Raw genomic sequence first — 279,450 nt, 5'->3', positions numbered from 1 at the left:
TCATTATAGATGTGACTGTTTTTTTTCTCACTTGAACAAATCGGGATCCACACGTCTCACACTTGTATGGCTTTTCTCCAGAGTGGATGCGGGTGTGAGTTTTGAGGTTGGCTGGTCGGTTGAACTGAGCACCACAGATGTTGCAATGGTACGGCTTCGAACCTGGAAGTTGAGATCAGAGGGTTGTGCTATTATTAACACAGTCACATCCCTAACGTCCACTTGATTGTACCTTTAAAAAGCCAACAGTAACTCATTAATTTCATTATTAACCGTACATTACTTACCAGTATGAACTGTTTTGTGGCTGGCCAGGTTGCCCTTGTAACGGAACGCGGCCTGGCAGCAGTCACACTTGTATGGCTTATCACTGTGGACCTGGACCATGTGATCTTTGAGGGAATCTTCATCTGTGAACTTGAAGTCACAACCATTGCAGAAGTAGGTGTTGTTTTCTGTGGAAAGAAATAGTCACCTAAGTAATGCTGCGCAGTCTTTCTAATTTGGGAAAGTGGTTTCAGCCATTTTGACCCAACATATTCTGTATTGACACAATAGTATGGCACTTTGTGTCTGCACGTACCACAGCTGGAGGAGGAAAACTCTGAGTGTAGTTTGGTACTTTCATCTCTGCTGTATGAGTCTGGAGACAGGTGACCCATCTCCATGCGCTGAGGGCTGTCACAGCCACAGGAGGAACATCTGCGGTGGCTGCACACAGAAGTAAAACCATTAAGTCCATGTAAAATGAAGTTATTATATTAAACAAATATATAGTATGTTTAATTTATTGTTTTGACAGTGATGTGTAGTTTTACCTGATGCTGCTGCATGTGCTGCTGCCGCAGCTGTCACCACTCTTGGGGTTGTCTTCTCTGTGCTCGCTGGCTCCCTCGTCTGACTGGACCTCACTGTCTCCACCTGTTCCAACACTCCTGCAGGGGCTCAGCATTGGGGACAGGGATGTAGCTTCGGCGTTGCCTCCCTGAGACTCTTTGTCATTCTCTTCAGGAGTTTGGTTCATGACGATGAACTTGTACTTCTTCCAGTTGCGGGCCTTGGTGTCTGTTGAGTAGTCAGAGGGCTGTTTGAGGCTCAGGCTTGCATTTCTGCTGCTGCTGGACTCGGTAGGTGAGTTTGGCTGACAGTCAGATCTGAGTGGGCTCTGGGGGCTACAAATCACACCTTTGCTAAAGCCCGGACACAACCTCAGGCAACTGGTTTGTGGGTGCTGAATGTTTTCTTCCTCCATTGGAGCAGCATGATTGCTCACGTGGTCTCCTGCTGGTTGGATGATATTTGTGGGGCAACTGGGGTGTGATGGCACCGGGTGAGAGAGCATGGTGGTGGATTCACTGTGAGCCATGCTGGTATTGGGTAACTGCAAGCATTGGGTTTGGGACAAAGAGCTACCTCTGGGAAGGGTAGTAATCTTATGGGGGTCTTCAATTTTCCCATCATGGCTATGGATGTCTCCATAGACATGATAGGAGCCAGATGTGTTGATTCCCCTGAAAACATTGGGAATGGTGCCCCGGCACTCCTGGAAAGGGGAGGAGGTTGAAGTGTGGTTGTTTCTAAAGTCTGGCTCTTTGTCATCGACAGGCCTCGAAGCAGGGATCTCCTCAGCCAGATGTAATGAGTTGGTCTGTACCACTCCAGGCTGCATATTCAGAGAGTGATGCCTGCAGAAACAAATTTAACTCCAAGTCAGGTTCCTTAAATTTTTAGCAAGTCAAGAAAATATGTCCTATCACATTATCTGCTTTATTTACCTGGAGTTGATGAACCTATGGCAGGTATCAACCACGTGTTCCATCTGGAGATAGATGGCTGTGTTCATGGTGGCCAGGACCAGACTGTCTTTGAGGTTCAGACAGGATGAGTACATGAAATCCAGCAGGATGGAGAAACCCTTGGGGTCCACTTTGGGGTCTAAGCTGATGGCACTAAGGTCTGCATTAGCTGGGTTCATGAACACGGAATAAAAGAAGCCACTGTAAGAGAGAAAGAGGGATTGACAACATGTTAAAACATTTGTAAACTTTAGATTGCACGAGAATGGATCAGTTCTATCTCAATCTTATGAAACATACCACAATTCTAGTTCTTCGACAGGTTAAAAAATAGCCATGCATATTCATATTGCTGCTCATGTGTCCGATTTTATGATGGTGCGTACCTGCAGGCCACCAAGATGGCCTTGTGAGCATGAAAGTGCTGCCCATCCACCTGTATGGTGACATCGGTCAGAATGTTCCTGCTGCGGAGACGGTTGAAGTTGAGCAGCACGTCACCTGCGTGGCGTGTGAATTGAATACAGCCATCTGTGGCCATGCTGTCGCAATCTGAACCAGGAGAAAAAGTAAATAAGTGTGAATCATCTGTGACCCACTGCTAAATAATGGCACAACTGAAACATATACACACTGTAATATGCAAAAAAGTTCAGTATATTGAAACCAATATGAACAAAACTGTGTGTGTAATACTATATACACAATAACTTTGGGGATAAAGTTAATGGTAAACTGAGGCAATCATCTTAAAGCCCAAAAGACAAATAAAAAATGGATGAATCACAATTGGTTTAACACGAGCCACGTGCCCTCAGTTTAAAACCACAACAAGCTTTTGAGCCTAAGTGTCCTGACTCCTTTTTATCAGAAGGTGGCGCCATCGCACAGAGAAAGTAAAGGGAGGTGAACTGACTCCTGGAGCGCCGCCTTCCTTCTTGTTATCGGGAGTTAATGTTTGGGTTATTACATATGATCAATATTTTTCACATAAAATCATTACCACCACCACCCCCCCCCCCCCCCAAAAACAACTTTGATTTCTTTTCAAGCCCTGTTCTTTTTAAAGTCAGAATAAAGTTCATCACAATTTTGAGGCAACAACCAAAGCACGGAAACACAGATCGAAAACCATTTCAAACTAGTTCAGATGTAAAGCTGGCCTCGTGCTGACGGAGTGTTTGTTCTAAAAGTGAGTTCGGTGTGTGAGTGTGCAGCAGCCTGAGTGGGAGCAGACATGGAGCTGCAGTTGTAAACGTGTTTGACGTTGAGCACATTCCGTCCTGGCCGCTCAGATTAGGTTGCCAGTGCACAGCGAGGTTTCCTGTTCCCCTCATCCCCCGTTTAACCCATTAAACATTCACTCCCCCACTGCGGCTCAGCTCGCCCTGCAGACTCATTTCTGAACCCTTCAAACATTAAGGCGATGGTTTAATTAAGCGGGATGTGATTTAGCGGAGCGATTAGTTGTTTGCTGCGTAACTTCGGCCGAGAGCCAGCGAGCAGGCCAGCACAAGTCCGCTTGAAGTTTCGAGAATACGACGAAAGTGCGCGCGACTTCTCCCGTCTCTTCGCTGCGGTTGAGCGTGTGTTCAATAGAAATGTCCGCGTTCGGTTCACGCTCATGTTTAAAAGTGGTCGGCGAGTTGTTAGGTGAGGTTTAGTGAAGTGTAAAGATTGTTGTCGACGGGAGGAAATCAGAAGTGACTGGGAACCAGACGGACCGGTCCTGTTGCGCCACTTTGGCTTCCCCCCCCCCCACCCCAAGTAAAACCACAACATTAATACATGAAGTCAAAGACAGTCCGGCTGAAGCTGCACAACTCTGTGCTCTCTAATGTTTCCATCTCACTGCTCTGTTCAAACTACACGCTGATAGAGTTCAGCCGAATCCACGCAGCACAGCCCTGAGCCGCACTTTCGTCGCAGACACAAGCGGAGCCGCGCGGCTGTCAAAAAGCAAACTAAGTCACACTTTCAAAATATGCTGCTTCACTTCTAAACCAAGAATTCACACATTATTCAAAAGCAGTGGGGAGAAAGCAGAGTCTCCGGAGCGGCCGGAGCGGCCACATGAGCCTGCGTGCTACTTCGCTACACTTCTGACCTAATGCTGAGAAAATGGGAAGGAAAAAATGTCACCTTGTAAAAGTTTCCTCGAAACTCTGTGCATATCCAGTTCTGAGAATCCAGTTCTAAGAAACACAGCAGCCCAATTCTCGGAAATTTAACAGAGGACCGTACCATCCTGTCCAGCGCGGGGGAGTCGCTCTCCGCCGTCCGCCTCTGTTTACCTCCTCGCCGCTCATACCATTAAACACAACACGCGGCCGCTCAACAAACCCCTTATTAAGACACGTTCGTGTGTTTGTTGTCGTGTTTATCCGCCATTTAGACGTTTGTTGAGTTTTTTTACACGACGTGAGCTCACGTCCCCGTGTAGTGGATGGCTCCAAATGCAAGGTCAGCTGACCGAGTTATAAATACTGAGGGGAACATGAGAACATGTTGTCTCTGTAAACCTGCCCGAGGTCCCGAGAACATTTGAGAAAAGTCAGTCATCTTCTAATAATCCCAAATATCCTATCGTCATTTCAGTTCGTTAGTTCTGACACATGTTTCTTACCTGTTTGTTGTTTCTTTGCTCAGAGACAGGAGCCCTGTTTCCCAAATGATGAAGAAAACTATTGGAAGTGACACATTTCATGTTTATTTAATGTAATTGAATATTTGATGGGCTATAGTTATGAAAACTATTTCTGTCAGTGCTTTAATTTACATGTCGGATATATTTGCAGTGAACATTCGAATGGCCTTCTGGGAAAAACATGCAACACTGGTTACTGTAAATTATCTCACATCTAAGTGTGTGTGTTCCTGTACTTGTACCTTTGTGATGGTTATTTTAAGCATAGACGCTACAGAGTGAGGATGTTTTTGGAAAGTGAAGACATTTTGACCGGTCTTCACTTTTTAATGGGCTGTTTGAGGGTTAAGACTTGGTTTTAGGGTTAGGGTTAGAATTAGGTTAAGGTGTGGAGTGTGTGTACTTGTACAGATATCATTTTGACCCTAGAACTCACGGAGTGGGGACATTTTGGGAGAGTGAGGACCGGCCACTTTCAATTGACTGATTGAGGGTTGAGTCTTGCTATAGGGTTAGGGGCTCAGGAAGGCATTATGCCTATGTGTGTCCTCAGGAGTGCAGCGTTGTGTGCGTGCTTGTTTGTGCACGTGTGTGTCCGCAACCCTCCTAAAAGCTCACTTGTACTCATGCATGTTCCCACCACTTCCTGTCTCACCGTCCCAGCTGTGCATGAATCTAGTTAAAAACTTGTGTTTGAGTCAACAAATCACAGAACAAACTTTCCTTTAACAAACAATCCACAATAGCTTTGTTTAAAACTTCTAATCAAAAGCCTCTTGATATGCAGTGAGTGGCATGAACACAATAGTGGAATGATAAGATCATCAAGATCAGACAGTTTGTAATGACATGTTCCTGATCACTCTCTTTATGACTTGCTCGTGATTAACAGTGAGTCATCTGCAAAATCGCACAATGCAGTATCTAATTATTACCTCCTTATCATGTATCTGTGACTATTTCAGTCTTCTTCATTTAAAGTGGTTTGTTCCCCCCCAGCTCCTTGGTAACTGCTCAGGAATTTGTACCTTATGCAACCTGTTACCTCAGTCTATTATGTAAATTTTCATAATACCCTGTATGTTCAACATTATCAGGGAATATGTTAAACAAGCTTTTCCTTTAGCTTTGTGTATGTGATCATAGTGTAGCTAACTAACTAATTATGCAGTATTATTATCAATTATTTTGTTTTGAATAACTTAAACACTAAAGAAAATGCATATAAATACAAGTATAAAGGAAGTTATCATATTGTTGAATGATGGCCCATTTAAAGCCTGCACATAGACCATCATTTTTATCCACTTTGCCTCCCTGTTCAGTTAAGTGTAATTTAAAAAAAACAAAAGAGTTTTAATTTGTTTATACATGTATATTACTACTCTGTGCTGGCATCACCTTTCATCACTAGTGAGCTGCAGTAAGGATTTGTTGTTCATTCAGGCAAGTTAGTCCGTTCAGTGGGGAAGAAAAAAACAGGAGAATTAGAGCGAGTACATTGTGACTTCACTGAGGACTGTGCCTGTCACAGAAATACAAACAGTCAGGGCAGAAAAACACTCAGACTCAATCACAGACCTTGGACTTGATGCAGCATTTTCCTCTACTTTATGTGTATGTGATTGGTCAACATATTATAACACATTATGTACCACTAATAAACCAGTCTCCAAATTATATAATATTATATATTCAAATTATATCAAATGATAATTGGCACCTCTGTGTAAATCATGGCCCCTGAGATGTGCCACTGAATAATATGGTAATATTTATCAGCATAAAGCATTAAGAGTAAAAACAGCAATTGTATTGCTGTTTAATTGATCAGCCTTTCTCCCACCCACACAAAAAAAACAACTACCTTACATATATGTTGCAGAAAAGAAAAGGTCCACACTGAATCTCTTCTCATAAAAGAAATGTACACGTCTAATTACAGCTGTTCAGGTGGCTATGACAACTGGTCTATTTCAGCTTTCACCCTCACTGTTTTTCCCCTGCGGTTAGCTTTAGTGGCCCAAGTTTCTGTGGGTTGTTCATCTTCACATCCTTTTGAAAGAGGCAGTGTTTGCTGGTCTTAACGAGAAGAGACAACACTTGTTCAGTTGGTGGCAGAAAACAAACATCTGCTTCACTGGTGCAGTTGTTTATTCACAGGCAAGAGGATGTGGAGATTTGATTAGTCAGCCTTTTCCTGTCTTATATCAGTGCAGCATCTCTAACTTCACATTAGACTTTGCTGCAGCGCAAGAGCAGATAAGCCTGAGCAGACGTGAAATGCACAACCTGCTGTGCGTCAGATACATTTATATAGTTCCACCTCAACATTTATCACAGAAATATTGTGGTTGTCAGTCTGTTTTTTTTCATGGGACACAAAATAATCTTGCTGAAAGAAATAAGTATTGATGTTGCTCACAAATCAAGGTCCACCACAGTGATTTCATCCCAATAATTGTTGTGAGCCAAAACGGAGGCAACAGATGCTGAGATATTTCAACTTTTAAACCAAATGTGAGTTGAGTTTGAAAAATCAAAGTCCCTGTCAGGTAAATGTCTACATCCTTCTTCTCATTTCCAGTTTGTATTGGAGACTTTTGACAGAACGACAGTTCCTCCAGAGCCAGAACACATTATACATCCATTCATTATCTATTCCGCTTATGCTTTCAGAGTCTCAAAGGGAAGCTGGAGCAAATCCCAGTTGACATTGGGCGAGAGGTGGCGTACACCCAGGACAGGTTGGCAGTCCATCACAGGGCCGACATACAGAAACAAGCAACCATTCACACATCCATCTATAGTCAATTTAGAGTTGCCACTTAACCAGCATCAATCAATCAATCAAATTTGATTTGTATAGCCCAAATCACAATTTGTCTCATAGGTCTTAAAAAGGTGCGACTTCCTCTGCCCTTAAAACCTCAAGAGTAAGGAGGAACACCCCCCCCCCCAAAAAAAAACAAAACTAGAAAACATAGAAACTTGAGAGAAAACAACATGTGAGGGATCCCTCTCCCAGGACAGACAGAAGTACAATAGATGCTGCATGTAACTGAGGACATGAGCAAAATAAGAGTATTTACATTGATTAGAATAAACAGTTTGTAACATAATGCAAAGTAAATGAATTGTAGAGTTATTGTCAGTAATGGTAGAGTATGTGAGGAGGCATATTGTACATCAAGCAGTCTTGTGGAACATAATATGTCATTGGTCTGTGGGAGGAAGTTGGAGTACCCAGAGAAAACCCCCCACACACACAGAGAGATCATGAAAACTCCTCTCAGAAAGACCCCTGACTAGATTTGAATCTTCTTGTTGTGTGCACCAGTACTAACGGTGACTATAGCACGATAAGTGAAATCAGTTGACTGGCCCTTTAAAAAGCCTTTAACAGAACTAAAAGTCTACCAAAGCGATGTTCTTGGTCTCTGATTTTGTTTCTCTCCCGTTCTTCCTCTCTCCTGCTCGGCCAGTTGAAGAGTCTGGTGCTGTGTGTTAAAAAGTGCTCCCCCCACCCCCCTCTCATGAACTCTTCTGACCCGGGTCCTAGAAGCAGACAGATATCAACGTGCCTGTCCCAAAACATGACCCAGGCACATGGTTGCCTGACAGGGATCAAAGGTCACATCAGTAAAACAGGCCTCTGAAACCAGCCCCGTCTTCACGGGTGCACAGCCCGAGGCAGAAAAGAGGGAAGCATTAATTTCCGTTGAACTAGGAGCATGCACTTGAATTTGGAGAGGAGTGTGCACAGGAGAAAAATACTTTTCAAAATCTTTGTGATTGCAAGATACTGACACTGCTATTTTTTCCACAAACTACCCATGAAAGGCAATATAATAATATATATATATAAATTGCTTGTTGCAAAATGCATATAAGTAAAACAAAACCCCCTGACTCGGTCGCTTTTAGCAGCTGTTGATGAGTTAACAAACAAACATTGAAACTATGAATGTGGAAAGTCAATGTGAGCTAAACATAGTGACCTTTGAACTGCTGTCTTGCAGCATGCATGGAACTCACATAGACGCATATATATTTAAAATGCAGGTTTTATGCGGTCTTTGCGTAATAGTTACTGAACCTCTGGTGACCCCGGTGCATGAAGTACATTGTGGGGCCAAACTGCAAATAATGTGTTGTACTGTGCAGATAAAAGGAGGTCAGCTCTGTGGAGCACGGCGGGTATATTACTGTAGGTGTGAAAAACCTGACGAAGGTGGTGGTGTGAATCTACCTCAATGAGAGGAGCAGGTTATATCAGTCAATTTAATGATTAGTCGATCAACAAAAGAAAATTATTTTTTTTATTATTATTTTTTTTTAAGTTTGTTTTTAAGCAGAAATGCAATTAATAAGATTGTCCATGGTGCAAAAGGTTGAAAGAAAAAGAAAGGCTTCTCTCTCCACTATAAATGTAAAAGTGTAAAAATACAGAAAAAGCATTGAAATAGAAACAGAAAAACAGTAATAGAGCATAAAAGCAGCAAGACATTTTGACATTAGAATGAATTAACATAACATTCACATAAATACCTATATACAGAGAATATAACAATACTTAATGATGCCTTCTTAACAGTGAGGATTTGTTTTTGTTTGTCCTGCATGTGTTATTTTCTTTTTTTTTCTTTTAATAAGTTACTTGAACACATTAACTTGGTTCTTATAGGAAAACTGTATCAGGCATTTCTTGATACACTATGTAAGACAGTGTAAGAGCATGATTTCTGATGACGTTTCAGTAGAAAAAAGGAACATTTTTAGTTACATCACCAGTCAGTATGAATTAAGATTAGGCAGTGTTCTGACATGCACATATTTCACCCGAGGCAACACTACAGATCATTTTTTTTAAATGAAAACATTAGCAAACAAACCATAATTTTTGCTGACAATGGCCCTGCTGTGGTGTATTAGGGCTAAAGATTTTATAAAAGTTTCATATGAGAATAAAGGAAAACAATATTTTTTTGCTTATTCTTTATCAAACAGGAACCTCAGCTCCAGTTTCCACAGCCTGGTTGGAGAATGTTCAGCCCATTGAGTTTCCTCTCAGCTCTTGAGAGGTAAATATATTATAATTCTGTGTCTTGTATTCCTACTTTGTGTTGCTTTTTGTAATTGCATAAAGGGTCCATCTCATCGTATTATTGAGGCCAGAGCTTTCGTTGTTTTTACAGGTGCTCAAAGAATTTGAGCTGGTTGGAATTCAGAGCATTGCTGTTCCATCCTGCTTCAGCTAAACACAAGATAACAGCAACCATGCATTAAAAAGACTGACAGCTATGAATTATGATTCGTCAAGCACGTTAAGTGAAATTCACAAAACACCAACATTAAAACCATTCATTTAGATTCAGCATCTCCACTGTACACTGAGCTCCTGGTTGTTTTTCTAAAGGCAAAAACAGGGCGGTTTTTATCTCCAACCGAAATATAAATCACAGTGTTTGGATCATCTCGTTTGTCTCAGGTCATCTGAGGACAACCTCTCTTGTCCTCGTGGACCAACCTTGAATAAATGGCTCAGAGAGGAAACATGAATGACGGCTTTGTTGTGCCGAACCAAAGAATGCATCCTCAGTTGTAAGTGGCTAAATGGATTGTACATGCAGAGAAAAGGTCAACTCTGAGTACTGCACTGTGCAGTAAATTAGTAAAAAGTTTGAGTTAATTGAATATATTTATACACACATTTGAATATTTGTCACCGGCCTGAAAGGTCATGCTGTTTTTTCTTTCCCTGCGTTTTTCTTATTAAGGTTGATATCATTTATGTGCTTTTATTTCTATGATTTCACCTTTTTGCAAGCTTGTTTTCAGTTTGAGCAGCTAACTCCTCAGGGGAAAAGAACAGAACATTTTCATTGATGGGAAAAATGAGCACAGCGTTCCCTGACTGTATGGAATGTGAGGCAATAAATGTGCAGAGTCGATGTAAACACATATTGCAATAGTGTCCCCCTCGCTACATGTTATCTGTGGAAAAGTACCGGAGTGCATCGTGTCACCATGGCAGATTCCACTGTTGTTTTACAGCAAAGCCTCGGGGAGAAGGATGGGGGCAGGCAGGGCTGCACAGATACAAGAGGTGTGGTGTGTGTGTTTGTGTGAGAGAGTGAGGGAACGTAGACGTGATCCCTCTCCAGTCGGTTTAGCTTTGGAAAATTACCTTTACAATGAAGCAGCTGCACACACACACATGGTTTAGGTTTTCAAACTGACTAATCTGCAGTAGTGAAACAAGGATAAAAAAATGCAACATAACATGTGACAAAACTAAATTAGAAAATAAATTGAAATGTAAATCAGATTCAGCTAAAAATTGGACAGGGTAAAACATTTAATATCTCAGTATGAGATGAAACACAACTACTGTTTTTGATTAAATCATTTCTTCACCCCTGTTCCTTTGTTAGTTTGCGAGCAAGATTATACAAAAACAACACAGCGGATTTACACGATACTTGATGAAAAGATGTGGTTTTGTTCAGGGAAGAACCCGTTAAGTTTTGGTGCAGATCTGAATTGGGGGACGGAACCATGTCTGTGCATTCAACATTGCAAGATAGCAAGACTCTACTGAGTGGCATTAGGTCTTATATATTTTTTTAATTCTACAGCTAATCTTCCTGTAATAAAGGCTGCACACATTTTAGGAGGAACAACAAAAACATTGCAGCATATGTTTGTATCACCAGTATACACTGTCTTTATGTGCTATCTGTAGCAATAAGAGGATGTCATCATTCAACAAACTACTGAAATATCAGGGTTTTATCTTTTTTGATTTGAGAACATGTGTTGATGGAAACAGAAAGATGTATAGAACACATTTTTTTAAATGTAATTGTCTAATTTCTAAATGGGTGTTGTTTTTTTGTTGTAGCCCGTTTCAAATTCTTTTGTTTCCCCAACAACTCAGAAGACTGTGAAATCACAACACAAAGCAGCTGCCTGACAGTCACTAAAATATATAAACAGTGGCACTGAATGGTGTTGGACTGTTACCTGCTGGTTTCTTTTGCGCACGGTTGCTCACTATTTTGTATACGATGCAAAAGAAATGTGGGGCTCCAGAGAAAGTGGTAAAAATAATAGCAACATTATTACATAATATCATATCGGTTTATTATGACTATTATAATGATGGTGATATTACATCATGTATTTATTTTAACTATAGTATTAACACCACATCGTTTTCACCCCCTACAATGACTTGCCCAAGACCAGTAAACATGGACATGTAACATAGACTCAGCACACACAAACACACGCACACACACACACACACACACACACACACACACACACACACACACACACGCGCACACCATACCTACTTCATCTCTAACCCCTATTACATCATCCTCATATACATCATTCTAACTGCCTAGTTTTGTCTGTATGTAATCTCATTATATACATATTTATGTATGTCTTGTCTGTCTTATATGTCACTCTTTTTGTCACTATTTTAACTAATAAAAAAGATATGAAAAGAAAAAACACACCTTTTGGCTTTATTGAGCACTGAGGGCAGAGGAGCCATTAGGTTCAGTCTGGTGTTATGTTTGAATAACGTGCCGGTGTCAACATCCAATTTCAAAGTCATTTCACGTGTTATCGCTACTTATTTTTTTGATTTTCACATGTCATTTCACCCACGTCATTTCTCCGCTGACTAACCCCTGACCCTGACTAAAGCGGTGTCAAACGACTTGCAGGACTGGACGACAACAACACGTGAAAGCCTAAAAGGCGTGGACATGACGAAAGGTCTTTGAAGTGGCTGGCTGTTTGTACCATCTAAAACACAAATCACATCACTTAGATGAAGTTATTTTTTATTTTTATTTCTTTACATATTCGTTCTGAACACGTGCAGGGATTGAATCCCTTTTTTTTATCTTAGCGTAGCATGTCATTGACTAATAGCTAAACACTGTAACTAGCATTTTACTCAGGTAGGAACAGGCTTTGATTAGCTTTGCTGAGATTCAGAAGTGCAGTCATCCATGTTATGTCCAAAGGCAATTATTAATATAATTTCAACAAAGGCATTCAAAAGGCCACTGAGCGAAGATGTGAAGATGTAATGGATGTTTAGTGTCACACGTCAAACAGAAGCTTAAACATGATCCAGTGAGGACACAGTTTGTGAGGTTATATTTGACCGTCCCTTTAATATATTGAATATAATTTGATACATAACAATCAACATTGCAACATCACCTAAACTAAAAATAATTCACCTACAGAAGCAAAAAGTGAGCTTTGAGCTTCACAAAGGAAGGATTGTATTCCCTGCGCTTGTTTTTGTTGTGTCGGAGAGCAGCTGCACACACCCTGATCTGTGTGAAACTGTAGTCAGGTGATTTATTTTGAGACGTAGGGTGAATCTGGGTAATCTGGGACATTGGGTAATGTGGGACACCTAAGCTTCAGTCTGTTTATTTCCCTTTCTAACAAAATCTAGTCAACAGGACTTCTAACATAATTTAGAATGGATATCATATGACTGAAATCACATGACTTCATGGGGGTGATATCACATGTAGTGGCGGGCAACTCAATCAGAAACTCCCTCTCTTGGATTTGCATGACAAGATCAATGACATCAGATCCTTATCAAATTATGTGTGCTGTATTCAAATAACAAAATATACATGAAGTTGTTTAAAATGTGTCTTAGGTTTTTTTTTTCCAAACATTTTATCATTGTCCTGCTTGATCAAATCGGATTGATAATGTCAGTCATGTAATTTCTCTAAATGGGGAAAATATGCATTTAGAGACGTCCTAAAGTTAACAAAGATAAACTAAAGAGATGTAGCATATGAAGGAGGTAATGGTAATTACAGTCTGTCCCTGTCTGTTTAAACTAATTGTCTGGCTACTTAACAAGCACATAATCAGTTTGCTCTCTAGGACCGAGATGATCCAAGAAGCACAGAAGAGAGTCTGTCCTGTGTCTGCAGCCATTGGTTTCACCAAACATGTGGAGAATACAATGGGCTGATAGATGATGATGATCTCTCACCTCCAAGGACTGTTCCCTGATTAGCCCCAATAGAATAATAAATTAATCATCAGTTATTTTTGCTTGCTGTTGATTGGATTTTAATTGTATTTTTGAAATTATCATCCACCTTTAAGAGAATGTTCTAAATTAATTTTATAATTTCTTAATTTAAGATTATTACATTATGAATTAATGACATTTTTATGAATAATGTACATTTTAATTTTTGCATAATGCTTTTTAAAAATGTGTAATATTCCCAAGTGTCCTGTCCCACATTATCAAATTCAGTCAGAATCTTCTTTTTGGCACAAAGAACACTAAAAGTTATGTTTTACTTCTCCTGTGATCACGATATCTCCGTTCTTTCTTCTGGTTCTTAAGGATTACAGAAAGGTATAATATGTTGATCTGATGTGTAAAACAGATAAAAGAATAAGTCACAAAGGTCAAAATTATTAAAGATTTTCACTGGTCGACATATCATATAACCAGCGCTGATAAGCTGCCAATCCAGCTGCAATGTATGAATCGAATAAGATGATGACCTCATTGAAGAGGCCATCTCTTTTCATCTCGTTCCATATGAGTCCATGAAGAACAAACTGTCTCTCAGAGTAGACAATCTAAGAGGAATGGGCAGCAGGAGGATCTGACTGAAGATGCCAGAAGTCTGTGCATTCCACAGAGGAGGGAAAGTGGGGTCACAGAGCTCTGAGGATGAGCAGACATCAGTGGTAGGTTTACTCAGTGTTCTGTGTGTGGATCTATATACATAATGAATTTCACATAGCTACCTATGAGAGGAGATAGATAGACAGACAGACAGATAGATAGAAAGAAAGATAAAAAAGATAGATAAATAGGTATGTAGGTAGGTTGATTGATTGATTTAGCAGAAATGCAAGAAAATACACAGATAGCCGCCTTGAGACAGGTAGATACAGTACGGTGCTGTATAAAGACAAAGAATTCCAATATAAAATATTAAAAATACGAGACATATAGTGTGATGGTAGTACATGGGGCTCAGTGCAAAATTGAAACGTAGTGGTGATATTTCAAATAACAGGCGAGTTAAAAAGTCAAATGGCAGTTGAAATGTTATATATATATATATATATATATATTAAATATTTTAATAGAGAGTAGTTGTGATACCAAGATGTAGAGTAAAAAGCAGGGAACTGTGTATTAAATTACTGTGACCCTCCCTTCAGCAAAAAGAAAATCACTCCACTGTCCTGTATCCACCCTCCTGGTTTCAAAAAACCTTTGTCTCAGCATTCAAAATTATGAATGATAAACACAAGATAAAGTGCTGCCTTTAAAAACCACAATAAAAAGTACTGCACAAATGATATCTGCAAGATCATTGTGTTTGCAGGCCTTGCCAGAGGAAGAGGAAATCACCTGATCAGCTTTTCTTTTGAATGATGCTCATTGACATTAACATCTTCCCTGCTCTTCTTTATTTTGTAGAAATCACAGTCAGGTTCAGCTGCCTGCTGCTAACCAGAAAGAAAGCATTCCGTGCATGTTTGTGCCGCAGATCCACCCTCAACCTTGAGCATTGCAAGGGCATCATGATTCCATAATACACAGGCTACCCAGTGACTGTCACTGGATGTTTCCAGTGGGTCAGCCAAGCAACAGTGTGCTAATAGCAGGATAGTGCATCATTAGGAGTGTCAATAGTCAGTAGCAGTGTAACCTGAGAGTTAGGAACAGATAGGATTCACTGGTGCTACCTGGTGCAATGACCTACTTTTATTGTGACATAGTGAAATTAGTTATGTTCTAAAACATTACTCAAACTTTCCAAACTTTTTCCACTGTAAATTCTGGATTCTTATGTTTTAAGTGTCAGCACCTATGAGAAGGGCAGGGGCGCTGCAGCGATGAAGTATTATCATCTCGCCAAAGCATATTTAAAATATGGGTTTTTTATAGCCTCTCAAATGATTTGTTACATGTTCTGAAAGGTAAGGTGAAGGATCAAATAGTGTACTGCTGGCTCTGCAGTAGACACATCCACAAACCGGGTTAATGTGTAACCTGTGTTAATGTCAGACAGATGGGTGCGTTAAAAACTTAACTGCAGCTCAGAAAATATGATATCCAGCAGAACAGCACGTCTGCCTCTCACTGCAGGGTCTTTCTCTCCAACAGTTAAAGTATATGTGCTTGTAGTTTCAAGAATGTTGGTGCAGTGAAATATGGACAAAAAGGGGAGTGTCACTCACAGAGCAGATGTTATGAACTTAATCATCCATGTTTCACTGAAGCTTTTGATGTTTTGCTGCTCAGATTCCTACTTACAATCCACACGCCATTGTGTTTACAGAGTGTAATGTGTTTTGAGGAAACATACAGCAAAAGAAAGGAGTTTGCTGATGTAGCCTCTTTGATTTGCCAACAAAACATCATGTAACCATAACCAAAATAATTCTGCATTGGGACATATTTATATAGTTTTACATTATTTACTTTTTGCAAAGAGTTATGAGAAGATTGATACAATGTTTGTAGGATTAGTATGAAGCTACAGCCAGAAAGCTGTTTACTTAGCTCAGCATTAAGACTAGTCTTCCTCTGTCTAAAGGAAATAAAAACTTGCCTGTGAGCACGTCTGTAGCTCAGCATTAATGTTGAAATAGGACAAAAACTGAGGCTTAAAACAACAATCCACCATTGTCCTTTAATTTGTCCAAACATGCATCAGCTCTTAGCTTTGCATTAAGAATGAAGACAGTTAGTCTGACTGTTCAAAGGTAATTTAATAACATAATAGTGTTATAATGGACCGATAAAGGATCTAAGCTGTTAGGCAAAGCTTTCGACTTACCAATCAATCAATGTTCCTACCCCTCACCCGTGTTCGTGAGCTCTGGGTAGTGACAGAAAGAACGAGATCACAAATGCAAGTTGCCTAAAAGAGTTTTCTCTCTCGGATAGCTGGGCTCAGCCTCAGAGATAGGCTGAGGAGTTCTAACATTAGGATGGAGCTGGAGCTGGGAGTAGAGCTGCTGCTGCTTACATCATAAGGAGACAGTTAAGGTGGTTTGGGCATTTAATCAGGATGCCTCCTCTGGCACAACGAAAGCCATGACCAGGGGTACCAATATTCACTTCTGCAAATAAGCAGTTCCATTACATATGCTGCTCAAAATAGTTTTGTCAATTTCTATTTAAGTATTTTATTGATTGCCATCGTTAGCAGATTATTTTAGAAAACAGTCACTAGAAGCAATGTGATAAATCCCTGTGAAAGCCAAAGCAGAGTGAGACCACAGATAACAACACTGCACTAGAAAGTGGATCCCGGCCACCAAAAGCTTCAATCAAGCAGAACACAACCCACAAAATCATCAGGAATCATGACCAGTCGACTTACTGTTTATTTATTGTGTTTAAATTAATTGTGCTTTCAGTCAAATCTGTGACAGATTGAATTTGAAATCAATTGCATTGCTGTCAGTCAATATTTATTTTTGCATCAGTGCTATCTGGCGGTGAGAAAACTTGACCTTGTGACCATGTGACTTTTTGTTCTGGTCATACTGACGCAATGAGTCTGTTTTTATTTGTAGCTTTTGTGAAGTCACCATTAGTATCACTTTGCCTGTTGTGGTCAAATTTTTTGTTCAATCTCTTACTTTTTTTTTTACCTGCTACTGCTGCTGTGCACTCTTAGGTTATTTGTTGTGCTGTATGCAATCTCTCTCATTTCACCTAGAATAACCCTTGGTTATGTTTACCTTGTGTCAACTATGGCTCACACCCCCACCATTCAAGGTCGGCCATACACTGAGGTGGTAAATCCAGTTTAAGGACTGTGACCTGTAATGTGATACCCTGTGTGACTTGCAGCACGGTTTCGCCCTTGAGTGTTAAATGGAGTATATTGTTATTTATGACAGAGATATTTACTGAATTGGATGGTTTTTAATTTTTGGACTGAGCTGATTTTGCATCATCTCCCTTGCACTTGAAATGGTTTCAAACTACTGAAAGTTTAAGGGTAACCCGAAAGAAAGAAAGAAAGAAAAGAATAATAACGACAGAAAGAAAGAAAGAGGCCAATCATGTGAGCATAGCCTTGTCACAAGTGTACCTTTCACACAGGGGTCAAAGGATAGAATTCCAGGTCATCTCTTTGGTTTCACAAGACTCGTCAAGGCACAACCACAAGTGTAACCTGACCTGGAGGTAAACAACTGCTCCACACAGCAGCGGCTGGGAGGTGTGAAAGGGGGGCAGCACGATGACAAATCACCAACTTGTTTGGGTTCCAGCCATATGGGAGGAGGGCCCGCTGTCTTGACCCTGCATTTGACACCCAAGGGTGACAGATTTGCAGGACTGGCCAGCGTCCTCTGCCTGTATCAGTTTGCTCCAAAGTGCGGTAACATGGACAAGAGACAAGGAGGGAACTTATTAACATCACACGTCTGCTAGAGACTCTGTCCCCTGGCTGAAATCCACACACTTCACTGCTGTATCCAGTGGTCAAGTGCAAAATGACTAGAGGCAGCTGGGAAACTGAAAATGTAACTGCAAATACTGATTTAAAAAGTAAATAAAGTCCTTATTTTCTAACTGTAATGCTAAAGTAAATGCAATGTTGCGAAATCACAAAACTATCCTTTCTTCGGGTGTAAATGCAACTAATTCTCACATTACCACATTACCAACAATCTCATCATAGCTCAGTGTTTGTGGGAACCGGGGTCTTTATTTGATCTGTGTCCTGTGAGACCTGTGAAGGTTGATGATCCTCATCCAGGTCAGACAGTTCACAAACAGTTCACAGTCTGCCACAGGAGATGCGGGTGGATTGAGAGATCACATTCCTGTGCCAGCACACAGCAGAGGATGGAAACCATCACATATAGATTTTGTTTGAAAAAACTGGACTCACAATTAACTAAAAATGAAAAAATCCAATTTTTACATGAGGAAAGAAATATTTGTTCCTTTCCACAGGAATGAGTTCACTGTGGCGTGAGATTCAGAAGACAGCATCTTGAACAATGTTATTGCAGTCCATTTCATTATATGTATGGATTTATGGTGAATGTAAATGGTCTCTATTTATATATTTTTTTCAACCACTCAAAACAATTTACACTACCAGCCACATTCCCCCATTCACATACAGCATTACTTTACACATCACTTTTTCTATCACACACCATTCTTTCAATGCTAGCACAGCTGTCAGGGGGAATTTGGGGGTCAATGTCTTGCCCAAGAACACTTTGGCATCGGCTGGAGGAGCAGGGGATCGAACCACCGACCTTCTTCTTATTGGTAAACCCGCTCTACCTCCTGAGAATTCATAGATCAGAATTCAGTGACAATGAACATCACGGTTCATTATTCTCATTACAATAGGAACAACATGCTTTGGTGTGGTCTCTAACCTGTGCAGTCAGTTAGCTGGACACTTGCATCTTTTAATATATTTCCCTGTTTTCCAAACACCAGTGGAAAGATCCTTAAAATAACAGTTAACATAAGAGCTGTCAGAGAAAATGTAAGCAATGTGAGAGATCACATTAAAATCACTGCTGCAATACTGGTTGAGTTGATACATTCAAGTGGCTGATAGGCTCCATTAAGCTGCAATCACATGAACAGAGGAATTGTGATTTCCCTTTTAGATCGACTTCATTATTGAGACAAGGGAGAGCGTTATCTGAATTCTGCCCCGAGCTCTTAAAGGGATTGTGTAAAGTAAGATAAACACAGTATGAAATGTTGAATTATAATATGAAACTGGATAAACTGAGCTTTGTATCTGTAGGGGAAGACAAAGCAATGAATATCACAATTTTATCTCTAATGCCTCGAGTTATTTGAGACAGTTTTTTAGTGAACCCACTGCTTCCGATGTTTTGCTTGTGTCAAACTGACAACTTACCAGAACATGATTTTAACAGCTGTGCACTAACCAAAGCATTTTGCTGTGAATGATATACATGGTAATATAACTGGTCTTTTAACAGCTCAGCATAGGTCAAAGAAATGTGTGGTACTTTTGTTTTATGAACAGTTATTTTATCCTGTGCCTTTTCACAATCATTTTCATTTCACTGCTGTAGTTTTTTTTTCCCCCGTTGTTATTTTAAAATCCCAGTTTATCATCGATTCATGTTTATTTCATTTCATTAACTAATTTACTGTTAAAATCAATCTCAAAGAAAGAAAGCTAAGCCTGTTTCCTGGATGTTACTTTTTTATAGAATTAAATTGAAACAGAAAATGCATCGACCATAAAAAAAACCTTGTCTGTGACTATGTACATTCTCAGAACCCTGTTTGGCTTCTCCTGTCTGTTCAGGTATTTGAGGATTGTTTTACACATTTACAATTCTGATTATGCAGATGGTTGATAGAGTTACACAACTCTCCTCACACACACACACACACACACACACACACACACACACACACACACACACACACACAAAACCTTGCACTTCTCTCTTAGTGGGGACACTGATGGACAAATGCATTCTCTTGCCCTTACCCATACTTTATCCATCACAACTAAAGGCCTAACCATGATTCTAACCCACACACTAACTCTAGCACGAAGAGCAAGTCTTAATCCTACGACAGCCCAGTGAAAGTGGGTCAGAAAGTAGGAAGGAGTGGTCCTCACAAAGACATCTGTACAAGTACATGAACAACTAATATTGCTACAATATTGTCCTCGTCGTCGTTGCTCTAAACACTTGAAGTGGGGGAGTCAGATCTCACTGAAACCACAGCATCTCAACAGGCTCACAGATTTTCATGAATCACCCGTCATTGACTTTCTGTCCCCAAATTGCTGCGTCTATTGCTTCATTTAAGTTCCATCCTCAAACAGCCTGTGTGTCATGCTGCGTGTGTGTGGGCTCTTAATGTGATATCTCCACTGGCTCCGCAAAAACCAGCGTGACAGACTGCCAGCACAGCAGCAACCACTTTGATTTTTCCATAGAAGGATGAATCACCCCTGAATGAACACTAAGTGACCCGTGGCGTAAAGGCCAAGATTAGCTCCAGCAACCAATGCTCTCCGGGGTTCATAATCGATGGTGAGGACTGCACATCCTGCTGTTTACCTGAGCTCTCTGTGCTGGTCGTCCTGTCCAAGTCACAGCAGGATCCCTGTAGACAGATTTAATGAGGTCAAAGCTCTATAATGCATCCTGATCAAAGTAGATTTATCTCAAAGCCACAATTTTCTACTAAATATTTCACGTGCTCTGCATCTTTCTCAGGCAGTATTTTAACCACATTTTTTGTCATTTATTATTTTGCTTTGTTCCTGCATCTTTTTGATAAAATTATCAGGCCCTCGACTACATCAGCAAGGAGAAAAACAGACTTCTTAATCTTTGATTGCTGACTCTAAACCAAGTTTTGGAAAAATATTCATAAAGGAATAGTCCACCAAAAAATGAAAATTTGCTCATTACATACTAACCACTATGCCAATGGAAGGGTGGGTGAAGTGTTTGAGTCCACAAAACACTTTTGGAGTTTCAGGGGTAAACAGTGTTGCAGTCAAATCCAATACAGTTGAAATAACTGGTGACCAAAGCTTCAAATGTAATAAAACAACAGAAAATGCCTCCATACGGCTCGTGTGGTCCAAGTGTTTGGAAGCCCCAACATTCAAATTCAACTTGAAATCATGTATTCAAAAAAATGTTCTCTCTTTCTGGAGTTTCTTTCACGTTTCCACGCACATACAGGAAACACACACTCTTGCTAGCATCCCCACTTCCGGGGTCGGATTTTTAGGCTTAAAACACTGTGTAAATGACGTGTTGTGGACTCAAACACTTCACCCACCCCTCCATCAGCATAGTGGTGACTAGATTATGAGCGAGTTTTAATTTTTCAGTAAACTATCCCTTTAACGGTCATGAAGTCACTTACCTTTGGTCTGATGTACATGTACAATTTAAGACTAATTTAAATGCAGTCTAAAGTCAGTATTGTAGAAAGCTAAACAGGATCTGATTTAATGGCCCTGAGTCCCCTGAGTCCCTGCCAAGACGAACATCTTGCCTTGATTTCTGTTTCATTTTCAAACAATATTTATGTAATGAAAGCTTTTGTAAAGAACTGGATAAAAACAGGAAAGAGAAGATGCAGGATGTGCGTTACTGAATTTCTTGTAGTAGCATTGCTCTTCCAACATTTCCAACATTGTTTATTGGGTTTTTTTCCCCATTGTTTCTTTTTTCGATGTTACTGAAGCAGTACCAGATGGAGCAGTCTCCCTGTCCAGTTTCTTTACTTAAGTACTCAGTGCACAAATATTGTTGTTTGTCTTTTGTGTGTGTGTGTGTTTGTGTGTGTGTGTCCTTTTGTCATGTGATATAAGTAAATTTGAATGCTGGAAAAGTTCAATGAATACAATAACAACTAAGTAAAAGTGGCATAGCTCTTCTCGTCTATGTAACTTCCAGAATTAAATATATTTCCCCAAATGTAAAGAAAAATGCAAAATAAAATAATGTTTGTTCATAGCATGTGGTGTGCAATCAATCTCAGCGGTCATTTAATGTACTCAGATTATTTTCACAAAAAATTGAAAGTTTTTCAGTATTTCATCACCATTGGTTCTAAAAGGGTTAAACTATTCCAATTACAATCAAGCAATTATTCTAAATGACATGTATTTTTATCAGAGAGGAGAGTGTCTTATTTCCATCGATACTGATGCCAGATAATTAAATGAATGTATGAATGAATTTCACACGGCTGCACAGAATAAAATCAGATATCTGAGCCTAACTGCAGCTGATGTTTTTGTTTTTTATCAGGTTTCTTTGTAATTTGAAATGGTCAATTCCCAGAACTGATGTCCCAATAACTCCCTCTGTTGGCCGGTGTGGAAAGCCATGGTTCCCCCCCAGACACTTTACTTCTCTCCAAATGCTTTTTATTAACTTAAAGTCTCCCCTCAGTCAGTTTCTTGTGCTCCAATGGCCCCCAGTCTCTTTCAACCCCCATCCAAACATCAGTATGCTGAAAACTGCTGCTTGTTGCTAATGGAAACATGGTTTTTGAAAGCAGCCAGGAGGGAAACCAGAGGCTAACACAAAACAAAGTGCTACAAATAAGAGAGAAATTGCCACAGAGGGGAGAGTTTGGTTATAGTTTTCTGTTTCAGTCGTCTCTTTACAGTGATGGACTGTAGTTACCTGCATTCATACCCTCTTTACTGACTTATTTCACTTTAATTCACTTTATACTGGCAGTCCATGACATTTTAATGGGGAATATTGTAATTTTTACTACACTGCTTACTATCAGATAGCACCATGATTTTATAAACAACTATGTCACACAGTAAATCTACATGCAGGCCCCCTAATAAAACCACATTTAGATTAACTGGATGTAGATTTTATTTGGATCTGCAACAAATTGCACACACTCATAATTGTCAGTTTCCAAAACATACCCTGATTTTATTTAGCAAAATCCATGAATCTGCCCCTGATCTGGAGCCACACCACAATTGAATATCTTCTTTCTTGGGTCTTGTCATAGTTTTTGGCAAAATCCTTCGATCAAACAAATAAACTAGAATGGCACTCAGTAGAGTGAAGACCACTGCCAAACAGTAAAATCAAGCGGATAGACATCAGTTCCTTACATATGTCTGATTTTTTTCATCAATATCCATGATTTATTCTCTGAGAAATCAAGGACAATGTTGAAAAACCAATAAACAAATGAACAACGGTGAAAACAAAACCTTCTTGGTGGAGGTAAATATAGGCTCAGCTTATATAAAATGAAGCCCTGTTATATCAGGGATGATTGAGAAGTTTGTGGCAAAATGTTGAGGTAGATTAGTTATAAAGTTCTCGGAACATGGTCGTGCATTTGGACTGTTTCAATGATTGTGCAGAGACAACATTGGCCTTTTGCAGTCATCCCCTCGCTCTGTCTCAAGGGCTCATCATCCAGGCTGCACAGGGACATGGCGGCAACATTAAGGGAGACTGCCTCTACTTACATCACAGGGGAGAAGTGGTCACTGGCAGAGGGAGCGTGGATGATGATCTGTCCTGGAGGGCCGCTCACCAGCAGTACATAGGGCACTATTTACAAAGCAGTGATCTGTATTCCCTGCATACAACACAGTGTAGCAGGGGACTATGTTGAGTAATCAATGTGCAAGGTGACTTACCTTGAATCTGTCACCGCTCACAGATTAAAAACTTTGTAGAGTTGTGCAATGTTGGGCTGGGAATTGACCTACATACTTTGACACACTTGTGTACACACACAATGTGTAATTAGAACAGTTCAGATCATGAGGCCCATTCTGGACACATAACTCAAATTCAACATATGTGCAAATATAACAGTGGATATCATAAACGCTAAATATTAAGAAGTAGTCTTTTGAATCCATGACTGTGGCCAGCTGTGTCTCCAGGAGAAGACAAAGCCAGCATGTGTTTGGGACACAGATTTATTTCTGGCGTCCCATGTCTCATGATCAGAACCATGTGTCCGCCACGTGGAGAGTTTGCTGTATTTGTTTAAGACTCAAAGAGAAATACTTTAGTGGATCTTTGGGGACAAAATCAACGTCACATAGATCAAAAGTCTTTGTGACAGTGTTTGAGGAATTTTCACACGCTATAAGGATACAGAGACATCTGTGTCTGTATGGATGGATACAGTAGCTGATCCAGACTGTAATACAACATTGAGTCTGATCTATTACAAGCAGGGACTGTTTACATAGAATACTCTTATCATATTATATATTTTTCATATGTTTATTGTTTTAAAAGAGCAAAGAAAAATATCCTGATGTGCATTTTTAAAGCAAACTTTGATATAGTTGTTAAATGTTTAAAATGTGCATTGGCAACATTGGACATTCTATTTCATCCAAACACAGCTTCAAAAACAAAGTAGTCAAAAGCAAAAGGATCACACTTGAGAACCGCAAAATCAAGATTTATTTATGTCTTTCCATATCACATGATTAGAACCATGTGTCCACCACGTGGAGAGTTCGCTGAGTCTGTTTAAGGCTCCAAGAGAAACATGTCAGTGGTTCTTTGAAGGGAAAAACAACCTCGTACAGAGAAACTCTTCATATGTAAGAGTTTGAAAAACACCAATGTGTGATGCGGGTAGAAGCGAATCTCAGAAAGTTACAATAAGATAGTGATAAATAACCGCAACCCTTTTATTCGTGCACACATGATATCATTGTACATAAAAAACTACAAAACAAAACACGAACGACACAGAAATGTTGTTTTTCAATTCATAAAGGCTCAAGGCCAAAAACTGTCTCAATTCCTTTACTAAAAAATTAATGAAAACCAATTAAAAAGGAGTTCAGAAGAAATTGCAAAAAAGAGGAAAAAATCTCAATCTTTTCTTATTACATTAAGAGGCTCTTATAGAAGAAATATTATAATACAATATAATATATATATATATATATAATAGAATATATAGAGAAATATTGAGATAGTGAACAGAAAAAGCAAAACATTTTAGGACAAATTGAATACTTTGATTCTAGAGCTGTCTTTTCTTTCCAGGAATATAACAGTACATTTAAACTCTGTATCACCACAAAAGATTAGTGCAAAGCTCCTCCATGGTGTCAGGTCAGGGTGTGGTGTTTGTCTGGGAGGCAGAGGTGAGGTGTTTTGAATTCAATTGGCTCCCACTCTCCTGCAGATGGGAGGAGGCAGCGAGGCGACTCCTGGCAGCGACTTTGTGGGTGGATTTAAAATCACTCACATCCACCTCTTGGCCATGCACGTTGTTCTGGATACTTCGGAGACTCCTGTCTGGGATCCACGATCACAGTGAGAGAGACTTTGGAAATACTCATCTAGAAGAAAAAAGAAACATGCAAAGCTTGCAATGAAATGTCAAGTGAGGGCTGACTGCTGGTCGTGTTTTTGAACAGAAAATGATAGAACATGTGTAAATGTTGGACTTTGAGAAAGGCCTTGGAGCCGATGGAAGTTGTTTATCATCCTTTCAGCTTAACAGCAGATGCAGAGAGAAATGCACTGCTGCTTTAACTGGGACATTGTATATTTATATATTCATGTTCAAGCTTTACAACTGTGTGTTGAAAATTACGCTCATCATATCTGATTATACTGTACTTTATCCTATTGCTTTAACTATATAACAGTCCTATCACTTAAATTGTCCGTGCTTTACCTAACGTGGACTTTACATGAAATGTTTATGTGTGTGAAACAAATGCAATGTCTCTGGACAGAGTTTACTCATATCACAAACATGCACGAGCCCTTCATCTTCTCTGTGGTTAACAGGGGATGGAAATATTGAAAGTGGTGCTAGTGTTTATTCCTGGCAAATACAGAGGTATAGAGGCCCTGGTTTCCATGGAGACACCAATCAGTTTTTGTACAGAAAGCAATCCAGGTGCATCGCTATGAGAGCTGATTAAGTCAATATGACACACACACACACACACACACACACACACACATTAAATATTTACATTTCCTGTCAAGCTGGAAGAAAAATCTTAACGTCTCATTGAGTTTCCACAATGAGCGGACCTGAGTGTGTATCTGTTTGCATGTGTTTACTACTGTGTCTCTGTATCCCGCAGTGGGACCCAGGGTTGAACGCCCGTGGATTACATCAGCAAGACAAGAGCCATCAAGTGTCATCATCATAGCAGACATAAGTCCAAGGTTTCAAAGCACTGCATGGGTAATGCAGCTCCAGCTAATATCACAATATCATTATTTTATACAATATATATTATAACATATAATCACATGCAGACTAATTATTGCTATATCACATGAAAACATTTATATTAAATTTTTAAAAATCAAAACAAGATAGTTTGATCCCAGCCTATCACCTGGAGGCTGTCCCAGTCAACACAGATACATTTTTATTGTAAGGTGACCTCTGGTGGTCATAGCTATGACGGAAGTAAAGGAGGAAGTCATGTGACGTCGTTAAAGAGTTAGAGACGGATCATCCAGTGGATGGTTGGTTGTAAAACCCACGCTGCTGCCATTACAATCCATCATAGTAACAATTTCTACCATATATGATTATGATTATTAGCTTATTATTTCTGTAATTGTGATGACCAAGATCTATGCAACAGCTTGACTTTAAAGTTGCAATTTTATAAGAAAAAAATTCTACCTATTAATTAGTAGGGATCTTGCAATCAAAGTTACAAATAAAGCAAAATCGCAGTTGTTTATGTCCATTGACCAGCTGCAGCTATAAAGCCTAGAATTGGTTGTGTAGGTTTGAGGGAGGGGTGGGTGATGTGGGGGAGTGGCAGACGGAGATTGGAGAAAACAAACAAACAAACAACAAACATATGTTGATCCTGAAGATCAAGAAATAAAGGTCACAAAGAGAAAATGATAAGTCCCATTTTGATATTTTAATACCATAATGTCGGAAATTCAGATTTTACTTTCTCTATATATAACCTTGACATATTTTTCTTATGAATTTACTTTTTTTCCTACAGTGCCACCCATTGGGACGTTATATCAGGACTCTGCTGGGTAGAGACAAACAACATGGGCATTCAGGCATGAGTGTCTATGCAGGTCACTTCAGTTCTCAGTTCTTCTTCAGTTGTACAGGTAGACTCCTCGGTGCACAACAGACTCACTCACAAACATTTGTACAATTCTCTTAAAAAGATCATACCTCAGTCGCAGCTTAGGCGTGATCTAGAAAACTTGTCAGAGCAATTGTGAGCGAGGAGGAGGACTATAACTCTAGTGCAATTCCTGATACATTCTTTTCACAGGTGTTGGGAGCAGATGTGGGAGAATAGTGCAGCAGATTAATGTTTCATTCCCTCTGCTTGTGCTGCGCCAGTGAGGAGTCGTAAAGCAGTGGAACATGAGCTACAGAGAGACGGTAACAAAAACAGGATTCTTCAGGCAAAGATGTTATATTTAAAACATCCATAGAAGTTGTCTAAAAAAAATGAATAACCCAAATTTCTCCTCTATTTAAAATTGAGCCTTTTTAGACTCGTCCCCTCTTTTCCTAATGCAACAATGAATGAATTAAAAAGGTGAGGAGCTTTGTGAATAGCCTTTATCTTAACCAGCATTTAGTCTCACCTGTGAAGGCACATGTTTACAGAAAGCATGATCTAAAGAGTTTCCTTATTATTTCATCAATAGGTGCGGCTGAGTTTTGCTCCAGGTTGTTTTGATTTGGGAGTGTTCAGTTTCCAGAATGTCTACTCAGACTGCTTATAGCATTACACTCATACAAGCCTGTGACTTTCCAACCAGGTGAGAGGGCAACTCTCAAGAGCTGCAAAGAAAAAGCCCTGAATTTTAAAAACCCAGATGTAAAACACATAAACGTTTTCTTTTAAATTTTTAACTACATTAATACATTGATGCTAATGACTTTCCTACACCTTTTGGCAGCTGCTGCACGCTGATCACAGCGTCTGGATCCACTCCAGCTCCTGTACTGGACTGAAGAGTGGAGAAGCCCTCAAGTTAAGTGCTGCTCTGTCCATGCACTTCATCAGTCTAAACATCTAGACGTTTTACAAACTCCATAAACCTGTCCTCCAGAATTGATTTTACTGCAGCATACTTCCCCATTTTTTATATTGTATGTGTTATTTGACAGCCTTTTGATAAAATATAGAAAAGTATTGGTGCAGAGGATTTGCATGGAGCAGAATGCTGCACCAGAACCTTTGGGAAAATAGGATTATCTTATATTCATGTAAGACTGTTCTTAGGGTTGTCAGACGATAAGCAGTGCAGGAGGTCAGGGGTTAAGTCTACATATATGTCATAGGTCACTGGTATTTAAAGTTTGCACACTTTGACCTCTTTGTCAATCCTCCAAGAATCCTAAACATTTACATTTAAGATGCTGGGACTCTGCTCTCAGCACTGATGAGAGTCATAAGCAATAGTCCAGTGTGGGTGGAAAGAATGCAAAATATTTTATTTGTTCCTTTTGGTCCATGTTAGGGTGGTTTCAGTGGCTCTTTCTTTAATCTGAGTTTTAGTTACACATTTAATATACTATCCAGTGAATAGTGGTAACAGTTTTATTATTAGTTTCAAAAATAGTAATATTGTAATTTAATGATGGTAAGGCTTATTTATGCCTTCATATAGTGTTGTTTTTGTTTCAAAAAATCCCAACAAAGGCTAAAACCATCAAGTATCTCATAACTGTGTCCTCTCTTAACCTTTCAGTCGCAACTCAACTGGTGCCTGCTGAAGGCGCACGTATTCAAAAAGTGTGAAGTATCTTCCTAAAACTGTTGATCTCTGCATTATCTGGTAAAATTAAACTCACACTAGTCAGTTGTGCATTTGTTGTGAAATACATGTTTGTATTGGGTCACTCCAGCAATAGATTACAAATTTCCATGAAGTCAGAGAACTTACAGGAGAGAAAAGTCAGAAAAAACAGGTCAGTGAAAAGGAATCCAGATACCTTGACTTTTAGTTCAGCTCTAAAAATACGAGAACCTGCAATTCCATGAGAGATGACATCATCAGGGTTATATTTTCATACTTGACAAAACTCTTAAAGTCAGTGTGGTGTCTCTTTAACAGCAGCACAACACTAACTTAGTATCAAAGTAAATGCTATAATTGTGATTAGAATTTTACAGCTGAAATTATGGTAATAAGAATAATAATGATGATAAAGTTTGTAGACGTTTTCTCACTCTGTGAAAAGTGATTCGAAACATGGTCTCTGATGTCCCCTAGTGGCAAATGTGACTTTTGACACTTGCTTGTAGAAAAGAATATTTTCACTATGTGTTTATTGAGGACTTATTTATTCAGGATATTTTATTCTCTCATCTTATATATTAAAGAAAATATATATTGGAAAATACTTAATCAAAGAATTAAAGGATGAAGTTTATAAAAGAGCAGGTCCCCTTCCTCTATTTCTTTCACCCATCAACATTGTTTAACACTCACACCTTCAACTCAACAGTTTTTTTTATTTAATTCAAATTTCGCCCTTTATCAATAATTGTATTAATGAATATGAATAATTCAGGTAATCTGGGAAATGTTTTTCAATTTTGATTTCTGCGACTTATTCCAATATCTGTTTTACACATTAGATCAACATAACATACATTTCAGCGAGTCAAGATGTTTTCTAACCACATCAAAAGAAAGAGTGGAGATAATATACTCCTGAGACATGGCACAGCTTGTACTGAAAAAAAGAAAATTCAGGTCACTTTTTAAATCTGGGACACTTGTATTAGGCTTTTAAAAAAAATGAAATCACCTTGCTTCATGCATGTCGAGCTTGGAATTACCAATTTTTAGAAAATGAAGAAATGAAGAAAATGTATATTATTAATAGAAATATAATAAATTCATATTAACATATAAAAGTCCTATTTTTCTCTTAAATAACCCTATTTTTAATAAAGAAATTATAAAATGCATTCATAATATTCTGTTTAAGGTGCATCACGTTTTTAAAATTCAATCAGCAGCAAGTAAAAATAACAATAACAGATTACTGTATTTTGTTAGAACAGGAAATAAACAGACTTGAGTTTAGGTGTCCCTCATCTGTAAACCCTTAACTGTAGTATGGGTTTACAACAAATTGACAAAGTAGCATCATTGACAGTTGGATGTGAATCCAGTCTAGTTCCTGAAAGTTCTTCCCAACACCACGTCACATCATCTGAACCTGAACTCTCTGAAATGCACTTTCTCGTTTTGTATTTTTGCCTCTGATTCTCCCGATTCATTAATTCATTCAGAACTTAAAAGCATTTCAACAAGTCTCTATTCAAGCCCAACACTATACCAGCAATAAGTCTGAACATTTTCAAACCTTGAGTACATAACAAATGAATCACATATCATTGTTATCGTCATGGGATACTTCAGGTTGAAACTCATCAGTTGAAGAAATGCCTCCAGTTTTGCCTTTGAATCATTCACCTGCTCTCTCAGTTTGCTCATAAGCTTCTTTGCTCTTGTCAGTGGAGCAGGACCCACACAGTGAAATATTGTATTTTGTCCAATTGGAAACTTTACGAATGACTTACAATTCAATTCAATTTACTAATGGAAATTTGTATTTTTGAATCAAATTTACTTGTTGATGCACATAACCTGTAAAGGTGTCACATAATATTTTTTTTGTAGTACACATTTAGGAATACTTTCTTTGTGTGTATTGTGTTTGCATATGTGTATTTTCCCCATTTAACAGATTAAAAACTTTTATCATCTTAATACAGCAGATTGTCTCTTGAGTTAAATCTTCAGTGTTGTTTGAGCAGCACACTCAATGGTTTACCACAGGGTGGCGCTCTCTGCCGGAGGATCACTGTACATACAGTGTTAGAGGACAGCTGTGTATTAGTGGTGCAGATAAAACTTATTGTGTGTGCATATGTGCTGGTGGGATGGCAGGTTTGGAATGTTCTGTAATTCTTCTGTATGATGATAACTCAAAGGAGCTGTGTATAAATGTCCTGCGAGGTGTTTTCAAGAAGTGGCAGACTTGACTTGTGTGAGCAGGCGTGTTGGGACAGGAGCTAGTGTTCTGAGGTATTCCAGGAGACACTCCCAGGCTTCCTGTTTCTACTTTTCTCTTCCCTGAGGAGACACATTTCTGCACAAGACTCTACCAGAACTGAAAACATTCTTAATTGTCTTCCTACACATTATATCTGCTTTCAAAATCAGGTAACTCTGTAAAGGATTCTTTATGTTTCATGTTCTTTCATCCTAGTTAATCTCACTATCATTGGAGCTTTAAACCTCATACAATAGATTTGGTTATGACTTTTCTAGCTATTGTATTAGAGTAATGATTCTATGTCACATCCGTGCTAATAAAACAATAATGATGACGATTACACTGTGGCCTGGCTCTTGCACAAGGGCGGAAACATGGTGGAGGTAGGATGGGAGGCTTTTTTCCCTCCCTCTCTCATCCACCCACACACACACACACACACACACACTGGTTTGATCAAGCCTGATCCTGTTCCATCACTATGTGCAAGTGTGTGTGACACATTAAAAAAACACAAAAATAACAACCATAAAACCATGTCATCATATGAGAGTAAGAAAGATTTTATTTCACACATGGTAAAATAATAACGAAGCAAACCAAAGTAACACAAATCAAAATAAGTGGTAATTAGCTGCAAAGACTGTACAGACCCCTGAGATGTCTCTTGTGGGCAAAGTTATATTTTTGAATATTTAAATTCAAATCATTATTATAATGTTAAACACAAATTTGTTGTACTTGAGTTCCTAGTTATTGATTATTGTTTACAACATTCAATTTCAAGTAACATTTACGATTCACAATTTACTGTAATTTCTATTATTGATTAATTGTTCATATGTGAAGGTGTCAGAACACTTCTTTTATAATAAGCATCTGTTTTACTATGTGTGGATGAACAAAAACCTTTATTTCCCCAACAGCTATAAACAAACACCACTTACAACAGCTGCAAACACACTATATGCTGAATATCACTCCTCCATGAGCTGAGGCTGAAAGGAGAGATGCCCCCCCCCTACACATAATCCTTGCCTGTCGATCCGGCAGAGCGGGTGGGTGGGTAGCGTGGAGATTTCCCGGAGCCTTTGGTGGGGCAGTTGCAGCAGAGGAAGCCCCCTCCTATAATGATGAGACATGCAGCGCCCCATCCCACAAACAGAGCACTTCCAAATTCATACCTGTGAATGACACACACATTATTTTATTTACTTAGGTGAACATGGAAAACATTTACTATTTATCATTGTTTCGACATCCTTCTGAGATGAACTACATGAACATAAAAGAGAACGCTCACTCATCCCTCACTCCCCAATAAGTTTGTTCATTTTTTTGTGTAGTCATATTAGTGTTGTCGGGTGTGTTTATAACGTTTAATGTCTAGTTATAAACATATATATGTCATATATCTGTGTACAGAAAACTATCAATATACATATATGAAATATTCATATCTGCTTTTTTCTACTGTGAGTTGGATGGGAAGGTTGATACAACTCTTAACGTCTGTACACTAAATATGAAGCTGTAGCCATTAGGTTGTTAACTTAGCTTAGCATAAGGACTGAAAACAGATAGAAATAGCTTGCCTGGCTCTGCCCAAAACCATAGTGTACCAAGTCATGACTAATTGTGGTGTTACATGTTAGGAATCGATCAAATTTGGTGCAAATCCAGATCTTGGGCGGATTCAACATTTTGAGATTTATACTTTCACTGATCTCATGGGAAATTCCATTCAGGGCACCTTCAGGAAACAGACATCTAGGTGTGAAATTGGGTGGAGCTTGAATTCAAGGAGACTGTTGCTGTTTTTCTAATTTACAAAATGTCAAACTATTGGCTGATAAACCAAATGAAAACTTGGCCTGGCAGGAGGAGGACAGCAGGATAAAAGATGTGAGTCCGTGTCAGTCCCCTGCTTCATTCCACACACCTTCAGTCATACCTGATCATTAACCCACAGTTACTCACTTTGAATTAGTGGGAGTAAATGGGTTGTAGAAGTCCTGTGCTATTCTGTGGCCATACCAGGATGTTCCAACCAGAGCAAGCAGACCTGGAAAACCAACGAGCAGAGAAACTTCATGTTGTTGCATTTTAAAGGTTAAAACATCTGAAAAACACATATTCATGACAAGTTGAATCCTGTTTGACAATTGCTGCAAAGGACAATAGATAAGCCTACATCAAAGGTGATGGAATGAATGTGTGTATTGTCCAGTGTGTGTGTGTGTATGTGTGAGTGTGTGTGTGTTTGTGTGTGTGTGTGTGTCAGCTGAACGGATTCTGACCAGCAAGGATGAAGATGATCCCTCCAGCCAGCGCCATCTTGTCCTTCTGCTCCGGCTGTTGCCCCATGCATGTGGTGCACCTCATGCCCACCACTGCCACCAGCATTGCAATAAAGCTAAACAATATGGCGGACAACATCAGCCCTCGAGTGCCCTGAACAATCCCTGGGGACAAGGACATGACACAGGATCAGGTTTCATTCAGATTCATCCACTTTCTGAAGCTTTTTCTTGTAGAAATTTGGTGCAGCTCCAAATTTAAATCTGGATCTAGTGACTTTAAATGTGGTTGTGAAGTGATATTCTAGTTTTTAAGTAAACCCTATGAAAATCACATTCGTTTTTATGACAATAATCTCAATGTACATCCTCTTGTATTCAACTGAGACAAAACAGGCGGGAACACCAACAACATAAGTCACGTCCAGCTGAGGTGTTCTCAAAACATTCCTTCACCATCGGTTTCTTCTGATGAAGCAGATATCACTGGTTTTTTATTGAACAGGACTCAAAAATCAATTTACACAGATATGTTTACATTTGAAACAGAACACAGTCCACAGCTTCTATTCAATTTGAAAGGATTTCAGTGGGAATAGATGTTTCTTTTGAGTCAGGCTTCAGCTGCTGGTATTTGACTGACATGTCTGTGCACGCAACATGAAGAGGTAAGGTTACTGTAGGGAGGTTTGAATAGCCAGAGACTTTGTTTGTTTTACACATTATACAGGCGATTCTTACAATAGTCCAAAGATTTTATGAATTTATCATTTTAATTCCATGAAGTTGCCATTAAACAAATCCAACATTGTTAGAATAACAGATCATTCATGGCTCATTATGGCTCATTTCCTTCCCACAAACATATCCTTGTAAAAGAAGAGAATTATCATTTTTAGATGTCGTTATTTGCTCAGTTGTTGATATTTATAAGGAAAGCTATTAAGGACATGATGTAAAACAATATTACCTGGTAGCTGCAGAAGTGAGTCATAGACTTTGCACTGAATCTGACCCGTGCTCTGTGTAACACAGGACTTCCACAGTCCCTCGTACATGGCCTGAGCTGTGATGATGTTGTCTCCTGCATAGGATGAAGCTTTCCACTCCACCATGACCGTGCATGCTATGGATCCGATGAAGCCCAGGAAGGCCAGTGTGAAGCCAAGGAGCTGTAGTCCTGCATTGGCCATCGCTTCACTTCAGAGATGGTAAAGCTTTCAAATCAGAACAAAAATGTACAAAGTCAAACTTCCTCAGGGTCTGTGGAGACTAAAAAACTAAAAAAAAAACTCCCTGCAAGTAGTTCCAGGTGGTTATGGGTGGTGGATGTGATCCTGGACAAAGGAGTCTACCTGTGCATCCTCAGGGAATAAATTGGATGTGAGCAAAAATCCAGGAATGCTGACACCTCTGACTGAGGTAAGAAGGGACAGGGCGACACCTAGTGGAATAAAGTGACTTCTAATCCTCCTACCAGCGTTCATAAGGCAAACACTAAGCACAAAGCTCTGTGGTTCCCTTTTGTCCTCCACCTCAAAAGCAAATTTAAGCATACATGTTGTCTTTTACTTATTCCTATATAATGATATATATAACAATAAACACACTATTGGAATGATTAACAACACAAACCTTATCTGGAAACACTGTCATTATGAAGAATATAACTCCTTTACAACTCCAAGCTTCCTTCTCGATGCTTCATTGGTCCAATGTCTCTGTGCTGCACTGTATATGATTATTTAGATAATTACAATTATAAGGATTATTAGATGTTTTTGCCTGCATTTGTTTGTTTATCTGTCAAATATTTAGCAGGATTACACAAAAACTACTTAAAACTTGGAACCCATGAAATTTTGAGATGGGTGCTTTTCAAACTTTTTGTTGATTTCTCAGACAGTGATTCGTGGATCTCAATGAACTGATATTTATGAGTGTGTGACATTTGGTGCAGATCCAAATACAAAAGTGGATCTAATGAATTTTAATGTGGTTTCATTACTGAGTGCCATACTAATTGTTTTCATGTGACTTCATGTTAATTACTCTACACTGCTCTTGTTTGTACCTCCTGTAAAAAACATTCAGATTACATCAATTAATAAAATATATAGAGGCTGAGTTCATAAAATACGAATCACTAGAAAGATTGATCTACTTTTTCCATTTTGCTCTTGGATCTATTTGTTTTGCTTTTGGCAAACAGTGACTCAACACTGACAGACTTGATTAAACTAACAAAGACAGAAAACCCACAGCTTTCTTCCACGTGTTGCATTTTACACGAGTAAAAAGACTGTAATATTCTTCTCTGTGAGACAGATTTGCTGAAACAACTTTGTGTGTGCAGATGAGACTGTGACAGAATCTGGCCACTGACCAAAGGTTTTGTCTTGCCTAACTCTGGCTTGTTGACGTTTGCACTTTGTGTAAGCACGCACCAGAGGAAATCTGATTCAAGGCTGCGTGATCCTGGTAACACAGAGGTATGTTATGGCACTTCATTTATTGAAATGGACATAGCTCATTCTTTTTGCTGTGAATTAATGTCAGCTTTAAGTGTACAGCTTGCAGATGATGCACAGAAACATCTTTGGTTCCCTGTCTTTGTGTTTTCAGTGGAAAATGGACAAACACTTGTCTCTGACTCTGCTCCTGATGCTGCTTCTCTCTCACAAAAGCAAAACGGAGTCACAAACCTCATGTCCATACAGATGCCAGTGTTTCACTCCAGTCCAGGTTCTGTGTGCAGAAGAACGGATGACATCTTTGCCCAGTGACATGTCCAAGCAGGTCAAGGAATTTATTTTAATGACATCAGCTGTGGCGTACCTGCTCCCTCACACTTTAGAGGAGAGCCCTCAACTCACCAAGCTGGTCTTCTTAAACAACGCACTGCGGAGTATTCATGCTCAGGCTTTGGAGAATCTGACTGAGCTGCAGGAGCTTGAGATCAGTGGAAACCCCTGGCTGGAGAATTTATTTCTGGGGACTTTTTCACAGCAGAGAAACTTGACGAAACTGCTGCTCAACTTCAACAGATTTAAGACGGTGCTCCCCGGCATGTTTAATTCCCTGAAACGGCTAGAAACTCTGCACATGAAGGGAAACGTCATATCCCATCTACCTACATTTCTTTTCCTGAACCTCCACAGCCTCCACATCCTGGACTTGTCACAAAACACACTTGAAGAATTGAAGAGAGAGACATTTTCTGGTCTGACGAGCCTGGAGATCCTGAAAATTAACAACAACCTCATTAGCAATCTTACATCTGATGCATTCCACAATATTTCCCAGCTGACAGAGCTTCACTTGGAAGGGAATAAGATATCAGAGCTCACTGACGGCATCTTCTCCGTGTTGACAGAGCTAAATGTACTGAACCTTCGTGGAAACCTTCTTACAACCTTCAGCGAAAATGTGTTTGGATTCAATGCCACAAGTTTGAAGGAGCTGAACCTTAAAGGAAACAGACTGACGGAGCTGTCCTCTCTCAGCCGTCTGACATCGCTCACCGACCTCATCTTGTCATCTAACCAGCTCTCCAACCTTCCTAAAGACATTTTTAGAAACATCACACTGCTGGAGAATCTGGATCTCTCTGAAAACCAGCTCTCGTTGCTGCCTGAAAGAATCTTCTATGATCTCTTCAGTATCAAATCAATCCACCTCCACAAGAACAATCTGAGGCAGTTGGACCCAAAACTGTTCGACGACCAGTTGCTCATTCAGCAACTCTACTTGTCTGACAACCAGCTGGAAACTCTCCCGCTGGGCCTCTTCGATGTCTTTATCATGGAGCACATGTTGAGGCTTCACGGAAACCCCTGGAGATGTGACTGCCACATGTGGTACCTGCACGACTGGGTGCTGAGAAACAACCAAACCATAGAGATGCTGGACAGCGTGCTCTGCAACAGCCCAGACATTTTGAAACAACGTAAGGTCGCCTCCGTGGACAAAAAGCAGCTGGTGTGTCGGGTGTCTGCCGATGAGACGCCCGATCTCGGGAGCTGTAGCATCCAAGCATTCAATGACACCATGATCGTCAAATGTAAAGTGGATAAATGTTCTCCTATGACGGTGAAGGTGCAGTTTCAGGAGGATGACGGCAACACGAAGGAGCATGTTTTGAAAAATGAACATTCTGAATGCAGCAATGGCACAAGGATAGAAAGCCCCGTTCACTAAAGACCCCTGTTTATTAAATTTTCTGTGTGAAAATATTATCCTCATGCATTTGTTGGTTCTTTATATAAAGAGTCTCATTAAATGTTCTGACTGTAGGAGTCAACACTGTAAACAAACCAGCTGATAACCAGTGACATGGACGCTTCATGATAAGAGAGGTGGATGAACCCTTTTCTGGTAAAGTTCAAAGTTCAACTCATTACATTTGAACCCGTCACTTGTAAAAGAAACTATGAGAAACATGTCAGTCATCTGCCAACGTGTGTTTTGACTGTGGCGTGTGTCTGATCTGCAGACCCGCTCTTTATGTAAAACACTGTCAGCATTCGAGCATCACTGGTTTTTCTTGAAGAATACTTGAGTGTTTTGCAGTTAAAAAAATTGAATCAACTGTTCATGTTACAGGTCAATAAAATAAAATATTTTCCTCATCTAAACATTTCGATGTACACCACTTTAATAATGCTTTTTTTTAAGTCATGGTCTGCAAATTGACCTCAGTCTATGATCAAAACACAATAAGCTTTGATTGCTGCTGTGGTGAGTAATGTCCCTATGGTGCTCTTCAGTTTGGGGATCCAAAAAATCCTACACACTCGAGAAAACAGTGGGTTAAATGTTTGTAATATCTCATGACTATTGTAAAATATCAACAGTAAAGGTTTAAATGGGAAACATGATATTTCTCCTTTTCTGTAATTGTTTTTAAGTCATCTGATCTTTTAGAAACTGATTTTTTATTAATATGCATCAGATATCTTTAAATTCAGATGCTTTAAGAAGTTATGTGCTGGTTTTATATGCTCTATCATATGACTGGTCATATCATGATGATCATATCATACCTGTCTATACTAATCATGTGACCATTAGGTATAAAACAGCCCAGAGAAGGCCTTAACGGCTTAAATGCAAAGGCATGTTTTTACTGTTGATATGATTCAATAGCCATGAGATATTAAAAGTTTACCTTTGTCTGAGAGAACCATCCACTCTGTTTCTACCGCTTTCAAAAACTGATAGAGACCAACCAGTCGTCCTCCGAAAGGGATGATAAAGAGCGATGGTGCAGACGGGAGGAGGGAAGCCTCTGTGTGCCACAACAAGGCACACAGATGGCTACACCTTGAATACAGCACTCTAACCCTCGCTTAATAAGGGTCAAAGGCCAGGGGGTCGATTGGGTCCTCAGTCTGAGTTGAATGACATCACAATTCACACAACAAAAAGTGCTGGCTGTCTTGTTTCCAGTGTTTGGGAGGATGGTCTTTAGGTTAGGGGGTAATCCTCATTTGACTAAAACTATGGGGTAAAACAGACATTTAACATTAAGGGTTTGGTAGGAAAGGAGCAACAAGACATATGGACGTTGTTAAGTGTATGTCTTAATTTAGTGGGAAGCTTGGGTTTAGATGATCACATAAGTTATTTGGAACAGCAAGAAAAAGAAAGTAAATAAGATAGGCCAACTTAGAAAGAACATTTTATTGACAGTGTATGGATGAACTTATTGAGAATAATGCACCAGCTGAGCGGTCTCTATTATAAAGTGGTTTCACCTTAGTTTAAAAAAAATGCTGATGACAAGTTTTAATGTAAGGAGGATTTTTAAAACACTGTAGTCATTGTATCGTAATATCTAACCACATGTTGCATGTTAGCCATATCATCTATGCACATTTGTGTTTACAGCTTTGCTCCCAAGTAGCCCAAAATTGCTATACTCTGGTTTAATTTCAAAAGATAAAATAAAAGAGAAAAGTGTTTAAATTCATGAAAATGTTGAACTGAGGGTATTTTGTGTTTTTTACATAACCTTTATTGTATTTAAACAAATCTCAGGTGCCTTTTTAAATGGCTGCCTGTTTAACCAAAATTGTACGTGATACAATATTTGTCTTTGGAAAATCTTACGTTTGAGAAATAGGTTGAATAGAGTAATCTTCAAACCTGTCACCCTCCATCACTGCCACTTATACACTCATGGCCTAGCAATCTTAAGCAGCAGGGTCTGAGTGCTGAGTCCTGTGGGGCACAGAGAAAAGCAGCTCTTCACCCCCACGCTGAGATCCCATCTCTGGCTCCTGCATAGTGGGCAGTTAGTACCGGACACCACACTCCACACAGCAGCTCTTCAGATGGGAGAGGGAAGAAACAGAGGGGTGGAGACATTATCTGGTGAGACAAACAATGTCCAAAACAACACAAAGCACTGGGGGGTTTCCCACAGAGTTTAGACTGGCCAGTGAGGAGGGAGGCGGCGAGGGCAGGGCAGGGTCCTCCGGACAAAGAGTAGAGGTCATCTGAGACTCAGTGCCTGGGGCAAGAATTCAAGAAGAGGGTATTTCATCTGAAAATGTAAACTAATTTCAATTCAAGTTGCTTTATGTGTTTTGAGACAAATATTATCATTAAAATATCTTACTGTATTAATAACTCAGGACACGTATTTCAGTCTTGTGAACAAACATCGTAAATCCCAGTGGAACATTTTTCTCAATTATCATTCTCATTGTTTTTTTCCCCTGCTTCCCCTCAATGAGTTTGGTCAATCGTGAAATGACGGCGACTCTAATGTGAACAGGTGTCTATTAGGTCCTCTCTCTCAGCCTGTGAGAGGGTGACACTCATCCTCCATGATACGATGACCTGAACATCTCAGGAACACAAACAGACTCTAAACGAGAGGCTTGCTTACAAACAAGGGTCAATGTTTACCCCTCAGTGCACCCAGACCCCCAGTTGGAGGCCAAATTGGTATTGCTGACCAAATTAAGAACAGATGACCTGATGTGGGTGTTAAGTGGATGGGGAGGTGTCACCAGAATGGTAATCTTTTTGCATACCGGTATACTGCTCCTTTGTCTTGTCCGTTCCTATTGGAGGATAACAAGAAGCTATAAGCTCCTTATCATCACATTACAATTATGGAGGATGAATCAGGATCTGTGGCCCCTTGGACCTCTCTCTAATAGGGCGTTCCTTCTTTTGTTTCCAGCTCCACAGATGGAGAGGTTTTTATTATGTATGCATGCAGCCCTTCATTCTATATTACCAGAGAAGAGTCACAGCAAAACTTAGCTGCAAAACAATTGACATATACCTCCCACACTCCAACTTCTAGAAGCAGAAGTAATTTCTGAAGAGGTTTTTGTTTCACGATGTAGAGATGTGAATAACGGATGCTTGAGTACGTCAAGAGAGGTGAAACGTTCTTTTAGAAACTCAAGTATGTCCAGTTGCATATGAGCAGCTAAGAACAAGTGCTGGAGATGATTGATTATGCTTTAAAAGGAAGGTTTAGAAGACATTACAAACCACCATCGTCAATAAGATGAGTCCACAAGTCAGTCAGAAAACCTTTTGCTTAACTTTTAATCATTAGCATCAAAATTGAGAGCAGCAATAAATAAATAACTGCCTGTTGTAAGTGGTGGATGAAGTACCCAAACTTCACTTTAATCAAGGAGAAGTACAAACAAATAGACCAAAATGTGCCAAAGAAAAGGTTAAATTAAAACTAAATATAAGTAGGTCCTTGCTTTTAAATATACTTTAAGTATTTAAAGTAATAGTACTCGTGTGGTGAAACCTTTCCCAAAAACAATGATCTACTACACCACTATGGCTGAGTCTGGGGCGGTGACTTCTTCTGAATCCATTTTAGGGTCATACTTTCATTGGTTCTGTGATCTCACCAACGTAATTGCTTTGCATCTTTGCTGCAACAAGTTCAGTGAGTTAGTTCATTAATCTATAGGTTCAAGTAAAGCCAGAGGTCAAGAAACGTCACACACCAGTTGATGCTGAAGAAGGCCCTGGGAGGTAATTAAAATGTTTGTGGGAACATCAACCTGTCCAGCACTTGTGTGTTTATTGGACTTATTATTTTCTAAGTAAAATTGAGCTCACAAAACTATTATAATTACTGTACACACATTAAATGTAGGAACAATGGGTCAGATTTGAAATAGGAAGTCAGCCTATAAACTCAGATGGTGTTTGAAATTGACCATGTGAATATTCATGTTGCAATTCTGTGTTTCTTCCTCTAAACCAGTTTGGTTACAATTGGGGAATTGTTTAAAAACCTGCATAAACATTTGAACACTTATATTTTCGACTAATTTGACTTTTTTTCAGCTTGAGTCTTAGAAATGTTATTACCTTTAGGAGAAATGGACAAAACTACACTAATATCAGTTGCACAAATAACGGAACGTCTCAATGAACCAGATTTATCCTTTCAGCTTCACTTTGACGGTTTCATTCTCTTCAGGTTAATTCAATCGATCCCTTACACATGTTTTTTCAGTCTTATCAGCTTAGCCAGACCAAAAGTTAAGGCTGTAATTGGAGCGTGTGTATTATGGGATGTCTCACTTTGAAGGAACACCTGCAGTGTAAGTGAATCTTTATGGGTCTCTTCATAAGCCTTCACGGGCATATGGCCAAGAACTACAGCGAAAACAAACCTCCCACCTCCCACCTCCTCTCCAACACTCAACACATTTCTTTTGAAGATGCACTGACTTGTGATGTACTACCTCAGCTACTCAGTATTAACAGCCACAGCATCATCTCTCTGTGTGGGTCCGTGGTAATAAATTTCCCACTTCAGCGTTACTGAGCCATGGCGATACTAAATCCACCCCCGGATGCTGCACTTCCACCAGTTATTGTGAGTTTTCCAAAAACAACCTGCTAAATCAAAAAGGGATGAATTGGAGTGAAGGGACAAAGAGTATTGTCCATTCACCATTGATATCGAGTGCATAATCTATTCATTTGCCTTGATGTGAACCATCGCTGACTACTTCCACCCCCATCATGCACCATAACAACCCTTTGAACAATGCCGCAGCGATTCACCCGCAGAGGCGGAGGCGCTGGAGGTTTCCGGTGTGTGTCAGAAGGAGACAGTGTCCTAAGGCAGGGGACCTGTCACTCTTTGTCACTGTGTTTGTGAGAGGAGGCCATCGATCACAGACTTCAGGCCCTCCCCAACTGCGTCTTTACTGTTCTCTGCTTTTACAATGTTTTGGGAAAATACTACTTAAAAGTGAGGTTTTAAATTGGGAGGAGCCGGGACATTGGATAAGACACAATCAGACAAAAGATATTGGGAGGGGTGCGACACCGGTAAGCAGAGCAAATTTGATCAAGAATGGTCATGTTTTACTGAAGCTGCTTCAGGCAGAACCACTCCAGCTCCTCCATCACTTACAGGTATGGTTGTAGGAGCGACCTGGCACTTCACAGCTCCTCTTATCTGAAGAGCGCAGCCTCGGCCTGAAGAGTTCTCAAACAGCCTTTAGGACCAGGACCTCTGGGAGCGGCTGACAATAAGCCTTCTTTAGCACGGTGAAAGTGACAGCATGGTCCTTCCCCCTCCTGGCCATTAAACCTCTGCCTGGATAAACAAGGGGAAGGCCCTTTATAAAGATGGAGAGGGTCACAAAGAGAGGAGCCATTGAGCCACTGAGGGGCCCGTCTTTGTTTTTGTGTTTCGGACGGCTTTCTCAAAGGATGCTCTGATATGAGGGGGAGCTCTATTTTTGTCTTTAAGTCCTCCTTACTGCCACTCTCCTCTCAGCCGGGCCAAAACAGAGGTGTAAACTTAATTGACATTTGCACACATTCGCGCATTTTCAATAACTTTTCTTTGGCAAATTAAATTCTAATTTAGGATTTTGTTCCAACAACATACAGTATGTGCAAAATATTGTGCACCTGATCTTCAACGAAACAGGGGCTACTCAGAGACTAGTGGTTACTTCTGCTTCTGTTGTGACCTAATCTCTTAAATTCCATGAATAGTAAATCAGGAACAACCAAATGGCCGTGGATTGTGTAAGTGTTGCCTCTGGAGGTGCCACTGTTTGATGCCGTCAAAGGGAGGCCTTGTCTTCTGGTGATGGGCTGCCAGGTCGGTTGATGGGTTGCTAGATTTAGGGCAACATGCTGTCGGAGCTGCCCTTGTCTCGGGAGCGTGAATGAGGGGCACCTGTGACCTCTGGTCACGCTCTTCTTGTGGCTTGCTGTGTGAGCACCACGCTCAGGACACACGCTGGGACTGTCAGGTCTTCAACTGTCCGCTAAACGGAAAAAGATTTGACTGACTCTGCAGGGGTGGTGGCTGCTGTCACTGATGATCATCATAAGGCATTGTTCAAACACACACATCATCAAATCATTTCATATCACATTGACAGTCTGCACATTAGATGAGTTTCAGATATCTTCTGGTAGCAGATATGTGCAGAGAATAGTCCTCAAAAGTAACAACATACACTTAATCCTTAAGTAAGGTCAGTATCTTGTTCAGCACAGTCTTCATTTAACCCTCTCAGTAGGTTTGCCATCATGCCCTATCTATTTCACACTTCCATTTGGCAGCAGGGCAGACAGGCCCGCGCGTGTCAGCAGACCCTGCACCGCCCTCCTAACTGCCTGGCAGCACGCCTTTTGGGCTCAACGCGACATCTCAGGTTCCCAACCACATTAGGGAGGTATTTATTTCAAGCCAGAAAACAGGTTTCTATTTCACTGCGAAGGGATTATCAGGTGTGGACACGGCACACAGAAGGGGGGCTGTGTTTAAATGGCTGCTGTGCATGTGCAAGGGATGTTAATTGATAAAGACTTTCCACAGGTCTGAGGTGAAGTCTGACCCAAAGGCTGCACAGGTTCATCTGCCTCTGTATGAATGGACATCAGCAACATTACCTGATGGAGGTTTATTGGAAGAAGAGAAATGACCAAGACACCACTGCAGCAGATTGTGTAAACATCATAAAAACATTTTATTCAACTTAAAAATACAGTGCTTTTCAAGAGCTTTTCAAGAGTTTCCTTGACCTCCTGAGCAAAATGGGTTGTGCCATATCAAAACCAGAAAATCACAGCAAGCAATAAGGCCCAGAATATCTCCTACTGTCCTCATAAAAACACAAATATGTGTAAACATCCCTCTCAGGTTGGTTTTAAAAAATCATTTACAAAATGTACAAAAATATGTTTTTTCAGTGATAGTCCTTTTTCCCCCCACAATCTGTTGTGGGTAGATTTTCTACCATGGTCTCCACACAGAGTCTGAGGTGACCGGAGGTGCAACAGGTGACACAGGGTGGCTGTTTTGTGCACCAAGAGGTATGAGAGCCGCACTGGGCACGAGAAAAGTTAAATGTCCATCTGGTGCAGGCACAACCTGGAAGCCACCGTAGAGCTTCATCGCTTCTGGGGAAACGTGCATCGTCGAGCCAATTTTACAAGGCATCTGTGCGACTGAGGCAGCTGGAATCTGTGTATTGGTTTGTCCGAGCGCGCCCGGGTGAGCTCCATAGAAATTGACAGCACTGATCTGGGTCACGCAGGCCGCCAGGTGGCTGAGGAGGCGAGTCCTCACCTCTGTGTTCACCCCCTCACACGTGGACAGGAAGTGGGTGACCTCGCCAACACACTCACTGAACCCAGCTCTGTATTTTCCCAGGACAGATGGGTCTGTGTTCACAGCAGCTGCCAAAGAAAATAAAGACTAGATATGAATAAACAGATAAACATAGATTTATTTAGACATTATCATAATATTATATTACTTGACAAATTGTCTAATTTAAATAATGAAAAGTGTGATTCTATTCATGCAGTTGTAGCCTGAGGGTATAAAGCTGTGCATGCGTAAATCTTCCAGAGGGAACAAGTTTAGCATCTAAAGTTAGACATCCCAGAACGACTACGATCTACATGGTCAATCCAAAAATGGTTATAGTTACAATACCAGTCATCTGAAGTCTCTGCATGTTCCTGAGGTGCTTCACAGTCATCTCCAGTATGTCCGCCTTCTCCAGTTTGGAGTGTCTGGAACTCTAAACACACAAAAGTGACAATTTGGTTCACAATTTAGGTTAAAAATCATTAATGTGTGTAGGTGAAATGTGGTAATCTGAGCATGTTGAAATGCAAATGTACTAATCTGTGCATGTAAAAATGACAACGCAGTAATCTGAGCATGTTAAAATTAGCAATCTGTGCATGGTAATGTGAAAATGTAGTAATCTGATCATGTTTAAATGAAAATGTAGTAATCTGTGTATGTTAAAAAATAATATGTAGCAATCTGAGCATGTTAAATGAAAATGTACTCATCTAAGCATGTGAAAATTAGTAATCTGTGCATGTTAAATGTAGTATCTGTGCATGTGCTTACGTCTTTCTTGAGTGCGTCCAGGATGAGGGTCTTCAGCTGCCCCAGACTCTCGTTGATGCGCGCACGTCTTCTCTTTTCCATGATGGGTTTGGAGGACTTGAGAGACAAAAGGTTGAAAATGCCATTATGATCATTTCCATAAAGCATTCAGCAAACAAACGAACGAATCCAGATTTCAAATTAAAAAGCTGCAACAACCAACCTTCCTGTTCTCCGTCAGTGCTCGGGGTTTCTCGGGTGTGGAGTGTCCACTTGCTGGAGTTGCAGCCACAGCGGATGGAGATGTCCTCTCCAAAGTTCCTGCTGGCATCTTCCCGTGTGATGAAACAGCGTGTAACTATCAAAATAAAAGAACTTTATCAGTGGCAGAGACAAGTCCGGTCCCGGTGTGGTCCTCCTTCTCCTGACTGAACCTCAGCGCAGCGATCTGATGGGAAATGTCACACTGACTCTGTCTCCTGTTTCTGCGCCTCGCAGCTTATTTATAGAGCCGCCGTCTGCACGCGAGCGGCTCGTGCGCGGGTTCCCTGCTTCCGTCTGTGCGGCCAATGAGCGCGCGGGGAGGCGGCGGGGCTCGTGCGGCCGGGCGCTGCCATTGGTTACCAGCTGTCAGGATGCTGCAGGAGTGAGGTGTGATGGGAAGTGCCGCTGTCAACGTTCAAAGCTGCTGCACTGAAGAAGTGTGCAAATGTGGGGATAAGAATTTATCTTAAACCAATGCTGTGATAAAAGTGACATTAAAAGGCATTTCAGCAGCTGGAGCACCAAATCATTTCTATTAATCTGAAAGCAATTGATAGTTTTCATTAAAATTACCACCTGTTGCTTTCAAATGAAAAAAAAATAATCTCTCCCCTTCTTATCATTTCAGATTCATTCTTACTGAATGTGTGTGCCTGGGTCAGATTCATTTAACATCCTGTACTGTGGCATGGGCATCGATCATTATTTTATTGAGTTAGTTATAATTTAAGGATTAATAATATTCTGTCCCTCTACAAGAAATTTAAAATGTAAAAAACATAAAAAGGCTGTACATGAGATTAGGTTTTTTTAAACATGTTTTTCTGAACCACATCCCATCACGTTTGCATTACATTTCTTTACATTCATATATCATCTTTTTGACCACCAGTGTTGTGGCTCTGTATCCAAAACTAGCTCTGATGGAGGTGGAGAATAAAAATCACTTTTAACTGCTTCGTGGTTCAGTTGGGTTCATCCTCTGAAACAGCATCTCATTATGTTAAAGCTGAATGTTTAACAAGGTGTCTATAGAGAAACCAAACAGTTCTTCTCACTCTCGCTGTGTTTACCCCTCTCGGGTGCACACGCACTCTGGTTTCAGGGGTCAGTGAGTGCTTCAGAGAGGCAGTGAAGGCTTCATCCTCTGACACACTCCAGGCCTGATGTCCAGTGAAGAAGAAAATCTCTGACACACTCAGTCTGTCCTCTCACTGCCATGAACTCTGACACCTCCTGTCCGTTATCAGTGACTGGGCAGAGGCTGAGGAGTTATTTAAAGTCTGTTTGACCAAGAATTTCAACAAAAAGGTTTTAGAAAATACTTTAAAGGATTCATGTGTTTATCTCCACAATCAGTGTGTTGCAGTCTGTAAGTACATTTGTTTTCACTTTTATCCACCAATATTTTCATTTTCTGTTCCTTGATTATTTGATATATTTAATAAAACATTTCTAATTATAGTTTTAAGGTAACTGGGGTGCAAAACTCAAACTTTATACCAGTATTGTTTTTAAAATTATAAAAGTCTCCATATTTATCAAACATTATTTATTTGTTATCGTCTCAGATATACAAGAAAATATTAAGTACATTGAATCAACATTGAATAGAAGTCAGCAGTGCCACAGGAAAAATATATGTAAAAAAAGTTAAACAACATTTTGTCTAGATAATTTTTTTGATTTTTTTTTTTTTACAAAGATGAATCAGTATGAATGTTAAATCAAAGTATTTGAATTTTCTCCCTACGTGGTTTTGTGTTATAAAACTTATTGCATTGCTGGATAAATATAAATAGAGATTGTGATTATCTTTATTATTTTGTACTGTGATAATTAACACATTAAGTTGTATCTTACTAATTTGGTCTGTACTGTTTTTACACATGCAGTATTTATTACAAAGTAGAATTTTCTGAACAGCAAGTGAAGAACCACTTTAATCCCACTATCAGGGCACATGTTACTTGTACCATGCAGTTTCTGTGTTTATTTATTGACAGACATCTTTGTCAGGCCCATGTTTACTGTGAGACTCCTCTATCCTCTCTGATGTACTTCAAACGCTCTCTGTAAAGCTCCTAAATCCTCAGAGGTGAAATGACCCCAAAAGCAGGTCAGTGTTTGCCTCCGCAGCTTCTTCTGTGCACGAGCAGGACGACGACAAGCACCGCTGGCTTTTATGACATGAGTCAATATTAAGTTAAACCAAACCTACAGCCTAATGAGCTCGACCCTACATATATAACAAATTAACACAGTAGTTGAAAAAGGAAAATACATTGTTTTGTTCTTATAGAAAACAGAGGATAAAAGTCAGTTTTGTACTTGTTGTTATCGAGCTTTAAAAGATAAACAGACAAGGAAACAAATACAATTATTTCTAACAAGCCAAGTGATCAAATAAATGGTCATCTTGAGTAATTTCTACTTTACAAAATTTTATTTGGTATATAAAAAAAATTATGTTTCCCACCGGTGCACCAGACTAACATCCCCCCCCCGACCATTCACACAAAGTGCTCAGTTAATCTTCTCACTGGATATTTTCACATGATGCTGCTTTAAGGAGGCAGAGCTCCGTATACACAGTGGATGAGAAGGTTTGTGGAGAAGAGGCCACGAAACAATAAATTATGTCCAATCAGTTGTGTTTTCACTGAGCCTGCTGCTCTGCCACAAACAAGCCTTTATTGTGCAGATGGAGATGAAGACATGAGCTTTATAGCACGCTCCTGATGTGTATCAGTGTGGGAACCCTGCAGCGGGAGACTCCAGACGGCGATGGAAGCTATCAGGGTCCAACTTGTGACTGATAACCACAAGGGGATGGAAATTGTGTCAGGAAAACATGCGTTGGGTTACTATTGATTATGGTTTGGTTTGTTGATATAAAATGACACAGTCCAATTATGTTCAAGATGAAGACATTACAGAGTTAAGTTAGAAAGTTGAAAGTGTCACAGTGACACCAAAACAACAACTATATTTTGAAATAGATTTTAGATGCACAAGTAAAATTATTATCATTCAGAATATACCCATTTAGTAATTTCGAGTGGCCAATTGGCAGCAGGATTGGACTTCACCTTGATTAAAGGAGGCAAAAACAAACCTGCAACCTGTTGAAGACTTTAATCCATTTCTGATGTACTGTATGTAAAACACAATTAAGCCATGAACTATATTGAAGCTGATGTTCTTCTGATCTTAATGTCTTACCCAAGGGGAAAAGAAGCTAGATGGCAAGATCCTTTCCTATCCTTTCCCTAACTCTTTTATTCTCTTTGATGAGAGCTGACTGATTTTCCATATCAGAGCCAAGAACATGAGAAAGTTGGTTTCACGTCATTATATACAATAGTATTGTTATGGATATGATGAAGCTTCATCTCTGGAAGTTAGAAGGCTGAAGGGCCAAAGCGTGTGGCTCCTTGTGCTCATGTGGTTGCGGCAGATGTGACACACTGCAAAGTAAAATTTATTCAATATCAAGTGATATTTTAAAACATATTTTTGCATTGGATAGTTGAATGGTCACTTGACAGTTGCCACTCTGTTCTCCATCTTTACCCAGTCCAAATACAGTGGCCTCCGGTCTCTCCTCCACCCAGCCACCACTGCTGTTTGGGCAGTCAAATGACCATCCTCATCATCAAATGCTGCAAAGGTTCCCTTTCAACTGCTGGTATGAAAACATCTCAGGCCAGGAGGGGAGGGCACAGACAGAGGGATCACTTAAACATCTCATCCAGCTCTCCGCTCGCTCTGCGTCCCTCCTTCTGCCTTTGAATTCCCCCTTAAAGAGGGAAGGGGGGCCCTCCCATAGCAACTCCCAGCCCCTGGCTCTGCCCGCCTTTTGTCCCCCTCCCCAACAGCAGTTTCTGCTCCAGGAGCCTTAGACAAGGCTTCCATTAATTGCGGGCCTGTGTGGAATACACGTGGGACAATGGAGCAAACAGAGTATCCGGCCCCCAGACAAGGCTGGAAACAAGTGGTACAGGAATCCAGCAGAATAGACTCGTCCTGGCTGATGTCACTGAATACATTTACCTACCTCAGAGCACATTCACTCCGCGCTTTGTTTTATTTGGACAAAAAAAGAAGGGGTAGGGGGAGGTAGCAGTATCAATGGAGAAGAGGAGCTTGAGGGGGTGGGCTCAAGGATGGGAAATAACTGGTCGTCATGGCGATGCGCTGAATCAAAAATATGGTCGAATTTAGCCGAGGCAGAGATGTAAAAAGGGTAGAGGGCATTAGATTAAACCCTGTGTGAGATAAGAGAGGGCTGAAAACAGAGGTTTAGTTTTTTTAGCGTATTCAGGCCTGTTTATATGGCAATAAAGAGCGGATAAAGGAGCGGGAGATTAGGAGACTCATCTAGGCTCATGTTTGTCAACAACAACCTGAGCGGTTTCAAGTCAGCTTATTCCAAGTCAGTACACCGGCCTCGGAGGGGATGCTTAGCTGTGGCAAGTGAAGCTGCGGAGGAAAAAGGGGGACCATAGCAACTGGTATTTCAGCATAACAACCTGCCATCTGTCACCTAACGTGGTGGGTTCTTTCTTAAAAAAAAAAAAGAAGCCAGCATTTAGATCTTCAACTTGGAGGCAAAGGCAATGAGACTGAAGTCTTATTGAACTCTGGGTCTCCTCCTTTGAAAAGGGAACCCAGTCATCGCCTTATCCCTCATCAAACTGAAAAACGCTTTTAGAGTTTCTGAGAGAGGCCTCACATTTAATTTTTAAAACCCAGACTTGAAAGTGCTCCTGCTCCACATTCAACAGTGGAAACTCTTTAAAGGACTAGTTAGCATGTAGATTATATGCATTTCAGTGCATTGTCAAAGTATCTAAGTGTATTTACATGTTAATATGTTCAGGGATACTATCGTCTTGAAAAGGTGTTGGGGGGAGGTTGGTTAACTGTGTGTTTTCTCTCCGTGCTCCATGAGAATGTGATTTCTTTGTGCCATCAGGGTTCAAACACATTCCTGTAAGGCCATGGATATTATGAGGATTGATTCCCAGCAGCAAAACAACCTGTGAACCTGTTGATCCTCAGTCAACACTTTTTACAAGTCTACAGTAAAGATAACCTAGCTATTGCTTAAGTTAGATTTATTTGTTCTTTCTGAGGGATAAAGAAGGTGAATCTTTTATCCTTTATTCAAATGTCTTGCGGAAAAACCAGCGCCCTGCTGATGCCCGGCCTTGTGGTGCTTATCCTCATCCAAGCTTAGTCCATATCCATGAGTGTGTTTGCTCTGGGATTTATGAATGTGAAGATGGCCCATTCTTGCCACTCAAGATGACTCACAAGACCAGCGTTTTGGCCACTTACGCGGTGAAAGCAGCCTGGGGGATGCCCTTTCAGCACTCGAGGACCTCTGGCTGAGTCTCCTTCACACAGCAGATCAGCCTCACTTGGGAAAAAAAAAGTCCCTGCTCTTCACAGGGGGAGCTGTCCTGAGGGATGGCGCGCTCCTTGTCCCAGGGCCTCCCTCCTTCACCTGCCGGCTTAGCGCTCATCACTTATGCACATAATCCCTGGTTAGTGCATGTGATCCACTAGCCCAGGCCCAGGCCCCTGGCCCCGCAGCCTCCCCTGCTCACATGCTTGCTGGGTGGCTCCTGGGTGGCCATGGCAACTCTCATCTTCTCATGACAGTTAGGCTTCAGTCATGGCTCTAAGTCCCTCTTCAGCCTCTGTGCGTCTTTTTCTGCCCGCTGCTCTCTGTCTCCCAAAGCCGTCCTCTATTTGTGTGTTGCTCTATCTATGGCTCTCTGTCTCCTTTCTCCCAGTTTGGATGTTCCCATGCTTTGGCCCTGCCGAGTCTTCGAAACTCAACAACGGTGTGGCACCTTCAGGGGCCACAAATGTGTATCTCTTCCATTCTCATCTACATTTAAAGTCTGAATTCACCATCATTGCAGATTGTGGCCCAAATGAAGGCCTGACCTCATTTAATTGTAAGTCTGATCTGTAAACTGAGATTGTGAGATACATTTGTGCACTTCTTTTCATTCTGGTTTCCTCTGAGTGCAGATCATCTTACCCTGAAGCAACCCCGTAGCCTCAACCATTAGTTTGTTTAAAGTGCTGAATATCGCGCACAGCCCTCTGGGGAGAGGGAGAGAGGCAACCCCAGCAATGTTGTGTGGCCCCACACTAACAAGTGTCACAGTGATCCGAGCCGGTCCTCCCCCTGTGTGAACGCCATGTGAGAGGCGGCTCCATCCATGCCCCTGCCACCTCCGCACAAGGCCCTCCATTGACTTCTAACCTGTTGAGGGACCACGGGAGACAAAGAGCCGCGGGGCGGGGCACGTCCCTCCGACAAGCCTGTGAACAAACGTTAACACGGCTGCAACTGTCCACCCCCTGAATCACTGAATTTATTGACCAACCACAGAGCCCATTCAGGCCTGCGAGGACTGATAAAGGAAGGGGGACAAGGAACGCCATGAAGGCCCAGGGAAGGAGCCCATACTTAGGAGACAGGAGGGAGGAGAAGGGCTTTGTGTCCGTCTGGTGGGTCACAGACCTTTTACCAGACGTGGGTGCCTTTGTGTCATCTGTAAAATGAGGCCTACCGTAAGTGAGCATCAGGTTGGCCTTGTGTCCTGACTATTAATCACGACCAGGGCCTTATGAGCGTCCAGCCACAATTAGAGAAGACGCAGCCGACTGGTGACTGCATCTAGACTTTGTAAAGAATAAGTGAATGCATGTGTGCGCACGGTGAGAACAGACACATCAAGAGAGTGCCTGTATTTTTACGACAACTTTTAGCGCAGAGAAAACTGCGTTACAGTGGCAGTTACTTTTCTAAATATTCAGAGCGGGTCTGATCGCTCTGTGGGATCCGTTGTAAGCAAAGAAACAGCAGACAAAGACTGTGTGCACAGGCCCAAATCTTGAAAGTACACGACTCAGACAAAGAAACGTATGGGTAAAAGAGAAAGGAGATGAAGTCCAAAATGTTTGAACCAGCACACGTCTGAGTGCAAGCTTGAGAAAATCTTTTCCAGCGAGTATCTAGCTGTGAGGAAGAAAGGCTGTGTGTTTTGGTGTCTTTATGTCTTTCCACCACTCTCCATCTGTTGCTCTACTGATACAAAGGGAATACAGCAGAGAGTACACAAAAACCCATATTGCTTTGTGGAGAGGCAACACTATCCACAAAACTGCACCGCAAACAGAGCGAAAGCAAGACATCCCGGCTCTGCACACATCGGTGTTGACAGAAAAGATGATCCGTGCAAGTCAGGGAGACACACATGAATTCATGATGCCTCCTCATCCTCATCATGAATATTCCCAAAAAGGCTCTTCCCTGATCTGTGAGAGATTCTTTTCTTTTTGGTACAAGTGAGGACCCCCGTCCCTTATCCACAGTCCCCCCTAAATCCACCCATTCACTGCGTATAGGCCCTGATCTCCACATGAAATGATACCCCTCTTTCTCCTCCACTCTCGCGCCTTAAAGCGCCCATATGCCAGGCAGCGAGGAGGCTGGGAAAGCCCATAATTGATCAGTAAGTCTTGGCTGAAAAAGTGTGACCAAGGTCAGCCCCCCACGAAGCATGCCAGAGTGGCTTCATATTCAGATTTATTGGGAAATGTAATGAGAGTTCTGCAGAGCAAACACTCTTGATATTTGTTGACAAACTGAAATATTTCTGCGACGTTGGAACAAATGGGAAAATAAGTTTATTACGATTTTCAAAAACACATAATATATTGCTCCTTATTATAGTCATAATCTTGACATTTTGGTGATTAATATTTTGATTTTCACATTTTTTACACTTTAAAACTAGAAAAAATATGTGTACAACAGCTGTAAACAGTAAAAATTTGACATCAAATCCACATGTTAAAATTAACTGTTATAAAATGATCACAGCAGCAAGTGTCTTGAAGATTAATTTTGATTAATTTGTTTGCATTAATCAATTAAATCATTATCTCCTCTGTTCAGCTCCTCAGTCATGTTAAATGTAATTAACTTCATATTCACATGTTGAGTAAAAGAACATTTTATAATGCATCTGAGGGATACTGAAATGGTTTGTTTTGATTCTCATATGTACTGGCACACTGTTGTCTTTCTCTGTCTCTCTCTCTCTCTCTCACACACACACACACACGCATGCACACGCGCACACACACACACTGGCAGTTAAGTATTTAAAAGGGACACAATCATCTGCTTCTCTCTTCCACAGGAAGAATTTCAACTGAAGCATCTCTAAGAAAGAAAACGCAGCAGTGGAATGTTTTCTGTCAGAGAAATCCAACACTACAAGTCTTATTTATAAAACTGCAAACAGATATAAGTCCTCATGTTACTTTGAATCCATGTGACCTCATTGCTTCACAGCTTTTATATTTTAGCAGCAGCTGTTAGTGGAAGACATTTTTTTTTTTGTATCTGATATGATGAATTAATCTGATGTTAAACTAAAAATATCTGATGAAAATGTGCTGGTTCAGATACAGGATCGGATCAGGAAAACTGTTGAATCAATGGAAAGACTCATATGACACTCATATCACACACTCACTATCCAGTGTAGTATTTGCATGTTGTATGCCATTGGAAGTAGAGGACAATATGACATTGAAGGAATGGTACAACATTTTGGTGAAATACCTTACGTAGAGTAAAAAGATCAACTACTGTCATACCTGAACACTCAAAATGCATTCACATAGTATCAGAAGAATCTGAAAAAAACATGACCACGTTGTTCCAACCTTGCTGCAAGAAAGCTGATAAATGCACAGTATTTCTGAAAACACACTGAAGTTTCAGCAGCATGACACGACAGTACGGCTAAAACCCTAGTGCAGCGAGTTTGTCCATGTTGATGTTTTCGATGAGGCACAATGTAAGAGAATATTTTGTATGAGCTGCTCACAGTGTCAGTTAGTTGTTACAGTAGGCCTCTTCTCTATGAAGGCTTGTTTGTTGGCATCCTCTAGGGTCCACATCCAAAGTAAATCTGTCACTCCGTCACATATCTGAGCTCGTTTAAATTGTTTGGGATTTAAGGTTCAGCCTGTGCAGCAGTCTGCCTGTTGGTCACGTTGGCGTCAGAGGGCGGCTGAGATGTGGGACTGAGCATCATTAGCGTAGGTGACAGTGGAGGGTCCGGAGGGCCAGTCAGGGTCGTCCTGCAGCTCCAGGGCCACGTTCATGTAGCGCACCATGGGAGGTTTGTTCCTCCGACAGAACAACCAAGAGAGGAAGGACGAGCCCCAGTGGCTGTTGGCCTCCTGAGAATATGTGCAATAAGAACATTTGATAAAAAAAGTTTGTGAGCGGGTATTTATATGTTGATTCCACTGGATGGATGAGTGAGTCACTTCAGGATTGGATTTTCAGAACATCTAACTCCAAACTTGATTATCTGTTTAAATCATAGACTGAATATAAATATGGACGACATGACAGCTTCCCATAAGTGAAGCCAAAGCATCTCAATTGCCACCTGGTGGCTGGCTACAATATAGTTTATAAATCCCACTTTCTCCATGTTGGTGGATGGGACATGGACAAAATTAAAACGGAAAAAATGTAAATTGTAAATTGAGGTCTTTCTTATCAAACTGATATTTGTTCAAGGGTTTGGCTCTATTCACTGATCACTACTCCACAGACTCCAGACGTGCAAGATAGCAGTGCTTGGATAGTGGGAAGGGGTGGAGACATCCATCTTTATATACAGTCAATAGTTTGAAGTGTAAGAAGACCAAAATCTGGTGATCGGGTCATGTGAAAGTGTGAGGCCCAAATTCAAGAGATTATTACATAAATATTAGGAAAACTATCGTAATATTGATTTTTAGTTGTCAAACATTACAAGTGATTTATGATAAATGTGGATTTCCAAGTTTGTGCAAACGTAGAACAGATCTGTTGTCTTAAAAACAGCAAAACAATGCTCTGTGGAATTAAATATGACCTGTGGATTAATATGCATGTTTATTGATAATCTATAGTCAGTCTTGTGATGGCATATATTATTGACAGATTTTGGTGTGAAACAGACCACCTGCAGAGAATATGCAAGAAAAGCAGCAGGATCAGAGCAAAGAGAGCAGGAAAACGCATCACTCTCCACACAGTGAAACCAGGAAAAACAGAAGGACGTGTAGTGAAAAGCTTCCCGACCTGAGGTGTGGCAGTAGCGGGGGACTCTGAGGGGCGATTTACCCCCTGATTGCCTCTGAAAACAAGCCTCCACAGGATGATGTCAAGGATCAAAATCTAGGGGAAATTTCAGGCGGACTTAAGACTCATCAAACATGACAGGAAGGATTGAAGATTTTGGTTATAGCCACAGAAATGCACAAAGACAGAAATAACTCCAAAAAGATTCATTGATTTCATTCGTTAGGCAGAAATGTACTGATTCACTCAGGGGGAAAAAAAATCAATGCATGCAAATCACAGTTTTCTGTGGTGTCTCTGAAAGTGTACCTCCAGCATGAAAGACACGGCCGCATTCACCACAACAATAACCACCAGTGTAACGCGCCAGTCGTGGGGAACACACACGATCTGAGGGGAGGCAGAGCAGCACGCTGAGAACACAACGTTTTCAACTTCACGCAACACCCAGAAAAAAAACAAGGTTTTACCTCCAGGAAGTTGTCGATAGCAGGGACAGGACACAGCATGATGAAGAGGAGAAACGTGTACAGACCAATGCAGGACAGCATGAACGGCCCTGATGGAATAAACATGCAGAAGTTTAGGCAAACAACATTGTGTTTATAGGAATTTTCAACATTCAGGACCATCATATATGTCAACAAGGCTACTGCCAAAACATGTGTTAAACTTATATTTAAGTATTAAAAATGGATTTAGACAAAGAATTGAGGGATTTAGGAAAATATATTACAATTTAGAAAATTACAGCTGAATGTGTAAGTGTAAATCACATTTATTCTTCAATCTTTGAATAGGTATTATAATTACCTGAACAAATAAGGTTGTGTTTTAGTTTGTTGCAAAAACTACGGAACTTATTCACTTGATGGAAAGATGGAACATGGGTCAAGGAAGAACACATTAAAGCCTAGATCCACAAACATTTTAGATTACAACAGAGTACTTGTATTAAAAATCATGACGATGCGAGAATCAAGTCGTAATATCACGACAATAAAGACGTAATATTAAGAGGAAAAAGTCGGAATCTTTGGGGAAAAAAAGAAAAAATAAGCAGCAAGGAGAAGCTGTGTTTGACTCCTTCTGGACTCAAATCTCATTGTGAAACTACCAAACAGCTTTTTATATTACGCAGATTACAGTCAACCACAACCAAACGTTTCCTCTTTCACAAACTTCCTTAAAGTCCATGTGATTCTTTCTGTGGAATAGTTTCTTACTAAATCTTTTCAAAGTTCTGATATTTATATCAATGTGGTGCTCATGTGAAAAGATTAACTATCACATTGTTTGTGAAACTAAATTATAACCTAAGCAGATTCTCCACATTCCTCATTTTAACACCGACAACAGGCTGATCTTCTCCTCAGCTGAATGAGTCTTACAGTTCTTGTAGCTGGGCTGTCTGAATGGTTTTCCCTTGGAGAAGACGATGGCCACAGACAAGTACTGGAAGGAGGAGATGTAGAAGAGGGTGGTGTTCTCATAGTTCTTGATGTTTTTGTGGTCGTGAGGGCTTGATACGTTCGAGCTGTGAGAGAGACTGGAGCTGGAAACATTACAGGCGCTGCAGGATGAGACAGGACAAAGAGGGAAATGTTCCTCCGTTCAGTTCTTTCTTTTCTTCTGCTGACCAGCTTCCATTGTTTAAAATGTATTATCTAAACCAATTGTTCATTTCAGATGTGTCACTCACTCTGACTGAGGGGTCCATATCTCATACCAACTCTGCTGCCGCACTAAGAGAAAAACGAGGACTTGGAAGAACAGGCAGGTGAGGATCTGGGTCAGAACCGAGCACAGTAGCGGTCCGGAAATCAGACTGGACGGTGGGCGACGCCACACCAGCTCCTTCCACGCAGGGTTCAGACTCACTGAAGACAGAAACAAAACGTTGATGTCATATTTGGAGGCTTTTGTCTGATCCCCAAAGTAAAAACATGGATCCAAAGTATTTCTTGGTGCTTTTCCTCACTTGTAAAGGCGATGATGAGAATGATGGCGATGTCAATGAAGAGGAACTGAAAGTCTCCTAAGTTGCTGAGGATCTATAATATCAGAAATGTTGAAGAGAAGTTAATAATCACACAGCAGAAGATGAATGACAATTTATTTTACTGACACTTATTCCTGAAAAAAATGACATGAAACTCTGTGGTCCCTGGCTTAGTTTGACAATCGAAAGAAGCCCCTCCCCTCCCTGCGCTCTCTCACACACACACACACACACACACACACACACACACACACACACTTTGCACAGCTTACTTCTACTTGCTCCTCACATCTCATGTGGGTTCTATCAGGGTTTGTAATGCAAAGGTGCTAACCACAAAGACTAATAAAACTAATATGTGGAGCAGAGTGTTGGCATGACAAAGAGCATGGTATTTACAGAGTAGAGCAGGGTGACACTGAGGTACTGGATGATGCTGTAGAGAGCCATGAACTTGAAAACACAGAATGACGTGATGAGGGCAGCTCTACCCTCCCTGTGGAAGGGAAGAATATAAGAGACATTCAGGATAAGATAAAAAATATAACAAACAATATTCCATATTTTGCTGCTCAGAAAAGTTTTGAAGGGTCAGTTCACAACAAAATACACCTGAAATGTCAAACCTATGAATTAACTGAGAGTACATGATATAACTGTGAACCCTGGTTTGTAATTGTTTTTGTTTTTTTATTCTTTCAACACTAAACCTAAGTAATAAATGAAATTCAGGAATCTCATCTCACCTGATGAGGTTGGGGACACAGGAGATGTTTGAGGTGGTGGAGGTGAACGGTGAAGCGACAGACGCCTCCAGCTCGGACAGAGAAATCCCACTGTGAGCTCTCTTCAGAGCCTGAGAGAGAGAAAGAGAGATAACACATTATAGTTCTATTGGCTTTAACAGAAATACAGAAAATCTGCTAGATCTGAACTTAGGTACAGTTAATGTCTACTGCTTTTTATTGACCTTATACTCCACAGAGTGACAAAGATCAACACTGTATATATTATTTTAACATATTATATCCATCTATATCCATATGTTTATATTTGTTAATTTCTTATTTTTTAACCTGTTGTCAGGTTTGAGAGGATGCACCTACAGGACCGCTATTTAATTATGGTGAAATGTGCAATCACACTAAAATTAATATTCTATGTCTTTTATTATACGGCACAAAGAAGGGCTGCGGTACTGATACTGTTGTATATTGTGCACTGGTATATTGTTGACACTTCAGTACATATCTACCGATACACTAATACTTCTCTGCTATAACAAAAGACTGCTACTTTGATATTATTTTGCCTTGACACATTAAGACACAGGTATTTGAGTGTAATCGCATCAAATACACGAATGGAAGCATCATTACAATAGCTCCGACTAAACATATAGAAAGTTTATGCATATTTGGATAATCTAATCCACACTTACTCCACAGTCATTTGCACCATCACCACACATCCCAACAGTGTAGCTGGAAGGTAAACAGAGTGGGGGAGAGTTCAACATTTGCCACACATGATGATGACGATGATGATGCCATAATATTAAATGATTAAGCTCATAACAGATGAAAATTTAAGCCACAAAATCAATGGAGGACTCACTCGATGCTCTGCAGGATTTCTACCAGCTGTGTCTTCTGGTCTGGAGCCATTCGGGCAAACACTGTGGCTCCTAGAATGAGCTGCAGCGCCCCCAGGTGGGGAGACAAGGGATCACACCAATATCAAACTGACATGTCACCAGTGAAATAGCACAAATTTAATAACTTCACTCATTCGTTTTTTTAAAGGAAACTCTTTGAAATGATGTACACCTAATACTGATGTGAATGTGCAGATGTGTCATGCTTGTACCTTTTGGACGAGTTGTGGGAAGTGCTCGGTGATAACAGCGAAGGCTTTGCCGCTCACAGCGAAGTGATAGCTTTGTTCCTGCAGAGGCTGTCGCTTGTCAAACGCCTTTTCCTCCAAATTTATCTCCACAGACTATAGAGGAGAGGATGAGTCAGGAGACCAGAGCAGAAAACTGTCAAACTGTACTATCTGCAGGACAAAAAACACTGGAGGGCCTCTGACAAACGTCTTCATAGCCCCCGTCTCATGCTTGTTTCTTACTGACTCACGCAAACTGGGCTTTTGTCTAATATCTAAGTGTATGTATGTAACAGTGCAAAGAGACGTTCACTTCAAGCATTTTTTGGGTGGTTTCTTCTAAAGCTCAAGTGTTTCTTTGCTTTATTTTGTTCAAACACAAAATAAGACTCAGGAACACCGAGAAGGTGTCAGTGAAGGTAAACACACCCGATCAGCATGCAGGAGGCAAGCCATGATGTATAAATTCTGCTGTGGAAGTCATGTGTTTTTGTGTCGTCTACGTGTAACACCGGGTTATCATCCTGAGATATTCAGATTCTTCCAGTTTCACATCTGTTGAGCGTTATAAAAGGCATCAACTCACTCAAGGTGAATTTTCCAGACATTTTCCTGTTTAATTCTCACATGGCTCACTCACATATTTTACAGGATTGGCAGGAAAAGATCAGGAAAATGTGCAGTGTTCAGCACATGTCTGAAAGCAGCTTCAAGTCTTACCTGATTGTCCTTGGCGGTCTGAGCTGGGTTTTCAGTGTAATGCCACATGATAGTGGCTGGATTTAAATCTTTAGGAGGCACAGCATCTGCTATAATGACCTGCTCATGTGCGCGGACCATCCCACAGTCTCGAGCCACCGATATGGCTGTGAGCATGTTGTCACCTTACAAAAACGGGAAAAGGAGACCATAGTGACGTGGATGTTCATGATTTCAGCCACAGATAAGTCAACACATTCACTGAGCTGGGTTACCTGTGACCATCAAGGTGCGGATGTTGGCTTGTCGTAATTCATGTAAAACCCCGGCAGTCTCCTGCTTTATTTTGTTCTGCATGATGATCAAACCAAGGAACTCCATGTTGGTCTCTATCAGGTCCCTGACAATAACAGATCATTTAAACACCATCAGCAATGCACAAGTCATGATAGTCATGAATAAAGTTTTAACTTGCTCCCATCCTGCTAACCTTCCTTATCCACGTCCACTTTAGTTAATGATTTTCTATATCTATCAGACAGACAGCAAACATCCAGGAATGTGTTTCTTTGAAACGAGTCGTCATGTGAGCTTGTAAGTCAGGAAAGAAAACCTTTAACTCCTGTTGCAGCACTTACTGTCGCTGCACTGTCCTATATGTTGAGGCCGCTGTTTTCAATTTCTTTGTCCTCGTGTTTTAGAAAACTCTCTATATAATATATTTACATTATGTCATTTGTTTAGTTATCAGTGGAAATCTATCAAACACCACGATAATCTTCAAACCCACAAAGACGTTTTGTTTAGCAGCATTGCAGAGTTTACGGTGTCATGTTTGAGGAACTTCCCCGTCAATAGCTGCATGTACTGTGGACGGTGTTATCTGTGAATGGAGACGTACCTGCTGAGGCTCTGGACTTTGTGCCAGGAGAGTTTGGACTCCAGCTGCCGGTGTGCCAGGGCAATAACCCTGAAGCCCTGCCTGGTGTAGCTCTCCAGAGTCTCTGTGAAACTCTGTGGGACTGAGGTGAAAGACAGAGCCATGTCAGTCTGTTTCTTTTTTCGAAATGGAACAGGGAGGCTTCAGCTACTGTCAACTGCTTTGTGAATCTAAATCATGGAGACATATCCACCCCGACCTTCACGGTGCAGGTTAAGTGTCAGACCTGTGTGCTGTTTGCAGAGGCTCGCCACAATCTCCGGCGCTCCTTTCAAGTAGGCGTCCATGTGCTTCTCCCCTAACCTCCTGACCACGACGCTCATCCTCTGCAGCGCAGACGAGAAGGGGAACTGACGCACGATACCGATCTCAAAGGACTGAGGAGCATAGAAAAGATATTCAAAACATTTTCATCAAGAAAACTCAGCCCAGTATTAATGATTCATTTGGTTTTCCTGCCTCATTTACAAGCTCACATGACGTTTGTTTCAAAGCAGCACATTCCTGGATGTTGGCTGTCATTCTGATAAATATAGAAAATCATTAACTGAAGTGGATGTGGATAAGGAAGGTTAGCAGGAAGACAGCAAGATAAAGTAAAAACTAAATCTTCATACAAATTATGTCTGTGAGAAAATGTAATCTAATTTAATACTTGTGCTTTTGCAACAGCACTCTCACGTCTGTACACAAATTACGAATGTAAAATAAATATATTTTCTAAAATATAAAACTCTGTGCTATAAGAATTTAAAGAAAGAACAACTTACTGATATTTGAGAAAGCTCCTGGGAAAAAAACATGCGTAAATGAATGAATAATACAATTCTGAGATCAATCAGGAAGTTGAATAGTTCTGAGCAGCAATAAACAAATACACTGATCACAGAATAAACACATGGAGAGCTACTGTACCATGTTTTGAGCTAGTGGATTGTTCTGATTGGCTTCAGGGACGACGTGCTTTGGAGGCCGCACAACTGTGGGCATTATGGGATTGTGGAGAGCTGTCTCTTCCTCTGTGGGCTCCTCCAGGATCTATCAACAAATGAAATCACACCATCATAACTTAATGTCTTGAGATAAACACTCTCATTCCCACTCTCCTCTTGAAATGAAAGAGGCATTTTCAGAGTATCCATGGTGCCAGACTTTAGTGAATTGGTGCCATGGATGACGGCACCATTTTAGTGAACTTGCTCTGCCAAGGCAGTGAACGTGGCGCTGCATAATTCATGTACACACTGGTATCCATGCTGGTTGCGGGGCCTGTGACTAAGCATGCTGGGAGTCAGCGCTGATAACTGTTATTTACCCAGCCTGTGGCGCTGAACATCTTGAGGTCCAGAGGGTCTCCGGAGAGTTCGCCCTCTATCTTGGTCAGTGAGTGGCAGGAGGCCATGCACGCCACGAACGCTGAGCTCACCAGACTCTGTTCAGCTGCTTTGGACTCTGGAGGAGAGAAGCTGCAACAGAGAGGGAGGATCTAACTCAGCAGTTTGACTGTTTGTGACGATGACAGGAGACGATTCCAAACAAATATAACCCTGTATAACCGAGGTTACCTAATGACAGCTTATGAAAACATGCTAAAATATCCTTTTCCTGGTGTGGGACCACTTTAACACAGTGACTGCAATTTGCTGTATTCATATTATTTTTATCGTACTTTCTATCTATATCAGTCACTTCATTGCTATTGTCTATAACACAGCTGCAAATTTGCCTAAACACTAAGGGATTTTTACACTTTTACAAATGCAAGGTTGAAATCTCTGACATATGGGAAAGATATCTCAAAATAAACATTATCAGGTTACACTCGAGCCAACCTTAGCTTCTGAGGAATGAAAAAGAGAAGGAAAAGCCTCTACTTTGGCATTAAAACTGCCAGAGTACTTAGGAAAAATACATTTCCACAGTTCTGCAACATCTGCTCCAGCTTCTGTTATCGTATCTCTCCAGATGTTTGATTCTTCTCAGTTTTACATTTATCTTGATGCAGATGTGTTTGCATAAGACAACAAACACAACAGTGAAAAGGGCCACTCTTACCTGCCACCTTCAGCTCTCTGGATACCCCACAGGTCCAAACCATCCTCAGTCAAAGTACCAGTCTGAAGGAGAAAATCACAAATCACACTTTGATTAAGGGCAAATTATCCAGCTCTAATATATAATATAAGCTTTCTTCATCTCAGTTAAATGCCAATTAATTATTTGGTCTAGAAAGTGTATGAAAATAAAAATGTGCATCAAAACTCTCAAGAGTCGAAGTAAAGATTTTCAAATGGCTTTTTTATGTGACAAAATAAAAATGTCCAGTTAATCATCATAGAAGAAACCAGGAAATATTCACATTTGAGAGACTTAAACCATTTCTTTTTTGTATTTCGCTCAAAATATAATAAAAATAATCAAATGGTTATAAAAATACTTTCTACTTTTCCATTATAGACTCATTGATTAATCTTCTAAATGTAATCGATACTATAGCGTCAACATCTTCTAAATGTGTGGTGCTTGACGTTGTGGCCTTATAGAGCTGCAGCCTCGAGACAACATTTCACAGCATGGTTTCGACAAACAAAACCATTAAGTCAGTGTCAAACGAGAACTTGTGCTTGAACTGGAAGTGGGTGTGAACGCTTCATTACTAAATTTCATGCATTCTGAGTCAAGTCAAGTTTGCAGACATGATCCTGAGACACATGACGAGTGCAGATCTTGAAAATAAACATTTCCTGGATTCTTAACAAGAAACCAAAAAAAAAAAAGACAACTACGGCGTAAACTACCTTGTCAAAGCAAACCAGGTTAAGTTGACCGCACATGTTGATCCTCTGGGGGCTGATGCAAAAGATTCCGACCCGCTTCAGACGCCGCTGTGCGTACACGATACCGGCCGTCATCGCTGCTGGCAGGGCCGGGGGCACCGTGATGGTGATGATGTCCAGAGATTCAATGATGATGGTTTTAGCAGGAACCTGGATCGAGAAACAACCGTCACCAACCGACCTGCGGCAACATTTAAACAATCAGATGTCGTCTGTAGGAGCAGTTTTACCTGGTTCATTACACTGAGGACGATGGTGTAGATGAAGCCGATCCCTGCCACCCCCACCAGACACAGCAGGAACAGGTAGGCGTCTCGGTACAGCTTGAAGTCTGTGGGTTTGGGGTAGAGGATGGAGCGCACCAGCTGGCCTTTCTCCGTGCTGAAGCCTGTGGAGACACATTGGCTGAATATGTGGATGATCAGTCTGTTAATATCAAATCTATTCACCAGGGAAGTTGTATTTGTGTCTCTTTGTTTGTTATTTTTTCACAATTTCGCAAAAACTACTGAACTGATTTCCATGAAATTTTGTGCAGGGGTGGGAAATGACTCAAGAACCTATTACATTCTGGTATGGATCTGGATCAGGGGGCAGAGGCAGGATTTTTTTCTTTAACATTGAGATATAAGGTGTTCAACTTTTTTGGTGATTTCTCAGAGAATAATTTGTGGATCTTAATTTTTTTTAAATCAGGCATGTTAATGGGACTGATACTTTTTGAAGCTGCTGTATTGTAACAAATAGAGTAAGAAGCCTTTAACTTCCACAACTGTGTATCTGAGAAACAGAATGTGTTTTTAATTCAAGGGGACTGTGGGGCCTTGGTGGAGGTACGTGCTATACTGAGTGGCATTCTACTTCCTGTTGTGTTTCCCGCCATCTCACCTGTTCTGACCACAACAGCCGTCACCAGTTCACCAGTGTAGAAGCGGGTCTGGATGACGTGGGTGCCGCAGAACAAGGTGTGTCTCTTGTGCTCCTCCATGTTGTAGCTCATAGCTGAATCCTCACCTGAACTGGGAAGACTGGTCTTGGTAACTGGGACACTCTCTCCTACAGACAACATACATCCAAGGAAACCCACTTATATTAATCATGTCTATGGTGTTGTTTTCAGTGTCCACAAGTGTAAACACAACACAGTGCACAATGAAAGCATGTCATTAAATAAAAATACATTCGTCTTTTCATGTTAATCTTAAAATGACCCCCAATCAAAACTCTTTTGTTCGAGTTAGTGTTGACAGTGAAGCCTTTATCACCTCTGCCATGGAGATTATGTTTTTGCTGCTGTCCAATGGTTTGTTTATTTGCAGGATTATGCAAAAAAACAGGCAGTAGATTTTTCCTTTTGTGGAACAAATAAAGAATGATCTTATCTTATCTTAAGAGCATTTATGAATTAGGACATAGCAGCCGTATGGAAATACAACCTGTCAGCATGCTCTCATTTACAATACAGGTTCCATGGATGAGAACGGCGTCGCAGGGCATGATCATCCCGTTTGCTGGAATAATGATGACATCACCAGGAACGAGCTCTGTCGACATGGCTTCTGCAATATCTGGGTAAACAATCAGAGTCAGAGTGGTGAAAATGATGTGATGCACTCTGTACACGAGGAAAATAACTAATGCGATTCATGTATTACTAAATGATTATAAAAAAGGTACTGGGGACTGCTTAGTAATATGATTAAACTGCTTTACACCATCAGCTCATTTTAGAAGGTCAATCATTAACAATTACACAACCTCATATACAGCTCTATGTAACATTCAGAAAGAAGCGTTTACCTTTATTTCCTTTACAGACTGACACACGCACCACACTGTGAGCTGCCACCATGTCATGCAGCATCACATATTGCTGAAATGAGAGACACACTGATTCAACAGATGAGAAACACACAGACACGCAACTGGTCGAGAATACAGACTCTTGAGAGGGATTTGACTGAAACTGCCATTTCTCTCTGATTGTCAGCTCACAACACAATTTCCCACAATCAGGCACAACTCACCTTTTTAATGGTATACAGCGAGGTAGCAATTGAGATGACCGACATGAAAACGATGGCCGTGGCGTAATAGTAATAATCCTCTGCACTCCACAGGATCACACTGAAGAGCTGGAAGATGTAGAACGGATTCAAGACCTGATGTAGGAAGAGAAACACATACGTAAAAAAAAAGAGAACCTATCATATTATTAATAGTTGGACTTGATAAGACAAGATCAGAAACAAAATACACAAATTCTCTTTTATTCAATTAGTCCTCATAAATGAGTTCATTATTTTTGGTACAATGCTCTTGACCATTATTCATTGTTTTGTGTTATTATTATTCTTACTATCATTAGTAGTAGTTGAAGTTGTTGTCAGGTATTTTTGTTTGATTTAAATGTTTTGTTTATAATGAGGAGCTCTGTTAGCTTTGACGTGTTTCAGGATTCACAGCTGAAAACTGTCTTTTTTCCTGGCGTGTCAAATGTCATTAAATGAAACCTGAATTCAGAACTCACCTCCTTAATGAGGAGCTTGAACAGAGAGGGCACTCGCACTGCGATCTCATTCTCCCCGAAAAACAACCTCCTGTTAAAAAAGAGTCAGAGCAAAAAGGAACAAGCTCAGTATGGGTTTGGCACTCGTCATTTAACACAAGGTTGTATAACATGACATTTTCCCCACAGTTACTTTAAGGCAATAAGTATATAAATGTACCATAAAGCACAAAATAAGGAAAACATGGTGTATGTATGTGTGTGTGTGTGTGTGTTGAACCTGTAGTCCTGCAGGGCTGTACAGAGTCCAGAGCTGTGTTCAGAGTGGATTTCTGCACAGCTCACCTTCACATCTTCCAAGCCTCTAGAAAAGTCACACACACATTCATGTCACTGATTGTGATTTATGATGGAGGTTCATTTTCTGGTAACATTAAAAGAAACAAAGGTTATATTAAATGTTGGTGTTTCAGACAGTGGAAGCAGAAAACGACAGGAGTCTTACTTATACGACTCAAAATTCTGCGTCTCATCATCCCAGTAGTATTTAGTGCTGTGGTGGGTGAAGAAGTGGATCTGAAGAGGATAAAGAGGAGGTCAGATATCGACTGTTTAACAACTTTACACATCAGAACTCCAATCACAGATCTAGACTTAGAACTTCTCATGTCTGTAATCTATATTAAGCAGATGCATGTAATGTGTAGGAGTGGCAGACAGTTTCCACTGAAATACCTGAGCAGACCGCCCTTGAGCAAATTTCCCACAATGCTCCTCGCTGTGGTCCCCGTTCGGCAGCTGAGCCATCGCGGACAAATCCAAGATGTCGAAGGGTTTCTTCCACGGAGCTAGCATCACGTGTGCTTTGGCTCGAAACCACTGCCTGAACTCATCCTGTGGTAACAATACAAAGCATGACTCTCTTCCTCGGCTGTGAGGCTGCACACTACTATTCATCATGAGTGGTGTTCACAGCGTGTGTGCCAACCCAGTGTCATTAAATCTGATTAAAATGTGTTTTAACAGCAACTGTCCGTATGTGTCCATGCATGCTCGACATATAAGAAGTAAGAGTGAGAAAAAAGAAAGAAAGCAAGTACTGTGGTCCTGAGCAGCAGCGTGTGTGCTTCCCTCAGCGAGGTGTGTGTGCAGGTGCTCTTGACGCCCCATTCAGGCAGCCAATAGAGCAGCAGCAGGAGGAGACCGCCGGAGCAGACAACACCCACACCCACCAGGATGGTCTTCCACAGACAGGGCCGGTACCCCCACACCTCCTGCACAGGGAAGCACTGATGTAAATAGACTGAGGGCTGGGACATACAGACTGCTGAGCTGTTTGCTGGAGGAGGCAGAGACAGTTGGTAATACACAGTAAATAAACTGGATGTGACGCTGACAATGTTTCTGCCTCAGTAGATTTTAGAGAACAGGAGTTAATGGTGCATTTGATAGGGACTATTTTCAGCTGTGGATTAACACAGATATGATGAGTTTTACAGCAGCAGGGTGGCCCACACTAATTTTTAAAGCTTAATGATCCTTCCACCCATCCATCCATGCATGCTATCTGTACCGCTTATCCTTTTGAGATTTGCGGGGGGAGCTGACGCCAATCCCAGCTGACATTGGGCGAGAGGCAGGGTACACCCTGGACAGGTCGCCAGCGTAACACAAGGCCAACACACAGACACAAACAATCATTCACACTCACATTCACACAGACACAGAGAGAACATGCACACTCCACTCTGAAAGAAGAACCAAACGCTCTATGATGTGTTTTGAATCGTTGGACGACAATAGAGCTCTGTGGTAGATGTGGGTAGACAGACAATATCCGTCTGTTGAATCAACTGGCAGACGGTTCGTTGTGGTGCTGGCAGGCGGATTTTATTCCCTTCCAACACAACACAACACAACCATAATTGGGTTTTTTTTTGTCTTTCAGTGAAGTAACTCTGTGTAACTTCATTTTCACCAGACAGATTAAACTTAGCATCATAATGAATAATCATATTTCCTAAAATGTCAAACTCTATCCCCCGGGAATATAAAACAATCTGTGGTCCATGTTACCACCCGTGAAATTTCTAAATTCTCCAAATGATTGTGGGTAATTTCAGTATGTGTGAATAGAAAGATTTGGAATAAAATTGAATGCGACATTCTCTAATTCCACTCTGACACATGTAGACACGACTTAAGTCTTTAAAAAGCAACGCACTGTACTACACAAGTCCTAATCATCCCAATCATGTGATCACAAAAAACTAAAACCTATCAGCACACTGTTACTACACAAGCTAGGAATTTGAAGATTATTTAAGGAGAAAAAACAAAACACAGAGACGATACATTTCTCAACACAAAATCTAAATTGGTTAAGTGAAACTGCAGCTTCAAGATGGGAAGTGATATTTACCATCTCATCCTCCAGACCCTTGTTTATGATCTTCACCTCTCTCGTCTTCATTCTGTCACAAGAGCAACGACTGCAAAAGAAAGTCAAGGACAAAACCTTTTAGTCACTTTGTTTCCAAATGATGTTTCAGACGTCATTGACTCTGGTCAGAAAAGACAATGTTTCAAAGCTTTTAAAGCAAATGAACACCCTGACAGGAAAAGAGGTGAATGGTTTGTTAACTTTTCACAGCGCGTCTGGGACATACAACTCTCAAAGATTATTTATACAGCACATTTAAAACAACCACAGTTGACCAACGTACTGAACAGGCTTAAAATGTGTCAGTAGAAAAATATAAAAATACATGTAATCAAAACTGAGTGAACGGAAAATACAAAAAGCAATCAAATGTTAAACATCGTTACTATAAGAGAATTCAAACGTTGCACAGTAGCAGATTAAATGAAAACTCAGCTGGAATGGAAAGCCAGTGAGAGGAAGTGGGTGTTTAGCAATGATTTAAATGTTTCTAGTTCTGACATGAAAAGATAAACTGTTCCAGAGATTAGGAGCAGCCACTTCAAAGGCCCAGTCACCTCTATTGATGAGCCTATAGATCTCAGGACATCCAGACGCATCAGGTGGTTGGCTCTACCTCAGTGCTCTGGATGGAGTATGAAGGTGCAACAGTTCAGCTAAATAAAGTGGTGTCACTGCCAGACGATTTAAAATCTTAAAATCAATCCGGAATTTGACAGGAAGCCAGCGGAGAGAGACCAGTACTGGTGTTTCTTTGTCCAGTTAGAAGACGAGCTGCTGCACTTTGTACAAACTGGAGACGACGAAGAGGAAACAGTTCTCCACCTGCAGACAGGGAGTAACAACAATCTAACTGAGGGGTAATAAAAGCATGAAGGACTCCCTGTAACAACCTGAACAAACTGCAACAGCTTCCTTTTTTTTTTTTACATTTCAACACAACGGACCTGCAGCATTTCAACAATCTGAACTTCATTCCACACTAACCTGTCACTCTGCAGATACATTGAGGATACATTGTTGTGGTGTTAAGCAAAGATACATGGAAACCTTTGCACTATGCACACATGTTCAATAACAGTCACACCTACAGTAATGTTTGACTAATGTTTGTCTCTCTGACCAGTCCACCCACACACTGCTCGATCACGGTTTGGTACAAACATAAGACAATGACATACAGGATCACATGATAACAAATCACATTTAATAAAACAAATTTAAAAGTATATTGAGGCTCTGTGACCTGATTGGAGCATTAAACAACTCATGTCATCATGAAAACCATCTCTAACATGAACCCTGGTGGTGGCATCATCAACCTGTGTGAATCCCCCCCAGGTCCCTGGGGGCCACGGCAGAACTTAAAGAGAAACCTGGTTCGATACCCCAATCAAAACGTGAGAGCTGATTTACTTTCCAGCAGAGCAGACACACAGAACATAAAGCCACAGTTTCACAGCAACAGATAACAAAAGTCCAATTTATATTGATATATTTTTATACATTATACAGCACATTGAAGAGGTATAACAACTTTAACTTTAACTGATGGAGCTCAGATTTGTTGTCATTCTCAGCTCACAGATAAGAGTTTAAAACCAGAACCTTCAGTCAGGAGCAACATTTAATCAAGACATGATTATGTGACTTGTAATGTGATAGTTAACAATACGAACGATTTTGTATCTTGATATCATTTTCGCCCACATCGCCCAGCTCTGTCATGCATGAATAAAACTGCAGAGTCCAGATGTGCAAAGCTGATGCAAACTTTCTCACAGTGATCCAAGGGTGTAACTAAGGCGCCTCCACTGAAAATCCACTCTGCCATCAGTGACTTGTGTTTATTGTAATAAATCCAGATTAAGATAAAAAAGGGGTATCAACAAATTCCAGGTATACAAACATAAGTATATATAACAGCGGATTCTTTCTATAGACTCTGAACAACCCACTTCGCTGCTGATCGAGTTGTAACGTGCTTTAAATGAGAAGATCAGTTTCTAGTGTTTCAGCACGAACTCCTGTGCAAACACAGTGAGTGTGAACTTCCAGCTCAAGTTTGTCACTTTTCCCAACGTGATTCAAACTCGGATCACAGTTTAACACGTTGCTGTTGCAGAGATGGAGCGTGTCCACTTCACATCACAAGCGTCACAAACACCGCGCAAATGAGCCCAAATCTTCGCTTATAAATCAACCTACCGACGCTTCTCCTCTCCTCGGTCAGTCAGTGACACGGTGCATGGTCAGCCCGTTGTGTTAAAGTTTGTGAGGACGTCTTCAGCTGACGTGTGTGGAGAAACGTGCCTACACTGCACACTGCGGACCCTACACGCTGCGCTCGGACCGTCCCAAACCGGTCCGCTGTGAAGGAAGTGGGAAAACAGGATGTGAGGTCATTAGAGGACACACAAACACGCACGCACACACACGCACACACACACACGCAAAGAGCGTCTGGGCTCAATCTGAGCACTTAGCAACAAAGTGGGGACCCTGCTGCGACATGTGCAGAGCTGCAGGATCCAACTGTGCAATGTGGAGGAATCCGTCTACCTCTCACTTCTGTCCAAGTAATAGTTCAGTGTTGGGTTATTACAGAATGAGCGACCCTGTTTTAACTGTGGGTCTGGTGTTATTCCAGGTGAATGACAACAGAGTCCTGCAGTCACCCTCTTTATCACACTATAGTTTCAATAAAAACACGGACAACGGATCACATTTAAAAAATCTTTATCTTCACATAGAATGATTACAAGCTGATCCAATCTTCAACATTTCACATAACAAACCTGCATTATGTTAAAACAAGTCAGGCATCTTTCTTATGTCTTCATATTAGCTATGAATGAATAGAAAATATGACAATAAAAATAACACGATGCCACATGTTCTACAGTCAGGACAAACAATATTGTACACATGTTCACATCCTCACACACTGTCTGTACAGCCACCCAAAGTCAAAGTCTTGTATAAAGTTAGCCTTTATTTTTCACTTTCTCGACAGTGTCCTGTGGCGCCCCGGCTCCACGTCCTCTTCCTGCAAAAAAATAAATAGAAAAAAAAATGACTTTGGCACAAAACTCATCTAAATTCAAGTCAACCAGCAGAGACAATAACCGTGTTTAAACACTAACGATAAAGTCTGAGGCTGTATCTGAAATCACCCACTCATTCACGAACCCCTACTTCACAATAGTGAATTCTACATAGAGGAGTATATAGTTAGTTCATCCGCAAAAGAAAAAACATTTCGGACATCGGCCAATGGAAAATGAAAAAAGAATGATACATTTTAAGTGTTTATTTTACACTTAGTATCAATATTAACACACATTTAACATATTTAAATGTTGAAATGAACTTGTTTGATGCTCTGCTCTCATTTACATTTGTATGACAGGTCGGGCTGTTTCTGTTGCACTCCCTCCACTGCAAGCACAATGCATGATGGTATATATTGCTCGGTTAGTGACCATTGGTTGTACGCTACTTTTTAAGATATATTGTGGGAAACAATGACTCCACTGTGTAGGGTATAACAAATGTCACTTAACATTGGGAGAGCTCTGCAAAATGGCGAACCCACCAAATAATGGACTACATAGTGATTAGTGAGAGATTTCTGACACTGCAATGGTATGTCGGATATTTTAGCTTATTTTCTAGACAGTGGGAGGAAGAGGAGACGTGTTTTCCATCTTTATATACAGTTTGTATATTGTCGTGATATGTGTTGAATTTGCTGTCATGCTACTTACACTACTATTACATGATTTTGTGTGTCGGAGGATTTAACACACATTTTATCATATTTCTTGTTGATTGTCTTTTAAATTTTAATTTAAAAGTTGATTGACTTTCCTGAAAAATGTCAATGTAACAATAAGGAACCTAATTTACTGCCATCTCCTTGATAAACCAGTTACCTCCTCTGCTGGCCCCCCGACCTTTGGCGCCTTTCTTTTCCTGTTGTTTAGCGTAAGCCACAGTCACTTTGCTGCCATCGATCTCACAGTCCTGCATGGCTTCTTTGAAAGCTTTGCATTTTTCTTCACTCTCAAACTCCACAAAACCAAACCTGAGAAAAATGAAGCAGACGTTGTAAAGGAGACTTGAAGAGCAGGTGACATCTTTATACTTTTGCCACAGTGAATGACCAACTTGATGCCCCCCACCTCTTTGAAGCTCCAGTCTCTTTATCCACAGCGACTCTTGCAGTGAGGGCTCCTTCAAAGGCACTTTGCAGAGTCTCTGCAGTCGTCTTCTCAGAAAGGCTCTTTATTATCAGTGTTTTTGAATCCACTAAACAGAGAACAAAACACAACTGTGGTATCACCATTTTTGTAACAGCTTTATCTCCTATATCTAGCACTTTGTCAGTCATGCATCCATTCATAAACTAACAGCAGCCGTCAGGAAGCACAACTGTCCAAGGACACTTCTGCATGCGGACTGGATGAGCTGCGATTACAAAATACACATATCATCACTTAATTAAATTGAATTTCATGAAAAATGTAAACGTAACAATATAGATTTGTGCAGCTATTAACTTATAAAATTATTATTAGACTTGGCTTAGGAACCGGAGGGTGGCCGGTTCAAGTCCAGCATGGACGGAAGTTGGAGAGATGCCAGTTCACCTCCTGGGCACTGCCGAGGTGCCCTTGAACAAGGCACCGAACCCCCCAATTGCTCCCCGGGCGCCTTCATGGCTGCCCACTGTTCCGTGTGGTCACTGTTTGGATTGTGTTTTGTGTGTTCCGTGTGTGCTGTGTTCACACAGATGGGTTAAATACAGAGGTCAAAATTCCCAATGTTTGCATGTTGCATGCTGTGTGTGCGACAATAAAGAGGAATCTTAATCTTAATCTAGTCCGATTTGACATGGTGGATCCAACAGTCTGTTGGTGTGAGGGGTTAGTCAAAATGTATTTATTAAAGCTGCATAGATTTATACAGCTATAAACCTGCACTGTAATTAAATATATAATTTACTGCCATCTCCTTGATAAACCAGTTACCTCCTCTGCTGCCTCGACCCTGACCACCTCCTTTGGTGCCTTTCTTTTCCTGTTGTTTAGCGTAGGCCACAGTCACTTTGCTGCCATCGATCTCACAGTCCTGCATGGCTTCTTTGACGGCTTTGCATTTTTCTTCACTCTCGAACTCCACAAAACCAAACCTGATAAAAATGAAGCAGACGTTGTAAAGGAGACTTGAAGAGCAGGTGACATCTTTACACTTTTGCAGGAATTATCAACTTGATGCCCCCCACCTCTTTGAAGCTCCAGTCTCTTTATCCACAGCGACTCTTGCAGTGAGGGCTCCTTCAACGGCACTTTGCAGAGTCTCTGCAGTTGTGTTCTCAGAAAGCTTCTTTATAATCAGTGTTTTTGAATCCACTAAACAGAGAACAAAACACAATTTTGGTATCACCATTTTCCTAACAGCTTTATCTCCTATATCTAGCACTTTGTCAGTCATGCATCCATTCATAAACTAACAGCAGCCGCCAGGAAGCACAACTGTCCAAGGACACTTCTGCATGCGGACTGGATGAGCTGCGATTACAAAATACACATATCATCACTTAATTAAATTGAATTTCATTAAAATGTAAATGTAACAATATAGATTTGTGCAGCTATTAACCTACACTGTAATTTAATTAATAATTTAGTCATCTAGTCTGACATGACATGGTGGATCCAACAGATTGTCTGTTGGTGTGAGGGGTTAGCTAAAATGTATTTATTAAAGCTGCATAGATTTATACAACTATAAACCTGCACTGTAATTAAATCTATCATTTACTGCCATCTCCTTGATAAACCAGTTACCTCCTTTGCTGGCCCCCCGACCTTTGGCGCCTTTCTTTTCCTGTTGTTTAGCGTTAGCCACAGTCACTTTGTTGCCATCGATCTCACAGTCCTGCATGGCTTCTTTGAAAGCTTTGCATTTTTCTTCACTCTCAAACTCCACAAAACCAAACCTGAGAAAAATGAAGCAGACGTTGTAAAGGAGACTTGAAGAGCAGGTGACATCTTTACACTTTTGCCACAGTTAATGATCAACTTGATGCCCCCCACCTCTTTGAAGCTCCGGTCTCTTTATCCACAGCGACTCTTGCAGTGAGGGCTCCTTTGACGGCACTTTGCAGAGTCTCTGCAGTCGTCTTCCCAGAAAGCTTCTTTATAATCAGTGTTTTTGAATCCACTAAACAGAGAACAAAACACAACTGTTGTATCACCATTATCATAACTCACAGCCCTGCTCAGACCTGGTATTAACATGCATCTTGAGTGATCCAATCACAAGTGGTCAGCACAAACTACAGGACCGAACGCACCCAAATGCATCTGGAGATCTGATCACTTAGACCAAACTGGGAGCTGGTCTCGAACACATGTTTATTTTCACTGTGTGAACGAACACCCACCCACACCCACACCCCCACACACCCACACACACACACACACACACACACACACACACACACACACACACACTCAGCTGACGTACTCTGACCCACTCAAGTTTCACAAGGAATCAAACATATTTTTACACTTCTGTCTCAATCCATTGATTTGAGGCTACTGTCACAATATAAAAACTGATCACAATGATTTATGCTTTTCTTAAATTACTCAAATCTGACCTCACATCAGCACAAGATTCATTCAATCCCTCCTGACTCCTTTCTAGCTAGCTTGCTCATGCAGACACACACGACTCATCTGTAAACTCTGACTGGCTAAAAACAACATCATTTGATCTTTGTGAACACAAATGATATACATGTTTATTTGTATAGAGAGGAGGGAAGTGACATCCAATAACACGGGGTCACAGGAGACACATTCAGGACTCAATTTAATGCCAGGTTCACTTGTGATCAGCTCTATCAGGACAGATGTTAATACCAGGTCTGAAGAGAACCAAAACTTTAGAAACACTTGATTGTTGCCATTATTAATTATCAATTTCACCTGATCGAGGAGCTTTATCTCCTATATCTAGCACTTTGTAAGTCATGCATCCATTTTTAAACTAACAGCACAGCCGTCAGGAGGCAAAACTGTCCAAAGACACTTCTGCAAGCAGAGGGGACGAGCTGGGGATCAAACCACTGACTATCTAAATAATGGACAACCCACTCTACCTCCCCAGTCACAGCCATTGAATGTGCCTCATAAAACTTTTTTTGCCTGCTCAGGGAACTAGGAGTCTTTTTGTATAACCCTGGCATATTTTCATAAATGTTTTTAATATGGACTCTCCTACTGTACTAAAAGAAGAGAAAATAATATATAATTTCAAAAATACCCACAAAGAATATTTTTGAATCCAGTAAAAGTGAGGAGCTTTCTCAACTAAGTCTAGTCCGACATGACATGGTGGATCCAGCAGATTATGTGTTGTGTGAAGGGTTAGCTAAATTTAATTTATTAAAGCTGCATAGATGTATGCAGCTGTAAACCTACACTGTAGTTAAATGTATCATTTACTGCCATCTCCTTGATAAACCAGTTACCTCCTCTGCTGCTGCTTCCATCTCTGCTGGCCCCCCGACCTGCAGGCTGACCACCTTCTTTGGTGCCTTTCTTTTCCTGTTGTTTAGCGTAGGCCACAGTCACTTTGCTGCCATCGATCTCACAGTCCTGCATGGCTTCTTTGACGGCTTTGCATTTTTCTTCACTCTCAAACTCCACAAAACCAAACCTGAGAAAAATGAAGCAGACGTTGTAAAGGAGACTTGAAGAGCAGGTGACATCTTTACACTTTTGCCACAGTGAATTATCAACTTGATGCCCCCCACCTCTTTGAAGCTCCAGTCTCTTTATCCACAGCGACTCTTGCAGTGAGGGCTCCTTTGACGGCACTTTTCAGAGTCTCTGCAGTCGTCTTCTCAGAAAGCTTCTTTATTATCAGTGTTTTTGAATCCACTAAACAGAGAACAAAACACAACTGTTGTATCACCATTTTCGTAACAGCTTTATCTCCTATATCTAGCACTTTGTCAGTCATGCATCCATTCATAAACTAACAGCAGCCGTCAGGAAGCACAACTGTCCAAGGACACTTCTGCATGTGGACTGGATGAGCTGCGATTACAAAATACACATATCATCACTTAATTAAATTGAATTTCATGAAAAATGTAAATGTAACAATATAGATTTATACAGCTATAAACCTGCACTGTAATTAAATCTATCATTTACTGCCATCTCCTTGATAAACCAGTTACCTCCTCTGTTGCCACTTCGATCGCTGCCTCGACCCCGAGCTGCAGGCTGGCCGCCTCCTTTGGCGCCTTGCTCTCCCTTTTGACCCTTTTGTTTAGCGTAAGCCACAGTCACTTTGCTGCCATCGATCTCACAGTCCTGCATGGCTTCTTTGACGGCTTTGCATTTTTTTTCACTCTCAAACTCCACAAAACCAAACCTGAGAAAAATGAAGCAGACGTTGTAAAGGAGACTTGAAGAGCAGGTGACATCTTTACACTTTTGCCACAGTGAATTATCAACTTGATGCCCCCCACCTCTTTGAAGCTCCGGTCTCTTTATCCACAGCGACTCTTGCAGTGAGGGCTCCTTTGACGGCACTTTGCAGAGTCTCTGCAGTCGTCTTCTCAGAAAGCTTCTTTATTATCAGTGTTTTTGAATCCACTAAACAGAGAACAAAACACAATTTTGGTATCACCATTTTTGTAACAGCTTTATCTCCTATATCTAGCACTTTGTCAGTCATGCATCCATTCATAAACTAACAGCAGCCGTCAGGAAGCACAACTGTCCAAGGACACTTCTGCATGCCGTCTGGATGAGCTGTGATTACAAAATACACATATCATCACTTAATTAAATTGAATTTCATTAAAATGTAAATATAACAATATAGATTTGTGCAGCTATTAACCTACACTGTAATTTAATTAATAATTTAGTCATCTAGTCCGACATGACATGGTGGATCCAACAGATTGTCTGTTGGTGCGAGGGGTTAGCTGAAATGTATTTATTAAAGCTGCATAGATTTGTGCAGCTATAAACCTGCACTGTAATTAAATCTATCATTTACTGCCATCTCCTTGATAAACCAGTTACCTCCTCTGCTGGCCCCCCGAACTGCAGGCTGGCCGTCTCCTTTGATGCCTTGCTCTCCCTTTTCACCCTTCAGTTTAGCGTAGGCCACAGTCACTTTGCTGCCATCGATCTCACAGTCCTGCATGGCTTCCTTGAAAGCTTTGCATTTTTCTTCACTCTCGAACTCCACAAAACCAAACCTGAGAAAAATGAAGCAGATGTTGTAAAGGAGACTTGAAGAGCAGGTGACATCTTTACACTTTTGCCACAGTGAATGATCAACTTGATGCCCCCCACCTCTTTGAAGCTCCGGTCTCTTTATCCACAGCGACTCTTGCAGTGAGGGCTCCTTCAAAGGCACTTTGCAGAGTCTCTGCAGTTGTGTTCTCAGAAAGGCTCTTTATTATCAGTGTTTTTGAATCCACTAAACAGAGAACAAAACACAACTGTTGTATCACCAGTATCATAACTCATATAAACTCAATGGCCCACAAATGATGTTTATTTGTACATAGAGTAGGGAATCACAAGGGGTCACAGGGGACACATTCAGGGCTCATTTTAATGCCATTTTTAAAGTGCGCTGTTCACTTATGATGAGATTTCTCAGGACAGATGTTAATACCAGGTCTGAAGAGAACCAAAATGACTTTAGAAACACTTGATTGTTGCCATTATTTATGATCAAATGAACCTGTTGGCCGCTTATGAGACGAGTGGTAACATACATGGATTTATGACACATACCTTTTGCGTTCTCTGCGTTGGCTCTCATTTCAAAGAATTGCACTTTCATTGTCCTCTTGCCGATCTTTACATTATGGGTTGATTTTAAGGCCTTTTCAGCTTCTGCCACGGTTGCAAACTCAACAAATGCATACCTGCAGAGAATTACAGACATTTCTTGAGAATACTCAAACACTTTCTTTTTTGAAATAAAGGACAAAGTGGGCCAGTGTACTTACCCTTTTGATTTGCCTTGGCTTTGAGGCAATTTGATGCTAACAGCATTCTGAAATAATTTCTTAAAGTTTTTTTCTCTCAGGTTGTGAGACACGTTGCTAACAAATAACGTGTTGTTTGGAGGAGCAGCAGCTGTGAGAAATGAGGAAAAACATTTTGTGAAAAATGCTAAAAAGTCCAGATTTAATTAACTGATGTTAATTAGCTTTAGTGTTATGTTAACGATTCACAGTGCATTTGTTAACTGTCTAGAATATACCTTTTGTGTTGCTGATGGTGTCAGAAGCTTTGCTGACTTTAGTCACGTTTGTTTCTCCGACAAAGTCCACAATTAAAACTCGGCCTTTGATCTTGGCTCCTTGTTTTTTCTTCTGTATCCTCTTCGCAATGGCTGGATTTTTAAACTCCACAAAGGCAATCCTGTTGACATGTAAACAATTTTCATTTAGTAACATTACCACAACAGAGTATTTGAGACCACTACCAAACCTCTTCCAATCTGTGTGATTCTTACTTAAGAGTACTCTTGTACAGTCCTCCTGATACCTATGATACTGTGGTGCTGATGAGCCGAAAGATAATGTATTTTATTATTTGTGAAAATTAAACTTAAGTATAACATATTAACACTGTTGACTGGCTGATCCTCTGATATTGAAACTCTAAAATGACCTGTGGCTTAAAACGATGACCTTATTCTCATGATATCACAACTTTATTCTGGTTAATTTAGGACTTTTTTCCTGAGCAGCCCTAATATTGTATCATGAATTATAAATATGAATAAGCATTGTTCTTGTTTCCTTATAAAGAGTAAGTTTATAAATAAAGTCCTTGCATTACTGAATATATAACTATGGGAATTATGCAAATTTGACACAGTTGTAGAAGTTTTTAAAACTCTCACCCTTGGGTTGGTCTTTCAGCTCCACCAGGAAACCTGATGTTGATGGCCCTTGGGAAGATTTTCTGAATGTCTGTTTTCTTTGCAGTTAATGGCAGGTTCTTCACGAACAAACATCGGGCATTTCTGGCAGCTGCAGACAGAGCAGTCCTCTTACATTAAATGTCTATGTTTTGTATTCCCAGATCACATCATAAATCATTATGTTGCCTGTGGTTGTGGGTTGAACAGAGGCATGACCATTGCATCTTTATCTAGTGACAAGTAGCACATGATTTAAATTAATCTAAAACTGTAATGAAACTATTCAAGGCGTTACCTTTTTTGTCCTCTGGTGTTTTCACCTTGTCCGCACTTTTGACCTTTGCCTTGGCGATCTTCACTGGCTTATCAAGGATCATCTCTCCATTTAATGTCAAGGCTTTGGTCAGGTCCATCTCTGAGGCCAAATCTACATGTGCATGTTTTCTACAGCAGAGGTGAGTTGATTAAGAATCTGTTAAACTCATCTGCAATAGGTTTAATGCTCAAAAAAGGAAACATGAGAGTAAAAATTCAGTTAAAATACAAATACTCACTTGGACCGGTCTAATCTGATGTCTTGAAACAGAAGACTCTGTGTCATTAAATAACTTGCTAATGAATCTTTAACCTCTTCAAATGTTTTGGAGTTGTTCAGGTTGCCAGCATAAATACAAAAACCTACAACAACAAAGAGAGTGAAAATGTGATGACAGAACCTTCTTAGAAACACAGGGACTTAATGAATTTAACATTTGAGTTCATACCATCATTGATGAGCTTTGTTTTCTTTGATGGAGAATTCGCAGCATTAGCTTGTGCCTTCCTTTTCCGTTTCCTTGTTTTTACTGTAACACATAGACAGCAAGTTATTTGGTTACAAGATTGCTCACTAAACTCAAGAGGATGTCGGTAAAATTGGGTCCGGACTTTCTCCAGAGTTTGCTTTTCACTCATGACCAACGCAGCAGGTGATTGTCCGCTCATACAGTGTTTGTTTACAGCACATTAACAAAAACTGTCTTGAGATCTTCATCTGTGTCTTCTACTTGTGCAGCATCAATTTTACATCCTAAGATTTCAAATTTTTTGGTTTGATTTAGTTTTGCATCCATCATGTGTTAGAAACATCCTCAACACGCCCGCTCTATCGGTGTGAATCGTCCATTCCGCATTTTCCTGCTGAATTCTCAAATGGGCTGTCGGGAGCGACTGACTCACAAATAACCCCCACAAAAAAATCTCAGGAAAATGTACCTAGTTCAATGCATGTCTGAAAACAGCTCTGGAGAAAGAGTGGAGCTGAGTAATTTATTGTGTGCTGCTCAACGATAAAACAGAGATTTGTTTGATTTTTTTTGGTTATGTTCGGCTCCTGCAGCTGAGAAAGGTTTATCATTCCCTCAGATGGGGATCTATATCTTTCATTAAGATACTCATCAGAGTAGAGACAAGCGGAGTGGGTTAGCCGTTCAGCATGGTAATGAACCAATACGAAGTGAACAGGCTTCGTAGGATTGAAAACCCAGAATTAACCCTGAAGCTACCCTGATAATCCATATCCTGCTGCGCAGTAAAGGCTTCAAGTCTCAACTGTATCCTTAAATCACTGACTACAACATGTTAACTGTCCTTACCTGGTTTCTCTTCAACAACCATCTGTTCATATCCATTGGTTTCCTGTTGAATCGAGCTGCTCTGTCCTTCTTCAGGCTTCACTGTCCCAGTTTCAGTTACTGTGGTTGTACTTCCATTCTCTTCGGTGTCCATTTGAGATTCTAAAGAGGAAAATTCATTACTGGCAAAGCTGAGAACTGCACTCAGGCAAATTGTTTATAGCTTTCAGACATTCACTTATCTTCAGATGAGGTGTATGTGTTGTAATTCCAATACCTTGTTTGTCTTCAATTTTCTGCATCTCTTGCTCCATCTTTGTCTCAGAATCCTCATTGGGAGTGTTCTCTGTGTAATATAAGAACAATGTCAACATGTTGGAATGTTTTGTACATGTTGTGAATGCAGTCCCCCTTCTCCGGAAAAACCAGCAAACCCCTTGTAGAACTTGCTCAAGCTTCAACGCGTTTCATACTTTTAGGTTTTTGGGTGGACTATGACTTAAAATTTAATGATGAGCATTAATTTTTGGTGTCAACACCTACATGAAAACAGAGGCTAACAACACACTCTAACTCTGGGAAAAAATAAGTCATTACTTCTCAGTTGTGTTGTCATTCAGACTAAAGGGTTGTGTTATTAGTTGTTACAAATCTTGTGACATAAATACACAATGCCCAGTCCTTTTTACCATTTCCCATCATCTCTTGGTCAGTCAGCTGATCACTTGGATTGCTTCTCTTTTCTGAATCATTGCCCTCTTCTTCATTCGTCTTCTCCCAGGATACAGCCACAGTGGGTTTGCTTCCTTTTACTTCAATAACACAGTCCATCTGAGAATCTGGACACGTACGTACATTTATTTAATACTAACATTCTTCAGAAATTCAGTCAAACACTAAATAAGTGATGTGTTTACAGCACCTTGTTCATCCTGGCTCTTTTCCCCCTGTTTCGTCTCTGTGTTCTCTGTTTGTTCGCTTGAACAGACAGTCTCAGTCTGTTCTTCTGAAAAATAATACAACTTCAATCTTTAATAAAAATATCTACTGAAGTTTTTAGTGTTAAGTCCAATCAATCATGTTCATTGTACATGTTCATTTATTTCACAGAATTGACTTACCAGTGATGGGCCCTTCTGCTCCAACTGTGACAGCTTTTCTTTGTCTTGTTTTCCGTCTTGGAGTCTGAAAGATACAAATACATGAATTACATAATGACAGTGTGACAAGGGCTTAAGGTTCAAATCCACTGCATTCAACAATTAGGTTTTAATATGTATAATTTATAAAATCACATAAATAGATGGAAATATGGCATTCATTGACATGTCATAGAAACCAAGGTCATGTCTCCAAATGACGAGTGTTCTCTCACAAACCCCAATGACTTAATCCGGAGTAATATGTCACAAAAACCGTGGAAATTCCTATGATTCCAGAGGCTTCACCAAAGTTTTAGAGAAATCAGACTCTTAGTTATCAAGATGTGTCGATTCAACCAAGTTAACAGATTTTAACCAGCCGAACTTCATAGTTAAACCTAATAACGTCATTATGAGTTTTGACCCGCTTTAAACAAGCTAGTTAACAAAGTTGTACAGTTGTATTAGAACCAGTTTGTGTTTACAGGCAGAAATCTGGTTTCCGGTACGACTCTCACTAGCTAACTGTTAGCTAGTCAGTCTGCAGCTAATAGCACCAAACAACAGTTAGCCTCGAGCTAGTTACTTAATGCACGGTGACGCCTGGTTAATATGAATGATAATAACTGTGCTGTAAACGCGTTTCTTACGTCTGTCTTTGCCATGATGTGCGTCACGATAGCACAAAGTTAAAGTCGTAGCCGGTGTCCACACGTGTGTTCAGCTACAAACACCCACATGTGACGGGTTTAACACGACGCACTGCGCATGCGTGGTATAGTACGGGTGCCGACAAGGACGGAAGCTGTCGTTGACGTTTAGGCGATTCAACGACAAGGAAAACAGCAACAACAGAAAATAATGTCGAAACAACGACCTGTGTTTCAGTGTTGTATGTACATACGGTGTATGTAGTGTTGTTATTGTACAACTCATGGGTTTTAAATGGCGGTTTATTTAGTGGAAGCTACTTTTGCGCTCAAGTTTCAGTTACTGATAGCTAGCCAATGAGCTAGCCTGACCTGAACCGAGCCCCGACTGCAGGTGGCCGACTCCGGCTTCAGCTATGCGGCTGGAGTTCAGCGTGCAGAGGCTTAGTTTTGACTAAAGCTGGCTCTCAGTTTGATTCTCAACGTGCTGAACCACGCTGTGTTCTTCACACCGCGTCTGCTCCACAGGAAACGAACTTCAGCGACGCATTGATCCGGACTCGGGAGGTCGGACAGCTACATGGACTGGGACTGGAGGTGGAAGCACTGGTACGAAGGTCAAGTTACAGCTTCAACGCGACACATCAGCCGATTAAGATAAAGGTTTTTATCGGGCTGACACGAGCCACACGAGCGGGCGATGGAAGCCGTGCGGCTGATTTGAGGACAGGACGTTTTCCACGATGGGGAGTCAGAGGAACGGTTTCAAGAAGGAAGGTTTCATTTTGTCAGTGGACGTCGGTACAACATCCATCAGGTGTCACGTCTATGACAAGGAGGCAAATATCCGAGGATCATGCACCACCCAGGTCTTCTTCTTTTCATCTCCCTGGCTTCGCTTTCTCTCACAACACCCACATACAACACAGTGTTATTAATTCATTGATTCTTATTCTGTCCTAATGCTCCCTCCAGGTGGTTCCCTTGTTTCCAGAGGTTGGACATGTGGAGATGGACCCAGATGTTTTATGGAAAAACTTCATTTATGTGGTCAAGGGAGCTGTGCAAGGTAGAGTTGCATCTATACACAATTATACCAAGGGTTAGACTAGATGTGAATCTGCCTCATACAAGCGTGAATGTAAATTGTATGTGTGTAACTTTTTCCAATCTGGTATCTTCAGAAGTTGTTCAAATATACATAGACATAGACATGCATGTGTTTCTTGCTTATGTCCACTTATACAACTTCTGAAGATACCATGACAGGTCTAATCAGTCAGAAGACTGGTAACCATACCCTGAGGTTGGAATTTTTAAACCTGACCTTTCTACATTTTAGTGCTGGTATGCACACCAGACTCATTTAGTCCTGTCAGAAAGGTATTTATTTTAGTCCATTGTATTCTGTGCTGTTGTTTTATAGAATTACATTATACCAAAACGTGAAAGTTTTTTTGCCAATATACATAAAAACACCCCTGTTTTAATGGGGGGAAAAGAATACAATAGTGAATATGTGCAAGTTCCAGTTTCAAAACTTTTAGTGTGTGTGTCCGCTGCTATAGATGCAGGAGTGCAGATGCGCCAGATAGAAGCCCTTGGGATTTCATCTCAACGAGGCACCTTCACAACATGGGACAGGTAAAATGAATTAAAATAATCAAATCACTGATTTGTATTAGTCTATTATTAGTGGTAGTAACTTTTGCACAAACTTGAAAATAATCACTGCTAAACAAACTGCCTCTGTGTAGTTCTTTTCCATCCCGGTTTCATTTCAGTTTCATTTTACTTCATCTCTTTTCATCTGACAGAAATACTGGAGTTCCATATCATAACTTCATCAGCTGGCAGGACCAGAGGGCAGTGGACCTGGTGAATTCCTGGAATAGATCCTGCACCATGAAAGTGAGTCTTTGATTTAAGAATCATGAATAAGAAATACAGCTAGAGAGGAGGGATGAAATGGTAGAACTTTAAAATGATTTGAAACCACCCCCATCACATATTTTTGTTGTTTTTATTGTTTTCTCCGACAACCTCAGGCAATCCATGGTGTGATGAAGGTGCTGTATTTTCTTAGCAGGCAGAAACGGTTGCTTGCAGCAAGTCTTATTGTCTTCTCCACTCAACATGTGACCTTTCGCCTCGCCTGGGTCCTGAAACATTACAAGCAGGTGAGTGAGTTCACACATGTGTGCAGGCAAATGAAATGACCCTAGAGCAGTGTTGACACACACTGCTTGTTAAGTCAGTTCTACTTGTGCGCTGGTCTGACCCACTGTTTTTTTATTTATTATTTATTTATTTATATATTATCAGAATCCAGAAGGAGTTTCCACTGAAAACCAAAATACCTTATAATGTGTCTCATCTGATACCAGAAGGCTTCCATCCAACTAATTATTTTCATTGTTGATTAACACAGCAGTATTGATTGGTGAGTTAGTTGTGTGAACTATAATGTATGTCCTATAATATGTTCTGAAGCTCAAGGAGGCTTTATAAAATGTCTTTTTCGCCAAAGTAACTGCTCATATTCTTAAGATATTCAATTTACAATGATATGAACCATAGGAGGGGTCAAATCATTACATTTGAAATGGTGGAACCAGAGAACATGTTACATTTTCGTTTAAAAATTAATGACAGAAAAAAATAATTGATGATCAAAATAATGCCGGCAAAGAGAATAAATATAAAATAGTTTCAGCTTTACTGCACCACATTGTTGTTGCAAAGTCAGTTGAATAGACTGCTAGCAGAGTTAAAAGTTAAATGGATACTAACATATATTATACGTATTGACCGATGAAAGTCTCGTATTTCATAACAATCATTCACACATACAGCATAGAACTGTAGAACCAGGCTGTGGCTTCACCTCTCTTCTCAGCCTCATCATGTTTCCCTCTTCGTCCAGGTTCGTCAAGCGGTAGCTGAAGGCAACTGCTGCTTTGGAACAATAGACACTTGGCTACTCTTCAAACTCACTAAAGGTGAGCTTGAGTTCACGTGTAAACCATCTGTTTATGAGCTTATTTTCTTTTTAAACACAGTACATTAATATATAGAATTTGTCCAATGGATTACATTTCCTTCAGTTCTAAACAGGATTGTAAGACCCAGGTTGAATGTTCTTTGTGTTTCCAATCCTATTGCGTCAGCAATGAAATTCCTCAGAAATGTTTCAGCTGACTCTCGTGAGAGAGGGTGAGCTCGAAATAGGTCCAAGAGTTTTGTTTGTTTTTAATACATCCATTTGTGTCAACTTTTCTGTTTAGGACACGTTCATGCCACCGATTATTCTAACGCCAGTTCAACAGGCGTTTTCGACTCCTATCAGGTCTGGTGTATGTCACATTCTGATTCTCTCCGTGTGTTTGGTGTGAGTTCTTTTTTTAATTTCACTGTATTGTGACTATTGATTTCTACAGATGTGTTGGAGTGGTTTTTTCTGCTCTCTTTTATCTCTGCCTCTCTCTATTTTCCCCAAAGTAGAAAACACAGGGTGAGTCAACTATCTCCTTCAACTTCCAGCTCACTGTACATTTCAAAGTTATTTAGACATTCAAATCATTTCAGCATCCCCACAATGTTTGAAACTGTAAAATACTGAATCATAGCATAGAGACACATAATTATGATTGCAAACCCATGGCCTCCAGTTGGCTTTCGCGGGGGTTGACAGAGAGTGATGCTTTGTCTCTGATCTCTCCTCCACGGTGCACCAGCCACAACTTTGGTTCCACAGACCCGTCAATCTTCGGAGTTTCCATTCCAATCATGTCAGTTGTAAGTTGTCAAAATCTTGGCATCACCCATGTTATTTGGATGATTATGATAAAAAAAACTCATTACTTGCGACCTTCTGTATTTATGCCAGCGTGTCAGTGTCTTTATGTTGTAAAAAGGATAATTATCCCAGCAACTTAGTCAATCAGCAACTGGGAGCATGAGGCTTGTATTCAGGTTCTCATTCAGTTAATGATGAGTTATAAAATGTTTATTAGATACAATTAATATAGACCTTTGTGCCAAACATTAAATTGTTTTTATAGCCCCTTCATGGTAGAAATGAAAAAGAGACATGACAGTACATATAAAACAAGGAAGGAATTAAATTATATAGTAGAGAAGTGAAACCATGGACATAAGAATTGCACTATCCCATATCATACACCATGTGCATTATAGACAAACTCAGTGTTGCTGCATTGAGACTAAACATGTTTAGGATTCACTGTGTTTGCAACAAACTGTGACTTCCTCTGTCACTCTGCTGCAGATGGCGGACCAGCAGGCGGCCATGTTTGGAGAATGTTGCTTCGATGTTGGTGATGTGAAGATCACCATGGGAACAGGCACCTTCATGAACATCAACACTGGAAGCAAACCACATACATCTGTAGCAGGTAAATCAAAACACAGTAAGATTAGAGTATTCATACTTATATATCAACATATACAGACATGTTACAAACCGGTGTTTGTTCTCTGTAGGTCTGTATCCTCTGGTGGGATGGAAGATTGGCTCAGAAGTGGTTTACCTGGCAGAGGGCAATTCAGCAGACACAGGCACTGCCATCAAATGGGCACAAAATCTGGGTGAGCTGTATACGCAATGAGCTGGGGGGGTGTTGGATAATGTGACCTGAGACGAAGGAGCTCTGAGTACTGTCCTATTCATACTATACATCACCATACGTAATCACAGCAAGGAAACTTCAATGGCTTCAACCACTGATCAGACACATAGGCCCAGATAAGCAAACCTATTTTGGAATCGGTTTTTGCATCGCGAAACGGAATGTGTGTGTGTGATTGAGATAAGCAATCAAAAAGTTTCCTCTGCAAAACATTGGTGTATAAAATATGTAGTTACATAAGTTTTATCTTGCAGTGTAACAGTTGTGAAACTGACACAGAAACGATGATTTAAATATATACAATCTCAAACAGAACTGCGATACCCCAACCAGATGTTGAAGTGTAGGACAAGCTGTAGGCTTAGGAAAAATTGCACATGACATATATTTTATTGTCTCCCAACTGCATATGTAACATGACTGGTTTGGTCCAATCATGAATGAATCACATCGGCAGTAAAAGTTAGTATAAATAGGTCAGGGTGGATACTCAGTGAGAGCATTCCAGTTAACAGTGTTGGAACACTTTGATTTGAAAAAGTACATTTAAAAAATATACAGACAGTGTGCAGGTCCTCAGGTGTTTGTGTGGTTGTCAGCCGCTCATTCTCTAATCTCAGACTATGTAGCTGTAGTTTGCTGTGTGTCTCCGTTGCCCTCTGTCTCTTCCTGTGGTTGGTGAGACAATGTGGAGTTTCAACGGTTATTCTTCCCCTCACCTTCAATTATAGGGAAGGTATAAGTAATTCTGGGACTCCAATATTTCTTCATATGTGTCGTACTTGATATAGGTCTTAAATTTATTTCATTGTGGTCTTGAAAAAGTCTTGAAATTGACAAACAATTGGATTAGAGAGGACCAAAATTAGACAATGCATACTAAGTGGGGGAAAAAAGAAATGAACAAAAGAAACCTTAACCATAACCATTTCCATAACAGCTGACACCTGCAGAAACCTTGTACAAGTGTGTCTGATTAACATGTTTTTTAGTCTGCTCAACACCAAATGACATGCAAAGTTAGCAACAAGCTGGAGAACATAGTGAAGAATATGGCAGCTAAAGACTGATATATCCCTCAGGAGTGGGTGGGAACTAAAAACAGAGCAAACAGAGGAGGTGATATTTGTCAGGGGGCCTGAAACATGACCCCAAGTGAAAGCTAATGTTTCTCTGTGTCTGCAGGATGTTTAAATAGGTAACTGCACTTCCACATGTTCAGCATAGCCACTTTCAAAGTGTATAATATGTTAGTGTTTTGGTTTCAGATTGCTCTGCAGGCCTTAGTGGCCAAAAATCGTATCACATAGCTTTTAAATATATCTATGTGTAGTAAATCGCTGAGTGAGTCAGTAAGTGACAGATTTAATGTGTGAAACCGGTGTGTGTTGTTACAGAGCTCTTCTCTGACGTCAGGGAGACCAGTGACATGGCTTACAGTGTCAGTGACTCTGATGGCGTGTGCTTCGTACCTTCCTTCAGTGGCCTGCAGGTAGATGTGTATTATTACATATCTTTTAGCTGACCCTTTATTCAAAGTGAGTTAAAATAAGTGCATTCAACCATGAGGGTACAAACCCAGAACAGCAAGAATCATGTTAGTACAATTTGCTTCAAAAAAGACAAACTACAAAGTGCATCATATAAGTGCAATATAAAAGTGCAACTAAACTTAATTATTATGATTGGACCATCATCTTCTTAACCAAAGTGTATTCGGAAGAGATGTGTTTTTAGCCTTTCGAGCAAAAAGTTGTGATTTTGTTGAGTGGCTACACACAGTGAGGGAGCAGCAAGCCGATTGACTGATGTAGAGAGGAGTGGACGGGCTGTAGTGTGAGAGAACTTAGGTAGGTTGAAGACCAGTTGAGCTGCATTCTGGATGAGCTGCAGAGGAGGAGCCAGGAGGGAGTTCCAGTATAGTCAGAACACTTAAACAGATGAAATAACAGTTTATTCACCCAAAGCAAAAACATGTGTGTATCTATTGCAGCACATATCAGTGGACATTGTTTGACAATAATGATATTTAGCCATTACAGACCTTTATGTCCTGTTTTGCCTTATTTTCCACTGTAACATGGTTTTGTGTCTCTTTTTTTTCTCTGCCCTCCTTTGTGAACTGGCCTTTGTAAGTGTGTGTCCTTATGTTAACGGCTCTTTTGAAAGATATGATTACAAATCACTTCTGCTTGTTTAACGTAGAGCTACTGTTACACAGGGTAACCAAGTAGAACAGTATAGTTACTTTGTTATCCAGAGATTGTTGAGTTTCACTTTATTGCAAAAGATATGAGGTCTAACTGTTTAACTCTTGTTTGCATACCATCTGTTTTTTCACTTGACATGTTTGTGTACATACTCTATTTATTTAAGGCTCCCCTGAATGACCCTAAAGCCTGTGCGTCACTCATGGGCCTCAAACCTACAACCACAAAAAGCCATCTGGTCCGTGCCATACTGGAGTCTGTCGCCTTCAGGTGAGTCATTTTTTAAGAGATTGTTTCTTTTTTAACTTCTCAATTATGATAATTCATGGTCTTCCTTATTTTTAATTCTTTGTAGAAACAAGCAGCTTTATGAGACGATGCTGAAAGAAACACGGATTCCTATCACAAAGATCAGGTACACTGTGCATGTCTGTCTACATCATATGTATGTGATTATAGTAATGTACATTTGATCTACTGGGGGAAAAGACACCTTAAACTCAGTCTGGCCACTGCAGCTTACAGTGCAAAATCTGATCGTGGGATGCAGATTGAATCTAGCAGACTAATAAAACAGAGTGGACTCTCGTGTAACTTGCTTCTCCAGTTTTTATTGGCAATCCATTACAGGTCTACTTCATGTTTCTCTCATACCCTTCCAGTAAAGTTAGCTGCAGTGCAACTCAATGCCTTGTCTTTGGTTCCTTTCCTCTCAGGGCGGATGGTGGTGTTTCCTCCAATGACTTTGTCATGCAGCTGACTGCAGACCTGTTCGGCAGGAAAGTTGCAAGACGGCAAGACCATGAGATGTCGTGTTTGGGGGCTGCTTTTCTTGCTGGGCTGGAAGCTGGTACGCAGAGACACATCCACACACGTTGTGCACTGCTCCACGTGGCGTCAAAATAATGTTATTATTACTGACTTTGCCTCACACGGAGCACCAAAAATGTTGGTATTAATGCTGTTATTATGTACTTTCCCTCACGCGGGGTACGATTATGTACTTTCCTTCACGTGGGGGAACCATTAAATGGTGTGCTTTTGGGCATTCAATAAATGTGGCTATCAGTGAAATAAAATATTAATATTAAAAATATTAATATTAAATAATAATTAAACTAATAAAAGATAAATCGGGGCACCAACCTTCAAAGGAAGGGAAAAGATAACCAATTTATTGAATAAGTCTCATGAAATTACTGACGACAAATTTGGAACTCTGATTAATAATTAAATAAATAACTATAACCAAAATCACCACATCAGTAGCTAGCAAAGTTGAAGGATATGGAGTTCTTGACAGTGTAGAGGTTGGCAAAATTCACACTTATGCAACATTAACTAAGACGCGTTTTGAAGAAAAACATTTATTATGAGAATAATAAAAGTATAAACACAAAAACTAACAAAAGGTGTACTTACTATATACAGATGTGTATGCGAGTATGCATGTATGTGTGTGTGTGTGTGTGTGTGTGTGTGTGTGTGTGTGTGTGTGTGTGTGTGTGTGTGTGTGTGTGTGTGTGTGTGTGTGTGTGTGTGTGTGTGTGTGTGAGTGAGTGACTGAGATTCAAAATGGCAGCTGGCCACTATGAAGACAAGGCCCCCTGGAGTGGTGAGACCGTGTGGCTGAGATCACATGTAGGTGTTAAGTTTGTGGTGATGAGTGTGTGAGGTGTTGGTGCCAGGTTAAAGAAAATAGTTAGATGCATGCAAAGAAGTGATCAGCATAACAGAACTAACATTAACTTTCAAATAACATATTACCAAATATCACAGCAACACAAGTCAAACTTATAAACATCACATGAAATAGTAATAGGATTAAACAGTCCTTTGCTTAGCCTAGCGTAATAATAAAGCCCAGTTGTGTTACCCGTCAATGAAAAAGAGGTAAAGGTCCTTTTTGGATGTGCTGTTCGAAGTGAAGTGGTCTTGTTGATTTGTGGATCCTGTTGTGCATCTGCTGGTCAGACCTTGTGTCATGGCCAGTTGTGCTGAAGTTCTTAGGCAGGCTCTTGCGTCGCTGCCTTTGGAAGGTTTTAGCAGTCTGCTCCAGGCAGGCCTGCTGGAAGTTGAGGAGCTTGTGGAGGGAGGAAGTCTCCCTGGCTGGGAGAGCAGGGCCAGACCCTACTCCTCCAGGAGAGGTCGGCAGGGGAAGAGGCCGACGAGAGAAGGGCGACAAGAGAAGAGGAAAGAGGACTAGCAGAGGGGAAACTCGGCTTATATTGGCCTGGTGACCTCATGGGTCATGGGGCACACAGTGACCAATAGTGGTTGAGAGTTGTCTCCAGGAGCAGTTTTACCACCTGTGTGTGAAGATGAAGCACCCTGGGAGACTGAGTTCTGGAAGCTGTCCTTTGTCTCCAGAACAAAGGAGACATGTGGTCAGGCTTTTGACTACACATGTAGGCCCAACTATGGTTCACAGATACCAGGTCCCAACACACAATATTGGCATTATGCTGTATCTGTCGGGTAATTCCAGAAGTGTAGCAGCGGTGACCTGAACTCATTAACTTAAGTGGTGTTCAGGGTTCTGCAGACTGAGGCCAGCAGTCAGTCTTTACTTGAGGGGCTGAGCTACTGCAGGTAACTTTGACATTTTCAGAAAGAAAGCTACAGCCAGCATTACCATAGGCCAAGCAAACAGGCAGGTTTAGAACAGGCACTCGACTAGTGCTTAAAATTAAATCCACACTTTCATCATTTGCATAGGGAGGGATAGTGTCCTCAGTGTTTTAATTTACAGTTGTGCGTCAAAACAGTTCAACCCTTCACTCTTTATTTTCACAACGGCTCTTCTCTTATCTCTAAAAATATTTCAACACTTGGTCATGAAACTGAGTTTCATTTGAAAATCTGTGATCAAAAATCCTATTTTTATTCTTGCTGACAATGGCAGAGGAAAGCAGATGAAATACTGATGTTTTGTTATGTAACCGTTTTTCTATTTAATTATTCACATTATGCAATTAAAGTGTTATATATTAGCCAGTGTTTATTCAAATCAAAGAGACAAGAAGGATTTGCTCCCGTTTTAAAAGATGACAGAAGCAGGTGTGTTTGAGGAGCATTAGTTCATAATGGACCAGTGGACAATAGTGTGAAGTGATATCCAAAATATCCATTACCTTCTACTGTAGGTCATTGACTTCCTGTTCATTTGGGGGACTTAACTAATTTGAATCCCTCACGCTGATAAAGTCTTCCTTTGTGCTCATCTGTCACTGCAGGTTACTGGAAGAGCCAGGGAGAGCTGAAGAAGCTGCATAGCACTGACAAGGTGTTCTTGCCTCAAGTGGTACCTAAGGGGAGTGCTGACAGTCGGAATCGGGAGTACATCCCCGTCCTCCAGAGCTGGGAGAGAGCTCTCTGGCGTTCCATGAATTGGTACAACAAACCTTGACAGTGGAGATCCAGGTGTTGACCACGTTCAAAATGAGTTTGAATACATGTGAAAGCAGATGGTCCATTTTTTAAACAGAACTAAAAACCATTAGCTGCATCCCTAAACTAGTCCCAGGGTCAATCTTTGTGAATTACAATCTGGTCCAGATGCCAAAAACTGACAACAGAAAATCTGAAATGTCAGACACACTGGTGTAATATCACTGCAGGATTTTGGAAAAAGTCCACATTAGTATACTTGATTGCTTCGACTGTAGCAACATTTTCAGATGAATCCTCTTGTTCTCGATCTCAGGTCACTGCAGCATCCTCGTAGTATTTCTATCCAAATGGAATCATATTTGTTATAGTATTTTTCCACATGAGGGCGCTAAAGACTGACTTTACAGCTTTGTAATTATTGAACTTGCCATAGCAACCACATGTTACTAAGGAGCTGAAGATTAAAATCATTCATCTAAGATTCACACATGATCCTCTGCAGAGGAAGAAAAGACGGCACTTAATCTTTCCGCTCATCATACCTCAAGATTCAAAAAGCTCCACCTATAGGAAAAAAAAAAATTTTAGTATTTCCCTTTTACTTAAATGTGGTATTTTCTCTGTTATTTGAAGGTGTGAGTCTTGTTAAGAAATGCTTCTTACATTTTTAGACATTGGCAGGGATTAACTTGTTTTTCAGTGTACATAGGATGGATGAAAAAATCAAAAAAAAAATCTTGTTTTGTTGAAATATAAATATAGCAAAAAAACTGCATCTCACTGACAAACCTTTCAAAATCTTCTGCTTCGTAACAATTCGAGCTGCACATCTTGATGAAACCATAGATTAATGGCTACCTTCTAAGTTGATAGGGGTAAAGAATATTAATCGAACTGATCCTAAACAGAAATACGACATGCTGAAATTTGAAAAGTGAAAAGCGTTATTGCTTGTCCATCCATGTTGTTCAGTTATTAGTGTTTTTTGTAGATTTGTTCCAGCCTTATGTATTCAGTGCCAAGTGATAGCCGTGTTAATGTCACATCATAATGTTTTGACTCAAGTCTTTTACCTGACCTGATGAACTCTGATGACAAAGCTATCTTTTAGCGTGTTATGGGTGCCTGTAAACAAAGTAAAGCTCAGTGTAGAAATGTTGTCAAATATGATTAACCTTTCTGAATGCTCTGACATGGTTTTTTGTACTTGTTATGCAAAGTGACACTATGGAATAACCACATCAGATCAAAATTACATTTCAGCTCATCACATGCCAGATTTTCTAATACTTGAACAAAAGCTGCTGGTAAATAGCCAATAATTAATATATGTAATCATATTTGTAACATTCCTGGTACTTTGTACGGTGCTAAAGGGCTAGTATTAAAAACATAAATAATCATCTGTTTCCTTGTGATGATTTAAGCGTGTTGTGCCGATAGTAGGTGTCACTGACATGATGTGTGAACAGATGCTGACTGAAGGGTTTCACCTCCACATGGACTCAGGGGAAGTGCCATAGTCTTGTTCCTGGGGAATTATCAGAAACGCAGGCTGTTAGATGAGTGTAGGGATTGTTTCCCATTGATGTGACTGACCTCACTGTGAGGGTTGCTATGGCAGCCTGTGGATGGAGTGACTGAGAACAAATGGGGTGTGTATTCCTGCTCATGGTGCTGGTATGGTGAAGGGGGCTGCTAATTGAGAGCACAGAAAGGGGGTTTTCCCAAACAATGGGAGGATTGTGCAGTTGTTAACGCGTTCGAGGAACACCGCACACATCCATACTGTAAAGCTTATTCTGCATTGAGGCGTCCATCCCCTACACCCACACACTTCCTCTGCTCCACCTGTCAATCTCAGCACTCTCACTCAAACATAGTTTTTTTTTGCCAGTGGGCTTGGCTCACGGTGGGATGCCTGCACCGAGAAAAATTTATGTGCTTGAGTGAGTGAGGCAGACTATAGGACTAACCCATGAATCAGTGCCGACGGCTCTCACACTAATCAGTAGTGTGTGTGTGTGTGTGTTGTGCCTGGTGCTGCATCGTATGAGTAGTGGTGGGCTCTGCCTACCCAACAAATTCATTCTGACAGCAGGAACTAGATGCAGTGTGACCACCACAGGCCCCCTCCCCCATATGAGCTGAACCCTGCATCAGGGTCATTATATAACCCCCCCCCCCCCCCCCCCTCTCTTCTCTCTCTCTCTCTCTCTCTGTGACACACTGGGATTGTTTGCAGCAGTGTCAGGGGGTTAGAAGTTAAGCTTTTGTCTTTTTTCATTCTATCAGTGTCTCCTCCTCTCCCCCCAACCCTGCTCCTTGAGCGTCTACTCCTCTCTCAGGTCTGTCATTGCCACAACATGCGTGTGCACACATATTGCCAAAGCAGATATTTGCAGGTACATCACATGGAAGATGATACATTTGTTCTACAGTTGGATACTGATGGGGGAAAAGGTTGCAACCTTGTCCCACTCTGCAGTGAAGTGTTGTCGCATAACTTTGACACATCTGTTTACAATCATGTACTCTTCCTCTCTCTCTCACACGCAAACATGCACATGCTCTCCAGTTTCAGTAGTGCTCAATTGCCATAGCAACTAGGATTGGCAAATGCCCCAAATATCTATGCTCAGCCACTCAGTCATAAATAGTGTGTGTGTGTGTGTGTGTGTGTGTGTGTGTGTGTGTGTGTGTGTGTGTGTGTGTGTGTGTGTGTGTGTGTGTGTGTGAGAGAGGTAGACTTTTCTGTAGACTCAGAAGCGCATCCATCGCTGTGGACTCCAGCCTCTGCTGGATAGGTTGCCGGTTTGGTGACTCAGTGCGCACGACTTGTACGCAGAAGAAGAGGTGGAGTGAATCCATAACAAATCACGATGACTGTGATGCATAAAACAGAAGCCATGAAGCAGCTTCAGTGAAGCCACAGCTTCACAGTTGAGCGCCATAAATGCGCTTTGATGCGTAAAATGATGCGTCCCTTTTTCATTCTTGCGTTTGGAATGACCCCCACATCCTGCAGACATTTTGGAGACCCCACTTTATTCCCCAATCACACTGTGGCCATTATAACATGAGTGATGATGAGGAGAAATAATGTGCGCTCTATTTATGGGTTGGTGCAGACGTCACTGGCGTTCTCTCTCTCTCTCTCTCTCTCTCTCTCTCTCTCTCTCTCTCTCTCTCTCTCTCTCTCTCTCTCTCTCTCCTCACCTTCCCCTTCTCGTTTTTTTGTTCCACCAGAGCATCTCTCTCCTTCTGCTCTCCCTCGTTTCTACACCGCCCACTCCTTCCCAACCATTGATCCAACCACTCACCACCGCTTCGCCGGCCCCTTCGCTTCATCGCATCGCCCCGCTGCGCTTTTCTGCATTTTCTTTTTTTTTTAAAGGGCAGAAGAAACCGCACATTTTGGACCAAATATTAAAAAAAAAGGAGAAGGGAGAGACACAAAACAAAAACACCACCACCATGGCGACCACCGAGGATAAACCGACTAACAAGGAGAACACGTCCAGCTGGAAGGACTCCATCTACAACCCGAGGACCGGGGAGCTGCTGGGACGCACGGCCAGCAGCTGGGGTAAGGATCCCCGTCACACTGCACCCAATCAGGGGATGAGCTCTCACACTCACTGGGTCTATTCTTCATTTGGTCCCTATTTTAAAAATCCATATAAAATCACTATAGATGTGTTCCTCTTCAGTCTATATATACATGTATGTATGTGTGTGTGTTATTGTGTGGAATACAATGACTGTCATGTAGATAATGGATCAGCTGAGGAGCCATCACAGGCCTACATGAAGGTGTAAAGGAGAAGCCTGTACCAAGAGGCTCACCAAGATGAATGATGCTATGAAAGGTGTGCTTGTGTGTGTGTGTGTGTGCACCAGCCTCTGTTTAGTCAGAAATAACCAGGTGATGATGATGATGAGCATCTTCTTATTAATACGTATCATCTGTATTAACAGGATTATCAGGGAAATCACATTCTCACTGTAGACCGCAGCTGATGATGAAAACCCCCCATCATTACCTAATCATATGAGAAGAGAGCAGTCCAGCCTCCCTGAGCTGAATCCAGAGCTGATACAGGCCACACATTCATTTTTATGTAATGATCCCTCAGTAAATTCCAGAGCGAGGTAGAAACACGGCACCCTCCCTCCAGCAGCCAGCTCCTATAGGCTAGCACACGAGCTGTCAGGCTGCCTGGGCCCCTGTGCTGCTGTGCAGTAGGATGCTTCATTGCAGTTGCATGGCCGCCCACATTAGCATGCCTGTCAAGGTCAAATGGGATTCCCCTCTCTCCTCTTTCTCTCTCTTTCACGCACCAGGCAGGTGCATTGTGGGATACTGTTGGAGAGGAATGAGAGAAGGGGGAGGTTTGTACAACAAGGAGCTGAGGGGTCCATCCCTTTTTTTTGCCTGTCAACTTAGAGGGCATCCGTGCTGTGAGAGCCTGGATGGTGGTGAACCATTTTGACTCAGATCTTTCCATAGCTATGGCCCCTTTCTTTTTTTCACCCCTCCTCCCATCAAGGATGGAGGAGGCAGCAGCTGCTGTGAGCGCTGCAGCATCTTCCCTACAACTTACAGTGTTTTAAAAATGCAGCATCTCTTGCTGTGAATGCCGGCTCCACGTTTGTTAGCACTGAGCAGCATTTCCCCCCTTGTTCCAAAATGGTTTCTCTCAAAGAGATAGTACATTCAAATGCCAGTTTTCTCCAGGCTGCGGCCGAGGAGCAATAAAAGAAAATCTGATGGCATTAGTCCAAGCCTGTGTGAGGTTAAAGCTTATAGTTAATTATACATGTCCCTCTCTGCCTCCTTCCCTCAATATGTCTAATTTCTCCTTTTTTTTCCCTCCTCGTCTTGCTCTTAACTTCCTCCAGGCCTCATCCTGCTGTTCTACCTGGTTTTCTACTGTTTCTTGGCCGGCATGTTCGCCCTGACCATGTGGGTGATGCTGCTCACTCTGGATGACTATGTACCAAAGTACAGAGACCGTGTCCCCAATCCAGGTTAGTGTTTCTGGACGGTCAAGGTTTACCGGGGGGGGGCTTTCAGGTACTGTAACTGGCAGCCATTCATTATTCATACTTGCACCAATGAGATGCTGTCAAAATAATGCGCTACATTACAGCTGCTTTCTGCATCGACCTGTTTTGAAGTCTCATCCTGGGATATGAGTGCAGCTGGATGGAGAATTGCTTGTGCATTAGTTACTCTTGTTGGAATCATTTACGATGTTTACTTTACTTATCTGTTGCAGGGCTGGTGATTCGCCCAAACTCTCTGGATATCTCATTCAACAAATCCGACCCGCTAAAGTACTCACAGTATGTCAAACACCTGGAATCCTTCCTGCAAAGTAAGTACAATTCTCCCCCAAAACACGGATAAATTCACCCGGATAAGTACATTAATTCCACTCCACACCGTGTATCTCCATCTTTCTCTCAGGCTATAACGAAACGGAGCAGGAGAAAAATGAGGACTGCACTCAAGGAGAGTATTTTCTGCAGGACGACACTGAGGAGATGACCAAGAAAGCTTGCCGCTTCAAGAGAGCCTCCCTGAGTCTTTGTTCCGGCCTCTCTGACACCAACTTTGGATATTCTGAGGGAAAACCGTGCGTGCTGCTGAAAATGAACAGGGTAACGCACACTTCCACTTCGACTGATACCTGCTTGTGGTTGTCTCAATTTATTACATTACTTTCATTTAATCTTTTCCTCCCTCTCTGCTTCCTTCAAATCCACATTGTTTTAGTCCCCAAAATAAAATGAATAGTTTTATGAATTTCTAATTGTGGTTCATTTTTTCTCTCCCTGTCTCCTTCACTTTGTAGATCATAGGCCTGATGCCACGCGGGAATCCTTACATCAGCTGCACAATAAAAGTAAACCCGTTTGTCCTGACTATGCTTGCTTGTATGTGTATTTTTTCCTTTTTTATTTCTCTCATAAAAAAGCTTAAAGTCTCAGTATTTTCTTTCTGTTCATCTTTCTTTCATTTTTCTTTCTTTTTGTTTGTGTTTTCTTGTGTCTGATTTGTTTCTGCATGCTGTCTCTGATGGCTTTAGGGTAAGAGACATACAGTATGTAAATTATCAGGATTAAGGCCAGTAGGGGTGTTAGCACATTTTTATTATGTAACATCATGCAGGTGCCTCTTAACCCGTCTAAGTGTCATTTTTCAAGTCGTTTTAATCTAATCTGCGTTATTTTCAGCCTCAAACGTCCTTTTTGCAGATTAAAGCAGAACGCGACACATTTTCCACGTAGTCCTTTAAACCTCTTCAATAAACAGCCGAGTCATTGCTTTTCCTTTCTTCCCACATCCCGTCTCTTGTGTTCTTGCAAATATGATAATAATTAAACATAATGCATTTCTTTAAGTCCACTTGCTTAAACACATGTTCTCCTCCACAGAAAGACAATCCCGTACAAATGCACTATTTCCCCAGAGAAGGCGGTATTGATAAGATGTACTTCCCCTACTATGGCAAGAAAGCTCATGTAAGTACTCATCCCCCAGTCAGATCATGTCCGCTTACTTTGTCACATTGACACATTATTGACAAACGGCCTGTTTCACCTGATGCAGGGGAGCTATGTGCAGCCCCTGGTGGCCGTGAAGCTTCTGCTCAATAAGGAGGACTACAATAAGGAGCTGACGGTGGAGTGCAAGGTAGAGGGCTCCGACCTCAGCAACAACGACGAAAGGGATAAGTTCCTGGGTCGCGTCACCTTCAGGATCAAGGTGGTCGAGTAAGAGGAGAAGCAGAGGATGGCCGGTAGAAGGGAAACCGGGTGCAGAGGCTGCCCATGTTTGATAAGGATTTATGTTTAAAGATAAAAAAGCCTAAAAACTAAAAGGAAGGAAGTGTCAAATGTGTCACAAAGACTGCATGTTGGGATGGGGCCGAAATGTTAAATACAGATGAGTTTGGCTTCTGGTTATTACAGATTTATCGAAAGTTGCTTTGCTGACATTTCTGACCCTTCTTTCCTTCACGATTCCTTGCTGACCTCCTCAAAGATTCCCAGAACAAGACACAGGCTCTGCTCCTCTCCATCCATCCATCCATCCATCCATCCATCCATCCATACATCCTTTTCATTCCTCCACCCGTTGCACTGCTCATCCTCCACTCAGTTTATTTTTTATTTTAGTATTGATGTGACTAGGTAACTTATTGCCATTGCAACCAAGCCATTTGGAGCTATTGTGTAGTTGCTGATACGACTTTCTTTTTTCAATGTTATTTCGATTTTTTTCCTCCTGCCAGGAAGAGAGTGTTGTTTTCATCTCTCCGACCTGTATGAGCGACTGTATTATCGCTGACATTGAGAGGATTTTTATCTTGCTGTATAGTGTAACTGAGAAAATAGAGCGTTTCCGACACATCTCCAGAGTATTCACATTCATCACATCACAAAGATTTCATAGGATCGTACCTTGATAATCAAGTATAGCCACTGTATCCCTGTATATGAAATTCCAATTCCAAAAGTCCATTTCGACATATAAATACATTGTGATCCTTACGATAGTTAGGGAATTATAGATAGATCTTTGTGTTGAGGCCTCTGTTGCCACAACCCAGTCTCGTGCTGTCTGTCCGTCTGTCTGCATGTCCGTCTGTCTGTCTTCCTGTTTACTCACCTCTCCACTGCAATAGCCGACATGTGCGTGAGCCCTCCAGGACTGGATAGAGTTGTCTCGCTTCACCTTGCAGGGTGCTGCGTGTTGTCAATGGTGGTTGAGGCGACACACACACACACACACGCACACACACACATATACACACACACACACACAGAGAGAGAGAAGGTACAGTGTAAAAATTGCTCTTAAGGCGGGGAGGTGCTGGAGGAGGTTCACTGTAACTATGTACTGTATATCTTTACGTGATCTGTATATCTATCTGGGTCTCAAAGATTGTTTGTTAGTTTTCTCTCTTCTTCAGCCTGTTGATCTGATTGTCTGCCAATCTATTACTCTTCAATGTATATATATAATACACTATCATATTTACTTAATTCACACTGTATTTTTGTCACAAAACACAATGTCTGTGCACTGTAAAGAAATCATTTAAGCAAAGATTTACAGGAAATTATCTTATTCAAAGCTATGTTTACACAGTCTTTAAAGGAACCCGCATTTGAAGGAACAACTTGTAACATCTCTTCAGGGTGCCTTAAGACCCGATGAAATAAATTGTGGAATAAAAGTGATTTTGAAGAAAAAATTCTCTATTTCATTTTTCTTAACTGGGTTGTAGCTTTTTGATAATAGTGGAAGAAGTGTTCAGCCTCTCGAGTAATATTACAAACACAAGAATGTAAAAATGAAATCATATTTATATAAAACTACAGAAACATCATCAACAGCAAAAAATCATATATCAATAGTTGCTGATTCTGAAGGAAATGGCCCATTTGAATAATATTACATAACGATGTGATTAGATTATTAATACTAATGCATCAGGTGTAGGTATCATGTTATTGTTGTAGCAGGTTAGGATGTAGTCTTGTAAAGGTTTGGTGATATTGTCCAGTTGTTTCCAACCAAGTCCTGGGTCCTTACAAAGCATCACAAGATAAACTTGCGTGAGATGATTTATGAGTTGGAGAAAATAAAAAATAGTAGGCAATCATCTTTTGGACTTTTCGGTTTTCTTTTACTTGGAAACATTGGACAATTTTACCTCCTTTAGTCTTAAGCATTAAAATGAAATTAATGGAAATGTACAGACATCTGAAATGTGGGACCCTAACTAAACATTGCTCTCTTGTAAAGGGCCACAAGCCCAAAAAGGTTGGTTTAATCTGTAAAAATACAATGTATACTGTTTCTTTGTCTTTTTTTGTATTTACACTCATAATCTTAATTCATAACTTGTAACAATGATGTGGCCTAAAAATAATATAATTTCACTACCTTAAATGTAGTGGAGTTAAAGTAATGTAGCATCTAACTCAGGTGATTACAAGTAGGTTTAAAGTTTGTAGAATAACAGTAATTCTATGTTGTTGTTCAAAGAGTCAGTGTTAATTAACCAAATGAGCTAAAAAAAAAAAGTAAATAGATCATCCAGGGACCAGTTTTCATTTAGAAATTATAATAAACACATTAATATCTAAATAAATACATGTATCTATCCATTATCTCTACATCGTATCTTTTATGGTTCACAGGGGGAACCAGGCAGATTGAATGAAATGGCTGAGATTGTGTTTCACTCCATCACATTCCCACCATCACCACATCACCACACACTTGAATTTCCTTCAGGATCAATAGAGTATCTATCTATCTATCTATCTATCTATCTATCTATCTATCTATCTATCTATCTATCTATCTATCTATCTGTCTATCTATCTATCTATCTATCTATCTATCTATCTATCTATCTATCTATCTATCAGCACAAATCTGCAGCCACACGAGGGCACCACAAGCAAGCCAGGAGGATCAAACGTGTCAGTGGAGGCAATGCTCCAACATGGTGCTGCCTGTAGGCCTGGGCAGCTCCACAGAAACCAAGGAGGTTAGTGAGGTTTCATAGAAACACATTATTACATTGTTTCAAACTGTAAAACCTGGACGTGGACAAATACACATAATTAAATATATCTCTGATGTTCCCAATAAAAATGCCTGGTGGTCAGATGAGGATTTGTTTTCCTCTTCCCACCACTAAGGTCATATCCAATAACCTTCTGTGATAATGGATAACAATAAAACTTGTCTTATGTGTCTATCAAAAGAAGAGATAAGATCGTATTGGCTGAACCCCTTTCTTATTTTGTTAATGGTTTTAAACGACACCTTTATGCTTTATTCAGCAGTTTTGTCAGATGCTTTGACCCACGTACACCTGCCTGCAAGTCTTACTGCATTTTTCATTATTTACATGTTTTCTGAGCCATAAACTGCAACCTAATCACTGTGTTAATAGTTGTAAACTACCTGCGCTGGTCATGGGGATCAGATTAAATCACATCAGTATTAAAAGAAGTCCGATCACACGTACTGCTCCTCCATCCGTCCAGTTCCCATCGTACCCTGAGGAACCAGCTCTGTCCTTCACTATCAACAGCAGTGTGTACCCGACTCCTGCTCTATGTGAGATAATCTCTTGGGGTTTAGCTGACCCAAGAATCCACCTTAGTGCCTCCTAAGCTCTTACTGTCCTTGAGTTTGACGGCTATAAACAAGTGGTGTGTGAGACAAAGGGAAAAAAATATTTTCATCTCTTGGGTTTTCATCCCTTTAGTCAAAAAGTGGGCAAAAATATGTTGTCAATGTTGTAAATGTAGTCAGTACCTAAATCCTGAGCTGGAAAAGGACCCTTGTGTACGAGTGTACCTGTCTTCAGATTTCAGTGTATCCTCTACAATGAAGCAATGATTTGCTAGACTCCATCAGTAGGTTCAATTCCCCCCAATTTTCAGCACTCACATGCAACATTACAACTGTCTTTGAATTTCTTCCATACAGTAAATAATTTGCTCAGCTCTGTAGCTGCCGATTTTTCCTCAGATCCTTCACTTGGAAGTAATGCTGCAGAACCTGAGGGCCTCTGAAGCTGACTTAAGGAAAGAGGGCGCAAGGATAACACTGGTTATCGCCTTATCAGCTAAGAGTTGAACTTGCCAATTTGTGGTGGCCTGAAGCAACAGCCTGGCTATAGTCAGCATCCTGCAAGGGATTAATGCGGCTGATATTTTTAGGGTTTTACTCCAAGAGTTATCAGCAGCACTTTCCTCCATATAATGATATAACCATGTGTATTAAGACAAACACAAATATTCATGACCACAGAAAAGAAACAGTTTTTAAAAGAAATATTTTTAATTTATTCAAATGATTGAAGATTCAAGGAAAATCCTGCTTTACAATCTGACATTCTATCGTAGCAATTCCTCTGATGTTATATTTACAAGTACATGTATCATATAGGTTTATATTGTATTAACATAAACTGTAAAAACTCAACTCTGGAAATTTAAAAACTCAAGCAATTAATTACCTTGAGACAAGTAAACAAGAATAAAAAGGATTTTTATTTTGAACTACCCAAAGTCTCTATACAGTAAATTCAGCTTCACAACCACGGCAGTGGATTCTTCTCAAATTTTTTTTCTCAGGCTCTGGCTAGTTTGAGTTATTTATACTCATCTCAAACTAAGAAATAAAGCCCTGAAATATCAGTGTTTCAGGGCCATGAACGGGGCATCCTGCACATTCCTGGTACAGGAACTTACCGCCCAACTCCTCTAAGTTTTCCACATCTTCCACGTGCAGCAGTGACCTGCTGTTTCTGCTCTCATTTCTCTCCCAGCATCCCGGGGCTACACAGTTTCCTTCTCCTCACCGAGCTGAGCCTCATAGCACCGACAGTAGAGGGACTCAGTGAAGAGGCGTTCAGTATTTTTCATTTCCTTCTTCAAATCCTACTTTTAATACTTACATCTTCTTCTTTATCTGTGTGCATAGATAAATATATTTCTTTATATACAATACAAACAGATGCAACAATTTTTTTCAGAGATTTTTATAAAACTAAAATGTCGAGCAAAAGGAAACAAAACACCTGGATGTAAATGCAGTGATAGGATCACCACAATTACAATGACACGCAACTATTTGTGAGGTTAAAAAGCACTTTTTGTTGTAGAAACAATGAGACCTTGTGATTGCATCAATAGGGGCAGGAGAGGGAGGGAGAGTGCTAAAAAATACTTACATTTACATTTACACAGTCCACTAGAAGATACTCAAACTGAGCAGTGTTATACTGTAGTTAGAGGACATGTGCTTGTTCCATTTTGTTTAAAGATTAGTGCTGAATGCATCGCTTATCATTCTACTCCAAATACTTTTTGTTTGGATTTGCAGAGTTTCTTCATAAAGTTATAAAGTATTCACTATTGTATTTTTGGCACCAAGGCCTTAATCTTAGTCCTTTTACACTAGTATTCTTTAACAAGTCTACATCATTAGATCTGCAAAGAGAAGCTGTGAGGCAGCAAGAAAATGCTCAATATACTGTATCACATGTTCCATGTTTTACTGGACCTTGCCCTGAAAGCAGTAGATTTATAAACCATGAGCATCTTTTCAAGACAGGGACGTTTTCCTCAACGACGCTCGCATTTGCATGTTTCATGAAACATGATCCATCAATATTATTGGGCACTGGACTGAGAGAACAAATTATAGAGCGTTATGACTGGCATGTGATATATCAAACACGTTGCTCACAGCAATATACATGTACCAGACTTCTTCTCATCATCTACATCTCCTCCACCTTCTTTTCTGTTGGGATCACTGAGCTCCTCAAATAGTCCAGTGTCAATCATTTCCTGCTGCCACGGGATGGGCACAGCGCCAGTGCTAAACTCCTTGAAGAATTTGTCGTCCTTGGCGTCAAACTCGATGCCCTTGATCTCAGAGAACTCTGCAATGTCGCCGGTGTCCTTGGCGTAGACGACATTGGGCTTGGGTACCCAAGGAGGATCCACCAGCCCGGCCTCCAGTCGGGGGAAGTTGATGTTCTTGAACCAGGCGTGCTTCCTGGGATCCTCCATGTTGTTCCTAAAGAGAAGCAAAAAAAAGTGTTCTTCTTTGTCAGATTTTCAAGATTGTGATGTTGGATTTTATGAAAGAAGAACAAAGTGGACACAAGGCCCTGTGGGGAATGGCCACTAAGCTTTTCTACCACAATATTATATACGTGGAAGATACTTTTTTGAGAAATAAACTACTGAAGAAGAATTTAAATTCACGTAGCCATTGTGAACAGAAATTAACACTGTGTTTCTTGCAAAAGGCTATACAGAATACAAGAACCTCTTACTTCATGCCCAGGCGCTCTTCTATTTTCTTCTTCAGGAACTGCTGGATGATGTCTTTGGTGGTGGCATCAAAGCACTTGTGCTCCCACTTTGGCTCTTCATTGAGGATGCGACGCTGCACCTCCTCCTTCTCCACCTTCTCTTTCTTGGCCTCGGGGCCTTTGAAAGGTGTGTAGCCGGCCACCATCTCATAGATACTGCAGCCCAGGGCCCACCAGTCCACTGACGTCCTGTATGGGGTTTTGTTCAGGAGCTCAGGGGCCATGTACGCTCCAGTGCCAGCCTGAGGAAGGGCGAGGAGGTCAATAGGGAAGACTGAAAATAAGGTTCACCTATAAATGCCATTTTAGTACATTTTAAGATGCTTAAATGCATAGTGACGTGTGTATGATTACAAGATTGTGTAGGATAAGGAAATTAACAGATTTATGTGATAGTTCAGCAGCACAAGCAATGCAAACAGTGCAACACTTAGTTCATTGTAAAGACATATAGAATGGAGAGAGAGACTCGTGGAACTACAGACTTTTAAAGAACAACATTTTAACTAAATGTGTTGCCTTGTTTACAAAAACCTTCATATAGTTTTTTGCCATCTCTCTTTCTGTCTGTAGCTTTCACCTTTCCCTCTCTGGGCAAATCTGTCCCTGCTCCCTTCCCCCACCCTGTCCCTCCCCTGCATCTCCCTGTACGACCTCACCCGCAGCCTTGGAGCAGGAGCTTAATCTTAATGCTAAGCCTACTACCTGTCAAGAGTCATATGTGTCTACGGACTGACAGAGTTGTCCCATCTCCTGCATAAAGGCTGTCCATTTCTGGATGCAATTGCCACCAGACGAAATACATAGCCGTGTCTCTAGTGCATGAATAGTGCACACACATGCTGCAGGCATAGAGTCTGGAGCTTAATCTGGCAGGGACCCCATTTGAAAAGTCTTTTTCAGGTGAGATTGGTGGAGGTGAGACGATATATATATCCAGAATGTATCATAAGGACTGTAGGATGCGTCATCCTTTTATAGTCAATTTGCTATGGTAGGATATTAAGTCTCTGCTACTGTGATACTGACATAAAAAAATCAAATATTTTTGTTTCATTACAGATTATGATCACTAAACATGTGTGGAACATTCATATCTGGTCTTTACTACTTGGGTGTGATACGACTTTGCCAAGGATGTGACTGGACCGGCCGTCCGGACTGATTAATGAAGATATGATGGTACCACTCTGTTCACAAAACTTAAGCAGGTTTGCATGCAAAACCTTCTAGTCAAATATTTATTGTGACACCTAGAAAATTAAAAATCTATTTAACGCCTGCATTATCAAAATTATATATGTATATATACGTATTATGTATATGTGTGTGTGTGTGTGTGTGTTGGTAAAGTTATCAAATAAAAAAACTGCATTCTCTTCTCGGGTTACTCAAGTGTTTTCATGTCTGATTGCATGATAAAGTTATGATTTAGTCCGAACATGGATCTTTTGAGGGACACGTCTCTATTTTTCAGTGAAGTGCATTTTTCAGCTGGGTTTAAGTGACCTTGTTTGCAAACTACCATGTCTAAACATACTCAGTTAAGGTTTTTTACCTGGATCTGTCAATCTAGTCAGGGACAGACTTGTGTAATGCTCACTAAGAGGATTTGGGGACCAAAGCCAGCCTTGCCTATAGAAGGTTAGCCCAGTCACTTTGGCTGGCTGAGGAGCATCAGAGTACTGGATAATGAGCTTACTGGACCTTCATAGAGCTAAGAGCTTACTCTTTGCTGCCACAAGACCTGAAGAAACCCTGCAGCAAACTTTCTATCTTTTTTCAGGTCATCCATAGGTTAGTACAGGTATGTGATGTAATCTTTAAAGATAATGTTGCGGAGATTTGGCTGGCTTATTTAAAAGGTTGTGGTCATGCCCTTTGTTTTTTCTGGACCCTGTCACAGTGACAATGACTTGTGCTTTGCTAATTGTCAAGTAACCTGCAGTTAGATGCAAGAACACTTGTGTAGCCAGTGTGGTTTCACATTATTCTAAAACTCACAATTTTTCTTAAGGTAAGCAGAAGAATTTCAGCGTTTGTGAAGAATTGTGGGAGGAAACTTCCGTACAACATTCTCAAGGTAACACCTTTGCAAAAGTAACAAAATCTTTGCCTCCAAGTCATTGACAGAAACGTTCATACACTTATCGACTGCTGCTTTATTTAAACACTGGACCTCTAAAGTTCAGTAACAGAGCCCCTACATAGGGTGGTAGACTATAAATGGCCAGTGTATAATCTGACTGCTAAAGGATCAAATGAGTTATATAATGGATTCAGAGACTCTCATTGCACAGATCTTTAAGCTTTCCAGTAATCCCTGTCCGGATTTAAAGCAAAACCCCCCAACAAGATTGACAACCTGTCCAAGAACCTGAGTACAGGTTTTAGCCTTAGCCTCAGCCTCACTCTGCTGATGTACAAAGACAGGAACCAGTAGTCTCTGAGCTCTTGGTCTTCTGTTCCGTTGAAGTTTTTCTGTGGATGTTTGTGGTCTTAAACGTAGTCCAAGCATACAGATGGATGACTTGACTTAAATTTTTAAGTTGCACAGAATTGGGGTTGATTTTATTTGCCCATTGGTGTATGGAGCTTCTCACAAGTCTTACAATGATCCACTTAATAATCCCTGTAATTACCCAACAGGGTGCTTTCATTTTAACAGCACCTCAACGGTTTGAGAGTGCAACTTGGTGTATTTAGTGCAGCTTTTTGTTGTCTTTCAAAAGCCATTTGATTGTTGTGTGCAATCAAATGGCTACTATTACTACTCACCATCTGAGTGACGGTCTTCCCTGGAACAATCTCAATGGCCAGACCCAAATCTGAGAGTCGGCACTGGCCTAGGCTGTCCAGCAACACGTTCTCCGGCTTCATATCACGGTATACGATATCCATCTCGTGCAGATGCAGAATGCCGGTGGTGATCTGCGCCGTGTAGTGGATGATGCGCTTCATCTCGATGCCCTTGTCCACACCCTTGCCATCATAGCCTATGTTGTAAATGTGGTACTTGAGGTCTCCTCCATTCATCAGGGTCATGACAAGGCACAGGTGGGTCTTGCTGTCGTAAGCGTAGGCCAAGTTGACCAGAAACAGACTGTTAACCTTCTCCAAGATCTTCTTCTCTAGCAGGGCCATCTTCTCGCCATTCTTCTTCTTCAGTCGCTTTTTACACAACTTCTTGCAGGCATACATCTGGCCTGTGTTCTTCACCTGTACAGCGCATACCTTGAGGAAGACAAATTTGTTAAAAGAACTTGTTTTATTTTTTCTACCCCTGTATAAGTTGTTCTCCTTATTGATTCATTAGAATCAATCCCACCAGTCATGGTACCAGACTGACAGGCTGACCATAACCATTGCACAACACTGATCAGTAGTGACTACTACTCATGCTCCATTTGAAACAGTGATTGAAATGAACATTTCTCTTTGGGAAACTGTAAAAATAAGGATCTTCAGTATTATGACTGCAAATTAACCAGAATATATTTGACTGATGATCCTTAATCTACTAAGTTGTCACATCTTTTACTGGTGACATATTTAAAAGTATCCCTCTCTTAAACAATCAGATGCTGTTTGCTTTATCTCATTTTGAAAGTTCTCATATATAGGATCATTGGTACAACTGGCTCCAGTCAAGTCAACTTAACTTTGCCAGCTGTGTCCTTGCAGCCTTTGTCACTCACATCTTTCACTAAACCTTTATTTCTGGTATCAAAATGTCATTGTGGACAGAGTGAGCAATTTCCACAATGTATATTTGAGCTTCTCCTAAAGAAAACAGAATCGTACAATCACAACAGATTTAGACAGCAGCTAAAAAGGTTGTTTTCAACTTAGTTTTAAATAACATTATGTCACTGGGATTTTTTTTAAACTTCTTACATAGCATTTATGACACAAGTTGTACAAGTTCTTCTGGGTTGTACACATAAGGTTGTTTCTGAGAGCTTGACAGAGTGAAGAGGTACCTCAATATCAGTAATCTAAAAATATTAACAGAGATTACACCATCTCATATGCATCTGACTTTTTCAGCTTGACATATCTCATTCGTAAGAACACTGCTTCCAGAGCTTGCAATTTAAATAGTTACCTGAAGGGAAATAGGGACTTTTTCATCATTTCACATAATAGTTCATCATTTAAAACAGAGAACCATTTCTGCCTCTTTTTTTTCTATTTTCTATTTCACAGGTAGGCTGTGTCTGCATGCCAGATAACATCATGGTCACCTTGAGACAAGGTAAATCCTCACAATTACACGTATGCAACGTTGGACCACTTACACACCTACGTTCCTATTTCAGCTTTTCCAATTACACTGACACTGCACAACTGTGATTTGCTCAACTAGAGCTCTATTGCAGTTTCAAAAGATACTGAATGCATATTATCTTGCAATTTTAGCCTGTGTTTCAAAAATATATAATGTAATACAAATTTAAAATTAATAACACCATCTTACCTGAGGAAACTGATTCAACTAAGGTCTATAGATTTTAAAGGTAATTTATTTGCCATAACACATATTTCTATATATTGAATGAAATGTTGGCATGCTTACCTCTCCAAAGCCTCCTTTTCCCAGAGTCCTGAACTCATAGAAGTATTTGTCACTGATGGGCTGTTTCTCATACTCTTTCCATTGGAGGAATTTATCAAAGAATGGACTGGCTTGGTAAGATGAGAAGGGGTTGCCCTTCAGAAATTCTCTTACACCTTCCTGGACTTTGCCTTTCATCACCTCCTCAAAGTTGGCATCTGTCACAGCCTTGCATTTGTCAGCAACCTCCCCAGTAAGAAATGAGAGGTAGGTCTTGGAATCAGCCTTGCAATACTTCTTGATGATGTTTTGGCGTGCCTTTTCCTTGACTGCACCTTCAGCCAGGTCCCAGTCATACAGCTCATCCAGGAAATCAGCAGCAAGCTTGAACTCAGCGTTACTTGCCAGGAACTCACGGAAATACTTTTTGCCAATAGGCTGCCTTTCACAAAGCAACGTAAAGTCCTTCTCAATGGAGGTTCGTACTGATGCGCATTGTTCAGGCTTGGGGAGAGACAAGCTGCGACGCCGCTTTCTCATCTCCTTGTCATCACCACCTTGGGCTTTTAGGTAGGCCGTGTTAGCCACCAGGTTATCCAGTCCCCCCATGTCACACATCTTGGCAGCTGTTTGTGGTCTGTCCCCCCTCAGAAACTGGAATCTTCAGTGGCTCCCCAGGGATACCCTCTTTCAACCGACGTGGCGTCTTTCAGAATGTGTGTGTCTGTGTGAGAGTGCAATTCTCTCTGAAGCCAACGTGCAAATGAGCTCCTTCGCCCAACCTACCTGCAAACCTAAGACACACTGACACACCCAGTAATTACTCATTTAGAATTAAATACCAGGGAGGGATTTTGGCTTAAGGATCTTTGTGTGGCCTATTCGAGGATGCTGTGCACGTAAAGGGAATCATAAGCGGGCTCTATCCTAAGAGGCTTTGTAGCCCTCTATATTTGTTCATGGTGTTCAGTAGTCTCCATCAGTGGTCCAATGTCTTGTTAGCTATGCATTTCATGGTGAAATGATGCAAAAGTAAAAGACAAAATGATGCTGAAGACGCCCTGGAAATTGCATGAGGCGTTTAAAACTAGCTCTAATTGTACTTTCTGGAGAATCCTCTTATGAGAGTTGGGAGAGACTAGTGACACAGTAATGCTTGGTGTCTATATTTGATACGATAACATATGCATATAAATATTTATTTGGAGCCTCAAGCTGAATAAAGATGAAATACCTTAATTGAAGAAGTCATTCTATAGTAATTCATGGCTCTAAGACCAGGCTGCTCATGCATCCTCATCTTCCTGTCTTTCCTGCTCCCAGTCTCAACAGAGCAGGTACTTCAGAGAGCTCATCACCTGCCTGCTTCATTCTCTGACCTCATACTGTTTCATTGACCACACCTTTACAATGATAGCAACTTTGAACATTCAAGAAAATCTGCCGAATAAGTATTATTTCCTCCACCAAGGAGGTCATAACACTTGTCTGTCTGTTACCAGGATTACGCAAAAACTACACAATGGATTTTCTTGAAACTTCTCGGAAGGGTTGGATACGGGCCATGGAAGACCCCATTCAATTTTGGGGTTGAGGATTCGGATACGCTTTTTTGATGTTCCCACAGCACATTTTACTACAGCTGCAGAACATTTCTCAACCCAGACTGGTGGTCATCATTTTTACTCGTGTAATATGATGAATTGCTATTTTCTTCCCCCCATTGTTGCTGTTGGCAGTCACCCTACGCCACAACTATGGTGATGTGGGCTAATTCAGAGCGATTAACCTTGGATAATATTAGCTAATCCTCTCTCAAATGGTATCAAGCCGTCAGCGCCCTGCAGTAGATCAGGGGTTTTGCTTGCCGTCAGAGAGCTCCAGACTCAGCCCTTTGACTTACAAAAGCCCACGCTGACACCCACACATAAAAAGATGGACACTTAAATATTAGATGGATTGGTGCCAAGAGTAAAAGTGAAAAATAGTAAATATTGTAGGAAAGAAAGGTGGATGGATCATAATGTCAGTAAAGTGCAGAAGCCTTGTGACTTGATAAAAATAGACCACAGGCTTCATCTTTTACCAGGTTAGGGAAGTCAAAGATGAACAAAGAATAACACATCACTCTATGAGTTTCACTATTCTACATGGGATCCCTGCTGAGCATTAAGGGTCCATCACAAATGAATGCATTCATTCACGAGAAAAGTATGTTAGCTTTTGAAAAAACTCATAAAAATCTGCCATAAGAGATATTGAGAATTTGAGCAGAGCTGCATCTGTACATAAGAGCAATTGGTGTTCTTCTACGTCCCTGCTGTGATTTAGACATGCAATCTTTTCTGATTCTAGATGTTTGATCTTTGAGCGGCCTGCTCCTTTAACCTTGGGAGGATTACACTGGCCTGAGGAGGGAGTAAAGGTTAAGATGAACAGAGCATACTCATCCTATTTTCCACATGGCCCACTACATGGTCTTTACGTGGTCTGACTATATCCAATTATGGCCTCCCTTCAAGCTTTCCACAAAAAGAGGCAGTAGATGGAACATATTCACAGCCGAGCAGTGGGTAACGATCACAAATGAGTGGTGCAGAGAGCTAAACGCTCCATTATCGCCCCTGCAAGACTGCAATGTGTCTCAGAGTCTGTGGTCTTTCTCTATTATAATGATTTCATGTCATTTTAAACAAGGAATTAAGTGACCATAGACATTAATTAACCCGAACCCCAACACAACCACATGCACTATAAAGGGTTGGATGCAAGCAGCAGGGGCACTAAAACACTCTACGATTAAGTAGCACTATATTTTACCAGGGTTTATCTAAGTTTCAGCAAGTTAAATTTAGGACTTTTCAAGACCTTTTTTTTTAGGCCCTAATCAATAAAATTTGATATTTAGGAATTTTGGAGGCTCAGAATTACTCGTATTTCCCATTTGCTGAAGATAAAGTGAAGTAGCTGAGAGAATAACCCTGGAAATGCCACATTATTTTTAAAACTATAGGAGGAGACGGAAGGAATCCATAGTCTCTCCCACAGCTGAGCTGGAAGTAGTCACATTACTCACAGAGACATTACAAACTATGCATGTACATTTCACTTAAAAAAAATAATTTTAAAGCACAACAGGGAGCATTAAATGTTAAAATAATGAAGACCTCCCTTAAAGTACATCATATTTAAACCTTTTTAAGACTTTCTCAGACCCTGTGTTGGGCCAATACCAGATGTAGAGTTGCTTGGTAGATGAAACAGAGTCCTTGTTGTGACTACTTCTCTCAAAGTTCATGTGGCTCAAAAAGGTCAGTGACTGACTGTTTTATTAGGTCTGAGGTCAAAATGCTCTGGACCCTGCTGTGAAGAGGGAATGAACTCTAAACAGTGAGCTGGAGCAGTAAGATGTAGGACTGAAACACAGAGCATGACTGCTCAAATGTGTAGTGAGTGTTTGCAAGGAAATAACCCCACTGATAAAACTGTCTCAAGCATCTAAGTGCAAGGATATTTATCTGCAATATTTATGTCAGAATCCAGTTTTATTTGTCCTTAATCAAACTTTTCCAGCATTTTGGGAAATAAAAAAACTCCATAGTGACACTTGGCATATCTACCAGCATACAGAGCATATCCCAACATACAGCAAAGCAATGCAAGAGTCTAGTGATGATGTCAGTGTGAGCTCAACACAGGATGGACCATTAGCATTGGCAGCTTGTGCCCCCTAGGGGACTGTGTTTCCTATGTGCACTGCACTCACGATCCCATCAAAACTCACTGACATTACCTGTGTCCTCCAGGAATCCAAATCCAATATATAGATGATCAACAGCTCTGAAACTGTGCTCGTCATTACTTTATATTTTAGATATACTTTTTTATGACCCTGTGAATCAATTATCAATGATTGTGTCTTAATGTTATTACAGCTGCATTTACAGTACTGATTATTTTTAAAACATTTTATTTACTGATGCTTTTGTTTTTGTAACTTAAAAACCTACAATCATTAGCAAAAATGTTATAATATCAGCCTATATATCAAAAGTATGTATATCATGCTGGTAGGAAACACTTCTACTACTTGATCAGGTGTTGATCATTCATTATACATTATCACATCATTATATTTAGTATTAGTTACCATGATTGTGTTTCCTCGATACTTCCTCGACTTTGCTCAGACGAAGTTCAAGAATGACAGTAGCCACACACAGTATAGCTGTGAACAACTTTATTTCTAAATTGACAACTTAAAATATTCTTTACTGTAACTTTTATATTATAATGTGCAATTAATATAGGTACCATTTCCTCCTATATATTTGTTGTTCTTATTAATGTCTATTAAGTCTGAATAGTCATGGCACAGTAGAAATACAAATAAAAATAATTCCCAAATATCCAGTAATTAATATCTAACAAACCTTTAAAAAATACATATGAAGAGAAGTTGGATGGTTGAGGAATGTGTATAAATGGCATACAAATGAAAGCCCTGAGAGAAATTGTTTTCTCAGTACAAAGTTAGGATTTGACAAAAAGCTCAGAGGTCCAGTATGCAGGATTTAGGGGGATCTATTAGGAGACATAGAAAATAATATTTTCCAATGGAGTCTGTCATGTAGCACCACAATGGCACTACAGGAGAGAGGACCTCACCTGAAGGCCACTGTAGATTCTCAAACACAGTATGATAGGCTTACAAAGAGAGGGTGAAATGAGAGGTTGTGGTTGCAATATGCAACTTCACCATTAGATGCCACTGAATCCAACTGAACCTTCAGCTAGGTGTCATGTGTTTGTCTCAGTACTGTTGTCTCCTTTACCACTACTCAGTGCAAAACTCTGCACTGGTGTTTCCACCTCACAGCACCTCATATCCTCACTGACTGGAATCAGAGGCAGCCTCAGGTTCAGGGCTGAGTTCAGGATCAACATCACAGCAAGAGTTGTTGTCAAAGCCAATGATGCCATGATGACATTCTTCCTCCGAACTAGACGTCTGGATTGGTTCTGAGCTTTCACCAGAGACTTGTCCGTCCCGCTGCTCCTCGATCTTTAGCCTCCTGCGGCTGATCTTCTTCTGCAGCTGTAGCTTGCTGGTGAAGAAGATGTTGCGCCAGCCCTCCTCAAGAGCCAGAGACTCCACGTCAACTGAAACTGTGTTGCAGCGCCGCCGCACTGCCTGCTCCCAAAACTCCTTTGACCCACATAGCTGAAATGCAAAATAAGAACAAAAAACCTGATTTTGTTGCATTGAACAATACACACTATTTTAGATTTTTTTTTAATAGTGTATTCAGAAGAGACGGGGTAAAATAAAAAAATGTGCATTAATGAAACCTTAAATAATAGACTTTCTTATCTCAGGATACAATTTACTTATCATTTGTTTTGTGTCTCAATAAACTCACCTGCCTGAACTTACGTGACGTCCGTGCAAGCTGACCCACATCCTCTAGTTCAAGATAATTTATTATCCACAGAAGCAAGGAGTCAGGCAGGTGCTCCAGATAATCATAATGGCCTTGGCACAGACCCTTGGTGTACTGCAAGATTTGACGGCCGAAAACCATACGGACCTCGCCTGGGAAGAAGCCTGTTATTTTAGCTGTCATTTATACACAAGCATTCGATTTGTTCTCACATCAAATATTCACAAGGCTACAAATATAAATATATACCTAAAACACTGTATCGTAAAAAATCACCCATTTATGTACATTTATACTGTAAACGAAACTTGCTCAAATTATGTATAATGTTCTAAGCTTATCAAAGTCCAGGGTTATTAGAAAATCGATGATGTGTATTTAGGAATAAATTATAGACTAAGCTAATAACATAACCAGTCTGTTCGTTATTAATCTACAACCATGCACGGAGGAAAATTGGGAGATTTGTGGGATGTTGGTGAAAACACAGCTCTGACTGTGTGTTCCCTGAGGTCCTTACTCTGCAGCCGAGTGTTGTCCAGAAACTCCTCGTGAGAGTCCCTCAGCTCCCCAGGCTTGGCGTACCTGTCCACAGCTCTCGCAGATATCGTCCACCATCTCCATATCACCTGGAAATGACAGGTCAAAGTGTATAGTTAGAAATATTTGAACAAGAAAACCCACAGCAACCAAACAGTGTTCAGGTTGTATAAATAAATCCACAAACCAGATCAGTTAGCATTCTCAACCAGATGGTTAGAGTCATTATAGGATGAGTAACAATCATTATAGGATGAGGTCCTCGTTGTAATGATAGGAAAAGCATATTTACAGATGTAACAGATATCAGGGTTCTCACTCTTCTTGAGAAATCATGTCCCAGGAGATTTAGCACCATGAAGATAGCCACTGTAGCTGGAACCACAAAAGTGTGTGTGTGTGTGTGTGTGTGTGTGTGTGTGTGTGTGTGTGTGTGTGTGTGTGTGTGTGTGTGTGTGTGTGTGTGTGTGTGTACTCAATCATTTTAAGTACAGATCTTTGGGCCAGTCCTCACTTTCTCCGGCTGGTTTGAGGATCAAGACTTGCTTTTAAGGGTTAGGGTTAAAATAAGATCAGGGCCAGACACTCAGTTGTGATGGTTAAGATTAGCACAAGGGGCCAGTCCAGAATAAAATAAATAATATGTAATTAGTCATGGTAAAGATAAGATTGTGTTTAGACTGTCTGCGTGTGTGTGTGTGTGTGTCCACGCTAACGTTAACCCTGCTATGATTGTAGCTAGTCGAGCTAACTTCAGCTGAGTTCTTCAGTGTCTCCACGTCAGCAGCACGAGAGAGAAGAACCTCCCGTGCTTCCATCGGTACTCACGTGTGACTTGGTGACAGTTAGATAGTAGAAGTTCTTGTTGGGTGGAGGTCCTTGTCCACAGATTTCCAACAGAGGGTCGGGAAGAAGGGACGCCATGTTGAAGTTTGGGCGTTGTCGTGGCAACCAGGCTTTCCCAATCAAGGAGGGCAGAGTTGGCGTCTTTCTTTTTTATTCAAAGTTAAATTATAGAAAATGTAAAAAAAACATCTGACAAGCTTTGGAATTAATGGCCACGGTTTCATGATATAACTTTTATATAAAAATAAAGATAAGGGAATTCACTGGTGTTTATTAGCTGCAGTATAGAAGTAATTCAGAGGATTGGAGGCTTTTTCAAAACATGTTCTTCTTAAAAGATTAGTTTGAGTTATTGCTCAGTTTGTGTGTTTAAAAAAACAACTTTCATAAAGGGGATTGATTCGTTTCTTCATCATTCTGAATGATTAAGAATGGCACTATAGTAACAAGTTACACAAAGTCATTATTGTAGTTAAAAATCTTTTAATTTATTTATACATATATTTATATATGTACACATTTACTTACCAATTCTTGTAAAGACAAGAAACACATTGTCAAATGTATTGTTAGTCATTGGTGGCACAGTTAAGACCCCAGTCCTCCAGAGACAGGAGGATCCAGTGATGTAATAATAATCCATAAATGAATCTGTTCTTTTCCTTTGCCCCATTTAAAGCAAACTGAGGGGAGAGTTTCTCCTCATCCTGTTCCTCTCTCCAAAAGCTTTTCAATCCGCAGGTAAAGAAGAAGAACGATTATCACAGGAGTGTGTTGAATACAACATAACGTACATCCCATTAGTGTCTTATTTTCAAATGTTGCACTTGTTTTTGTCTCAACAGTCTGGTAAACCTGTTTTCCCCCATCAGTAGGCAATGTCACCTACAACCATTTGAATAACAGTTTGTCTAAAGGGAAGAAACATCCCCACCCTGCGCTTTCCTAAAAAAAAATCTTTCCCTTCATCTTTTACAAAACAACTGAACCAAATATTAGATATCTGCTCCTCTGGCATCTTCAAACAGCAGCAGAGAAATCAGTGAACAATCTTATCAATGTTTCAGAGGAATAAGTAGCAGGACAAAGAGATACTCATCTCAGCGTCTGCGCTTCATTCCTGTTTGTGCTCTAATAGACGTGTCTGTCCCTTTCCCTTGTAGGCAGAGCATGTGATGTCTCTGCTACCTTTAAATTCAAATAGCTGTCCCATTTTTTTCACAATTTCCTAATTATCTGAAAGGACAACTATCATAAAAGTCCAGGATGAAGGCTGTGTCCCATCCACCTGCTTGGGATGTTATTCTAACTTCTGAAGATGTAGGTTTTGTTGCTTTGAGTCATATAAACTCTCTGAATCAGTAAGTTAATAAAAAGGACAGTTTTGCACCTTAATGCCAATATAGTAGCAATTATGCTAAAATAACAAATATAAATCCCATTTTGAAAATAAAATGCTTGCATCATCATTGCTGCTTCAAACAACAGATCATGGATTTGGATGGAACCCTGTTAATATTTTTAAAAGTGTATACCCTTACATAGCTTGTAGTGGTTGTAGTTTTTTTTTCCCCACAAGGTGTGTGTATACTCACCTTTTTTTTTAACTCAGTCTTTGTTATACGTAACATCTACTTAATTGCGATTACAAATGATATGCACAGAGCTTACAGTCATAAACAAAAAATAAAAAGCATATAATGTATATAGTCCAAATAATAGACCCTGCATAACAGTCCATTAGGCTTCAATATAGTCCTTTGTACTCCTTCATAGTGTTGTAAACGTTTTTATGAGTCTTTTTTTAAGAAATGTACGGCCACTATTTGTGTGGAACGGTGAGTTGCGTATGTGCTGCATGCTGCCCTCTGGTGGTGAGAACCTGGGGCTGTGCTACAGGAAAGGATTGGTGGATGAACCCCCTGAAGGAAATGACCCGGCTGGAGCACCCGCCTGAAATAAGATTAAAAAAAAACATAAATGTTACAAGAAAATCATTCCTTATAATCAAGTGTAATAAATAACAATGTTTTCATTGAAATTCATCAGTTCAGTTGTTTTCTTATAAAGTTCCTTTACAGTCTTATTCTTTCATTTTTTTACTTAGTTAGGAAAACAAAAGACCATGCACGCTCACCATGAAGGGGTTATTGGACATGCCAGGGCCAGTCATTGGCTGCCCAAAGGGCGTCATGGAGGGCTTGTTCTGACTGTAGACTGGGAATGCAGGGCCTAGGGGTGATGGAGGAAGATGGATTTGTAACAGGATGGTTGTGCACTTTCCAGCAGTTCAGTAATATGTAATGAGAATTTGTATTTTTCTTGTATTTCATTGCAACTTTTATCGACATGGTAAAAAGAGAAGGCCATAGAGTTACACAATAATTACAATAATTTACATTGACTCAGTTATTATTTTTCTACTTTAATGTAAAGAGGGGAAATAAAATGGAGGGAGTCAAGCCCCGGTGTGTCAGCTTGCATTCAGGTGTAAACAAAGCCTTCTGAGAGGTCAGATTATTTCATTTGGTTTTTGTGCTTTGTACAGAACACAGCCCTGAGGCTTTCTACCCTAAATGCAAACTTGTATCACTGTTCAGTAGCTGGCACTGAAAGATCACAATTTAACTATACTGCAGCCAGACTAAAAAACATTTCTCAGTGCAGAGGGTCATTGTCTAGATAAAAAAAACATTTATATATATTTCATGCCGGGGGGATCACTGACAGGTACTGCACAGGTTGAACATGGTATGAGAAAAGAGGGGTGCGGGAGGCCACTAACCATTAGACTGAGGGTGGTAGGCCCCCGGTTGAGCGTAAGGGATGGGGGCCTGGCCGGGGAATTGCTGCTGGAAGTTTCCACTGAAACTGGTCGGGAGGCAGTAGGAAGACGCACTCCCAAAGCCGGCGGGCATGCTCATAGAGCCAGTACCAAAGGAGGCTACGAGACACACAGAGCATGTGTGTACAGTGAATGCATGCACACACACACACACACCCACAAGATACACACAAATACACACAAGGAGCACATTCTAAATACTATGGCAAATCACAAGGTCAATGTAACTGAGTTACATTAAAGCAACACAAATCTCTGAGAAATAAAACTCGTCTTATTAAAAAAAAAAAAAACTAATTTATGCATGCACACACATAGACACACCTGCAGCTGGAGCTCTGCCATTGGTCTGGAAAGGGTTGGTGGCCATCTCCGGGGCAACAGCTGCAGCAACAAAGGGATTTGTGGATGGGATGGCTGGATGAAATATAGGAGGATGTAACTAAATGAGTCTTGGAACTAAATGAGAAAATGTTTTCATGTCATTCTGTATGCATCACATTTGGAGTAATCATTATAACCACCTCCGAAGCCAGGCTGCAGTGTGGGTAACACAGGTGCATTCTGGGCTGGCGATGAACCAAGCACTGGTCCAAAAATGTTCCTGTAAAGACGAAGCCAAGATTATATGCAGTACTCTAATAAATCGTTCACTGACACTTTTCAGTGGAATTTCTTGACTGGATTAGAGCATTTAAGTTCATGCATAAGTAATATGATCAAACACCATCTCACCATGTGATAGTTATTCAAAAACACTGTGCATTCAGTTAATCGAATCAATGTAGTGTCTGCACATTAGATCCCAGTATGCAGAGGAACCTCATGTAGGAAATAAACTGTCTCTGATGAACTGTCTCTCACCCACTGCCTGAGGACACAGAGGAGCTGAGCTTGTTGTCTAACTCAGCCAGAGCAGCATAGCGGTCCTCTGAGCAACTCCCTGTGTGGGACTGAGTAGGGACGGCACTAGACACTGACGGGATTGGCACACCTCCGCCTATCGACAATTAACAAAAAATAAATAAATACTCTCAGAGCCGTAAACACAAACACAGGCACACTCAAATAATAATAAAAGAGGAAACAACTGATAACTTGGAGAAAATGTATTTGTGACATACTGCAATTATCTTAGGTTTAGATCCAAGGTTCAGAATTAAATGTCCAGCTGAAAAGACGAAGGCAAAAACTTCTGGATTTCTTAATTGCTCTTAAAACCTTTAAAATATCCATGACCGGTACATGCTAGGAATATCTTTACAGCACAGAGAGGTTGTTCCCCAGTGGACACAGTAGAAACAAAATGGATATGAAAAATACCAGGGGGAGTGTGTGTGGAGAGGGTGGAGACAATGATAGGGAGGGGGTACCTGATGAAAAGGACTTTGAGGGGGGTGACGTGCTCAGATGGGATGGAATTGCAGTGTTTCCAAATGCATCAAAGTTGGCAAAGTTGGTGTTTGAATTACCCTGAGGTGCTGCAGCCACACACAAGGAAAAATTACCACAGGCGTTGGATGTGGAAATAAAAACAATGGCAGGACAACGCATGGGATGATGACAAACCAAAGAGCACATACTGCTAAATATTAATATTAATCTTTATTAGTCTGAGTGACATTTTGAATGTTTTGGAACCTTTGAGAGAAAAGTTTTTTTACCCGACTGGCTTGGAAAATGTGCAAAGTTGGCAAAGTTGGAAGAGCTGGCAGTTTGAGTGGGTGGAGCAGCAAAGATGTCTCCTCCCAGATCTGAGAGCAAGTCAAACTTCTTCTCCTGAGCGGCGCTGTGAGCTTGCGAACGACTTAGCCCTGGAGACTGGGCGGTAATAGAAGTAGAAATCAAGGTTTCTGAACATTTCTGCAACTCATTTCCAAAATTAAAAAGACCAAGGTGATATTAAATGGGTAATAAAAAAAGGCTCATGTTACCTGGCGCAGAGGTGTTTTGTTGAGCTGCAGGGTTTTAAGAGGTTTCACTTCTGGGGTGCTGCCAGTGCTGCTGGCTGAGGAGCCCGACACAGAGGCCTGGACGCTTGCTACTGCTCTTGCCTGGTCTGGAGGAACATACCTGGATGTTCAGGAAAGAGCATCGGCACAAATGTACAAACATAATTTGTCAAAAAAAGATAAAGCTTTTGTGACATGATCTCACTAGAGCGGCTTTCAGACATGCACTGAACCCCAGAGATTCTACACATTTCATCTGCGGTGTTACAACCCGGCGATGGCGTCGATGTGCTGTAAACAAAACCACATGATCTCTGCAGCGGAATTACTACGTTACTTCCTGGCTCTGTCCGCTGCACCACCCCTCGCTGGAAGAATGTGAAGAATTTGTTGCTGTGAACGTGCCTGTGCAGAGAACCTCCTGCCGTTTTGCATGAGCATAATGCAAACCATGGATTAAGTCCAGAGGATTGGGTTCGGGCAAGTCATGTCTGAACTCGGCTTAGGTGAATAAATTGCAAGAAATACACTTTTTGGGTGTTTCTTCAATTGATTTAACTGATGCTAAAAGTTTCAATCTGATCAATTTGTACTTTCTTTTAAAAAAAGAAGTGTTCAAAAGTTGTGCTTTTTTCCTCCAATGCTGCTCTTACAGGAAAGTGACACGCGAGCATAAAAAGTCCCAATGAAGAGCACGCTATCAAACTGAAAACATATGGTTAACCAAGTCCATAACTGCTCAATGGTTTTTGGCAGATGTGACACTTAACTCTCAGAACTCTTTCCCGCTGCATCACAGTTGATCGTAACACGCCAGCTTTACTGAATTAACTATTTTTGAAGTTGTCTTTTTGGTACTGTTCAGGAATTTATCACCTTTCCAACTGAATTATTTAAAGCAATGTGCACCCAAGTACAAACATTACTTAAATAAACCATATAGCCATTAATACAATGGGTCTCCAGAGTATAAAGAACTGGAATAAGTGCAGTCATGAATGCTGATCCTGATTTGTTAATTTAACATTGGGTTTTACTTTAGACAAAACTTATTTATCAAACAAACAAAAATATGTTACCATCTTTTCTTTTCGTATTTTTCCTGAAGGAACTCTTTTACTTTCTGTGGTTCTCGGAAATCTGGAACAACTGATGTCCTGTCGTCATAGAGGCCTAACCAGATGTGTTTACAGACCTACAGGGGGGGCAAGGAATGAGGAGAGTGGGTGGTAGGGAAAGATTGGGGTGGGGGTGGTTGCAAAGCCGGGAGAGAGGTGAGAGAAAGTAAAGGGGAAGGGGGGAGGGGATGACAAGAAATTGGAGAGAGAAAAAAGGGAAGAGAGGTATGCCAATAAAGTTGACTAAGCAGGACTAAAAAATGCCAAGATGCAAATTCAGAATAAAAGACAGACAGCTGTGAAAATAATGTTTCACAGTGTGCTTCTGAGTCATTTCTTGGTAAAGTGTCTATGGTACCTCATTGCTGTGTTTCTGTAGAAACTCAATTTCCTGCTGTGTAAACGTGGTCATAGAGATGGACTTCACTCTGTGTGGAGGATTCAGTCCTCGCCTGTAGGTAGAGGAGGTCAATGTTAGCTCAAAACAAGAGCAGCAGGATGAAACACACAAGTCAACAAAAAGCCAAAACACAGATGGTCATTTACATTTTCTTTTCAGAGTGAAACGTGTATGACTAATTCAACACCACTGGGAATGTAGTGTTCAAAACCTGGAGCTACAGAGTTGCATGAGTGCAAACAACCAACAAGTGTTATTTCACCAGTTTATGGCAGATTGATGAAGTCAAAACTGCTGCTGAGAAAGAAAATCCCATCCTATCAGGGTTAGTGCCTGAACAGGACGTGGGCAACTAACAAAAAATGATAAAATGAATTTAGATCAGTAAAGAGAAATCCTGCTGCACTCTGTTACAGGACAAAGGCTGAAAATGTCCTGGTGTGAGCATCAGAGTGCAGAATTTGTGGTATGGTTTGAAAAGTGCTGCTCACTGCAACTTGAGAGTTTTAACAGTTTTATAAAGCAGAATGAAGTAAAACTATAGTGTCCAGATATGTAAAGCTGATAAAGACTATGTAGAACTTAGGCTGTAACTGTTACAAAATGTGCTCCAAATAATACAAACTTCAAGAAGGTGAATAATCATGTAATCAATTATGTTTTACTGAAATGTGTGATGTTTAAGTGGCACATTTGTTGATCAAAACAACACAATAGGGAAAAAGGTCCAATGGGATATTAACACTTTTATAAGCACTGTTACAGAATTCATAAACTAAAGCCTGCGCAGTAACTTTCATTCATTAAAACATGTTTAACATACTGACAGCGAGATCAGCAGAAATGTTTCCCTCCATGTGATCAACTGAGAGAGTGTGAGACAGGATATTGCATAAATCAGATTCCTCATCTGAATGAATCCTGGTTATGATTTCACAACAATCTGCGTCTCTTAGGAAGAAGCGGTTTCATCAGACGCCAGCTAAAGGATGAGCCACTGCTCTGTCTACGCCTCTCAAGTACCACAACGAACAAAATAAAAAAAGTATTATAGAAAAAACAAATTACACTGTAAATTAGAAACTTTTTCATCATTCAAAATCCAAAATAATTAACAAAACTTGAACAAGAAGTTTTTCATTTAAAATCTTGTAGTTGCTGTTAACTGTGACCAGCCCAAGGCACATGACTGTGCAACAGTCATGCTGTGTAAATCTACATCATGATATGCCACACCTTCGGGTGGATCTCGTCAGAGGAAGAAGTGCTCACTTTAACAAATTGGATTTTAACAGAATTCGAGAGAAATCTACTTTTGTGTGCTTTAAAAAGACGGAGATCTCAACTCAAAGGAGCAAAAACAACAGTGTTGCATTTATACTTTAGTTCAATACACTTCCAAAGAATAGTCCCACCCTGCTACTGCTTATCTTGAGGTGTGTGTGTGTGTGTGTTTGCATCATGCCTTTCCAGCTAAAGTTCAAAAAGAGGAGGCCCCCCAGTGACACGGTGTTTTGAGGCAGGTTGATCAAATATTTGACAGGCAGGTATATGAACATGACCTCGACCACAGGCAACAACACAATGTAGGGACCCACACTGAGACTGGAAAACTTGAAAATGAGTGAATAAATGAAAAGACGATGAAGGGTTTGATGAGTAGAAGAGATTCCTACACACTCATCTGTAGTTAGTGATCTCCAGCACCATCACCAGAACACCATGCGGGGACATGTCCCTCAGTTACAGACCGGTTGGCGGCTCCACACCTCACTAACACACTTCATGTTGGTTTCCCCTTTAATGTGTCACCCGTCTGTGTAGCATCTTATCACACCGAGGTCAAAACTATGAACAAAGCGAACTGCTGACATCACGGAGCCTAGCCCAGCGGCCTGGAGCTGAACCGGCTGCAGGGTTTACCTGTCCCGACTCTGACGCTAGCTAACGAGCTAACGGTACCGCCGAGTCAGAAATGGACCGGGACACTTCCACGGAGCGACAGCGGCGCCGTGTCGCTCCCCGGCGGACACTGTGAGCAAACAAACATGACACTTTAAACCAGGCGGTAACTCACAGGATGCCGGAGCAGGTGGTGCAGACGAAGGAGCCCACCGTCATGTTGACATAGGTCGGGCCGCGCTGGTCGCAGTCGAAGCATTTCCTATTCGCGGGCAGGCTGGTCATTTCCCGGAGCATCTTCAAATGAGTCTCCTCCTGCTTTCGCTTCGCGCTCGTCGCCATGGCCGAACACCGCGGGCCGAGAACACCAGGGGGGGGGGTGGAAAAGTTCTGGTCGAGGTACCCGGGGAAGGGTGGGTGTCTTCGGGGCAGACTTGCCGCGGCGGTGACCAGGCAGACACCTTCTATCACAGACAACTGACTGTTCTTCTACACGGAGAAAGTGAGGAGCAGAGCAGCCGCACCGCCTCCAGCGCCACCTGTTGGTCCGGAGTGATATCTCGAATTTTGATTGGAAATACTCAAGGGAAAATATATAAAAAATTAAAAAACATCTGACTGGTGTATTTTGTGTCTGCATCCAATTTTACTCTTAATAAAAAACATCACACAACTAAACAATTATTTTAATTAAAACTGCAAACATGTTCTGAAAACATAACACAATTGTACAATGGTCTGTGTATACCACGTCTTTTCAAAATAAGGCAAAATGTTCTTGTTTTCATGGATTTAAACATCTCACTATCTCTTTATTCACACGTGATACCACATTAGTGCACGTTTTGAAATTCTGGTCCCTGCCTCGGCATCCTTTGCAGAACAGGTGCTCATTGAATATCTAGTGATGAGACGTCCCCCTGTCTCCAGTTTTGGCTTAGGGGAAGTCCTCTCTTACAGTGACCGCACTGTTCTCTTTCATTGCTGTCTGCTGCCTGCTCTGGCTTTTCAGGAAACTGCTGGATGCACTGAGGCTCTGCTCAGTGATATGCATTTCCGAGACACTGCTGTTCAGACAGGATCAGATTATTGTATTGTCAGTGGGGGTAGTTCTCCCATGCACTGACACTAGTCTTGATGTTAGTGTCTTGCAAGATGCCTGTTTCAGCTTCTTCTAATTGGGTGAAAACTAAAAGTTAACACACAGTACTGTTTAAATGCAAAACCACAATCTAACATAAAGCGTTAAGTCGAGACAGTTGTGATTGAATTAAAAATTTGGGCTGGATTTCCTCTTAGCACAGGAATGTAGCATATTATTATAGTATAGTATAACAACAGATTTGTGAACTGTCTGTCAACTTGGTACATAATTCTTGGACAGATCTTGACATGGAGATTAATGAAAAATGTCCTTTCGTTTGTCGGAAGAGACAAGCGGCAGCATTCTTATGTTGACTTTGGTCTCTTTCTGTTGCTTTTTGAAGATTCTGCAGCTTCCAAAGGCTGGAGGGAGAAAGACAGAGCAACTATTGAGACAGATCAACACACCAGATTTAAAACCACTGAAAAGCCCTATTAATGGTGTTTTTTTCTTCAAAGACCAAATGTTTCCTGCTCGATAGCTGTTTCATGATTAATCCAAACATATTAATAGTCATTTTAAATTCTTAAATGCAATCATCAGTATTTTTGTGTTGAATTAAAATAATATTTTTAATGATGACTGATTATAGTCACCTTCACCCTCTTTCTGGTTACTCTAAAGAAGTCCTCCATTTGGGTTTGCCTGCTGCGTCCTGTTGCTTTTTCATTTTTTCGGTCCTCTCGCTTGCTTTCCCGTGTCTGACGGAACTTTTCCATTCGACGACGCACCCTCTCCACCCTAAAAATATGAATACTTACTATTCATTCAAGTCTGTGACAGACAAAGAGGCATGAAGAAGTAGAAGCTGGGTTTGAGAAAAAAAAGTAAAAATCCATGATATGCACGTACTTAACATGTGTGACTTGACAGAGAAACCCAACCAAGGCTTCTTCATCTGGCTCCGTCCAGACCAGTTCAGGGGCTACAGTCTCTTGTGCATCCAAAAATACCTTTCGTGCTTCTTTGTACTTCCAGAAATTTGGAACAGGATGAGTCTGACGAGAAGCAGGTATAGGTTTTTTTTTTTTTTAGATCCTACAGTCTTTGGCAAAGCAATGCACAGAAAGAACAACAAAGACCATTGAGTACCTGTCTGTTGATATGCAAGACCACTTTCTCAATGGTACGGTGCTCCTGGATCAGTGTCAGAGCTCTTCTAGGACCCAAACCAGTTATCTTATCACAGTAGTCACAGCCCAACAAAATACAGAGGTCAACAAACTGGGAGAAATAAGCAAAAGAAAGAAAGTCAAAGTACCCATTTGTGTTTCTACAAGGTATGATGTTATATTCAGAATATTTGAATCTCACCTCCTCATGACTGATTTGGAGTTTCTCTAACAGCTTGGGTAAAGAATATTCAGTAACTTCACTGTAAAGAATTAGAAATTCAAAAGTTGAGCTTAGTATTAAAATCAATTTGGAAACAACCCGGTGAATCCTTCAGTTTAGATAAGAGATAAGATTTTTCTATCAAGAACTAAAAGGCATGAAGGTAAAAATATTTATCAACCTAAATTTCAACAATGTGCAATAGACAGTTCTCACCTGTCCTTCTTGGCGTTCAGCTGACGAATAAGAGTATTGGCTCCAAACGCCAGCGTGTCCATGTCCTCTGATGCCACCGCGTCCACAATCCCCTCTCTCACCAGCCGGGCACACAGTGCCTCAGCGTCCCCTGGAGCCTGGAGCCCATCACAGAACAAGACAGGGGGTAAAAATGAAGAGTGCAAGACAGAAAGAAAAAGATAAACATGAATGAATACATGTTAAAACTGCTTAACAGATAATACCTGGACGGACGGTACTCCAAGAAGCTTCATGAGCTGGAGACAATCCTTGGTCTGGGATGATGCTTTTTTTCAGCACAAAAGAGTCAAGATTCACTTAAGAAGACATTTAAAAAATATGTGCAGTTCATATGATATATCTCAGAAATATAAAGACAAACGTGACTAAAGAACCTCCACTTTTATACCCGTTCCTGTGCAGTTGGGGAATTTCCAACCAGATGCTTCAGCTCGCTTCTCAAGCTGCAGGAAAAACAGGAGCTTGGATCAGTTGGGTCACTCTAATCCATCTGTATCACTTTACATCTGTGATACTGCACTATATAATCACTTCCTTCATGTTGATATTTTCTTCTGACAACACTTTTAAGACGACCAGTTCAATTGGTCATGTGAGCACAGAGAAGAATTCAGCTAAATCTCTTTTCAGACCAGTGACCGTCTTACACACCAGGAGGATATGTTCAGTACTAGGTCGGGTTAAAAAATACAGTCTCACTTACAACAGGTGTCTTTTCCTCAGGAGGCTTTCCTTCAAACACAAAGACTGGTTTTATGTCATGCTCCAGGAAGGTGAGTGTGCGGAAGAAGACACCGATCAGTGGGCTAGAGAGGAAATAACGGTTTTTTTCACACAGAATGAGCAGATAAGTGACAGAAGACAGAATTGCCTGTAAATCATAAGACAACGGTGAAGCCTTATTTTCATTGTTGACACTATGTCAGAAAAGGCTTGTTTCAACAGTGCGGTGGCAGTGGAGCTGCGTTATATTTCATTATTTTATGGACTGTTTCCAATATTGACAACAGCGCCAGAGAAGCTTAAGAAGAGAGGATCTTCCAGGAGCTCACCTTAGTGTTGGTGTCACTGCACGAAACTGGTTCACGATAATAGAGGTATCCAGAGCGATGACTTTTCCTGTTGAGTGCAGCATATCATCAGCATTGCAAGTACACAATTTCCATTAGGGATGAATAGCTTGTTCTACTAAATGTATACACTCTTCAAATAGATGTACACTCTAAAATACTGTTGCTTCTTTCAAACAAGCTGACCCCACTGTATTTCAGGGGAAGTATTAATATGTGGGCATCAATCCAGTACACAACTACCAAACTAAGGTCACAGTGGTTCATTTACAAGGCAGCAGATCGTCAGTTCAAACGTCTTGAGCTCTTGTATCTTCATACAATGTTCGCAGCAGCAGTATAAGCTGCCTGTAATGGAAATTGATTCTTAACGCTGAATTAAATCCTTACTAGGAACTTTATATTGAACACCCGTGACTGCTAATACTCTGGGATTTGTGTCCTTTCACCTTTCCTTTAAAAAGCTACAAAACCAGCTGTAAAAGACAAAACATTAGACAATTTACCTAAATAGTTTCAGCTTTATTAATCAAACACTTCATCAGTGACTATGTTCTAGTTTTAGCAGAGGTGGAGGAAGGTTGTCAGATCAATTACTGATGTCAAAGCAGAAATATCACATTTGTGGTAAAAACTTTTACTGCATTCTTTTAGAAATCCAGTGTCACAAGTATTCATGCAGAGTTGATCTTTTCAAAGAGTTTAAATGTTTTAGATACTGTTTTATTGATGTTATTATTATGAATGCAGCTGATCAGGTGATGTTAGCGTAAACTTATTTCAGTAGTTTTGCTCATTTAAAGCTGATTATGATTTGTACGTAAAATCTATCAACAGTAGTGGATCAAGTTATGTAGTAAAGTAGAAGTAGGAAGAAACAGACGCTAAATACTCGAACAAATACCTCAAAAGTACACAATTAAGTAGTCCTTAAATAAATTAAGTCAGCTTTCATTACAGTGGTGGCAACATTTTACTGCTTATACTACTTGTACTGATAGTTATTTTACTTGAGTGATACTTTTTTAATAAATCTGTTATCAAGTTAAACGATCAATAATCATAGTTAGCTTCCCGAAGCTATCACATGGCTGTATGCTAACGTTAGCAATAAGCACCATGCAGTGTTTACACAAACAAACCGTGCTGATAAAACAGACAGACACGAAGCCTGTTACCTGAGTAGTCACTGATGTCTTTGTGAGAGATGGCACCAGGAGCATCGAAGCGGATCAAGTCGGCCAGTTTCGTGATGCCCATCGTGTCGCACCACAACCAGCGCCACTGTTGTTACCTGTTAGCAACACTTCGGTGGCCGAAGATCAGACAGTCAGGTGTTTCGTCGGTTTCAGTGTCTGCTTGATGTTTGGTTTTATAAACGACTTCCTGTAAATGACTTCCTGTCAGAGTTTCAACCACTACTAGCTGTGTTTAAAAGGCGCTGGAGCAGCTTCCTTTGTTGCACATGAGCCGACACAACAGCAGGGGGCAGGGTTGTACAGAGGACAGAGGTCAACATCCATCATTTATTACAGCAAAAATATTTACAATAAATGTTTTCATATATTACAAAGAAAGTCAAATAATAAAAACTTAAAACTCCAGCTTTATGTGATAAGTACAGTGCGTGATAGAAGGAAATGGTCACTGCAACATTCTGCCGATGCCTCTGCAAAATGTGTGAGAAATAAAAAAATAATAATACATCGCTCTTCAAAAATAATGACATCAATATCTCATATACATATTCGTCTATTACACATGATTTTACATCACACTGTATGATCATCAAACCACAAAGTCCATGCTCTTTCTTTTTTTAGTCTTGTAGGTAACTTAGTGGAAAAAGAAGGAGAGGTCAGATTCTCAGGAAAAACAAATTGTAGAAACAGAATAGAAATACATAAATAATACACTGATAACCTCCACCTCCAGTGCCCTGCCCTGAAGTTCTGCTTCCCTATCACAATCTCTGGGCGTGTGACGGCCACAGAGGTGAATAATTAATAATGATATTCAAGACTACAACATTGCAACAATAGGCTATTCAAGTAATGTACACAAATGTTTTGGAGAACAAGAAAGTCATGGGACATTCAGGGTTAATGTTATGGCACCTCTAGATTTAGACATTTTATTTTGACACTTTGAGAATCATCACTTTTTTGACCAAACTGATGAACCTCAGGTCACATCTGAGGTTTGGTCCTGTAATTCTGGGCTTGGTTCCCAAATTACTTGTTTCCCCTTCAGATCATTCTTGTCCTGAGGCTAGTAAAGACTCATTACCTCCACCAAGCAGGTCATGTTTTCAGCCATCTATTTGTTTGTTTACCGACTGGTTTGGATTGTTTGTTTGTAGGTAAGATTACGAAAAAACTACTGAACGTATTTGCACGAAACTTGATGAAGGGATGGGATATTGGCCAGAAAAAAAATCCTCCTTACATCTGATGTAGAGCCAGTCAAAGAGGCAAATCCAGGGATGGAGGTTGATGGAAAAAAAATTTGGTGCAGCTTGATTGAATTCCAGGGGACTGTTGGGCCTTGGTGGCGGTATGTGCTCTACTGAGTGCCATGCTAGTTTCCAAACATTGTTTACTCTCACAAAGATGGAAAGCTCACTGTAACAGGATTTATAAAGCTGAGAGGTATAGTTGCCAACATTTAGCCATCTCTTTAATCAAAATCTCTGATAAATTGGTAAAGATTTGTCATTTCTGCTGATTCATGTCAGACACTACTTTACCACTTTAGACCAATAATAAATATGACCTGTATGACATTTAGTTTCTCTTAAACTGAAGTGAACATCATAGATGTTCAGATCATCATCTTCAGATTCAGGGTAGTGAAACACAGAGACTTCACACTTTAAAGTTAAGTTTGTTCCCTGTGCTGTGGCAACACCTCACCAACAATGACTTTGTGACTGAGTCTGTAGTTACAGTCTGCCATTGTGAAATTTTGTAACATTGAGAAGATATAGTAAACATTGTTGCGTGCTCTGGCTCAAGTTTTATCTTGACAGTGTTTAGGTTGAATTTCAAACATGTTATTTGCTATAAAAACATACAGGGTTGTGGTTTAGGACATTGCCAATGTTTATATAGTTTCCTGTGGTTACCTTTAAATTCCAGTAGCCCCCCTTGTTTTAATGGCTTCCAGTGATTTGGGAGGCTCACCCTTGTTCCATCTCAGCGACGGAACCAGATCCAGGTGTTTATGAGCCAGAACGCCACAGTAGCAGAGTAGAGGATCACCTCTCGCTTGGAGCGTTCTTTGTTTTCTTCCTCAAGCAGCTGCAGACGCCGGTTCAGCTTCACAATCTGAGTGATCACACAAACAAAAAGATGTTTTCTCTGTGTACAAGTGATGTTGCTGTGTCCATGCTAGAGCTGGGTAAGATATGATTAAGTTTCTATCTACGATTGCCGTTATTTAGGATTCAATTTAAATTTGAAGTATTCAAGACGATGTCAAAATCTATGATAAAAAATTTAAATCAGCCTCAGATCTGAAAAATCTGATCATTTTTTCAGATTTTCCATGGTTCTTTCTGTTCTCAGATCAGTTTATATCACTGTTAGTTTCAGAGAAAACCTTTGTGGACTTTCTTCCTGGCCCATGATGTGAGAAGTAATTGTATCTTTTTGTTTACGGTAACTAACACAACATGAGAAAATACCTCACAAAGGACACATTACCTACACCAAAGGAGTAGGGAAGTACAGCATATGTCCCTTAAAGTAGGCAGCCTGTGAGACGAATTACCTGTCGTCGTAGTGAGGAAGCGTCCACCAAGCCAGACTCATCAGGGTTTATATCCAGGGCCAAGTCCAGGTTTGTCCTTTAGAGATAAACATATCTCAGTTTAGCGAAAATTAGTCTGGCTTGAGGATTACCTGCAGAGCTACAAATAAAAACGAATTATGGTGACATCAAGACATTCATTCAATTCATCAAAATAAAAAAGTATCCTATTCTGACTTCTTACAGCTGCTCTCTCTGCTGTCACAGAAACTCCTACAGGCTGTTTGTCATCTTAAGAGATTTATTATGATGTTGACAAAATATCTCAACTTCATGAATTTTCACCACAGTAAGCAGCTGATTTTTTTCTGAGAAACTTTGTGATCACAGCGAGTTCAGAGAATTTCAGTGACAAAGAACAGACACCTGCGGTGGCTGTCATCCAGGACCTCAAGGACCTGCTGGTACGCCCGACGTGTTGTCGACTGGATGTAAGACAGGACCCCAGCAGCTGTAAACAGGTTGATACTTGCATCCTCGGGGGAACAGAGGGGGGGACATAAGCGGACTGGGGGAGCAGAGGGGGACGGGGTGACACTGGCAGAGAAATTAGTGTGGACATGAAAGGAAAATAAATTAGATTTTTTTTTTTTTGACACAAAGAGTGAAGGAAAAATAACTGACATGAAATTCTGAATGGAAAATAATCAGCAAAGCCTCGTAACATCTCAGATGTAGACGTTTTCTTACCTTATTTCACCTCTGCTGACGTGACTGCTGTGGCGGCCAGATATGTGCTCACTCGCACTACGTTCTCTTCGAGAGCGAGCATGAATGTGGCCCTGTGATTGATAGAAAAATTTAAATTGATGTCAGGATCAGGCTAAATGTTGACAAATTAAAACCATAACCATTAACAACAGAATATCACTATATCATTATTGTGGTTCATGCACAAAAGTCCCATGTTTTGTGACACTGTGTTTAATTCCAGGTTGCTAGCAGCATGTCCAGTGAATTTTGTAGTAGTGTACCACAATTTACTCTTAAATACAGTCAATTATATTCATAGTAATGAGCAGCATAAGGAACATTGTAAAGAAACCCTGACATGACCCTTACCGTCTGGCTGGGATTGTTCTGTGAGGAGGCAGTTTGCTCAGTGTCCAGAGAGTCCAGTGACTGCTCTGTGAGGGTGAGGATTCGTGGTGGGGCCTTCATGTTCAGGAGGTCCAAGGGTGGGACGGACTGAATCAGGTCTAAGTCTCTTGGACGAGCAAATCGAGGGTCAGCATCGTCACCTGTGGATGAAGTGACAAGGACAGGTGATCACAGTTGCAGCTTTCAGTGGGAGATAGTGGCTCAGTTGTGTGCTTGTTCTGGGTTTAATATTTTGCCCAGAACCAGGGCAAGGTGCATTTTCAGGTCTGTTAGTATGGAGAGATTATTTCTGATATGGAGTTAAATGCCCAGCATATTTATGTGCTTTATCCAGCATATTATATGGTGATGCATACATTGTCATTATCACAAACTGTACTTCTACTATGGAACCTGTTACTGACGTCCTGTCTCCGGTCCTCACCTGCAACAATAATCCTCTCAGGAACCTGCATCAGAGTTGTGTGAGTGAGCAGGGGCGGCTCAAGCGGAAAGGACCCAGTCTGGTTCTCTGAGGCCACTTTTAGCGTCTCAGGGATCCGCATGCGCTGGCTGATGCCTTCTGTGTACTCCAGCTCATAGTGGATGCGGTTCATCTCAGCCACCTCCGCAGAGGGGGAGGCGAAGGTTGGCCCACTCATCCAGCCTGTGAATGGGATGATATGGAAAAACACTTAAAATAGGAGATGGTGCTGTCAGTGGCAGGAGTGGCATGTGTAAAAAAAAGAATGACCTTAAGATCATAAGTGAGATATCTGCAGGTTTGCAGTCTGTCTGATTTTACGATGTCAGTAATAATCATAAAAAGTAGTGTGACTGTTTGATTTCAGTTCACAAATATGGCCAATGTATTCCTTTCCAATTGGCTCAGTGGCAGGTGGTACTGTCCTCCACTCGATCTCTGGCTCTTGTTGTAGGACACATCCCATAAATAACTGGGTAAGCCTGGTGACAAGGAGGTGGGTGGTGTAGCAGCCAAAGCAAAGGGATTGATATAAGAAATAGCATTACACGTTGTATTGCATTGAATTACATAACGCTGACATGAGGTGAGGCAGTTGTTGTCTCGTGGGTTTAACGTCACTGAATAAAAACCCACAGAAGACGCCAGGTCTAGAATGTACGTTAGCTAATATCAAGCTTATGTCTCTAGTCTGGTGTCTGATAAGCGTTAGCTGCTACGATTAGCAGATGTTGACTTAACCAAAACACGATAGCGAGGCTGTCTGTGGTAGCAGGCGGGCTAACCACAGCTATTTACGGCTTTACTCGGCTTTAGCTTCTGTGGCTACTTACCGGTAAGGTTTTAACAGCGGGGTTTAAAATGTCGCGTCTAAAGGTCGTTTATTCTGTAAAATCAGCGGCATTAACCGGGACTGAGGACGAGCGACACCGAGACACACACCGCTCCGGGCCAGTGTGAGGAGCTGCTGCACACAATTCACCCCGTGTGTCCGGGGGGCGGGGCTTATGAGCTACGTAGCCAGTAAAAGGGAGGGACACCCCACAGGGACCACTCGGGTTGAAAAACGAGCGCACACAAATGAAACGCTCAAACGAGTTTACACAAACCTTTAGTGATCTTTTAACATGTGTCAAACAATCTGACAATAAAACAGCTTTGTAAATATATAGATTTACTGTTTCATGCCCTTTTTGTTGTTACAGGGTTGAACCCTTTTAAATACTCTACTTTAAAATCTTTATAAAAACAAATTTGACAGGTTTTTGCCAAGAACATTGCATTTGTAACCTGTATAGATTTTTGCAATGATAATTAATACATTTATGATAAAAGCTTCTTCCTCAATGTTTCAGTCATAGTTCAAGTACCCAAATATAACATATTCATAAAATAAGTTTCCGCACTTTTTTGGAATCACACAATGCAAAAAAGTAAATGGTATTGAAATAATTCATACAAAAATATGGAAAGGTATTACATTGGATTTTGGTTGTTTTTTTTTAAATTGTATTATATATATTATGCATCGTTTATTATTTTAATATTTCCTTGTTGTGAAGCACGTTGTAACTGTGTTCTGAAAAGTGCTGTATAAATAACGTTTATTTGTATTATTATTATTAAATAAGTAAGTATTTGGTCCAAAGTTCCACTAGCTGCAAACACATGAAGAAGAAATGTTCCGTTCAGGCGCCTCATCAGAGATGACAGTTCGGAAATACAACTCCCACAATTCTAACTTGTGCGACTGCACCGCGCATGCGTCGTGCGTCTGGGCCATTATTTTGTCCTCCTCAAGCTTCAAATGAACAACAGGCGAAGCGTTCCTTGAAATGAATTAAATATTAATACGCGGAAGGAGCTTTTTTTCCTCCTCGTTCACCACCGCGGACATTCATGGAGTCTCTCGGTCAGTAGCTCGCCGTGTCGCCGGGCTGTTCGCTCCTCGGTCGGACTCGAGGCCGAAAACAGTGCTCGGAGTGACAGCCCCGTGAAAGGCAGCAGATTGGGTGTTTATCTGGTTGACTAGCCACCTAGCTAGCCCCGTAGTCAGCTAAGAAGGGGAGGAAGAGCCCGAGAGGAGCAGCAGGCAACTTGAGGAGAGAGAAGAGCTGTGGCTGACCCTGTCCAACCTGCTGAGGGGATGGCTCACCTTCGAGACATGCAGAACCAGGTACACTAACCCTCTTTATACACACTGTCACCTCCCTTCCTCTGGTCCCAGACAGGGCGAGCCCCCACCACCGTCAGCTTTTCCATGAATAGGTGGGTGGGGGTCTGAGCCATCAGTGGAACATCGTTCTCATTACACCAGTATGGTTTCAGTTGTTCTATCTTCCTGCCATTGTCAGCATCAACATTGGCAGAACACTTGATGACAAACTGTACATTTCATAGCATCACACATTTAAAGTGCCTCCATTGCTTTAGAGTTGCAGTTGTCACATGCAGCAGATGCTATATGTCACATGCAGCTATATATATTGTGTGTGTGTGCTTCATACTCGGTGAAATCACCACTAATTTCCTGCTGGTACAGATGCAGAAAACCACTTCACTCTCAGGTGTAAGGCCTCTTGCATTACATCTCAGCACATTAAATCGAAAGTCCAAAAATTGTGTGGGCATTGACTCAGATAAGAAAGTTTAATCATCCAACATCTTTTTTTTATCAGCAGTAAACTACATTATATTGGAGGACAACACCCATATATAACTCCAATTCAAAGTTAACTTTGTATTCAGCAATCATATGTGAAACAATTTGTGTCTGTGCTGTTTAAATGTCCAGCAACTCTTACACACAAATCATACTACAAGAGATGTCATTATGATATGCATTCTTTGCTGTCTCTGATCCAGAATACCCGGTTGGACCCTGAGGAGTACTTCACCAAGCAAGAGCGGATTGGCAAAGGCTCCTTCGGAGAGGTCTACAAAGGCATCAACAACCGCACAAAGGAAGTGGTGGCGATTAAAATCATAGACCTGGAGGAGGCAGAAGACGAGATCGAAGACATCCAGCAGGAGATCACAGTGCTGAGCCAGTGTGACAGTCCTTTTGTTACCAAGTATTATGGATCATACCTGAAGGTGAGTTGATAACACGAATACTGCAGCGATACATACACAGGTTGTCACAGTTACAACATGAAGACACAGTGCTGTACAGGTTTTCTAAGTCTTTATTCAAATATTTTTGTTTCCTTTCAGGGGACCAAGTTGTGGATTATCATGGAGTATTTAGGGGGAGGATCTGCTCTGGATCTGGTAAGAGGCTGGTTCATTTATTTGCTGCTTACAAAGTTTTAAACAAATTTTACAGTGGTAGAAGCAAAATCTGACCTGTTATTCTCTCCCAAAATTTTGTGTGCCTTTATCACTCAAGCTCCATCCAGGGCCTCTTGAAGAAACGTACATTGCAACAATACTGAGGGAAATACTAAAGGGGCTCGAATATCTGCACTCTGAGAGAAAGATTCACAGAGATATTAAAGGTAATAAGCACTCTCTTCATGCATTGATGACTGTACAGATGACAACAGATACACAAAGCAAACATTCAGTTGGAAACAGTCACTAGCTGTCCCCTCTTTTTCATCTATCACTTTATTTTGTTTTACGGTGTCCTTGTACAAAGCCTTGATTCAGATTTTGATTGATTTTGAAGCAATGATCAAACTGCTAATTAACAACATGCGTGCGTGCATTACGTTTTTCAAAAAAGAGAATTTGCAGTTTGTCAAGTATCTTGAGTCCATCTGTTCATCCATCTGCTACATGTAATGTGCTGAAAGCTGCTGATAAAATTTTGACAAGGCTTAATGGGATGAAGGATTTTCAGAAGTTACACTTGATTGGCCTCAAAGCCCCTACATTGAGTTTTGAACTGGTTATGAAACAGTCCTATTTTAATATTGCTGCCTCTTTATGACCTAAATCGGCAAATGAAATAATCAGGCAGAACATTTTCTTTTTCTGTTATCTATTCTCAATGTCTGTGGTCGGGACGGATTACCTCTGAGGTCAGAGCAACGGTTTTTCCACAGTCAGGCTGGAAAAGCCTAAGTTGGAGCAAGAGGAAACAGAAGCGGAGGACGGGCTACGTGCTAGGTTAAAGGCTAACTAGAATAGATGAGCGCTGTTTTGAGTATTGTGATATTTAACCCCCCCCCCCTTGTCGCGCCCTTGGTACTTGCACCCAGGAATCGCTCTTTTTTTTTTACCACTTTTGACCACAGTGATGACAAAATCAACAAAAATGAAAAGTTCCTTGTATGAGCTTTGATAAGGTGCAACAGCATCCTCATTACTGTTCATCATCCCATAATATTGCCATCCCAAATGGGACTACATTGTTTATGAGCGCCGACAAGTTTATTGATGCTGTGTGTTTAGCTAGTCTAGTGAAACAGACACAGAAAACAAACCTGTACTGATTCTTATCTGTTCTTGCCTTTTGACTTTTTTTCTTTCTCCAAGCTGCCAATGTGCTCTTGTCGGAGCAGGGCGAAGTGAAGCTGGCAGATTTCGGGGTGGCAGGACAGCTGACAGACACCCAGATTAAAAGGAACACGTTTGTGGGCACACCTTTCTGGATGGCTCCAGAGGTTATCAAACAGTCGGCATACGACTTCAAGGTGAGGCCAGAGTCGGTGGAGTAGACATGAGACGACAGAGAGTGTAACTGTATTTTGCTTAGGTTGTTAAAAGATGATTCACTTAAGCCGAGTTCACACTGAATGACTTTCAAAGTCATTGTATTGCTTTGTAGTTCACACTACACAACTTGCTGTCTTGCAATCAGGATTCACGCAGTCATTGAGAGTCGATACCACATGCTGACTGACATCAGGGGGTCACACACTACACAATGTTTCACCAGGAGGTACCCCCAACTAATATGTCTGGTCTCTAAAGTACTTTTGATCATGAAAACACATATGAGAAGAGACAAGCTGAGTCCGACTGATCCTTCTGCTTTTCAGTGACATCCTGCCCATAATGACACATCAAGCTGCAGGAGATGAAACACTTCAGTGGACGTCACAGTGTACAGTGCAGCTCGGGACAAATTTTTCTGTCCACACCCACTTTAGTCCAATGCAGTAAATGTACACACAAATGTTTATTGTTTGTTTTCTTCAATCACAGACATGTGCAGTGTAAAAGGTCAGGGGGCATCTCATCAATACATTTATCTTCACCCCATCCAAGTCTAGTCAGAGTCTATGATGTGCCGGCAAGCCCCTCAAGTCACGCCTTTGAAGAGTTCAAAAAATGAGCAAGGCTTTTCACTTTGGATTTCACTTTGGTAGAACATCAGGTGATAAGGTTTTGTCATTGGTGGTGGTGGTGGCACTGATGAGAAATTTTACACATTTGGTAAAAATGTTTTGATACACATTTTGTTTTCTGTTTATTACGTCCTTTAACAATATCAAGTGTAAATGAACTTATACCTTAATATCACATCCTCTCTCCCACCTAGGCTGACATCTGGTCCTTGGGCATCACTGCCATTGAGTTGGCCAAAGGGGAACCACCCAACTCTGACCTACACCCCATGAGGGTCCTCTTCCTCATCCCCAAAAACACTCCTCCCACCCTGGAGGGGCCTTACAGCAAACCTTTCAAAGAGTTTGTGGAGGCTTGTCTAAATAAAGACCCACGTTTTGTAAGTAAAACCTTGTGCAGGCGTTATAAAATGCGGCCAGACGTGTTTGTTTGGGCTAAATGAAATTAGAGAAATTGGAAAATAATTCCAGATTTGCACTGCTCTTTTGGTGTGAGTCCTACCACACTGGTGATTAGATTAGTTTGCCAAGCTTTATTTGGAATTAAAATTTGTTCTGTTCTTTAATTAAATATTCAAACATGATCAAAATCACATTCTAGCAACATGCTAATATGTTAAATCCAATTTATGTGATGGTAGACTCATATTTAAAGCTTTGCTTATGATGTAAAAAACGAGACAACAAATTCCAGCTAATTCTTCTTCCAGTCACAGAACCTACTGATGACTCTCTCACTGAATGTTCGTTTTTCTTTGTTCTTCCTTCTCGGCAGAGGCCAACCGCCAAAGAGCTTCTGAAGCACAAGTTCATCACACGTTACACCAAGAAGACGGCCTACCTGACAGAACTGATTGACCGCTACCGACGCTGGAAGTCAGAGGGACACGGGGAGGAATCTAGCTCTGATGACTCAGATATGTGAGTCTCAAGAAACATACCTTCATGCATTCCACTTCTATATATACTACATCCACTCTTTTTCAAGTATCTGTTCACACACATTTGATCAAATCAGTGACTCTTAACAGATCTAGTATTATTTAAATTCTATTTTCTTATATTTATGTAGAAAGGCTTTAAGCTGGTGAGTCTATACATGCAGTTTTTCTGTTTCAGTGACTGTTAAAGGGGAAGTTATTGCTTCTCCCCGTTCATGTAGACAGTTCATGCAGACTATTTGAATTTTGATGGTCAAAGGTCAAGTCCACTGTGACCACACAAAACATATTTCTGGCCATAACAAAGTTCATACCCTAACTGTGACACAATTTACCACAAATGTCTAATCCGAAATTATGACATGACAACAGTTTAGCTTCACTGTGACTTTTCTGGCCATTATTAAAATCAAGAACATAAGCAGAGATTGTGACCATATTTCCTGCAACTTGATTGGTTGAGGTAAACAACCACTCCTTCGGCAAAGAAGAGAGGATAATTCACATGCGTAGTAATATGTAAAGGACATATTATCCACTATAGATACGTTTTCTTAGTATCTTTACAAGCTTGTTGATTCATTATATGTGAGATCATGTTTGTGCTGCTCATATATGTCAATATTTTTGTCTCTTGTTAATTCACCACCCTCACATCTTTCAGGGATGCTGATGGTGATGTGGATACATGTCCCATGTGGACCTTCCCCACGGTCAGACCCAACTCTATGAACAAGTTACAGAAGAGCTACACACACACAGATTCCGACGTAAGTCACATCCAGCACATCCACACACAGACTCTATTGTTTCGTTTTTTTCCTAACACCATTTTTTCCTCTTTGCAGTCAGGAGATTCAGTGAAACGACAACCTAAGTCACAATGCTTGTCTGCTTTGGTAACTCCCATTTTCAGAGAGGTATGTGTGAGTCTTGGAGGTTTGGATAATAGAACTTATATCTTAACTTTTTCATTGTATTTCTGCTGATTAACAGATAAATGCCATATGGCATCTGCCCTTTTGTCCGAATCCACACCAAAATTTAATTGGTTCTTTCTTGGCCCATGTCTCTTTCATCCACCAAGTTTTTTGGAAATCTGTTTTGTAGTTATTGCATAAACCTGCTGACAAGTAAACCAACAGACAGGGGAGAAAACATTGGCGAAGGTAACAATGTGCATCTGGGCTGCAGCAGTGATTTGATCTGCACTGCATTTATTTAACACGTGGAAATAATCAGTGATTTTATCAGATTTACTGAGAAGGTTACTGATGTCATTACATGTCTGACTGGTTGGGTTTGTTGCTAATTTAGGTTTATTTGGTTCCAGAATGAATCTTTCTGCTCCTTCAGGAAATAAGTAAAGTTTCTTCTATGTGTTCATTATACAAATTCAAAACCAGATCTTCATGATAAAAAAATTTGGAACAATACAGTTACTGTCTATATTTGTATTCAACAGTAAAATTAAAACAGAAAAGAGAAGGGGAGCATGTAATTCTGAAGAGAAATACAAGAAGCAACCAACCTTGGCTATTCTTTTTATTGTACAGCCTTAAACTTCACTTAAAATTCTTTCTACTTGAACAACAGCTGAAGGAGAAGCGGCGGGCAAGTGGCGGAGGTGTAGGAGCTATCGAGGAGTTGGAGAATGCCTTCAACCTCGCGGAGGAGTCCTGTCCAGGCATCTCCGACCGCCTCGTCACACATATGATGGAGAGAGTGTGCAGGTGATATAGCAGCAGCCCCCACAGCCGTCAGATTTGGACGTTCACTAGGCAACAGAGAACATGTCTTCATTATATTCTAACCAGCTGCTTCCTGTCGTTCTTTCAGGTTTTCTTTAAATGGTAACACCACCCCGTCTTCGCGGTGAAACCCCCAGCTGGATGTAACTTAAACCTGTCACCCCTTTTTTCTGTCTCCCAGACCCACCCAATGTCTCAGATAAAGACCACAGAAGAACACCCCCCCTCCACACACACACACACACACACCCTCCTCTCTACCTTTGCACCCTTCCTAGTCCTGTCCCTGAAGAGATCTTTTAATTAGTTATAATTAAATATTTTTACAGTTTTTTCTTTAAGAGCGGAGAGTATTTAAGACAAAAAAAGCCACGACATTTAGAGCGTTGTGTATACCTGTTAGGTTGAGAAGAAAAAAAACTATAATAAAGTTTATGGAAAATGTCTCATTGTCTTCAATGTGCTGTTTGTTGCAGAAAGGAGCCACAACATGGGAAGTTGTAGATTCCTACTGCTCGATGCTCACACTCAGACATCTGTCCAGAATAGAGTGCCCGATTTTCAGTCCCAACCCCGACCTGAGCCCGATGCAGTTAATATAAGCTGCAGAGTTTATGTGACCCTGTCCCTGACACACACAGGTTTTTTTTTCTCTTATTACAGACTCGTGCAGTGTAAAAAAAAAAATCAGCCACGCCAACGTGACTGACCCGACATCATTTCAAAATGTCCTCTAGTTCAGACATGTGAGTTTCATTATTATTCTGTAAAATGCAATGGTCAGTAGTTAAGAAAACCTGTAGAAATAATTCATGTTAATAACTAGAATGGCCCTCAGTAGAGTGCACACCTCCTCCAAGTCCCAGCAGTCATTAAATTAAATCAAGCTGCACATTCAGATATCAGTTCCATAATTGTGTCTGTTTTTTCCATCTAGATCTATTAATTATTCCCTGGGAACATGGTGAAAATGTCAAAAAATGCCCTATTTCACAACGTTAAAGGAAATTATACAAAAAATTGTGGCTTCCCCCCCCTCACAAACCAGCCAACAAACCGACAGAGGTGAAAAGAGAACCTCCTTGCTGGAGGTAGTTGTTATATTATTGAAGTCTAATTGTTTCTTTTTTTGGTCATTGTGAAACTATCATGTATTATATATATATATTTCTACAAAGAATGTCAAATCTATAGGTTTTGATCAGTTAACCTCTCATTAAACTGAACTGTAAGTTGTGAGGACCTTTAACAGTTATGGCAGGTTCATGATGTTTTGTCAGTCTTGAGGAAATTATTCACACACACACACACACACACACACACACACACACACACACACACACACACACAGAGGAATAGAGCAGTAAGCATCAGCCGACAAGTGTGTTGAGCAGCTTCAGGCTCTTCTAACATTGCCACTTCAAGAGCAGCGTGGAACAAGACATTTATTATATTACGATGGAGCTTGAAAAAAAACTGACTGTCTCATAATGTTTATATGAAGGTAGATTCAGGGTGATTAAAACTTTATTTACCAAGAAATTATAAAATTACGATTTTCTGGAGACTGTTCAAGTTTAATAAAACCTTTATTACAATATATGTATCCAGAACAATATTTGGTACTTTAATATTGGATAAAAACCGCACAAAGAGGAATGTCAAGAACACATCTTGGCTGGTGAGGGGGAAACATTGGCTACATTGACCTCATCGGGTCACCATTAACCTCTGCGGCCATAGAAACCACAAAATACTCAGCAGTTGGGACACGTGAAAGTTGATACTTCTTAAATCTCAATGAAACAAAATGCTCCCTGGCACATGACTTCACTTTACAATAGAGAGGAGATATTAAGTAAATGCATCTAATTCAAAGATGCACCAAACAGAGGTGTGTCACAGTAAAAAAAGACACCTCATTTGTCCGTCCTTCATTGGTCAGTTCTACAGGAAGACTGTAAGAGGTCAAGGGTCACAGTTTATTTGATTCAGATCAAACTCAAACGGAGCTTCAGGGCAGTCGTACTTCATGATACTGATCTGAGAACTGCACTCGAGGTTAAAAGAAGGGAGGAGCCGAGAGAGTTGCATGCATGAGTGAGATAATATGATAACACTGAGCAGAGTGAACCCTATATGATGGGAAGCTTGGTTGGTTATCTTAAATTATGTTTGACAAAATGAATGTTGAAACAATGAAATGAAAAGCTGCTATTAGTTTTCACCATAGCTGAGTCTCCCAATGATGCACTCTCACAGCCAATGCTAGTTAGCATGAGATGTTTTTGGACTAAACGCACTGAATCCAAGCACCAATACTTTGGTTTTCTCAATAGCAAAATAAGGACAAACTGGAGAAGTAACAGAAGATCCCAATGGATTTGTATTAAAAAATATACTTCACAATTTTTTAAGATGGGTCACATGACTTCATTTGAGTAACTGGCATAATGTTTAAAAAAACAAAACATAAAAAAGAAATAGAACCATTTGTAAATATATAACCATAACACTGTTTGAATATATTTTACTGTATGTATATAAAAAAAAAAAATCCAGATCCCATGTGGGACTGAATGAAGATAGTGGCAATCAGTACGAGTCAATCCTCTCTGGTCAGACATGAGCAGTGGCTCAAACACCTACAGTGGAAACGAAAGACGAAAAAAATACACATTATCATTCAATCGTTAGGGATACATACTTTCATTTAGATATTTAAAGGTCCAGTGTGTAAGATGAAGGTGAAAGGGGTCTATTGGTAGAAATTGAATATAAAATAATCCTTGTGATTCACTCGTGTGTTTCATCTAAATTGTATGAATGTTGTTTTCTTTACCCTGGAATGAACCCTATATATAAATACTTCAAATTGGGAGCGGGTCCTCTCTATGGAGGCTGCCATGTTTTTTCAATAGCCCGGACTGAACAAACTAAACACCTTTTGAGTTTTTATGACAACTGAAGGCTGTCACAGATTCCCTGTCATGTTTGGAAGGGTAGGGTGAGATGAGTTGTAACCTAACAAATGAGTCAATTGTTCACAGAAGACGGTGTAATATGCAATGTCTGCATTAAGCCTAGTTCATGCTCACTGTTCCTGTCCTTGAGCACAAATCCATCAAACATAACCGCAGCTTTAAAATGTTGAGGTTGTACATGTTAGATAACTACCAAAGAATGTTCACACGTCCTCGCCGTCTCCCTGCTTCTGCATCTGGGCCTGCATCTTGGCGATCATCTCCTGCATCCGTCTCAACTGTGAAAGAACATCAGTGTTTATAACAGAGTGCACTTAAAACAAGACACATTCACCCAGACAGCTAATAGTTCCTTCTATTAATTTGATCTGTCAGTCCAGCTAAATGTACTATGGTTAATATCTGTCTGCCAGTTATAAATTATTGATTAGAAACAACTGCTCCTGCATTGACTGCTCGGACAGAAACCAACTGTGAACATCAATTATTTACCAGCTTCACAGTATTGTGAGTCACTAAAATAAAACAGAAATCTTGTACTTGTTTGACAACAGCCAGCAGTCGGTTAGCTTAGCATAAACAGGGACAAACAGATTGCCTGACTGTTTAAAAAGGGGGGGAGAAAGTCCCTCACCTGCATTTCCAGTCTTTATACTATACTTCATATTCATTAGAGGTGTCAAACTATTCCTTTAGGAAACCTGGACAACTGAGGATGAGGAGGAGAAATGCATTTTTGAATACTCGGATTGTGTCTGCAATGTCTCACCTCAGCCTCCTTCTCCTGAAGGATCATATCCTTGTCCATTTCTTCCGGCTCCGGTCCGTTTCTGTATCGATGGAACAAGTTATTACTTTCATGTTACTGTTAGTTGTAATATTTCTATAGAATAACTGCCAAACAAAAGATGATTCAGTACAACTCGGTTAAATGCACAGTGAGAGAGGTTATAGCTGTAGAGTAAGATAGTGTGCTAATTTATGAAGCAGTACAATGAGCCAGCAGGGCTCTGCGTGTGTAAGTGATAAAGCCTGAGAGCAAGTAGCTTTTCAATTGAAACATTAGGCAACATGAAAAAAGCCACACTTAGAAAGTGGAAGAAAAGGGTCAGTGGGTTAGTGGAGGTTTCTTCGTAGGAAGAAGTAAAAAAGTGGGCATCTACAACAGGTAACTACAGAGAGATGAATGCGGAGGATTCAAGAGAGAAGCAGCAAGTGCGAGAGTCAGGGGAACAGCGTTACCTCCCCCGGAATGAAAACAAACAGTACCTCCAACAGTCCACTCATGGGATTGGACAAATCAAGACCAGCCATCGTTGGACAGATGGTGAGGCAATGTGAAGACAGTAAAACCACTCCATTATCCTGGGTTGGCTTTGGAGGAAAGTCTAAAAGAATCTTTTTGCTCTAAGTTGGGGGTTAAGTGATGATGTATCCACACTATGTTAAATGAAACTTACAAAAATCCTATTTACAACATCTACATTGCTCAAACTACACATGCTACTGACTAACCATGTAAAACCACGACTCACCACTACCCAAATACCACGACCTAACTGGTGTGGTTAACGTGCAAACTGATGAGTTAGAGACACTAGGTCAACATTATATGAATTATAAGAAGGAAATGAATGAGAACCACTCATTACTCATAACTCTCTGTAAATGTTTCTGTGATGTGTGCATGCGTCCGACTAGGCTTATTTCCATTTCTCTCTAACCAACTGTATTGGAAATATATCATTTCTTATCAGAGGTTTGCTGTTCGAGCTGGAGGGGGGAGGTGCAGAGAAGCAAGCTGACAGACAAGTACGTACGCAGGAGACAGAGGCAGAACATAACCATGGGAGGACAACCTGCCACCCCGCTTGAGGCGTTCTGAGCGGAAGTTCTCATAGTGCAGGTCCTGGGTCACTTCCTGTAGGTCCTGCATGTGGGTTCTGTGGGGTGGTGGAAAATTCAACATCTATTTAATACATAGTACAAAGACATTTTTGAAAACTGCACACATGGGGAGAAGAGGCTGTCTGGTTATGGAGTTCACTTTAATTTATAAAATAGTCTTTATTTTAACTACATAATAATGCTAATGTTGTTAGAAACTGTGTTGCATCAATTTGGATAATATGTAATATTTTATCCTTTCTTACCTTAACTACAGCGCAACATCAAAGCTAAGCAAAGATAGAACTTTACTAATCCCCAAGGAAATTCTTGTTTCTTGTTAGTACAAAGAATAATACAACAATATCAACGATAGGTGAAGTATATAAGTTAAGTAACGTAAAGCTAGTGGCAGAGGTATTTATCTTATTGTGGATAAATACATCCTGGCAAAATATATCAATAATTTCACCTAACTAGATCTTTCTTCTTCTTCACACAGAATTTTAAGGAAAACAGAATACACTTAAATTTCACAGAGTACGAAAAACTTGAGCTCCTCTTCCTCTAGCTCCTCGAACACTCACATCAGCATGGTCCGCAGCTTGAGGAAGTCATTGTGTTCTGGGTTCTCCACCTCCACCACTCCCCAGGGGTACAGGCGGCCCCTCACCTTCTTCCCTTTGGCCTCAATCTGCTGGTTGGATCCTACAACTGCGAACGGGATGCTGGCCTGAAGAAGAGGAGAATCTCATGCGTCTTTTCCCAGAGAGGAACCGCCCACATACATATTTATCATAATCAAACAAATCACAAGAGTAATTGAATGGAACTCTGTGGGAGGATAGAGAATGGCTTTTATTTCAGTGGCAACAAAAGCATCAACTTATCTTTAGAGAGTTTACCTTCAGGATCCTAGTTTGCTCTTTAAAGTCTTCGTCCTCATCCGACTCAGCATCGGGAAGGTGGTAAATCTTAATACCATGTTCATCGATCTCATCCAGAATCTTGCAAAGAAAACAGTGAAAAACACAGACCATCAGGACAAATGACAACTATTCTTTTCTTTTTAGTGAAGACATCAGAAATATTACTGAAGTCAACATACTTAAGCTGCTTTCAGACCTGCACCATGTGTGCTGTATGTGAGAATGCAAATGTCAGAGTCACTCCAGGTAAACTCTGGAAAATGTCCAGCTCAATATTCTGGAGAGTTCCTGTCTGAAAATGTCTGTAATGTTATCAGTGGAGTTGTACCTACAATACAGTATTTAGTGAGCTATTGTTCATATTAAACTGGAAACCCCCCTCAACAATAGACAGCTCATGTCCTCACCCTGCGCTTGAGCCTCTCCCTCTCTCTGAGGGTGAGAGTGTCGGCCTTGGCGATGACAGGAACCACATTAACCTTGTTGTGAATGGCCTTCATGAACTGGACGTCCAGGGGCTTCAGGCTGCTCAGACAGGAAACAGAAAGATAGAGGGTCAAAGAGTATTCAAGAAAGGATTTAATGAAAAGCAGAAAGTGGAAAGAATTTTAATCAAAACACAAGAAACTTCAGTGTATGAAATGAAGTGCATTCAGTTTGTGTAAATTGTAAAGTCGGACTCACCCATGACCAAGCGGGGAGATGAAATAAAAGCAGCAGTGAACTCTATTGTCAACAATGTGTCTACGATTCAGACCGCTCTCATCATGGAGGTAGCGTTCAAACTGGTCATCAATGTAGCTGATAATAGTGCTGAAACTGGATGGAAAATAAAAAATACAGATAACATTAAACACACATTATATTACAATGAACTGTACAAATAATAAATATAAAAGCCCAGATGCAAAGACACATTCTCCTCCTGCTATAATTTACAACATTTAAACTTGTTTATTTAAAAAACTGTATTGTAGCTCTTAAAAATACACTGACAGTGAGTAATTCAAATCTAAAAATACTTTATCAGCCTACGGCCCGATAAGATTTCATACCAGTCCTGGCTGTTGATCGCATCTCCGTAACCTGGTGTGTCTACCACCGTGAGACGGAGCTTCACTCCTCGCTCCTCAATTTCTACAGTCGACGCCTCGATCTGAACCGTCCTTTCTATCTTTTCTATTAGAAGGAAAATAGATAACAAGATATAAGGACTCAGAAAAGGCTGCAAATAAGGAGTATTTGGATGAAATATTCATACTGAATCATCCATACACTGCAAGAAACACAGCCTAGCATGGGTTTGTGCATAAATCAAATGTGTATGTGCGCGTGCGTTTTACCTGCTGCTCCAGGTATGACTCTCTCAGGGTAAAGGTCAGTAAGAAAGAGGCTGTTGATCAGGGTGGATTTTCCAAGTCCAGACTCACCTTTTGACAACAGAGGAAAAATAAAAGAATCATCAGACAATAAACATCAGTCTGGGAAATCAGAATCAAAATCAGAGAGACTTTCAAAAAAAATGTGCTGGTTTGAGACAACTTCTTTCAGTTTCAACCAAAAAAAAAAAAAAAGAAGAACAAAAACATCAGTTCACTGCAGGAAACGAGACACCAGCTTGTGACACACACTCGGCCTCACACCGCACAGAACATTTGCATCAGCATAGTCCTGTTGGGACCTATTATTGGTGAACAATAGACCGCTAAAACTGACTTCACCATTAATCTTATACAGGTGGATGTTGATAATCAGTCAGCAACAGAGACAAGAGGAAGACGACTGCATAGTTTCACCCATGTTATAGTGAACAGCGAGAACATGAATACTTTGAGACGGATTTTATTTTAATGTCTCTGCCGCTATTTTTCTGATAACGACAAACAAATCATGACTGGCTGCACAAAAAAATCCTGAAAGCATTTGGATATGACAACAATAGAAACAAAGGGGAAAGAATCTCCACAGTTAAGACCAGATGAGTGATCAATTGATGCTAAATTAATACAAATGGATGATGCTAATTGTCCCAAGTCTTTAAAGTCATGATATTGCAGATCCTTTTTTTGTTTGCAGTACAAATCATTTCTGCGTAGAAAAGTCCTATTTTAGAACATAGGACAGGATTGGAAACATCCCTTGTACATTTGAAAGTCTTCCGCACAAATTAAGTTTCCAACCACCAGAGACATTAGCAGGAGTTAGCGGCCAGCAGTGGATGTTCATATCTTCAGTTGAGTACCTTAGAGGTGTTTAGGGCTTTTAATCGCAGCAGCATTACAAGCCGAACCTGAGGGTACGCTGAGGCTAAAGATAAATCTGGCTACTGGCTTGTATTGCAACACTATGAAAGTGATGTGGCCAACTCAGTAGATCAGACATCATTACCTATCCCATTTTAGCACATACAAGATGGAGAATATCCCTTGTTTGTTTTACTGCACTAATTAACTAAAACTACAGCGATTTAGCCCAAGCAACAGAAATTATCAAATCTGAAGAAACTAAAAGGCAAAAAAATTTAAGAAAATATGTTCCTCAAGTCTCATGCTCATGTTACAGATGCAACATAATCTGCCTCAAGCTTGTGTGCTTTACCCAGGAATGCTGCAACTGTGATTCCCGCCAGAGCCGTGGCAAAAGATTTACAGAAGGTTTTGCTACTTCCTAAAAACTGGCAATTTGCCTAAGAGGATGGAAAATCAGAGTTAACATATATTTAGCACCCAAGAGGAAGAACTACTCATTTTGTACATTTGTGTGTGGGGAGGGACTGCAACTACCTAAGTGTTCAAGACAACACTTATTTATTGAAGAACACAGTAATGCCAGAGACACACAGAAGGTTCAGAAGCACTCAATGAGTGTTCTTGCAGCAGCTGGACGAGCAGGCCTTGTCCACACTGTATGAATCAGTCCCTCGAGGCACACAGGCCACATTCCTCTCTGGTTTATTTTAAAGCAAAAGGATGAGCAGTGTTCAGGGGCACTCCTACCCTCCCCCCTATCAACAAGCACAGAGGTTCACACAGTCACAGCACTCCCATCCAGCAGTTTACACTGCTGCTGTGCTGACAGCAGCTGAGCAACTACACTGATGTGACATCTGCCATTTTACATTGCCCACAATGCCTCTGTGCACAAGATACAGCTGTATATAACTGAACACAGCTTTAAAGACAGTACCACCAACGTGCTCTCAATATACAAACAAAAGGAGCTACAGAGGTGAAAGATTTGTTAATTAAAACAGTAATGTGGAGAGGCCATTGCGTAAAGAAAATGTACAACAACAACAACTGCATGCTGTACATTCCACCTTAAATTCACATGCAAACGAGCCAAAGAAAGCGTTCCTCAGATGTCAATGTTTAGTTAAGATGTCGAGTTTGAAACGTGTTATCACAGAGATACATTATCATTATATTATCCAGATATATTTTCCAAACTAAATAAATCAAGTGTCACATAGTACCAAGGAGAACAGGTATTAAAAAGAGCAATGATACACTCACCTACAACCATCAACGTGAACTCAAATCCTTTTTTTACTGACTTGCGATGAACCTGATTTGGCAGGTTGGCAAATCCAACATACCCTGGGGTCTCAGGGTTGGTGAACTGGCCCTGCTGTAGAAGAAAATGTCAAGTACAAAGACATACATGTAAAAATATAGTCATAGTGACATTACAAGATGAAACACAGCCGTTTTGCACATAATTTTTACTTTCGCCGAACATTGTTCTGATAATGTAACTAATTATAGGCACTGGAGTAGAAAACACTGAGGAGACATCTGTTCATGAACAACTGGGGTTAAGGGGGAAGGAAAAAGTGCCCTCTCTGCCATCTATTTGCAAAAGACTTTCCACCCATCACTCCAGTGTTTATGGCTCTTTACTATAGACAGCGACTCACCAGATCCTGTGACTCTGCTACACAATGTTAAATTAAATCAAAGACGTACCTGCATCATATTTGGCTTGCTTGATTTAAACTATACAGTCTTGTATTATTTATAAACCTCTCTTTCCCCCCCATCCTTTCAGGAAAGGTCATGAATGATAAGACAGATAAGCACTGTGTTCCCGTGCCGCTTTTAGCCGTTTCGACTCGCATGAAGCCACATCAGTAAGTCATGTGGATGAAGAGCAGCTCTACCAAGTAACTAATATTTGTGGTTGGAGCAAAGCAGAAAGGCACAGAATGTCCCAGTGAACCGAGTGGGAATGTTGAGTTTAAAGAAGAAATCCTGGACTGAATCAGAAAGAAACAATCAGAACAAAATCTTAACATCTAAAATGAAGTTTTAATCCTGACAAAAGTGGAATATCATTAACAAACAACCTTACTTTCTCATCATTGTCAATGCTGAGCTGTTACACTCGAAACACAGTCACTGAATCAGACAGAGGAAGTTCAGATGGGGCATCTTTTTTCAGTTTTCCAGCACTCACCTTCATTTTGTCGGCCTGAGACATTTTGTTCTCCTTGTTAAACCTTAAAGGAAACAGACAACATCACAAACTGAGACAAATACAACAGCAGAGCAACGATCGGTAAATCTTCATTACACTAGGATTCTCTCCTGTGTGAACCTTTTCTGTAAAACAGGTAGTTCATGCAGCTGCACGCTCACAGGCCTGACTGAGAGACAGGAAGTCTTTCGATCTATGGTCTCACCACTGAAAAAAAAAACTGCCTTGCTTTTCCTGCTAGCTGCATCACAGCTGTAAAACACTGCGATGTGAGGATTAGAGATTAAAATATGTTTATGCCATAATCCCAGCGTCTACACACTGGTGTCATATGTTTTCTGCTTTGTTACTAGCTGATGTGTTGTGTGATTCAAAGACCCTGATCCCCCCCCGAAACTAGCAGAAACACACCCACAGCAACTGTGTTAGGATGAAAGACACAATAAACACTGTTGAGACAAATATGTGTACGAGTTAGTTAAGAGACTAGTTTGAGCGAATTCGAGACGTGCTGCTAACCCAGATCATACAGAAAAATGTAAACGCTAACTGAAACTGACGCTGCTAATGTTCTTCCGTTCACTGGCAATGAAATGTAGAGCAACCGGTTAATTAGCATCGGATATTTTTATAACGGTAACAACCCAGAGGGAGTAAAATTAGCTGATGCTACAGCAGTCAGGGGGGAAAACACAGTTTAGCTGTAATTTAGTAGGAAAAGCTCAAATCGAAGCTACAACAGCAGCTAACAGCTAGCTGCTCACAAACTTGGGAGAAGCTTAGCTTAGCATTAACCACTAACTAGCCGAGTAGCTCCCACTACAGGATGTTCACTTCAACGGAGCGAATGATAGCGACACACACAACTTAGAGATGAATAAGAGATGAACGAGAGGAGTCGGTGGTGCTACCTTTGCAGTCCGGACGGTGCGCAGAGCTACAGACTGGAAGTTGTCGGTGAGCAGCAGAGACTTGGCGGACACCTCGAATTCTTCAGATTCCGCTACTGCAGCTTCCTTTAGCTCACAGACCACAATGCACTGGGCGAGAGGAGAAGCAGCAGCAGCTCAGCACTGACACCGATCAACCACTGAATTATCTATTTTATTAGATCTGCAACTAACACTTCACTGAACACACTGTTATCATTATATCTGCAAGTAAAACGTCACTAAACACACTGTTATCATTATATCTGCAACTAACACTTCACTGAACACACTGTTATCATTGTATCTGCAAGTAAAACTTCACTAAACACACTGAATTATTATATCATATCTGTAACTCCAGGAAAGGCTGTTTACATCAATATCAAATGTTCAATTATATTGTATATAATATAATTGAATATGATATAATCATCCGCACATTACAATATGTCTTTGTATTTAAAACAGATTTTCTACTAGCTCTCTACCAGCACTTTTCTTTATGACATTTCAATACAAACCATTACAGTGGAAGGTGAATATTATGTACCTACCTTTTTATATGTGTATTCTCTTGTCTACCTCAGTCTGACCTGCCTGCTGCTGTAGCAACTGAATTTCTCCAGTGTGTGAATCAATAAAGTTTTATTTTATCTTATCTCTTATAATCCCTTTTCATTCATGGAAGTATAAGTGAATTGATTATTTTGGGATAAAATTGAATTAACTAACTAAAATGGAGTAAAATAAACAAATAATTTAAAAAAAATTTGGATGAACAGCTGATCTATCATTTAAGTCCAAACTTCGATACAAATACATATATAATAAACATTATTATCAACATCTGGGTCATATGAACAATGCTAGTGTAGTATTGAGGGGAATAGAAGAAGTACTTAAAAAACCTGCAACTAAAACTTCATCTTCATTTATCATTTAAACATTTTTGCAATTGACAAATTGACGAGTTTATTGTTAGAATAGTTTGTAGTAGGACTGGGGATGTGGCCAAAAATGGTATCAAGTAAAACATATTAATATATAAAATATTTTCATATCAGTCTCTATTGATGAATATCAGGATAAATGCAAAATACTGGGATAAAAACAGTTTGGAGCTAATTCAATAAAGATAAATAGATGGATAGATAGATAGATAGATAGATTAAAAAAAAGAGAAAATGTATGTTGTCTGAACTGCATTCAGCTCTATGCCTCTTCACTTATGTGTACAGGTTGACTGTCACACTAACATGGACACATGTGCTGTCATGGCAAGTTGAAATGATTACTATTAAAATACCCAATTAACTTTAATTACCTGCCAGAATATGCTGGACCAAAGTGTCCTCTTAGTATTTATATACAATGAATATGAAATGTTATACCTGGCATTATAATACTCATACAGAGATTACAATAACGAAATAGTTTTGAAATAAAACAGACCATATCCTGTATAAAGTAACAGTGAAGACCAGAGAATAATATATGAATATAGAAATGTTGGGAAATTTTAACCTGCATTAATGATAGACGACCAGGAGAGGGGGCTAAGGCTCCTTGTGAAAGATTCAGGACGATTCTTTAAAACAAATAAACAACCAGGGGGACATGCTGATCTTAGAAACAACATGAAGACAGCTCACTTTACTACAGCTAATGTTTACGAAAGGGCCCTTTGCTATTTGAAGCTCATTTGAAAGCTGACAGGAACTTTTCCTGTGCAGATTAAGCTAATGCTATCTCAGAGTAGGCTAGCTAGCTAGAACTATTAGCCGGCGATGATTCTTTCAACCTTGGCTGTGTACAATTCCCTGCAGTTAATAATCCTGGAAGGTTTATGAACACAAGATTTCGCTGATATGCATGTGGCTCGTTGGTCTAGGGGTATGATTCTCGCTTTGGGTGCGAGAGGTCCCGGGTTCAAATCCCGGACGAGCCCATCATTTTCCCACTGGTTCGACACGAGTATATGTTTTACTGTGTCGCGTTTCTTCTGATGTAGTTCCCCTGTTGCTTGCAGCAGTAAAACAATTAGGAGTTACTGTTTCTTTTTTATATTTCTATCAATACATAATACATGCTATTTGTGCACAAGGGACAGTTTCATGTACACTGCACAGATTATGTAGTCTCTTAAATTCAAGAGTGAGTATTCAAGAGTGAGTATTCAAGAGTGAGTGTGGTGTCCCACTTCTTATATAGTGTCATTAAGGTGTAGTTAACAAGATGTTACCAGTTTGCATAAAAGATGGATACAAAAATAGTTTCACCTGCGCTGAAGGGCAACTCATCTGAAATCCAAGAGCTAAAAAACCTGCCTGCACATGTAGTCAGTCATATGTGAGTGGCTCTTAATCATCTGCCTATCCTTATTATTCAGTACACAGTCTCGCTCTCCAGCGGCGGTGGAGGAACATCAGACGACTTAAAAAATATGCTCACTTAATGCCTTTCTGTCCTCACCCAGTTGGGGCTTATCGGAGCTTGCTGTTGTGACAGCATCTCGGCCTCCCTCCCTCCAGTCTGGCTCAGGACGGCCACTGCTCTGCTTAACACGAGACCACCAGATATCTCCGTAAATACCAGTCTCTTTCCCTTTCTGTTGCCGCAGGCATATCATCGCCCCAGGAGCTACACTACTCCCATTATTTCCATAAGCCTCTTAGTGGCACCATGCCCTGTCATTTGTAGAGGCTTCATACTATCAAGTGTGCAAGTTTTATATATTTTAAGGGCTTCTTTCCTGTACCCACGCTCTTAATATGGTAAAAGGGCTCCTGTTCTGCTATGAATGAGAATAGTAGTTTTGGATCATTCCCAGTTTATTAAATGGATGCTGTAATCCTGTTTCTCAGAGAGAAGGAGCAAGGGAGAGTGGTAACACTCCAGGACCATACCACTGTTTTTTATGTGTCCTTTCATGTTATTTCCTCTTTCTGTGAAACCACATTTCTTTTCATTTCACACGTTACATTATAGGCATCAACCGAAAGAAATTGCTGGCAGAAATTTGTAACATGCATGTGAATCAAGACCATACTCTGCCTTTATTTTTTTATTCTCTTATTTATCATGGGTCAATGCATTTACGAGTACTGATATAAACAGTTAAACAGATGGTGAATCTATGTGTGTAGAGGCTTGTTTCAATGGTTTAAATTGTAAGTGCTCACCTTGTACTTCATTGAGAACTCAGTGGGCTCTTGTTTAAGTGCTTCAAGAGCTCTTTTATAAGGGCCTCTAGAATCCTTTATCTCTTTTATTTTCATTTTTTTCCAATAACAGCTTTGTCAAGGAAGATTTCTTTTAAATTTCAAGTCCCTCCAAAGTAAAATAAACAAAATTAAAATGAAAAAAGATAGATTGAATATGTGCAAAGAAAATTCTGTCAAACTTACAGGATGACAAGAGAGAAAAGATGATAAAAGATGAAGCAAGGGAGGAAAGAACAAAGGAATAGATGTCACTGATTACTCAATTAAAGCTTAATACTTTATTTTGAAGAGCAGTAATTAGCTATTTCATAGATGTCAAATTTGTCAAAGTCAGTTATGTTGTTATTATCATTATTATGTCAAAACCTTGTTTGTTTTACTTCCTGGTTTCTTCACTGTGTTTTATTGACTGAGCCGTGGTTAACTCATCTCTCACCAGTTCTCCCACACAACTAAGCTGACAACCACTTATCAAGACCTTGAAGACCCTGCAGTATATACACGAAAGAATCTATCAGAATAATGTTTCTGTTTGAGGTAGTAAACCTTCAGTTGACCTCTCTGCCTTTTATATTTGGGGCAGAAGAGTTTCCTTCCTGTCTGCCGCTGTCTTTCACCTGCCTTCTCTGTCATAGAGCCATCCTCTACTGCCACACATTCATGTTGAAACACCTACCGGCCTTTATGGTGTTGTTCTGTTTGAAACTTCTTCTGGGTCACAACCTGTGACTCAGAACCATTTCTGTCAAAGAACTTTAACATTAAACCTTTTTGAATCCACTCGAGGCTCGAGCACAGCCACGCTCAGAAACCCTGCCACTTCTAACCCGGGTTCAGATCCCCGCTGCCTCCATCACCACACCATCATCACCCCGTCTGTCATTTAAAGTAAGCGGCTGCCTGCTTAGCCGGCACCTTTCCCTTCTCCAGCAGCACTTAATTTACTGCAGGACATTTTAAATCTCCTGCCTCTGACGCTCTGAGTCGCTGACAAATGCCTGGTTGCAAATGTATCTCATTGATTGCTGACTCGGTTGTATCACAAGCTGGATGATAATGTGCTGCTCAGGTTTTATCCTCAGATGTTGGAGGAAGTGTAATAATTTAGCCTAGATGGGGCCTTATGAAAGTGTAGAGGCAGGCAGAGACGAGCAGATCTCTCTCTCCCTCCCTCTCTTGCTCAGCTTCTCAGGATTGAAGCTATCTGCCACAGAGGCACAGCATATTCCACCATCAATGTGTCAAGAGGAAAGCTATTAAAACTGCTTAACTTTCTCTAAGTATCACGAGAATAAGCACAAGATTTAGTGAAATCCCCCCAGAGCAATGAAAATCTGGGGGATTTTCCCCCTGAAATGTTTCCTAATGGAGTGTCAGAAACTCTTGTCAGACTTCAATGCAGGTTTTTGGATTGTAGTGAATTTATTTGGAGCTGAAATGACAAAATTTGAAGTATGAGTGCATCTGAACTTTCCACATAATCAGATAGAAAGCCATTCACCAGTTTATTATACAATAGCACAACTCCAGTGAAGACTTGGAGGTGGGTTAAGTTAAGTTGCTCAAATCAAAGTTCATGAGTAATTTAAAAAGGTGTAATACATTCTGAATTCATGCTGGGATTTACCATGATGTGCAGAAAAGCACAACATGCCAACCTGAGCCAGGGGCCGCCATGAGGAGCTGGGCTTCTGACTGGCCCCGTGAACTTCTCTGACAGTTACGAGACTGTGACACGTTCAAATGTATGTGTTGGTATAGTTGATACATTTTCTCTCACTCTTAGACTTGACTGAATATGTGGCTTTGCTTTGATTCATCTTAAAATGGGAGAAATCTAATGACTATAGGGCAACCATTTTTTTAAATTACGTTTTAAAAACATTTGAATATAAATGTACTTTATTTCACCAGGATAATCCACTTAGTGTCAATATTGCTTTCCACAGATTCCTCGATCTAAAGTTTTTTAAGAACAATAATTTGTTTATTTATGTTAATATGATCAAATTATGTCCTTCTGAAAGGATCTAAATTGCTTCACATGTAGACTAACTGAATGCACATAGCCTGACAGATTTTCAATTATTTTCTATGCATATTAAAATGCTAAATACTGTTTTCAACAATTCAGTTAATTGTTTGGTCTATGAATTGTCATAAAATGGAGAAAAATAACCACAAGTGAGAAGCTGGAATATAAGTTTGTCTTCTTTATTAAAAGATTGTCAATAAAAAACAATTTCTCCTAATGGACTAATCATTTCATTAGGAGGCTGACTGGGCCTGTTCTGCAGCCTCCACTGCTATACACTGCTATATTTTGTTGAGGTCTTTTTCATCGATGTAAGATGATATGCATATATAATCTAGCATGTGATCTGCTCTAAGTGAGTTTTAATAATGGACACTGCTGCAGAGCTGACATCAAATCTAATATAACCTGAGTCCCATATACAGCAGCATCAGAACACTTCAGCCACTTCTAGAAAGAAAAGCCAATTTTAAAGAGTAAGAGTTGAATTAGTAATTATATTTATCAATAATTATTCTGTTAATCAATGCAGTAAATTAGAAAGAACCATGAGCGTTTTTTTTGTAGTAGATTCTTTTCTTGTCAGACGCTGGCGCACTCCCCTGGCCGAGCGACCGGTCTGCCTCTCTGTGTCATCTTTCATTTCCTTTTCACCCCCAGGTCTTTCTGTACCTGTCAATTTCTTTCTACAGTGTGACTCCTTAATCCACCTGAGTGCATGGAGGACAGTTTTGACATAAGAAGAAAAGATAGACTCCTAAGGAGAGGACCAGTATCTTTAGAGCCCGGGGGATAACCGGATTACGACAGCCATTTTGTGCTGCTGGCAGTTTTTCTTATTACCCGTTTCTCCCCTCCCTCATCTCTCCAGAGTTGAAATGCTGCCCTTTCTTAGAAGTCAAACCAAACACTGACTAGTACACAAAAACACATACCCTCTGTGCTTTCTCCTCAGCTAAATGGAAACAGCTCAAGTTTTTGTGCAATATAAAACAATGCATCTTGACAAAGGCCAGAAGGAAACAGATCCTTTCTACAAACTGACCTTCATGTCCTCCACCTCTTGTGTTGTTGTTCTCAGACAGTTTTTCTCCTCACTGTTGAAAACTCTCTAGAACATGGTCCCTCTGTGGAAGTAATCATCGTCTCTGTGTGGTGGTGGGGGCCTCCCGTGTGCCAGGCCTGAACCTACAGCACAGGAGATAACAGCACAGCCACGAGGAGACAGATCAACTGTCTGACCCCTGCTGTCACTCACTTTATCCCTCCAGCCCGTCTGCTCTGAGGAAACCTGCACAAAAAACATTCTCTGAAAATGTCTTATCTCCACCACCAATGAAACGACGTGCGCCACTGGATCTTCTGTGTCCATTTATTTTACCTTTGAAGAGGCCCACGGTGCCTGTGATTGTGGGGGGCAAATGAAATAAAGGCCTCCCCCTCGCCTGATATCTGAGTTTATCACCGCTACCAAAACCTAAACCCAGAGCTTCAACCAACCGCCACAGGTCTGTCTGCGGAGAAACACATCATGCTTCTGTCATGGTAATAATCCTTTTTGCAGAAACCATTTTGGGTGGCTTTGAGGCAGCCTGGAAGCTCCCACTTAGACACCCAGAGAGTCGGTATTGAATTCCTCCTTGTAATATGAGCTTCCTGTGTATATACTCCATACAGTAATCCCCTGTTATTACCTATAAGCACCTACATTTTCCACACACACACACACACACACACACCGTATACTGTAAATAATTCGTACTTAAGTTATTGCCCCGGCATTTCTCCATCAATGTCATTTCAATAACAGATGAGATGGCTAAAGCATATGTTTGATCAGATAAGGTCTAGTAATTATGAAAACTGTAACAATCAATGCAGTCACCCGGGGCCGGTAAATTATGGCTGTGATTAATATTGATTTTGTCGACTATGGAGGAGGAAGAGGTGAGACACTTCTGCACATATTAATATATAAGACACCTGCATGGCATCATGGGAAAGAATTTAAATGAGGCAATTTTGAAGGCAAGTTTTTAGATAGGAAGAGTGAGGAAGCAGACCCTACACACACCCACTGACCTGTGAATGTTTTCATTTCACGTCTTAATGTAGAGACATGTTAATGTCTTCTGGGAATTTGGCTCAGCTGTGTGAGAGTTACATTCTACAACCAAAAGCTTAAGATGATTTTTAGCCTGAGTCCATCATATCTTTGCATCCATTTTTCCATCAGGATTCAGTATTTCTCTGCCAGGAGTTTAAAATATCGTAGCCTGGAGAAAGCTTCCAAACAACATTTAGGTGTAAACATTAGGGGAATAACACTTTTTTTAACGCTTTAATTAGATGCTTTTAAATGTGTTAAACAGCAACTCTCTCTGAGTTTGTCTGAAATAGACATTATTGAGCAAATCAGCCATGTAGGACTTTAAAGGTCTCTGAGCAGCTGCAGTTTAAAATACCCTCCTTGCTGCCCTTACAAAACCTTTTAATTTGTAGTTTCTGCTTATGTTATGCAGCAGATTGCTTTCTCCCCTGGTTTCCTGCCTGCCTGTCTCAGGGGAGCTTTAAAGGGACTAAACTGTTTGGAGAGGAGGGAGTCCCTCAGAAATGTTGTACAGTCACTTTTTTGTGAGGGGATTACTCTGCTCCCTCTCATTCCCATTGGCTTGGCTCGCCGTGACAGTGGTGTGGTGATGAGTGGTTGACATGCCCAGCATCATCCATAACAAGCTTCCAACTTGGTCCCGTGTGACTCCCATTCATGCGTCCAGGCTTTGCGCCTTGTGCAATTTTCAGTTCCACCTAGTGAAAAGCTTCGGTCTGTTTGGAATTATAGTTTCAACTTTACAAAGAAACAGAAAATAATTCTTGAGTCAAATCATCTTTGATACTTCGCCGTCAATATTCCTTTTACGCACGGGAGGAGCATGCGCTTTTTGGAGAGGTGACTTATTTGAAAGTGTAGGATCTGAGTGTACTTTTTAATTAATTAATGTGTCAACTCCTGAAATGGCAAAACCTTTAGATCACATCAAGAGACCCATGAACGCCTTTATGGTGTGGTCCAGAGGCCAGAGGAGAAAGATGGCCCAGGAAAACCCGAAGATGCACAACTCCGAGATCAGCAAGAGACTCGGCGCGGAGTGGAAGCTGCTCTCCGACTCCGAGAAACGTCCGTACATCGACGAGGCCAAGAGGCTGCGGGCTCAGCACATGAAGGAGCACCCGGACTACAAGTACAGACCCCGGCGCAAATCCAAGAGTCTCCTGAAGAGGGACCGCTTTCTGTTCCCGCTCCCGTCTTTACTCGGGGAGGCAGCGGAGCACCTGAAGGGATTTGCCATGGACTCCTTCCTCGTCCCCGGAGATAAAGCCCGGGCTCTCTTCGCTCCCGCCTCCTCCTCCTCATCCTCCTTCTCCCTGCTGGAGCCGGTGGCGCACTTCAGCACCGGAGCTGTCCAGCGGGTGGCGGAAATCCCTCACACTCTGGCCGCGGGCGCTCTGCCCTACAGCGCGCACACCTTCGGATACCAGACAGGCGGGATCGGGGGACTGGCGTGTCCCGGACAGCACACCCACACCCACCCGTCACCCTCCAGCCCGGGATACGTGGTGCCGTGTAACTGTAGTGCCTGGTCTGCGGCCAGTTTACACCCTCAGGTGGCGTATATTCTCTTCCCCGGAGGGATGACCAAGAGCGGCATGGACTCGTATCCGTCACCCGGCTCCAGCGTGCAGACGGGGTAGGAAGACGCACGTACACAACGGGGAACGTTTTACGCACAGGACCTTTCCATGCAATGTGACAGACGAGAAAGAACTGGGCCATAATAACATGTGTTTTCTATCTAATAAATATAACACAAAACCTGTTGAAAATTCTTTTACATGCCATTGGAATATTAAAATGTTTCCACAGTAATAAAAACATTTCCAAATGCCACTTATTGCTGTTTAATTAGCTCCATGCTGTGCTATTGGCCCTGCAGCTTTCCATGTCAATACATGGTCAAGATTAGAGAGTGGAGATGCTGTTTTGTTTCTCTTTTGACTAAAATATTAATTCAAAAGTGCTGCACCAGCCCCTGTTGATTTCAAACTGAGTCAGAACATCCAGCTGTTGTGGATATGGAGGAGAGCCATTGTGGTTCATGCGTCTGTTTATGCAGGCCCAAAAATAACAGTAAGTCTAATATTGTATTTTTGATTCATACATTCTTATATTTGGAAAGTTACACATGTATGTAGGCCTGCCTATATACCGTAGTCTGCGGCCTGTTTTGTTGTTGTTGTTGAAATACAGGTTTAAATAAAGTCTTATAGTTGCAGTCTTTTGTTGTTTTCAATGGGATTTCCCAAAGTAACATTTTTTGAACTATCTACATTTAAAAGTTGCTATTCAAGAAACAATATCTATGAGAAGTTGGAAATCAAATTGACAGTACAGTTTGTATTAAGGATGATCTGGACCACTGCATTTTTCTACTGTCACTGAGATGTCATTTTATGTCAGACATCAGCTGTAATAAAAAGTTAACAGGAATCAATAAAGATAATCTGGAGGTTTATATATTTTCATGTTTCTGACTGCTTGGGCTCTCTTATTTAATTCAACTGCCTTTAAGTCTCCGGATACGGTGCATGTAAGACTTAAGAAAAGAGAAAGAAAACACATTAATATGATGCAAATAGCACAAGTTCAAAGAAAGTGGATGAACATAACAATTTTAAAGTGACTTCCATCATCGTGTGTGCCACTGCATGAGTTAGCAGTGTGTTCCCACATGTGTGTTGGTGAGTGAGAGAGAGCGATAAGAGAAGAATAGGAACCTGCACAGCTGTTGACAAAGCGATAAGGTGAAAAACACATCATGAGGCACTGTTTGTTTCAGGAAATGAGTCTTACACTGAAACAAAAAATTTTCAGCGTGCGACAATCTATATCAAACTAGTAATGACCTGATTGATGTTTTTTTTATTTTACACATTTTTACCTGCTCACAGCAGAATGCAACAAGTGTCACTGGGTGAATATAAATCGTGGATGTTGTATCACATCAGCGTCCTATTCATCCTTGGTTTCCACCGGGCACTCTGCAGCTCCGGAAAAGAGACTGAAGGATGAACTGTCATGTTTGAATTCCTCATGTAGATTTTATCTTGTTTCAATGATCAAGACACTAAATCTTTATTAAATCAAAGCTCCAGAAATTCAGCTCTATAACTTGGATAAGTGGGGAAAGGTTTAATGCTCTTTGTTTCACTTCAAATGTCTTACATTCAGGATCATGGCCTGATTGAGAGTCTGCTGTAATCATGTGCTGTTTTTTGTCCTACGTGTGATCCATTATTTATAAAGTGACACATTAAGTGATGCAGTTTGTGTTTGAGTGCTGGCACGGCAAATTAGCATCAACCCACTGACCAACAGTCGTCAGCTTTCTGAAAGCCCTACATGGAGTCAGTGATTCAGTTTCCAGTATTTACATTAAAATGGTTAGTTCTCATTTCGGTGCCAGGTGTGCCTATCACCACTGTGTCCACACGTCTCTACACAAGGTGGCCCTGCCCCTTCACGGCTGTATCACCCACTGGGTGAAACCCAACCGCCTCCACCCACCAACACCCCCATGACTACAAAGTGTCACTTTGCCCAGTTTCATTCTTTATCTGCACCCGACACATCTGCTAAACTTCTGGCTCATTCCTTAAATGCATTGACACATGCAGCTATACTTTAAGTATTAGGATTTCTATCTTCTAAACCAAACACAACTCTACACTGCACACACTCGCTTTGCCTCCCGGGTATATTTTCTGATTTCTGAAGGAGAAGACCACAATGGCACCTTCGGTTCTACAGAACGGTGGATTCGTTTTAGGCCTGATCGGTGCAGCAGCCCTGATCGCAGCCACAGCCATGAACAAGTGGAGTGTTAAGGACAGGCAGGGGGAGGTGGTGACATCCGTTTACACCTACAAGGGTCTGTGGCAGGACTGTGAGACGTCCTCCTCTGGACTCACCGAATGTCGTCCGCTCTACGGCCTCCTGGGCTTCTCAGGTAGGACAGGACTCCTCTCTCTCTCTCTTCTTTACATACAATATATATATATATATATATATATATATATATGTATATATATATATCCAGCAGTAGTTTCACTCCTTGATGTCACATGTGTTCCCAGGTTTAACATATTCAACCTGGGTCTCCTTCACTGTCAAGGCCACAATCTCATGACATGTTCTTACTTAGTCTGGTCTCTCCCTTATGAGATCTTGTCAGAAGTGATTCTCTGATCAGCAACTATGATGCAGCGAGTGAAAACATTTTATAAAGTTGTATCTGAACTGTTTAAAACATGAGTTTTCCAATAGAAGGAAGTAGGAGGAAGTTCTGTCACTTCCTGTTAATATTCAAAAATGGCCTCAACTATAATTCTTCTGAAAGGACGAGGCAGCAGGATTTTAAGGTGCAGATATGAGTCTCATTCAGGTTGATGATGAGATGAGAACTTCTGGAAGAAACAAATATGTCATATTGGCATAAAGGGTTGAAATTGTTTAAGTTTTGAAGATGATTTAAAGGGGAAATGAGAAGATAAAATGAGTTTTAAAATGTTTATTGAATAGATTATAACACTTTGATTTGGTGCAAAGAGGCAAATTGAGGCTAATTGTGCGAAAAAAATCAAAAGGAAAATTAGGAAGAACAGGAAGAAACCTTACAGAACAAAAGAGATAATTCAGATGATGTCAGACAAAATGTAAAGATTTCTCCTTGGATGACTCAGAGTAAAAAAAAAAAAATGTTCAATTGTTTTAATCAGATATTGTACTAAAAGAATTGTTACTCTGAGTTTCTGTTTCCATCACACAAACTCTTGTTCCTGTGTCAAGCCCACTCCTATCATTGTTTGCTCTGCTCCGCAGTGCATTCTGGACCATGTAATGGACAGCTGGGCCGAGAGTTGGTCAATACAGTTATCAGAAACAGAACAAACAATACGCAAAGGGCAGGTTCCTACAACACACCTATACCACAGGAACATACTCACCACATTATTAAGACATTATTAAGAATTGAAATATGAGGTTTCATTATAATACACAGGTTAGAGCGCAGGTTATCACACAAAAGTATAGAAAGCCTGATTAAGGCACAGTCTTTTCAAATGAGGACATGACAGGAAGACGTATGAATATTTTTTTTGCTAAAGTTGGACATAAATTGATTCTGGGGGGTTTATACACAACAAAAAAACTAATAAAAGTTGGGTTTATATTTTGTATTCTAGTATTTTTAGAGACACAGTATAATTTGTACAACACCTTGTATCTACTGAAGCATGCATTATAAATAAAATGATCTTACTTTGCCTCAAAACCAGATTAAATGTAAATCTACTGTAAAGTCTCTGATTGGGGGTTTTCTGTCAACTACAGGGGCCTTCCAGGCTGTGCGGGCCCTGATGATAGTGGGCGTGGTGCTGAGTGTACTCGGGGCGGTGATATCAGTTTTCTCTCTGACCTGCCTCACGATGAACAGTATGGAGGACACCACCAAGGCCAAGATGAGCCTCACTGCTGGCATCATGTTCATCATCGCTGGTACTAGTTTACATGTGGATTAACATGAGTCAAGCTGTAGAGGAATATCTGCAAAAAAAATCACCAACATGAATCCCTTCATTTCACTTGTGTCCTTCTGTCACCTCCCTCAGGTGTGTGCGGCATTGCAGGTGCATCCATCTATGCCAACCAGATCGTGGCCACTTTCAGGATGGCCACCTACCCCAACTATGGTGGAGGAGGAATGATGGGGGGAGGGATGGGTGGAATGGGTGGAATGGGAGGAATGGGAGGAATGGGAGAAGGGATGCCAACGTAGGATATTAAGTTTATTATTTTTGCTTCTGTTCTCACACTAATCCATATTGTTCACATGTTGGACCTATACATACTTTGTGTTATCTCTATTTACCAGATACACGTTTGGCCCTGCACTGTTTATCGCCTGGATTGGAGGCGGCGTGCTGCTTATTGGCGGCATCCTGAAGTCACTGGCTTTCAGGGACATGGTGAAAGATGAAAAACCACAGTGAGTCCAACACAGATTTATATTGGCAGTAAATGATAAGCTTCTTAAATTCTGTATAACTGGATGATTTATTATGTCTGTGAATTTATTGAGCACCAAATTTGACTCAGGTATTATGTTATCAGTTATTTTCTCACTCATTACACATTTCAGTCTTTTCCATGTGTTTGGCCAGAAGATACAGCTTTACAACAGTTACCTTCATACTATGTGTTGTCTCTTGTCTTTCAGTTACCCAGGGGTTGTTTACAAACCTCAGTCCCGCACCAAAACCGACCTGGGTGATCATCACTCAGAGGACGGCAAGAGAAACCAGAACTATGTGTGACTTTAAACAGCCTCAGCACTTACAAATGGTTGATGCTAAGATTTGTGCTTTTCAGCCTTCATGCAGCCGGCTTTGAGATTTTTTTATACATAAACCAATTAATTCTGCATCTTATTGTTGCAGTCCAGATGTAATAATAAAAAAGGCAATTTGGCAAAATATGTAGTTTTCATATGCACATTTAGTGGTTATGAGATATTTAAAAATGTTCTGATACCATGTGTAATTGAAGCTTTTTTTTTTTACTTGACTTTTGTTAAATCATTTTATTTTTATGTTTGAAAATAAAACACTGATTTCTGATATATGTGGTTACAGTTTCTCTGAAAATGATTTAGGACCCACGTGAGTACAGGCATTTCAAACAGGACGTATCCATCTGCCATTGATTTGATTCCTGTGCAGCGATAACCTAATGCATTTAAACGGCTCATAACATTTCTTGTTAGACAAGATCTGTCAAAATGGAGAATAAAATCTGAATAGTCTCGAGGTTTTACTTTGCAGATTGTTTCTGCTTTAGCAGGAAGAGAAATACACAACTGACCTATTTTTTTTTTTGCAAATGAAATTATGACAGGACCTTTAAAAACGAGTTTCAAAAGTTTTACTTTTATATTATCATTTTAAAGAGAACAGGGGTTTCAGAAAGCTAACAGCCATTTCCTCCTAAATCTAGAGACTGGTTCACATAAGGTATATCTAAGACCTAGTTCAGAAATGTGATTTGAAATTTAAGGTCCTCCTCCCTGAGAAACATGCTTTCCTTATTGTTACTTCACTTGCAAGTTTCACCTCGACTTTACATAATGATGTGAAACTCAGAGTTGTGTGTGAGGGGGGGTCTATTTTTGTCTTTTAGAAATTATTTAGAGAATTGCAATAACTCTTAATTCGAAGGTCATTTTCTGCAGAAGCAATACCCTTTCCAACCGCTAGATGTCAGCACATTTTCATCAAATAACAACTGTGATTCAGTCGCAGTTTCCAATGAAACACATTATTGGCAGATAAACCTCCAGAAACTTTATTTATTGTTGCATATTTCAACCTCCACCTCAAAAACCAAGTATCCAAAATAAATCTAGTTTCTCTCCAAAGCAGAAGATGCAGAAAAACACAAAGGTACATCAGAGCTCACATCCCAACACTGGTTTCCTGTGAGCTCTTCACAAAAATGTGCCTCTGCAGAAGACGTCTGCATTTGGAAAAGCAACTGCGATCCATTCAGTCACAATGTTGAGCGTTATAAAAAATAATTATACACGAATATCAGACAGACAGAGGGGGAACAGAAACTCTCACAGGTGAACAACGAAACGGGTCATGAGGTACGAATGTCTTCTCAAACCAAAGGGACAAAATATCATCCATGATTTATCTTTGATTTTGATTATTTCAGGGTGTTCTGCTCCTCTGGACATTTGGTAAAACTTAGACAAGATAATTATGATCTTCAGATACAAAAAACGGTCATAGAGTACATATATTCTACAACCATCTATCAAGGCCCAGTTGTGTACAAATTGGTAGATAATTAGGGTCGGATCCCTCAAAGTACAAGAAAGCTTTTCTAACTTGCTCCTTTATTCTCAAACCACGCAGATCAAATTTCCATCTAATTTGCTCAAGCTTTCAAAGATCTGTCTCTTTATTAAATTTACAGCTGCAGAGATTTCCAGAAACTGTTTCTCTGCTTCTTAGTTTTCATTTGGACCATTTTATTTGGTATAAATTAGCTCAAATTAATACTGCTGGAGGTGGTTTATCAGCAGTTATCAGGTCACAGCTTCAGCAAAGAAGTGCTGCTGGTTAATATTTTAAAACGTAATTTTTCCGCCCTGTGAGCACCACAAACAAAACTTAATTCACCTGAGCAGAAGAGGCACAAACCTTACAGCTTCAGCACATAAAACACAAACTATCTGCAGTTTTATAAAAGAGCAAGTAGTGAAATTGTAATTTAGAGGATATCCTGTCACTAAAGATTTAAAATTAAAAAAAAAAAAAAAAAAAAAGTTGGAATTGTGTCTATATCCGGTCTAATTTCTCACTTAGGAACTCCTCCACGCTGTCTGTGTTCCACTTGAGGATGCTGAGTTCTTCAGCGATGTTCCCGTTATCGTCCAAAAGCTTTAGTACAGGATCTGAGCCTCTAACATACTGTAGAGAAGGAGGGAGTGAAAAAGAGAGAAAAAGAGGGTGTTAAAAAAAGCTGGCTTGGCCTCAATACAAATGAGTATAATATAACCTTATTTCTTACAAATGACTCCAGATATAGTTTAGTGTCTAATCATCAACACAACTCATAATCCCTACCTTGATCTGAAGACCCTTGAACATCTTCGGCTTATCACTCCTGACAAAAGCTGTGGAGGTAAAAAAAAAAAACACTGGTGAGACAAATGTCGGGGTAATGAATCAGCCTTTCTATTTCAGTACTGACGTCTGTAATTAGCGCCAACTGCGAAACCTCCTGAGAAGGCGGCGTTAATGGTGGAGGAGACAGTTGAGAACACAGGACCGCTACAGCTGAAGTAAACAAACAGCAGCCATATGGCACAGACAGGGCTCCAGACGTCTCGCCCCCATACTGAGGCGAGCGGCAATAAGTCCATCAACGTAACCCGACACCAAATTATCCAAATGGTACTCTGAGCAGAGATGGGAGGTCTGCTCCCAAGACGCAGGGGAAGGAAAAAACAAACTTCAAAAGCTTGTTTGAAAACCAGCCCACAGGCACTTTAGACCACCTACGATTTCACAAGGAAATATAGTACACTCATCTGCACTGATGAAGACACAGAATCACCCAAGGCATGTTTCTATTTTCAGGAGGGTGAATTTGTGAAAACACAGTAACTTATCAAGAGTATAATCGTGTTGAGAGAAAAAACTCACCTTGGACTTGGGGGAACCTCCCCAATTTTCATCCACACACCTCGAGGATGGCTCCAGCGTAAAGCTGTGTGCAAAGAAACACAGCTTAAGGATCCCAGCATACACAGACAGACACACAGACAGACACACAGACAGACACACAGACAGACAGAGACACAGAGACACAGAGAAAGAGAATAGACTGTGGCCCTGCTGGTGGTAGGACGCCTGCCTGGCCTGGAGCAGTAATTTGATTCAGGCAGACTGATTCATAAACGTATCTGTGCGACTCCTTGGGGGTCATTAAACTGTGAGCCTTTGCATATGGATCAGGGCTGATGGATGGTGGTTTGTGCAGATCTCACTTGTAATCAAACCTCCAGCACCAATATACAATAAGTTAGAGGAAATTGGAGTGTCACAGCAGTATTTCAAGACCATGCTCCACTCGCCGGGTTCAGTGGGGAGGAGGGAGCAATGATGGGCTGCTCGGCTGGTTCACACAGCAAATTAAATTAAGCATGCAAAGCTAAGATCCTCTCTTATTCCTCCTGCCCGCTTCCCACGTGAGTTTCTCTAAACAATCTGGCACTGCTGAAATTTAATTTCCCTGCTTTTCATTTTTATCGCACACAGCAGATCAGGGAAAAGTCAAATGATAGGATGACTCAACTTTGACTCTTTTGAGAATTGACACAATGTGAAATGCCCTTAATTATCTGGTCGCCCTGTCTATCAGTGATTTCAATACCAAAAACATGAATTAGAATCATGACTTTCACTTTAAGTCCAGCCATGTATCTGTCTGGTTCTGTGCCAAACGTACACACAGACGCCGAGATCAACTACAGCCTGAAATTATAAAACATAAATGATGTCAAATGACAAACAATGATGATTCATGGGATTTTCTTTGTGTGGCTCCCAATAAATACAAGGATTCTGTATTACTATTAATTATTATAATTAGAATAATAGTTCCTAATAATATAATGAATCAATTAACATGACCTGGCAAAAATATTTGTGTAAATTAATACATTAAAAAAGTGCTTTCTATACCTCTCGCATGCACTGCTGTCCACTGTTTCAATTATAGTTTGTAGATGTATAATGTTTCAAACAGCCTGCAACCTAATCTAATAAATCATGTATATTACATTCAAAACTTTTTAATAGCTGAGTTTTAAGACCTGCAGATACCCTGTGGAACTATTCTTACAGCTGGGAACAGTGTTACTCAGGAGTAAATGGTGCATTTTGTGAGGAATGTTTTCAGATGCAGAGCTCTTTCACATCAGTGTTGTTCTCTTAGAAAACAGGGGAGCTCAACAGAACAGAGAAATAAGACACTAGGCTTTAGCCACACAGACAACACAACGCTAGTACGTCTTCTTCTGGGATTTGTCAAACTGATCTTGACTTGTAGTCCTGTAATGTAGGCTTCTCATGTTATTGTTATTAACGATATGGTTTTCCTGCTCTACAGAGACGCAATGTCTAATGAAACCCAAGGGAGATGAGGTGCTGGCATGTGCGGGTGTTCTGCAGAGAGCCACACGTTTCAAAATGAGTATCTGAAATGCCCTCCATGCTCAGTGAATCCTGCTAATCGACTAGGCTGCAGAATTAGCCATTTCTCAAAGGGTTTAATGACTTGGCACTAATGTCAATTGCGAGATTCGAAGAATTCTTAGGGCAGATAATTGTTCCCGTCTGAGGAGAAAATGTGCTTAGTGACACTGTCATTTCTACTGTGAGGCGACTGGTCTCTCACGTGACATTTTCACTCAAATCGCGAGCAGCAAGGAGTAATCTGCCCTCTATGAGTCTGACTGTCTGAAACACACTTATCATCGAGAGGTGTAATGAGGTGTGCTCTACACTTTTCCAAGGTGCTGTTGCTAGGATACTACCCACACGTTCTAGGGGCTTTGCTCAATCAAAGGAAGATTACATTGTTTTTCCACCATCGCTTCACTCTCTGTTTATCCATCAGAGCACAGCAGGGACTCCTTTTGAATGTCCTTTAATCACTGGAAACACTAGCGCCTAACAACGAATCTGAACAGGTTACAGAGAGGTTGTTACTGCATAACCTGACAGTTTGACCCCATGGGGAGTGTCGAGCTGGGGTTAAGGAGACTCGACTGAACATCAGAGAGACAAATTGAGACAGCTAGTGACAGAGTTTGTGTGTGGAGGCTCAGATCTGATGCACAGCTGCAAACAGTGTCAACAGACCCAGCAACAGGGAGACTAAAACTAGGTTGTTTTTATTAGCAGTCCAAACACTAAGGGATGTGCTCATCACACGTTCTGACTCATAGGTTCCCAGAGTGTTAATACTACCCACTGAGTAGCTGCTTCCGCACAGCTATAGTGAATCACAAAAGACAACATACGCATCAGCTCAAGATTCCACAATGAATGTACTATCTGTTGCATATCACCAGATTTTACAAGACTCTGTCCTGCAGCACAAACACTCACAACGTTTTATCTTATAATTCCGCTAAAGGAACTTTAGTTCACATTCATTACACTTCTATTTTGACCGAGTCCCCCTTTTGAGGTCTTTGCAACACGTTCAATGTCGTCACTGAACCGAAACAGACTGCTTTATGTTTTGTCTGTTCCTGGACCTCGTTGTTCCCTTTACCTTGCGCGCTTCCATCTGGGCCTCCTGCTGGCAGCACTGTTGGCAGTCAGGCTGGAGCTTGGTGAGGCTGAACTCTCCGAGCAGGTCACAGGAGCTACACAACAGGTTGCTGGAGAAGCCCAGTTCCCTGCATGCCTCTGACGACAAGTCGGTCCCGTACGCCGACACCTGGGAGAGAGGAGGTTGAGAGGATTCAAATAGAAGGGAAACAAAAATGCTATGTTTCTATATAGTGCTTGCTTGCGTTTTAGACACAGAAGCACAGCACTGAAGCAAAATTAAGAATAAGGAGCCTGACATAAAAGATGAATATGGGCGATAGTTTTATTTTTACAAATGCAATAAAATAGAAACTCAACAAAACAATTCCAAGCTGTATGCACTACAAATGGTGAGGTCTTGATGCAGCAACTGCAAAAGCTGGATCTCCTAAATCCAATCTCGACTAAAACATCTATCTTATTTTGTGTAGTGGCCCTGGAACTGCAATATCATAATCTATCAAACTATCAAATTCAGTATTCTTTTAATAAATACAGTCATCTTAAATAAACAAGTGCCAATTTACTTAATCCCTCACCTGTTTAAAGGGCTCTAATATGATGTGGCCAATAACCACAAGGCAGTAAATATTCATTTGATTTAAAACGGTGGAAAAACAAAGGGGATGCTTTTCAAGTATAAATCCAATGGTGGGATTTGTTTTGATGATGCATCAATAGTTTCAGTTTTTACGTCACTTTGGCTGATGGACTATAAATCAGTAATTTCAACACAATGGGTAGATGGTTGACTGGCAAGCAGGTAGAGCAATTAACAGGCTGGTTGTGGTGTGATCATCTGCTTTGCCACTGACCAACAAAGAGTAAAGCCGCTTTTAATAACATTGATCCGAATGACAGTCGCTAATAGATGACCCAGCTTCCACTGACGCATGAGAATGAAGATGCTAACATGTAACGCTAATGTTTAAGCCCAGTTTCGCTTTCAGGATTCAGGAAATAAGTTCTCACTCACAATATGGCCCATTAAGAAACATCTCTGTTTATCTTTTTTCGATCCCCGATGATACATCAACCTGCGACTGACACTGTGTAGTATTCAGACGACAGGAGTTTAATGTTGACTCTGCTTAACACAGGAGTGGATCAAACCCGGGGAGGCTTCTCTTCCATCACGGCTCAGGTTGAGCCACGTCATTTTGAGGCAGCGGGAGCAGCAGGATGCGGTTCATAAAACTGCAGCTAACGTTAGGCTAACATGCGGCTAACATGAGACCACTGACAGCTTCGTCACCCGGTTGTGTTTCTCACTAAAGACTCGAAGAAGCGGCGACGAATGTTAATTTCCAGTGTGGATAAACTCACCGTTTTTAAGAGCGAGAGAAGCCACAGGAGATACACCTCCCCCGACATTTTGGATCCTGCTTTGTTAGCGAAACTCACTCAGAGGACCCCTGTGCTTAATGAAGGGCAGCCCTGTCGCGCCTGAACGTTAAACTTAAAAAATTGACGTATTTTCTTTTTTAAAAATAGCAAAAGCTGTTGAAATAAATCCCTTATAATGTTCCAAAAAATGTGAAATACGCTTTTACAGATATGTGAGGGATTAGGATACATTTAATTAATTTATCATGTTTCGTGAATGTTGGCGCATGCACAGGTCGACTTGTGATTTCTTCCTCGCCTTTGCTGTCGGTCTTTGCTGCAGAGGGAACAGCGACACCTGGCGGCTATGTTCAGGAGCGTTCGCTGAACGGGTCCAATCGGCGGTGAACAGGCAGTGAGCGGACGGCCAATAGGAGGGCTCGGCTGCCTGGTGGACTGCTCACGCGTCCAATGGGCTGAGCGGTAGTAGCCGAGTGTCCGTGCGGCGATCCCACTGGATGGGACGGGACATCGCTACATGGGGGACGCAGGCGACAGCGGCTGGTACCACCGCTCCGACACCCTGGGGGCTCACACCCGCGCTCTGGAGAAATCTGTTGGGCTGCACGACGCTCAGCCGGCGGGGATCGAGCCGATCGAATAGCTGAGCCGAGTATGAACACTTCGCATTTGAGGTAACCAGATGATTTGAGTTCGAGATACCCACACACACACCGAGGGAGAGAGAGAGAGCAAGAGAGAGAGAGAGAGGGCCATGCACACACACACACTCAGTCGCTTTGTAATCACCGTCGTCTCTACGTGCGTGTGTGTTTTCAGTGTCTCCTCCTCCTCCTCCGACCATGGACTGACCGAATCCCTCTCTGGATGATTTGATGGGGCTGCTCAGAGTCATGATGCCGCCCAAGTTGCAGCTGCTGGCGCTGCTGGCGTTCGCAGTGGCCATGTTCTTCTTGGAGAACCAGATCCAGAAGCTGGAGGAGTCCCGGGGAAAGCTCGGTAAGTGCGCCCCCCCCCCCTGCCACCCGCCTCAAGCATCCCCGCATCCAGACAGGAGCACACCGCAGAGTGTGTCAGATCTCTGGTCAGCCCCCCCCCCCCCCCCACACTCGTTGTTGTGCACTTGGGTCAATAGTAAGAGGCGGTGTGCAGAGAGAGCGGCTCCTCATCCTCTACACATGCCTCACCGTGTGGATCAGAACAATGGCACACACAGGCATGACATGTTGGAGCTGCGTTTCTGAACTTTGCACGACTGTGAAGAGACTGAGTTGTTCCCAGTTATTTAATGCCTACAGACAGAATCTGCCTCTCGCCATAATCTGTGCTAAACAGTGTGAGATTGAGGAGGTGCTGCTGTCTTCAGTCTGAGAGTGGAGGAGTGTTACTGTAGTGTGTCTGTGTGTGTGACTTATTTTCAGACAGAAACAAAGGATTTTCTGGTTTAATATTCTGGATGAAATACAGGTTAATGTCCACCTCCTCAGATGTCTTGGCTTGTGATAGAGAGATTTTTCTTTTTTGATCTTGAGGAAAATGTAGAAACCCAAATCAGCTGAGACTGAAGAATATTTTGCATTTTTACTTTAAAAGTGAATTGATCCATTATTTGATCATCAGTTGTGGATTCTTTTTCTTTCAATCAATTAACCGATGAACTGCCTAACTGGTTCAGCTGAGGTACACTTGCAAATTAAATGAGCTCATTTAGAAATGTTTACGATTAAGTGGAGCAGACTCAGGGTGGAGGTTCTTGAGTGGGACTGTAAGGAGGGATGGTCGGTGGAGAATACGTTGCAGTGCTCATGGAATAATAGAAAGCCTTTTTTTTGCTCAGAGTCATTTTTAGTGGTATCCTCTATCCTGCAGGCACAGGGACACAACGCTGCTGCAAATCCCCTTCTGCCCCTTTCCCAAACTCTTTCCTCTGGTTGAAACGTGGCTGACGCCGTGCGTTCAAATCTCATTGCTGTAGCTCCCCATCAGGGGCTCAGTCCAAATAAAGATCTGGGACATTGCAGGATTATCTCCCCAGTGCTTCCACCACGGTGGGGATTTTTTTAAGGAACAGCAAAGTGATGCAGGGCACCCTGAGGGTGCAGCCCCACCACAGGGGTTCACATACCGGCTCCTGTGTGATTTTATGAGAGTGAGAGACTGGCAGGACAGCTGATAGACTCTGTTCACAGCCGATAGTTTCACATAGTAAAACAGAAAAAGCACAGGTGGTGATTAATAACATGAACAATGGTGGCAGTAAATTCCATTTGGGTGAGTCCCAGGGTCCTGCTGTTATGTACACTGGTCCACTCACATGGTTTACAGGGACACAGAAATCATCGGTGTCAATGGTAATGGTAAAAGGTGTTGCACTGGCTCAATAAGTTGAAGGTGAGTGGAGTTATAGACGAGGATGTCAAAATATGTATTTGTAAGAATGATAAAGATGGAAGTTGACATGTCTCAAGAGTTGCAGCAAATCTAACAGGGGAGTCGGAGCTGTCAATCACTGACCTTGTGAGGACCAGTAGACGTCATGGGGACCAAAGCCTGGTCCTAAGTGGTCGTTACTGAATAATACAAATCTTTTTCTGTTATTCAGTTATTTAGTCAGTTATATATCTGATAGGAAAGATAGCATATAGCTAGGAGATCAATACACAGACTTTGTCAGATGACTCAGACATGAGGCTGTGTTGTGTCCACAGCAGTTAGTGAATAAAATGATGAACAGTCATCTTAATTGAATAAAGTTTCCCTGCTGAGTTCTCATGTGTTGGAACAGTCAGGAGTCCTGAGTGTATAGATGGCTATATTGGCCTGTGACATGGTTTACTGCTGCTGTAAAGGGCTATACTTTACACTCAGTGAAAACCCAAACTGTGCGCACACACACCCACCCCCACAAACATATATATACACACACACTCTCTCTCTCCCTCTCCCGATGCTGAAAGAGAACCTGAGAGGCCTTTTCCCTGACTGCCCACCACCACGAGAATCTGTTGACTTGGCAGAAAGCACTGTGATGGATGGATGACCGGGCTGAGCAGACGTCTGTATACTGGAGCTCTGAATTATGTGCTGCATAGCCAAATAGTTGTGACTGAGGCTTTCACAGGCACGATGCTGACAGACAGCCGCAGGGCTGGTCACATTACCAGGTATACATACGCCTGCTGCAGGTCCATCTGTGCAACAATTAAAAATCAGCATGACGACCACAACAAGGACAGATGGTGTCCACCATCCAAATCAAGACATCAAGAATAACTCTGATGTGATAATTAGGAGAACCACTTTTGGAAGATGCATTGTGATGCATCACTTTCCTCTATCATGTTTCACATATTCACAATTAGCTTCACGTGAGCTGAAATGACCAGGGCGGCACCCACTCCTCACAGTGTGGGATCCCTATTGCCCGACACGCAGGTTGAATTATTTTCCCCCATTAGACACCTCCCACAGTGCAGACAAGCTGTGATTTGCTTCCAAGCTAATCGTCATCGCAAGGTTTCACTGAGAAGTCTCCTGCATTACAATCATGCAGTGATGCAGCTGTGTGTCCTACTGTGGGCCTAATCCATTATTCTGACAGTATTTCTCTCCGGCTGCTCACCGCACTGCTGCCGGCTGGGTCAACAGTAATGTAGTCTGCGGAGGGACGGGAGGATGGATAGATGGATGGAAATGAAGTTCCGTTAATAAAGAGCCAGGAACGGGGGATCCAAGGCCACTTTTCCTGTCAGGACTGCCATTAACTCACTCTCCCTCTCTCTCAGTTCTGGTAATTTCACACGCTCACCTTGAGGATCTTATGCTACTTTATAATAAACTCTGAGGAATGATATTCCAGCATAATGCTTCACTGACATTGAACATGAGACAAATGCCTGCATTAGACTCAGGAGTGATTAGATCTTCTTAACCTGTAGAGAAAATGTAATCTGTTGGTTAAAAGTGAAGTCACCACAGATGTTGAAACAGGAGTGAACAGTTGAAAACAACGATCATATCAAAGTTAAATCCTGTCAAATGAAATTTGTTCAAAAAATATGAACATCATGTAAAAAAAATCTGGGTTTTCTTTTTGTGCAGATTCATTTGACTCTGATAAATTTTTATGTACAAAGCTTGGACTCAGGCAAAAGTGTCGCTTCTCTTAAACTAGACAAATATAAAGCATTTTATATTTATGTAAATAATATTTTTCACTTTCAATGATCAGTTCTGATTATAATAATAATAATTTTATTATAAATCCCTCAAGAAGAAGCTCAATAAAACAAAGAAGTCAAAGCCAGCAGTGTAGATGAAGATAGATAGCAGCCCCCCCTCTTTCACTAGCGGTCCCGAAACGACCCCTTTTTCCGTTTCTCGTTTTTTTTTCTGGCTGACAGCACATTTATTACACAGCCGACTGCATCACTATTTGTGTAACACCTGTCCTTGCTACCTGCTTTTATAGATTCAAGCTATGCTGAACTTATTTCCTCAGGGAAAAACCTTTCATTTGACATATCTCAGCTTTTCAACCCTTTCTGGTGCTTTCAAAACCATGCAAAAAAAAAAGCTTGTACTTGTGCAGTTAAATACATTTCCCAATTCCGTTACAGAGAATTATTTAACATGTTTTTCCTGGAATCAGGCCAACCAGCTACAAGATTAATCATGACCATAAAACATTTGATTCGGAACAAAAATTATTATTGGAAAAAGAAAAAAGGTACAAGACTCTGCATAATTATTTTTAGAGTGAGGGAGCTATGCATCCCATAAACTATTGCGAATGATCCCAATGACTCCCAGTGTGCCTCTTCTTGAGTTTAACCTCATGGTGATTTTCACCTTCTTGGTTGTTTGAGTTTTGTGTGTGGGTAGTGTAGAATTTCTTCTTGACATCGCAATTAAAACAGAGTGTACTTGTGGCTTTCACATTGTTTCACATTCTCATAGCTTCTAAAAGTCTACATTGGATTGTTAAAATATTTCGGCTGATAATCAAAATCCCTATTCAGAAAATGAATTTTGGATTTTTACTCCCTGAACCACGCTGTTGAGCTCATAGATGGCAGGTTATTCTAGACAGGAGTGATGGTATATAGAGAGCTGTGTAAATAGACATGTTGCTTATAAAGATGTCACCTCATGGCCCTTGTAACAGGAGAAATGACCTCCTCACCTTTTTTCCCCTGCCGGCCATGTGAGGGCTGTGTGCCACCCAGCAGGAAACGCATTCAGATGCCCTCTCGGCAACATCATCGTCTTTTAATCTGCTGGCAGTTATTCAGGCTGATTAAAGGAATTCAATTTCCATCTGTTGCACGGTGATATTTAGTTCCAGACACATGCTGATGAGAGATGCTGCTGAATGCAGAACGAGGAGATGCATGTGCTCATTGTCAAAAGTGTTTGCAGAGCTGACGCAAGACTTTTTTTTAGAAATAACTAATGTGTTGCTTCTACACCAGCCTGAGTGTTTTAATTTGAGTTATATTGTCATGCCAGTCACTCACAGACTCTAGTCTGCCCCTCTGGCTGCTGTCAGTGGACCTCAGTATCTGGTTGGGGATTTGCTCTTGAAAGGAAATCCATCAGGCATCGCCATGTGTTGATTTTTGACCACGTTATACCTTGGAGCTTCCCCCGATGCTATTCAGGCCCCTGTTGCACATCTTTCATTCTGTCTCTGATGAGGCCTGAGCTGCAGTTGTGTTTGAATTTTTTCTTTATTGATGATCCCAGCGTCTACGGGACCTTTAGTTGCTTTCAGACATGCACTGAACTCCTCAGATCCGCTGTATTTTCTGTGAAGGAGGTGCATGTGTTAACGCAAAAGTCCAAGTAAGAGGCTCTGGATTACCTGAAGACTTTCTCCGCCTGGCCCCATAGTAGAAAGCAGGGACCCCCTGCAGGATTCACAGCAAGCGAGTGGGGGGGGTTGATGATGCTTCTAACATGCGACAAATGCAAAAAGAAAAAAACAAAACAAATATCTCCAGGTGAGAAAGAAGACACAGACGAAGATGTGGAGAGAGTCTGTGGTAGTAAGAGCTGACGACAGTGTCGGGGGGGCTGTGATCACTCGATCTGCTCCACCTCTCGCCTGAATAACACGGAGGATCTGATGCTGCTGTGAACGCATCTGTGCAGGAAACCTCCCGTTGTCTGGAAAGCAAACTGCGGGTGAAGTCCGTACCCAATATACATTTGTCAAGTGTGTGTCAACTGGTGTCTGTAACCAGGGCGGCTGCAGCACCAAATGGTGGCTTCTGTTTTAAGGTAATTGGTGACACATTGGAAGTACTCGACTTGACTGAGGTCTTTCTTTTTTCCAGCTGCAAATCTCCTCGTGTGTAACCTCTAGCGTTTCCTCTTCTCGTTGATATTTTCTGTTCCAATCTGTTGATACAGCGCTCAGATTACCTCTGAACTCTTAGCTTCCCCAAGGCACATGAAGGGTGCATGAGTCATTTGCTCTCACTCTGCACGTTGACTGCTAATGTAAGCAGCCGGTAGCGTCTATCGCTTGGACCAGTCCCTCTCTGAAACATGCCTAATGAAGGGGAGCCCACTGCGGAGATGGGCGTAAGTGTTAGGGAAGGGATTTGTGGTTGGAGGTGGGAAGGCAGAGTGCTAATGGTTATACTAGTGTTGTTAGCAACAGGCTCTTGATTGGGACTGTGGATTTATGGCCCTGGACACACTTTGTCTAACATGTGATCCAGCTATGCGCATTTGCTTCTGTAGCAGGATGACAGACGGGCTAATCAGGGTGTTATGGACGGTTTCACACCCTGCATGTAATTGGAGGATGTTCTAGAAGAACACCCAGCTCCAGTATCGCCTGGCTCTCCCCTCAGCTAATCTCTATAAACAGAATCTTACATGTGAATATGCAAAATCTGTAGGCGAGGGTCAAGATTTTGTGGCTGGAAGCTTTCTTGTTTCTGCTTCTAGTTGGAGCAGGATTTGGTTGCATGCGGTTAAACAGTCCGTGTGGAGAGCACAAGAGGCAAAGCACATCGATCAAAGTGCTTCCGTTATTGGCTTTTTAATTGATCTGCATTCATATGTAGGTATTAAATAGCTGTTAATAGATTTGATCCAAAGTGTCGTCTTGACCTAAAACGCCTACAAATATATCAGTTTGTGTTTTGTGTGGAAAAACATTCGACTTGTGTGAAAAAAGAAACTCGTTGGACCGAGTCTTGGCCTGGATATTCGCTGCCTACACCGGAAGCCCTAAAATATTGGCTGTTGCCCTTAGAGTCTAATTCATCATCAGAAGGTTGCCAGTGGGCTCCAAGCCCCCCCCCCCCCCCCCCCCCCCCCCCCCCCCCCCCCCCCCCCACCTCTTCACACAGACACACTTTGTCCTCCTTGCTGTCTCCTCTCCTGCCATGTAAGAGAAGTCAGCTCACTCAACTCAAAGAAATGGGCTGCAAAGATCATGTGGCACAAAATTCCTGCAGAACAGAGGACACTGACTGAATTGGTGGAGCTCTGGACAGTTCATGAGATATTTGGTTAGCGATAAATCAGAAGCAGGTAAACAAACTGTCCTGCAGATATGCTCTGAGTGCTGGGCCTATGTGACATTTCATACCTGCACTTTAATAAATAAATAAATCCTTTTTCATTCTCCGCCCTCCATTTTAATGATCACACAAGCAACACGCTCAAATTTAGACTCTCTGGGGCTCGCACGTCGCCATTCCTGCTCAAAGGCTGTGGGTTTTTGACACATAGTGCAGTGTGTGGTTTTAAATACGCGACAGCAGGTGTATTCCGATAGTGCAAACTCCGCTCTGCAGAATTACCCGTCTCAGCAGAATTAGCAGGGTTTCTTTTTTTCTCTCCCTGACAGCGGCTGATAAACCTATGTCATGATAAAACGTTAAAATGACAGTACTCTCATCCAGCTCCTTCTGGATCAATTGTTGTAAACAACTTCTTTATTTGTGTGCACAGTCTCCTTTGTGATATCCGGATCCTTCTTGTATTTTCACTAACCCCATTGGATGAGCGCCTGAAAGGAGAATATCCGCCGCTGGCTTTCGGAAATAAGGTGCTAACAAAAGGAGGAGGAAATGTGGAGGGAGGAGGGGGTGTTGGAGGAGAAGTAAAGAAATGAAAGAGATGATTTAATTTTCATTGCGACAGAGAAATATATAAAGCCCCGGCTGGTGCAAATCATATGCTTCTATACAGGAGGAAAAAACTGGAATGAGGAAAGCACGCCTGCAGCAATTTTACAACCAATTTCATCAGTGCACAGAGGGATAAAGAAAGGAGGACGAGCGCTGCCCTTCTTACTCAACCCCTGGTTCAACTTTTGCTCATCGTAGAGTTGGCTTAAAACTGCCTAGACCTCGTTTTCCTGTAACAAGTTGAGCACCCAGCGCCCTCAGGGATGAACTCTTAACATGGGGCTCCACTGTTATCGCTCAGGCCTCTACATTTCTTTTATTCATGTCTGTGCTTCTCTTTCTTTGTTTCTTTCTAATTTTTTGGTTTCTATCTCTTGGAGTTTTCTCCCACCTCCTCCTCGGTGCACTGAATAGTGTGAGCAGCATTGCCAAATCGCCTGAAATTCAGCTGGTAGTTAATTAGACAGAATACAAATAGGTTCATTGCAAACACCTGTGTGTGGATGTGTGCATGCGTGCGAGCCTGTGTGTTCATGCACCTCATTAAAGAGGTATCTGGGTTGCTGAATATTCAGCTCCCACGCTCAGACCGTCTCCTGCTGAGTGTGGATCAGTAAATCTGCATATCTTGCTACGGCGTTCACGTTTGTTTCCTCAAACACTTTCCATCGACCTCTGCTCGGTTAGTAATACTACACACCAGACTGATTGATCAGGTTTTTTTATTTGACTTTAAGTTATTTATTAGGTTTCCCAACTCCCTCTGGAGACACACAGGCTTTTATACAACTGCTATTCACGTAATGTATATGCAGTAGTGATCCCCAACACCTGTTAAAAGACTTTGATGGGAAAAAGGATGAAATATCCTTTAATATTGCCGTGGCTGGGATGTAGATGCATCGTATCAAACACATCTTTATTACCCCGGAGTTTCTCTCCTCTAGATTATTGGTGGCAAGAGAATAAGAGACACTTTTTTATGAGTAAATCAATTTGAAACTTGTTTGTTCGAACAGCCTCACGTGACCACAGAGGAATCATCCAAATCCATGCCACGTAGTGAAATGTCATCCATTATACTGCTTATCCTTACATCCTGGACTGGTCGCCAACGTACAGAGACAATGAACATGCAAACGCAGAAAGGCCCAGTCAGCCATCATGTTTGAACCATACACTGTATATAGAGATGGAGGACGTGACTGCTCTCCGGTAGTGAAGCCAATGATGGCTGACTGCAGTGATTGTCATAACCTTCTCTGTTTGTTGATGGATGCCTCAGATGGTGATTTACCCAAACAGGCATTTTTTTGTTTGTGTCCCAGCCCGACATTCTCACAGATTACAGGCACGAGCAATGTAAAAACAGAAAATTTAAATAGTCCAGCCAATGTGATCGAACCTGACCCAAGCCCAAATTTCATTTCATTATTTCTGTCCATACAGGTGCATCGTTCATATCCAGGATATTTTGATTTCATTTCAGGAAGGGAAGACGTGTCCATTGTATTTATATATAGTCTATGGTTCAAATCCAGAACCTTCTTGCTTTAAAAGTGCAAACCACTATACCACCATGCCGTCCCCATTTGTGCACTCACAGGTTTTATACTGGAAAAATAAATGAATCTGTACACAGTATATCGACTAATACCCTGATGGTACTATATTGAAATTTTGGTATCAGGAGAGTAAGAATGGGGCCTGTTCATCCTACACAGTACAACATCCTCACCGGATAGAGAGCCTGCAGATGACAAATATAAATCAGATGAAAACGGAGAACAAGGAGATGAAGGAGGCTGATAATCCTGCGGAGATGAAGAGAAGTGATCAGTTGAGCAGAGTGGAGAAGCCCCCCCCCCACTTATCATTAAACGTATGAATAGCTGTCGTCTGCTCTGTCTAATAGAGTGTGGAGTTTTCCCCGGACTCCCATACATGCATTATTAATTATCTGTTACAGGGCCCAGAGACACAGAGGGAGAGCCAACATCAGATATATCTGGGTTGTAACTTGCAACCAGATCTGCACAAACACGGTTGTGAGGATGCGATGAGCAGAAGTGAGTCATATTTCCTTATGGATCCATACAGCTACTGTTTCACTTCACTCTCACAGATTTGACTGCAGCATTTTCCGGGCTTTGACAGCGATGGACACTTTTCCCGCTCTGGTTTCTTTTCCTTCTTCTTCTCGTGACCAGACTTGTGCAGATATTTACCCCTTCGTTTGAAGCTCAAAATGCCCCTGAAAAGCTAATTCCCACTGCTTAGTCATTGACAATCTGTGCCAAGATGAGATCTGTTCCAATCAAACAACTCCCCTCCCCTCCGCAACCTGTCAGACCCGCCTTTACTTAACAAGGCAGGGGAATGATGGGATCTGCCATCTGTGTAAATTGTGCCATAATCTCATCTGACTGGCGGTGGCCAGGACGTGGCCCCTTTTTGACTCTCTCTGTGTTTCTCCCAGACATTATTGGCCCACCTGTCAGGCGGCACCCCGCGTTCAATCGCACAAAAGAAATATTGGGGCAGAAAGTGGCAGCTTGAACCATGATGATTATCACCTCCATCTATCCCTGATTGTTATCATTAGCACAGAGACATGACTTGCATTTAGATTTAGACAGGGAATTATAAATGTTCTGCGTGTGGCTGGATCTCAGTGTACTCTAACAGCTTGTATTTTATCTATATTTCATCAACTCCTAAAGCAAAAAAATGCACCAGCCTCAGCTGTGGCTGACACTTTCTGAGTCTCTTCTCCAAAAAAAAAAGATCTTGTGTTTACGTCTTCCCTCTCTATATGACGCTCAATGGAGTAATTATGGTCTCAAGACCCGTACCCCAAACCACTTAACCACTTTAAACTGTCTGCTCTGTGTTGCCCTGGTCAGCACTGACAGACAAGTTTTGTCTTCTCCTTATAACTGAGGAATGCTTTGTCGGCGTTCTCGGACAAAAACACACTTGTCTTGTTTCTTTGTCACGGAGGAAAAAAATGATTTCCAGGCTCGAGGATTTCATTTGCGTTGCGTGGAAATCCAGCTCATGACCTTAACAGCACGCCTTCCCCCATCAGTACTTTCCTCACCTTCCTGCCTCCTCTCCGCACCTTATTGTAAAAACACAGCTCCAATGAAAAACTCTTTATTATTTATGGAGCCTCGCAAAGCAGCGCTGCCAAGTTCAGGGCAGGAAATATCACATCACTGTGCAAACGTTTTATTTATTAGGATCTGCAGCGTAGCCCGACATTTTATTTTCTCTAATTCACCTCACAGGGTGCATCTGTTGTTTTGAATCCTAACGGTGGAGCCTTTTGTTGCTCGTGTCTGACTTTGATACAGCACCGTTCCTCATGAGCTTGTCCTCTTTTTATGATAAAGTTAAAGGAGAAAACAAATAGAAGCTGTTTACATATTACTGCAGACATTTTTGAATGTTCCTGTTCTGTGCTGTTTGTTGTTAGTCACTTTATTTAGGTGGATTAACACTAGGAGCCAAAAAGGTCCAGTTTCCCTGAATGAGAAAATGTGATTAATTCCACATTTATCCTTGAGGTCTAAGAAACACTTATTTTTATTATTTCTTAATTACTTTTTTTTTTACTAAAGACTATGACTTAATAACAAAAATGGCCATTATGAATTCTGAAAATCTTAAGGTGGTATGTTCAAATGTCTTTTATCTGGCTATATTTACATGGATACCAATATTCTGCCTATTGATCTTATTGACCCTGTGTCAAAACCTAGTTTTCAGAGCTTTAGTTTATTAGACTCTATTTGGGAAAGTATTGGCACTGGTGCTGATCTTAGTAAGTGGATCTAATGTCTGCCACAATGTGATAAATCAACTTTAAATACAGTTTGATGAAAAAAAAATCTTCTGCACAGATGTCTGATGAGAGACGGCCGAATTTCTAGTCTGCGTTTGGGTGATGAATAAAATGATTCACTTGATGAGCTTTAGTTGTCAACACTTGAACATATGACTTGATTACAACGCAGATCTGTAGACAGAAAAGATTCTTGGTACAACATGCGAACAGTGAACAAAAATCTTTAAGCACAACAGACACCTCAGTATTAAACCATATGGGAGGGAGCAGATGACTAGTCTGGGTCGTAACAAGATTACTATTATTTTTCTTAAGAATGGAGACTGTCTCAAAGTTCATCTTATCCCAAAGCCAAATACAGGATGGTGACGCCTTTACAAAATGTAAAACATCTTATCTACTGCTTTTCACTCTGACAGTATTAAAGGTATTACAGCATGTATTAGCCGCTTATTCCCTGACAGTTTCCTCAACAATGTCTTTATGAAATTTAGTATTTTCATTGTGACAACAATCCCAGGTGGCAGGATAAATACACAAAGTGTGTGTGTCCAGGTATTACTCATGTTGTGGGGACTTAAATCTGTTCACACAGTCACATTATGGGAACTTGTCTTTTTTGATAGGGAAAAAAAAATCCCCATTATATAACTTTAAAAATATTTAGGTGAAGACAAGTTTTAAACTTTTACCCCCGACCCCAGGTTAACCCTGCTTGCTCAGGCTCTAAACTGTCCTCATGACTTCCTATCTGAACCCAGACCTGTCTGGTCCTTTTCCCCCTCTTCTCCTTCTTTTTTCTTCCTCTCCCTCGACTCCCCCACCCTCTCCCCTCTCTCTCCCAGCTGTACTGGTGATTGAATGAGACCTTTCATTGAGCGTCAATGTCACACTTGTGTGTCAAAGCCAGTGGGAAAAAATGCCTCAGCTTTAGCCATGACTCACCTCAACAATTGCACTTTGGATCAAATCAAATGTGTTTCCATCTTCCTCTAGAACTAGTGTAAAAGTTCATGAATGTCTAGCGGAAAAAGTTTAAGGGGAGTTGCCTTGTACTTGGAGGTGTCTGTCTGTTCTTTCTTTTTTACACTGAGCTTGTTTGAAAGTTTTGAAGAGGTTTTTAAATGTACCAGACACCTTCAGAATCACCTCGTGAAAGCGCTCTCGTTTATCTGTCTCTTTTTCAGTTCTCTGCTGCTGCTGCCAGCAGCGCTAAAAAGATTCCTCGTACAGGATGTTTCCTAATCTTTGTCATCACTGAAATGACGATGTTAATGCAAGTTCTGCTCTGTGTAGTCTGGCCCGAAACTTCCCTTCAGCCTAACTTTCATCCATTTCCTCCGATAATTCACTCTCAGATAAACGAATCCAAAGACTGAATCAGAATAATTAGAAATTTGAAGGTGTACAGTCCATCCAAATGTTCGGTTAGTGCTGCAGTCGTCTCATAACTGTCTCCTCGGAAACCTGGCACTGCAAAACAGCGAGTGTCCTAGACTATATAGAGAAAAGAGGCAGAAGCAGCAGACTAACTCGAATTTTTATACAGCAGCAACCTAGATCTCCTCCCTGTCATCCTTCATTGATTTTGCAATCCAGTGGCATCCAAGCAGAACCATACAAGCCGTACACCTCAGTCTGCCGCTGATAGCCAATCTCTATTACCCACCTAGCCCAAGGCTTTGGTACGAGGGGCTAGCCCTCTCAGGGGAAGCCGAGAGAAAGGCGAGAGCTCCTTCTGGCGGATCGGAGCAATGATGGATTTATGAGCTGCTTGGAGAACGGATCATCTTCCCTCCCCCCCCTCGCTTTTATTATCCCATCAGATCAGACGTGATGGCAATAATACACGACGGCCTGTCACATTTTGCAGATCTGGCAGTGAATATGAATGATGATTTCAAATGCTTGCGTCTAATCAGCCGCGAAATTGCTTCAGTAAATATGTTCAACTACCAGCGCTCTGTCTTCCTGCTGTCTCTCACTCTGAATGAAACTCAGAGTAATAGGCTTGTAGTTGTCACAATGTTTAAGACCCGTGTTGGCTTCACGGTTCATAATTAGCTTTTAATGCACAGAGACGGCTTGAGGGGAGGAAACTGACGGAAATGAGGGATGAAAAGAGGCTTGTTGTGTGGCCATAGTAATTTGGGCTTTTGTACTCTAATTAAATGACCTCATAAGGGAGCGCTAGCTTAAGTTTGTATGTGTGGCGCCCTCTGATATGGAGGTTTGTGCCAAGAGTGTTCAGTGCCGCAATGAATAGGACGTCCCCTACAAAGCCTAAGAAGCCCTCTCTGTGCCCGCTCTGCCTCCTTGTTGGTTGTTGGAAATTTGGCACACAACACCATGTCTTTAACAAGTGGTTTCTGGGCCCCTTCGCATAGTTCAGGACGTTGTAGTTAAGGACACGGTAGCTCCCGGTCTTTTCTCACTCACTCCCACCTCTTTGGAAAGAAATTGAAAGACTGGCAGTCTTCTTTAAAAGCCGCTCTGCACTAAAGATTACATATTGGGTTTATGCCAGAGTAAAACAAAACAAATACATGATGATGTTTGGTCCTCTAAAGATGTCAGCTTTTAAAAAAAGGGACACACCACTGGACAAAGTGAGGGAGTAGTTTTTATACTTTAATTTAAGATGTTATATTAAAATCACTCAAAGTTGAACCTTATTAATTGAGGTTTAATGGTAGTTCTCCATTTCCAGAACTGGCAGAAAATGTTGTGTTGCTCTAAGACCCTATCGCTCACAGTGAGAACCTGATTGAGGGTTTGTAAGAGCGTGCTCTAAACACACCTGGTACATACCAGACCAAAGCCACTTACTATTTATGACTTGCATTGTCACGGGTTGGAGTCCGCTCTGTTCTCTTGTCTGCCACTGTACACCATCAAAGAAATAATCCTAAAAGGACATTTGAGCTGAGGTGGTAAAGTTCCAACATAGCAACTGTTATTGCTGTTGTTGTTGGCTAATGCATGCTTTGGATCGACGCGCAAAGGCATGTCTCCATTACAGTTGTCTCCATTACAGTTGTCCTGCATGCTGACAGCCTGCACTTATTACATCCACATGGCCCGTCTCCACGCCATCAGTCCGCAGCAGCAGGCATGAGCGTGGGGAAGCGGCAGGGCCCTGTCCGTAACCAGATCCAGCTTTGATGACTGGAACATTAACAGCTGCTCAGAAGGTTGTAAGGGGGTGGGGGCAATGAGAGTATTTCTGTGAGAGCGTTGTTGTGTGTATGCCCCGTGTTCACACAAATGAAAGAGAAGGCGGCAGAATCACAGATGACATCTTAATTGGCCTGTGGTGCCAGATGCCAAGCTCTAAAGCCAGGCCATGCCAGGCTGTAACAGTGTCTCAGTAGCCTGGCAGGGCTTTCAGCAGGGTTTTAGAAGCCCGCTGGCTTCGCTGAGAGCTCCCACGGGTATTAGGTGCTGTATGTTGCGCTGCCTCCCTTCTTCTTCTCTCTCTCTCTCTCACACACACACACACGCACCCTTCTTTCTCTCCATCCTTCCTGCAGAGCGCTCTGAGGCATTGTCAACACCAGTCAATCTGAGGCGTATTCAGACGAAGAAAAAGCCAGAGGGCGACAAAAGGCTGGGGCGTCTTTGTGTTTTAATCTGTTCACACTGAGGCACCGAGGTCTGGCTTTTTCTGCAGCTTCATGCAGTGTTTGGATTGAGATGCCCCCCACCACCACCACTAACACCACCCTCCTCATTTATAGCGTATTGAAGTAAATGCCCCTCTGAGCTATCAAATAACTGCCTTCTAACTACCGACCTCTAACCCCCAAGCCTGTCACCTCTCACTCTTCACCTTCTCACCCCCTTGCACATGTGATTCTTTCCCTAAGAGGAGCAGAAAACCAGGTTGGATTATAAATCATCCCACATTATATCTGGAGGCACGGAAGACGTGAACTCGCCCACTTGATGGTACATTTGATTTAAGACACTCCACTCTGTAGTGACAATTTGGAGAGGCAAAGGAAAGTTTGGGGGCTTATATTAAAGCTGAATCTGATTAGGGAACAAGAGATGTGGTACCGCAGCGTGAAATAGGCTGCTTGCGAGATGATTAACTAATATTCTTGTTTGACATTTTTCTTGATCTTCGATGTGAAGCGGGAAAATAGTTTTAGCTTCCCGCGCTCCAAAAAGAGATGAAATGTACAACGATTTATAATGAAGTTACAGTCGAGACTCTCACACGGCAGCGTTTCCTCTGACAAGGACGAAATGATAGGATTGAAGGTGTAAGTGGATCAAGGTTTAAATCTAAGACTTGATTCGTAGGAGGTTCAGTTTTATAATAGTATGGAATATTTTAAAATGGTTTGTTTATTCCCTTATTCTCCAGGGAGGTCAGAGGTCATATTCAGCACTCCTGGCGCTGGTTGGCCCCCAACTCCCTGCAGGACTCTTCTATATCGCAGCCAACCTTTGGCCATGTGTCCTGAACTCACCCGTATCTGATTTCCTGTTGTCCCCTTCCAGAACGAGCCATCGCCAGACATGAGGTACGAGAGATCGAGCAGCGGCACACGCAGGACAACCTGCGGGAACGGGACTCGTTGGCCTCGTCGCATTCAGCTGACAACGAAGACGATGTTGTCATCATCTACAACCGCGTGCCCAAGACGGCCAGCACCTCCTTCACCAACATCGCCTACGACCTGTGCGGGAAGAACCACTTTCACGTGCTGCACATCAACACGACCAAGAACAACCCGGTCATGTCCATACAGGACCAGGTCAGAGCGATTGCTGGCATCTTTTAACAAGTTTAAAATGAATTCCCCATTATAATATATAATTCTTCATTATTTTCATTGTTTTATAAACTGTGTGTTGTGATTATTTTCATTTGTTCAGGTACGGTTTGTAAAGAATGTGACTGAATGGAGGGAAATGAAACCAGCCTTCTACCACGGACATGTCTCCTTCCTGGACTTCACCAAGTAAAGACATATTCATTAAACATGTTTATACTTAAAAAGAAAACTTCATTCAGTGGCTGTGGCTTTGTGCAATTGACTCCATCTTGTGGTCATTTAATGCTCTTCACTTACACAGTGTAATGTTAGGATCCGAGCGCAGGATTATGTTTAACATGTTTGAATATTTACAGCAGTTTATCTAAATTATTATTAAACCTGTTATCTGTATGTTGGTTTTTTTCTTACCCAATTACTTTGATTTCAGGTTTGGGGTGAAGAGAAAGCCGATCTATATAAATGTGATCCGGGACCCTATTGAAAGGCTGGTGTCCTATTATTACTTCTTACGTTTCGGGGACGACTACCGCCCCGGCCTGAGACGCAGGAAACAAGGCGACAAGAAGGTGGAAACCATTAAATATTCCAATTCTTTGATTCTGTCTATAAACAAGAATCAGTGCCCATGTGAGCAGTGATACTTGGCATTATGAGTTCCCCTCTTTAAAAGCTGTCAGTGTAACTTATGTGGGACAAAATCTACTGTCTGTTTAATGCAAAAATGTCTTCAAATATTGACACAAAGATGGAATTTCTCACTCAAGCACTGAAACTGAAGAAGTGGTCCCTTGATTTGAATAAAACAGAAAACCTGAGCCTCATCTAGGCTCCAAGTAAACTTTGGAATACTTTACAAAACAATAACTGTAGATCTTGTTCACCATCTCTTCAAAGATGGATAGAAGATTTGAAGTCCAGTAAGAGAGAATCTTAATATGAACATTATCCTCGCAAGCAAAACCCTTATCAGTGCTCACAAAGGGAGCCTGACTATTTCATTCAGACAGCCTGGAATCTGTGACCCTTTAACTGATTCTACAATTTCATGTTTTCTTCAAATGCTCATGCACTCCATTTTTCCTTTCAGACATTTGATGAATGTGTATCGGCCGGCGGCTCAGACTGTGCCCCCGAGAAGCTCTGGCTCCAGATTCCTTTTTTCTGCGGTCACTACTCTGAATGCTGGTGCGTACTGAAACACCTCACACAGCGTGTTCAACAGGCACATTACAGCCAGGCACATTTTTGTATTAATATTGTTTTTTTGTATTGATATTTGAATTAAAGTAGGAACCTTTGATCCATTGTTTTATCTTATGTTTAAAGGATAAGTCATAAACCAACAATGAACTGATCTTGCTAACAAGTATTTTCTATTTAACCCACGCCTGATATACATATCACACACTTATATCTCAGTGCCAACATCTCAATAAACTAAGAAGGAATGTACAGGCTGAGCCACAGTGAAATAAGAAACAAATTTCTTAGTGTATGAGTCAAGGTTTAACTATATTTCACATAGTTCTTATGGTATTTCCAGAGGATGTACAAATTGAGTTGCCAAATGGTACAGGAGGAATTCTGTATTAGTTTTGTTTTCATAGTGTTTCATTTGATCCCTTCTGCTTCACATCCTCTCAAGGTTTCTGATATCTCTCGGCCATGATCTGTTCTCTTTACATGATGATCTGTATCAGTCTCTCACTCGCTGCCTTTACTTATTCCTCTCACCCTCCTTCACGTCTCCTTGACTCTGCCCTCCGTCTTTTAACCAGCCGCCCTCCTGAAGCAGGGGACTGACAGATAGTACTGAGTGTAAAGCAGCAGAGGAAGTACTTTGAAAACATTGAATAAATACTGAAGACACCAGATGAAGGTGCTGCCAGTCCCCTAATGCTTTGCCAAAAAGTTACTTTATAGGTTTACATAATCCCCTTCCTCCCTTATTTTCTGATCATATCAACACCTGCCACCACCTTTTCATTGTTTTTCTTTCCCATACTCTGCCGTTCTGCTCGGTCCTCTGCTCCTCCTGTTGTTTTAACCATCTATGGACTAACGGCTAGCTCAACCTTTCTGTTTTGTACCTTTCAGCTCTCCTTTGCTGCTCCTCTGTCACTCTGCTCTCTTTAACGCCATTCCTTCCCTCCATTTCTGCTCTTACCAAGTGTTGTAAGCAGAATACTAAGAAACATAATGGCTTTCAATGTTCATTGACTTTGTGCAGGAACGTGGGCAGCCAGTGGGCTCTGGAGCAGGCGAAATACAACCTGGTGAACGAGTACATGCTGGTCGGTGTGACGGAGGAGCTGGAGGACTTTGTGATGATGCTGGAGGCCGCGCTGCCGCGCTTCTTCAGAGGAGCCACCGATCTATACAAAACAGGTGCCATTGTTGTTGCCCAGTTATTCTGCTTCCCCTCAGCAGTAATGTAAAGGCTGCAAAGCAACAAAATGACTCACTCACTTGGAAAGTGTGTGTGTGTGTGTGTGTGTGTGTGTGTGTGTGTGTGTGTGTGTGTGTGTGTGTGTGTGTGTGTGTGTGTGTGTGTGTGTGTGTGTGTGTGTGTGTGTGTGTGTGTGTGTGTGTTTTTAATTGCTCTACTGAGGATTGAATTATGATCAATATGCAGTCCTCCCTCTCTCTGATTAGGATACAGATTAGTCACAGTGAGTGCAGCCAGGATGAATAATGGATGGAAAAGAAGAATTAAATCTTGACTGTAATATACGCAGATGCACTGTGACTCAACTACAAGATACATAATCTTTAGCAGCCGATGAGCTCAAAGACTCAAATTAATCTGATGTGTTTTATTGAATCTGATACAGTATTTCAGAAGTATGCCCTTTCTTAATCCCGCCAAAAGAAAAAGAAATTAAAACTTGAATCTTCATAGTCTGACTTGTACCTCCTCAGGGGCAGAGTTGATATTTACCGACTACTTATGTATTAGCAGGGTTGTCAGGTTGCTGTGTGTTCTCTCACTACAGGTTTTAAGAGATGCTCTTGCCTTTTATTTTGAAAGATAAATCTGAAGAGACAAATATACTGTGGACCACATCAGATTTAAAGCTGAGCCATAATTTCCCAACCTTGATTTCACACATCACTGTAGTTTGATGTGTTGTAAATACACTGTATTAGCACGAGAAGAGCGATACAACTGTGATATTTGCAGGGGTGGGATGTTAAAAGGTACATTTAATTAGTTACTGTACTTTAGTTAAGTACAGATACTCGAGAAATATACTTAAGTATTTATTTTCAGGATTTTTTTTACATTTATTCCACTTCATACAAATATCTTTAATTTCTACTCTTCTATATTTTTACATTGCATTGTGTGTTCACATTGATTTTTGTCCTCCTTTTTGATCATATGTGCTTTTACATGTTACCGGACACCTTTAACCTACCTCTCTGCTCATCGCAGGGAAGAAATCCCACCTGAGGAAGACCAGCGAGAAGAAGCCGCCCACGAAGGAGTCGATCGCCAAGCTGCAGCAGTCGGCCATCTGGAAGATGGAGAACGAGTTCTATGAGTTTGCACTGGAGCAGTTCCAGTTTGTCCGGGCGCATGCTGTCAGAGAAAAGGACGGGGAACTCTACCTGCTGGCACAAAACTTCTTCTATGAGAAAATCTACCCCAAAAACTAAGAGAAACGTCAAACAGAGGAGTTTGGAGTGTTAAGGAGAAGGACTCAGATGTTCAGTCTGGGACTTAAGAGAAGACGCAAAGTGAGAGTGAGTGTAACAGACTACTGATGAGTAATGTGGCTGGTTTGTATGTGTGACTAAGCTGCAGGAACAGGCTGCCTGTGACGCAGCCATCGGTCAGCTCTGTTTTTCACATCTGTGCCAGCAAACTGGATGAAGAGCTTGCATCTCGTCAGCAGGTCGTGTTCCCAGAAGCCCGCGGGCCTCCAATCCCTTTCACTTCCATGTCAAAGGTCATCTGAGCAGAGGGGCTTCTGCTGGCACGTGGTCGGGGGGAATGTTCCCGCGCACAGCTGATCGGATGTCGACTACGTTTGCCTTCACCACTCTCTGATCCTGATGAACATTTTCATTGGCTCTGCTGTGTTTAGTTGTATTTTAACACTTTACTATGGTCGTTTTTTGTATGTAAAGACATTTTTCAAGGTGAACCCTCATCCTCATGCCTCATCACCACCACCACTACTAACTTAAAGAGATTTTCAGTGTAAGAAATGGACTACTGTGCTGTATTATTGGACTTGAATGAGAACTTTTGAGGTTTTTATGAAATAAAAATCCTGTGACCATGGACTACTTACTGAGGCAAGTGTGTGTTTTGTTAGATGACTCTTGTTGTGTTGTCAATGTTTCCCCAGAACCTTTTTCTGGGTTAGTTGGAAGCTTTTCCACTTGATATTATTGACGTGTGTAAGAACACAAAGTTGAAGATGCTGCTGCTGTAAATATTTACTACAGTTTAATTTCCAAGTTGATTGCTCACACTACCATATTAACCTTTTTTTTTGTACTTCAAACACATATTATCAGAATGTAAATGTCTTTCAGCTCCTCCATTTCACTTTTTGTTTGCATTTTGATTGTTTTTTCCTTTTATTGTAAAACCAGACAAACATGGTTTTCCACGAATATAATTCTCTGCTGCTTAAAGGATTAGTTATAATGATGAAAGATATTTATTTGCTTTCTTGCTATGAGTGATATGCAAAGATCAGTATTTTGAGTACAACGTTATAAGCATTAACTGTTAAGCTGAGCTAACAGCCTGCAGCATTAATACCTAAGCCAGGGAGGTTAAGATTTCGCTCCTGTCCATTTGTTTGTTTGGCTGTTAGTTAACAGCGTTACACAGAAACATCCGTCCACGACACTTGGTGGAGTAATGTGGTATAGGTTGGAGAAGAACCCATAACATTTTGGTACAGATCCAGATCAGCGGGTGGATCAAAGATTTTTTTTTACTTTAACATTAAGAGTTAGGGTGTATTAATTTATTTAATTCTTCCCTTCTTTGAGAAAAAATAATGAATCTTGATGAAAATCATCATTTGTTTTTCAAGATTGGGATTATTTTTTAATTTTATGACCCTTGTCTCACAATAACAATGGAAAAAGTTACCTGTCTGATCATTAATGTTGGATGGTGTAAAGGCAGAAGTATTTCTTCATGTGGAGGAGCTGCGCTGACTTTCACCACCGTATTTTCACAAACCGATGAATAGATCCTCAGTTTCCTCTGAGGACATACTGTGGATTATACTGTAGTTTACTGCTCAGTCGTGTGCCTTCTCTATGCCCAATTCTACTTGTGTTGCAGCTTTGTTGGATGGAACATAAAAAAACATGGCTGCCATGGCTGTTGTCATCCATTGATTGCCAAACAAATATACAGAACATTGAAAGAAAATCTGTCACTGGAGCGTGTGTGTTTCTTAACTAAATGCAGATGTTTGTGCGTCATCATCATCACCAGGTAGAAGGGAGCAGGGAATGGTAAAATCAGATAAAGCTGCTTCAGTGAGAATTAAAGATGGATTATTTCAGGGCTGGCATCCTGCAGAGGGAGATAAAGAGCTGCCAGGTCCTGCTACCTCTGACTGAGCTTTTATCCATTTTCACATCCTTTCCTCTCCGCATCCTTCCACAGCATCTTTTCACTGTTTGATACAGTGATTACAGAGCCATGTGTGTATTTGCGTAAATTTTTATAAATTATTAAAAGGTTTTCATATATCCTAGCCACTCGAAAAGATATATTATCAACACGTTCTCCTGTTGTGCTCGTCAATATGTTGCCCCTGAGGAAGATACATGGAGGAGTACAGTGAGGTGAAGTGAGAGGAGTCACCAGAGGCCAGAGAAAGTTTGTATGAGTCATTGGTGCCAGTCAGTGTTACTTATCACCACTCTCACATAATCCCCAGACAGCCATCAGCTACTGGACTCATCCCCATTAATCTCCAAACCATTTTCCAGTCACAGCTTCCTGGTTTTGGCCCTCTGACCCAGATAAACATGGAGGGATTCACTCTCCTCTTGATCCTCAGTTATAGGCCTCCTTTTTAAAGTCTGACATTAGGGTTTAGGATTGAGCATTAACCCCCCTGAGGCCTTTTATGAGGTAATAACAGGGAACATCCAACATGGCTCCTACAGAAAACTGTCTGAACATGCAAAACCCCACATTTAAAATTGTATTTATGATTATACTTTCTAGGAGGTTATTTAACAATATGTGGCTTCCATTAATTATTCGTATAATTAGCTCTTATTCTGAAAGGTATAATGTCAGTTAGTAAACTGCCAAAATGATTTCCCAGCACAATCAGCATCCACCCTCTGAATGTGTAAAACTACCTGGGAACAAATTTATATGATCCTTTTTTAGTATTGAAGTACTTACACAGTAAACAACCACTCCTGTGGATTCCTTCAATGTGTGTGGAGTTGTTCAGCCTTAGATCTGGTTAAATTCGGCTAAACCCCACATCACCCACTCAGAAATGTTAGTCCTTGACTGTACAGAATGATGAATTTGACTTTGACACTTTCACATTCATCTGCTGCAGCTTTCTTTGCTTGTATGCTGAAGGTGTTCAATGTGTTTCTGATGCTGCCATATCACAGATCATTTTAAAGCCATTTCTGATTAATTATAAGATAATTAATCTTTCTTGTGATATGGTATCAGACACAAAATGTCCAGTGAATAGTATTTTTATTTGTGCTAAAACATGTCATCAAGTAGCTTAGTGTGTCTATTGTCTATATACCCACAGATCAATATGGTGTTTACTTAACTGAAAAAGAACAGGGAAAAGAGAAAGATAACACTGATGTGAATGTCTCTGATAAAGTCAGATATTAACAGAGCTTCTCCATGACTTCTTCCCACACAACTACACTCATCCAGTACAGTGTGAATATTGTTGACAGACTATACTGATGAAACTCAGCACCATAACATTGTGACTGGAGCACCTGTCCTCTGTCAGTCTCTGGAGTGCGTCACCTTGGGGACAGAAATACAAAGTGGTTCTCCTTGGATTTAAACAGGAGCATTAATGTTACTCAACAAGGCCTCTGCCACTCTCAAGTGTACAATGCTCAGTTTAGGAATGTGGAACAAGTGTTGTCGTCCACACCGATAAATATCTGAGACATGACCATGTGGGTTATATAACTCAGATGTGACATGTTGTGTACAAGTCCCACTGGAGAAGTGTTTGCCCTGTTGTTTCTTCAGAACACAGCTCCTCCCTCCTGATTGCCTGGATTGGCAACTAAAAGTCAACTCTTCTATTTAGAGTGGCAGCGTAACGTGTTTGCTGTGCAGATCTGCTTGTCACCAAGTTTTCACAGCGTCTGCATGATACTTCTGATTTGACAGACCATCTCTAATACAGCTGAATGATCAGTAGGCTACTCAATTGTTGAACGTCTTCGTGAGGTGTACCTAGTTTTAACATATGTGTGCTTCATTTAAATTTTTCTACTTTATGCTGGTTTATATTTCTCCAATGCATAAGTTTCACAGCTGAAGTTGTCAGAGCAGAATAAATGAGTAATTTTGAATGATCAGCTACAAAATTAAAAGGATCTTTATAGACCTGACCTTCTACCATAAATAAAGATGGGCGACATGACAGCTCTCCAAAAGTGAAGCTAAAACTTCTCTGGCTACAGTATAGGTCATAAATCCCACCTCCTCTATTTTAATGCATGGTAGATGGACCAAACAAAAAAGTCAAAGTCAAATAATTTTTCTTAAAGCTGGTTTCTGTCATTTTAAGTCATTCTTATCACACTGCTTTATGTCCAAGTGCTCACTTTCTGGTAAGTTTGGTTTTAATTAGGTTTTTGATGTTATTAAAACATGGTTGACAGCTGAGACTGACTCATGATTGGACTTCGCTACCAGAGCTCCTTCCAATAATCACTACTGTGCAGACTCTGCATGGCTCCAAATGTGCAAGAGGGATATTTCAGCTTCATATCTGGATAGTGTGAAGAAGTGGGGAATGAGATGTGTCTTCCATCTGCTTATGCTCAGCCTGTAAAACAGTTGCACATTGACATCTGTGGTTTGTTAGATTAAACCAACTGATAATATATATATATATATATTATAACAGAAACTCTATGTTACAAGCTGGAAGCACTGAGTTGGTAAGGTGCTGAGCATTTACCAGGTGGTTTATGGGAAATGTAGGATCTTGGCACTCAGGACATTTCGGGCCTTGGTTGCTTTGATTTCAAATGTTCTTTTTATATTCTCTGAACCATATGGAAGTTATATATACTTATGTATATTCTCAACATTTTTCTTTATTGTCATCTTTCTCATGCACAAGCGTACAATCAAAACAGAAATACTGTTCCTCCTCTACCAACAGTTTTCCATAAGAAGAGAATAAAATAGAATCTAACTATGAAGAGAATCTGAAGGGGTACTGAAGGGGTCCTTATAACATTGTAGGGGGGCAGCAGCATGTATGCATCTGTAATAATAATAAACCAACAAAAGCATGGGAACATATTTACATATGTATTGTATTTAAGCACAATTGTGAGATCCATACGCTTTATATTTGTACTTTTTACATGAGTGCATTAATTTATGTTATTATCTGAAGTATAGTTTCATGTCAATTTGAAAACTAAGATTTTACATATATAAAATAACGATTGCTGGTATTACAGATTGTGATGCTGCACTTTAACTTGTTATTAGAAGCCGTTGATCTAGCAGGAGGCCATTGAACACAATGGAAGCTTGAATGCTCTGATCGCACTGTAGGTGGGAGCTGTGGTACATGTCAGGAGGATTCCATGTTGTTAGTATGAGCCTGTGAGCAGAGGTTTGCAGTCACATGTGTTGTTGGAGCGAAGTGTCCCAGCACCGAGCAGCAGGAGCAGCTGTGAGCCTGCAGCTCCTCTGGGCGGACACCTCCACTGTAACCACCGCCTCTTTCTCCAACTGCACTGGGACAGATTTATGCCTCAGCTTTTCTTTTTTTTTTAAATTTTATTTATGACCGCCAGTCCACCCTCCAGGACCCCTCAGGGACTGTGCGGCCGCGTCAGAGAAGCGTGAAGACGACATGGGAAGCCCCGAGTATCCGCGACGAGCGACGCTTTGGTGGAAGTAACCCCGTCTTCGAGCCGCCGGAGAGGGAAACTTTAAAACGAGGCTTGTTTTCGGAGCTCCTGCCTCCGCTCCCCTCCTCTCTCTCCCCGTAGGATTTGATTCAAAGGCGAAAACCAAGATGGCCGCCGACTCCGTGCAGGTAGGAAAAGTTGACAACGGCTGCGGAAAAGTGCGCAAACTTCTCCCGAACTTGCTCCTTAGAAGTTAGCAAACACTTTTTTTGAACTCCATTAAAGTCGAGTCGCTGCGGGTGTGCGGTGTTGTGTTGAAGTGAAGGGGCCTGTGCTGGGATCCCACAGGCTTGTCTGGGAATCATCCATGGATCGAGGCCTGGGAAACAATTATGAAAAGTTAACTTCTGCTGAAATATCTGAAGTTTATGTCCGGTGCTGTTGTGCGGAGGCTGCGGTGTTTTAATGGAGGTAGCGGCCATTGTAGGGAAAGTGTTTAACTTCACGGTTTGTTTTAATTCACGTTAAATGAAGCTTCTTAAACTTCTGTAGCCTAACGTAAAGTTAACCTGCGTTACTGCTGGGAAATAAATAAACAGTCTTCCGCGTATTCACACACACACACACGCGACTATTCTTTAGTTTTATAACCTGCCTCGGTGATATCTAATGAAACTAACAATGTTGTTATGTTAGCTTGTTGTCTTGACGTAAAGTGTTTTTCAAACAAGCCTCAAACCGGATGAAGTTCAAAACATGCCACCAACAAAGTAGGATACTCAGAAAATGTCTTTTATAAAATCCACATGCACAAGTTTGCCCGTCACAATGGAGTACAGGTTGAAGTCAGCCTCACAGTCAGGTTCTATTAGTGTCTATGTGCAGTAATGACTCATTGATTAATATGGTTTCACTTGAGTGACGTCACACTTGAAATAGATCCAAATATATTGTGCAAGTGTTTCAGATCATCCGCAACTTTCATCTTGATTAAAAGTGCAGTGAAGCTTGGCTGCAGCGATATCCTCCAAAATGTAGATCACCCGCTCTGGTACTCTTCTCAATGGAGAGCAGGGATGAGGGTACAGCTGATAACAAAGCTGACACCTCATTGAAAATGTAGTATTTTATATTAATTATGTTTCCCAGAGCTGGTGCAGACTGATCCCTGAAGCAACAGGTGGTGAGGACCTGCAGTCATGTCACTGCTGCTGCTGCTTTAATCATAAGCATTAGCATTTATTCTATTCACTCACCATAAGTGTTTGCTCCATTGCGTTATTAGTAACGTGGATGGATGACCTGGGGTTGGGTTTATGAAATTAAATTGCCATACCAGCCCATATTATATTTTCTGAAAACAGTAATGGAAACAGGGGGGTAGGCTAGATCCACCAGTTTACTCCTGAGTTTGAGCACATTAATTCAGTCCTTATCACAATAAACAGATGACCTTCCTGACTACCATATCTATTTAAGTGCAAAGAGCATAATTCATTTACTTCTTTTTTATGGTAAGATATAAATGAGACCTTTCACTAAATTTGCAATTCTTACAGTTAGTATTTATAGTATGAACTAATCTGAAGTACTTGTCCCTCTATGGATCTTTGTTTAGTGTTGAAAGAGAAAATGTATGTGAAGTTAACACCATCTGTTTGTTTTCACCTACCTGTCAGTTTCAGCTGACGTGCTCAGTAGTTAACGAGTAGCAAAATCTGACCGACAGTGACAGTTTGGTCGGTCAGGATTATGTTTGTCAGTGACAGATGATAAATTACTCAAGCCCGGACTTGTGTTATGTTCTAACGATTGTTGTTAAGTTTGCATATTTCGAAACTTTAAAAAAAACCCATCTGGAAGTCATGTTTTCACTATTGAAAGATGTGTCTATGTTTAGCCAGGGTACACCAAACCAGCTTAACAACATATATAACTGTTGTGGTTTAAATGGAGTGGAACCAGATCAACTGAACGCAGCAAACAGTGCTATAGTAGTTTATCAATTGTTCATCTTCGGTTACATTGCAGCATCCCAGAATAATCTTTTAACTGTCCGGCTCAGGAATGACCATTAACATTGACCTCATGTGCGAAGCGTTACCTACAGTTGGACATGGCGTGGGACGTGTTTGCATCTCATGCAAAGGATGCATTTGTAGGATCTACGTTTATTAGCCTGTGTTGCTATTTCTGGTTGCAGCAGAGCACCAGGCTGTGGCCAGCATTCTGCCAGCCAGCTGTGGGGTAAGACGGCCGGGTGTCAGGTTGTAGGCTGAGATGGCAAGGGCTTGATTTTTTTCTTTTCTTTTCCTAAAAAAAACCCAGGCGAGTCTGAATAGTGGCCTCAACTTTTCCATTGTCCTATTGTCTGAATGGAGCTCCTGTTTTTGGACTTGGAGCTTTCAGGCTTAAAGACTAAGTTGACCTGCTTACACTTGAGGTTTAAACCTAATGTTTGCTTTTACCTCACAGTTTCCTTTCATGTCTCAGATACTGAAAGAGTTCCTAAATGGTTTAGCATTAGTAGGTATCAACTGCAGGTAATCAGCTGACTATTCATTTACTTAGTCAGTTGATAATAAAAAGTTTTAGATAGGCAGTCTGTTAGTAATACATGTAATCATTTTTATTTGCAGATTAACATCCCTTATTTTGCCTTTTATTTAGATTAAGCAGTCCTTTTGATTCCTAACATGTTTGAGATTGTCTTTTCATTAGTTGCCACCCTTGAACATTACACAGAGCAGCTAGCAGTGCCACACTGATGAGAACAAGTTTCCTCCATCCATCATAGACCCTGAGCATTGTGCTATGTGTGGAAACATTTGCTTACAATTCCTGCTTTACTTGTGTTTGATCTAAAAAAAAGTCCAGAGTCCCTGTGTGGCGTCATTCCCCTGACTAGGTAATGCATTCATCCAGCGAGAAATGATAAGGCTGTACAGGTAAAACAGCAACTTGAGGAAGTATTTCAGTCACAGTGAAAGCAGAGGTGAAACCAATCTTGCAAATGAGCTCCCAGTTGCTTTCTTTGAATATAGTTTCTTTGTTTGATCTCAAATTAAAACGCAGACCCCGCGGGTGCACTGGCTGATTTATTTCTACCTTATCTGATTGGCCTTTCATGGATTTCCTTGCATTGTTTCACAGTGAAATGGGCCCTTTTGGGTGTCCTCATGCTATCCTCATACCACTTTGGGCAAACACAGCTACAGTACAAAACAAGTTTTGCAGGGTAGCGAGCTGAAGAAGAGAGCAGAGATTTTTATCCCTCCATTCTTCCACTTCCAGGAGTTGTGACCTCCATTTTACCTATGAGTCATCAAGGAGGCTCTGGACTAAGATATGTGAAAACTATAACTTCCTCTAAAGTGAGCACCTATAGAAAGGGGAGCGGGGGTTTCATGAGGGCTTGGTGAGTAACTGAGCCAATGGAAACTGCTTCTCACTAAATATGATGTAATATCCCAACATGAATCTGTCAGTCAGAAGTAGAGGACACGATTTGAGGGTTTCCCTCAGGTAACTGTTAAGCTGAGTTAGTTTTCCACCTAGATGCTGATGCAACTCATCTTATGATCAGTTGAGTAAGTAGAAGAGAGTTCAAATAATATGCAAACTAAATCTGAATGCCTTTTTTTTGTGAAATATGGAGAAGATTTGTAGGTGGTCTTTGATTGACGCCAAGTGGCCAATCACCAAAATACCTTGATGCTCTCTGAAACTGTAGCATGTATGAAAGATATTGCAGTCTACACAGTGTTCTACCGACATGTGTCTTAAGCTGCTTTCAGGCATTCAATGATCCCAGGACATTTTGTGAACGCAAATGTCTGAGTTAGATTCTCTGGACATTTCCTGCCAGGCAGCCACCTAGTAAAATGTGTGAAATATGTATGAATGAGCCCATGTGAGAATACAGCAGAACAGTGTCTGGAAAACTCACAGCGAGTTGGGGTGTTGATGAGTTTTTGTCTGGTAATGGCTTAACAGTGACAATAATGGTGGATGATACATTTTTGTGTGTATATTTAAATAGTCTTGTTTTCACTGATCAACAAAAAGCACCATGAGAACATTTTTATCTCTAATTACAATAGCTTGAAGAGGAGCCGTCATTCGGCTGGTTTTGCATGTTTACACTGATCTGAACCAAGCCAGCATAATGCCCTACCAATGTTATTTTAGATAGTAGAGACATGACGTATAACAGAACAGCGTCTGCGTTTGTCCTGCAGGATTTCCTCTTCACACACACACACACACACACACACACACACACACACACACACACACACACACACACACACACACACACACACACACACACACACACACATACACACATACACACACACGTCGGTCAGCCTCTGAAACTATCTCCACTGCCGGCTTATTGCCAGAACGACAATTACCCCCCATCTTGTGTTCTTAAGTTCAAGACCTGAACTCTCTTCTGTACTAGTTGGTACCTTCTTGTAGTTGTTGGGTTGTCAGTGCAGAGCCTCTTCTCCAACACACAAGTTGCTTTCCAGGGGGGTTGTGGCCACAATGGACAGCCAGCATTATGTTTTTAACCGGAGTTAATTTTAGACACAGTCCTCTCCCTGGAGTGAGATTAGGTCCCATTCTGGGCGGCTCTGACCTCACAGAGTGAGACGCTAAGAGGGATTTGGCTGTCACTGCTCAGACAGTTTATCTTCCCTGTTGATGTCAATGGGTTGTGTGAGAAAGAGAGCGTAAAATGAGTGAGTTAGAGAAAATTGCGTCCTAGCGGAGTGAATGAGCGTGGCTCTCAGCAGAGCCTTTATCTGTTACGGTGTAACTTAACCTCTGTGACCGAGGATATTACTGCTCCAACATGGCAACAGAACGTCGGTGGAGTTTGTGCGCTGATGGTGTAGCTGGTCAGCAGAACATGCATGGACTGGATTGTGCAACTGATCTAGAGATGGAGTTGACTGATACAGATGAAGTGATGGTAAGGCAGAAGGATTAATAAAGCCTCGAGTTTTTTCAGTCTAGAGCTGGACGATTTGGAAAAAAAATCCTATCACAATATGGGTTTTCATATCAGTCGATATCGATATATTTTGTGATATAAATCAAATCATCATTTTTTTTGCACACTTGTAGTAGCTCGCACAATCATCCTGTGCCACTGCACTTTACTTATAGCATTTCATACAAACCACTACAGTGAACAGGTGTATATATTGTACTTGCTCAATGCTCTTTTTTTAATTTACATTTTTCTATTTTTTTATTCTTGTGTCTACCTCATTCTGACGTGCCTGCTGCTGTAACTACTGAATCCCAGTGTCTGGATTAATAAACTTTTAATTGATCTAATCTTATCTTAAATCAGAGCTACTGCACTGAGGTGCATTACTCCGCTGGTCAACGACAGACTGCTCCTCTGTTGTTTTCTAATCACTCCCTCTTAGAACTGATCTTTATATAAACCTGATGACTTCATATTTATGTTCTTGGGGCGTCACTTCTTCTGCAACAAAGAAGTTCAAACACAGCGTGCGTCGTAATCTGCGGGAAGAACATCTGTCTGCAGGAGTGTGTGTGTGCGTGTCCCTGCTCGTCTCTCTCCCTCGTGGTATTTACTTATTAATCGATGATGTCGGATCATGACTCCCGTTCGTTCCGGTTACTTTAACCCTGATGTCCTGACTTTGTGCGTAACGTCTCATGTTGTGTAGCAAGTTTAAATATGTCTCATAAATTCTAGAGGAAATCAAGTAAACACAAAGTAAACCTACTGTGTCCTAATAACTTGTGATCAGTGATGGTGTTTATTGTTAAAGTGTAAAGTGAGAGAAGGTCAGAGAAAGAGTGAGGAGGAAGCTCAGACAGACACTCTGACACAGGACGACCGGACCTTTAATGTGCGTCTGTCTGATCCTTGAGCAGTGCTGGTTAGCAGCGGTGGAAAACGGCTAAAACAATGAACGTAACTGAAAACATGATAATGTTAAGACATTCGCATATGTGCTGCTGCTGCTACCACACTCTGTGCTTTGTGCGTCATCCTTACTTTATGTGGGTGTAACTCTTTTCAAGCCACATTCTTTTTTGGAGTTCGGCACAGCGCTATTCTTATTCTCATTGGCCGTTGGTGTTGTCCGTCATACATGGACGGGATGAGTTCTATCCATGTTACGATGACATGTCTTAAATCCCATCGAGGAAAAGTTATATCGCTATAATTATCATTTTATCGCCACGCCCTAAATCAGTCCTATCTTTTTCTCCTTGGGAAGCTGTGATTTAATATTAAATGGGAGCAAATAGCATTAAGCCTAAATATATATATTTGGATGAGAATGTGTTTTTCTTTCTTGGTATCAGAATCATGATGAGTTTAATGCAACAAGAAGATCTCGTGGTAGTCACAGTGTGATGATGCTGTTCATTTTATGAATGGATTAAGTACATTTTCTCGCACTTGCAGCAAGTTTGACACAATTTCAGAAACTTCAGACTCTGGAATGAGTTCTGCTTTAACTTTTACATTACATGCATTGAGTTGTTGATGTTATCTGGAACAATATGTATGCTTAACTAATGTAGCGTTTCTAATATCCAGAGTGAGGGCAGGGTTCATATTATGGTTTGTAATTTGTCTTGTTAAAGCTATGATGACTCATAGGTTAAAAGTTAACTGTTGGTTATTTCATAGTTGTGACATGTAACTAAATTAACACCTCATGTTGCCAACTTTAAATTAAAAGTTGGAAGATATTTTCAATCCAAACAACTTAGATTGATGAACTTTGTAATGAAATGGAATAAACTGATAATTTACAATCCTCAGATAGTCATAGAAATATTCTATGATCAGTAAGTGGAGCCTCACCAGTGCACCACTAAATTCATCACGGCCTTTAAAGCCGAAGCCATTCAGGAAGTGACCTTTAATCCCGCTTTAGACAAGGTGACAGCTTTGAGGATGCAGGTTAATAGTGACTGACGGCAGCAGTGAAAACATAGCATACAGAAGCTAGCTGAAGTTCACACCACACCATTACACTGGGTTGACCGTACCGGTTGAACATCCAGTTTTAAATCCCCAGTCCTCATTAGTTAGATGTATGTTAATTGAAAATGAGTGGAACTGGAAGAATGTTATGAATCGCCTCAAATCAGAATTGGGTCAAACAGGTTCTGAATTAAATTCTCTGGTTATTATAAGAAACTCAGTGGCCGCTGAGGTGAAACTATGTCTGTAGCTCTTCCTCTCTTATCATTTTATTACCAGTGGAAATGCATGTTGCTGAAGTATTGCAAGTGAGTGCATAGATTTTAGTCCTCAACAATCTATATTGATGTGGTCTGTTGGTTCAATGCAACACAGAAAATGCCAGTGTTCAAAGTAGACGTATACACTGACCTCCCTATGTCCTCTCCTCCTCCTCTTTTTCATCCCATTTTCCCTTTCTCTTCCTTCTTTTCTTCCCTCATTGACCTCTAAATCATATTCCACATCCCTCCTCTTATCTCCTCTTTATCCTCCTCGTCCTTCACCCCTGTCCTCCAGGGGGATGCCAGGGGCCAGCTGGTGGCGGAGCGACTGGGTCTGGGACATAACCTGGACCTATCCGACACCATGGTCCAACAAAAACTGGAAGAGATCAAGGAGCAGATCCGCCGTGAGATCCGCAAGGAGCTGAAGATCAAGGAGGGTGCAGAGAACCTGCGCAAGGTAAAACCACAGATTTAGTTTGATAGTGGACAGGCTTTATGTCAAAGGGGTATTCCAGTGATTTAGTATTGCATTTCTATGACAATAGAGGCTATGTCAGCTGAAAATGGTAGGTAGAGCAGGTCAAGCTTCAGAAATGCTCTCAGATACTCTTGTCAAAATCAAATCAACGTAGGGTTACTCCACAAATACAAAACCTGAGAAAACCACTGTTTTCTCTTGCCTTGTGACCCTGGCTGTGACTAACAAACTGGCTGTTATAATTAAAGACTTCTGTAATTTCCTTATTATTTGAGAAAATTGTCTTAATTCTTTTCGATCTCTTCCACTCTCCTCAGGTCACCACAGACAAGAAGAGTCTGGCCTATGTGGATAATATGCTGAAAAAATCTAATAAGAAGGTTGAGGAGCTTCACCAGGAGCTACAAGAGCTTAACGCCCACATTGTGGTCAAAGATCCTGAAGAACTGCTAGGTAACAGCAGAAAAACCACACTGAAACACCACCAGAGGATTTACTAAACATTAACCAATTAGTCAAGGCAGTAAACATAAATCAATTCTACACCAATACACTGCTGTGTGAACCATGTGCTTATGTTGTGAGATTAGTTACATATTAGAAAAGATTATTTGTTTGGAAAATGCTGCAATTCTTGTGGTATTGGACTCATTGTTTAAGTCATTTGTCAAGCAAAAATACATTTAAAAAACATGTAATGCTTTCAGCTTCACAGTTTTTATATACCAACTAATGGAGTTATTGAGAAAATAATCAGCAGATTCAAATATAATGCAAAGTTGAAAAAAACAAAAATACTTATTTTTTAGCCAAATGAGTGTGTTTCCACAGGTAACATATGCTTTAGAGGAACAGTGTCTTTAAGTGAAATGTAATGCGTTTGCAGTACATGGTCAACTAATCCAGTATTTCAGGTATTGTTCGTGTTGTGATCTGAGGAGAAAGACTGACTGAACAGAGTGACTTACAGTCCAGTCTTGGGTTTTCAGGGTTTGCCATTTCCATTTGATGACTTTCTTGCTAGCAGCCCTAACGTTTTACATTTTTAAGACCCATTCATCATCGGCTTTGAGTTTTACATGTTTTTTTCCCCCACCTCAGGTATAATTTCACAAAACAATATCAACTTCTAAATTGAGTATTTTCATATCTTTAACAACTTCATACCCAGCTACTGTTTCATCATTACTGCAAAGTATCACTGAGTAAATAATTCTGACAGTGTTGTGTTAGAGCAACACCTATATAAACACACACAGAGCACACTGATGGTTTGGAGATGACTCACTCTCCAGAGGCTGACATTGTTGCATTCCACATTCCAGCGACAGTTACAATGAGCTGCCGATTGTTCCCCTTCGAGGCTGTTGAAAGCCTGCTCCTGTGTGTTTGTCGCCAACAATGGAATTTGTAGAGGGTCTACCACAAGAGTGATGTGCGTTCAGCATGGTTTTGTTACACTAGTTGCCTTATGGAGGTTTTTTTGTTGGAGGCGAGTGTTCGGGTGAACTCAGGAAGAGTAGGAATTGCATTTGTCTGCCTGTTACCATCATGTCTCCTGATACAATTGACATTAGGAAGTAGATGAGGAGGGGTGTGTGTGTTGGGGGAGGGAAGGGAGGTTGTCTTGGTAAATGGTTATCTTAAGTGGGAACAAATTTAGCCTGACTCTGCGACCCTGTATCTGATGAATGAGGGCTTTCTTTATAAGTGATGCGACGCCAGAGGAATGTTGCTGGCAGTCGCAAAATGATGGAGAGGGACTGAGTGTAGCATGAGGCAACGTCTTCAAGTATGTTGAGCTCCTGAATCTGCGAGTGACAGTACATGTTTCCGCTGAATTAGTTGGAAGGACTTGCTCAACCTCTGCAAGCAGCGAGAATGTGTTTTTGTTCCAGGAGAAATTTAAGGGGGCTCTGGATATTCTCTGCCACTCAGCTGAGTCTAGAAATGGACCAACTCGCTCTCAGGTTCTGTCTATGAGCAGCAGCTCAGACACAGGGTCACCATTCAGGTCCCTCTGTCACATACTGTATGATATCATTCTCATGATCTCATTCTCATCTTATAGAGAAACCTACCCCAAGATCAGCAGTTTACTCCCTGAATACAAGTTCAGTCAGTTTTCCTTTTAGTCATCATTTTACATCTTGCATGACAACCATGTTTTTTTTTTTGTCAGTTTGAAGTCCAGTTCTCCAAGTCATGATGTAATTGTTTAGAGCATTTTGTTAACATGTTTCCCATTAGACACAGATGGGGTTAATCTCAGGGAGGGTTCCCTTTGTCAGCTGTCCAGCGGTGACATCAGCTATTCAGTAGCTGGCTGTCTTGTCCTCCGGCCAAGCGTGGGTTGCACCACGCTCAGAAAGGGGGGTTGGGGTGTAGTGGTCCTTGAATTCTTGGCTCGGTGTGTACTTGACCAAGCCCAGATAGTAGACTGGTTGACATAAGCAGCACTTTTTCACATCTGTTTCTGAGCATGCTTTTGTCATTTTCACTGACAGCTTTCACATGACACTTCAGACCCTCATTATGCTTCGGGATTTTTCAGTATCGCCCCAAGCCCCTGTTAAATTCTCATTGTTTTTCTGCAGACATGTGGTTTGGAAGAGGAATTACAAGTGACCACTCTGTTTTTCCTATCTTACCCTGCCTCTCTGTGTATGGGAGGGTTGCCCCATAGAGGCTAACGTCCTCCCCCGCTGCACATTAACAGAAAACCTCTGCAGTGACGCTCTCTCAGCTTATTAAGGATCATTAGATGAGTCAGTTTCAGGCTTACATGCTTCCCTTTTTGCCATTTCCCACAGGTGTTCAAAACTCATTACACAGTGTTTTGATGAAAAATTCTGACTGAATGAATCACAGAGCCTGCTGGTTATTGTTATCTGTGTTTGGCATCGTCTGCAGGAATAACTGATGTTGCCAGTTGGGTCCACTTAAATGGACTCAACACGTTCAGTGAAATCAGATTTTCATTTGAAGTCTTGGAGAATTTATGTATTTTGTAATGGAAAAAGCCCCCATAAGAATGTCATGTACATAATGAGCATTTGTAGTTCATTGTTTGTGTTACGGATGCAGCTCGTCTTGTAAAGTTTACTCTCTTTTTTGGGTCTTTTCTAAGAGGAGCTCCTTTATGACACCATAAGCTGAACTTGCAAGTCAAGTCAGGAGAAGTCAGGCAGGTTTTCTTTGCCCACTTCACATGTGTGTGAGAATGTTTTGCTTTGTGCAGCATAGATTAGTCTGGGGAGGGGTTTACTCTTCACCTTTCGAGTCCAGACATGTAAAAAAATCAAAACACAACAGACCAGTGAGCTCATAACACAAAACTCTGGGTAGAAGGTACCTGTTTTTGTTTTCTCTTCATCATGAATATATTATTCTTATTTGCATACACAGTAATGTCACAATGGTCTATTAGTCATACACACCACAATTCTGGTTTTAGTATACCGATACTAGAAAGGTGTCGTGATACTCACCTATAAAAAAACATTACAATACCTACATTTATAAGTACTTTGTGAATGACACCCGGGGCACACCTGCTGCAGAACGGCTGCTCGGCTGGAACGGCTGCTGCGTGACTCTGTTGTGTGTGTGTGTGTGTGTGTGTGTGTGTGTGTGTGTGTGTGTGTGTGTGTGTGTGTGTGTGTGTGTGTGTGTGTGTGTGTGTGTGTGTGTGTGTGTGTGTGTGTGTGTGTGTGTGTGTGTGTGTGTGTGTCAGAGAGACAAGTGTCCTTCACCTGAAGTTCTCTACTTTTTATGTCCTTGTTTAAAGGTAATCCTGTGTACTCAGACAAATAAAACTTTTAAAAAACAGATAAATGGATTCACTCTACAGAATTGCTGAAGTGCTTTTATTTTAGGCAACAGGAAGTGTTGCAAGCATTTATGATTGTGACATATTGGACAGATAAATATTGAAACTGTGCTGCAGAACGCGGGAAAAAATCGTTGAGGAGAGCAACACTGAACAGCAGTTGCTCCGGGAGCGTTCCGTGGCCGGAGTGCTCCGGGCAACAGTGTTTAAATAAGGTGTGAATGGAGTGCCTCCCTTTAGACATACTTGTATTTTCTCACGGCAGCAGCTGTCACACATCACATGTAAGTCTATAATGAGACTTTATGCTATTAAAGTGAACATGTTGTGATCTTGATCTTTACAATAATCCAAATTTTATACAGCCTAATGCTATAAAAATTAAGGCTATTTATCCATTGTCAAAACCCACCAACATGCATGAATACCAACAAAGAAGAAAACATTTAACAGATAAACTACAGTTTTTTGAGCATGGAAATAATGAGCAGAAATGACATCTTAAGTCTGGCGTATCATTCAGCTTTGCCTCACAAACTAATTTGGCCCTATATTTATCACCATCATTTTTCTAACCCTTTTTCAGAAGTCTAGTGTCACTCGCTCAGATAGAGAGATCATATTTTCTGTTTTTTACAAAAAGTATTGCACTGAAATTGGTATCATTATCGAAACAAACATTTTTGGTATTGTGACAACACTACCATGTAAACGGTATTTTCTGATTACCTTTACCTGAATAAGGTCATACTATCAGAATAAGCAATAAACGTATCAAGACATGGATTAGTCTGGCCTTAGTCACAAAATGTGGACATCATGTTGTGACATCGACACTTGGCAGTTACCAACTGCTTGACGACGCGTGCCCTGGGTTCGAGTGTAATGTTCATGTGAGTTGGAACAGAGAAGAGAGCCAATGACTTATTTTTTCAGTTTATTGGCAGCATCCAACGTCAACCTGCATTACCGCCATCTACTGTGTTCAACTCCTCAGCCCTAATTCATCCTCCTCCTCTCTGTTCAGTCCAGTCAAATGGAGTCTTGTGCTAACAAGTCTCATTAAATTATAAACAGCAGCTCTTTGTAGATACACTATGTGACAGCTGAAGTTGCTACCTGATGTGTTTTTAGTTTGCAAAGTTCCAGGTCACTTTCCAGAGCTGCAGGACTGTTTAGCTAACTTCAAAATGGCTTACAGCCAAAAATAGCACTTGCATGTGAGTTACTATTTACAGTGAGTGTATTTTGTGGCAGACTCCAGCAGCACATAGTCATATACCTGTGAACCAAAGGGTGTTAACTTGTACTTTCTTTCCCATCTTTACCCAGAATGCCCTCTGACCCCCGACACCCCTAACAGTGAGGCCAGAATGTGCACAAGCAGTAGCCGCCTCGCCGCCCTGAAGAGACAGAACGACATTGAGCTCAAGGTCAAACAGGGCGCAGAGAACATGATTCAGATGTACTCCAATGGACCCTCCAAGGTAAGGATTCAACAGGAGAAGGGCAAATTCCCCTGACATTCAGGTTTTCGCTGCTTCATGTCGGGCAGCCAAGTGTGTCACACACATCGCTTATGCTGTTTCTAATCTCACTTGTTTAGTTTACATTTATTTATATTAACATTGGACTCAACTAAAGCATGTTGAATCATCACCCAAAATATTCACATGAGACACAAGCAGTCCGTTGATTGAAAAGGAACATAAGCATCATTAACATGTTAGCTCAACTTAAAGGTGAACAGTAAAATCAATAAATATCTATCTGTTTACAGTAATAGTTTACAAATCAAGTTCATATGTTCAACTTTGAACTGTTGGATTTGCAGTAGTTGTGTGCACATGTTTCTTCCTGTACAAAAAGTGATTATTGGCAACATTTCAAGAAAGCGCTGACTTTCCATTGTAAATCCAAATACGATGTTTTAGTGTTGCCAAAAGTTAAGGAGTTGTGATCGCATTCAAATATATTTAACAGCTAATTTAAGCAAAAAGGTAATTGAAGCTTTTTTTTTTTGCTTTCCTTTCCTGTTGCTCATTAACTGACCTCTTTAGATGTACTGTACTTTCAACCCCTAGTTGGTCATCCTGACACACAGGTGGGAACCACTAAAATATCTTTTTCACAAGCTGACAGCTCGTGTTTCTCCCTCTTGTGGTCCCTGTACTATTATAGCGATTGTATTGTACAGAATTATACCTGATGTGAGCTTTTGCTTTCCATCAAGAGTCAGAGAAACCAAGACCACATCACTTCATCAGGTTATATTAACCTTTGAGATTCTGATCCTTTTAAGGTGATATTAAATGACATACTAGATTTATTTGAACAGCTCAAAGGTAAGCTTTTGCTTCCCCACACTACACTGAATTTACAAAAGCCACTACTTATGGAGATACTTGTCTTTATTATGCAGATCTTAGTACTTCACTGTATCTTCAGGCCATCTTGCTAATTAGACTTGGTGAATTTGTTGCTCTTTTGCAAAACACCACTGAGGACAAACACAGAAGCTACGTGACTGAGTTGTATCATGAACCATAGACACTCATCAACAGAACTGAGCTTCTGAAACCTGAGGTAGCACAGTGTTTTTAATGAAGGTGCCATCCATGGTCATTATCATTCCCAGTTTGAAAGCCAGCCTCTACTTTTGAAGATGACTAAATGATACATGGCAGGTTTGTGTTTATAACTAGGGGAGGAGGAAACATGAGAAGGCGCTGACACATACTGTGTCATATATAGAGTGTGAACAAACACAGGGGTAAACAATAACCCTTGGGTCAAAAATTGATTTCCTGCAGGTAGAGACTGCTTTTTGAGGAGGGATTAAAATAGTTTTTGTTTGTGTGAGACATTTAATTGTGATGTTGTGAGTGGACTAAGAAGAACAGCTTCCTGCAGTACTGAGAGCCTTTCATGCTCATTTTGGCTTCATCAATAGTAATTGAAGCCACTTTGTAGTAGACAGTTTAGTGTAAGGTTTCAATGGTGTCATCTCCACTTGGCTGGTGATGTAATTCTGCGTAATTTAATACCGCATCCATTTATCATATTTGTCATGCCTTGAGAGGGCTAGTAACATTTTGGGAAATATGCTCATTTGATTTCCAGCTGAGAGGGTCAGGGGGTGAGAAGACTGATATCACCCTCTAGTCTGTATGGTAAATAAGAAGCTGCAGGTGATTAGCTCAGCAGTGGAAACAAGGGGAAACTGTTAGCCTGGCTCTGTCCAAAGGTACGAAACTCTGCCTACCAGCACCTTGAACACTCACTCATTATGTGCACATCTGTTTCTCTGCGGCGTCCAAGAAATGGTCCAGGGAGCCACTGTGCCTGGCCAAGAATTAGTCCTGCACAGGAACCTCCCCCATTTAAAAAAAAAAAAAAAAAAAAAAAAAAAAAAAAGAAAGAAAAGAAAAAAACACTGCTTGACAGTTTTCTTGCTCTGAGAGTATTTTATTTATTTATTTATACATATATGTTTATTAGTTTTCCAACAGGTAATACAATACAACACAAAACAAAACAAAACATTTGGCTCACACACATATTCAAATCCATACAGGCAGAAGATTCAGGGGTCACGTCCTATACAAGTAAGAATAAATGAAAAACAGATAAGTAAAATAAAAGTATACCGAAATAAAAGTAAATCAATTAAATGGTAAAACAGAGTGCCTCTTTTGAGGCAGAGCATTCTGAGCTATGATACAAACCCTCTTGTGAAGAGTATTTTATTTTAAAGAATCATAACTCTCGTGTATGCATAGACTTTTTAAATTGAATTTCACACACTCTCAGTTTTTTTCTAAGAAGAATTTGTGCTGAATTGTAAAAAAAAGTTCTATGAAGCAATCAGACATTAGTACTTGAATTACACCTAGCTAGACCCTGAAGGCCTTTGGTCTCAGTACTCAGTACCAAGTGAGTTTGGTTTAAAAGGAGCAGGCACTTGAAGAGCTTTTGTCTGTAACTGTAGTACAGTGATAAGGCCTGAAAACTGCCACATAACCCTGACGGTCTGTCTGGCCAGGGGAGGTCAGTGTTTTATGTGACCTTCCCCCCCGGTCAGACAGACTGAGATAGGCACCTTCCAGTTGGAAATAGTCTTGTCCTGATGTCACAGAGGAAATGCCTGCTGGACAGAGGTCTTTCCTGTGCGCGCCGCCATCAACTGCTAGGATTTTAACTTCAGAGGAATTCTGGGTGGAGTTTGATAACGGCACTCTGTGTGTATGTGTGTGCATGTTTGCATGTATGAGAAGCAATTACAACACAATGAGATTCCATTTTCTGTTTTGTGAATAAAATGTTCCATGTGGTCACTGATACTTTGGCTCCAATTTAGGGCATGATCTGGCTTCCTGGCTGTTTGTGTTACGTGCTCACAACTTCAAAACACAATGAGTAATGATTGATGTGGTGCATTTGTCCTTATGTTGAAAGTTATTTGAAGAGAAACATTAGAACTTTTGGGTCTGTCATTGATTTACATAATGTGGCAATATTGACTGTTTCCTCTTCACTCATAGGATCGTAAGTTGCTAGCGACAGCCCAGCAGATGCTTCAGGACAGCAAGACGAAGATAGAGTTCATCAGGATGCAAATCCTCAAAGCCAGCCAGACAAGCGAGTTGAGCTTTGAGAACAATGATGTGATGGGTGAGTCATTGCTTTCATTCTGTCATTGATTACAATTTGTCAGCAAGGCCTCTGAGGAGAGATGCCCCGAGTATATTAATTCAGAAAACTACATCAAAATAAAAAATGAACATCCGTCCTTGTCCTCTAGAAAAGCCCATCATCAGCCCGTTAGACCTGCGGGTGGAGGAGCTGTGTCACCACGCCAGGATAGAATCTGCTGTCGCAGAGGGAGCCAAGAATGTCATGAAACTTCTGGGCTCAGGAAAAGTTACAGAAAAAAAAGCGCATTCAGAGGTAAGACTGCGTGCGTGCGTGTGTGTGTGTGTGTGTTCTTATTTAAAACAAACAAAAAAAAGATTTCTCTTCACAGTTGTGTTGACTTCAAATGAAATTGATCCCTGCACTGTTGGTTTCCTCCAATAAAGTAAAATGCACCAAGTAATTGATGTTTTCTCTTTCTATCCTTCTTTCAACTTACCCCACACCCCTCTTTCTTTTTCCTTCACCAGGCCCAGGCTCGTTTTAACGAATCCAGTCAAAAACTGGACCTCCTGCGATATTCCTTGGAGCAACGCCTCAACGAGTTGCCTAAAAACCACCCGCGCAGCAGCAGCATCATAGAGGAGTTGTCCCTGCTGTCGTCACCGGCCCTCAGCCCCAGATCTAGCCTCATTTCCACACAGAACCAGTACAGCACAGTCACCAAGCCCGCTGCACTCACAGGTGACTGGACCAAGAACATAATAATAATTGTAGTTGTTGACATTGTTCTGAACACAATATAACAGATGTTATCAGGTGTATGTATTGAAAATCAAACTTGTTTTGCAGTCATAATTACTTAATTTTGGCTCAATTTGTACAGTGACATAACGGACATTTCATTAGTCATCCTGTTTTGACTGATGTGTGCTTGACTCAAGAAGTTTCATTTAGGCACACAGACTTTGTTTGTGTAACGTTCCTTTAGTCACAACGGAACAAACAGCCAGCCCCATGGAACTGTGAGGGCTTTTTGGAAGATGATAAATTCTTCCCGTAAATCAGATTTAACAGTGGATTAGTTGCGCTAAATTGTCTAGTTTTATCGTCTTAAGCAGGACTGCTATGAATCCTGATACTTTTTCAAACCAAAAACAAGGCTCATTTTCTGCTGAGCTTTTAAGCTCTATTTCGTCCATTGGAGAAGATATGAATAGAATATTTTTATGGGTACAATGTGTCTCTTCTAAAACTCTTGCTGTCTCACTGGTTTTCAAACATTGTTGGCAGGTAGAGGACAACACATGTCATTCACAATTATCATCATATAAATGGTTCTTAGGTCTGAGATGGTCTGTAAGTGTGGTGGCCTAAAATAAGTCATTCTTTAAAATAAACCTGAATAAGAGTAGTCTAACAGAAAAACTAAGACTGACCCAGCTTAGTAATCAACATACATTAATGGAAGCAACCACAAGTAGTTTCTCCTAATAAAGTTTGGAAGTATATTTAAATACATAGAAGCAGTTACAATGGGGGACAACTGAACTTGGTGATCGATTGTGTGACTAAAGGAATGTTTGTCATCCTGCCTGACTTCCAGGCACGTTAGACGTCAGGCTCATGGGCTGTCAGGACCTTCTGGAAAATGTCCCGGGTCGTTCCAAAGCTGCGTCTGTCCCGCTGCCCGGCTGGAGCCCCAGTGAGACGCGCTCCTCCTTCATTAGCAGAGCTAATCGAAACCGCGGCGTGAGCTCAAGGAACCTGACAAAGAGCGAGGAGCTCTCCAGTAAGTCGGGCGCACGTCATTCTCTATCTGAAAACCGTGAAAGTTGATAAAAAGTAATTCTGTGATTACTTCACAAGTAACCAGTGAACATTAAGATTGGCTAGAAACGTAACGTTATCTGTGATGCCTGCTGGATTACAGTCTCAAATCAAACATTGTGAAAACACTTGTGTTTAACAAATAGCGCCTGTGTGTGTTGTGTTAGATGAGATCAGTGCAGTGTTGAAGCTGGACAACACGGTAGTCGATCAGACGAGCTGGAGGCCAGTCAGCAACCAGGCCTGGGACCAGAAGTTTACATTGGAATTGGACCGGGTAAAAAACATACACACTTTGACTCAGTGTTGTGTTTGTGCAGCGGAGCCTATTTTCACATCTGTTTTATGTTGTGCATGTGTTTGTGTGGCTCTGTTGTGTAGTCTCGTGAGCTGGAGATCTCGGTGTACTGGCGTGACTGGCGATCGCTCTGTGCTGTCAAGTTCCTTCGGCTGGAAGACTTCCTTGACAATCAGCGTCATGGGATGTGTCTGTACCTTGAGCCACAAGGGATGCTGTTTGCTGAGGTGTGCACACACACACACACACACACACACACACACACACACACACACACACACACACACACACTAGGTAGTTCCATATAAGGCTACACATTGTGTCGTTAAAATAACATACCGCCTGTAGTGGGCAGATATTTTGAATACAGTAAAATCAAAAACATGGTGAAATATCTTGTTGTTGGTATTTCTCCTTATTGATCTTTTAATAATCTCTATCATTTTCTGTTTTGACAAGAGCAAGGAAAATTGACCCTCTATAAATAAACATTTTCATTGGTCCTGCTTGTTTCATTGTCACATTTTGCTGCAAGTGTTATGATCATATGTGTCTTAACAGTACATATATATATATATATACACACACACACACAGATATATATATATGTGTATATATATATATATATATATACACACATATACATGCATATACAAATTGCTGCAGTTTTTCACTGTTCTCTTGCTTTATCTCATGATTTTGTTCAGGTAACATTTTTCAACCCCGTCATTGAGAGACGACCAAAGTTGCAAAGACAAAAGAAGATTTTCTCGAAGCAGCAAGGTGAGACATTGCTGTCAGTTGTTAGGTAGCTAAAAGAAAGGAGAGATTTTTTGTGTTATTCATAGACACTAGTTGTTTTGTTGTTGTTGTTTTACTGTTTTCCACTGCTCCTCATCACCTTCACGTATCCCTTTGTGTGTCTCTTTCACTTTATCAGGTAAAACGTTCCTGCGAGCCCCTCAGATGAACATCAACATTGCCACCTGGGGCCGCCTGGTGAGAAGAGCCATACCAACAGTCAGCACGAACTCCTTCAGCCCGCAGGCCCCTGAGACTGGACCCAGCAGTCTACCTGGTTCACCTACACCTTGCAGGTACAAAAACACACATGCACACTGATGTAAACACTGCAAAGACATTTTTAACTCATTCTTTAACTAGAAGGGCCCTCGGAAGAGCGTTTGCCCAACCAACAGTCTCCTTAAATTCCATCAAGCTGCACCAAATTGCACACACTCATAGATATCAGTTCTCTAAATGTGCCTTATTTCTTCATGTGTATCCATAAATGATTCCCTGGGAAATAGGGGAAAATTTCAAAAAACAAAGAAAAAAGAGGGTTGAAAACATAACCTCCTTGGACGAGCAGACTAGTAGTTGCTAAAAATGGTCAAAATAATCGATTCTACAACAGTGTTTAATTGTTTGTTTCACTTCCTAGCTCTAATCTGTAAATCTAAATTAACTGACATCACTGTGGTTTCAATCGCATATGTGAGTGTTCGTCTTTTTTCTATAGTAAGTGTAAAAGGACAAAAAGTAATTTAAGTGCTACCTTCTCATTTGCTTGAGCATTGGTGTCATTACTAATCTGTACCTCTGTCCTGTCACAGTGACCCACTGGTGACCAAACTGGACTTTGACAGAGAGCCCACACCAGGACCTAAACACTACCCAGTGCCCGATGACATCAGAGAACCACTGGTGCAGGACAAGATGCCAGACAAGGAGGAAGTACAGGTACAGGTGTTCCAGGAATCACAAGTAGTGTTGATCAGGCCCCAAGGAACTGAAGTAATCACAGACTAAAATGACAACCGAAGCAGCAGCTGAGCTTGTTTTCTGTTTAAGACAAAGCTTCTCTCCTGTAGACGTATGTTCTCTAATGCTTCACACTGAGCCCGGGCAGAGGAGGAAGTGACAAAAGAATTCTGTAGCATGACCAGATTCCCAAATAAAGTCAGTTCATGCAAAAGGAGACAAAACACAGTATTGGCCACTGTCTCATAATAAAATGCGTTAGCCATGCTTTTATTAAAAGCAATTCAGGTATTGTTCACATTACCATCTCTATTGTTTATGATTTATCAGTCGGGTAACAATGACAACATTTGTTCTGCCAAACTTTAGAGTTTTATTAAGTTAATTGAATGTTAAAATGTTGTGACCTCGTTTCTTTAAAATAATTATGTCCCTGCAGATGAACACTGTCTTGCATCTCTCAAAGATGTGTAGATCTTTTATAATAATATAATAATAACTATATGTATAATAAATAAGAAAAAACAAAACAACAAAAACCTTCCACTGTGCAGGATGCGCTCGCCTCATTTGACTTCCTGAACAAGAGAAACAGTATGGTGGTGAAGGGAGATCTGGATGGAGGGGTGGAGCAGGACATCCAGCACCCGGACCTGGAGCTCACTGCCTTCCAGAAAGACACAGAGATAAGGTGAGAGAGACACATGCCTGGTGGGTTTGCTTTACTGGTAAACTGGTGTGACTTTCACACGAAGGTTCTTCTAGAAAAAACTGTTTCCAATCATACTATATATCGTTACCAGCATCAGTGTTGGTCTCTTAATGATTTACACACTCTTAGAATCAGGAAACAATAATGTGACACAGAAAAATCGTTAATTCTCAAACTTTTTGGGAACCTAGCTCTAGGTTTTTTTTTTTTTTTTACTGTTAACATCCTTCAGTGGTCATTTTCAAGCTGTGGACATTAGATAAACGTATCCACTGAAGTAGTTGCATGAGGATAAACTCTGTCCTCTGGCTTTGACATTTTCATGCTGCAGTAAAAAAATGACTTACGTTGTCTGCTGCAGCGTTTTCTTCTTTTCTTCTTTATTCAGTGAGTCTACACTGAATTCTTGATTACTCTTCTTAAACACTGATTTCTTACCAGGGAAGAAGAGCAGTTCCACTTCAGCCTCCAAGACTTTAAATGCGTGGCCGTCCTCGGACGTGGTCACTTTGGAAAGGTACGCTTCATTTGATCATCACCAGAGGGCTACAACGAACGATCACATTTGAAGTTGACTGATTCATCTGTTCTGTTTCTGTGATTAATACATTTATAGTTTTGTTTAAAAATGTATTTCAAGTTTATTTACATACATTATATGATAAATAAAAGCATCAAATCCTCATGTTTAAGAAGTTAGAACTGGAAAATGTTTTCTTGAAATTTATCAAAATAGTTGATTCATGTATAAATCATTTAAGCTCTAACGCAGCAAAGTAACATTAAACATAAGATGTTGATGTCTGTTCTCTGCAGGTGTTGTTAGCAGAGTATAAAAGCACCGGTGAGATGTTCGCCATCAAAGCTCTGAAGAAAGGCGACATCGTGGCTCGTGATGAGGTGGACAGGTAAATATTTTCATCACTGAACAGAGGGAAGATCAGCAGTCGGACTCAAACTGAAAGAGGTTGAAAGAAGACTCGTTTGAGTGGATGTGACATTCTTCTCTGCTGCTGCGACTTCTCACGTGATCTTTTCATCTTTTCTAGTCTCATGTGCGAGAAGAGGATTTTCGAAACGGTCAACAGCGTCCGCCACCCGTTCCTGGTCAACCTGTTTGCGTGTTTCCAGACACAGGAACATGTTTGTTTTGTCATGGAGTACGCAGCGGGAGGCGACCTGATGATGCACATCCACGCTGATGTGTTCTCTGAGCCCCGGGCTGTGTGAGTGACCAGAGCTTTAACTACTCAGTGAAGAAGTTCTCACTGTAAATGATCTTAAAGTGAGGTTTTAGTGAGTGCCATTTGGATTTCATGATTGAGTCTGTTGATGAGTTTTCTTGTATCTGATTTATGGGCAGTAATATTGTTTTTGCTGATTTAAACTGAAGTTAGATCTCACCTGCATTCGACAGCATCCAGATTTTGTCTGGAGCATTTTACTGGGAATTCTGGGCAAAAATGTCTTTTGCATTTCCTGTATAAACTTGCACACTCGGTTCCCTCAGTTAAAATCATTTTTCAGTAAAGCTTGTGTAATAAAATTTAGTGGCTGTTCCCCTTTAGTCGATTCCGTCTGTGTTACACTAAGTATGGGATATCTCTCCTGCGTGGCCTGACATCCCATACTTTATGTGTTTGTACCTCGTTCCTCTCCTTCGGGGAATATTAAATGGAAGTCATAACATTTTGTTTTGTACCTTAACAGATTCTATGCAGCCTGCGTTGTACTGGGATTACAGTTCTTACATGACCATAAGATTGTCTACAGGTAACAGTTTGCAACATTTTAAATGCACAGTTTATTTCTATGAGAAGCATCAAGGCTCCAAAATGAAAGTTGGTTCTTGTTTGTTTTAATTTGCAGAGATTTGAAGCTGGATAACCTGCTCCTGGACACAGAGGGCTATGTCAAGATCGCTGACTTTGGACTTTGCAAAGAAGGTAAATGTGGAGAAGACCATAACTGAAAAGATTCAGACTGTTGTTGTTGAACTGAGTAATGTGGCAAATAGTTCCATATATTTTATTTTCATCGATTAAAGATAAACAGTTCTGAACATTAGCAGTTTGTCGTCTGTATCTCTATTGAAGACAAAATTGAGTGAGATCAATTTTATGTCTCCATTATAAACATATTGTCTCATCACTAAAAGACACGTTTAACAATTCAAAACTATATTCTACGTTTGGTCAACATATCTGTTATAAATGGGTCAAAGCCCAGATGACAGATGATTCTCTTTTTTAGTTGAGTAGGGTTTGTTCTGAACTAAACTGCGTCTGTGTTGCAGGAATGGGTTTCAGGGACCGCACCAGCACGTTCTGTGGCACCCCCGAGTTTTTAGCCCCTGAGGTGTTGACTGAAACATCGTACACCCGCGCTGTGGACTGGTGGGGGCTGGGCGTCCTCATCTTTGAGATGCTGGTTGGAGAGGTGAGTCCGTTCTTTCTCTACATTAGACACTGAATATTAATGTCCTACTACTCCACACAATCCTCTGAGGTAACGTTGAATCATCATTTCCATCTCTTTCAGTCGCCCTTCCCCGGTGACGATGAGGAGGAGGTGTTTGACAGCATCGTCAACGATGAAGTCCGCTACCCACGATTCCTCTCAACTGAGGCCATCTCCATCATGAGGAGGGTGTGTAGAAAAGACTGTGAATGATTTCTGATGAACAATCAAACAAGTGCCAGAGGATTCACATAGTAAATAACCAATATGTGTGTTTTCCCAGGAGTTCATCAGTTTTAATCATGTTTTCTTCTTCTTGCGTTCAGCTTTTGAGGAGGAGCCCAGAGCGACGCCTGGGAGCAGGAGAAAAGGACGCGGAGGAGGTTAAGAAACATCTATTCTTCAGGGTAAGAAGCAAAGAAATACAAACACTCTGCTTTGGGTTTTTTTCTATTTTTGATGTTATAGGAATAGTTTGACATTTTAATTTGAACAGATCCAGGCTTTATATTTCTCCAGTTTCCAGTTTTAATGCTAAAACAAACCTAACAGTTGTTGCTACTTTCGCTTTAAAACAAGTTGACACTCTGTCTCTTGGCAGCACATGGATTGGAACGGACTGCTGGCAAAGAAGGTGAAACCACCGTTCGTGCCGACCATCCAGGGCACCAATGACGTCAGCAACTTTGACGATGAATTTACCTCAGAGGCTCCGATCTTAACCCCGCCCAGGGAACCCCGAGTGCTGCGCTCTGAGGAGCAGAACATGTTCTCTGACTTTGATTACATTGCTGACTGGTGTTAGCTTCACATGACTCCTCACTCTATACACACACCGACAAACACACTGACACACATACACACACACACACACACACACACACACACACACACACACACACACACACACACACACACACACACATACACACTGTGAACCAACCAACACAGCAGTGACTGTAGCTCATGTGTTTTTAAAACTCTTCCTCCTCCCTGCCCAAAACGTTGAGGAGGAGCAGCGGACATGGCTCCTCGAGCCTTCGGGCAAAAACCTTGTGCCATTGAGAAGAAAATTAAGTTGCCTCCCGAGGACCCCCACTTATTTTTTTAATCCACATGAAGAACTTTTTTTTTTAAGAAAAAGAACAAAAGAAACTCTGTTGTTGGAGAGTGAAGGAGGAGGGATGCTGTGTCCTCCTGCACACGTAGTCGTCGTCGCCGTGTCCGTTGTCTGACCACTGAGAATGTTTTTCATATAAACTCTGAGAAGACGGCAACAAATCACAATCATGTTATTCAGTGTCACTGTCTGAAGTTTTTTGATCTGTACAGATTATATTCAGTCGTATATTTTATTGTCATGTCTTGTTTTATTTGCAAAATCCCTCGCCGTAGCTTTAGGACATTTTTATCTCACTGTAAAGTTTGACATTTCTGCCGCCATCGTGTGTGAGACTGGTGTTCAGTGAATTTTCGAAAGTGCTCAAAGCATCATCGCTGAACTACAACAAACATCTTGACTACTACTGCTGCTCCTCGACTTGAAAACGAAGTAAACACTTCATCCGTGTGTGTCGGGGCCCAGCCCTTGTTCACGAGCCAGTTAAACACCTGGTTTTCTCACTTTGCAAGTTTGCATGTGTGCTGAGAAGATCCCACACAATAATAATAATAATACTCTAAAACATCAGTCACGCTTCTTAAGCTGTTAAATAAATGAACATCACGAAGTTTCAGTTGGAAGCTTCACATTGGAAACGATAAACACTCAAACAATGCAGAATATTTAAATGTCTCTGACGCCCTCTAGTGGCTCTTCAGCTCAACTCAGCTCTGCAGATGCAAGTTCCACATGGTATCTCAGCATCTTGAGGAGTAAAAATCAAAACTTGATAATAGATTTATAATTTTTTGTCAGAACTGAGTTCAGCTGGCTCTTGTTTTTTTTTTCTCTCATTCCACATTTAAGGGTCAGTTGTGGATCTCAAATATTTTTTTTTCTCATTACCTCATTAGTGAAACTGAGTCTCACCATTACAGCTACACGACCAAATCCCTCCTGTTCCTTTTACAGCAGCAAACAAAATCTTTGATCTGACTGATGGACTGAAAGTGAACCTATTGACAGATGATTTTTTTTTGGCCGGGGGCGGCACAGATTAAAGTTAATTTAGGTCTAAACGCCATTGAAATGCTCCCCTGACTGTTTCTGTGACATTTTTTTTATGCTGGAACAGTGAGGCCAGCAGACGACTCTTGTCAGTTTGCATGTTGAATATGAACTGACTCTAATGTTGCAGACCTGTTGATATGAAACACTACAGGGAAGGGCAGGGTATATTATATATACATACTGTATGTACACAATTAAGCTGAAAGCACTAATTTTATCAATAGTTTTAATTATCTACGTTTCTTAATGATGAAAATAGATTGTACAAAGTTTTTTCCTTTTTTTAAATTCTTTGCTTGTGCATGTTGTCGCCAGAACAGAACTTTATGGATGGTACACACCGATACCCGAGTCACTACAGTCGCTGTTCACCCTGGTGTAAAAAAAAAGGCATTTTTGCAGTCATTGTTTGTTGCCTATCATGAATGCACAAATTAAACATTTGTAATAGTTCCTTTGGTTTTATTTGTAGTTGCAACTTTTTACGTTGGGTGTTTTTTTTTTCCTTTCTGTGACATTTTATTGAATGAGTGAGATTTTATATAAACGATTACCTTGCTTTACTGAAAAACATTTTTTAATATTTTCTTTTATTACTTAGAACAATTGAAACAAACTAACAAAATAGAAACTGGTCATTTTTCTACAGAAACATTTTTTTATGTATACAGTATGAAACCAGCCTAAAATTTGCAAGCATCAAATTACACATTCCCACTTGCACATATATACATAGTACAGTATATACACACAAATGAAATTCTGTAAGTGCAGTCTGCAAGCTAGTTTCTTTCAGCACTGGAATGTGTCCGTCTTATTCCTTGGAGAGCGCCTTGATAAAGGGCCTGAAGTCTTTAGAAGAGACAAAGAGAAATCGTCCAAATTCAACACAAATTTTTTTTTTTTGTTTTTAAAAAAGCATGAAAAAAAAAGTGTAGGCAGGGTCTTCACAGCTGAGGCAGCTTGTCGACGGGTGTGTCGAATTTGAAGTCTGGAGGGAAAAGTTCCGCGGCCCGCGGGTAGATGAGTCGGTATGACTGTCTGATTGTGACGTCTGCGACCCCGGCGATATCTCCGATTTCTGTGGAAGATTCAGAGACAAAGCTGAAATACTTGAACTGCAGTAAATCGACTAGCATCTACTGAGTTTCCAACGATAAATAACTGGAGAAGCATCATTTAGAGCTAGTGTCTGGATCTTATAACTGCCCACTACTTTCTCTCTTGTTTACCAATACATTGATTAACAATAACATGTACTTACACATACAGTACAGTGTTTGCTGAACCTTCCACCCTTTATTTGGATCATTAACTTATGAACCTCAGTTTCTGGTCTGTTTCCCACTTTCAGGTTCGGACCTAAAAATACTTTGAACATTTATACCTTAGAAAAAAGTACAGATATATCTGTTTTCCTCCTCTGGTCTAAACTCAACAGATATTCAATCACCTTTCTGGGTCTTCTTCTCTGCGGAGGCCTGGGAGGCCATGTAGATAGCTGCCGCGGCCACAGAGATCGGGCTCCTGCCGGGCACCAGGTCGAGCTCCACGGCCTTCCTGGCGATGTAGGTGGCCGCCATCTGCACATGCTTGGGCAGCCCGAGGTTTGAGCAGAAGCGGGACATGAAGTCTCCCGTGGTGATTAGGTCCACGCTGGTCTCCAGCGCCTTCAGGATCAGCTTGAAGCATCTACCGATCTCCTTCTTGGAGATTCTAGAGACGGCGCAGATCTCTGTAGAGGAAACAAGGAGTTTAATTTGGACCGAGAAAGAAAACTGACAATAAAATAAACATCACAATAAAATCTGCGTTTTTCAAGTTGTTTTATCCAGGTCCTCCTGTAACTTCCACGACAAGATGATCGAAGAGAAGATCATGTAACAGGAGAGAGGTGAGAATATACACCACAAAACGAAACGAGTTAAGTAAAGAATACTTCTGGTATTCCTTTATTAACAACATTGTCTCTTAATTTCAGAACAATTAAGGAGAAATGCGTCTTTTGAATTTTAAATTAACATAAGTAAAAGCAAAATTAAGATGGTGGTTTCTCACCACTTGAGTTTAAAGTCTGACAATTCTTAAATTCTCAAGCCTCTTTTGGAATTGTGGTTTGTATATATGTTGAGAAATGTGTCATTCTTCAAGAGCAGCTGTGACTTCAACAGTCTAACAGGGAATCCAACCGATGATTGTTACCTTTAAAAGTTCTCGGTACGCCTTCTTGCCTGCAGGCGATGTAGAGACAGGCTGAAGCGATGGCATCGTTGGCTCGTCCCTTCAGGCTCTTCTGTTCATACACTTGCTTGAATAAGTTGTTTGTTCTGTCCTGCAGAGCAAGAAGATTATTTACAGCAAACTCATTACTAGCAATTATTACTGAAAGCCTTCATGACAATCTTCTTGTATTCAATAGTGTAAACAAAAACTAAGAATTGAAATCGAACCACAACAGTCACAACATCACATCTTTTTTAATTCATTTTAAAATCAGTCTGCAATCAACGCACACTGCAGACACATTCATACACATTCATACACAGAATTACATAATAACCACAAGTTTCTGTTGCTCTTGTTCACCATGTTTTTTCCACACATGTATGTGGCTTTCGTTTCTCTCTCTAGCAGCTTTCTAAGACAAAATTAACTGTGGGGTTCCCCGCTGGATTCACTATGAGTGAGTGAGGGGGTGAGTGAGGGGGCAGCTTGATGCTTCAAACGCCCGACGCTAAAATGAAAACAAATATGTCCCGGTGAAAAAGTAGTCCAGAGAGACTTCTTACAAAACACTGTGAGTGACTCAGAACGAGGTTTAAACTGAGAAGACACTGATGAAAATGTCAAGAGAACCCCCCCCCCCCCCCGCTGTGTTGTGCATGTGTAAACTCTGTTGCCAATTCTCCAGATTTTACTCACAAGTCATGTCTGACAACGGCTTCTCTATGATTCAGCTCACTTTGGACATGTCTGTTGCTAACAGAGACATCTGTGTTGTGGTATTGTCTGAACCACACCAGGTAGAGAGAGCAGTGATTTTAACTTACAATGATGTTTCTCGGAAGGTTGATGCGATCTGCCATGGTGCTGATCTCTTTGAAGGCGTTGAGCATGGCCCGGTCAGAGCTGCTCATGGTTCTCCGGTTCTGGTACTTGGAATTTCCGAACTCATCAAAACTAGCTGCACCAGTTCCCTGGGGTGGAAACAAAGAAGGTCAACTCTGAAGGTGTGGTTTACTGGTGGTTCAATAATCGCCTTTTCACTGGGTTTACCTGCATTTAAAAAAACCTGCGTATATGCGCTACATTTAGAAAAGTTATGACATGAATGTAATGCAAGTTAAACAGTGAAAAACATGTTGAATAATCCAGCAAAACAAGAGATCTGACAGTCAATTTCATTCTGAATGAAAATGGAAAAATACCTTCCCTGCAAGGTGTCATTAATCACAATATATTATTAGTAATAAATATTGCCAAATGTCTATAATTTTATTACATTTTTACCTTTTCTTTTTTATTTCCAACAGGGCTTTAGGATTTCAGTCAGTTATGACAACTCCAACACAACCTCTAATCTTAACAGAAATATTCACAGCTTGGAGACGGGAGTACCGTAATTAAAATCACATCCTTGCAACGACTTAACTTGCAAACAGAGATTGTGGAGCAACTTTAACTGTGACTCTCACCTTGCTGATCATGGTGGTCAGGTCTCCTCCATTGAGCAGCGGGTTCTGGGCGTCTCCCACTCTGGATGGGTCTTTAAGGGCTTTCTCATTAGAAAACGTTCGCCACTCTGAGCCAACATCAATTACACGATCACCTGAGGAGAAACAATTTGGTCAGATGAAATAAAAGATTGAGAATAAGATCAACTCTAAGGAGAAAGAAGTTCAACGTTTTAATCGTGAATTCTAACCAGCTTTGATTTGCTGGATGAGTATAATGAAAGTGCGTTTAAAAGATTATTTCAATGTAGATTGTGTTCTACTGAGTGACATTCTAATTCTGTAATATTATTCAGAAACATCTTCACTCTGGATTAACACGTAGTTAGTTGACTGTTGGTTAAACTCAAACAATTTCAAACATCAGACTTGTTTGTCTCCTTTTCACTATATCCCTGTGGAATAATTAAGCAGAAGATTGTGCAGTAATCAGCACAATTCCCTTCTGTAAATACTAAGCAGTTGTCCTAGGTTTCAGAAGCTCTAAATACTGTGTCCATCCTCCTGTATTGTCACTACGAGGCTGTTTACACATTAAAACTGGATCACACATACACACCATTATCTTTTTCCTCTTTTCTCTCATCACCGTCTTTCATGAGATCTAATCAAATGTTTATTCAAAGGAAAAAGAGATCACTTCAGCTCTTATAAGAGAGAAGCTGGCGTCTCTCAATTTCCCGTCTAACCTGGTCTGTGCTCAGGGGGCTCATTAAAGGTGACCTGTGTTCCCTACAGCCTTGTCCTCAGTCTACAACACTTGCTCAAAGACTTGCATATCATGCAAGTATATGCCTTGATGGTCAATTGGTACATTTATAAATTGCAGATGCATAACACTTCTCCCCTCTAGTTTAAGTGACACATAACAGCCTCAGATCACTTATATTGCAAAGAACCTTTCTCCTCTCCATGTGACAGAAGATTATACAAAATGTCAATAATTATGTGTATTGATTATCCAAAATTATGCAAACATTCTCTCTGAGAGGAGGAAGACTGATGACTGAGAATATTTGTCTACGACAGATGGGAAGTAGTTGAGTACAGGAAATCAAAACCGAAAGGGAGGTGGTGTTTTTTCGCTGAGCACTCTCTGATTCAAATACAAATGTGCATGTCTTTGTGAGGTAAACACCGACCTACTACAAGGCCGCATTCGGGGCATATCATGTCCCCTGCTCTGTAGTCCTCCACCAGGATGGCATCAGGGTGGTTGGGACACTGAACTCTGGGAAGGGCTAAAGCGTCTCCACTGGAGGAGGAACACAAACTGTTAGATGATGAGGAAATCTCAAAATATAAGAAAAATACAAGAAATGGTGGAAAATGAAAGGATGGGGTTAAGAAAGATGACATTAATGTTTAAATGCGCGGATGTGTTTTCACTTTCCTATCGAAGAGAAATGTGTGAATATACGTCGGCAACCACCCCTAAGAAAACCACTGCTTTATAACATAATCAAACATTTAAATATGTATTTCCAAATGTCTATTTCGATTCCTTGTATATAAAGATATTTAGACAAACACTTTAATAGCTTCTATTTCCCGCTTTAAGGAAAGTGTTATATTAATTAATATTAAATCCAATCTAGAGCTTACAATATATCATAAATAAACACGTGGGAGTGCAACCAAGGGTTAAAATCAGATTAGAAGACCCATCAATACAATATATATTAACATATATCTAAGATCACACAACTTTGAAATCCGAAGAACTTAAAATTAAACAAATGCTAAAAAATATTTATACTTAACCTTTAACAACGAATTAAAATCAAATCTGTAATGATTAGCTGCCGATGGACGGATTGACTTATTAATGGAGACTGTATTTCGAAAATAACAGATGATCTCGTTATTGAAAGTCAAAATCAGAACATCGCAACATTATTTCCTCTCCGTGACACGAACCACTAGAGACACATTGACAGTAAGTTGGTCGCAACACCACAACACACGACAGGTAAACACAAATAGTTGCTCTGCACAAATAAAGTCCGTCTTCACGATGGACTGACTTTGACGTCACGTAAACAAAGTACACAGACTCAAAGGAAGCTAATGTCTTCGAAACCTTCAGTTCAAACGTTTCCGCTTCACACATCATTAGCTCGACGTGCTAAACAGCTACATTAGGTTGGAATAAAAGATGCTATGAAACCAGTGGATGCTGACGATGATAACACAGCGAAGCTATTGTTAGCGGGGGCAGGGCTGCGAGGATGTAACGGTGGACACACGCAGTGACTTCTGGCAACGTCTCACCGGCTAGCTAAGCTAACTAGCTGCTACCTAGCACAATACATCGTTCGCCGGAGTGACAAGCGGGTGGTTTTCGTGAGCAACGCTAGTGTCTCTCGTCTACTTCGGTCTTGAATAACAGTGTGGGAGCCGCAGACAGAGAATACGGGCGGGGTTTGTGGTTGATAAACGGGGCTGCTCACCGGCTCGTCGACGCCATGTCACTGCTCACTGCGTCCGTGTGTCAGAGAGGCAAATGACTGCGGCCCCCATATTTATAACCTTCTCTGGTCATGTGTCTGTGAGAGTACGGGAAGTCAAAGAGTCCAACCCACGCCCATTGCGCTTTACTTCTTTGTTCCCAGTTCGTTGTTGTCAGAGGAGGATTTTGAGTTTGTTTTTAACAGTAACTGTGGTAAACACTGTTCTGGTTTGATGTAGTTACACGAGGGATTGATACAAAGTGGTGCTCTAACAGATATTAATGGATTGATGCTGGATTGAATGTTTTTGTGTCCAAGGCACCTGGAGATGAGGCTGCACAGACAACAAAAGATTATCAATGACAGAAAAAAAAACACGTCAACACATATATATATATAATAAACATTTGATATCATAAATAAAATATATATATATATAAATGTGTACATTTGCATCAATTGTGTCCATAAGTGATCCTTGATGAAAATGAAAATAAGAGCAATAACACCCAACTGGAGTCATTCATAATGGTTTATTGATTATTTCAAACTGGACTTTAATTATGTTTTGAACTTTATGTGTCACAAGAGACAGGGTTCACAATTATTCATGTTCCGTTGACCTGCTGTACAATGAGATAGAATAGAAGAATATCTGGTTAGTAAACCAACAATACTGTGGCTCTTACTTCACAATTAGGGCTTAATATTATTGTTATTTCTAAAAAAAAATGTTAAGAAGCAATTTGCAAACAACAGGCCTGTAAAAGAAAGTATTAACTGCCAATCAAAGCAGAGCTTAGAAAGTACAAACATTAATGTGTAATGTCAGTGTGGTTGCCACATAGCTACATGGGAACACACGACCATAATCAGCTGACAATATTACAAAGTGCCGCACAAAAGAATGAACAACAGGATTTAAAGGCAGTGACAGATTCAGAAACCTTTGCATTGCAGCATGAAATCTCTAAACTGTATGGATTCACTCCCAAACAGGCCAACTGACTTAACAGACTTAAGATGTTGCTGTCTGACTGTGCCAGCCTGTGTCTGTACCAGTCTGTGACTGCACTGCTCCTGGGCTCCACACTGAGGGTCTGTGAGAAAAACCACCAGAGCCACAAAGAGCTGCTTGACTCAAATCTATCTGTATTTAGATGAAATATCAATAACATAAACTACTTGCTTTGTGTGGCAACGTGAATGCATTAATAGCATTTTCAAAAATCTATGCTCTGTTTTGAAATCTGAAGTAATAAAATACACTAATCCATTTTCACAACAGTGTCAGTCAAATGTGACAGTACATCAAGACAACAGCAGGTGGAGCTGAATTAAAGAAATGGACCAGACACTTAAAAAGCTCTGCAGCAATACTCATTGGCATTAAGGACATAGAAGTATTTCAAATTATTTAAGATTATATTTATTTGAATAGTAAAAAAAAAGAAGCTACATCAGAGCTGAACAATCTCATCCAGTATATGGCAAGTGTTGGCAGTTCATGGTGATATGGATGTCTGAGTCCAACCTGAGTCATTGTGAGTTTACAGTCTCGATATGACCTTAAATGTACAAAAACCAAATTAACACCCAGCACATCCAACAGATGCTCCATGGGCTCGAGATACGAAGAATTTGTTGTCCAAGTCAACTCCTTGAACTCTTGGTCATGTTGCTCTGACCATTCAGACACATTTTATTCAGTCATACGACCGGGCCACCTTCTTCTATCACTCCACGGTCCAGTTGTGATGTCTATATGCCCCCAATGCAGGTGTTTTCAGTGGTGGACATGAGACAGCATTAACACTAATGACAGATGCCAGTGTAACAAGATGATCAATGGTGTTTACGTCACCTGTCAGTGGTTTTAACTGGTTTATACCTGAGAATCTTCTATTGAGTACATTCAATCCCTCGTTCTCTCCTCCACATGCCCAACCCTAATCCCAACTTAATCCTGAGTTTGCAACCCCATTGTGTGGGTGTGTGAGATAACTCTGTGTTTACCATACCCAGAGTTAATTAGTTACCATAGAAACAGATTTATTTGTGTGTGTTTGTGGTGACAATCTGAATGACTGTTTATTTTTTGCTACTTCAAAACTTAATTTGTGTGAAAGTGATGTGCACAGTTCAACCACTTGACTTTATGACTGCCAAACTGCCCAGTGCATTCTTAGCAAATCAGTGAGGGAGACCCATATTAAATAATTTACACCTCACCAAGCCAATTATGCACATGCTGAACTGGTTGCCATGGGAATCTGGGCCCCTCAGCTGTTGGCCCCATTACCTTCACAAACAGGAAACCCAATACTGCCCCACCATTGTCCCCACTGCCACCCAGTATGACAACACAGTCCATTGTGATGTCTTTCAACTCTTTTCCTCACCCTCACCACACAAACCAAATGCATTGAGACGCAGTTTGACATAGACAAGACAGTGTGTTCCACAGTAAGGGTCATTATGGGTCACTGTACAAATTTATATCACGTGTCACATGTCTGATTTTAGTGGAAATCCCAGAAGATTGTTTAAAAAGAATTTATATGACGAAAGCCAGAACGTTTAGTGAGTTTACACACACACACACACACACACACACACACACACACACACACACACACACACACACACACACACACACACACACACTAATACACAAACATACATATCTTTCCTTTGTATTTGGATTCTTTAAAGGTCCACTATAAGTTTAACTTTCACAAGACTTCACTCTGAGCAAACGTCAGGCCCCATGGCTTAAACAGGACGCTGACTAAATCAGTCATTAGTGTAACCAGCCTGCATGTGTTGATGTTTCACATCCACATTTTGAAACCTGACAGGCTACTGCAGGCCTCAGTGGTTGTTTTTCTTTCTTTTTTTTCTTTCTTACATTCAAAGTACAGGAACAGCATGAGTGAGAGCAGAGTGGTAGCAGCCAGCAGCCAGCAGCCCAGGACCGGTTGAAACCTGTATGGATTGCAAGTGAGGAGACACTTCCTCCACCCAGTGCATCATGAGAGCTGTATGTGATGCATGAGTTCAGCACTCTGGGTCCTATCGACTGTTGAGTTTACCAATACCTGTAATAAATGTAGATTGAACAATGTCTAGATAGATGGTGGCACAAAGTACAAACAATACTGCCATGTGCATGATTGTGTTGATAACAGTTAGGTCTGAGCGTAACGACACAGTGAAGCGTGTCAGACATGTGTCCTGTGGACAAAAGGAACGTGTGAGAGGTTTTAATTAGTCAACAAAGTTATTTCAGACAACACCAAGAAGCACTCTGTGGTGTCTGGGTTTGAGGGGGAAGCTGGTGTTGCGTTCAAGTTGCGTTGGAAATATGGTTTACACTTAGTGTCCTTATGAAAACTAAATTTAAACACTCATCTCCACTTCTCCACTACTATTTATATATTAGTTTTTTTTTCATTTGCTGAATAGCCACATAATTTATTATAGGTAAGTATAGAGCGACACTGACTACATACTCTGGTTGGAGTAGGAGCTAACAACAGTGGCCATGCAAATACATATGATCATGATGAACAAACAAAAGTCCAGTGTATATCACCCTAAACCACAGCCTTCACTCAGGAGCAAAACAGAGAAAAGAAAAAACGATGTGTCATTTATCGCGATAATTATCAATATCGACATCTTTATTTTGCCTGTATCGTCCTGTGGTTAAAACACTGAGCATCATAAACTTCATTATAAACGGTTCTGCACATTCGGCTGATCACTCTCTGCACGTTCAACACTGCGAGCGACGCCTTGTGGCACACTTTGGCATTGTATTACATCATCGTTATAAGTGTGAAATATTGATTATAATCGCTTTAGTGTGAATGTGAACATTCGCACCGGCTCCTCGCACTCTGTTTCCCCCCACACGCAGTGAACGCAGCAGGAGATAAAGTGGCAGGCGGTGTCTTGGGGAGTTCGCCGTTATGTCATCCACCAATCAGAGGCGGCGGCTGCGGCCACAACGCAGGTTCGTGCGGCGCCATATTGGATATTCCTCCTCTTACTGGTTCTTCCCGGTACGTCTGCCTGTTCTTATCGTCCAGCCTCTGGGCGTCTCTGCTCCGCGGGCACAGGTATGAGGGATGCGAGCGACGCACCGCGCTGTCACCAACGTACGCTCCGCAGCGCTTTGTTCCTCGGGGCAGCGGCACCTCGTTACCGGGCGGAGGAATCAGGTTAGAGACGCACCTGAGGAGCGGGGCTGAGGAAGTGGCATGCAGGTTGAGGAAGAAATAATTGGATTGAGATAACTCCACCGAGGCAGTGAGTATTGTTCTCTTCCTTGTGTGTTAAAGGGTGTACCAAAGCGCATAAACAACTTTGACTCTGTGTTTGCTTGCGGAGTGAGGGGGGTGGGGTGTTTTTCTAAGTGATCACCTGCTGTGGACGTTTCACGCCGGGACACATTCTCAGTTTCACGTGTTTCACTGGTCGACTGACTCCCACACTCACAGATCAGTGTAGACAGCGGTCTGATGTTCCACCATCCTGCTGTAGACACGTTGTCCTCCCACTGTTCCCTGTCTGTTTCCAACAGTGGCTCATCTCCTCACTGTACAACACAGAAAGGGTTTTTAATAGTTTACTCTAAACTGTCTGCTACCCTTCTTTTTATCTATGCCTGAAACTTAACATTCAGTACAATGCAGTGTGTTACTATACAGTCTAAGTCTGCAGTAATATCTAGATGTATTACTATTCAATAATATATACTGCTTTGCTAAATAGTTATAAACTATACACTGATATACAGTAATGTGTAAATATCTTGCTATACAGTAATATATATTAATTTATATCAATATAATATACTGCATGATAAAGATATCTGACTATATGGTTATAAACTATACAATAATATATAGATGTCCTACTGTATATCCTTACTACACAGTAATATACAGATGTCTTAATCTATAGTGATGTATAGATTTCTTACTATTCAGTCTTACAATACAGTAATACATAGATGTTTTACAATTCAGTAAAATATATACTGTATGTCTTGCTGTATAATAATAAACTACACAGTAATATATAGATGTCCTGCTACAGTGTTATTATGCAGTACTGTATAAATGTCTTGCTATATAGTCATATATGTATTAATTTATATTATATAATACACAGCATATTATAGATATCTTATTATGTGGTAATATACTATACAGTAATAAATAGATGTTTACTACCTAGTAATTTACAATACAGTAATATATATTTATCCTACTATACAGCAATATATAGGTGTGTTACTACTATATACACGCAGTACCGTGGCTTTCATCACATGGTTCAGTTCATTAATCCACTGTCAGAGGAATGGCACTATATACTCAAGACATAGTTCCTGTTGCCTGGATCCTCCCCTGTGGGTCTTGGCCCCTCCCTGTCCTGGGGCCTCCCCAAGCACAAAGGTTTTTGTGGCTTCATGTTGCCGGCAGCTGTGGCCAGAGGTGTCGTCCCTCCCATCCTCCTGAAGGTGATATCTCATTAGCATCTTGAGGAAATTTCTTCAAATTTCACTTGGACTTAAGGAAGAACTCATTATAATTAAGAAGACAAATGTCAGTGGTTTCCCAGATCACAGTTTGGCAACAAGTCAAGCTTATACATGTTAAAGGTTCAGTGTTTAGTGGTGAAGTTGCATGTTGCAGCTGAATACCCCTCAGCCCACCCTCCCCTACCAAACATGAGAGAGAACCTGTGGCAGCCCTCAAAAGGTGTTTACTTTGTCCAGTCCGGGCTTCTGTAAAAAAACATGGCGGCCTCTGTAGAAAGGACCCCCTCGATGTAAATATAAAGTATTGAAATATAAAGGGTAAAAAAAACAATGAGTACAAATTAGATCAAACACATTAGTGAAAACCTCACTAGGATTATTTTAAATTAAATTTCTGGCAATAGATCTCTTTCATCTAAATCTTACACACTGAACCTTTAATTAGGACCAACTTGAACACAAACTTCTAATGGGATAATTTTTGGATACTTTTTATATGTAAAAGTCAAAGGTCAACTTCACAGTGACATGATAAAGTTCTGCAAAAACACTTTTCTGGCCATTACTCAACTCCATAACTCTGAAACAGAAGGGGAGACTATGGCCATATTGATTGCCAGTTAAATGGTTGACAGAATGGAAGGAGGCCCTCCAAAGCTAAATTCAACAGTAAAACTTTACAGAAGCCCAGCGATGCAAACCCATGATTTGAGGAGGAGCAGTATCAACCACTCTTGACTAATAACATCTAGCGTGTGGGGCGTCTTCATGGCAGACAGTCTGTCTTGTTACAAGAGGAAAGGCACAAGTTGATAATAATAACATTAGCAATGACTCAGTTCTATTCAGGTGTCCCTGTAAGCCTTGACAACAGGACAGTGAGCCAGCCTGAACAACACCAGGACAACTGAAACTGAAGCAGCCTAATGTAATTCAGCCATCGTTCATGTTATTATTTACATCCGTGCTTCCCCACTGTGACACGTCTTATGTCTTCTTAGAAAAGGCCTGTTGTAGACTGTTTGAGTGTCAAAATGTTGATGTAATATATAGATGTATTAGACAGGGTAATAGCAGTTTTCAGTGCTTAACTATGAAATGTGTGCGTGCCAAACATCTAGATGAGTGAGAACAGTTGGTGGACTCACAATCAGCCTGCACTGTTCCAGTAATAACAGGTTGTTGTAAGTCTTAATTTAGCACAGTCTTGGCTCGGGGCTTAAACCAAATTAAAGTCTAACTGAATGAATCGAGACAGGAAGGTGAGGGGAAGTGAAAGCTGACTTTAGCACGGCATGTGTTAAATGATGGTGCACACTCAGCAGTGCCTTCACAAAGTTACACATTCACACTTTGTACAGCTGGGGGTTGAAAATGCTACTCTAACAGCTTTAGCAGGGTAGTACGACATGGCTATCCACTTCAGGCTGATTGCTTTTGGATGTGTCCCAGAAAAGTTTAACTTGCTGGTGCACATTTGTGCTCCAGAGGGTTATTATCTTTTTTTGTTTCCTGAATTTTTACCCACAGCAAAAGGGCACAGTGTTGAAAGTAATCACAAAGGAATGTCTATGTCTCGATGTTGAAAGTCTAAACAGAGGAATTTAACAACAATGTAAAATATGGATTCAGTTAGTCATTATGAATACGGATAAATTTTTTGTATATTTGTTTCTTCTGTAAAATGTCATAAAACTGAGAAAAATGTCCATCCAACCATGTAAAACAATGTGAGGATATTCCATCTACAGGGATAGAAAAGAATACAAAAAGATATATAAGTATAATTTATTGTTTTGTATGTTAATGTAATATACAGTTAATTTAAGTGCAGAATACTCACTACATTAACTGACCCTTTGTGTGTTGTAGAGATGTTCACGCTCACGGAGGTTGCGTCCTTGAATGACATTCAGCCGACATACCGCATCCTAAAGCCATGGTGGGACGTCTTCATGGACTACCTGGGGCTAGTCATGCTCATGCTGGCCATATTCGCCATGACCATGCAGATCACTAAGGACCAGGTGGCATGCCTTCCTTGTCTGGAGGACCCAGACGAGGCCTCAGGAGCTAAACCTGACTCGTTCCCTCAGCAGCCCGCACAAGAAACAGCCTCAGCTGCATCCACCGGGGCCCCAGTGGTATCAACCATCCCCTACATCACCAAGGATTTACCGGATGAAGCCGTCCACGAGATCCATGTCACACACCAACATACTGCGGTAATGTCTGACAAATATGCCAATCAACCTGCACCAACAGGGATCAGGACCAATCTGGACTATCAACAGTATATCTTCGTCAACCAAATATGTTACCACGTTGCCTTGCCCTGGTACTCCAAGTACTTTCCATACCTCACGCTCATCCACACTATTGTTCTCATGGTCAGTAGCAACTTTTGGTTCAAATACCCCAAAACAAGCTCGAAGATTGAGCATTTTGTTTCTATTCTGGGCAGATGCTTTGAGTCTCCCTGGACAACCAAGGCTTTGTCTGAAACTGCTTGCGAGGACTCGGAGGAAAACAAGCAGAGGCTGACCGGCACCTCCTCAGTACCAAAACAGGTATCTTTAGAGGGGAAGGACGAGAGCACGAGCGTCACCTCATCCACTCCCATGCTTGGGGTGAAGTTTTCTGCAGATAAGCCCATAGCGGAGGTCCCTAGTAGTATGACAATCCTGGACAAAAAAGATGGGGAGCAGGCAAAAGCCTTATTTGAGAAAGTGAGAAAATTCAGAGCTCATGTGGAGGACAGCGACTTCATCTACAAGCTTTATGTAGCACAGACCATTGTCAAAACCGTTAAGTTTATTTTGATATTGTCCTACACTTCAACCTTTATGGCTAAGATTAATTTTAAGCACAACTGTGAGCCTGATATCAAACAGCTCACAGGATACAGACTGTTCTACTGTACGCACAACATGGCGTTCATGCTGAACAAGCTGCTGATCAGCTACATGGCTTTGATTTTGATCTATGGCATGGCGTGCTTGTACTCACTTTTCTGGGTGTTTCGGCGACCCTTGAAAGAGTACTCGTTCGAGAAGGTCAGGGAGGAGAGCAGCTTTAGTGACATTCCTGATGTCAAGAACGACTTTGCATTCCTCTTACACATGGTTGACCAATATGACCAACTCTACTCCAAGCGCTTCGGGGTCTTCTTGTCTGAGGTCAGTGAAAACAAGCTGAGGGAGATCAGCCTCAATCATGAGTGGACCTTTGAAAAGTTGAGGCAGCTTGTGAGCCGTAACACACAAGACCAGCAGGAGCTGCACCTTTTCATGATCTCCGGACTCCCCAATGCAGTGTTTGACCTCACAGACTTGGAGGTGCTTAAACTGGAGCTGATTCCTGAGGTGCGGTTCTCTGCAAAAGTCTCTCAGATGACCAGCCTGCAGGAGCTTCATCTCTGCCACTGCCCGGCCAAAGTAGAGCAGACAGGCTTTGCTTTCCTCCGTGACCATCTTCGCTGCCTTCACGTCAAATTCACAGATGTTGCAGAGATCCCCACTTGGGTGTATCTGCTAAGGAGTTTGAGGGAGCTAAACCTCATCGGCAACTTGAGCTCGGAAAATAATAAAATGATTGGTCTTGAGTCCATGCGAGATTTGAGGCATTTAAAGACATTATGCCTGAAGAGCAACCTCACTAAAATGCCCACAAACATCACAGAGCTTTCGCCACACTTAATAAAATTAGTCGTGCACAACGATGGTACGAAACTGGTGGTACTCAATAGTCTAAAAAAGATGACAAGTCTGATTGAACTGGAGCTGCAGAGCTGCGAACTAGAGAGGATTCCCCACGCTATTTTCAGCCTGACCAACTTACAGGAGCTTGACCTTAAATCTAACAACATCCGCACCATAGAGGAGATCATCAGCTTCCAGCACATCAAGAGGCTGACGTGCCTGAAACTGTGGCACAACAAAATAATCACCATCCCATCCTCCATCGGGCAGGTCAAATCCCTGGAGTCACTCCACCTCTCGCACAATAAGCTGGAGTCTTTGCCTCCGGCCTTGTTCACACTACCCAAACTGCGACACTTGGATGTCGGCCACAACTCCATCTCGGTGTTGCCTCCAGATATCGGCCTCCTCTACAACCTCCAGCACCTGGCCATCAACTCCAACAAGCTGGAAGTGCTGCCCAAGCCTCTGTTCAGGTGCACCAAGCTGAAGGTGCTGTGTCTGGGGTACAATGAGCTCCAAGTGCTGCCGGAGACCGTGGGTCAGCTGGTGCAGCTCACTCAGCTGGAGCTCAGAGGAAACTGTCTGGACAGGCTGCCCGCCCTGCTTGGAAACTGCCGCCTGCTGCGCAAAAACGGCCTGGTTGTGGAGGACCACCTCTTTGACACACTGCCTGGGGAAGTCAAGGAGAGCATCAGCCGAGAGACCAACGTGTCCTTCACGAGTGGCTTATAGCACAGGAACACAGACAGGCCTGCAGCTCTGGTGGTTCTTAAAATGTCAGTGTAACGGATGGAAAATACTTTTTATTATTGTAATATCAACCAAAATTAATGCATTTTCTTGATTGTTTTTCATGGGTTGTATTTGCTGATGTAGAACAAAACATATTCCATTTTTTTGTTGCTGAGTATGTGTCTAATTCAGCAGTTTGTTTTTGCCTTTAGCTTTTTCATAGCTTTCATAGAGGAATTGAAATTTAGCTCCTTTATAGACCAACACTGTTTGCTCCAGTGACACAGTATGTAGACGTATCATTGTTTTAGGTACTCAGGTATAATTGTTACCATGGGGAACAATCTTTTGCCTTACCTGCTGCTACACACGCTTAAGGCCAAATAGAAATATTAAATTCTTTCTTGTTAGTTTTTATCCACATAACAATTTCTTTGTTGGGAAAGCAGACACAATACAGTGGTCTTTTCTTGGTTTTATTTAACTTTTGTTGAATTGATATAACCTTTATTTTCCTTGATGTCTTATAGCAAATTGAATGAGCATATGGTTGTAAACCTCAGGTGGAGACTAAGCACCAGAAATAAACCTTTACTGTTGTAGAGATTGTATACATAGGCCTATAGCACTACAAATAATCACCATCCCATCCTCCATCGGGCAGGTCAAATCCCTGGAGTCTCTCCACCTCTCGCACAATAAGCTGGAGTCTTTGCCTCCGGCCTTGTTCACACTACCCAAACTGAGACACTTGGATGTCGGCCACAACTCCATCTTGGTGCTGCCTCCAGATATCAACCTCCTCCACAACCTCCAGCACCTGGCCATCAACTCCAACAAGCTGAAAGTGCTGCCCAAGCCTCTGTTCAGGTGCACCAAGCTGAAGGTGCTGTGTCTTGGGTACAACGAGCTCCAAGTGCTGCCGTAGACCGTGGGTTAGCTGGTGCAGCTCACTCAGCTGGAGCTCAGAGGAAACTGTCTGGACAGGCTGCTCTCCCTGCCACCTGCTGCGCAAAAACGGCCTGGTTGTGGAGGACCACCTCTTTGACACACTGCCCTGGGAAGTCAAGGAGAGCATCAGCCGAGAGACCAACATGTCCTTCATGAGTGGCTTATAGCACAGGAACACAGACAGGCCTGCAGCTCTGGTGGTTCTTAAAATGTCAGTGTAACGGATGGAAAATACTTTTTATTATTGTAATATCAACCAAAATTAATGCATTTTCTTGATTGTTTTTCATGGGTTGTATTTGCTGATGTAGAACAACACATATTCCATTTTTTTGTTGCTGAGTATGTGTCTAATTCAGCAGTTTGTTTTTGCCTTTAGCTTTTTCATAGCTTTCATAGAGGAATTGAAATTTAGCTCCTTTATAGACCAAAACTTGCTCCAGTGACACAGTATGTAGAAGTATCATTGTTTTAGGTACTCAGGTATAATTGTTACCATGGGGAACAATCTTTTGCCTTAACTGCTGCTATTTTGTAAAGTGAAGGCTTTCACAAACTTAAGGCCAAATAGAAATATTTAATTTCATCCTTGTTGGTCCACATAATGTCTTTACATTGTGGACTCAGACACAAAGCAGTGGTCCTTTCTTGGTTTTATTTTTACTTTTGTTGAATTGATACAATCTTTATTTTCCTTGATGTCTTATAGCAAATAGAATGAGCTTAGAGTTGTAAACTCAGGTGGAGACTAAGCACCAGAAATGAACCTTTACTGTTGTAGAGATTGTATACATAGGCCTATAGTAATTCATTTGCCCAATGAGAACACAATGATTTAAAGATCAGTGACTTTCTTTTGTGACAACATGTTCTTTGACTAATGTCAGCTGATAAAAGGGAAATCTGTTCACCACCTTTTGATGCTTTAAAATTTGAAATGTGAGTCAAAACCACTCACTGGCATGTTTGACTATCTCACAGAAGTATGTGATTACAATTAACATGTCTGCCTTCTTTCTTCATAATGTATTTCTGTATATATGTGCTCCTCTGAGCTGCTGTACCACCTCGGTGATCCTGTGCTCGAAGTTCACAAGTTTATGGCACAATAAAACAAGATTTCAGATGAACGTCTAATCATTATTCATCCACTTCAAGTGCATGCCACTGAACAATACTGCTGCCAGAAGAACTCTGACACAGAATGCTTGTTTTTGGAGTTGACACAGCAAAGTTGGGCATTTGTATATTATAAAAAATAATTAATTCTTCTGTTTTTTGAGAGAATCAGATTCACAGGCCTCATTACAGCAGTTGTACTGGTGAAGCTAATAACATTAACATGGGCTCCGTCAACATTTATTGCAATGCAATAATTGACCGTGTCTAATTACTCTTGTGTTTGCAGAAGTTTGACTCCACATTTTACCCTTGAACAAACTTTTGACCACAAGTTCCCTTGTTTCCTGTCAACAAAATAAAGTTTTTTTTCATGTTCCCCGGGACTCTGTACAAAGAGCCCTTTGTTAAGGTTCTTTTGTCAGAGTGTGGATGAGGTTACTGTGACTTCAACTGTTCAGTGATGAGCATCATGCTGCTAACCTGCTAATTACATCTGCCGAGTTTGTATGTTTGTCTGTTAGCCAGCAGCATTACACTAAAACCACTGGACAGATTACCATGAGACTTAGTGGAAGGATGGGACATAGGAAAAGACAGAACATGTTCAGTTTTGGTGAGGATTCGATTGAGGGCGTGTTTTTGGAAATTTTCACTAATTTCCCAGAGAAAAACTCATCGATCTATATGGAAAAAACTAGACATGTTTAGAGGACTGATATTTATGTGTGTGTGCAATTTAGTGTGGATCCAGATAAAGATTTAAATCTAGTGAATTTAAATGTGGTTCCATAAGGGAATTATCTGGCCTTGGCTGAGATGTGTGCATCCTAGTTCTATAATGTTAAACCAGTCCATATAATGTATTTCCAGTTCTCTGATGCCTTTGTCTTGATCTTCTGGTTTGTGAGACTTAACCCACATGATCCGTAATCTTTTGCACCAGATGTCCCCTGAGTTCATCCATCCGTATATGATCCTATAGATTCTGCCAAGTTTAAGAATTCCATTAGACCAGCCAGTCCTCCAATACGTGTGTTGGATTCGATCGGGAACTCGTGATGATCCTGTGCAAACCAGTGGCACTGTTAATGTGAGTGAGGAAAAATATCCTAATTGTTGCTGAGTAGTTATTGACCAGGTCAGAGAGGTCAAGCCTACTATCCATGTGTGTGTTGCCTTCTTTTCGACACTCTAACTGAGGACCTTGCAGAAAGATTCAGAATAATTGAACTCTTCAGAGAATTTGCAGCACAATGTGGTGATATCCTTTCCTGGCTCTGAAGGTGTTAGCACAAACTGTGGTTTATTCTGTCTGACTATGTTTACACTCATTCACTCTGTTATCAGCAGTCCCCTCTGGGAGGGTTTATGAAATTATACTTTAAACATTCAGTTGTATGCCTTTATTAATTTATTAATAGTCAGTTTATTCATAGATTTTAACATAATGGTGCATTTTTGTTCTAACTGAGCATGTATAATACTTCTACATCATTTGCAGTCGTTTCCAAAGCTGGGCCAACCCCCCCAGGGGGGGGTCAAGAGTAAAAAACAACAACCCAAGCAACAGCTGTTCAAGATCATTTAGAGAAGCACAAAGATATTTAGGAAAATGCAAATGTGACAAAAGTTGCTGTGATATAGGAGTCACTTTAAGGCCTTTGTACCTTTTGTGGTGTGTATTTTTAAACATTGTCAATAAAATGACCCCTAACCAACAGACTGACGATCAATGAAGAGCCCGAGGCCCAGGGTTACAGCAAACCAGCCAGCAAGCCTCACTCTTATCCCACTCACTAAGAGCATGGCAGCATTAATGTTCATAAAGTTCTAATTACAGTGTGATTTCACATGGACATTTTCATCCTGTTTATTCTTTAAAAAATAAAACATTCTGATTGTCGCTCTTGCCCCTGTGGGTTTGTTCATACTACAGTCAGGGCCGTGGCCTGTATTTTAGAAATACTGTAGAAATCATGAGTCATAGTTAGCTATTCTGAATATATTTTCCCAACAATCAATCCTCACAGTTAATATCAGATTCCATTCTTTTGAAGGAACTCTAGATGGGACTTAAACCTACCATAAACATATAAATCTACTCTTGAAAAGTTAAATTTAATATATATTACATGTAAATACACTGCATATATATATGTATAAGGTTAGAGTTACACATGAATTGGTCATCGATAATGAAGGGAAGTCACTTCTGATAAGGATAGATGTGCAAACCTGTGTGTGTGTGTGTGTGTGTGTGTGTGTGTGTGTGTGTGTGAGACCTCCCAAAATAATTCGGATCACATGAACTCAGTGTCCTTAGTGGCCCTGACCAGAGTCCGGTTTCAATTAATTATTAATCAATTACTAATTATTAATTCCAGCCCAACTCTAAAATAGCTAACTACAGGAACTATATAATAAGGGGAGACCATGCTGTTGCATTGAAGTGATATTTATAGACCTGGAAAACACTGTTGGTGTTATTCCATCATTGCATGTATAATAAAGTGAGTTTCAGTCTGTAGTGTTTACACAGGGCTGAGGTCCACCACGTGCTGCAGGGTGCTGCTGCCACCTGTTGGCGGGTGTGGGTATCTGCTCAGCAGCTTCACTAGCGTCGCTCCGCATCCACGCAAACCCCTGAGCTCCTAACGCTGCTAAACAATGAGCCGCCTCAACAACGTTCCGTTCAGCTCCCCCGCAGCTCCCCCGACACCCAGACACAAGCCTGGAAGGTAAGTGTGAAAGCTCTGCGCACTCTGCCATTCGCGGGAACTCCTTCTTTACGTAGCTAGGTAGCTAATGCTAATAGCAAAACAAAGTCAAGCTAGGTACGTGTGCTTTACTGTTAGCACAGATAAAGCAACATTCTGCCTGGGATCTAACATCCATGGCGACCTGTTGTTATTGCGGTATTCGCTGTCTTCGTGTGGCCATCTTATGTCTGTGTTTGTGGAGAACAGAATACCTAAAGACTTCATGGAGGCGATGAAACGTGTCCCAGTGAAGACAGCAGACAATTCAAACACCAGGCCGCCGCCCAACAAGGCTGCTGAGACACGACCGACCAAGAATAAACAGGTAGCAGGTAAATAAACATTTCAACAAACCTGCCTCCTGTATTATAGCTACTGCTCAAGGCAATCCCACACTTCATTTCTTTCTGTTGGGTGTGAAGTGTTGTTTGCAGACAGTAATCCAACAAACCTGTTATTTCTTTTATTATCTAAGGACATTTTTTTTTTACTTTATTAGAAAGTTAGCAGTAGGAAGATGACAGGAGAGATGAGGAGTGACGTGCAACAAAGAAAACCACCTGGACTACAATCAGATCCTGCAGTTTATTTTCTCCACCTGAGGCCCACTTCTGTCTGAAAGATAATATTGTAAAGTCTATACAGATCAGGGGGAAAGACCCACAAGATGTTAGGGACACACACCCAGGTCTGATCAATCTGTGGTGGGCCTGCCTTTGCCTATAGGAAGAAGCTGTTGCAATCTCTTGAAACACCTGATGACCAGTAACTGATAAAGCTAAAAGAAAATAACCGGACACAACCTGCTACCCTGCATCGTTAGTACATATTAACTTTAGATTCCATATCTAAATGTTTCAGTTTGTTATTTGTATTCCACAGAAAAACCATCTGGCTTTAAATGGAAATCTTCATTCACACCATTAGGAGGAGAAGAAGAGGACTTATCTCCGGAAAAAAGCGCAACGAATTCAGAAATGTAAGTCAGGAATTCTGTGATGACACTACTGCCCTCTAGAGGCTCGATATCTTTCACTCACTGACCTCATGAGCCTCTAAATCTATAGTTGGGGGATCTTCTTCCAGTTTCTGCAGAAGCCTAAATTAATTAAATATCACAATATAATTTCGTTCACTGGCAATATAATAAATGTTCAATACATATTGATATCAAGTTAATGGGTTTTGGCGAGCACAGGGAGAGATATGACATGTATAATTATTTTGAGTGTTCTACTTCAGAGATGGGAAATATTTCACTGTGAAGCAGGTGTCATTTTCTGCCCATAAAGAACCACAATTACCTTTGTTTTTTTCACTTAGAAAAAAATAATGATTTATTATGATAATTATTGATATTGACTGAGCTGGAAATTTGTATTTGAATATTTTTGGCTATACCCCCCAGCTCCTCCTTGTATATTCTACCTATATTAGATGCAGTGTCTAAATGACAAACCAGTGGACTGATTTCACTCAAATGTACAAAGCATCTACAAAGTTGGGGGAAAATTCTGTTAGTGTTTTTTGCCAGGACATTTATTTTACATGTGAACATTTCACAGATGATTCATGTCTTCGTAAATTGCTTGTAACACTCAGAGTGATCCCTCTTCCTTCTCCCTCAGGGTTGAGCTTTACGACCCTTATGAACCTGGCTTGTCAGACTCTGAATTCGTGGTGGAACAGAGCAAAGCTCAACATCACTCCTCATCCGATCAGGATAACAACACGGAATGTCAACATTTGTCTCCAGGTAGAGGCTGCCGTGACAAAGGCCACTGGGACTCACCGTTCCCTAAGGCAGGGAACCGACTCTTTGACAGACCTGACTTAAGACCTGAATTCATACCTGATGACAATCAAGGTCTCAGTTCAGCTCATAGACTGCCTGAACGAGAAGCTTACAGCCCGCACACTGAACCACTTGACCAACCAGGGTATGCCTCCATAAGTAGACCCCTGGACCCCAGGGTGTGCAGCCCTGAGGGGATTGTTGTCAGATCCTCCAGCCAAGAGTTTCCAGCATCTTATGGAGGACAGGAGACCAATGGGGAGGAGAGGATAAGAATGCCAGAACACAGGAGAGAGGTACCATAGAGAAAAGACGACAAAGTGTGACAGTTGAATTTAACTCTCCTAATCATAGTCACAGTCTGAAATCATGTCAAACAGTATGTGATTCAAAGGAAAGAAATCTCGTGTCGGGTTAGATTTTAAATAAATCTAACATAATATAACAAACTTTGATATAAAAAAACGTAGTTGTTTTGAAATGCATCGTCGTGTATGTTTCTGTAAATTAGGGAATGGGGGATGGGCCAAATGCATTGGCATGACACAGAAAAAAATTTACATGTATGTGTGTTTGTCATTGTTTTCTTTTTTACGTAAAGTGACAACACACCTTTCTCTCTACTACAGATGACCACTACTGTCAGATTGTCCCCGCCCAAGTTACGGCAAAATTCAAAACATCATGGGGGGCATATGGAAAAAGGTAGGTGGGTGTGTACTCATGATGTAATGATAGTTTACTTGCTGTTATATACACCCAGTAAAAAAATCAAACATGACTGCATGCACAACACACCTGATAATTTAGTTTGAAAATATACCAACAAACCACTGTGTGCTTAAATAAGCAAAGCTGTATGTGTATTTCCACTGTGGACCTACAGTAAGTTATCCTGCGTATAATGTTCTGCAGGTCCGGAACAAATCAAGCCTGCCGAAGAGAAGACAAGAAACAGGAGAAAAATGATTATAATGGACAAGTAAGCACCAGCCATACTGAAGCCGTATTATTTAAAGATGCTACATGTAAAGTATAAATCATATTCTATTTGATAATGTAGTAAAATTATTAAAGCAATGACAAGGACTCACGTGTTCCTGTTGTGACACGGTGTCACTACAGTTGTGCAGAATCAACTAATATAGAAAGTCACAAACTAGATGTGCAACATTTACCTCTTTACCATATGTAACACTAAGAAAATGAATGAGTCAGTGAGCACGACCAAAGCACTCCTCTGAAATAACTGTCAGCCCAATCAGTTTGGATGTTTTAACTTCATTCTGGTGACTCTAATTTCAGAGTCTTTGTGGATTATGAAAACCAGAGGCTGTTAAAAGGTCTTCCATTTACATGTTAGATGATTAATATTCTGCAACACTGAATATCTCAACATTTCTCTTGTAGGGAGCCCATCACCTGCGACCTTTGTGATGTTGAGCTAGCCAACGGGCAGGAGCTGGAGGATCACTTGGACAGCAGAAGCCACTGGGGGACACTGGAGTACATTCAACAGAATAATAATTACGACGATCTGGAAGTAGCTTTCCTGCAGGTGAGAGAATACATTGTATTGCTCAGTACGTCCTATTGATTCTCTGCAATAATGACCTCTTCCTATTTTTCCCAACAGTTTTTTGTGTATTTAACCCAGATGCATAATAGATACATAAACAAAGGTTTGTAGCTTTGTGTGTTGTAATTTACATCTTTCTTTTTTTTACCCTACAGGATGTCATGCTGTATAAAAGCCGTCAGTGTAGCCGAGCCATAGAGGAAAGTGCTGTGTTTGGTAACTGCCAAATGTTTTAATTCTCACTAATTGGAGGTGGTGAGAGTAACATAGTCTAAATGCAGTGTGACTGTTGCAGCTCTGCAGGAAAACGACCACATGGCAAAGATGGAAATGTTCCACTGTGCAGCCTGCGATGTCTTTGTATCCACATCTGCGTCCTCGGTGCAGTCCCACATTACCTCTCTGGAGCACCTCTCCAACATAAAGGTAACACTGCTGCAAGGCTATTAAACACAGATAAATGAATAAATATTGTCTTCATTGTTTGTGAATTCAACCCTGGTCCTTGAAGGAATGAACTGAAGTGGTGACTGATTGATTTCTTTCCTGAAGGAGTTTGAAGTGCACCAGAGACGTGCTTGCCTCGACAAAGCAGGAACCATAATGAAAAAGCTGAAACCTCAGTTTGAACACTTCGTACAGGTAACTGCTTATACTTTAATAACATGAGATATGTAATACATGACATCATAAAGCTGTGGAATCATGTGATAAAAAGTGAGTAACTAGTCCTCACTCAAACGATTAATAGGTGCGCTGTGTAGTTATGTGGTTCCCTCAGGTTAGTTCATTCTCTCGAGTGATGTTGCATAAATAATTGAATTAATTCCCCTGAATAAATAGCATTGACACCTTCAATTCAGGTATATTTTGTTTTTAGGAAAAAAGATGTCATTGTTTTTAGATATTGAAAAACTACTATGTATGTTATGTAATTTGAGAGCTCAGTTTAGTAAATGTGGGGACGAATTACTAATTGGAAGGAATACATTTTAGTTATGCGAGGATAAAAATGACTAAAACAAACTAAATAAACTGCTTACCAACTGGCTCTCTTGGCTTATGCAAATAAAAAGCTATGCACCTTTGGCCAGACACATCAATCATAAAAGCAATTGCGTAAAATAATCAAATTCTATCAAGTAATTGACTTTGAGAGTATGAAAGCTGTTATGTAGGTCGTTCATCAACACTTTCAACACAAGTCGGGTTCATAAAGAAATATGCAATATTTCATCTTCTGAAAAAAGTGTTGTATACATTATACCAAGTAAAAATATATTTTAACTGAAGACAGATTGCATTACTTTTTGTCTTTGTGTCTTTAGCCTCAGACCGGTACATGTGATTAGCAGCACAAGCAAATAAAACCTTTGTCTTTGAATAATCATAACTGTTTGTTTCTGTTGAGGTTCATACGCAGCTTTCAGGATACCCAACTGATTCTTCTGTTTCAGGGTGACAGCCCGTTTTAATGACGGAGCCTTCAAAAATACTGGAAACAGAGATGCTGTTCACCTTATATGAAGAGAAATGGACTCGACACAGCAGCTCACTTTGGACCACAACCAAATAAATGCTCCATCAATTCTCTGTACAGTTTATTGCTCAGGGAACTCACTCTACATGTACCATTAAAGATCTGGATGGATATTCTTTCATGTTATTTCACATTTTGTTAACTACCAAACTCACTGGTCACTTTAAGATGAATCTTGTGGTTGTTTTACATTTAAGCATTCATTTATCATTTGTTTAAAAAAAAAGAAGAGAGAAAGCCAACTTGTTTCTTTACTTTTTTTATTGAGAACAACACAAATGTTTTTAAGCATTGTATCTGTGTGATATAGTACATTTAAAATTAAATTATTTCAAAACAGTATATTTAAACATTAAATATAGGTGACATGTATGAAGGGCATTGCCAGCACAGGCTGTGCTTGATAGGTCTTTTCTTCACCTTCACTTTTAATTTCTTCTTTGTATTAGAAACAATGCAGTTACTGAAATTCTATAAAACACTTTCTATGCATAACAAGTTTGCAGACATTTTTCTTTTTTGTTCTTGAGTAGCAGATCACTTCTTCCACTTGTGATTCTTGGACCTGTCTGTCGAGAGAACTTTTCTTCTCAGTAACTCTATGGCCTGAAACCAGTGTGGGCTTGGATTTCATAATGTTGTACAAAAGAAACGTGATTATATGCATCTTACGAATGTGAATATTGATATAGAGGAGAGGTGCGCTCCCAAACTTTGACAAAAACAGACTCAAACCATGAGAAATCTGAGGTAAAAGTTGTTTTCATTAGAAATGGATTCCACACAACATTACTGCATAAACAAGAAAACAGTCCGTCTATTTGAAATTGTTTTCCAACAACGGACTGTATAAACGGAAAAAGGTAACAATATCCAAAATAATTAACTTTTTCATCCGTCCAAATGTCCAGACATGTACAACACCTCCAGCAATGAGCAGCATTGTACTTTTGGCCAGTATTTCATTGACTTAAAAAAAAAAAAGGTGAAAGAACATCCAATGCACATACACATACAGTCTAGTGAAATCTAAAAGGATCCCCATTGGCTTCATGAGGCAGCATGTGTGGCTGTCAAAGAGCTGTCTTGGTCAATCTCGAGAGCTTGGGAGTCCTTGGGCAGCGAGGTGACCTCGACCATGCCGAGCCCAGTGTGAGGGACACTAGTGTTCATAATGTGTCTCTGTAAATGTTTAATCCAGTCCTCCTGGACCGACAAGGGACCTTGGAAGACGAGGTCGCAGAACCTGTAAAAAGAACAAAAATACTGATGAAGATACAGCAACACAAAGAAAATTATTTTCTGGAGCTCATCAATGTAAAGTCAAACAGACCAATCAATGGGCCAAATTTGGTTGCCTAGGGCAACTGGACAGCTGCAGCCTTTTGAACTGCAAATGCAATGATATATTTCATTGTTCCTTAGAGTGTAACACTGTGCACATTAAACATTAAAAGAAACTACAGTACCTGCAGGTGAGTCTGTACATTTCCTCTGGAGTTTGTGGTAAGGGCAGTGTCTTCTTCTTCGAGCCAGGCCTCGAGCGCTGCCTCCTCACTTTACAGTCAAATGCTAAAAATATATGTCACAAGACAGTCCACAGTTAGAATTTCACAGCTGGTTTTGGATAATCTGCTGGGATTTTCAGGTAAAATTCAATAGGTAGAATTTACTGTCTGCCTGATCTAATTAGAATTCCTTATCACATAGAGCAAGAGAGATTTAAAAGTATTCCTCATTTGTTCAGATTGTAATAAAAATACTGATGTAATGATGAGTATGTCTCTAACTGTATATACATTTCACACTGTCACACAGATTTTTCTAGTCTGAGAAGAATTTAGGTCAAGGGACTGTTATGAAAACTTATTGCAAGAGCACTGTACTTTGATCCTTGAAGTATGAACCAGTATGACTTGCTAGTTCAGCGACATGTATGTATGTAGATAAATAAATGTAACAAGCTAAAATCAACTAATAAAAATACTTGTAGGAGAAAGTTTATTCCAGACGGTTATGTTATCACTACGGGCACCTACCGCTTCCCTCAAGTAAGGCAGTCCTCTTTCGTTTTGCATAAGCCCGTAGGTGATTGGACAAGCTGACTCCACTGTGGAAAGTTGCATTGCAATGCTCACACACCTTCCTGTTGAATTCACCTTTCTCTGCAACAGGGCAAAAAATACAAATTCGTGAAAACATAAATATGAGGATACTTTTTTGTTAGGGTTGATGAGGAACAGGTCGTAAAAAGAATTGGGTTTTCTTTCTGACATGAGCTTCTATACATTACATTGACAGTGAATTATCCAAACCATTGACTAGTTTATTTCAAATAAATGTTATATTAGGAATTTAGATAGGTTAGGAAACAAGGTCTCATAGAGAGCTATTCAAGTGACAATATGGAGAAGTACATACTATAAATCCCAGTTAAGAACTAGGATCAATTAATTAAATTCTTAAATGTAAGGCAAGACAAATAATAATTATCTCCATTATATGCTTCATATCCATTTTGGCCCAATAATCTGAGGGTAACTGGAAAATCGTAATCTACGTCTTTATGCTGATGACACCTCATTTCAACAATATATTAAATCTGTTGATGATGTTTATTTCAAAACAACCTATGTAGACATTATCCATGTTTTGTGGAATTGTCATGTCTTCAAAACTTGAGCATATACATTTGATATGTTTTTCTAACTTTGTTTTTTTTAAATCTGACGATCTGACACTGGTCCTGCTCTGTGCAATACTGTTTTTTTTTTTTTTTTAAACAAACAAAATTCATTCACTTTCGTTTAAAAACATATCTTAACAGGATTAAATTCTAGTGGAGGATACTTAATTTATCAAAACACTATAGAGTATTCCACTTCCTCTTTAACCTGTCTGGTTACTACAAATGTACTTACCACATATTGAGTTTGGCAGTGAAGCTGAAGTGTGCTCACTGTTTGAAGAAACCGTTAATGTGTTTTTGGACATCTGAGAGGACCCCTTTGGTCTGGCGTCATCCTGACACTTCCTCCTCTTCAGAATTCCTATCAAGGCAGTCGTGCCTGAGAGTGAATTTTTGACATCCAACTTTGTCTCTTGTTGACTTTCTTCAGAATCCATTTCAGCTAAAGAAAATGTGGACATCAGTGGTTTGGCATCATTGCAAACTCTTGGAATAGAAGGACTTTTTGGGAATCCAATGGGGGATGGCGTGAAACGATCAACACTGGACAGCTTTGGTGAACCACCATATTGGTAATGGATCCGTCTCTTTCCCAAAATTTGAAGTGCCCGCTGGAATTCCTTCTTGTCTCGCATCAACTCCCGGAGTAAAATTAATGGGGATTTGGTCTTTGATGAAAAGCTTTTACCAAGCTTTTTGAGGTGGCCTCTTATGTGGTTGGACTGCCCAGTCCTGTTATCAAATGAATCTCCACATAATGGACAGGAGTGAATACTCCTCACAGTCCCAGAATCGGACTCCATCTGTAATGCTGAAAAAACCCCAAAAACATTCCTTAATAAAGTACACCATGATAAATGTATATATTGAAAGTACAAATAGGTAAACATAACAGAAACTATAGTTTAAACTCAGTTAAAACAGGTTGCAAAACTGGATCTACCAGTTGTGAGAAAACAGAACTCACAAAAATAGATCCAGAGATCTTGGATGTAGCTGCATTTCTATGATAGGCTTAAACAAGGCAAATAACTAAATAAGCTACATTTCCCCCCAGAGTAGTTACAGTCGGTTAAAGTTAGATAATAATCAAATATTCCAAAAGAACCAGACCTGACACGCCCGCACAATTTGGTGAGTTTTCGAGTATGATAAGGCCCCCAAAAAGGCAATTATTTTGTCAGAAGAAGAAAAATAAAAATCCTAGCAAAAACAATAGTTGCACTGTCATGCTCGGGACCTAAAAAAATCCATCTATTTCATGAGTTCTTGTGTGGGCCTAGGCTGACTGCACTGCATGATGGACATGACAAATGATTTGCACACTTCAGTTTTTGGTCTGTTGATGGAAAAATTGTGGAATGTCATATTCATGGCTTCAGTTAACAACCAGAGGGCACATCTCCAAAATAGCACCAAATTGAGCATGGCTTGATCTCTGTAACAGAAAACCATGTCATGACTCATTTTTGAGAGCACTAAGGCAACTAATGTATCTTAGTTAATGCAAGTGCAACTGTTACTAAACTTTGACTAATTTCTAGTTCTTAACAAATATGACCAACTGAGTCCTTATTTGGAGTTGCCCCAGAGGATTTTCTTAAGCAGTGGTACCACATTCCAAGATCTCAGCAAGCTCAAGGCTTTACAATATCTGATTCAGAGCCACAAAATAAAAGCTAAATGGTTATAAACCAAATATTTCGTACAGTAGAAGAAATCTATGTAATAAGTACTCAATTACCTTTTTTCAATCTCCGGAATGCTGTGATCTTCCGGCGAATTCGTGGCCTCCTATCTTGAGAAGCCACCTGCTCGGGAGGCACTACATGGCGTGCATTGTAGGTCAATCCAACCCTATGAAGATGTCCTCTGACATGATTGGATAATCCAACACCTGACTCAAAGACAGCGGGACAGTATGGACAGTTCTTTTGGTCCGATTCCGACTCTGATAAATCTTCTGAGAAAGATTCACTCAGTGGTATTTGGTGGGATTCAAAGGTTTCTTCACATACTTCTGTTTCTATGCACTCTTCCTTGATTTCAGGGTCAGTTTGTTCTTGCTCCTCAGTCTTTATTTTATCAAACAACATTTTAGATGCCTGCAGAGCACCCCTCATGGACATTCTTCTGCTATAGGTATAAATTATGTTTTGTTTTTCGTCCTTGACAACATCGTCAAAAGAGTTCATGTTGGGGTCCTTAAACTGGAGAATGTCAAAGTCGTCAAATTGTTCTTCTTGGTTTATTTTCTTGGGACTCTGCAATGGTTTTGGTAAGATGAAGCACGAGTCTTGATCAGAGGTGTTGCGATATGGGGTTGACATCTTCCGCTTTGATGGTGACTTTTTCATAGTTGACTGATCCAAATTCAATTTGAGTTCACTCATGCTTTTGAGATCCATTTCAGCTGCACTTGAGGGCACACTATGTCCATTTGGGGATAAAGATGAATCTTCAACCTTGACAGTGAATGTTTCTGGGAACTGATCAGTGCCATCGTTGCTGCAATTGGTTTCCTCATTTTGCTCAGCAGACTTCTTTCCATGTTGTTGTCTGGACAGGAGAACGTTAATGGACTTGTCAAGCTTTGATTCCATTAGTTGAGACTTGTAAGTTCTCTTAATCTTGCTATTTTTGAATAAGTCTGAAATGTCATTGGACTCAGTCGGTGAACAGGCTCTTCTAGTGGAGATCTGATTTTTGATTAAGATTTTAGACATGAATTCTGCATCTTCTACAGGACTTTTACGAGCAACATACTGTTCCTTAGATGGTTGCCCGTTTTTTTGACTCGACTGTGTAGCTTCATAGTCCTCAAAAGTTTGTTGATGACGTCGCAGAAGGTGATTCTTCATTACATTTTTGCTAAAAGCTCTGTAAGAACAAATGTTACAGGAGTATGATTCAAATTCATGATTCTGGATCTGTGAATTTTTCTCACAAGGCTGTGTAGCTTCGTATTCCTGTGCAGTTTTTTGACTAGGCTGTGTAGCTTTGTATTCCTCAAAGGTTTGTTGATGGCGCCGCAGAAGGTGGTTCTTAAAAATATTTTTGCTAAAAGCTCTGTAAGAACAAATGTTACAGGAAAATGTTTCAGGGTCATGGTTCTGGATCTGTTTTCTAACAGTTACAACAGTGTGCTGCATAACAGTATGTCTCCTAAGATCATTCTCATTGAAAGTCCTGAAGCTACATTTGTCACATCGATACTTTCTCTTGTCTTTCTCATGTGTTTTCGCATGTTGAACAAACGTGTTTGGGCAGTTTGTTACAAATGGGCACTGAGGGCAGAAAAGCTTCACATTTTTATCATCTTTCTTCTTGTAATTCGTGCCTCTGATCTCTTCGGTGAGTCTTGCTCTCTTGTCCTGGTGGATGGACATGTGCTCAATAAGTGAACCACTTTGTCTGAATGACTGTCCACATTCACGGCATATATAAGGCTTTTGCGAAATATTCGGAGGGTCAACATGAGACTTCATATGACGATGTAAATGATGCTCTTTCTTGAAAACGATCTTACATTTTGGGCATGTGTAACATGATGGCTTCTCCTCTGAATGAGAATTTATTGTGAGCCTCCCCTTCAATGGTGAAAGCCTGTGACTTATATTGTTCTCATGTGAATTTCTTGCTGGAGCATTGTAAAGAATTTCCTTGATGGCCTTTACAGTGCCATTGGGATACTTGGGAACACTCCCTGTTTCTGACGACTGTGATTTAGAGAAGTTCCTTGACTTTCTGACATGACTGGAGTCCACTGGGCCTTCACCGTCAGACAATTCCTCAGATGACTTTTGGCTCAGATCAGGGTAAAGGTCTTCTGAGGGATCCACCATGACAACCATGTCCATTTTCCGCTTCCTTCTCCTTTGGCTGTTAGTCGGAAGGACGTCATCCTTCGACTCCTCATCCGGAGAATCATCATCGTTCTCCCACAGAAACTGCATAAACTCTTTGTGAGGGTTCCAATGAAGGTCACTGGCACCACTAAAATTATCCAATGAGTTCTCAGGTGAGTCTGAGTCAAAACCCCAAATTCCTGCAGAGTCAATTTCCTGGACAGTTTTTAATGGGGTGATGCTCTTTTCTTCCTCTTTCTCTGTGGAAATGCTATTGAGTTCATTGGCTTGGGTAGCCTGATGCGAAGAAGGTCCATTTCCAAGGCCAACTGGAGACAACATATCTGTGTTTGACAGAACATCTAGGACACTGTTTTGTTTAAGAGAAAGCTTGCCAAAAGAATCAGAGGAAGAGGCTGACTCTTGGGCCATTCTCACAGGCTCTTGCAGGAGTGACAAGGCATTGATCTCAGGTTCGGCGTCTTTGTCATCTTCTTCAACACCTGTCAGACATGACATTTCTGCTGCCATGACCTGAAAAAGAAAGGTAAAACTTATAGATATTCCACTGTCACAAGTGTTTAACTACAAAATCCTAAATAAACAAGTCATCAAATATTAAGACTTTTGTTAGACTCATGACCCCTTCTGGTAGGAAACAACCGGCATTAGCCTTGGCTACTACTGTAGAACACAACATGGAAAATCAATTACGATTGTTGCTGACAGCTGTCTGTATTTAACAATGCTACAACTGCCTTTATGCGTAGGAGACAAATTATCATTTCAGCAGTTCCTGTGTACACCAGCACATTCATATTTTCCTGTTTACACTGGCACACCCATACCGTGAGTGGTCATGTATGCATTTTAAGACGTGTTAGTATGGACGGGAATTAAAACTAACAATGAGCCAAAAATGCTGGTGTGGACAGAGATCGTTTTAGTTTGAAAACATTGATTTCAAATGAAAATGTAGTAGTATGAAAGTGGCCTGACACACATTGACTCACTTCTCCAATATGTTAAACTATTTCTTCTAATCAATGTTGTAAATACTGTGATTTTGTTCATGTGTTCAGTTACACGCAGCAACTATTGCACTTCTGTCCATCCTGGGAGAGGGATCCCTCACATGTGGCTCTCTCTGAAGTTTCTACGTTTTTCCCCGGTTAATATGTTTTTCTTTTGGTAGTCTTTCCTTACTCTTGTTGAAGTTTAAGGAAAGGATGTCGCACCTTGTTAAGCCCTATGAGACAAATTGTGATTTGTGAATATGGGCAATCCAGAATTTGTGGTGGTATCCCAGGTGCACATGCACACAGTTAGCTCTCACTTGCATCATAGAGTAACAGGTACACCGACTAGAGAGTGAAAGAAGTTCTTGTGTGTCAGAACTGCATCGAATGCCACTCGTAGTTATGCACAAAGCCACAGCTCAATCTTTAAGGTCTGGCTGTATGCATGGACAGTAAAAACTTTATGGACGATAGCGCAAGTGTGCGAGTGGGATAGACCAAGTAAGCATGAGGCAAGTAGCACTGACAACTGAAGTAGACAACTCTACAAGGAATCAACTGAGCAAGACACTGACTTAGTAATATCTTGTGTTACCATGAAAAATGTAACATTTTTTAAGGGCCGTTTTTAAACTCTGGTGAGACAAATTAGAAAATAGCGGACCACTACAGTCTAGATTAATATATTATAACAAGTAGGTATTAAATATTTTAGTTTTAACCTTTATTTAAACATAAAACACCTGGAAAGTTGTAAGAATTCCTTTTTAGAATTGTTATTTAAGTTCTTATAAATAGAAAGCAAAGACATATCTGTCCCCCTTCTTTTGCTGATCTGAAAAATCATCTGATTTGTGACTGAACCCCGAGACCTGATCTGAACGATGAGTTTTGGGATCGGTTATTACCCGCATTGGCTTCCTAATTGGCTCTTATCAGTCGAAGCTCGACTACCAGCAAGGCAAAACATTGTAAACACTTACAGCTCTATCTCATCATTGGTTTAAATCCTTCGTCTTACTTTTCACCTCTGTTGTTCGTCGTTTGTAGCATTTTCTGGAAGTAAGCAACCACTTGCAGAGTTGACAATCTGCTTCCTGCCCGAGTGTTTGTTTCAGATGTAGCATGCACTACAGTATTAGAAAACAACAACAATCCTGCACAAACAAAACGTGGAATGTTGGAGCACTCGACGGAAATCTTGATCTAAAACAGCTCTGTAGGAACAGGACAAAGGGTTGCAACAATGAGGGTAAACCAGTGAGACCGTGAAATACAAGTCTAGCTGGAGTCTAGCTTTAGCTTTGCCTCTCTGGAAAGGTGATTCATTGTTCGGCTCAGTATGTAACCGCTTAATTTTGGCTGGATGAACACAACAGGGGGATCTTTCATACATTTCCTGATTGTGTTATACATTATGTTGTAAATCAAAAGTAATCATGTTTACCTTATACAGTCCTGGTAAAATGAAGGTTTGTACCTAAGTATCTTTGCTGGATACAAAAATATAATAACTAACTACAAAAAAGAAGGTCGTTGAGCAAAACCCAAAAATTGAAATTGGTACTCCACATTTCTCATGATTATCAAGTGCAGTTCTTCCAGTCTCCACATAGGCCTGGTGGCGATGACATTTAAGCTACATTCCTTCTTCAGCTCTTCTATGGATACGCCACAATATTCCTTAAAACGGAGTGTGGAAACGTTGCAGGATCTGGGCAACATTTTAGTCTGGAGAGGTAGAAACAGAGATGTTTGGAAACTGTGACGTGGACACTCATAAAGTCGGTCACGATGTAGCCTTTGCTCATTTGTCAGGCTCCTATCACATGACACCCTTCCTGAAAAAAAACCCAACCATCTTTAGCCTTGGCTACGAGTGTAGAACACAACATGGATAAGAGATGAAATATTGTTCGAGGTATCTGTGCGCACCGGCATGTGAATGCCTTCCTGTTTATATTGGCCCACGCATGCCCAGTGTACGCTAGTGGTCACCTGATATGCGTTTTCAGTAGTACAGATGTAGCCTTAGTCAAAATTTCAAGTTGATGCTAGCTGACGAGTACTATTTATGCTAAATGTACAATGCAGCCAGTAGTAGGTGCTACAATGGCTTAAACATTTTAGTCATTTTTTAACGCAAAAAGCGCGAAAACAGTTAGTCGATAGCCATAAATTACCATGCAGCTTTATGAGGATTGTTTAAATGTTATCAGGATTTTCTACTTTTTTGATTGTAGCCTTTTTTTTTTAAAATACATTAGTTACGTCAGAAATCAATTGGTATATATATCAATAATGAAATTAAACATGCAGTCCTGAATGCAAATCTGGTCAGCGTAGTAACAGTCACACAGATGTATTCAGAAATTTAAAAAAAATCAAATACTGAACCTTGTGTTTTACGAGTTTAAATGTTCAGTGTGTAGAATTTAGTGAAATCTAGTGGTGAAGTTGCATATTGCAGCTGAACAACCCTCACCTTCCATACATGAAAGAGAACCTATGGTAGCCTTCAGTTGTCATAAAAACTCAAAAGGTGTTTAGTTTGTCCAGTTTGGGCTACTGTAAAAAAACATGGCGTCCTCCGCAGAGAGGATCCACTCTTGATGTAAATATAAAGGGCTCATTTTAGGATACAGAAAACACACTGCGTACAATTTAGATGATTACACACAAGTGAAAACATCACTAGGATTATTTTACATTACATTTCTGTCAATAGATCCCTTTAACCTAGATCTCACACAGTGAACCTTTAAGTTTGCCATGATATTCTTGCTTGTGTCAATGAGCTTGTGTGATGTGAAAAGTAAACAGTTTGGTTACTCGCAGTGACAGCACAGCTACATCCTTGACTCGATCGACACAAAACAAATATGGCTTAATACAAAATATACTTGACATCACGCTCGGATGATTAATTGTAGCCATTTACAACGCGACAAGGTCGCAGGGGTGAGAAGTCTCGCATTTGAAGGGCAATAGAAGTGTCACACCAGGTGATCGCTGCTGTGGCAAGAGGTGTTTGTCACATCTACACAGCGGCAGCGAAACTGCACAGGGATGAACCCCGTAACAAGGCTTTCGATGAGCGGCGGTGGCTTTTGTACAGAGCTCAAACTTTGGCCACAGTTGTTCAGTAATAAGCCATCGAACAGTAGTTTGAACGTGATTCCAAAGGGTACCTACTTTCAGAGCAGATCGGGTTATTCGCACTTTGTTCCGCGCGGATCTCGTTGCATTTCCTCGGCGTTTGTATCACGCTGGCTCGTTGGATGCTGCTTGCAGGAGCTGCAGACCATTCTGTTCCAGACCAAAACCTATTCCTCAGGCTAAACTACCGCTGGTGACAGCCATTACTCGCTGCTCGCGACGCGGATATCGGTGAAACGACGAAAAACAAACCCACGTTACCTCCGAGCGGCGCGGATGGAGACGGGGCACAATTAATACGATGCATTGAATAATTTCTTACTTTCGTCTTCCATCTATTTCACAGTCGCCATTTTCCGTGGTGGTCTGGTGAGGGACGGAGCATTTCCTTTGTAAGGGTAACCGCGCTGACATTTTGCTCCTCCGCGACAGAACAAAAGCCAATGTTCCGATAATTATCTTATATTCTACACTGGATTTAAAGACATCTACAGGCCATAAGGCTGTTTTAAGTTATTGTCTTGTATAATTCCGGAACGTAATGTTAGGAGTCGGCGCCGTGTCCCCCCCCCCGAAAGGTTCGTAATGGTTCAGTCCAGATAGGAGGCATAAAAAACCTGAGTTAATGACCATTTCTTTTGGGTAGTAGTTTTTTTTTAGATGGATGGCGGCTAATCGCCATTTAATTGATCAAATGAAACTCTAGTTATTATTTGGTTTGTGTTCATTACAAAAGAAGTGGCTTGGTTCTGCTGCTCAAACTCGTCATTGACGCTCAGACCAGGTTTGTGTGGCAGCAGAGGAGAGATGTTACCTTCTATCCCCCCATGGTTGTCTCCTCTCAGCTCTTTGTTACTCTCCTAGCCGCTGATTAGCCGCTTCACTCATTCACAGCCTCCGTCCATGTTAAAGGGAAATCACACGCGGGCCCGATCACACAAAGTAAGGAAATGAGTTAACACAGTGATCATGTGTTCCAGCTGCCCTACTTTACATCTGAGGATGTGGAGCTGTAGCTCATATTATTAATTAATAATTAAGCCTCACTACAGTCCTGTTAGTGTTGATAATGAATGGGCCCTGACTAAAGCAGGGGAAGTGTATTCATTATTACAGGTGGGTACACGATGATAAAATAGAACACATAACTTTGAAAACAACACATTTTCTGGCTAATTTCACAACTAATGCTAACTGATAGCTGTTGCTTTTGAATGTTGCTAGCTTGTTTTATCCACGCTGCTTAAGCTAGTAAGGCAAAGTTAACTCCAGAAATGGCGACCTAATTTAATATTTTACAAGGAAACTCTTAACCGTATTACACAAGAAAAACATTTAACATTGTGCAGCAGGTGGATATTAAGAAAATATTCAGTTCTGTCATGTTTTGTGTGTTAAATAATGGAGCCAAATCAACAGCCACATCACTAACCGCATAGCTATTGTATGTAAAAATTATTTGTGTCCAATATTCTAATATTGATATGATTTTCACTTCAATTCCTCCAATGGTTTGAGTCCATACACTAGTTAACAACTAAAATGGCACTGAAGAGAGTGCGTACCTCCGCTAAGGCCCAACAGTCCCCTTAAATTCAATCAAGCTCCTCCAATAGGTATCAGTCCCCTCAACATGCCTGGTTGCTTTAATTAAGATCCATGAATTATTCCCAGGGGAAATTGGTGATAATATAAAAAAAAGACAGCGCCTTATTTCACAATTTTAAAGAATGTTTATATAAAAAACTCCTGGATCTGCCCCTTTGTCTTGATCAGTGCCAACCTTTAAGGGGATCTTTCTTGGCCTATGAACCATCCTTCTACTACTTTCAAGAAAATTGGTTCAGTAGTTTTTGTGTAATCCTGTGTACAAACCAACCAACCAATGAACAAACAGACAGGGGTGAAAACAACCTCCTTGGTTGAGGTAATTAAAGCGTGACTAGCTGCATCATAAGGAAACTAGATTTTTTAATTCAAGGACATATGAGCGAAAAATTAAAAGATGATTAGCTAAACCCTTGTTGCCACAGGCCAAAGCTGATCTTGGATGAAGCCCTAAAGTTTGATAAAGATGGATGTCCCCAATTAAAATCCATCCATCCATGATCTGAGGAGATGTTGGACTCCAGTGACTGCTCCTGGTCCCTGGACAATCTGTTTTTTGAGAAACCCATTGTCCACAAAGTGTGAGTGCAAATAGATACCACACACACCCTCCCCCCTCTTGTTTCTCTCTCAGCAGCTCATCAGTGTTTCTCATTTTGGGTTGTATTCAACAGAAAGCCACTGCACCAGGAGACAAATCCATGGCACCTGGATGTGCCTCCATCATTTTCTCAGATTCCAGCTACCCATGATATGCAGGCAGAGTCACTCTCTACTCTACACAGTATGTTTTACCCTGGATTAGGGTGAATTCCTTTTCACTTGACTTGAGTAAACTGCTCAGTATCTGGCCTATTGAAGCCCTATTAAATGTAACTTTGTGACTCACTGACACAATAGCTCGACAGCTTTCCCTATTTCCATTGACTTCTGCAAGCAAACTTGGATCTTAGTCTTATGATATATTCTCATGTGTCAGTGCAATGGTACATTTTCTTCTTTTCTTCTCATCTTTCCAAATCATTGTCAAGTCATTTCTGATTCTTTAAAATCATTGACAGCCACCAACAACTTAATTTGGGAACTAAAATCTATCTCTCTTTATTTTTCTCACAGGTTTCTCAGAGAAATCTGTTCCTGCCTCACTTCCCCTTCCTCCTTTTAAAGTATCAACTGGCCTTAAAGTCTTATCACAAATCAACAGCTCTTATGGTTTTAACCATGATGAGAAAAAGATTGAGGAGACTCAGTGTGGCAGCAACAGTAACAGCATCAGCAGATGTGATGGCCTTTGGGGAGGTGAAGGGTTTAGGGATTACTCTCAGGGCGCCTGTCAGAGTGGCAGAGGTGGAGATGAAACCCCGCAGGACTCTGGTCATGTGGCCGTCAGCAGGAGGTGTTTGTCTGTGGACTGCAGCAAAAACCCACTTCTACGGAGAAGGCAAGAGTCAAGACAGCATTCAAATGATTGTGGATTAAAGAGTCTGTACACATTGTTTTTCAATGTCTACATATTTTCGAAAGATGTGAAATCTACACTAAACAACAGAAATGTGTTGAACTGCTTAGGAATGACATGTGGCCTGAAGTACAAAATGGTAAAAATCAAAGGCAGTAAAAATTAGGTCAGCAAAGATTTTCCTTCGTAGGAGGTGGATGCAGAGCTTGAAAAATGGAAATGATCAGGTCTTATGTTATCTGCTGTCCAAATATGTAATGTCGCAATGATTCACTCTTTAAATCCCTGAAATTGTTGAAACATATGATTTGCTTAGTTAATATTAGTATTTAGCAAAGGAGCCTTGATCTTTGAATTGATGGACAGTTCATAATAAGAACATGAAAAAATGCTTAACCATCCCCCATCTTTGCCTTGTTGCCACAGGCCATAATGCCTGGCCTTCCTCGCTTAAGCCTCCGACCTTCATATCCTCCCCTTCATTCCACAACAGCTTGTTCAAGGTTCAGGTGTCGAACAGTGGAGGTGACTCGTCACACACAGACGACCTCAGTGTCAGCGGCAGCAGCAGCCAGACAGCTTCCAGAACTCAAACTTTTCTCAGTCAGGTTGCCATGGCGACAGTACCTCCTCCTCTTCAGCCGCCACGGGCGACAGTTTGCCAGGCAGCTCCTCCTTTCCCTCCAAAGCCCCTCTCTTCGCCCCCTTTCCTGGGCTCATCTGCAGCAAGTGGCCGACCCCCACAGCAGGATACTCACTCAGAGATGCCGGACAAGGGCACAAAGAGAGCCTTCGTTCCGCCCATGACGCCTCAGCCGCTCTGCATACAAGGTGCTGCACTGCGCCGACACAGTCTCAGACAGGCATTTACTCATCGTCAATGACTGGTTTACCAAACACCACTCATATAGCTTATGTAAAATGTTGCAGCTAATGAGCATGCTTGCACCTAGCAGTGGCAGCAGCTGCCACAGTGTGTTAGGGTGTGAGGAGGTAAAATGAGGTGAGCTCTCCCCATTGACCGCTCCAGTGTAATGAAACATGCTGGTCACTAGGAGGCTGATAGAGGCAGGAGGCAGTAAAACTAGATGCTTTGTAGTGTATAGCCATTTTAGTTTTGTTTTTAGCAGAAAACACAATTCCTTACTGTTATACCTCAAATAAACACTTAAGATTAATATCATAAAAAGGGCAAGTGGTCAGAAAGAGTGAAAATTAACGTTTGTTTGAACTTTGCACATTTGAGGTTCCTCTGGGTCTGAAGTTTTGCGACCTGTCTCTGAAATCCGTATCCTTTTTACTGTTGTGCAAGTTAATATGAATTTACTTACTTCAACTGTTTTTTTATGCTTGGAATGTAATTTCACAGCTGCTGTTTTCCCTAAATTCCTAAACAATGCAAACACAGCATCAAAGTTCAGATCTGTCTTCAGCGAATTCCCGTTTTTCAACTACGTTCAGTCCAAAGCACTGGATGATGTAAGCTTTATTTGAAGGCCTGTATAAACAGTGTACTGAGGATTATGAAAAACATGACACTGTGACCATGTGACTGGGTGGGTCTCCTGGAGTGTGTTTATGTTCTCTTTGTTCTCAGGTTCTTTACACAGGTAAGAACTTTGTGGCATGTGCACCCACTGGCTCTGGTAAGACAGTCCTGTTTGAGCTGGCCATCATTCGCCTGCTAATGGAGACGTCGGAGCCCTGGAGAGATGTCAAAGCTGTCTATAGTGAGTGCACAGTAATACTCCGCTTAACTTGTTAAGACACAACTAAGGCCACAACCTGAGGAGACACAGAACATAGTAGTTCTAGTTGAAAAGTTGTGTGTTCTTTTTTCTGTTTTGAGGAAACTTTCTCCTCCTCAGGAAGTTAAATTGCTTTATACTCACAAAACGATGTTGTGTCGCTTACAGCTGTTTTAAAACACTGGTCTGATTTATTGTTTAAACCCCTTGTCGACGTGAACAAAGCTTGTGCTGATACATTCTGATAGCTGGAAGCGAATAAAATTCTATGCACAATAAATCCAAATTTATTTAGAGAACATTGTTTTGACACAATACACCTGACTTCACACACTGGGGGCTTTAAAAAAAATTCCGACTCACTGTGTGTACATTTATCTTCTTGGTCTGTGAGTCTGTCGTTGTTTGTTTTTGCCAGTTGCACCCATCAAAGCTCTGTGCAGTCAGTGCTTCGAGAGCTGGAAGAAGAAGTTTGGTCCTCTGGGTCTGAGCTGTAAGGAGCTTACAGGCGACACAGAGATTGACGACTTCTTTGAGATTCAGGACTCACACATCATCCTGACCACGCCTGTGTGTGACATTTCACTGCATTTCAACTGAACCATTGCAATATAAGTTGAAGAAGTATAAAGATCAGAACCAAGAGTGCTACCTGAATTTATAATGTCGTATTTATCATTCTTTTCAGGAAAAATGGGACAGCATGACAAGAAAATGGAAGGATAACTGTCTGCTGCAGCTCGTCAGGCTGCTTCTTATTGATGAGGTTAGTGAGTTTGTCAGATATTTCTTTCACCGGCCCATTATTCAATTTACAAAGTATCTCAAAGTCAGCCTGGATTAAGCGGGATGCTCATCGTGCACTCAGGTGACAGAAGATGTGCTGTTCACATTCTGTTTTGTTTTGCCACATTTGATGATGGTGCATCCTCGGCCCTCAGCACTGTATTTTACTTAAGATCAATAATAATAATAGTACATTTTATTTATAGGACCTTTCAGAGCACTCAAGGTCACCTTAAATGGCAGATATAGAAACACAGCAACAAAAAACAGTGTATCAAAAACTAACAGAACAAAATGAACAGTGAATAAAACATACAACATTTTGCAAAAAATAGAACACAATCAATCTGAATTATATATATATAATAATAGATTAGTCATTAAAAAACACATCATGCTCTGGGCCTGTGTGTGATGAAAGTGCTCACAACCTATCTAATTCTTCTAGAAATCCCTTATCTTAATAATGGAATACAATGATTAAGAATTTATTATATCAATATTAAATTTTGTTTTATTTTACCCTCATTCCAACACCCCTGAACCTCTGGGATGTTTGTGAAATCGACTGTCAGATGAAACATTTCTGTCCTTCAGGTGCATGTGGTGAAAGATAAGACCCGTGGTGCCACGTTGGAAGTGGTGGTGAGCAGGATGAAGGCAGTGAACACATACAGGACAGCACAGAATCCAGAGTCAGGCATCTCAATCAGGTTTATGGCTGTTTCCGCCACCATACCCAACATCTCTGATGTAAGTGGCTGACAAATATGGTCACCCACCACATCCTCCTGTATATTTTTGTACTGTATGTATTCTATAAATCAGTAGCCTGTGACTCATTCTTGAACTGCCTGTTGTTAGATAGCAGACTGGCTGTCAAATGAGAACGGTCCAGCCACATATCTGGAAATGGATGAAAGCCACCGTCCAGTGAAGCTAAGGAAGGTGGTTCTGGGATTTCCCTGCAACCAAAACCAAACAGAGTTTAAGTTTGATCTGTCACTCAACTACAAAATGGCCAACATCATTCAGACTTACTCTGACCAGAAGCCTGCTTTAGTGGTGAGTAGGAAAATGGAGGAAACTGTTTTGCACATATTTGCCTCTTCATTTTTGATTTGTTTAATGCAAAATGTCTCTGTAGTTTTGCTCTACCAGGAAAGGAGCCCAGCAGTCAGCTGCAGTTCTGGCCAAGGACGCTCGGTTCATTATGAGCATTGAGCACAAGCAGAGGTATGTTGCCTCCTTTCCTACATTAAAATGTTTAAATATTTTGTCATTCTTAATTTTAATTAATTTCACTGAAAGCTTGATCTTCTTCACTCTCTAGGTTGTTAAAAAATGCGAACTCTATTCTGGATTCAAAACTGAGAGGTGAGTCTTTATAGCGGCCCATAAACCCCATTTGAAACCTTAACATAGTTCGATCCCACCCGCTACAGACTCTGAAACCTGTTTCAATCCAGACACAGTAAGAAAGCATGTGTTCATTTAAGTGTGCGTCTAACTAGCTGCTGTTTAACACACAGCCTTCTTCTGTGTTTGTGGTCCAGATCTGGTGATGTTAGGAGTTGGTTTCCACCATGCAGGAGTTGAACTGTCTGACAGGAAATTGATAGAAAAGGCATTCACTATGGGAGACCTGCCTGTCCTCTGTGAGTCTTTGTCACTAACACAGTTTTATCCTGTACTGTGAACTGACACAATAGAAGTATGCTACATGATCCTGGGTTTTTTATCTGCTTTGTGACACTGTAGACATAAACATAAAAAGACAAGTGTCAGGTTGCAACACCTGAGTCATTAAATGTTTCAGACTTATTGTGTTGAGATATTGCCCAAGGTTTGTATCGACAGACGTCAAATTTGAACATAAATGCCTTTTTAATAGTGATGTAATATGGTGGAAGTATATATTTTACAAACAGAAATGTTGCTTTAAAGCTGATATCAACTTATCACACACCTCTAATCAAAAGTATATCAGAAACCAGACACTCGTGAATCATATTTATAACATACTTATATCGTATTGGTGCAAAACAGTCAGGTACTTTTTGGACCTTCTGGTGTGATTCAGAATATATTATATTATATATTATAAAATATTTTATTAGAAATTTGAGTTCTTAACTCTTATTTCCCAGTTACCACCAGGACTCTGGCCATGGGGGTGAACCTGCCAGCTCATCTGGTGGTGATCAAATCCACCATGCAGTATGTTGCAGGCTCCTGTGAAGAGTACAGCGAAGCTGACCTGCTGCAGATGATAGGCCGAGCTGGAAGACCACAGGTAACAACAGAGAGATAAGTATTTTAGCCATTATTTGGGCAAATTCTAAAACTTTTATACAAAAACATTAGCTTCATTGTTAGATCTCTTTATTAAATCTTTCCCTTTCTAGTTTGACACATCAGCGACTGCAGTGATTATGACCAAAGTTCAAACCAGAGACAAGTATATGAAGCTTATGAATGGGATGGAAATCATAGAGAGCAGGTATTATCGATTGTAGCTGTGTCACTTAGTACTTCAGTGTTTTTATCATTCTCTCTCACATGAATACATAGAGGAGAGAGCTCCAACAGCGTATCTTATTTCCCCAGCCTGCACGATCACCTGGTGGAGCACCTGAATGCTGAGATTGTTCTCCAGACCATCAGTGACGTCAACATGGCTCTTGACTGGATACGCTCCACCTTCCTCTACGTCCGAGCCCTGAAGAATCCCACGCACTACGGTGAGAGCTCAAAGCACAAGTAAAAATAAAGTGTCAGGATCATTGTCCAACGTCTTTGTTCTTATCATACATTAAATCATTTCAGGGTTCTCTGCCGGCTTAGACAGACATGGAATTGAAGCAAAATTGCAAGGTGAGACATAACTGTTTTTACTCTGTCTGAACAAGTAGCATGTCGCTAATATACTGAAGCAACCTTTAGTTCCAGATCTGCTTCTGTCTGTAACTCTGTGATTTGTGTACTCAAGTAAATAAACCTACTCCACTATTATAGTTTTAGGGTGACAACTGTTTCTCATCTTCTCTTAAGCTCTGTGCCTGAAGAATCTCACCTCTCTGTCCTCCATTGGTCTGATCGACATGGATGAAGACATCAATATCAAACCAACAGGTAGAGAGATTTTTGCATTTTGCATCAAAATGATTAGAATATTATCAGTGGCATGAAGGTAATTTACATTTAACTATGCTAATATTATATAAATAACCTTGTTAAGTCGTTTTTTTGGTTCTTCACAGAAGCCGGCAGGTTGATGGCGAGGTACTGTGTTGCCTTCGACACCATGACACAGTTCTCCAAAGTGGGTGGCACCGAGAACCTGTCTGACCTGGTAGGTTTCCTGATAAGCAGACAGCAGATCGAGCAACATTTCTCTGTGGTGTTAAACAGGTTTTCTGCTACAGAAAAAATTTGATGAATTGTATCCTGTGTATTGCATGGCATTGCAAAAGCATAGTATTTAGATCAAAAGTGCTTGGATGTACAGATCGAGCTGTTGTCAAAGAGCAGAGAGTTCAGTGACATTCAGTTGAGAGTGAATGAGAAGAGGCACCTGAACACTTTGAACAGGGACAAGAACAGGATCACCATCAGGTCAGAAACAAATAGAACAGTTGCATTTACAGTATCATAATCTATATTTATTTTAACATTTGGTAGGGATAGACATTAGGATGCAGGTAGACACCAGCCGTAATAAATTAGTTCCTTATGTTTGTTTCTAGGTTTCCCATTGAGGGAAAGATCAAAACCAGTGAGATGAAAGTGAACTGGTACGTTTTTTTCATTCTGTGCTCTCCCTGTGGAAAAGCATTGTTGAATAAAAAAGGACTAATGGTTCATGATTTATTTTTGTGTAAATCCATTTGTCTTGCATTCATCTGGTTTCAGCTTGGTTCAGGCTCAGCTTGGTTCTATTTCAATTCAAGAGTTTGGACTTACACAGGACACAGCAAAGATCTTCAGGAATGGGATGCGCATCAGCAAATGTATGTTGAGTAAATCAGGGTGGACAAAATATAAAAATGTTCTCCCAAAATATGATTTTTTTACATTATTTGTTTTTTGATCTTCATCAGGTCTGACAGATTTTCTGAGTCAGCGATCTAAGGCAGGTTTCTCTGCTTTGCTCAACTCCCTGATTCTGGCCAAGTGCTTCAGATCAAAGCTTTGGGAGAACTCGCCCTATGTCTCCAGACAGCTGGAGAAGATAGGTGGGTTCTTTGCTATGACACTGTGCTATATATAGTGTATTGTTTGTTTATTTATTTTATAGGGACAGTACTCATTAATCAGACAAAATACTGTAAATGAGCCAGAGCTAGCTGTATACGCTAATTTGTGTGTTGTCCCTTGCTGGTTCTTTCAAGGCAACCTGAAATAAATTAAAATCTATCTTATATAATTAAAAATATCTATGGATAATTTATGCGTATTATGCATACCATACAAACTAACTGAACAGCAAGCCCATGACTGACATTACAGCTGATACGAGCAAATAATCCAATACTTTTATCTAAGTGACGTAAATATGGTAATTCCTAAACATATACTGGTATGTTTCAAACCAAATTACTTTGCCACAGTTGCTACATGATGAATTAACTAATAAACTAAATATTCTTTCTATTAAATGCAAATGTAATTCCTTAACATTTGATACTAACATGCTGTGTGTTCAGGTCAGACTCTGTCGACTGCCATGGTGAACGCTGGACTCACCACTTTGAGCAAAATCGAGGAAATCAACGCAAGAGAACTTGAGCTGGTCTGTCTGTGAAATATTTAAAACAAAAAATGCTTTCTGATTATTGCAAGCAATGGATGTAACTTAATTTCTCCCATTCAGATTCTCAACAGACATCCACCATTTGGAAACCAAATCAGAGAATCTGTCATACATCTTCCAAAGTATGAAGTTACTTTGGAGCAGGTGAACAGTGCAGCAGGATGATTATCACAGCGCCGAGTGCACCATATCAAACCATGAAATAGAGCTTTTCTCTTTTTGTTGGTCAGATTTTTTTCCCTAGGTAGTTCTGTTATTCTTCATTGTCTGTGTTTCATAGCTTCCAAGATATAGCTGTGCTACAGCAGAGATTGTGGTGAAGGTCAACCTAAAAAACCAGGCACAGCTGCTGTCCAGGAGAACAGCTCCAGACCACCATTATGTCTCATTGATCATCGGAGACTCTGACAACAATGTGGTCTTCATACAGAAACTCACGTAAGAAAAGAATATTTATATAAAAAACTTCACTTAGTTTGACTTCTCTTCTGTCACCAAATAGAAAAACACAGACTTTCACCATCATGTAAAAATAGCAGACAACCTCCATCTTTGATTTTAAGGGACATGGTGCTGTTGCGGTGCGGTAGCTGGTCAAAGAAGATGGAGGTGGCGAAGGCCTCGAATGGAGAGGAGATCAGTGTCAATCTCATCAGCTCAGAATATGGTAACTAAGACAGTGGAAATATTAATTTACAGTTGAATTTACTGTAATCATCAGTTTATTTATTAATTAATTAAAACAATTTTTTTTTTAGATATACATAGAAATATTAAAAAGGGAGTAACAATATCATTTTACAGCACAACCTTTATTATATATAACTGAAAAACAAGATTATCTATTTCAAGCTTAATTAGATATTGATTCAATTGTTATGTTTTTGTAAAGGTAAAAATTGTTACAGATTTAAAATACAAATCAAAAAAAAATCCTATTTTACGTAATTTGTCATTTTTGTCATAACATTAAAATTCATAATTTTTGCGGTTCTACATCATGTCTTTCACTGTCTTAAGTACTTATTTCCTTTTCCTCTCTTGTAGTGGGCTTCGACATCCAGCAGAAGTTCAATGTGTACTTCTCTGGAGCCAGGAGGTTCGGTACTGATAATCCATGCCACACATTGTATGATCCTACGGGACAGAGAACTGAGCACTCTGCTCTGAAACCACAGTCAGCTGATCCAGCTACACCTCAGAGGGAAAATACCACATCTGTGACAGACCAAGGCATTGGTGATTTTGATGATGCTGAAATATAAAATGGTTTATTTATTTGTAGTTTTGTTCCTCTGTTAAAATGTGACAACTTTGCAATCAGATTCAGGTAACAAAAGACATTGCAACCACTTCTGTAAGAACAAGGATCTCTGTGGCCACGACTGCTGTGAGTACAATTACACATCTTTCACCGCTTTGTGTCTTTTGCTAATTTATATATTATGTTAGTATATATTCACCTGTGCATAACTTTGTTTGCCTGTCAAGATCCTCCAGTCTGTCACATGTGCCCATGTGTCCCTCCCCCTAAGGTAAAGTAGGAGTGACTGTGGCAAAGAAGAGGTCAACAAATCCAGAATATAGTTTCTCTTCCTATTTGAAAGACCTCAGGAGCAGATGTGACACACTGACTCCTGTCAAACGACTCAAGGTGAGGAAGACCACAGATGTGAATAGAATAGAAGGGCACATATTAAAAATAATGAAAATGTTTTATGAAAGAAATCTGTCCCTTTGTCCAGAATGTAATGGGTTCATTCTTTGCCCATTTCCCATCCTTCCACCATGTTTTGTGGAAATATGTGTAGTAGTTTTTGCGTAATCCTGCCGATCAAACAAACAGACAGAGTAATAAAAGTGTGTTTGCTTTTCTGTTGGATTTCCTCAGATGAAAATGAGTGAGGAGTCTGTGTCTGTCAACATGCAGAACTTTGCTTACAAACCCAAAGAGAGCCTTCCGACCGATTCCTGGTATTCACAGTTTTCACAGTTACACAATTTAGAGTTTGAATGGATCCAAACACAATTGCTGCAATTTAGATTTGTGAAAAGTGTGACAGTAAAATGTGTGAGACCATTTTTGACTGATGATTGATTATTTAAATGTTTTGTGATCTGAAGGTTTGGAGTAAATGACTACGGAGCCTCAGAGAGACCTCACACTGACACTGTGGATCTGACAGGAGAAGACTGCACTGAACTCACAGACACGATTCATCTGGACGATTTTGACAGTGGTACATGACATAAAGACGATGACTCTGAACTATACACCATTGATTCTGCCTTTTAGTCATCACAAAATCTGGGACAGTGTGTTTTACTGCCTCTCTGTCATTCTCTCTCTCTCCTGCTCAGATTACTACGACTATGCTGGGGACATGTACGAAACAATGGAAGAGACTGTCCAAACCCCTGCTGCATCTCATGCCCACCATCAAAGTATCGTAACAAAAACACTTCACTCAAACTCTTTGATAGACAGATTGCAGGGTGTAGCTCATTAACTACAAATCTCATTTACTTTACATACTGCCAGTCACGTTTCAGCGCATACTACATAGGTTTAGGTTTTCTAGCTTCATTTCAATATACTATCAGTATATTATGGATTAAGATTTACAGCACAGTACAGTGTTCTCAGATGAACAAATACAGACATTGATTAAAGGATATGTGGTAAATGGAAAATGTGCTGCAAACGATTATTTTGGGGGGCCAGAGAGAGTGCATTTGAATGAGATGAGAATAGTCTTAGCGTGTTAGTATTATACTGACAAGAAGTGAAATGTCCGGAAAACCTTTTGGGCAATCTTAGTTTTTATCAATTTCAAACAATCCTGCTTCTACACACACTATGGACTGAACACTGGATTATGCAAGCCAAAATACACAGAGAGAGAAAAATACAAAATTTTAAAATATTGTTTTCCATTAAAATTGATTTAAACAGTTATGAACAGTTTGTTCATATAGTTTAACTTATCACTCAGATGAAATTATATATAAACCTTTTGCCCCAGGATAATCGTACACAACAAAAAGTGAATGGTGGAGAAACATGCAGATCCAAATCTGACATTGCCACTTTGTAGACTGAATAAAAAAAATCTATTATACAGAAACTATTGATGATGTGTCCTCTGTGTACAGGTTCCTCAGTGTGGATGAACCCAGGAACAAGTGTTAGGAGTCAGAACTCTGAACAGCATCTAATCCAGACCAATACAACCACCTCATCTTATTCTAAGAGGCCCACTGTGGTAACCAACCAGGGCTCATACTGTGAAACTGCTTCATCCACACAAATACCAACTGTCACCTTTGACCTTGGAAATGAATGGGACGACTGGGGCGACTTCGATGATGAGCACTTGGTGCATGCCAGCGAGACGTCATTTGCTTTGTGCACAACTAATGCTAAACCGCAAACCCAGCAGTCTGTTGAGTGCAACACGCCAGGTAAAGTCACGTTTTCAGCATCTCAGGAGAATGTGAAAATAATGATTATGACACTTGTTTTCTGTATTTTCAGCTTTGAATACATCTCATGTATATGTGGCCACAACATGTTTTAATCATCTTAGCGTAAACTACAACATCATTCCCATCACCATTGTTATGACTTTGATATCAGTACATATATTTTATGTTTAGGCTTTGGGGCTACATCAGCACCTCCACTCTTCCTCAGTCCCTCTCAAGTCAAACCCTGTATAACCCCAGCCAAGACACCACTGAGGTAAAGCCAGGATATAGTGCTCATGTTACCTCTGATTATTTTCTGTTTCACACACGATTAATCAAATATCTGATTATGTAAAATATCTCAAGAGATACAGAGGTTTTATGTGGTATTTAAGACAGTATTTTTGTGTTTTAGATTGATTTCACCAAATCTAATTTCTGAAATCAGAAAACCAGGACCCTCACTAGTCGCAGTCAGGCCACAGAATCGAGTCACACTTGAGTTAAATCGAAAGGTCAGTTTGTGCATACAAATATCTGTGAATGTGCCGCTTTTGCCTTTCGATTGCCACGTTTGCAAAAGACAGAGGTAGCTGGCACATGTGACATTTGCCCCTTTCCTCCTATTTGCGCAGAGACCAGGCATCTTCAGTGAAGAGATCAGAGCAAAAACACCGGAAAATCTCCCAAAACAGAAGCACATTGCGCCAGAGACCAGAAGGTTTGATTTCTTCTCAACAGTGAGAGTCCCAGCCAACTCCAGCTCTTCTATCAACAGAAGGTAGAGGCTTTTATTTTGACAAATTGAAATGTTTTTCTTCAATAATTAATGAAACTAATCTAAATGGAATTCACTTTTATTGACATAAACCTAAGTAATAAATACTCTTTCCCTCTTTTATTACATACTGGGTCTTCAGCATCAACAGCCAAGAGGAGGAAGCTTACATTGGGATATTTGATGGCCTATTTTAGAAGTCGTTGATGTTTCCGACTCTGATGTGAATTCATCAGCAAGTGTTTATGTTCATCTTTATTTAACATGTGTGTTACAGACTGTTTCAAAGTCATTTTATTATACATTCACGTTGTAATTGAAACAAGTTGTTCTGTTTGTTCCAACTGTTACTGATGTAACTGGTTTATTTATGGATTTATTTAATAAAGTCTGTTCATCGGGTGATAAAGTGCAATGTCTGCACTGATGTGGCAGTCAGCTTCAGTGACGCACAGACTAAGAGCATCATTAAACAGAGGTTGAAGGAAAAGGTGGCAGAAGCAATTGGAAGAAGAGAGGAAAGGACGATGGTTTTACCAAATTCAAAGGAAGGTGGGAGAAATGAGACGGGCAGAAATGAACAGGAGAGAAGAAAAAATAATATCCAGACTCAGATTTGGACACACACAGGACTAAAGAGTACTTTGCAAAAAAAAGGGAAACCTGATACAGGACAATGTGATTATTCCCACAATAATAAGACGAAACAGTTCATCATTTCATAGTAAACTTTCAGAAATCTTGCAAGAAAGAATGCAGCTCATAGTTAACCTCGGCAACCTCGGATTTAAGAGATATCCTACAAAAAAACTCAAAAGTGTTATCAGATACTATTTGATTATCTTAGAATATAAGGTGTTTTTTGTTTTTTTGACTCAATAGAATAGATTATATAAGACATGATCATGATCCACACTCCAACCACCCAATAAATCCCAAAAGAAGAAGAAGAAAAGCGTCCATGGAGGCAGGTTTGAGATCACAAGGTTGAACAGGACACACAGGATTAAAAAGAGAAAAGCTCCAG

General features: G+C 40.8%; 25 protein-coding genes, 2 long non-coding RNA genes and 1 other non-coding gene across 52 annotated transcripts in view; 14 read left to right on the top strand and 14 right to left on the bottom strand.

Annotated features, from left to right (window-relative positions):
- bcl6ab (BCL6A transcription repressor b) overlaps positions 1-4,082 on the bottom strand; it is a 5,693-nt gene extending 1,611 nt beyond the window's left edge. Inside the window, exons 1-7 of the mRNA XM_020102695.2 lie at positions 3,939-4,082; positions 2,183-2,348; positions 1,776-1,997; positions 819-1,685; positions 584-711; positions 288-455; positions 32-162 (exon numbers count right to left, since the gene is read on the bottom strand). Coding sequence (XP_019958254.1) covers positions 32-162; positions 288-455; positions 584-711; positions 819-1,685; positions 1,776-1,997; positions 2,183-2,348; positions 3,939-3,969 — 1,713 coding nt within the window. The 5' untranslated portion in view covers positions 3,970-4,082. The remainder of the gene's footprint in view (positions 1-31; positions 163-287; positions 456-583; positions 712-818; positions 1,686-1,775; positions 1,998-2,182; positions 2,349-3,938) is intronic.
- A 200-nt stretch (positions 4,083-4,282) lies between these two features.
- On the top strand, positions 4,283-11,973 carry LOC138405038 (uncharacterized). The gene is made up of 3 exons (XR_011238694.1): positions 4,283-4,349; positions 9,454-9,527; positions 9,935-11,973. It is a non-coding gene; the product is annotated as an uncharacterized lncRNA (long non-coding RNA).
- Positions 11,974-25,204: 13,231 nt separating this feature from the next.
- On the top strand, positions 25,205-30,807 carry LOC138405133 (uncharacterized). 4 transcript variants are annotated; one of them, XR_011238823.1, is made up of 7 exons: positions 25,205-25,362; positions 26,151-26,254; positions 27,048-27,165; positions 27,336-27,448; positions 27,564-27,608; positions 27,721-27,834; positions 27,976-30,807. It is a non-coding gene; the product is annotated as an uncharacterized lncRNA (long non-coding RNA). The 4 variants fall into 4 exon arrangements; XR_011238825.1 differs by having other exon boundaries at positions 27,555-27,608; XR_011238822.1 differs by having other exon boundaries at positions 27,336-27,608.
- Positions 30,808-31,638: 831 nt separating this feature from the next.
- cldn1 (claudin 1) lies at positions 31,639-34,782 on the bottom strand. The gene is made up of 4 exons (XM_020103337.2): positions 34,367-34,782; positions 33,397-33,561; positions 33,077-33,161; positions 31,639-32,280 (listed from the first exon to the last, which is right to left on the bottom strand). Exons 1-4 carry the CDS (start codon positions 34,587-34,589, stop codon positions 32,118-32,120), a joined length of 636 nt encoding a protein of 211 aa, XP_019958896.2. The 5' UTR covers positions 34,590-34,782; the 3' UTR covers positions 31,639-32,117.
- A 975-nt stretch (positions 34,783-35,757) lies between these two features.
- LOC109639406 (carboxypeptidase N subunit 2) lies at positions 35,758-38,025 on the top strand. The gene is made up of 2 exons (XM_020102841.2): positions 35,758-35,888; positions 36,022-38,025. The coding sequence occupies exon 2, from the start codon at positions 36,028-36,030 to the stop codon at positions 37,594-37,596; it is 1,569 nt and encodes a 522-aa protein (XP_019958400.2). The 5' UTR covers positions 35,758-35,888; positions 36,022-36,027; the 3' UTR covers positions 37,597-38,025.
- Positions 38,026-44,378: 6,353 nt separating this feature from the next.
- LOC109639667 (transcription factor HES-1-B-like) lies at positions 44,379-46,270 on the bottom strand. The gene is made up of 4 exons (XM_020103271.2): positions 46,008-46,270; positions 45,806-45,901; positions 45,377-45,464; positions 44,379-45,114 (listed from the first exon to the last, which is right to left on the bottom strand). The coding sequence occupies exons 1-4, from the start codon at positions 46,113-46,115 to the stop codon at positions 44,669-44,671; spliced, it is 738 nt and encodes a 245-aa protein (XP_019958830.2). The 5' UTR covers positions 46,116-46,270; the 3' UTR covers positions 44,379-44,668.
- A 7,474-nt stretch (positions 46,271-53,744) lies between these two features.
- On the bottom strand, positions 53,745-71,932 carry LOC109639190 (polyamine-transporting ATPase 13A3-like). Of its 3 annotated transcripts, XM_020102532.2 has the most exons (34): positions 71,763-71,932; positions 70,112-70,379; positions 69,534-69,603; positions 68,212-68,385; positions 67,847-68,005; positions 67,617-67,687; positions 67,392-67,475; positions 67,133-67,202; positions 66,630-66,764; positions 66,403-66,475; positions 66,039-66,170; positions 65,491-65,658; positions 64,833-64,990; positions 64,564-64,752; positions 63,821-63,882; positions 63,081-63,231; positions 62,681-62,803; positions 62,536-62,553; positions 61,992-62,142; positions 61,727-61,847; positions 61,101-61,225; positions 60,847-61,010; positions 60,109-60,240; positions 59,857-59,936; positions 59,681-59,723; positions 58,986-59,095; positions 58,639-58,735; positions 58,219-58,291; positions 57,940-58,117; positions 57,629-57,810; positions 56,708-56,796; positions 56,547-56,627; positions 56,238-56,333; positions 53,745-55,339 (listed from the first exon to the last, which is right to left on the bottom strand). In XM_020102532.2, exons 3-34 carry the CDS (start codon positions 69,582-69,584, stop codon positions 55,157-55,159), a joined length of 3,723 nt encoding a protein of 1,240 aa, XP_019958091.2. In that variant the 5' UTR covers positions 69,585-69,603; positions 70,112-70,379; positions 71,763-71,932; the 3' UTR covers positions 53,745-55,156. The 3 variants fall into 3 exon arrangements, with proteins under 3 accessions (XP_019958091.2, XP_019958100.2, XP_019958108.2); XM_020102541.2 differs by lacking the exon at positions 70,112-70,379 and having other exon boundaries at positions 71,763-71,905; XM_020102549.2 differs by lacking the exon at positions 56,547-56,627 and having other exon boundaries at positions 54,890-55,339.
- Positions 71,933-72,276: 344 nt separating this feature from the next.
- LOC109639791 (nucleolin-like) lies at positions 72,277-84,104 on the bottom strand. Of its 4 annotated transcripts, XM_069510740.1 has the most exons (26): positions 83,955-84,104; positions 83,284-83,347; positions 83,085-83,168; positions 82,852-83,001; positions 82,440-82,508; positions 82,184-82,324; positions 81,314-81,394; positions 81,104-81,227; positions 80,845-80,993; positions 80,529-80,658; positions 79,881-80,041; positions 79,624-79,753; positions 79,406-79,539; positions 78,956-79,082; positions 78,680-78,858; positions 78,115-78,241; positions 77,821-78,017; positions 77,389-77,515; positions 77,104-77,291; positions 75,659-75,785; positions 75,410-75,561; positions 74,845-74,971; positions 74,591-74,751; positions 73,742-73,868; positions 73,493-73,644; positions 72,277-72,603 (listed from the first exon to the last, which is right to left on the bottom strand). In XM_069510740.1, exons 1-26 carry the CDS (start codon positions 83,967-83,969, stop codon positions 72,542-72,544), a joined length of 3,285 nt encoding a protein of 1,094 aa, XP_069366841.1. In that variant the 5' UTR covers positions 83,970-84,104; the 3' UTR covers positions 72,277-72,541. The 4 variants fall into 4 exon arrangements, with proteins under 4 accessions (XP_069366841.1, XP_069366842.1, XP_069366843.1 ...); XM_069510741.1 differs by lacking the exons at positions 73,742-73,868; positions 74,591-74,751; XM_069510742.1 differs by lacking the exons at positions 74,591-74,751; positions 74,845-74,971.
- On the top strand, positions 82,877-95,612 carry gk5 (glycerol kinase 5). 2 transcript variants are annotated; one of them, XM_069510745.1, is made up of 17 exons: positions 82,877-83,009; positions 84,483-84,823; positions 84,930-85,023; positions 85,523-85,598; positions 85,772-85,865; positions 86,003-86,134; positions 86,881-86,956; positions 87,242-87,303; positions 87,395-87,468; positions 87,692-87,752; positions 88,246-88,372; positions 88,461-88,565; positions 90,004-90,098; positions 90,983-91,086; positions 91,172-91,231; positions 91,533-91,666; positions 94,053-95,612. In XM_069510745.1, exons 2-17 carry the CDS (start codon positions 84,698-84,700, stop codon positions 94,223-94,225), a joined length of 1,593 nt encoding a protein of 530 aa, XP_069366846.1. In that variant the 5' UTR covers positions 82,877-83,009; positions 84,483-84,697; the 3' UTR covers positions 94,226-95,612. The 2 variants fall into 2 exon arrangements, with proteins under 2 accessions (XP_069366846.1, XP_019958388.2); XM_020102829.2 differs by lacking the exon at positions 82,877-83,009 and having other exon boundaries at positions 84,084-84,823.
- A 1,835-nt stretch (positions 95,613-97,447) lies between these two features.
- Positions 97,448-102,482, top strand: atp1b3a (ATPase Na+/K+ transporting subunit beta 3a). Its single transcript, XM_020103222.2, has 7 exons — positions 97,448-97,798; positions 99,115-99,243; positions 99,495-99,593; positions 99,686-99,879; positions 100,074-100,124; positions 100,657-100,743; positions 100,832-102,482. Exons 1-7 carry the CDS (start codon positions 97,687-97,689, stop codon positions 100,997-100,999), a joined length of 840 nt encoding a protein of 279 aa, XP_019958781.1. The 5' UTR covers positions 97,448-97,686; the 3' UTR covers positions 101,000-102,482.
- Positions 102,483-106,365: 3,883 nt separating this feature from the next.
- Positions 106,366-112,468, bottom strand: grk7a (G protein-coupled receptor kinase 7a). The gene is made up of 4 exons (XM_020102811.2): positions 111,727-112,468; positions 109,926-110,381; positions 107,109-107,389; positions 106,366-106,846 (listed from the first exon to the last, which is right to left on the bottom strand). The coding sequence occupies exons 1-4, from the start codon at positions 112,321-112,323 to the stop codon at positions 106,507-106,509; spliced, it is 1,674 nt and encodes a 557-aa protein (XP_019958370.1). The 5' UTR covers positions 112,324-112,468; the 3' UTR covers positions 106,366-106,506.
- A 3,990-nt stretch (positions 112,469-116,458) lies between these two features.
- fbxo36b (F-box protein 36b) lies at positions 116,459-118,669 on the bottom strand. The gene is made up of 4 exons (XM_020103280.2): positions 118,518-118,669; positions 117,670-117,778; positions 117,129-117,301; positions 116,459-116,929 (listed from the first exon to the last, which is right to left on the bottom strand). The coding sequence occupies exons 1-4, from the start codon at positions 118,611-118,613 to the stop codon at positions 116,597-116,599; spliced, it is 711 nt and encodes a 236-aa protein (XP_019958839.2). The 5' UTR covers positions 118,614-118,669; the 3' UTR covers positions 116,459-116,596.
- A 332-nt stretch (positions 118,670-119,001) lies between these two features.
- Positions 119,002-127,263, bottom strand: agfg1b (ArfGAP with FG repeats 1b). Of its 3 annotated transcripts, none has more exons than XM_020102978.2 (12): positions 126,928-127,263; positions 124,809-124,902; positions 124,412-124,527; positions 123,315-123,453; positions 123,045-123,201; positions 122,754-122,861; positions 122,245-122,380; positions 121,905-121,984; positions 121,705-121,797; positions 121,321-121,479; positions 120,673-120,767; positions 119,002-120,488 (listed from the first exon to the last, which is right to left on the bottom strand). In XM_020102978.2, exons 1-12 carry the CDS (start codon positions 127,092-127,094, stop codon positions 120,429-120,431), a joined length of 1,404 nt encoding a protein of 467 aa, XP_019958537.1. In that variant the 5' UTR covers positions 127,095-127,263; the 3' UTR covers positions 119,002-120,428. The 3 variants fall into 3 exon arrangements, with proteins under 3 accessions (XP_019958537.1, XP_069368057.1, XP_019958546.1); XM_069511956.1 differs by having other exon boundaries at positions 121,705-121,764; XM_020102987.2 differs by lacking the exon at positions 122,754-122,861.
- A 159-nt stretch (positions 127,264-127,422) lies between these two features.
- Positions 127,423-132,022, bottom strand: LOC109639585 (probable flap endonuclease 1 homolog). Of its 2 annotated transcripts, none has more exons than XM_020103125.2 (11): positions 131,738-132,022; positions 130,542-130,608; positions 130,193-130,295; positions 129,878-129,932; positions 129,693-129,754; positions 129,448-129,584; positions 129,211-129,271; positions 128,989-129,120; positions 128,749-128,894; positions 128,493-128,637; positions 127,423-128,258 (listed from the first exon to the last, which is right to left on the bottom strand). In XM_020103125.2, the coding sequence occupies exons 1-11, from the start codon at positions 131,817-131,819 to the stop codon at positions 128,202-128,204; spliced, it is 1,047 nt and encodes a 348-aa protein (XP_019958684.1). In that variant the 5' UTR covers positions 131,820-132,022; the 3' UTR covers positions 127,423-128,201. The 2 variants fall into 2 exon arrangements, with proteins under 2 accessions (XP_019958684.1, XP_069368058.1); XM_069511957.1 differs by having other exon boundaries at positions 128,989-129,075.
- A 26-nt stretch (positions 132,023-132,048) lies between these two features.
- On the bottom strand, positions 132,049-136,927 carry mffb (mitochondrial fission factor b). Of its 3 annotated transcripts, XR_002203414.2 has the most exons (8): positions 136,770-136,909; positions 135,898-136,119; positions 135,435-135,613; positions 135,063-135,154; positions 134,739-134,909; positions 134,334-134,409; positions 133,687-133,888; positions 132,049-132,228 (listed from the first exon to the last, which is right to left on the bottom strand). XR_002203414.2 is itself a non-coding variant. In XM_020103163.2 (7 exons), exons 2-7 carry the CDS (start codon positions 136,112-136,114, stop codon positions 133,757-133,759), a joined length of 867 nt encoding a protein of 288 aa, XP_019958722.1. In that variant the 5' UTR covers positions 136,115-136,119; positions 136,770-136,927; the 3' UTR covers positions 132,049-133,756. The 3 variants fall into 3 exon arrangements, 2 of the variants coding, with proteins under 2 accessions (XP_019958722.1, XP_069368059.1); XM_020103163.2 differs by having other exon boundaries at positions 132,049-133,888; positions 136,770-136,927; XM_069511958.1 differs by lacking the exon at positions 136,770-136,909 and adding an exon at positions 136,207-136,418 and having other exon boundaries at positions 132,049-133,888.
- A 736-nt stretch (positions 136,928-137,663) lies between these two features.
- Positions 137,664-144,374, top strand: stk25b (serine/threonine kinase 25b). Its single transcript, XM_020103021.2, has 11 exons — positions 137,664-138,112; positions 138,802-139,032; positions 139,153-139,209; positions 139,328-139,436; positions 140,422-140,579; positions 141,431-141,616; positions 142,012-142,157; positions 142,842-142,947; positions 143,026-143,097; positions 143,774-143,910; positions 144,017-144,374. Exons 1-11 carry the CDS (start codon positions 138,083-138,085, stop codon positions 144,054-144,056), a joined length of 1,272 nt encoding a protein of 423 aa, XP_019958580.1. The 5' UTR covers positions 137,664-138,082; the 3' UTR covers positions 144,057-144,374.
- A 1,124-nt stretch (positions 144,375-145,498) lies between these two features.
- On the bottom strand, positions 145,499-155,325 carry septin2 (septin 2). Of its 3 annotated transcripts, none has more exons than XR_011238878.1 (13): positions 155,119-155,272; positions 154,187-154,229; positions 153,244-153,358; positions 151,072-151,158; positions 150,784-150,907; positions 150,413-150,547; positions 150,136-150,253; positions 149,705-149,806; positions 149,387-149,532; positions 148,182-148,855; positions 147,682-147,742; positions 147,106-147,190; positions 145,499-146,573 (listed from the first exon to the last, which is right to left on the bottom strand). XR_011238878.1 is itself a non-coding variant. In XM_020103088.2 (13 exons), exons 2-12 carry the CDS (start codon positions 154,208-154,210, stop codon positions 147,116-147,118), a joined length of 1,071 nt encoding a protein of 356 aa, XP_019958647.1. In that variant the 5' UTR covers positions 154,211-154,229; positions 155,119-155,325; the 3' UTR covers positions 145,499-146,573; positions 147,106-147,115. The 3 variants fall into 3 exon arrangements, 2 of the variants coding, with proteins under 2 accessions (XP_019958647.1, XP_019958638.1); XM_020103088.2 differs by having other exon boundaries at positions 148,772-148,855; positions 155,119-155,325; XM_020103079.2 differs by having other exon boundaries at positions 148,733-148,855.
- Positions 155,326-157,015: 1,690 nt separating this feature from the next.
- Positions 157,016-157,087, top strand: trnap-ugg (transfer RNA proline (anticodon UGG)). Its single transcript has one exon. It is a non-coding gene; the product is annotated as a tRNA-Pro (tRNA).
- A 6,290-nt stretch (positions 157,088-163,377) lies between these two features.
- Positions 163,378-164,703, top strand: LOC109639784 (transcription factor Sox-14). Its single transcript, XM_020103430.2, has one exon. It carries the CDS (start codon positions 163,414-163,416, stop codon positions 164,149-164,151), a length of 738 nt encoding a protein of 245 aa, XP_019958989.2. The 5' UTR covers positions 163,378-163,413; the 3' UTR covers positions 164,152-164,703.
- A 1,368-nt stretch (positions 164,704-166,071) lies between these two features.
- On the top strand, positions 166,072-169,137 carry cldn18 (claudin 18). Its single transcript, XM_020103246.2, has 5 exons — positions 166,072-166,466; positions 167,852-168,016; positions 168,130-168,292; positions 168,393-168,506; positions 168,738-169,137. Exons 1-5 carry the CDS (start codon positions 166,247-166,249, stop codon positions 168,832-168,834), a joined length of 759 nt encoding a protein of 252 aa, XP_019958805.1. The 5' UTR covers positions 166,072-166,246; the 3' UTR covers positions 168,835-169,137.
- Positions 169,138-169,837: 700 nt separating this feature from the next.
- Positions 169,838-175,901, bottom strand: selenof (selenoprotein F). The gene is made up of 5 exons (XM_020103362.2): positions 175,744-175,901; positions 174,377-174,544; positions 171,736-171,799; positions 171,154-171,203; positions 169,838-170,997 (listed from the first exon to the last, which is right to left on the bottom strand). Exons 1-5 carry the CDS (start codon positions 175,789-175,791, stop codon positions 170,866-170,868), a joined length of 462 nt encoding a protein of 153 aa, XP_019958921.1. The 5' UTR covers positions 175,792-175,901; the 3' UTR covers positions 169,838-170,865.
- Positions 175,902-176,225: 324 nt separating this feature from the next.
- Positions 176,226-196,865, top strand: hs2st1a (heparan sulfate 2-O-sulfotransferase 1a). Its single transcript, XM_020103098.2, has 8 exons — positions 176,226-176,438; positions 176,584-176,763; positions 192,286-192,542; positions 192,664-192,749; positions 192,994-193,132; positions 193,654-193,751; positions 194,797-194,954; positions 196,006-196,865. Exons 2-8 carry the CDS (start codon positions 176,640-176,642, stop codon positions 196,227-196,229), a joined length of 1,086 nt encoding a protein of 361 aa, XP_019958657.1. The 5' UTR covers positions 176,226-176,438; positions 176,584-176,639; the 3' UTR covers positions 196,230-196,865.
- A 4,553-nt stretch (positions 196,866-201,418) lies between these two features.
- pkn2a (protein kinase N2a) lies at positions 201,419-227,569 on the top strand. 2 transcript variants are annotated; one of them, XM_020102630.2, is made up of 23 exons: positions 201,419-201,859; positions 209,227-209,391; positions 209,730-209,865; positions 214,577-214,731; positions 217,789-217,918; positions 218,049-218,194; positions 218,410-218,623; positions 219,486-219,671; positions 219,877-219,986; positions 220,091-220,234; positions 220,715-220,790; positions 220,948-221,104; positions 221,624-221,750; positions 222,326-222,462; positions 222,925-223,000; positions 223,300-223,391; positions 223,533-223,709; positions 224,194-224,256; positions 224,353-224,429; positions 224,780-224,922; positions 225,025-225,132; positions 225,270-225,350; positions 225,545-227,569. In XM_020102630.2, the coding sequence occupies exons 1-23, from the start codon at positions 201,839-201,841 to the stop codon at positions 225,746-225,748; spliced, it is 2,925 nt and encodes a 974-aa protein (XP_019958189.1). In that variant the 5' UTR covers positions 201,419-201,838; the 3' UTR covers positions 225,749-227,569. The 2 variants fall into 2 exon arrangements, with proteins under 2 accessions (XP_019958189.1, XP_069367774.1); XM_069511673.1 differs by lacking the exon at positions 201,419-201,859 and adding an exon at positions 206,394-206,655.
- A 106-nt stretch (positions 227,570-227,675) lies between these two features.
- Positions 227,676-233,432, bottom strand: gtf2b (general transcription factor IIB). The gene is made up of 7 exons (XM_069511674.1): positions 233,304-233,432; positions 231,993-232,105; positions 230,812-230,945; positions 230,167-230,313; positions 229,319-229,448; positions 228,570-228,851; positions 227,676-228,197 (listed from the first exon to the last, which is right to left on the bottom strand). The coding sequence occupies exons 1-7, from the start codon at positions 233,318-233,320 to the stop codon at positions 228,064-228,066; spliced, it is 957 nt and encodes a 318-aa protein (XP_069367775.1). The 5' UTR covers positions 233,321-233,432; the 3' UTR covers positions 227,676-228,063.
- A 3,785-nt stretch (positions 233,433-237,217) lies between these two features.
- lrrc8da (leucine rich repeat containing 8 VRAC subunit Da) lies at positions 237,218-245,377 on the top strand. Of its 2 annotated transcripts, XM_020102677.2 has the most exons (3): positions 237,312-237,620; positions 240,733-243,340; positions 243,961-245,377. In XM_020102677.2, the coding sequence occupies exon 2, from the start codon at positions 240,735-240,737 to the stop codon at positions 243,294-243,296; it is 2,562 nt and encodes an 853-aa protein (XP_019958236.1). In that variant the 5' UTR covers positions 237,312-237,620; positions 240,733-240,734; the 3' UTR covers positions 243,297-243,340; positions 243,961-245,377. The 2 variants fall into 2 exon arrangements, with proteins under 2 accessions (XP_019958227.1, XP_019958236.1); XM_020102668.2 differs by having other exon boundaries at positions 237,218-237,620; positions 240,733-245,377.
- Positions 245,378-247,812: 2,435 nt separating this feature from the next.
- LOC109639499 (uncharacterized) lies at positions 247,813-253,158 on the top strand. The gene is made up of 11 exons (XM_020102997.2): positions 247,813-248,107; positions 248,336-248,460; positions 249,011-249,107; positions 249,757-250,219; positions 250,553-250,628; positions 250,839-250,905; positions 251,334-251,481; positions 251,658-251,718; positions 251,798-251,928; positions 252,055-252,144; positions 252,960-253,158. The coding sequence occupies exons 1-11, from the start codon at positions 248,037-248,039 to the stop codon at positions 252,975-252,977; spliced, it is 1,347 nt and encodes a 448-aa protein (XP_019958556.2). The 5' UTR covers positions 247,813-248,036; the 3' UTR covers positions 252,978-253,158.
- A 127-nt stretch (positions 253,159-253,285) lies between these two features.
- On the bottom strand, positions 253,286-264,710 carry znf644a (zinc finger protein 644a). Of its 4 annotated transcripts, XM_069510657.1 has the most exons (7): positions 264,080-264,123; positions 262,046-262,329; positions 257,476-260,113; positions 255,964-256,542; positions 255,082-255,207; positions 254,512-254,614; positions 253,286-254,288 (listed from the first exon to the last, which is right to left on the bottom strand). In XM_069510657.1, the coding sequence occupies exons 3-7, from the start codon at positions 260,108-260,110 to the stop codon at positions 254,093-254,095; spliced, it is 3,639 nt and encodes a 1,212-aa protein (XP_069366758.1). In that variant the 5' UTR covers positions 260,111-260,113; positions 262,046-262,329; positions 264,080-264,123; the 3' UTR covers positions 253,286-254,092. The 4 variants fall into 4 exon arrangements, with proteins under 4 accessions (XP_069366758.1, XP_019958132.2, XP_019958123.2 ...); XM_020102573.2 differs by lacking the exons at positions 262,046-262,329; positions 264,080-264,123 and adding an exon at positions 264,572-264,710; XM_020102564.2 differs by lacking the exon at positions 262,046-262,329 and having other exon boundaries at positions 263,794-264,325.
- On the top strand, positions 264,406-278,871 carry hfm1 (helicase for meiosis 1). 4 transcript variants are annotated; one of them, XM_020102504.2, is made up of 40 exons: positions 264,406-264,541; positions 265,791-265,946; positions 266,040-266,149; positions 266,482-266,806; positions 267,318-267,655; positions 268,071-268,112; positions 268,233-268,303; positions 268,422-268,554; positions 268,991-269,142; positions 269,261-269,338; positions 269,956-270,111; positions 270,223-270,423; positions 270,506-270,594; positions 270,692-270,735; positions 270,915-271,016; positions 271,509-271,654; positions 271,767-271,861; positions 271,969-272,102; positions 272,188-272,235; positions 272,413-272,493; positions 272,622-272,713; positions 272,870-272,976; positions 273,108-273,155; positions 273,274-273,371; positions 273,462-273,596; positions 274,068-274,153; positions 274,235-274,318; positions 274,455-274,612; positions 274,738-274,841; positions 275,222-275,413; positions 275,499-275,564; positions 275,710-275,828; positions 276,066-276,148; positions 276,299-276,414; positions 276,536-276,619; positions 277,331-277,639; positions 277,835-277,919; positions 278,061-278,160; positions 278,281-278,426; positions 278,566-278,871. In XM_020102504.2, exons 2-40 carry the CDS (start codon positions 265,876-265,878, stop codon positions 278,618-278,620), a joined length of 4,683 nt encoding a protein of 1,560 aa, XP_019958063.2. In that variant the 5' UTR covers positions 264,406-264,541; positions 265,791-265,875; the 3' UTR covers positions 278,621-278,871. The 4 variants fall into 4 exon arrangements, with proteins under 4 accessions (XP_019958063.2, XP_069366756.1, XP_019958055.2 ...); XM_069510655.1 differs by lacking the exon at positions 264,406-264,541 and adding an exon at positions 264,560-264,699 and having other exon boundaries at positions 278,094-278,160; XM_020102496.2 differs by lacking the exon at positions 264,406-264,541 and adding an exon at positions 264,560-264,699.
- Positions 278,872-279,450: the final 579 nt, after the last annotated feature.

The sequence above is a fragment of the Paralichthys olivaceus genome, chromosome 16, assembly GCF_024713975.1.
Source record: "Paralichthys olivaceus isolate ysfri-2021 chromosome 16, ASM2471397v2, whole genome shotgun sequence".
NCBI classification, from domain to species: Eukaryota; Metazoa; Chordata; class Actinopteri; order Pleuronectiformes; family Paralichthyidae; genus Paralichthys; species Paralichthys olivaceus.
This window is presented reverse-complemented; position numbering and strand designations above follow the sequence as displayed.

What these genes read in the sequence shown, in the direction of transcription:
- LOC109639667 (XM_020103271.2), bottom strand. Translation starts at nt 46,115, where the DNA reads ATGCCAGCAGGAACTTTGGAGAGGACATCTCCATCCGCTGTGGCTGCA. An exon ending in TGGACGCACTCAAGAAAGAC is followed by an intron (nt 45,465 to 45,805) that starts GTAAGCACATGC and finishes TTGTGTGTTTAG; the next exon opens with AGTTCCAGACACTCCAAACT. An exon ending in GCAGAGACTTCAGATGACTG is followed by an intron (nt 45,115 to 45,376) that starts GTATTGTAACTA and finishes TTTCTTTGGCAG; the next exon opens with CTGCTGTGAACACAGACCCA.
- septin2 (XM_020103079.2), bottom strand. Translation starts at nt 154,210, where the DNA reads ATGTCTCAGGCCGACAAAATGAAG. An exon ending in GTTCTGCCTCTGTCTCCTGC is followed by an intron (nt 147,743 to 148,732) that starts GTACGTACTTGT and finishes CCATCGATACAG; the next exon opens with AAACGGACCGGAGCCGGAAG. An exon ending in TTCAGGAGAAGGAGGCTGAG is followed by an intron (nt 147,191 to 147,681) that starts GTGAGACATTGC and finishes GTTCTTTCACAG; the next exon opens with TTGAGACGGATGCAGGAGAT.
- pkn2a (XM_069511673.1), top strand. Translation starts at nt 206,536, where the DNA reads ATGGCAACAGAACGTCGGTGGAGTTTGTGCGCTGATGGTGTAGCTGGT. An exon ending in ACTCCAATGGACCCTCCAAG is followed by an intron (nt 214,732 to 217,788) that starts GTAAGGATTCAA and finishes CTTCACTCATAG; the next exon opens with GATCGTAAGTTGCTAGCGAC. An exon ending in AAAGAGCGAGGAGCTCTCCA is followed by an intron (nt 219,672 to 219,876) that starts GTAAGTCGGGCG and finishes GTGTTGTGTTAG; the next exon opens with ATGAGATCAGTGCAGTGTTG.
- znf644a (XM_020102573.2), bottom strand. Translation starts at nt 260,110, where the DNA reads ATGGCAGCAGAAATGTCATGTCTGACAGGTGTTGAAGAAGATGACAAA. An exon ending in ATTCCGGAGATTGAAAAAAG is followed by an intron (nt 256,543 to 257,475) that starts GTAATTGAGTAC and finishes GGGTTTTTTCAG; the next exon opens with CATTACAGATGGAGTCCGAT. An exon ending in ACTGCCAAACTCAATATGTG is followed by an intron (nt 255,208 to 255,963) that starts GTAAGTACATTT and finishes GCCCTGTTGCAG; the next exon opens with AGAAAGGTGAATTCAACAGG.
- LOC109639585 (XM_020103125.2), bottom strand. Translation starts at nt 131,819, where the DNA reads ATGGGCATCACGAAACTGGCCGACTTGATCCGCTTCGATGCTCCTGGT. An exon ending in CTGAACGCCAAGAAGGACAG is followed by an intron (nt 129,272 to 129,447) that starts GTGAGAACTGTC and finishes AATTCTTTACAG; the next exon opens with TGAAGTTACTGAATATTCTT. An exon ending in TCCAAATCAGTCATGAGGAG is followed by an intron (nt 129,121 to 129,210) that starts GTGAGATTCAAA and finishes TATTTCTCCCAG; the next exon opens with TTTGTTGACCTCTGTATTTT.
- hfm1 (XM_020102504.2), top strand. Translation starts at nt 265,876, where the DNA reads ATGTTGGACTCCAGTGACTGCTCCTGGTCCCTGGACAATCTGTTTTTT. An exon ending in AATTGAAGCAAAATTGCAAG is followed by an intron (nt 272,236 to 272,412) that starts GTGAGACATAAC and finishes TCTTCTCTTAAG; the next exon opens with CTCTGTGCCTGAAGAATCTC. An exon ending in TGTGACAGACCAAGGCATTG is followed by an intron (nt 275,414 to 275,498) that starts GTGATTTTGATG and finishes CTTTGCAATCAG; the next exon opens with ATTCAGGTAACAAAAGACAT.
- LOC109639791 (XM_069510740.1), bottom strand. An exon ending in CCAAGAGATGATGGGAAATG is followed by an intron (nt 82,509 to 82,851) that starts GTAAAAAGGACT and finishes TATATTACACAG; the next exon opens with AGAACACTCCCAATGAGGAT. An exon ending in TCGGGGGGCCAGCAAAGGAG is followed by an intron (nt 74,972 to 75,409) that starts GTAACTGGTTTA and finishes TTCTCTGTTTAG; the next exon opens with TGGATTCAAAAACACTGATT.
- gk5 (XM_069510745.1), top strand. Translation starts at nt 84,698, where the DNA reads ATGGGGAGTCAGAGGAACGGTTTCAAGAAGGAAGGTTTCATTTTGTCA. An exon ending in ACTCTTCAAACTCACTAAAG is followed by an intron (nt 86,957 to 87,241) that starts GTGAGCTTGAGT and finishes TTTTCTGTTTAG; the next exon opens with GACACGTTCATGCCACCGAT. An exon ending in CCCAAAGTAGAAAACACAGG is followed by an intron (nt 87,469 to 87,691) that starts GTGAGTCAACTA and finishes ACGGTGCACCAG; the next exon opens with CCACAACTTTGGTTCCACAG.
- LOC109639190 (XM_020102532.2), bottom strand. Translation starts at nt 69,584, where the DNA reads ATGAAGACGAGAGAGGTGAAGATCATAAACAAGGGTCTGGAGGATGAG. An exon ending in AGGGTCTGGAGGATGAGATG is followed by an intron (nt 68,386 to 69,533) that starts GTAAATATCACT and finishes TTCCCTGTGCAG; the next exon opens with GAGGTGTGGGGGTACCGGCC. An exon ending in ACCTGGTTTGCTTTGACAAG is followed by an intron (nt 63,883 to 64,563) that starts GTAGTTTACGCC and finishes TTTCTCCTTCAG; the next exon opens with ACTGGTACTTTGACTGAGGA.
- LOC109639499 (XM_020102997.2), top strand. Translation starts at nt 248,037, where the DNA reads ATGAGCCGCCTCAACAACGTTCCGTTCAGCTCCCCCGCAGCTCCCCCG. An exon ending in CAAGAATAAACAGGTAGCAG is followed by an intron (nt 248,461 to 249,010) that starts GTAAATAAACAT and finishes TGTATTCCACAG; the next exon opens with AAAAACCATCTGGCTTTAAA. An exon ending in TGGAAGTAGCTTTCCTGCAG is followed by an intron (nt 251,482 to 251,657) that starts GTGAGAGAATAC and finishes TTTACCCTACAG; the next exon opens with GATGTCATGCTGTATAAAAG.
- fbxo36b (XM_020103280.2), bottom strand. Translation starts at nt 118,613, where the DNA reads ATGGCGTCCCTTCTTCCCGACCCTCTGTTGGAAATCTGTGGACAAGGA. An exon ending in GGACAACACTCGGCTGCAGA is followed by an intron (nt 117,302 to 117,669) that starts GTAAGGACCTCA and finishes GCTTCTTCCCAG; the next exon opens with GCGAGGTCCGTATGGTTTTC. An exon ending in CGTCACGTAAGTTCAGGCAG is followed by an intron (nt 116,930 to 117,128) that starts GTGAGTTTATTG and finishes TTTGCATTTCAG; the next exon opens with CTATGTGGGTCAAAGGAGTT.
- gtf2b (XM_069511674.1), bottom strand. An exon ending in CGAATGCGGCCTTGTAGTAG is followed by an intron (nt 230,946 to 231,992) that starts GTCGGTGTTTAC and finishes GTTTCTCCTCAG; the next exon opens with GTGATCGTGTAATTGATGTT. An exon ending in ACCTTCCGAGAAACATCATT is followed by an intron (nt 229,449 to 230,166) that starts GTAAGTTAAAAT and finishes CTTGCTCTGCAG; the next exon opens with GACAGAACAAACAACTTATT.
- grk7a (XM_020102811.2), bottom strand. Translation starts at nt 112,323, where the DNA reads ATGTGTGACATGGGGGGACTGGATAACCTGGTGGCTAACACGGCCTAC. An exon ending in GAAAAGGAGGCTTTGGAGAG is followed by an intron (nt 110,382 to 111,726) that starts GTAAGCATGCCA and finishes GTCTTCCTCAAG; the next exon opens with GTATGCGCTGTACAGGTGAA. An exon ending in GAAGAGCGCCTGGGCATGAA is followed by an intron (nt 106,847 to 107,108) that starts GTAAGAGGTTCT and finishes GCTTCTCTTTAG; the next exon opens with GAACAACATGGAGGATCCCA.
- stk25b (XM_020103021.2), top strand. Translation starts at nt 138,083, where the DNA reads ATGGCTCACCTTCGAGACATGCAGAACCAG. An exon ending in TTCGAGACATGCAGAACCAG is followed by an intron (nt 138,113 to 138,801) that starts GTACACTAACCC and finishes TCTCTGATCCAG; the next exon opens with AATACCCGGTTGGACCCTGA. An exon ending in GAGGATCTGCTCTGGATCTG is followed by an intron (nt 139,210 to 139,327) that starts GTAAGAGGCTGG and finishes TTATCACTCAAG; the next exon opens with CTCCATCCAGGGCCTCTTGA.
- hs2st1a (XM_020103098.2), top strand. Translation starts at nt 176,640, where the DNA reads ATGGGGCTGCTCAGAGTCATGATGCCGCCCAAGTTGCAGCTGCTGGCG. An exon ending in TCCTTCCTGGACTTCACCAA is followed by an intron (nt 192,750 to 192,993) that starts GTAAAGACATAT and finishes CTTTGATTTCAG; the next exon opens with GTTTGGGGTGAAGAGAAAGC. An exon ending in GGTCACTACTCTGAATGCTG is followed by an intron (nt 193,752 to 194,796) that starts GTGCGTACTGAA and finishes GACTTTGTGCAG; the next exon opens with GAACGTGGGCAGCCAGTGGG.
- agfg1b (XM_020102978.2), bottom strand. Translation starts at nt 127,094, where the DNA reads ATGGCGACGAGCGCGAAGCGAAAGCAGGAGGAGACTCATTTGAAGATG. An exon ending in ACATTTTCCAAGCCAGTCGG is followed by an intron (nt 122,862 to 123,044) that starts GTAAAAAAACTT and finishes GTGTGGCTGCAG; the next exon opens with CACCTCAGGGTAATTCAAAC. An exon ending in TCTGTGTCCTCAGGCAGTGG is followed by an intron (nt 121,985 to 122,244) that starts GTGAGAGACAGT and finishes TCGTCTTTACAG; the next exon opens with GAACATTTTTGGACCAGTGC.
- mffb (XM_020103163.2), bottom strand. Translation starts at nt 136,114, where the DNA reads ATGAGTGGGCCAACCTTCGCCTCCCCCTCTGCGGAGGTGGCTGAGATG. An exon ending in TGAGAGGATTATTGTTGCAG is followed by an intron (nt 135,614 to 135,897) that starts GTGAGGACCGGA and finishes CTTCATCCACAG; the next exon opens with GTGACGATGCTGACCCTCGA. An exon ending in AGAACAATCCCAGCCAGACG is followed by an intron (nt 135,155 to 135,434) that starts GTAAGGGTCATG and finishes TATCAATCACAG; the next exon opens with GGCCACATTCATGCTCGCTC.
- LOC109639406 (XM_020102841.2), top strand. Translation starts at nt 36,028, where the DNA reads ATGGACAAACACTTGTCTCTGACTCTGCTCCTGATGCTGCTTCTCTCT.
- cldn18 (XM_020103246.2), top strand. Translation starts at nt 166,247, where the DNA reads ATGGCACCTTCGGTTCTACAGAACGGTGGATTCGTTTTAGGCCTGATC. An exon ending in CGGCCTCCTGGGCTTCTCAG is followed by an intron (nt 166,467 to 167,851) that starts GTAGGACAGGAC and finishes TGTCAACTACAG; the next exon opens with GGGCCTTCCAGGCTGTGCGG. An exon ending in GTGAAAGATGAAAAACCACA is followed by an intron (nt 168,507 to 168,737) that starts GTGAGTCCAACA and finishes CTTGTCTTTCAG; the next exon opens with TTACCCAGGGGTTGTTTACA.
- lrrc8da (XM_020102668.2), top strand. Translation starts at nt 240,735, where the DNA reads ATGTTCACGCTCACGGAGGTTGCGTCCTTGAATGACATTCAGCCGACA.
- atp1b3a (XM_020103222.2), top strand. Translation starts at nt 97,687, where the DNA reads ATGGCGACCACCGAGGATAAACCGACTAACAAGGAGAACACGTCCAGC. An exon ending in AGACCGTGTCCCCAATCCAG is followed by an intron (nt 99,244 to 99,494) that starts GTTAGTGTTTCT and finishes TATCTGTTGCAG; the next exon opens with GGCTGGTGATTCGCCCAAAC. An exon ending in CCTGGAATCCTTCCTGCAAA is followed by an intron (nt 99,594 to 99,685) that starts GTAAGTACAATT and finishes TCTTTCTCTCAG; the next exon opens with GCTATAACGAAACGGAGCAG.
- cldn1 (XM_020103337.2), bottom strand. Translation starts at nt 34,589, where the DNA reads ATGGCCAATGCAGGACTACAGCTCCTTGGCTTCACACTGGCCTTCCTG. An exon ending in CTCACTTCTGCAGCTACCAG is followed by an intron (nt 33,562 to 34,366) that starts GTAATATTGTTT and finishes CCTTGTCCCCAG; the next exon opens with GGATTGTTCAGGGCACTCGA. An exon ending in TTTACTCCCACTAATTCAAA is followed by an intron (nt 32,281 to 33,076) that starts GTGAGTAACTGT and finishes TGTCATTCACAG; the next exon opens with GTATGAATTTGGAAGTGCTC.
- LOC109639784 (XM_020103430.2), top strand. Translation starts at nt 163,414, where the DNA reads ATGGCAAAACCTTTAGATCACATCAAGAGACCCATGAACGCCTTTATG.